The sequence below is a fragment of the Carettochelys insculpta genome, chromosome 4, assembly GCF_033958435.1.
Source record: "Carettochelys insculpta isolate YL-2023 chromosome 4, ASM3395843v1, whole genome shotgun sequence".
Classification (NCBI taxonomy): Eukaryota; Metazoa; Chordata; order Testudines; family Carettochelyidae; genus Carettochelys; species Carettochelys insculpta.
The window spans coordinates 72,622,678-72,837,996 of record NC_134140.1 but is presented as its reverse complement, the minus strand read 5'-3'; the positions used below and the strand labels follow the sequence as shown (position 1 = coordinate 72,837,996).

At 42.9% G+C, this 215,319-nt stretch overlaps 1 protein-coding gene across 1 annotated transcript; it reads left to right on the top strand.

The window, feature by feature from the left end:
* Window positions 1–408: 408 nt before the first annotated feature.
* CPE (carboxypeptidase E) lies at window positions 409–106,655 on the top strand. The gene is made up of 9 exons (XM_074993066.1): window positions 409–917; window positions 77,246–77,442; window positions 81,395–81,562; window positions 83,172–83,289; window positions 85,626–85,808; window positions 96,304–96,443; window positions 97,962–98,061; window positions 100,169–100,287; window positions 103,070–106,655. Exons 1-9 carry the CDS (start codon window positions 623–625, stop codon window positions 103,166–103,168), a joined length of 1,419 nt encoding a protein of 472 aa, XP_074849167.1. The 5' UTR covers window positions 409–622; the 3' UTR covers window positions 103,169–106,655.
* Window positions 106,656–215,319: the final 108,664 nt, after the last annotated feature.

The window sequence follows — 215,319 nt, the reverse complement described above, 5'->3', positions numbered from 1 at the left end:
AAAATAATTAATTAGGTGATGAGCTTTTGTGGGAGTGACCCACTTCTTCAGATCCGTCCCACAAAAGCTCATCACCTAAGAAATTGTTTTGTTAGTCTTAAAAGTGCTCCTGGACCGCTTTTCCCCGCCTTTTGTTAGTTTTAAACCTGCTGCCCTTCATTTCATTTGGTGACCTCTAGTTCTTACATTAGGGGAACAAGAAATAACTTCTCCTTACGCACTTTCTCCCCACCAGTCACGATTTCCAAGCCCTTGAACGTGTCATAACAACCAAACAGCGCCGCCTCTGGCCGCCGGGGGTAGCCTGCCCCCTGGTGACGAGGCAGCAGCCTTCGCAGAGCAATCCTGGCCTCGAGGTGACCTCCTCCCACCTGCCTGCTTAGCTGTACCATTCCGCTCTGGGCCAGACGCAAACGCAGCGCCAGGGGGCTCGGCTGCACCAAGGCACTCCCAGCCCGTCTCTGCTGCAGGCGTGCGGCCACCCCCGCAGGCTCTGCGGCTGCTCCTTCCCGGCTTGCAGTGCATCTCCGCCGCGCAGCGCCCGGCTTCGCCCGCTTCCTGCTTGACCCGGGGCTGGCCGGGACAGAGGCGCAGCGCGGAGGGAGTGAGCCGGAGGCCCGGGATGGCCGCGGGACGAGGGCTGCTGGCGCTGTGCGGGGCGCTCGCCGCCTGCTGCCTCCTGCGCGCCGGGGCGGAGGAGCAGGAGGCTGCAGCCGGGGCGGGCCGGCGGCGGCGGCTGAACCAGGAGGACGGCATCTCCTTTGAGTACCACCGCTACCCGGAGCTGCGCGAGGCGCTGGTGGCCGTGTGGCTGCAGTGCCCCTCCATCAGCAGGATCTACACGGCGGGGCGCAGCTTCGAGGGCCGGGAGCTGCTGGTCATCGAGATCTCGGATAACCCCGGCCGCCACGAGCCTGGTAACTGCCCCCCACCCACCCGCTAGGCTAGGCGCTAGGCTAGCAGGGACCGGCTGGGCAGGACTGCGCTAGTAGTGATACAAGAGCAACTGTATCCCAGGGCTATGGAAGTACCAGTCTGCCGAGACTCCAGCAGCCATTGAGCAATTATTTCTTACAGCAGTTAGGCGTCCCAGAGTCGTGCACTCGAGCAGCGTGGACTGACAGTCACAGGGCTTTGGGTTTTCAAAGCCCTCTGCCAGCATGATTGTCAACATCTTCCCTTGGCCGGCAGGGCTAGATAGATAGATATGGGGAAGCTTTTACCTGCAGTTTAGTTGATCGCATTTTTGAATGTTCTCACTGAAATTAATACTGAATGATTCACCTCCACTAAGAGGAATAGCCTGGAAAACAATGACCGTGCTAGGAGCTTACAGATGTCCCTTCAATGCGGTTGTGCGAAGGAATAACATGCACAGGCATGATGGAAGGAAATTAGCCTGGTTATTTCCTGACATAAAATCACCATTTAAAATCCAACATGTCTGTGTAGAAATCTGGGTCACCTTTTAGTGTGTAAAAAGGCTGCACTGTCTGTAGGAATGGTAGAAGCACTTATTGTTACAGCTAATGATGAGCAGTTGCACCGATTCCATTTTGGGGAGACAAATTAAAACGTTATAATTATTTATAGCTATCTTTCCAGATACAGAAAGCAGGTGTTCATGACTGATGTTTATAGAGTATTGGTTTATACATATACACAGTGCATTTCTGATCTGTGTAAATTTACTTATTTCCATAAACATTTATTTCCATACATTGTGTTTTTTGATGGCTCAACTCTGAAAGGTGCTAAGCAGCTGACCTCTGACCTATAGTCTTTACATTAGCACTGATCTGAATGGAAGATGTGAGTGCTGAGCACTTGTCAGGTTCAGGCCCCACATGCTCCCAGTTTTAACTTTAATTGTCTTTTTAACTTCAGGTTTATACCCCATCTGGCATTCTTTGGGAGGTATATTGTTTTTGATAGCATTATAGTTATGATAACCATGTTAACAATGTGAGGTAGTATGATATGATAGACAAAATAAGGGGAAAATACCCGCTAACACTAGCATAGTTTTGAAATTAAATGTAAGTACCAAAATTACAAGCAAGTGAAAAGTATTTTATCATTATGGTTGTGGCCATCATGATGGGAAGCCATATCTCTGATTATTATTTAATGCACACATTTGAATGATATATTGCTATTAGTATGGCTTGCTGACTTTTTTCTTTCAGTCTATTTAAAGTAGCAAGCCTCCTAGTTTTACAAAGTGTGGAGATGGAGAATATTTCAGTGGGAGCTCTGATGCTGCCCCCTTTGAACTCACTGCAAGCTTTGCTACTGACATCACTGGAAGCAAGATCAGGCGCTATGTCAGTTTCTTATTTCGTTCTCTACCAGAAATATTGTGATGGACCATGATAAGGAGTTTTCTTTGGGACTGATCCTGTAAATGACAGCAGTGAACATGGAGGATGTTTACCACCTCACAGGAGGATCTCTCTTTTGTAATTAAAATGTATACACTGAATATATTGTTTCAGAACCTTTGATTCAAATCAGACCTTGTGTAATACGATGCATCCAAGCAATTTTTAGCAGCCAAGGCTGAAAATTTGTATCTCTTCCCATAGATCGACCATGTAAGTTTATTATTGGATTAAAAACCTGAAGGTTTGATCCTCCAAGGCACTGAGCAGAATTTTCTTAGGATGTCTAGAGAGTAATTTCTTGTGCCTCAATATGTACACTAACTGAGGGTTGGAGCCAAAGTCCATTGACATAATTGGATAAAATACTAATGACTTCAATAGGGTTTAGATCAGACCCTGCCTGCCTAAATACTATTTATAGGCATTTCAGAAATGTCTTCAGTAGTAATTAAAATGCAAGAAACTTTCTTCAGATTAGTAAACAATGTCACTTTTCAGTTCCCTGTATATGCTTTTAGGGCACTAAAGAAATAGAACTTAATGTCAACGTTACCAGAAAATGTGAGTGTGGTTGTGCAATGCTTAGCTACACAAATAATCCTTGCTTACATCAGGAACCCCACTGAACTCTTTGGAGTGTGAAGACTGCCCACCCGAGTAAAGATTATTCATGTAATTAGGGTTTACAGGACCATGTCCTATATCACCATTTCCCAAAGTGTGGTCCGCGGCCCAGTACTGGTCCTTTGAAAAAAAAATACTGGTCTTTAGAAAATATACACATTATCACTAGGTACTATCATTATTGTGCATAAATAATAAACAGTGAAAATGTATTCATTTTTTATTTTTTTTAAATATGTGTTTATACTTTTGGGCCACAAAAAAAGGTACTGAAAAAAACCAGGTCCCAACTATATGAAGTTTGGGAAACCCTGCCCTATTTGATTTATCTATTATTAAATTATGATTTATGGAATTTTGTGTCTGGCTAAGGAATTATGATCCAGCCTGTTCGTACAATAAAAATACCAAGTCACTTTTTTTTTTTTTAAAACACAGTGGCTAGTAGGGCAGTGATCAGCACAGAGCTGATAACTGTAGAGCCCTGATAAGAACGCTCGGCTGTGTTCTGCATTATCCACTCAGCTCGTGCAGGAATGCAAACATTTTTTGTCTGAGTGTATACTTCAAAAAGTTCATATTTCTTACTTCAGGATTACACCCTTGAGTTCCAAAAGGAACATCTTTTTATAAGTAAAATCTGTACAGAATATATTTCTGTTAGTGTTAGTGATCGTAAAGGGAGAAAGAAGCACAAATCAGGACATCCTTTTATTATTGTACGAAGCTGAACCGATATTAGTTGTGATCAAGAGTGTTCTTTGCTTTATTTGTCACTTTTTAATACATGTAAACACCTGTATCAATATATGCACGCAGGCACAACATACATAAACATATGCCTCAACCTGTAGTTTTAAGAAATTATTAATGAAGTGAAACATCTTACTTTAGGTGCAACATAAGAAAATGTGAAAAATGGAAAGGATATTTACATATGCATGTACTAAATTACCCAAGCAACTGGAACGATTCTTTAAGGTCTCATATTTGCTGAGATAAATATGTTAAGATTTTTTTTAAAAAACCAAAACATAATATGCACATTAGAAACAAGACTGCCTCTTTACGAACAAGTCTGGTTTCTTGCATAGATGTATGAAATATCTTGGCAATCCTTTAAAGGATAGATTATGCACTCAGAAAACAAGAACTTTTTTGAGCTGTTCCCAATCTGCTAAATGTTAAAGGTAGGAGAGTGCCAGTGTTTACTTTGCCTTAAGTTTTACGAATTAAACACTCAGAGTGTATAGCATTTTGTCCATTCCTAGATACTATGCAATTTAAGTGATTTAGCGTAACATTTTTTTCTATGACTTTCTTGTAGTCCGTAACTATGAGATTGCATTCTGACTAAAAAGGAATAAATGTACTTTTGTTGGTGGCATTTCCTTTTTGAATACTACAGAATTCGAACAAGAGAACAGAGCCCATTGCCACTGACAGAAAAGGCATGGTTGGATATGTAGAAGTAAAAGTGGAAATGAAAATTCCTGTGAAGTTGGTTAGAGAGGGATAACAATATTGGTGGCATCAAATCCACAGTACGGTTAAGGAGATGGAGAAGAAACCAGAGTCAGCTGAAAACAAACAATTCATCAAGAAGGGCAGTTTTGTTGTTGTTAAGGTGGTGGAAGCTGGAAATGATCAAGGATGCTGTCTGGGGAGAGTTGTCTTTTTCAGCTAACCAATGTTCTCTTAGCTCTTGCTAAGAAAAGTAAAAGTGATGGAACAAGTAGATAGTGAGGTGTGGGAAATTCTGAGGTGATGATTGGGGATTCAGTATGTCTGAGAGTACCAGGGAAGATAGATACTGTCAATAAGGAACTCCTTTTTTCTGTGATGGGGATAATACATACAAATCTGGTCCTGTTTGAAGTCTGTGGCAAAACTCTGACTACAACAGAGCTAAGCTTTCATCCAGTGTTGTCTCTTTTGTAAAATGCTTGGAGCTTCTCATATGCGAGGCACTATAGATGCGTGGAGGGTACCTATTTGTTATTTTATGATACCGTATAAAAAGCCTTAGTTGAGAGGTTAAAGGGGACAAGATGAAAGGAAAAAAATATGGCATTGTTATTTCTTTAATGACTATATTTGTTGTCTTCGTCCTGTGTATGAAAAAAGCATTCTGTTTATTAAAAGCTACAGTATTTTGCTGTAATTCAGTTGCAGGAGAAATTGCCTGGTGTTTTAATGATTTCATGGAGTTTAAAGAGAAAACTATATGGGCTTAACCTCTGGAAATATTATTTCCTTAAGAACAAAGACATAGTAGATGCATAGGGAATCTTTGTGACTGGGGATAGCCAAATTCAGTGCAGAAGGTTTTATCTAGTGACAGCAGTGATACAGGGGCTGATTATCCACCATTTAAGTCAATGGGAATTTTGCCGTTGATTTAACTGAGAGCAGGATCTGGTCCATATCATCCAAAAGAATAGGTTTCTGGGCCCTGGAACCATAACTGCTAGAGTTAACTAATACTATATTACTACAGCATTTTGTGACTAAAACTTAATGTTAAAGAAGTAATCAAAATCTATTTGCATTGTTTTTTCACCCGTTAATCTCCTGATCCTTGTCCTCACTGAGGTAATTCTGCTCGTGATTTCACCATGAATTTTGCCTGAGGAAGGAACAAGCAAGTGCAGGAGCTTGCTGCGTGTCTTATTGCTCAACTCAGTGCACCTGAGGAAATGGTCAGATGTGGTAAAGGTCTCTTTGTGTCTAAATAAGTGGGCTGATTTTTCAGAAGTGCTTACGAGCCAGAAGATCCCTTAGAGCTGCACAAATGTGGAGTAGGAGTTGAACTTTTGATACCCATTTTTGATAGGTTTTGTTATTAGTTTTAAGACTATGTGTAGGCACAATGGTATTTGTACCTGTAAAATTTTAGGCATGTACACACTCTCTCCACCTCCACCTCTTTAAAGTTGAACTTTCTCCCCACCTCTTTAAAGTTGAACTAAAAATCAGGCCTACCATATATTTTAACAGTTAGTAAAGCTATTACCACCCAGCCAGAAAGCTCATAGTTGATGCTTACAGTGTCGGAGAGAGTCCATTTCACAACTCTGATATCCACAGAAAATATAACGTTTTTGTCCATAAGATAGTAAAAGTGATAGTAAGCAGTAGATTACTTGGCAAAATTGCCTGTGACAGAATTTTACTGCACCATCATGACCCATTTCATAATATTTTTAAATCCAGTTCTACGTATGAGACACTACACACATTTTAGAAGATGGGGATAAGTTCTCTCGCACACGCATACAGAGAAAATATGGGGGAGGACAGAGTCACTTTAGCACATGGTGAGAAGGATTCTGTGCTGTAACTCCTAAGCGATGATGCTCAGGAGGTACGGGGGAAAAGATGGGTTTTTGCCACTTTTGTGCCATATGTGCTGCTCTGGGAATGAAAATGCACTGGCGTAAATTAAAGTAGCCTGCTCCAGTTTATGGGAGCCTTTCCACAGGCTGCCTATGGGCTGTGTTACAGCCAGGGACCCCTATAGCATTGAATGCTACAAAGTGCACACACATTTGTCCCTGATCCAACATCTACTTCTAGGCCTACTCTTAACTTGGGGCTTTGGCGAGGTGGGTACTTAATTGGCTTTATGCTGCTCCTGTACAGAAGAAATTTTCCCTTGGCCCCTTATAACCTCTTTAAAGCTGTTATCTGCTGCTGCATTGGTGGGTAGGGGGCAGGAGAGCAGCTAGAGCTGGGCAAATATGTATGACCAGTTCAGCAACAGCAAAAAAGCTTTTTGCAAATTCATACAGATTCCACCAAATTGTTCTTTTAAAGGTCCCAGCTTCCCCCATTTTCAAACAAAATCAAAATGTCTCAATTTAACATTTTCAGAATGAAACATTTCAATTTTTTGGTTTGAAGACACATTTTATGTCAAAATCTCACTTAACATTTTTTAATTGAAAAATATTTAAACATGATACAAATTCAACAAAGAAATTCATATAACTGAACTCTAAGATTTTAAATGTTTTGGATACACTAAAAATGTCAACAATTCTTTGTTTTCAGTCCAACATGTAAATTTTTTTTTCTGACTTTTGATATTGCCATGATTCATTCAGCTCTGGCAGGGGCCAGAATCCAACCTGTGAGTTTAATCAAAATACTTATAACCTTGACTGAATTGATCAGAAAAACTTTGAATTAGGCAAAAATTCATCGTAGGCTAATGTTGACAGTAGAAACCACTTAAGCTTGTTGGTTGCTATGAAGTCATTAGAACATCAGCTCATTATTTATAGCTTTCTTGTTTACAGTTAATGGGACTTACTCATGTAGTGTTTTTATTCTTTGCTGTTTCTATCTCTCCCTCTCTCTCTCTCTCAATACAGTACTATGTGTTATTTGATTAGATCCATTGTCCCATGTTTTGGTGAGACATTTGTGCAAATTGAATATGGGAGGTGATTTGTTTTTAACACTGGACATTAAAGAGAGGCTCATTTTTATCGTATCTTTAATGTTTAAGTGGACAACTCTTTTATTAAGTGATATTGTTTAGCATTATCTTGCAGAAAGGTAATGGAGAGCATCGGGCCAGTCTCCTATAAAAAAGAGCACTGATGGTGGAAACTGAGGTTATATATTGCCAGGTGCACTGAACAAAGCTGGGAAGATTATAAATACAATAAAGACAGGAACACAAGGAAAACTCTTGGCTGTAACTGCAACATGAGATGCTGCAGAGTTACCAAATAACTTCATATTTTCTTTCTAATTTGTTGTTCAGTTTGTCTTTCTACAGCAACTTGTCCTCTTTAAACATGTGACAGCCTTGATCTAACATCTCTCACAATGACTCTTTTCATCTTCCGATTGCTTAGTGCTTAGTTCTTAGTCTTTTTAACTGGGACTCTATTTTTTCCCCTGCTTCCACTGAAAATAATGCCAAAGCAAACATTTTTGTTGTCATGCAAATTCACACATGCTCTGAAAATGGTATCGCTGCCAAAAATATCCCCTCATTCTCACTTTTTTTTTTTTATAAAAACCATCAGAATCATCTTGGGAGTATGGAGGAAATGAACCAAATGTGGGGAGCCACTGAAGACCTGTAGCTCCCAGTTTTACTGGATATTTGTCTTTATGAAAATAAAACCCCACAATAATACAGGTCCAGCTCATACCCAAGGGCCCTTATAAAGAAGTGACTCTCTGCACTTGGATCTCCTCTGTGTATATGAAAAGAGATGGTTACAATCTCTGTGGAAACCCTCTCCTCTTTCCCACCCACTCCTGCAGAGCGCTCCACACGTCCAGGGAATTTGCTCATTGTGAGGGAGCTGAAAGAGAGGAGGATGAGGCCAAGCCACCCAGCACTCAGGGAAACAGCCAGCACCTGTATTCATTTTCCTGTGAAACCCACTCTGTGTTGTATCTAGGTGGATTGGGGAGCTCTGGTGTAAGTATTGGCTTGCAGTATTCCCAGCAGCACAGTGGTGAGGGAGCCCAGAACCTATGTGGGATATCAGATTTCACAGTGCACAAACATGGATTGGAGGGGGTTATAAGGCAGACTCATGGTTGTTCTTTCATAGAAAAAAATCTCCCTACAACAGAAGAGTGTGGAAAAGGGCAATGTGGCCAAAATGGGAAACGTGGCATTTCCCAGCTCATATGTGGATATTTCCACACAGTTACAAACAATAATGTTTGAGAACCACCTGTTGAGGTTTAGTAATTGTGTGTGTTGCCATCTCTTGGGATTTTTTAAATCACAAGTCTCATCATATTTGGTGTTTCTCTTCAAGCCCCACCTCTGGGAAACAAGTGACTCTGAAAATCTCTGTGCATTTAAAAGAGAATAGTTCCAGCCTTATGGAAAAACTGAAAATGTCATCTGAATGTCCCCAAAACACAAACTCAAAGACAAGGTATCCGTCTTTTAAAAAAAGTCTCCTGGTTTTTAATACAATCACATGATTTTGGGGGGCCTAATTCATGGTGTAAGAATGTTTTAGGGCTGGCAACACTATTAATTCCTGCTCTTTTGGAGCCAAATTTTGAGCAGCTTTATGTGAAGCATTCAGGACAAATTATTTAAGGAGCTATTTTGCATATTTCTACTAATTTCCATATAGCAATAAACTTCAGTTTATGCTTTGTACTCCCTGCCCTAAGCTCATAGTGAGAGTCAGTTATGAAGTAGCACAGAACGTGGCAGCTGTAGCCATTGCTGGAGCAGGTGGGTGGATAATGGATGGGGTCAAAAGTGAGCCTCTACCTTATTCCAACTCTTCAGTTTGCTCCTGCTGCCTGCTTCTCTTCCTGGGGCTGCTGCTTTTCTGATGACCAGATCCAGCAGGAGTGGTGGTGAGATGACAGAAATATAGCTGCTGTGTTGCTGCTTAGTAGGCATCACCCCAGTTGCTCACAATAATTCTTGGTCATTCTGCTCTCAACTGGATGCATAGGCTATCAGCTGGGCTACAGGAATGGGTGACGGGACCACCAAATGTATGTGTGACATGGAGCAACAGCCCTGCTATTCCATGGTGGGCCCAGTTTTTCTCCCTGATGACAAATTAGGACAGGAAAAAAAAAAGTCAGTTCCATTAGAAGGAAACGGGGCATTCTGAATGCTCCCTTAGGTAAGCTGGACTCTGCGCTGTTTATTATTTTTTCCGTATATATGTTTTCTCCATTGGCAGATAACAATATTCCCCTCTTACCCAAAATTTGTGCTTCCAGCCTCATTTCCCTTTTCCAGTGTAGCTCAGCCCCCCTATCCAAGTTTCCTTCCTGACATCTCTAAATCAGGGGTTTTCAACATTGTTGTCTTTGTGGACGCCTTAACATTTTTGAGCAAAGGCAAGGATCCCTTTGGAAAGCTTAGGCGTAGTCTGCAAACTCCCAGGGGTCCATGAACAACAGGTTCACAACCACTGTTCTAGATGATTAGTTGGTTAAAAGAAGTATGTAACTAAGGAAGGCTCTAGGTTTATGATAGCCGGAGGCGGATTTGAAAGAACACTAGATATATGGGGGCATATTATTTGACTTCTTTTAAAATTCCCAAACACTGTCTGCCTTTGAAGAAAACTAGACCCCGTATATGGCACTGGGAAGGATTGTCCTCTCAATCAGGGAGAAGTCTGGGAATTTTTCATCTTCCTCTGCAGCTTGTGGGTGAGGGTCACTTGGTAGGAGCAGCTGGGCATGTCTCATTTAATCAATTCCCTGCCATTGCAGGGTTTCAGGCATTGGTGTGCCTCACCACCTCTCTGTTAATAGTTTGGCTGCTGAGGGCTTTCATCTAATTCTGCTGACTGGCTAGGAGTGGGACTGGCTGAGTGATGTTGGTGGCCTGTGGTATAGAATGGGTCATACTAGACCAGTGGTTCCCAAACTTTTCAGCATCACACCCCCTTTTTGTTTTTTGAGAAACTCTCATGCCTCCCTATGTCTTCTTTACCATCATCCAACCCCCCTTTTAACAAAAATTCATTTAATAATTTAAAATAAACACAAAATCTGGGTATAAACACTTTATTTAAAATTAAAAATAAGCACAAATAGTTTTTCTTGGCCCAAAAATTTAATACGGCCGAGGACTGCAATCTTTTTACGTTCAAGATCACTTTTTAAATGTCAGGGCAAGCCCCAAGACTCCATCCCTTTCTTGAGGCCCTGCCCTCTCCATTCCCTCCTTTCTGTCGTTTGCCATCCCCAGCCCTCATTCACTCTCACGGGTTGAGACAGGCAGTACAGATTCTGGGGTGGGAATGAGGGATTTGGGTGTGGGAAGGGGTGAAAGGTACAAGCTCTGGGAGGGAATGTGGGTGCAGGAAGAGATGGAGAAGGGGCTGCTGGCTCAGGGAGGGGGCTCCAGGCTGTACAGTGTTGGGGTGAGGTAGAATGTTGGGGTGCTGAGTGGATCCACAGACTTGTGGATGTGAGGGAGCAGAAGTTCAGACTGGGGCGTATGAGGGGCAGAGGGCGGGTGGGAAGGGCATATGATGGGCTCAGTATACAGATTTGCAGTGTGTGGATTGTGCAGTAGTGTTGTGGGAGAAGACTGGGGATGTGAGAGACTCAGGATGGGAGATTCCAGTATATGATAGGCTCAGGACTGAGGTGTGTGGGGGAATGCAGGGGTGTTATGAGGCTGTGGCCAGATGGGGGCATGTTCGCCAGGCTTCATTTTTAAATGAAATATGCCCAACAAATGTTTCAGTGTTACCTTTATTTATGGGAGGGGCAGAGAACCTGAACTCCTGGGGGTCTGGGTGAGGGGACAGGACAGGTCAGCTGGTGTCTGGGGTCTCAGGAAGCATGTGCACTGCTTCCCGTGCTCACACAGCTGCCATGTTTCCTGAAAAGCCAGGTCTGTTGCCTGCCGGCAGCTTCCTTCTGCTTGCTGCCTTCCTCTGGTGGTGGGGAGTGGGAGTCCCAGGTCCGCGCCTGCTCCAACTGTTCAGGCAGCACACCCTGGTCCTCACTCCGCACAGCCGCCGTGCACTGCCTGAGCAGTTGGAGCTGGTGCGGATCTGGGAATCCCACTCCCCCCCGCCTGCCTCCTGTGCAGGAAGGCAGCAGACGGAAGGAAGTTGCCGGCGGGCAGCAGACCCGGCTTTTCAGGAAACTCGCTGGCTATTAGGGGGCAGGGGAAGCAGCGCACACACTTCCTGTGATACTGGTTCTGGCATGCAGCTGTGAGACTTCCCCCAGCCCCTCGCTGCAGGAAGCCAATGCTACCTCCATTTTTGCAGGAGGTAATGCCAGCGTGGGCTCTTTCTTGGGGTAGGGCAAATTGATGAGGGGGAGGGGTGGCTGGCTCTCCTCACACCCTCCCAGGAATTTCTTCATGCCCCCCAGTTTGGGAACCTATGTATTAGATGATTTGATGGTCCCTAAGTCAGATATGCTTAAATGTAAGATTATTCTACCATTAGAGGAAATAAACAGGAAAGATGCTAACTTGCTTAAAACCAAAATATCCAGAGTGCTCAGTTTCTCTGCTCTAACCTAATGGGGAGGGAATTTATTGTTGTTCATGTAGTAGAAAGACAGATGCCGTGTGCTGAATAGGCATAGTTGCTGGAACTAGGGGTGCAGGAGGTGCTGCTGCTCGAAGTCACTCCCACCATATGCAGGTTTTACAGCTTGGCTCAAGCACTGAGCACTTCCACTAAACAATATTACTCCAGCACCTTGTGAGTGAGATGGTTATTTTTGTGACTTTTCTCCTATTATAACCCGTCTGTTAATGGCAGGTAACTGTCAGAAGGGCCAGGTTCATTTCCTAGGGGATTCCGTCCATAATGCAACCAAACCGGCTTGAGCCCCCAGCCAGTAACCTGTGGCAATCTCACCCTACCTGCTGGGTGCCTGTAAAGGCAGTACTTACCCTCCCACAAGCACGCAGTCTGAGGTGGAAACGGTTTGTTTAACAACAGTAGCCTAACATAAATTTACAGTGACGTGCAGTATTCCTAAACAAAGGAAAGAAAACTCCATTAAGCAAGGCATTGTCCCGTGAGTCTGCTGAATCAAGTCCCTTGCTTAGAGCTCTCTATCTGCACACCCCCGCTTACAAAGTGTACTTCCACCTCAACTCTCCACTCACAGTTCTGTCCGGTCCATACCAACCCAGAGTTCACGGATACATCAGCTTGGTGACTCTTGCAATACTGTGGCAAGATCCAACCCAGAGTTCACAGGTACATCAGCATGGCGATCCTTGCGACACTGGGGCAGGATAACCTGCTGGCCACTTGTCCAGTGCTCTCCACTGGCCGCCCCTTGCCAGTTGCTTACCCGCTGCTCTGTGGGTTTGGCTCTAGGCAAAACCCTGTGATTTCGGCTCTCCATGGCTTGAGCTCAGGGCCTAAGCACAGGAATTGCAATATCCACCAGAGTGGATTCTCACAAAATAACTATAGACCCCAACATTGGTCTGGGCTTTAGTTCTCTCTTTGAAGAGGACTAGTCAAACCAGATTTGTGGCTGTAGGACCAGAAAGCTCCCAGCTGTTTCAACCAGTACATCCTCCTCACTTCTGATCCACAGTGCTCTGCTGAGGGGAGCCATATGTGATTGACATCTTACACAACGATGGTGACTGTCCTGTATCTGCATAATAATTTCAAGCATTGGTGATATTCCACAATTCTTACACTGGGTGGTAACAGAAATTATGACTTTACAACAAGTTGTCTGTAATAGGAGAAACACCACTGCTTCATCTGCTACCCAGCAGGTCTTGCAAACAAAACAACTATTTATTTACACCCTGAAACTCTTCCCCTTCCACGTACACGATCTGTAAGGAACACATTTGTCAGATTCCTCCTTCTACATTCCTTGAACTACTTTTGTGCTGAATATGCTTTATTTTTGGAAGGAATGCCAACTTAATTACTCTTGGGGATAACAAAAAAAACTACTTCTTTATAAAGTTTTTTAGATTTAAAGGCATTTTCCTTCAAACAAAAAGGAAATACAGCTTTATCAAAACAAAAAGTGTATGTGCTGGGGTGGTTTCAGTAGTGTTTTCCTCACAACAACCAATCAAACGAATGTTACTAAGCACTATTTTACTTTATTTTTAAACACTTCAACTAAAAAAAAGTTTGGATGAATTTTTAAGGGCACATTTAAAATCTTTTAAAGTTCGGTTAAAAACAGAAGTATGTTGTGTGTGATAACTTCAAGAGTCAAATTGTGTGCTTGGATGGACATGCAGAACTCTTACTAAAATCCAGGGATCAGAACAGTCCTATTCACTTACAGAGTTTCAACCAAAGTGATCAATTTAGGTATCTGATCCTGCACAGACTTACACATGGTTAAATGTATGTGCTAGGAGTAGTTCTATTGGAATCAGTGGGTCGACTCACTGTGGCTGAATCTGCACTGGCCCCTGCTTCCAGAAGGGACATCATAATAAGCGCAGTGGAAGATGCAAATGAAGTGCAGATTAAAATGCCTCCCACCTAATTTTCATATTTCTGCAAGATCTCACTTCTGGAAGATCATCTTCTGGAAGCAAAAGCTGCCATGTAGATAGTGTTCATTCAAAAGGAAATGGGAGTCTGTGTGTAAGGTTAGGCATGCACATAGTTTTTTTTTGCAGGATTGGAGCCTAGTATTTTCACTCCAAATTGTACTCTAGTCAAGGTATTTAACTACCTCAATTTTTGTTAACAAAAAGGGATCATAGAGTCATATGAGTAGCTCTGTATGGTACATGGGAACCTCCTAGGCTGACATATTTCTCAGGGCTGAATCCAGCCATTTACTCTGCTAGAGTAGATGAGACTCTGGGCCAAGATCTCCCAAAAAGGCATTATTTTGCACCACTGACTCTGGTGTGGATTTTGTGAGAGAGTTCATAAAAATCAGGTTCTGGGCCTAGCTTTCTTTGGAGAACTGTGAGTTTTCTGTTCAGAGTTTGCTATTTACAGATGTATTTTAGACAGAATTGATTATACTGACTTTTTAATGGGAGATGCAGTCATTGTGATCTCTCCATAGCTGCAGAACTGATAAGGAATTTCTTAAAAACAAACAAACAAACAAAAAAGGCAAGCCTGTTGTGTCACTGACTTGGAGAGTCAGAACAAACCTGATGTTGTATGATGGAGACACTAATGCAGGGATTCCCACCTATGGGTCAGAACCCAAACATGGGTCATGATTAGATTTGTTAAGGGTCACCAGCAGCTTGGAGCTCCATGTGGCTCTTAAAGAAGCCATTTGCAGCTCCTCAACATTGCCACATCCAGCAGCCATCTCTATCAATAGAGAATCAATTACATATTACAAAGTCAGCTTCTCCACCTTTGATATTCGTAGTCATCCCAGGCAAGCCACTTAATAGACTCTTGCATGAAGTAATTTTCACCTCTCCACCCTTCCCCCTTTTGCCCCCCCTTCTGTTCTGTGTAGCTGATTTGTCAGTTTTTATTTTTTGTTTGTATTCTCCAAACCCCCAGCCCTCTCAGTCTCTGAGTGTGACTCTTCCAGCCCTCCAGCCTGAGTGTGAGTTCCCTGCAGCCCGAGTGTGACTCTCACCAGCCCGACCAGCCTCTGAGTGTGGGGTTTGAGTTGGGGGGAGCAGTTTGAGGATGAGGATCTTTCCCCCACCACAACTCAGATGAACTACAATAATAAAATTAACTATAATAAATGTAGTGTTATTTTATTTTATTATTATTAATGTATTTTTCCTTTTTCTATGAACTCTCTACTATGAATATATCAACATGTGGGGTGCAATTTTATAGTCTTGCCTCAGGCACAAATTTAGCTAGTTATGGCACAGCTTCCACCCCCTTCTTGTTTTGAGTTGTGTTGGGTCACCAAATCTTCCTGAATTGTCAGAATGGGTCCCTGTCTGGAAAAGGTTGGGAACCAGGTCATTGTAGCATGAATTTTGTAACGTGTCATGATTTTCTAAGACAAGAATACTGGATGAAAAGCAGCGGAATACTACTATGTGGTTCACAGACTATGAGCTTGATATTGTGCTAATTCCCCTTATTTGAGAAATTAACTCTTAAAAATTAATTACTTTTTTCCAGAAGCAGTTCTATGTTCTGTAATTTCTTGATCAGTTTCCTGACTCCTTAAGTAAGGCATGCGATAAAAGAATGCCCAAAATTCTGGTCTTTGGGTTTTTTTTTTTTAACATGAAAAAGTGCACGTGGGGGAGGGAGGACGAGGATACAAGTTTGTGTCTGTAAAAAATGGAGCCCAAGTTAAACAAGCAACCAAGTCTGGAAATTTGGCACTACACATAGACAACATATTTCTCATGAAGTAAAGAAACAAATAATATTGCTTTGGGCTGCATACTACGAATAAACCAGGTACAGTGCTTTCTCTCACAGGGTTTTCTGTATATTAAATTCTTAATTTTTGCTATAATATGTCTGATGTCCTTTTTCTCAGCAGGATCACTTGAAATGAAATTCTGACATGCAAGGTACCATAGAGCTCTAACAAAGATGTTCTGGAAGATAAAGGGTCGGGGTGGTAGAGTATACTAGGAAAGGGGATTGTAGCTGCCAGCTGTATTTGGAATCAAGAAATAAAGAAGTGAAAAGTGTGTCATTTGAGGCTGCCAATTTAGTTGATCAATATGGTGATTGTAAGCATGGGCATTGCTGAAGAGGCTGTTTTAATTTTGAAACAAGTTCCTGCGATGAAATCATTCTTGCCCCATTGAAGTTGATAGCAAAATTCCCTCTGTGAAAAGGCATGAGGCTAATGGCTGAAATTCAGCAGCAGAAGGATTTCATTCACAGTCTCAGAACCTACTTCAGGGTACTGTGGATTAAGTGAGACAATGGGAACCTGAAGGGATTGAGACCTGTGCGGTACTCAGCCCAGAAAACAGAATGGTGGCAGGCCTTGTGGGTTTTTTGGAATGAAAACAAAATAAATCATGTAACTGCTCTTATAACAAACCTATATGTTGAGTAAATACTGATGTACTGAAGGTGTGTGGATGGGAGTTCAGAGTCTTTGCGGGAGCAATAATCATAAACATATGAGCTGATTTACCCCGAATACCTCTAAAGGGTTACTGGAGGAATGCAGTGTGGAGTGGGAGCTTTGCCAGCCTATGTCTGGTGTAGGGGATTGAGGTCAGGGTCTTGGCTAATACGGGGAGGGGCGCTAGACAGAATCAGTTCCCCATGGCTGCTGCTACTGTGTCTAGTCCCTGCCCACTGAAAGAAATTTTTCTATGTTTTCCCTTTCCTTCCGGCCACCTGTTCAGGGCCAACCAGGTCTGGTCATTGCTATGGCAAAGGAGAGATGTTTGTGTGAGGAAACACTGCAGTATTTTGATCCAGCGTATGGTCATATATTAGGTAATACTAAATGGTCAGGATAAGTCTGTAAATTGTAAACCCTTTGACTGCTATTCTAGGACAGTAAACTTAGTTTTAAAGATAATTCCACAATGCTGCTGTTGGACCATTTCTCAAAGCCAGGCGGATTTTATAACTGTATAACCATATAAACCATAGTCCCTTTTCAGCAATTTTATTTCGTCTGTTCTCTTTGTCTACTGCTAAACTAAATCCTAAAATATAAGCTGAGATAAACCAAGATGCAGCTTTTATGTGGAAGCAGACATTGTCGGGAAACACAAGCTACCTAATTTGCAACAGTATAATGAAGACCTTGCTCTTACTGTAGAATGTGCATAAGGTCTACGTACTCCTCCTACAGTATAGATGCTATGTGTTAAAACCAGATAGTAAGAAGTTGTTTGATCTGGTGAGTTGTTGGCATCTTTGGCCAATCAGTGAGGTCACAGTTTAATATCCAATATGTTTCCTTTGTCAGATATGCCTTTGCTGGAGAATGAATATTTATGTCCTTAGAGTATCAGAGGGGTAGCTGCATTGGTCTGTATCTTCAAAATCAACCAGAAGTCCTGTGGCACCTTAGAGACTAACAGATATTTTGGAGCATAAGCTTTTGTGGGCAAAGACCTGCTTCATCAGATGTATGAGTGGGGGGGTCCAGAGGAGGGTCCACATTTTTACACACATGAAAAGGAGGGAGGCCCAGTCAAGGGGAGGGCCAGAGTTGAAAAGGTTAGTTCAGTCACAGAGAATGTGGCCCATTATCAGGAGCTAATGTGAAGGTGTGAACATGAAGGCCATTTCTACATAGGCCACTTCCTTCAGAAGTGGCATGCTAATAAGACATGGATGCAAATTCCCTGTGCCTCATTAGCATAACATCACGTAATTTGGAGTCCGGAAGACCGTTCTTCCGGACTCCAAAACACCGTGTAGAAACGTGGGCCCATGTAGAAACGTGGAGACTCCTTCTTCCCACAAATTTTCAGGAAGAAGGGGCCTCCAGAAGAAGGTAGAAATGGCTGAAGAGAGGAGAAACCAGGTCAGTTCATTCAGGCAGGATGTAGCCCATTATCAGCAGCTAAGGTAGGGGTATGAACATCAAGAGAGGAGAAACTGCTTTTGTAAGTGGTCAGCCATTCCCAGTCCTTGTCAATCCTTGGTTGAGAGGGTCAAATTTGTATATGAACTACAGCTCTGCAGTTTCTCTTTGGAATTTGTTTTTGAAATTTTTTTGTTGCAGGATGGCTACTCTTAAATCTGTTACTGAGTGTTCAGGGAGATTGAAGTGTTCTCCTACAGGCTTTTGTACGTTACCATTCTTGATATCTGATTTGTGTCCATGTAGTCTTTTACATAGAGACTGTCCAGGCTGGCCAATGTATACTGCAGAGGAGCACTGCTGGCGTATGACGGTATATATTATATTAGTAGATGTGCAGGTAAATGAGCCCCAATGGTGTGGTTTTTCTATATTTACATATGATCCTGTTACACTAATTTGTAACTGTTACCGATCCTTCAGTTCCCTCTTCATCCTACCCCTACAAAAAGATTTAAAACAAAAATGTATTACTCTAAAATAATGTTGAAAAGTCCAAAAAAGGCTAAAAGACTTTCAGTGTTAATAACTTTCATCTCATGCTAATGACTGAGTAACAAGTGTGAACTGTGGAATGTGTCTTTTTGGGAAATGTTTAGATGTAAATCATGGCACCTTCAGAAAGGAACAGAAGCCCATACCTTTCACAAGTGGAAACTACATCTTCTTAGCACATTTATCTTGTAATAAAGAATTTTAAATTTTTTCCAGTGAGAAAAGCTGAAAGCACTTACTGGTTTTGGCCAATTCTATTTTTTGGTCCTAATGCTAGTATTAGAAAAACAGCTCTAGGAATATAAGCAAAATCCAGGTGAGCCAAGGATCCAAATAGGTACTCCTTCCAGAGGCAAAGTTTTTTTACTTTAATGGGATATCTACCTCTGTAAAAAATACAGGATTAGACCTTTAGATGCAGATGTAAAAATGGTCCATGCTAGCTAGGGCCTGATTTTCAGATAAGTTGAGCACTCACAACCCATTTAATATCACTGGGGGCTGCAGATAATCAGCACTTTTGAAAAATCTGTCCAGAGGCACACAAATCGAAAAGACAAATGTGCCTGACTCTTGAGTATCCTTTTGAGAACATGCCTCTTTGTATAACACTGATAATAGGAGGTTTGACGTGACGTAGGTGACTTATTCAGTTCTTTCAACTTATACAAGTTGAACCTCTCTCGTCCAGCTCCCTCGGGACCTGACTGGTGCCAGATGAGAGAATTTGCTGCATGACGGGAGGTCAATATTTTCTAGCACATTACCAAACACTTCCACTGCTTATGGGGCTCTGTGAAGGCATTTAGGGGTAAATAACAGATAAATAACAGCACAGAATACTGAGAGCCAGGACTGGTGGCTGTAAAGAAACTTTATAGGCCCATGGGAAACTTGGCCCACACCCATGGTAAATGGTTGTCTGGCTAACTGAAATCATGGAGTTTGCCAGAGGAGAGAGTTCTGAATTAGAGAGATTCAATCTGTATTAGTTTTTTTTCCTAGATAAAGAATGAAAATGTCACACCTTCTATGGTACCACTCTTGTTTCTCCTTAGAAGATACGTGACCTATTTTAGCAAATGTGTTAGGTGAGAAAATAGGTTGTTGGGCTGCTTTGTATTGTATCCTGTCATTATAGCACATGGTTCTACAGAGGGGAAAGGTGCCCTCATGGGAAAGCAATGGATCTGCAGATCTCCATTTTGTTTTCTTGGCTCTGCTGCGTATTTCCTGCTTATGGGGCTCTGAGGAAGAACATGATCTCGGTGCCTGAGTTCCCTCTCTGTACAGCAAGGAAGTTAATGTTTCCCTAACTGACAGGGCTGGTTTGTGGCTTGGGTAGGGAATACTGTGGAGAGCACAGTTCCCTATTCATTTGCTATAGTGGGATAGGAGTAGTACTTTATTCCTGGCCTATACTAGCAGCAATGAATGACAACTCTTGTGCTGGGTCAGGTACATTGGTTCACACATGATGGAGGCCCTGCTCTGTCCTGCCCACTGCTCTTTGAGGGGGTTTAACACGTGCCCAGCATCCTCTTGAACACTTTGCTTACATTCCTGTCCAGGCTGTGGAGAGAAGTTCTCCCTCAAGCCCCAGTACTTGCAGTAGGTGCAAGTCACAATCTAGCCCTGTAAGTTTGTGAAGCACTCATCTCATCCAGCAGCCCTCGGGATCTGACTGGTGCCAGAGGAGACAAGTTGCCAGATGACAGGAGGTCAATATTTTTTAGGACATTACCAATAGTCTTACTGCATACTGGCTCTTAGAAGACATTTATGGGTAAAATAGAGCTAAGTAACAGCACAGAACACCGAGAGTCTGAACTGGTGGCCATAAACAAACTTTGTGGGACCACGGGAAACTTGGTCACGCCCATGGTAAATGGTCGTCAAGCTAACTAAAATCATACTGGATTACAGATGTTACCGGATGGGAGAATTAGAGAAGTTCAGCCTGTACCTTGATGAGGTACTATACAAATGCCTGTAATTAAACAAACCACTGGAGGAAAAGACCAAAACTTCACCTGATGCTGCATGTTATGAGCGAAGTAAATGAAATTCTGTAGCAGTTAAACAATGCAAAATGCAAAACCCTGATTGCAGGGTTAGAGAAATGTTAGAACAGGCAGGCTCATTTGACTTGAAAATTTGAAGAACTGTCTGAAATAGATGTTGCCATGGGGACAGAGAGGATTAGCAGTCTGCGACTGACTTCATTGGTCTGCTACTAGTACAAGTTGCTTGTTTGACTAGCATTAATATGTTGTCTCCAGCTGCTTTATATGCCAAGGCCATCTGGTGTTGGTTGTATTTAAAGGTGCAGTTCTGTTGCAAAAAGAATTGGCCAATGTGATTTCATTTGTGTTTAAAATGCAGCTTATAAGAAAAAGGAAATGTTTTAAAAAGAGCATATTGTGACTTAAGCATATTCTAAAAAGTCATGGCACATACAGTGATAGAGACTGAGGTGCCAGTTGTAGGCAGCAGTACAGGGAATTCGTAAGATATGTTTAATATTCAGTCAATGCGAATATTCTCTGCAAACATGTACTTCTGCATGTTTCTTTAAGGCCTGTGCATTTACAACCACATTTTCCTTTTCAGAAGGAATTCTTGTCAATGTATACTGCAATATACGTTCTAGCTAGAGAACTAAAAATGAAAAATCCTCAGCAAGTGCTATTACTATTCTGTGTTAAAATACATAAATAACTTATTGTTGAGGTCAATTTTCAAGAAAGAAAGCATACCCATTTTATTTTAGAATGAACCTACAGAATTCAAAAACATTTTAAAATTCTTTTTAAAAGAAAAATAAGATAAAATCCATTGATCTGTTAAGAAGAATTAAACTTCTTCTGCCTTTACCGTTGTCTGCAAGCTCTAGCATGGGAATTGCTATCCTCTGAAGAGTTGATTTACCCAAAGCATATTTATAGTGCAGTTCTGATTTACATAGGATGCTTTTAAATTTCCATTGACTTTCCTGGTGATTTATGTTTATACTATTTAATTGTTCCCAAGACTGTACGACTAGATGAATGAATCAAATGGTATTAAATTCAGAATAGACGCCACTCACATCAGAAAGCTTTAGCATTACAGTTTTGAAATGTACTCTTTGGACAAATATGTGGATTTATGCTCTTAATGGCAAAGTAGGATTGCAGGGGAGTAAATCAGCACAGAATTTCATCTTCTGTAATACATTGAAACCAATTTCAGTCTTGATTATCAACATGTGAGAGGCATTATGTTGCATGATAGAAACACTTTCATATTCTAGACTTGTTAACAGTGGTGCTTCTCAATGCCTTTTACAGGGGTAATCACTTTGGCTTAGCGTGCAACAGTGCAGTTACATACTAAAAATGGCCTCAGAGCTACTTCACAAATCCTCACTGTTAAGCCTTCTTGCTGAAATTTTGGCATTAATGCCAAAATAATTTTTGATTATGAATTACACTTGAAATACCAGGCCTTATACCATTAAGCTTATTGATGCTTTACATAATAACAGGTGTTCTGTTTTGCTTCAGAAGGCTTTAAAGAGGATCATCTTTGATCCCTATTTGTAGTCACAGCTTACCCTAGCGTTATTCCTACTGTACTAATTATAAATGTTGACTTCCAGCGTATAACAGCAGAAGCTTATAGTTTGTTATTTGATCTTAAGTTCTACTTAGTTGCTAGATCACAAGGTCATGACTGAAATATTGTGCAGATTTTTGGCCAAATGCTACAGTATTCCTTGTAAATAGATGTGCAGTGCTATCTGTGGGTACTAAATCAATTTTTATCGTGGGGGTCTGGGGAGCCATTGAACCAAACTGTCTACTTCAAGTGAGAAGGTGCAAAAGTCTCTCCACAGCCCCTGTAGCTCCAGCACGTACAAGTGCTTGTTTCTGATCACAAGAATACGAACTCATATATACCTGCACTTTTTTTGTTTTTTAACCAGTGGCTCAGTTCTGCCACCTTTTCTCTCATTGAGTTGTCTCTTTTTCCTCAAGTTGTGCCACTGAAGTTGATGGTTCTGCTTACAGGTTAAAGAAAAATAGGCAGCAAATTGTGATGTGTCAAGAAAGAAATTGGGCTAAATGAAAAAGAGCAGGGCAATCAGGCTATCTCCCTTGAGCTCCAAGCAAACTCTTTAAATTCATTTTCAACATGAGCTGAAGTAAAACAGTAAAATATCAGATATATGTGCCTTAATTTCTAATCTTTTTGAATAATGATGCAGAAGATTGGATAGGTAAGGTAGGTAAAATGTTTTATTTTTGTAAATCTACTGAATTACTCTATTGTTTGGTGCTTGTCCATTTGGGAGTTCTTATGGGCTTATCCACAAATCTTGTTCATGGGATCCCATGGGTAGTAGCCTTAGAAATCAGAATAATCCAGCAGTTAGGTTGTTTTATCTGGTATTTGAGAGAGGCAGGTTCAGTTCCCAGCCCTGCTACAAACTTCTTTTATGACATTTTGGCAAGGTACTTATAATCTCCCTGCTTTCCCAGTTCCCCATGTGTAAAACAGATAATAGCACTTCCCTGTCTCACAGGAGCATTTTCAGGATGAATGTATTAAAGTTTTTTGAATACTAAGGCAATTGGGGTGGAGAAAGTGCAGGTCCATTGGCTACATTTACACTAAAGTGCTTTGTCGACAAAACTCATGGAGTGTCCACACTACAAATGCGTTCTGTTGACATACTATTGACAGAACTCGGCACTTTTGTCAACAGCCTTCTGCCTGTCCTCCATGGCACAGAAAACCTTTTGTGACAGAATCTGTCAATAAAAAAGCTGTGTGGATGCTCCAGGGAGCTCTCTGCCTGCTGTGGCTGTTCTGTCGATAGGACAGCTGGGTGATCTGGCTGCTCTCTGTCGACAGAGCAGATTGACAGAGAAATCTGCTTTGTGGTCTGGCCACGATCTGTTGAGAGAAGTTTTGTTGGGAGATCTCTCTTCCATCGCTCAAGTGTAGACATAACCATTGTATATTTTCCCCTCTTTTTTATATTGGGTAGTAGAAATTAGACCCTTAAAGATTTTTCATAGGCTAGAATTACTATAAAGGATCATGTTCGGTCCCATTTGAAGCCCCTTCTGTGGTTTTAGAACAGTGTAATGGAGTCTGACTGTAATTGAAAATCAGGCTCTTTGCATGTAAAGAGAGCTTCTTGAAGCTGTTGTTACCTTCTTCTGAATTTTGTGGCTTTTATCACTTTCATGTCGTACGGTGCACAGTACCTCTCAAAACTCCTCAGTCATTTTAGACCATAAGGTACTTCAAATTGACGTAGAGATATTTCACGGATTCCGGGGCTTGCAGAATAAATTCATGTTTTAGTACTGCATATTAGAAAAGGCCTTGAATATTACACTTCTAGTCAAGCAGCATATTAGCAAAAATTGTAGTTTCCCAACTGTAAAACAAGCAGGAGGTGAAAATTTAGGAATAAATTACAGGGGAGAATAGAAGAAATTCATCATAGTTCATTTATAGATGCAGATCCCAAATGGTTAGATAAGGAACTCCCCATTTTCACTTGAAGAAGAAGAAGAAAGGTGAAAGTGTGTGTGTGAATAAATATGTTACTGTGAACAGCAAGAAGTCCTGTGGCACCTTATCGACTAACAGATACTTTGGAGCATAAGCTTTTGTGGGCAAAGACCCACTTATGCTCCAAAATATCTGTTAGTCGATAAGGTGCCACAGGACTTCTTGTTATTCTCAAAGATACAGACTAACACGGCTGCCTCTCTGATATATGTTACTGTGCTCTCCCTCAGCAGGAAAGCCTGCAGGGGACTTGGGGTCAGGGGCTGTGGAAGGATTCTGGAGTGGACCTTGTGTGTTAGGAGGAGGCAAGCCTGCAAAAAGATGGATGAGTGTCCAGATCTGGGGTTTGCCTATACTTAGCTGAACTATCACTTGAGAGCACTCTCCATAACGTACATACTATCAGTGGGTCTCCAATACCAATGAGCAAATGGCCTCTCAGTTCAAGGGGCAAACTGGAAAAAGGTTTCACGTTAGACCTCCTTGGTCTGGCACCCTTAGGACCTGACCAGTTCTGAATGAGGGTATTTGCTAGACCAGGGGAGGTCCCTGTCTGCCATCAGGAGCGGGCCCACCCATCCTGCCAGACCTACCTGCCACCAGCTCCATTTCCACCCAGCTGGCCCCTCTATCTCCAGGCCTGGCTGGCCCTATGCCATCCTGACTGTGCTGCCAGCCCTGGCCTTAGCTAGGCTGGTGCTGGTCCCAGTCCCGTGGATGCCAGCTTTGACTGGCTTGGCTGGGCTGCCTGGTGCTGGCCTCAGCCCCACAGACACTGGCTTCCAGTCTAGCAAGCCTTCCAGCCACCAACCCACCTGACACAAGTCTCCTGGCCCTGTGACTCTCTGGTTTAGGGACATTCATGGTCCTGCTGTTGCCAGACAAGATGCAACAATTTTGGGAGGTGCAACCTGTAGTCAGAGTTCTGCTCCCAGGACCCAGTGCCCCATATCTGCAGCTGTACCACCCCTAGCCCTATGTGATTACCCCACCCAGCAAGCATCAAGTTCACTGGCAGCTGTCCCTGATCACACTTCTGTGTTCAAATGGCTCTCATGCTCCCAAGCTTTGGTCTCCTTTGGTTTTCAAATGAGTTTTACAAAATAACTGATTATCTTATTGCTCAGTATAGCCTTACTTCCCAAGATGGCTAGCAGTTTGCTACCGATTACAGAGGGGAATCAGCAGCTCCTTGTCTCAATGAGCAGAATAACTTGATTTCTGCTGCCATGCTTTATTTGAAAAACAAAGTCTAAAATATTTGGGACTGATCCTGCAATTCTTTATTCCCTGAATCTTCACTTCTCTCAGGCAATAAACACTATGCCTATGTGGGTTTGCAGCGTAGGTCCCTTTAAATGTCACAGATTATCATACAGTATAGGGAGTACCTGCTTCTTTATGTCACATTTTCCACATCAGATTGAGAGGAAGATGATAGCAAGGCTTTTTAGTACATAATTAATTAAAAAGTCCTACTGAATATTTGATTTTTTTCCTTCTGATAAATATATAAAATAATTTAGGGAACCTGAGTGATTATCTTCTAGAATCCAAAGAGAATGGATGAGGTCCCAGAGGATTTGAGAAAGACAAACATACTACCTATCACAAAAGTGAGAATAAAGAGGACCTGGGGAGCTATAGAGTATGCAGAGAATGACAGAGCAGCATGGCTTTGTCAAGAAAAAGTCATGCCAAACCAATTAATGTCCATGTTTGAACTGCCATGGCAGTGTTGCTCTGCCAGTCCCATGTTGCTTTGGGGTTGGGGCCCAGCACCTTGATCCGAGCAGAGCTAAGGTCTGACTGCCCTAGGCCCCACTCCTGCTGCCTTGTTTCCGCCCCTTCCGTGGGCATGGAGCTGGGCTCCTTTCCCACCTTGCCCCAGGGCTTTTGGTGGCTGTTAGTCCCACTGGTTACTGGCATAGTAGATGCAGGGTAGTGGGAAAGCTATGGGTGGGTTTTCTCTTGATTTTTGGTAAGCCTTTTGACACTGTCTCACGTGATATTTTCATAAGCAAACTAGGGAAGGGCGGTCCAGATGAAATTACTATGAAGTGGGGCATCCCTGGTGGAAAAACCATACTTAAAGAATATTTATTCTCATTGTCAAACTGGGAGGATACTTAGATTTATAGAATCCTAGAGCTGGAAGGGACCTTAGGCGGTCCTCTTGTCCAGCCTTCTGCCTGAACCAGGATGAGTCCTAATTAAATGATCCAAGCTAGGACTATGTCAAGCTGGGATTTACAAACCTCTAGGGATGGAGAATCCACTACCTCTCTCAGTAATGCATTCCAGTGCTTCACCACCCTCCTGGTGAAGTAGATTATCAGGGTCTCGTAGGGGTCTGTTCTGGGTCTGGTACTGCTAACCATTTTCTTTAATTACAGGGATGAATGAGTGGGAAAATATGCATAGAGAATTTGTGGATGACACCAAAGTGGGAGGTTTGCAAGCACTCTGGAGCAGTGTTTCCCAATTTTATTTGGCCACAGAACCCTTTTAAATGCAAAAGAATTTTGTGGAACCCCTAATAACAGCCTTATATATGGAGCTGAAAAAGCAGACCACAAATAAGTAAGGATAATAAACAAATGCTAAATAAGGTCATGAGATCAACATTGGTTTAATTACACATATTTAAAAAAAAATCACATTTAATGTGTACAAAAATAAAGCTCTAAAACGAATATGCATTATATTGGCAGTTTTCAATGCAAAGAGTGGTTTTTTTTCTCCTTTTCTTGGCAATTTTTTATATGTGATTTAGTACAGGAACACTGGAATCTCATATCTGGTGTGGCATTCAGTCAATTTCTGTATTTTGTTTTTGTTGCTGTGTAATTTGAGAACCCAGTTTCGCAAAGCATGTGCTGGCAAAGGCTAACAACTGACGAATTGTACTTCTTGTTAAAGCTGAGTATGCTTGATATGAGCTGCCCCAAAATGATCCATGCTCTGTGACAGTGAGTACAGGGATTTACGGTGGTATATAACAGGTGATCGCACCGAGGGACTGCATGCACAGTGCTGAGTAGTGACGTTATTGTCCCCACTCTCTGGCTAAGCTGGCGTGACACAGGGACACTTATTGTGGCAAACACAAATGAAAATTGTTTTTAATAAAATTCATAAATGCTTAAATATTAAGTATTATTTTTTAAAATCATAAAATGTTATTGTAATAAAATTTTCTCACAGAACCCCTATTTTCACTATGCAGAACCAGGGGTACCATGGAACATCAGTTGGGAAACACTGCTCTGAAGGATAGGAACAGAACTGGTAAATCAGATAATTGTTCTGAAATCAACAAGATGAAATCCAGTAAAGAGAAGTGGAAAGAATTACGATTAAAAAGGGGGAAAAAAATCCAGTGCCGGACAAAATGGAGATTAACTGCCTAGGCACACTGAGAACAATCTGGAATTATAACAGATTACAGCCAGTTTGGATATGATTCAGCAATGTGACACAGTTTCAAAAAAAGCTAATATCCTTCTGGGGTGTAGTCAGGGCTGGATTACATTTCCTATGGGCCCCAAGCTATTAGATTTCATGGGGCTTCTGTATACAAGTCTTTCCCCTAATTTAAAATGAAATTATTGCTATTATGGCGTCGGAGCTATTAATGCTATACTAAACGTGCCGTTTAATTAAATTAACATAAAGCTTTTCGATGGTGTAAAGAGTCCTGAGACACCCAGCCCTTGGCCTAGGGCGGGCGGCAACCAAAGGGGGTTAGAACACCAGCCCCGCACTCAGTTCGGGGCGGTCAGCAGTTCACTGCCACAATACAATACAGGCCCCAGCCCCTCAGTCCAGGGCGGGGCAGCAGTTCACAATAGTGGTGCAATCCCAGCCCAGCCCTCAGTCCAGGGCGGGGCAGGAGTTCACAATGGCAGTACAAGCCTGGCCCAGCCCTCAGTCCAGGGCAGGGCAGGAGTTCACAATAGCAGTACAATTCCAGCCCAGCCCTCAGTCTGGGGCAGGGCAGCAACACAAGGGGTCTGAGCCCAGGCCCAGCCCTCAGTTTGGGGCGGGGCACCAGCACAAGGGTTTAAGCACAGGCCCAGCCCTCAGTTTGGGGCGGGGCAGCAGTACAAGGAGGTTTAAGCACAGGCCAAGCGCGGCTGGCCCTGTCAAGGAGGGGGTGGGGGGTCGCAGGCCCTCCCACTCCACTGCAACCCGGCCCGGGGCCCTGGGGGTCGCTCACACACGACCACGGCAGTGGGGATCCAGGCCAGAACACACTGCCATGGGTTCGGGAGCATCATTCCCCGGGCCACTTCCTACCTCCACCTCCGCTGGCGGAAGGTCCCAGTCCATCTGGTCAGGGGGTCCCTCTAGGTCGGTTTCCTCCAGTCATCCACCTTCGGGGGCTCCAGCCAGTCGCCCATCTCAATGTCATTGGGATAGTCGGGCGGCGGTAGCACAGGGGACCCGAGGCGATCCTGGGCCTGAGGGCTGTAGGGGTCCGCCGGGACTCTGGGGCAGACCGCTCCTGGGGCTTCTTCCAAGGCAGGGCGTCTCCGCCGGCGTGAAGGTCCTGGCAGGTCTGGGAAGTCCGGGTAGTCCCCCTGGGGCATCTGGATCCGGGGTTGTTTGGAGCCGCTGGGGGCTTGCTCCTCTGGCCTGGCCAGGCGGCGACAGGCCCTCTGCCCTTGGCGCTGGGGAGCTTGGGCAGGTGCGTCCTCCCTGCCCGGAGGCCCAGCCTTTAATGAGCCCTGCGTCCCGCCCTGGGCTCTTCTAGCCCTGGGCTCCGCCCTCTGAGGGGCGGGCCTCTGGTATCCTAGCTCCGGGACCCCCCACCAGGGCCTCTGCGCAGGCTCGTCTGCCTCTGAGTCTGCGGGAGGCCATACTGACTCACTACAGGTGGTTACAGTTCAGTCTTAAAATATGTAGAATGCAGTTAACTCAAAATAGTCCACTTCGTACCTTAAAACAGCTGTTGTATTTGTTTGCGGAACTTGGATGCGGGAGGGGGCTCCAGGCTGGGGCAAAGTGTTGGGCATGGTACAGAGTGAAGGGTGTGGGCTCTGGCAAGGAGTTTGGTTGCAGGAGGGGAGTCCAGGCAGAGTGCTGGGATGCAGGACAGGGTGAAGGTTTTGAGCTCCAGGAGGGGATTCTTACCTGGGCAAGACACTTGGGTTGCAGGAAGAGGTGTGAGTTGGAAGCTCCACTTGGGAGGCATTTACCACATGCCTGCATGCTGTGGCCCATACCTCTCCTAGAAGTGGCCAGTGGCTAGCATGTCCCAGTGGGACGGGGACGGTGTGTCTGTGTGCTGCCTGAACCCATAAGCACCACCCCAACAGCCCCCATTGGCTGTATACAGAGCCATTTGCCCCACTCCTGACCAGGGACAGCAGAGACATGGCAGCAGCTGGCCAATTCCATGAGAAAAGATTGTTACAAAAAGCATAGCGATCAGTTACTCTCTGTGTCCGCTGAAGGTAGGACAAGACGTAATAGGCTTAATCTATAGTGAGGGAGATCTAGGTTACATATTAGGAAAATCTTTCCTACTGTAAGACTAGAGAAGAGCTGTAATGGGCTCCCAAGGGAGGCTGTAGATTCCTCAACACTGCAGGTTTTTATGAATAGATGAGACAAACATCTATCAAAAATGATAACAGAGGGGTAGCCGTGTTCGTCTCTATCCTAACCAAACAGACAAGCAGTCATGTAGCATTTAAAGACTAACAAAATAATATAATTATAAATTATTTTGTTAGTCTTTAAAGAGCTATATGACTGCTTTTTTGTTTTGTTAAGAATGATTTAGGTTTACTTGGGCTTGCTTCATTGATGGGAAATGGGCTTCATGGCCCTTCCGGTGCTATATTTTTGTGTTTCTGTAATTTAAAAATGTGTTGATATGTGGGACACATGGAGCCTGATCTAAAATCTCCTAAGTATTTCCATTATTTTCAGTGGGCATTGGATAACATCCATAAATAGTAAAAATATAATGTAGTAGCTGTGGTTAAGCAGTGGATGTAGGTACATGTAACCCAAACTCCTTTCTCACCACTATATTGTTTTATAATATGCCTCCTGGGTAAAACCACGACCCACTTAAGTTGATGGAAAAACACCCGTTGAATTCAGCAGAACTATAATTCAACCCCTGTGTGTTTTGATGCTGTTTGTTGGCACAGTGAAAGCTCTGTTACCCAGCAAGTTGGAGGAATGTGGAGTGCCGGTCTATTGAATGTTCTGGGTAATTGAGGCTTACACTTACCAATGGAATACCACGTTTCAAAGAATGGGAGTACAGGGTAATGCACTGCAGGGTGGTTGCTTTCTTGAAGCACTTAACATATATTCAGGTGATGTTTTCCATACATAAGGTTATTTTGCAAGAGTACATACTATGGGTAGCACATGGCATGCACCCAGATCACTAAAATTACACTTAACCCTAAAAGCATACTGAACATAATTTAATCTTTCTTGGAGTCAGAAGGCATTTCAGGATCTTGCAGTGCCTAGGGATCATCACTATCCACATCAAATGTCACTGTAGATCTAGAAAGCGTCAGAGATTGAGCTGAATCTTTAATGACTCTTTGATACAGGGGTGATGTGGAGGGGGACTTGAGGGGTCACATGACTCAAATGCCTGGAGAGGGAGGGGCAAGGGGCCAGCTGGCAGCTGTTGAAAGACTAGCTGGGGAAGGGGGAAGGGTTGGTGCCCACAGCAGGAGTCTGGTCCTTCCCTGCACTCACCAGCAGTGGCAGGGGAAGCAGATCAAGGTGACCCTAGTTTGCTTTGCTCTCCTAGCGCTGCTCTGAGGAAGGGAGCAAGACCATTCCTGTACTCACCAGCAGGAAGTGAAGCAAGGTGGCTGACAGAGCAAAGTGCGCTTGGGTGGCATTGTTTCGCTTCCACAGCTGGTGCATGTTGGTGGCAGCGGGGGCCTGCTAGTCCTCTGGGATGCCTCAGTTGAGGGATGTGGGTGGGGAAGGCACAGGTGTAGACTGCTGGCTTCAGAGGGTTCCTTTCTTAAGTGCCTGACTCTTTCCATACATTGTATGGGTACTTTGGCTACTTAAATCAGGGTTGAGGATTTCGCTGGGAGGCAGCGAACCATAGATGTTGCATTGCTGAGCAGAACAATGCATGAGTACCTTCTGAAGATCAGGAAGTCCTGCCCATATACTGCTCAGGAGGAAGAAGAGTGTTGTCAGTGGACAGATGGTGATATACTGGTTTCACTGTGGACTGGAGGTGATAGACCTAATCTAAGGTGGCCATATCTGCAAAAATGACAGCAGGTACATGTTTGCCAACAAATTTAAGCCTGTGGTGTACTTAATCCTTTTTTGATTTGCCCCATCCAGTTTTGAAAAGCTCCATCAGGCGAAATAGATCAGACCAGAGGGAGGTTCCATGGGGGGTGGAATCACTGGTTGTTCACCTCCAACTCTACATCCTCCCATCCCCATGAGAAGGTTCATCATTCATTAAACTCATATTAAAGTGATGTCACCTGCCGGGTTATCACACAATTGGATTTTGAGCAACACATTGCAGAAAACACATCCTTGCTCTATAATGAGGGCGAAACAGGGGTGTTGACAATATTCTATCAGGGTGGTAGTATGTCTTGAACAAACATTAGGAAATTAGAAAGGAAACAGAACATTTTGATAGACAAAATGAAGAATCAAGGATCTCTGGGATACTGGGAAATGACATAAAAGCCAAAATTGTTGTGATAAAACCATGAGGTTTGCTTAGCTTACTGCAGTGCCACATTGGAATCCAGCAGCATTGAAGTCAGTGGGGTGCTGAATACGCTCAGGGGTCAGCTCATAAGAATAGCTTGCGGGATCAGGGTTACTGTATGCAGCATGGTGGAGAGAGCTAGATGAAGTCAGTGATCACTAAAGGAACTGCCTGTTTCTTTCTAAAATAAAAAATTACAGGTTTTGAGCACCAATCAGCTAATTAAACCTAGAATTCTTTGAGTGAAGCTAGAGGTTTCCAAATGCTAAATAAAGTAGTTCCTTTTCCTTTGATTGTGATCATGGCTCTTTTTCTCATATTATTGCAATGTTGTAATTGTGGATTTTTTAATCCATGATATCCACACTCTCAGAAGACCGGTCTGCCTTTCCATGGCAACAGCCACATTGTTCTTAGAATGTTTCTTGGCAGGGTATATCTTCATGTGAGTGAGAAGCTCTCTAATTAATGTTACTATTTCTATTTAACTAAAAGCTTTAATTAAGCTTTGAAACTTGGGGCTAGGCTTGATCTCTCTCTCTCTCTCTCCCTCTCTCGAATTTTTCCACATACTCTGTCCCACAGTGAGCTAGTCTGGCATAGTGTATAATTCCTATAATTTATTTATTTATTTATTTTTGTGAAAGGCATCTTGTAAGTAATTTAATTCCTTTATGATCATTGTTGAATCTCAGGCAGTTCTCTATTGTCCTCTCATGAAGGCTACACATATTTACAAGCTATTACATTAAACATTCCATTTCATGCTTTGTATTCTAAGGTTCATATTAATTTTGTAGATGAGATCAACTGAGACACAGTTAACACTCAGCTCTTTATTTATAGGGAGACATTTGACGCTTAGGTGGGCATGGGTTAGTAATCTAAAAATGTGTAAACAGAACATAAGAACAGCCATGCGGGGTCAAACCAATGATCCATCTACCCCAGTATCCTGTCTTGCAGCAGAGGCCAATGCCAGGAGCTTCAAAGGGAATGACCAGAATAGGTAATCATTCCCAACTTCTGGCAAACAGAGCCTAGAGACACTTCAAAGCCTGGTTTTGCATCCCTGCTCATCCTGGCTAATAGCCATTGGTGGACCTATCTTCTGTAAACTTATCTGGGTCTTTTTTGAACCCTGTTACAGTTTTGGACTTCACAACATCCTCTGGCAAAAAGTTCCACAGGTTTACTCTGTGTTGTATGAAGAAAAACTCCCTGTCAGAACAGTCGGACAACAGAACAGATCTCCTAGGGCAGTTGTGGAAGCTCCTTCCCTTGAGACTTTCAGAAGAAGACTGGATAGCTCCTTCTGTCTGGTTTAGACACAGCTAAATCCTGCATCTTGGCAAGAGGTTAGACTAGATGACCCTTGCAATCCTTCCTGCTCCTGTGATTCTCTAATGTCATGAGTTAGTGAAAAACAGTGATGAGCACAGAACACTTTGATATGAATAAGAGGCAGGGGCCTGATCCAAGACCTTTTGCAGTTAAAGAGTATAAAGAGTATTCTTTTCTTTTAGTGAATTCTGGATCAATTCCTTGACGAGCTACCAGGGAAGCAGGAAGTCATAAAAGGCTTTTAGGGACATAAACAAAAAAGTTACCAGGTGGCAGAGAGAGAAACTATTTGGAATTGGATCTAAATGCACAGGATGTGCCTAAAAGGCCTAAATGAAAGACAAACCATGTTAAAGTCAATATAATTTGGGGATTTCAAAGGGGAAAAGTATGACTAATTGCCACAAAATAATAGGATCTCAAGGAATGGGAGCAGACTATGAAATAACAACTTCCTAAAGTTTTCTCATATGTAAAAGGAATAAATGCAAATAATTACAGATAAAAGATACACCTTATCCCAAATAAGCATTTTGTTTGTTCCTCCATAATCATTAGTGAAAAGAAATAAAATAATCTGCATATTTTAAGGTTTGAAAGCTGTTTAGATTAAAAAGAAACAAGAATTCTGCTTTGTTAGTGTATCACTATGTGAACAACTGTAATTAGTAACAGAGAGGTAGGCGTGTTAATCTGTGTCTTAACAAAACAAAAAAGCAGTCCTGTAGCAGTTTCAAGACTAACTAACAAAATAATTTATTAGACGATGAGCTTTCATGGGCCAGAGTCACTTCTTTAGCTCTTTTAGATGGTGCTGTACTTTCTCCAGATCTGAAGAGGTGGGTCTGCCCCATGAAAACCCATCACCTAATAAATTATTTTGTTAGTCTTTAAACTGCTACAGAACTGCTTTTTTGAACTGTAATTTAGTCATGGAAAAAGTTTACTATGTACTGCCTATTTTAAGGGGGATTTCTGTAAAACACATTGAAGAATAAGGAATAGTCTTTCTCATGCCTATCGAGGATGCGAGTGACGTATGAATAAATTTGAATATTGATTAGGTCAAGTCAATCACACCAGAGCAATGGACTGGACTAAAACTGAGTCCTTACCAATGCTCCCAGGATTTTACCCCGCGACCCTGCTCGCCGTCTACGGTGGGTCTAATCACAACGGGGTTTCAGGGTGTGTGAACTGCGCTGCTGCGGTGTGTTTACCCAAGGAAGAAAATACTAACAAGATGTCAGGTTCAAACAGGGAGATAGGGTTTATTTTATAACTCAAAAGTATGAATTTTGGTAAGCTAAGTTGCACAAAATGTGTAAGCCCTTGTTTTTGTGGAATAGACACAGGACTTGAATACTATGGGTTATAGCCTTAAACAATAGGTAACTGCTGTAACAGCACTGCTATCTAATCCCTCAGCTACTTACTGTGCTTCTGGGACGGACCGTGCAACCTTCGATGCGTGCTGTAAAATGGAAAGGTTAACTTCAGAGCTGAGTTGTATTTATATATTTATTCCTGGATCTTCCTGAGGTTCACCAGGTCGCTCAACCCTTGGCCGACTACCGCGGGGAGCAGATCTTACTTAGAAAAAGAATTTGCCTGCGCTAAGCTAGGTCAATTCTCTAGTTAAATGGGTTGCCCTGCTGGCCAAGCAGGGGAGAGCCCAGTATATGCGGGGTTTCCTTCTGAGAGGTTTTCCCCTTAGTTAAGTGGAGGGGTTTTCCTAGTTAAAGGTTATCCCCCCAAAAAATGGTACTGCCTATTTCGACCACCTTGTTATGGTGGCCCTTTATTGCAGAACCTTGATTACCCTTAAAGGGTTACTAAGGACACCAGGGTTTTCCCTTTATAGGGTTATCCCTGACCGCTGTACCCTCCTAAATAGGGGGGAGCTTATAGCTCTGAATTATAATAACAAAGCAGTTTACCTAACTACCCTCCTGTGTGCATGCAATAGTTTTAGGCTAGACCAATAGCATTGGCCCCCTGTGCCTTTACAGAAAGACAAGGAATACAAAATATAAGGCGCTGATCATGGACTTGGGGAAGTCCCAATCCACCCTCTATTACAAAACTGTATAAAAACATTAACTGCTCACCTAATTATTTAACCCTAAACCCAGACCATAAATACCTCCTTGTTCCTGCTCTGTGATCCAGGTGCTGGACCTGTAGTTCTCTTCGAGCTAGGAAGTTATGACCCTCACGGCGCGCTTGTACGGCAGCCGCGTCAGGTCAGATAGTAAAGGAGGAAGAAAAAGAGAGCCAGGAGGAAAAACCGGCTTGGTTAACAAAAACCTCCTGTGTTTTTAGGAACGACCGTGATATTTCAGACACCGGCCTGAGCTAGGGTCGGTGACTGGAAGGGCAGGGTCGCTGCTGCGGTTTCCCCGTGCAGGGCACTGTTGTTTGGGCGGTGCGGTCTGCCAGGCAAACCCTCCGGATAAAAGAACCGGAGCCTTACTAGTGATTTAGCTCTATAGAGACTGGAGCTCTTCTGTTCTTCGACGGCCCACGGCGGCTAGAGAGCGATGACTGACACGCAGGTCAGCTTCGGCTCTTCTGCCAGCGATGTTCAGCTACAGGCTCAGTCCAGCTCTTAGCTCAGTCCTTTTCCGTAGTCTTCCTTCTTCTTCTTTGTCAGCTCTCCTCCAAGGTCTGGTCCGGAATGCCCCAAGCAGCGCTGCTCTCCTGAATATATGCAGCCTGGGTGGACCTGTTTGACAACCTCTGCCTGCTAGGTCCTCCTCAGTGCCACAATGTATCAAAGGGGCATTTGACTATTACATATGTATGAGGATTCTAAAGTAACCAATCAGTTTGAAACCTTTCAAACCATAACTTCATACATATTCATAGCCCGCCGAATATTAATTGCAACTGTCATTTTTTAACTGTCATTTTCCGGCGGCCATTTTGTGTTTCTAAAACTCCATTTTAACAGTGAATATGGTTTTTAATTTATCTAATTTTGATGTGGTTTGTGAGGGAAATATGTCACCACTGCTGGTAAAGCAGATTATAAGTTTAAAATGCTTAGCTTAAGAGCTATTTGGTCAGGATGCAGGGCAACCATACAGACACCACAGCTCATGGACAGGGACATATAAATCACCTCAGAAAAGGATATTTCTACAATGCCCTCTAAAAGAAGATCTGAAATTCGTTGGGGAACTTTTGCATTGAATAAGTCCAGACAAGCATACTTAGAGCAGACAAGACCCTTCAAAGCTGTGGAAGAAATGCTGACAGTTCCATTGTATAATTGAAGGTACTCCGATTTTAATATCGAATCTCACTAAAAATATGTAACTACCTGATATCAGTTTCTAGTATGATTTGTTTTCTTGAGAATACACAGGCACAAATTTATTCAGAAAAAAAGGTTTGAGAGGAAAAGTCAACCCTGTAGCATTAAATCTTTATAAATGTATAAAGAAAGAAGTTACTAGTTTTTAGTGTGTGTGGGGATGTGTCTATGCTATGTTCCCCTTTTGGAGAAGGAATGCAAATGAGGGAGATAAAATGCAAATTAAGTGCTGATTTACAAGTCTCATGCCTTATTTGCATAATCATGCGTGATCACGTTTCTGGAAGTGACTTTTCTGAAAGCAAAAACAGCCATGTAGACAGGGTTCCTTCACAGAAAAACCTGTTTTTGAAAGAACCCTTCTTCCTGAAATGGGAATGTGGTATAGACCAGCCTGTCTGTTTCTACGCGTGCCACTTGTTTCGAAAGCATGCTAATGAATGGCCTGGAAAATGCTAATGAGGCACAGATGTAAATTTCCAGTGCCTCACTTGCATATGGTCACATGATTCAGAGTCCAGAATAAGCTCTTCTGGACTCCAAAGTAGCATGTAGAAGCAAGGCCCCTGGGGGATCTCCCAGAAGATAATCCTCCATCTGGAAGTCCCATCTTCCTGAAAATCTGAATTATGTGACTAAGCTAATGAGGCACAGGAAATTTACATTTGTGCCTCATTAGCATTTTCTGGGCCAGTCATTAGCATGCCACTTTCAGAACAAGTGGCATGTGTAGAAAGGGCCCGTGTGTATATACTTCAACATTAGTAGTAGTGGAGAAGTTATATTAGGTCACTAATCTTCTTTGTAGGTTCATTTCCTACAGTTTATAGTGTTCTTCAGCACTCATAGAATCATAGAATTCTAGGGCTGGTAGGCACTTGAAACTGACTGCCAGCCAGACACTGAGCCATTGACCACTACCCATCCATCAAGCCAGTTTTCTATCCATCTTACAGTCCATGTATCCATCCATACTACTTTACCTTACGGGCAAGAATGTTGTGGGAGTCTGTATCAAAAAGCTTTGCTAAAGTATAGGGATATCACATCCGTTAACTTCCCCGTATCCACAGAGCCATTTACCTCATCACAGAAGCTAACCAGATTGGTCAGGCATGACTTGCCCTTGGTGAATCCATGTTGACTATTCTTGATCACTTTCCCCTCTTCCAAAACAAAAAATCAGTCCATTAGCACTTTAAAGACTAACCAAATAAGCGCTACTAGTCTTTAAAGTCCTACTGGACTGCTTTTTTGTTTTGATAGTATATAGAGGAGCACGGCTATATCTCTGTTACTATCCCTTCTTCCAAGTGCTCCAAAATGGATTTGATCCCCTCCATGATTTTTTCTGGGGACTGAGGTAAGGCTGCTGGGTGCATAGTTCCCTGCGTTGTCCTTCTTTCCTTTTTTAAAGATGGGCACTACATTTGCCTTTTTCCAATCATCTGGGACCAATTGGCTTATCTTGGCTTGTTTTAAACGACTCACATGCAGGAGCTTCCATTTTTTCTTTAGGAGGCTCTTCCATAGCTGAATGGGAAATAGATTGTCAGACAATTTTTCCTTCATCTTTAATGTCTATCCTTATTCTGGTTTAAATAATTTTGAATAAGGCCTTGCTATATCTGAGCACCATAGGTAAAAACAAGGTAAAACTTTTTCTAAAACACCTAAATATCATTTCCAAAAGCGACATTAGGCACTTGGAAGCCTAAATGTAAGTTTGTAATTAAAATGTACTCCTAATGCTTTCTGTCTCTGAAAAATGGGATACACTTATTAAAGCTTGTAAATCACCTTGAGATCCTTGGAAAGTGACAGATATGTGGAGTATTATATATGTATATATAGGAGGAATAATTTCATTCATCACAAGGATGCACAGGGTGCTACAAAGCAGGAAGTTTTCATGCAGTGTGATCCTTGGGTCCACAGCTCAGCTTCAAGGTGTTGATTCACTTATGCAGAATGCAACATGATGGGTTTAAAATTTATTCAAAGAAAACTGTGATCTCCTGAATTATTGATACTTCCTATTGCAACACCCAGATATTCTTTGGAAGCATGCCAGTACAAACAAGTTAAACTCTGCCTATCTTGTGAGGTTGATGAACACATTGCTTGAGATGGAATTGACTTTAAGTCTTCTTTGATTTTGTGATATTAATCATGGATAGCACAGCATAGATACTATGGGAGAGCCTAGATAACTTGTCGGTACTACACTATTTCTGTATTTTGTACAATGGACTAGTCAAAATAAATTCTAAAATAAATTTTATTTTTCTGAACTCATGATTTATTTTTAATATGTCATTACTCTAAAGAAAATCTCAATTTTGGAAATTAGTACAAAGACCTTACTCTCATTAGTTCAGGGTTTCCTTCTCCCATTTTTAAAAAAAAATTGTCTTTGCAGTGATAGGAAGGTCCTGTCCTTTTGATTTTATATTTAGCAACTCAACAGTCACATTTTCAGATCCAAATATTTGTCTATATGAGATTTCCTGAGGAACCAGGAATCCTGAATGGCTGTTGCAGATATACTCTTGAGTTTTATTATACTGACATGTTGACTATGAATAATGAATGATTAAGTGTTTAATGTAAATTGTTAAGCACTATCTTTTCTGGCACAAACTAGAAGAGGAAGACCTGTAAAAACCTTTCTGTAAATTTCATGAGGATGAAATTACAGTATATCCAATGCATTGAATAATTTGACATTTGAAAGTACCCCCTTAAGTGAAATTTGGCACCAGTTAAAAAGATTATTTGACCTAGTTGTGAGATGAGTTAGACAAGTTGTCCCGTAAATAATTTTTACCATGTAAAAGAAGTTAAGCACCAAAATGTGAATACAAAAATGTATCTTTATAAGAGTGGCCATACTAGATCAAGCCAAAGTCCATTTACCTCAGCATCCTGTGTTCTGACAGGGGCCATTGCCAGGTGTCCCAAAGGGAATAAATACAACCACTAAACCCTAAGTGACCCATCCTGTTACTCATTCCTAGCTTCTGCCAAACAGAGGGGAAGGACATTGCCTCTGCCAATCCTGGCTAGTGGCTACATATAGACCTATCCTCCATGAACTTATCTAGGTTTTTTAACCCTTTTATAGTCTTGACCTTTACAACATCTTCTGGCAAAGAGTTCTATGGGTAGACTGAATTGTATGAAAAAAATACTTCCTTTGATTTATTTTAGACCTGGTTCCTAGTAATTTCATTTGGTGATCCTGAGGTCTTGTTTATAAGCAGGAAAGTTTCCTCATTTACTCTCTTGACACCAGTCATAATTTTATAGTTCTCTATCATATACCACCTTGGCTGAAAAGTCCAAGATTTATTAATCTTGTTTCATATGGAATATGATGTATTAATTTTGTTTCATTCACTGAATCATTTTGTTGGCCTTTTCTGAACCTTTTCCAATATATTTTTGAGGTTGGTTCCCCATATCTTTATGTAGTAACCAAGATATGGGCATATCATGGATTTGTATAGAGGCAATATAACTGGCAGTCTATCATGCAAATAACTGGCTTTTTAACCGTAAGTAAATTTTAGTTATGTTTTCCATGAATACAGTGCAGTGAAAGTAAATACAAATAAATACAGCAAATACATTATGGCTGGGTCTACGCTTGCCCCCAACTTTGAAGGGGGCATGTTAATCAGGGCGACGGGAGATTACTAATGAAGTGCTGCAGTGAATAAGCAGCACATCATTAGGCCAATTCTCCCCCACAGCAACTTCAAAGTGTCAAACTTCGAAATGCTGGCATGCATGAAGTGCCTTTTCTCCTCAAAGTTTGAAGCTTTGAAGTTGCCACAGGTGAAAATCAGCCTAATGAAGTGCTGCTTATTCACCGCAGAACTTCATTAGTAGTCTCCTGTCGCCCTGATTAACATGCCCCCTTCAAAGCTGGGGCAAGTGTAGACAAGCCCTATAAGTTTACTGTGTACAATAATGCTGGTGTTGGTAAATAAAGTACTCTGTATATGGTTTTGTTTATTTGTTAATATCTAATCTTTTTTTTTCCTTTAGTGTTGTACCCTGCTAGGTGTACCTGTCCATTATCCAGAATATTTGACTATCTGGCAACCTCCTGGTACCTGGGCTGCCGGATATGAAAGAGTTTACTGTAAACATGTTATAGCTGCGCACTTATGCCAAAGAAATTTTTGCTCATTAGAAAACCCAGCTACAGAACAGTGAGCTGGGATCGATTCTAGCTTGTGAATCATCTACCAAATAAAGTGCTAAACTTTGCTTGCAAAATTGTTATTCCTGGTAATGATACTCTAGTGATGAGTGTGATAAGAAAACAGAGACAGATTAGATGGGGTGGAGAGCATGGTTTAATATTTAGATTCCAGTTTAAATCAGGAGGGCTGGTAGTTAGGAAAATTTCATCTTTTGGTATATAATCTAAGCAACTCTTTTACGACTGCCAACCAATGTGTAAATAATGCCTCAGAAATCTGCACTGTATTTAGATTACCAGGACTGCATCAGGGCCCAATGCTAGTGATTTTCAGTGCTTCCGTTAATTTTGAAATGCCCTGGCAGCACTGTGCCCCCACTCCACATGCTGCCTTAAGCCCTGCCCTTTCCACTCCTGGGCCCAACTCTTCCCAACTTCTCCCCTGGGAGTGCAGTGCTAGTTGGTCCTGCTGCATGTAACTGAGGGTAGAATAGGACCCACATTTCGTTTACAACCTCTACCACATATATATATGGGGGCAAAGCCACAGAATAATTAGAAAAAAATAGAACACATTCTGCACGGAATGAGCTTGGTGTTCTATCTCTGTCTTGGTCCATCACACTGTACCTGTATGGCTCAATGGGCTTCACTCTGTCTCCTTATAGATCTCCTCAGGTAATAGTTTCTGTGGTAAAAAGACAATTAATTATGGGACCAAGACCACAAAAGATAGTGAGCACAGTGCTTACTCCCAGGCTCAGTAACTCTTCCTATAGTTGCAAAAGTGTATTGATGCAAATGCAGAATCTGAATGCTTTAAATATGACAGAAGGAAAATATATTTTATGTTTAGAACATGTCCTCAGGAGGTTCTGTCTGTCTTCCTCGTTATCTGAAATGGAAAAGTCCTTGAGAGTAAATTATTTATCAGAGAAACATCTGTGATTATCTCACTAGTACAGTTTGGTTCTACATTCTGAATGTGCTACCATTTGAAAACAGATGAGCTACTTCTTTATGCCTAGTTTCTGTTTAGATTTTATGTACAATTACAATGCTATCTGACAGTAACAAAAACAGATACATCCCTCAAAAATAAAACAGCATAGAAACAAACCCAACAGAACACAAACGGGATCAACCAAATAAACTAACCAAACAAATCCTTTCTGTAGGTAAACTAAAGGGGTTGTTGTTTTGTTGTTGCGGCAGGGTAGTACGAAAATTGGTAAAGGCATGAGATACTTTAAATTATGCCTGATTCAGCACAGGGCAATGTGGAAGGTGTCTTCTGATGGACTCTCTCAGGAAGCAGGTGGTAGAGCTACAGGATGACATAGCTAGGCTTAGGAGTATTCAGATCCATGAGCAATTCCTGGACAGTATTCATGTGGAGACAGCTGAGGTTAAGATAACTGTCTCACTAGGGAAGACTGACACGCCCTCAGTGGAGGGGGAGGTGGCTTGGGGGGGACACAGCCAGCTGGTCACTTCTGGAAGCTGGCAGTGCTCCACTCCTGCTCCCAGTACAGGAGATAAGGAATCACCCCTTACAGAAGAAGCAGATAAGCCTTCTACCCCCAACGGCTGGGAGGTCGGCTGCCACCACTATGAGAAAGAAACATAGGGTAGTGGTGATCAGAGACTCTCCTCTGAGGGGGGCGGAGGCACTCATCTGTCACCTGGCATGTCATCCCAGGAGGGATGCTGCCCGCCCATTGCCTGTATCCAAGATGTTATGGAGGTGTTGTCAAGGATTATCCGGCCTCCTGACTACTACCCTTTGCATCCCCATGACATCCATGTTGCCATGAATGATATTGCAAGGTGTAACCTTGCACAGATCAAGCATGACTACAGGGCTCTGGGAGTATGGGTGAAGGAGTTGTGAGCACAGATGGTGTTCTCCCCAGTCCTCCCTGTCAAAGGTAGGGTCCCAAGCAGAGAGAGGTGCATGCTGGAGGTGAATGTCTGGCTGCAAGGATGGTGTTGCCAGGAGTGCTTAAGCTTCCCTGATCATGGGATGCTATTCCATGAAGTGCTGCTAAGCAGAGATGGAAATCACCTTTTGAGGAATGGGAAGAATGTATTTGGATTGAGACTGGCTAACCTAGTGAAGAGGGCTTTAAACTAGGTTTGGTGGGGACAGGTGATCCAAAGTCTACAGGTAAGTAAAAAACCTGGAGACCTGGGAGATGGGGTGGAAATGAGAGAGATCATGGGTTATAATAGCAGAGCAAAAAGAGGGACTAGACAGAACTGGGAGGCAAAAGCAAATGAGTATATTAGGTGCCTATACGTGAATACAAAAAGTATCAGTAATAAGCAGGAAGAACTTGAAATCCTAATAAATAAACACAACTAGGACATAATTGGTATCACAGAAACTTGGTGGGATAATACACCGTTGGAATATTGGTATAGAAGGGTACAAATTACTCGGGAAAGACAGTCATGGTAAACAGGGAGGAGGTGTTGCCTTATATATTAAACAAGTGCCTACCTGGACTGAGGTGGCGATGGATGCAGACAACAGACATGTTTAGAGTCTCTAGGTTCGGTTAAAAAGGGGTAAAAATTAGGGTGATGTTGTGATAGGGGTTTACTACAGACTAGCTAGCCAGGTAGAAGAGGTGGAAAAGGCTTTTTCTAAACAACTAACAAAATCATCTAAAACACAGCATTTGGTGGTGATGGGGGACTTCAGCTATCCCAACATATGTTGGGAAGCTAACACAGAGAGGTAGAGACTATCCAGAAAGTTCTTGGACTGCAGGGATGACAATTTTTTATTTCAAAAGGTAGAAAAAGCTACTGGGGGGGAAGCAGTTCTTGATTTGATTTTAACAAATAGGGAGGAACTTACTGAGAATTTGAAAGTGGAAGGCAGATTGGGAGAAAGTGACCATGAAATGATAGAAAACAAAGCCCCAGAAATGTAGCACTTTAAAGACTAACAAAATGATTTATTTGCTGATGAGATTTCGTGGGACAGACCCACTTCTTCAGATCAATTTCCTGTCCCACGAAAGCTCATCATCAAATAAATCATTTTTAGTCTTTAAAGTGTACATTTCTGCTGTTTTGTTTTGTTGGAGTACAGACTAACATGGCTACCTCTGCTATTATGAAATCATAGAGTTGATGATTCTAACAAATCATGAAAGGGAAAACAGGAAAATCAGGACAGTGGATTTCAGAAAAGTAAATTTTGGTAAATTCAGAGAGCTGGTAGGTAAGGTTCCCTGGGAAGTAAGACTAAGAGAAAAAAACAATTGAAGAAAGTTGCCAGTTTTTCAAAGGGATATTATTAAGGGCCCAAAAGCAAGCTCTAGTGCTGCACAGGGAAGATGCAAAGTATGGTAAAAGACCACTTTGGCTTAGCCAGGAGAACTCGCAGGATCTCAAAATCAAAAAGGAGTCATATGAAAAGTGGAAATTAGGAGATATTACAAAAGGTGAGTATAGATAGTACGCTTATGGAGTCTGCAGATGATACTAAGCTGGGAGGAGTTGCAACTCCTTTGAAGGTTAGGGTCATAATTCAAAATGACCTGGACAAACTGGAGAAATGATCTGAGGTAAACAGGATGAAGTTTAATCAGGACAAATGCAAAGTATTCTACTTAGGAAGGAACAATCAGCTTCACATATATAGAATGGGAAGCAACTGTCTAGAAAGGACTACCGTGGAAAGGGATGTAGGGGTCATAGTGGACCACAAGCTAAATATGAGTCAGCAGTGTGATGCTGTTGCAAGAAAAGCAAAAATGATTCTGGGATGCATTAACAGGAGTGCTGTGAACAAGACATGAGAGGTCATTCTTTCACTCTACTCAGTGCTGATTAGACCTTAGTTGGAGTATTGTGTCCAGTTCTGAGCACCACATTTTAAGAAATGTGGAGAAATTGGAGAAGGTCCAGAGAAGAACAACAAGAATGATTAAAGGTCTAGAGAACGTGAGCTTTGAGGGAAGACTGAAGGAACTGGGCTTGTTTTGTTTAGAACAGAGAATACTTAGGGGGGCACATGATCATGGTTTTCAAGTACCTCAAAGAGGGTTTTGAGGAGGAGGGAGAAAAAATGTGTTCCCCTTGGCCTCTGAAGATAGGACAAGGAGCAATGAGCTTAAACTGCAGCAAGGCAGGTTTAGATTAGACACTAGGAAAAACTTCCTTACTATCAGGGTGGTTAAACATTGGAATCAATTATCTAGGGAGGTTGTGGAATCTCCATCGCTGGAGATTTTTAAGAGCAGCTTAGATAGACACCTATCTGGGATTGTCTAAATGGTGCTTGGTCCTGCTGAGAGGGCAGTGAACTGGACTGGACTTCTCAAGGTCCCTTCCAGTTCTAGTGCTCTGATTCTAGGATTTAAACATACATTTATCACTATGCATGTGAATGGAGGGGGTTTTGCACTTTTATCTAAGGCATCTTCTATTTGGTACTGTTGAAAACAAGATCCTGGAGTAGGGTGGACCACTGCTCTGAAGTTGGTAGTTCCTATCTGGTGTTGCAGTGGTTTCACTGGGACAACTGTCAGTCTGAAAGTTGGGCTCAGAGTTAAGTATCATGCTAAATCACAGCTTTAAGATTTCTATGGGGAGGACAATCTTCTCCTTGTTTACTCACAAAGGGTGAGGAGTAGAGGTAGAAAGGTCAAGGAGGAGCTTGGCTTAGCGGGAACTCTAGCTTGTCAGCTCTCTGGTGTGCAGTGTTACCAATTCACAGAATTTTAAGATTTTACTGAAATTTAAGATGATGGCCCTTCTTGTGCTAACAGCTTTCCAAGTAAGAACCAAAAGCAGTACTGACTTTAAGTCTACAAACGTGAGCAATAGCTCTAATAGGTATTAACTTTTATCTCAACACCAAGTTGACTTTGAATCCTTGAGATGATAGTTTTAAATGTTAACACTGGCCCTGCTGGTCCCAGGATGTTAAAGATACAAGGGAGGTGAGGTAATATATTTTAGTGGATTCACTTTTGTTGATGAGACAGAGGAGCTTTTGAACTTACACAGAGCTCTTCTGCAGATCTGGGAAGGGTACTCAGAATGTCACAACTAAATCTACATTGTTAACTATTTAATGGATGATGATTTGAGCACAGAGATGCAGCTAAAATTTGTAGGAAATGGGAAGTATAATGACAAAATCTAATGTACTACTACTCCTTGATACCTGTTAGTTTGGATACTGAAAGTCCAGGCCAAACACAATCTCATGTGGAAAAAAACCAACCCCCTTGGATGAGCTCCTCAGCCCAGCTATGACCCCTTACACTATGTAAAGTAACCAGAGGAAATGAATCCTAAAAGCCCTGTGTACAGAGGAAAGCAGTACAGGCATTGTGGAAGATGGTTAAACGGTTGCCTCCAAGGACACCATTGCAAACCATGGCCTGGTAGGCATGCTGGTTCTCAGGTTGGGAGGGATCTGGGCAGTGCTGTGGTTTACAGCTCAGCCTAGATTGTGCCAAGTGGCCTTTACAGTAACTAGAATAGCCAGGATTGGGAAGGCACATTGATGAATTAAAGTCATCTTGCACTACCCTGCCATTGGGCTGTGAGTTCTGTTCAGTGCCTCGTGCAAGTTCAGTGCAGAATATCGCTCCCTGGGTACTTCCAAACTTAGGGTAAGATCGGTACGCTGGCAGTCAATCTTCCAGAGTCGGATTTAGCATGCCCAGTGAGGACATGCTGACTTGAACTGCCATAGCACTACCCTCGATCCCAGTCCTCCAGGCAGCCATGAGGAGTAAGGGAGGTTGATGGGGGAGTTTTTCCCATCGACCTCCCATTGTGTGGGCAGTGGCACAAATCAATTTTAGATGAGTCAACTCCAGCTGTGCAATTCTTGTATCTGGATTTGTATATCTAAAGTCGATTTTTTTTTCTTCCGAGTGTCAGCCTGGCCTTTAACTGTCCATTTTAGACTGTAAAAGCAACAGAGCAATCCATAATCTCATGTTTAGCCCTTTGGGCTAATAATCACTTACTCTGTTTACACGGACAGGCACATAGACCCATGTGGAGTAATAACTCCATCAGGGCAGTATTTTTTGTAACATTGTTTATGCCCCTTTTCTTTTGTTTTATATATGTATAAAATGGTTTAGCTGCAGTTAGCAGCTGTTTGTTTTGAAAAGGGAAGGTCCCTGCCCAGCACTGCTTTGAAAGGAGCTTGATGATATAAGTGTAATTAAATTGATTAGGTAGGGTGCTGGGTTAGATAAGGAAGAGGGTGCACACAGATGTGGAGATAAAACAGACTGTTCCTCAGAGACAGTTAGGGTGGAGATTAGGTTCACAATGGAACAGACTTGTAAAACATCACAGAGCTGTATCACAATCAACAGGATGCGCCTCACCCTGTGACTTACAAATGTAGGGCCAGATTCTGATATACTACTTTATGCTGGTTGGCCCCTTACTCTCAAGCAGCCTCGCTGAAAGCAGTGTGGCTGTTTGTGAAGTTATTATCCTTATTATTTATATGCTCATTGAGTCTTGCAATCCCAGTTCTGCTAGGCATTCAAGAAACACCAGTCAACATTTACTACTCAATGGCTATGTCTACACTTGCCCTCTTCTTCGAAGTGGGCATGGTAATCAGGCTGATGGGAGATTACTGATGGAGTGGTGCGATGAATATGCAGCACTTCATTAGGATAATTTTCCCCTGCAGCAACTTCGAAGTGTCAAGCTTCGAAGTGCCGGCATGACGTACATCTGCGGGCACTTCAAAGTGCCGCACAACTTCGAAGTACCTTAGAGCAGGCACTTTGAAGTGCTCGCGGCTACACGGCATGCTGGCACTTCGAAGTTTGAAGCTTCAAAGTTGTCACGGGAAAAAATTGGCCTAATGAAGTGCTGCATATGCATCGCACCACTTCATTAGTAATCTCCCATCAGCCTGATTATCATGCTCCCTTTGAAGAAGGAGACAAGCATAGATGTAGCCACAGTGTTCTAGTCACGTTGTGGGTTATAGAGGGCTCCGTTACTGTTGCATGACCACTGATTTCCTAAACAATGCTCTATCTCCAAGAAGGGTGAGATTTCTTCCCTCTATAGCACTGATGGGAATGCATCAAATACTGTTTTCAGTTCTGGTCACCTCCGTATGAGAAAGATGACAATAGATTGGAGGGAAATCAGAGGAGAGCAAGAAATATGATTAAAGGGCTTGTGTTTGCTTTGACTAAATGACAGCTAAGGGAGAATATGAGAACTATGTTAAATTATGCAGATGCCAAAAGTATAGTCAGAGGAATTGTTTAGGGAGGTCAAAGGAATAAAGGAAAATATCCTGCCAGGTCTTTGACTGTTTAATAGTCTCACAGGGAAATTATGAGAGCTCCATAGCTGGTCTTTTAAAAACAGACTGGAGAAAAAAAACTCTTGAGAATACAGTACTGTCAGAAAGAATCCTGAACTAGCAGGGAGATAGACTTCTTTTGTTTTTTAATCTCTAGTTTCTGAATTCCTGTCTTTTTATTTTTCATTCATCGAGTGTCTGGAAAGAACTTGGCTTGTTCTCATTCTCCCTTCAGCTGGGAAGGGGATGTGTGCTGGATTTAGATAATTCAAAGGGATCACACAAAGCCGAGCAGAAAGGGCTCAGTGAACGCAACAGGAGAATTTCCAGGTTTTAGTTTGATTTAACTGGACAAGCGTCACTGTTCAATGACTCACTTTTGTGTGTTCTGTTAAGCAAATGACATGGATTCTCACATCATCTGCCTTGTAGGATGTAGGTGGGTTTGTGTGGGTGTGATCACAGCTCAGAAATCCTAAAATAAACATACTCTTGGTAACACATTTTCCTTGCTTCCCATAAAGCAATTATGTTCTAGGCTGCATCTATCTGGATCTGAATTTATTACAGTAATAAATACCTATATTTTTTGCTGTAAAGACCAATGGGAAGAAAAAAAAACCCAGCAACTGCACCATCATAACTAATGATATTTTCACCAGTACATATGAACATGCTTTCAAAATTTCAGCTCTTAGCGTATTTGGTTCGGTGAAAATACCTGAAAGTCAACAAAAGCAGTAGGAAATGTCTTAACAGTACAGTACTGCCTCGATTTACCTGAGGGTTGCATTCCCATGCACCCACACATAACTAGAATTTTGCATAAAGTTGTGGTGGGGGGGGGGGGGGGGATGGCGGGGTGGCTTTTTTCCCTGGGAGAACACATGTTCTGCAGCCGGGGAAGCAACAGGAGCACCTGGAGCTCCTTTTCACATTTAAGTTCTGGGGCTGGGGGTGGAGTTGGAGAGAGTCAAGCCTGGCGGTGGGCTGGGGCCATGGGATGGGAGCGGGTTAAGCCTGGGCTGGGTTAGGGCTGCAGCAGGGCAGGGGGTGGAGTTGAGCCAGAGCCACAAGTGGCAGGGCTGTGACTGAACTGTGGCAGGGGGGGGTTGAGTTAGAGCCACATGTGGCAGTGGTGAGCTGGGCTGCAGGAAGGTTGAACTGGGGCTGCCTGCAGGGGGTTTGAACCAGGGCCATGGGCAGGAGGTTTGAACTGGGGTGGTGGGGGTTGAGCCGGAGCTGCACGTGGCGTTGGTGAGCTGGAGCCATGTGCGGAGGGTGGGGGTTGAGCCGGAGCTGTGCTTGGGTGGTGAGCTGGGGTGGGGGTGGAGGGGGTTAGCTTGAGCTGCACATGGGGGTGGTGACCCAGGGGTGGGGGTGGGTGGTGCGTGGAGGTGGGGGATTGAGCCAGGGCCAGGGGGAGTGAGATTTTGAGATGCACTTAACTCACGTTAATGTGAGTTAAGCGCGAGTCTAACTTGCACATTTCGGGGGTTTACTGTACAATTGTTGTTCTGCAATAGGCAGAATAATACCTTGAAACTTGTTTATAGAAACAAATGTTAATTTTCTTTTAAGAAACTGCTTTGATCCCCAGAGTACTGTGCAGTAATTTAAAGCAAGTTCTGTTACAGAAAGCAACTCTGTCTGTCTGTCTACTTACAGTCTTGCGTAAATAAGAGTTCTGCTTGGGTCTCACACTCTGCTTCCTTAAGCAAAACTTGCAGTGACTTTAGTGAATATTGTGAGAGTTTTGCAGCACAACCTTACCAGTCACAGGCCAGCCCTTAGGAACCATTTGGCCATTCAGTTAATTTTGTCTGTGGTTACACTGGTTTCCTTTGCTATGTTGTTTCACCCTTCCTTTCATTTTTGTGTTTTTCTTTGCATCTCCATGTAAAAATTTATACTATCACTTGGGTGTGGTGTGGGAGCTGGTTGCTGGTGAAAAATGAATGGCCATTTTGCCTGTGGGGAAATATTCCAAATCGTGTGAAAAGCATATGCAACTCTCCATTTTTGTAGACAAGAATTTACAAAATAAATGAGAAGGAACTTGAATCACAGTGGACCAATTCATCATTCATATAACTCCTTCAATTCAGTGGAATTGTATTTTGTATGAATTTGGCCCACGATAGCAATATATCCTCTGAAAAGACATAAATGCAGTAAGATCATTTCAGACTTGGGAAATGTGCATCGTAGGAATCCCTTACATTTAGTTGCATTTTTGGTCTGATATCAAGTATCTGGTTTGATATCAGTCTTCAGTGAAACATTGTTATTTCTTTTGGTGAATGCAAACATTGGCTGCTCCTCATAAAGTGCAGTTGTATCTTTTTTCTGATTATGTTTTCAATTAAAATAATCCTATGATTGCCCCTTTTCAAAGTTAAATCAGATGTTCCTATCCCAAAGATTAGAGTAGTACAATAGGCTCAGAAACAGGTAAAGCCAAACCAAACATACTCCATTTCTCTTTCTCATTTGTTTCCATTAGAAACTTTTCAGGAACTGTTTCTTACTACGTGTTTGTTCAGTCTAACACGAATATGGCTTGGGGCCCTTCAAATGACACCTTCTGGAGCACTTCTGAAGTTCAAATAATTTATACGAAGAATAATCATAAACTCATAGAACAGGAGGGGACCATGAAAGGTCTTATAGTCCAGTCCTCTGCACTCATGGTAGGTCTTAGTGTTATCTAGACTATCTAGACCATCCACAACAGGTGTTTATCTAACTTAATCTTAACAATTTCCAATGATGGAGATTCCACAACATCCCTTGGCAATTAATTTCAGTGCTTAACTACCCTAACAGAATTTTTTTCCCTATGTTCAACCTAATCTGCCCTTCCTGCAATTTAAACCCGTTGCTTCTTGTTCTCTCCTTAGAAGTTCAGGATAACGTTTTTTCTCCTTCCTCTATGTATCATCCTTCCATGTACCTGAAACCGGTTGTCATGCCTCCTTTCTTCTCCAGGGCAAAGCAAAACAGTTTTCTAAATCTTCCCTCATAGGTATACAGTGGCATACAAGAAGTCAGTGAGCTAATATTGGTCAGCATGGTAGACAATGTTCTCAATGCAACAGCTGGCTCACTCTGGTCCTGTTTTTATAGGCATTGTGGTTTCAAAATGTTTGGTACAACCCATAAAAACAGGGTGTTTAAGAGGGTATGTATTGGCAGTCCTCCTCCCTTGACTTTTCAGCACCTGCAACACAGTCCCAGACTTTTGCTTTTCATGACTCTGTCCTCTCCTGGTTCTCCTCCTGCCTCTCAGACTGCTCCTTCAGTGTCCTCTGGAGGTTATACTCTTGATCCTTTCTCCAACTTTCTGTGAGGATTCTATGGGCTTTGTCCTTGGTCCCTAGGTCTTCTCTTACACTTTATCTCCAGGTAATCCCAAACCAGCCCCTTTATTGCCTTCTCTCATGCATGGAAGGAACTCCCTATAGACATCCACAAAGCTGCCTTATCTTCCTTCACATCCTCCCCCCAGACTCCCCTTTTCCTCAATGCCTGAAAAACAGAACAACAGCAAGATGTCTGTAGTGTTGAGAACACTGCCTGTCACACGTACCAGTATTAGCTCATTGATTCTTTGTAGTCTCTCTTACGCCAGTTATACGCATCTGATATTTTTTGTCTGATACTTAAATTATAAGTTCTTTGAGAAAGACACCATCTTTTTGTTCTGTGTTTATATAGTGCCTAGCACAATGGGGTCCAGGTGTGGGACTGAGGCTCCAGGTGCTACAGTAATACAAAAAATAATTAATAATAACAAAGACATTGTAACACTTAGTGTATCAGTCTTGGAAGACCATAACCTATTGCAGACAGAGCTATGAACAGTGGTTTTCAACCAGTGCGCAATGGCATACTGGTGTGCCAGGAGAACTGTTCAAGTGTGCCATGAAATTTTGTCATTTTTCCCTCACCACAACTCTTTGCAGAGCCATCGCAGGGGGAAACTGATGGCTCCATGCCAGCTGGGGCTCAAACAGCAAGGTTGCTTTCTCTCTGCTGTGGCAAGGGGAGCAGGTGGGAGGGCAGGGGCCTGTTGGAGCTGGGACGTGGTTCAAATGCCACACCCTGGCTCCAATGGGTTGTCAGAGTGGGGGGCAGTGTTTATGAGCAATTGATTCAGCTGAAAGAATGGGTGTGCCATGGAATTCTTTGTCTCCTTGAAGTGTGCTGTGTTACTGAAATGGTTAGCGACTACTGCTCTACACAGTTAACCCCCGCTTTATGGGATATCAACACACACGTTAAGTGTATTAATGCAACCATCGAAATCCCGGGCTCCAGCCACCCACTTCCTCCCACTTCAGGAAGCGGTTGGCTGGAGCCTGGGGGTGGGCATGCCTTCTCCTGGCTTCCCCCAGCCAGGGGGACACCACTGCTGGGAGGAGGGAGAAAGGAAGGGCTCCCCGACACCTCCTCCTTTGAGCTTCTGTGGAGCAGGGAGCCAGGCCAGTGTAGAAGTGTCATGTCTTAAAATTGAATTTATTAGCCTCCAGAATTGTCCCATATGTAACCCACAATGTCCCTCAGTGCTCTGCTCTGGCCACTGCTCTCCAGTTAATTAGGTAACAGGAAGACTGTGAATTTCAAAGCAGGAGCAGGAAGCCTGTGGCTGTGAGCTCATGTTTGTATGAGAGCCTAGGAAATATCTTTCTTTGGTATTAGCGCTGTGAGCGCATCTACCCATTACAAATACCCCCTGCAGGGAGTTCCTGGTTCTGTCTCTACACTTCTTTTGCACTTCCTGGCAACATGTGTGTGGTGGGGGTCGTGCTTGCATAAGATGCCAAAAGACTTCTTCTCAGTGGTTTACATTTGTGCTTAAACTCCCTTCCCTCCCCCACAGGCACCATGCATTCTGGGTCTTTCTCATGCTCTGCCATACCACGTGGCGAGCCCCTGACCCAATAAAAGGATATACCTGCCATTCGGTGCTGACCATGCTGCCAGGCAGCACCATGTTGTAGATTGCATGCATTTAGGGCTGTAACATATTTGATGGCTTGCAGCCTCTGGGGAGGCGGGGGTTCCCCCAGTGGCTAAGATGTTCAGGAGTTGCTGCTGCTGAGGAAGTCTCCCACGGTGACTAAGATATGCGGGGAGGACTACCTCAACTGGCCCCCACACTGAACACCCCCACACCCATGGCATGGGACCACTGGGGCTTGCTGCCTCCAGGGGGAAGTCTCTCCCAGCAGCTGAGACAGTCAGGGGGACTACTTCAGCTACTTCAACATTCCAAGTGGCTTTACAGCTGCAGACCCCACAGCACCCCCATCGCCAAAAATATTTTCAGGAGCTTATTGTCCCTTGCAGACACTTGCTGGTTTTATATTTCAGTTATAAGATCTTTTTGCTAGTATCTGCGATGTGTCTTCATGCTTTTGCCACCTCAGAAACATGGGGGGGAAGAGGGCTAGTTGAGATTCCTGTTTGTGTTATAAGGTCAGTGTGTGGTGTTTCACTGCCATCACCCATCTTTGGCAATGTCTGTGCAGTGAAGGGGAAAGTCCAAAATCCTTTTTTCTTTGACTTTTCTATTCTCTTTCTTCTAACTTTAGAATACAGTCAGGGTCCCTGTATTATTTTCAGGGATCGGGTGCAATCAGGGAAGGAGGGACACTGAGTGGATGGCCAGTTGAGAATTCAGCTACAGAAGAAAGACATTACTGTAAACTTTTGCTGTTTGTGTGGATGCCCTGCTGTTGAAAGTTTGCTTAGCATGTGAGGGGAATGAGCAAAATGCAATGTGGGAAGATGATGTCAAAGACCAGTGAGCATACCCAGAATGCTACAGGGATGAGGGAACTGTGGGATAGGTTCCCACAATGCACTACTGCAACAGTCGATATTTGCCAGTTTGAGGCTATGTCTACACGTGAAGCCAACATCGAAATAGGCTATTTCAATGAATAACGTCTACACGTCCTCCAGGGCTGGCAACGTTGATGTTCAACTTCGACGTTGCGCGGCACCACATCGAAATAGGCGCTGCGAGGGTACGTCTACACGCCAAAGTAGCACACATCGAAATAAGGGTGCCAGGCACAGCTGCAGACAGGGTCACAGGGCGGACTCAACAGCAAGCCGCTCCCTTAAAGGGCCCCTCCCAGACACAGTTGCACTAAACAACACAAGATCCACAGAGCCGACAACTGGTTGCAGACCCTGTGCCTGCAGCATGGATCCCCAGCTGCCGCAGCAGCAGCCAGAAGCCCTGGGCTAAGGGCTGCTGCCCACGGTGACCATAGAGCCCCGCAGGGGCTGGAGAGAGAGCATCTCTCAACCCCCCAGCTGATGGCCGCCATGGAGGACCCGGCAATTTCGACGTTGCGGGACGCGGATCGTCTACACGGTCCCTACTTCGACGTTCAACGTCGAAGTAGGGCGCTATTCCTATCCCCTCATGGGGTTAGCGACTTCGACGTCTCGCCGCCTAACGTCGAAGTTAACTTCGAAATAGCGCCCGACGCGTGTAGCCGCGACAGGCGCTATTTCGAAGTTAGTGCCCCTACTTCGAAGTAGCGTGCACGTGTAGACACAGCTTGAGTGTGGCAGAAATGAGTCAGCTTTTTGACGAGTACATGGGAGGTGGGAATGGTGAAATTTAAACCTATTAATTCCAGAATTACAAAATCATTATTAGTAAAGTTGAATTTATCTCATAGTATAGATGCAGCCTAAGATTTAGACTCCTAAATCAGTTAATTTTCACAACCACTGAGTGATACAACATGTAAGCTGTGGCTACGCTGCATTCCGCTTTCAGAAGTGGAATGCAAATGAGTGAGATTGAAAATGCAAACGAAGCACAGATTGACATATCACATGCCTCATTTGCATATTCCTGCACAAGCATTCTTCTGGAAGCAAAAACATGTAGACGGGTTCCTTCAAAAACAAACCCCGTTTTCAAAAGAACCATTTTTCCTGAAACAAAATAGGAAGAAGTGTTCTTTGAAAAACGGAGTTTGATTGTGAAGGAGCCTGGTCTACACGGCTGTTTTTGCTTCTGGAAAAGCCTCTTTTGGAAGTGTGATCACAACAAGAATATGCAAATAAGGCATGAGATATGTAACCGCACTTCATTTGCATTTTCAATCTCCCTCATTTGCATTCCGCTTCTGAAAGCAGAATGCAGTGTAGACATAGCCATGAAGACTTTTAATAAACTGGGGCCAAGTGCTTTGCTGGATCCAGGTGTAAATGAACACTTGAAAATGTAGTTATAATGGAAATCATGATATAATTTTAAAGAGCGCCTTTGCGTCTAGTAAAGCTATAATAAAACGAGTGACTGTTTTATAAACATGCAGAGCTTTGCAGTTACAAAAGGAGTCAAATCAGTTTAAGGAGAGTTGATACATTTCTGGAAAAGGAGAAAGCTGAAAGGTATTATCATTGCTCATTGAGCTAACAGAGTGTTTAAATAAGACCTATGTTGATTTCTCCTTCATAATTTTGCGATACGCCATTCAGTATTGTATAATGAACAACGTGGTAGTCTCATGCCCCTTAGCTGTCTTGCTCTTGTGTTCCTATAATCTGAATACTTTTTGTTTTATTTTTAATTTTGAGCCCAAGTTCTCTTTTCCTTTTGTGGCTTGGCAGACATCTGGAAAAAACATACTGAACCATGCTTTTGGCAGTCATGGTTGATTCGGTCATAAAAGTTAGGTTCAAGATGAGAGAAATGTGAGTAAAGTGCATTTTTAAGAAGGGAAGAGAAATACAAATATGTCAAGAAACAGATTTATAGCATTTTATAAAATGATCCCAGCAGTTTTATATAAATCATGTAGTGAAACAATAGCTTGATTTGGCACATAGGACTTTTCTTTCACATTGACATAAAATAAAAATGAACCCGTGGATTGTTGGGCATAGGGGGTTAATTAAACCAGTGGTTACTGGTTTGCTTCCTCAAAGAGTTCTAGTTCTCCATTGGAATCATGTGGTTTGCATTTAGTTTTCAAATTGTGCCAACTTTTTCCCTTTTCTTGCAATTTTAAATATCTGTAAATGCTATTTCTTTTGTATAAAAATAGGTGATTGTTTTATATATAAAGAATACTTCATGAACAGCAGTGTATGAAAAAAATATTTACATGAACTCAGAATGACCTTCCTAATGCCTGAGTAGAAAAGTGAAGGACATCAGATATTCGCATGGGTGTATATAATACATAAATCCTATAGATATCCTATGTATATATAATCCTGTGTGTGTGTGCGTGTGTACATATATATATATATATATATATGTACACACACACACACAAAAACATAGGCTGTGTCTACACTTGCCCCCAGCTTGGAGGGGGCATGATAGTCAGGGCCACAGGAGATTACTAATGAAGTGCTGCAGTGAATACACAGCACTTCATTAGACTAATTTTACCCCATGGCAGCTTCAAAGCTTCAAACTTCAAAGTGTCGGCATGCGTGTAGCCATGGGCACTTCGAAGTGTCTGCACTACTTCAAAGTTCCTTTACTCCTCAAAACTTTGAGTAAAGGGACTTTGAAGTAGCGTGGGCACTTCAAAGTGCCCACGGCTACATCCATGCCAGCACTTAGAAGTTTGACACTTCAAAGTTGCTGCATGGGAAAATTAGCCTAATAAAGTGCTGCATATTCACTCCCACAGCCCGGATTACCATACCCCCTTCAAAGATGGGGGCAAGTATAGACACAGCCATATCTAAGGAAAAAGATGGATGTCAGTTTTCACACAAAATTTTTCTTTTTTCTATAAATTATTGGCTTTGGCAGAACAGTTAGCCAAATGTGTATGTAGCCATGCACCATGCCTTTCCTCTCACTGATGTAAGCAATTATTTCTGTAAACTCTTTGAGTCACATTAGGAAGGGAGTGCTTCTCCCATAGCCATGTCATTCTCTGCCCTAATAGTCTGAGAGAAGCAAAATATGGGAAGAAAATCACTTGGCTGTGGTAGTGCAAGCAATGAAATCAGTGTCAAAACTCTCATTGGCTTCAGTGCGTGCAAGATTTCACTGACTATGGCTATGTCTACATTAGCCGAAATCTTTGAAATGGCCATGCAAATGGCTGTTTTGAATATTATTAATGAGGCACTGAAATGCACATTCAGCACCTCATTTGGATGCTGCTGGCCGCGGCTCTTCAAAATTGCTGCTTTTCACTGCTGTGTGGCTCGTCCCGACAGGGGGTCCTTTTCAAAAAGACCACGCCAACTTCAAAATCCCCTTATTCCTATCATAATCATAGGAATAAGGGGATTTCAAAGTTGACAGGGTCCTTTCAGAAAGGACGCCCGTTTGGACAAGTGGCGCGGCAGCGAAAAGCAGCAATTTTGAAGAGCCGCGGCCGGCAGCATGCTAATGAGGTGCTGAATTTGCATTTCAGCACCTCATTAGTAATCTTTGAAACAGCCATTTGCATGGCCATTTTGAATATTTGGGCTAGTGTAGACACGGCCTATATTTGCTTGTGCTTTGTCCAGGCTCAAGGCTGGGATGAGATAAAATGAGAAGTGAGAGTTAAAAAAGGATTAAGACAGCCAACTAGGTGAAAAAGGCCTACTTTTATTTCACTTGACAGTCCATCATGAGAAGTACCAGGGTTTGTTCTAGTACTTAAGATGAGTCTCAGGTTAAGTTCAATGATTCTTGATGGACATCATCTCCACAGAGCTAATTTTGTAGGTTTTGTATTAACTTCCTTTCCCTCAAAAGATAGTGTGTTGCTTGGGTGAGGGGGGTGGGGGGAAGGGGGCAGAGCTTAATATGCACACACATGTGGGGTTTGTTTTAAGCTTAAGTATTTTGCTAAATCTGCTTGGCCTTTAAGCTGCCAGACTGGATTCCCTTGGCTTTCTGAGGGTTAGGTTCTTTTGTGAGGAAATTGTTTATGAAGCTTTGATTAATTTACACTTTTGCTTACAGAGATTATTTGGCCATCTGCATGCTGTATCTCCTTATCTCCACATTGAAGTTTTAGCCACAGTTTACACTTTTCTTTGTCTCCTGGTGCTGTTTGACATTTTCCACCCACACAGGGTCCAGGGATGCGTCATATCTATTAATTCTGTTCTGCTGTTGTGTGCAAAAGGTGCGACTGGAAAAGTTGTTCAGAAGTAAGGTGATTAATGAAGTTGGGTGAAGAATTAGGGCTTTTATTACTTCTCCTATTCCTACACTAAGTATCTTAACAGTCTTTCCCATTTTTCATTTGCTTCTCAGAGCTACTAATCTTTTTTTTTAAAGACAAAATAGCAAAACTTTCAAAAGCCAATCATAAAATATTAAAATAAAAATCCACTCCTATTTTTGATTCCTGTACAGGTTTTTCATGAATCACACTGGTAAGTGGTTTGCCCTTTATCCAGTCACGGTTTTAATTATAAAAAAATGAATTATATTGTAATCTACTTGACACTCAGGTAAAATTGGGTAGTCTGTGCATCTTGAGAAAGCAGAAAATACTGCTCACAGGGAACAACAATTTCTGATTTTCTGTTCAGTAAGCAGGCGGATAATAAATACCATTATTCTGTTGAACAGAGCTGGTCAAATATTCTATCAAAACTCTTTTTCAGTGGAAAACTTAGGTAATTAAATCAAATTTTTCAGGAAAATTATCTGCTTTCTCTGGAAATTTTTGACTTTTTGTCAAAAATCCCAAACTGTGGACTTGAAATGCTAATCTGGTACTTCATGGGAGGAGTTATAGTTCAGCTTTCTGGCCAGATAACTCTGGTTTACAGATGGAAAAGCTTGTGTTTTGATTTGTTACAAGTTAATCAAAGTTCTCTGTGGGAAATATCCCAGCCTTATTTTCCAACCAGCTCTATTATTGAGTATTTATTAAAGCATGCAGGCATACGATATACACCACAGGTCCATTAAAATCACTGCAGCCCTGATTTTTCACTGCCTTGCGTCTTGTGTAGTCATTTATACCCATGTACATAAGTGTAAGATAAGAATAGTTGTCTCGCTTTCAGTGATTTTATTCTGGCTCAGCTCCATTAACTTCAGAACTTGCAACTAATACTACTGTGACCAGAGAATCGGGTTTAATAATGTTTTGCAGCTCTTTTGACAGATGTCAAAGACTGCACAAGACGCAAGGTGGATGTGCAGTCAAGCTCAAAGTACCTGATCCTGCTGCCTTTGAAGTTGAGTGGCAAAGCTCTCCTTGGCTACGGTTACACTTTAGAGTTTTGCTGACAAAACCCCAGTTTTATCGTCCACACACACAGTGTGGTTTGTCAACAGTTTATCAACAAAACTCATCACTTTCACTGGCAGCGTTCTGTCTCTCAGCCATGAGGCATAATGCTACTGTCGACAGATTCTGTCAACAAAAAAGCCATGTGGCTGCTCTTGGGGCCTTCGCTCAACAGACGAGGCATTCACAACAATGGGCAGCCCTGGCTGATATACTTCCTGGTGCCTGTTTCGATTGGCTTTCGTGTGTGGCTGCACTCTGTCCAAAGAAGTTCTGTTGGGAAATCTCTTCTGACAGTGACTTCTGTTGACAGAGTGTTGTAGTGTAAGCTTAGCCCTTGATTTTACTGGTGCAGGACTGTGGCCTTATATAATGGGAAAAATGTTCATTCTTATCAGCTTTGCTTGTTTTTCGATGCATTGGCAAGAAAGAGCCTTTGTGATATGTTGCTAATACCATAAAAAGGATAGAAAACTTTGAAAGAAATGAAGAAGACCACAAAATAGATGGATTTGCTGTAGCTTTTAATGTTTCTCAGAGGAATTGAAAAAATCTGGTGGTGTTAGGAAGAATTATTCAATTCCTGATTCCTGCTGTTGCCTGCTTTGATGAGTGTAGTTTAATGGAGGCAGACTGGCTATAATTGTAGGAAATGGTTATTAGTCATCCTTTTGTAAAAAAGAATATGCTTTGTTGTTTTTAAGCTAGTCCTTCTGTCTGTCTGCAGCAGAGGAAGCATAAATCATATAGATGTATATTGTGTTCAGTTGCATGAAACAGGAGAGTCACAGGCCGAGATCATCATGCAGTTGCCTAGTTATAAATTTCATGATGCTCATCCTGGCATTCATTTGCTGCCTTCTTAGGGTATGTGTACCCTAAGTGTAAGCCTCAGGATAGTGATACTTGAGTCATCTGACCCATATTAGGGAACCCTTGATGATCTACATTGTATTTTAACACCTCATTAAGAGTGTTCTAACCTATGCTTGGACCTAGGGTTCTGGCATCCACAGTGCAGTGCACAGACCCAACTCAAAGTAACTACATCCAGTGCTTACTCTGTGCTGGTTCTGAGTACCAGCTCCTCTTTTACCCCCACAAAAAGCACTGACTATAGCCCAGAGACACCAACACTGCAAACCAGTATGGCTGGGCTGCTGGCTCCTAGCTTAACTTGAGCTCACACTTTTCAACCCTTTAGGGATCCTGAGACCCTGGGTCTGAGCCTACCTTAGTGCAATTGCTGGAAGGAGGTACAGGCCTGAGCTGGGCCAAGCACAGGTTTACACTGCTGTGTATCCATATCCTTAGATGTGACTGTTATGGCAACTTCTGCTGTCCTTGGAATATACTTGGAGTATACTCAGTGTTCTCTGAATTTAGATCTTGCTGATTGCGTCTCTGAAGGAAAACTCCGGTGGAAATTCTGTGAGGGAAACCTGAGGGAGTTTAGCGCTCCCTTATATTTTTTCCCATATAGAGAATAATCTGGCTGTTAGAATGTCACTGTGAGGTGCGTCCCTGAGCGGACGCTAAAGCTGTTAGAGACTGTTTATTAGGCAAGATGAAAGCCATATATATTAATGGCCTTTAATGATTCACAATTGCAATGCTCTGTCCCAGCTTCCAGTTCCAAGGTCGCTGTCCATCTGGCACTCTGTTTGGCAGCTCCTCGTGTGAGGAGGAAAAACAAACAACTCTCTAGAAATGGTCCTTTTCTCCATTTGCTTTTGAAACAAAGGTTTTACCAAGCTCAGTGGGCTGATTATTTTTGATTCAATAGACTGCAATACGATTCACTTCTTCCTCTTGCACACCAAGCTTTATTAGGTTAGCTTTTACATCAAATGGGCTTCCTCTCCTTCTACTTGGTTGACATTAAGTTAAAATTTCTCTTCCTGTTTTATTGTTTGCAGGGACATGGGAGGGCATTTAATAAAGGATGTCCATGTTTCTCACAAGTATCCGTCCAGGGACATATTGGCCCAGGGACTTCTGCATTCTGGTCTGGCCATCCTGATCAGTGTTTTTGCCTGCTGTTAGGGATCCTGCAAGGAAGGGTATAAATTTAACTAAGAGGTTAAAACAGGTGCTCCGTACTGTACAGAGGCTAGGGATCCCAATGTTGCAATGATTTACCACACTGGATATTGGGAAATAAAATATTTGACCTTAAAATCAAATCATTCTGGTTGCAATTTTGCCTCTTTTTTTTCCTCGCTTCCACTTCAGTTCTGGAGGGCTGTAATGTTTGCTGACCCAAAAGCAATGAAAGCTGTTGTCGCAGTTGCACATCATGTAAAAGTTTTCAGAGCACATAAAACATTCATTTGTAACTTCAGAAGCTGGTGAGACCATTCGCTACTAAAACATGCTAGAGTTGATCACAAACAACCTGATGTAAGAAGCAAGGGTTTCACCTAATACTTTACTGGTGATAACTGCACTGTAGCTAAGGTTTTGTCTTGTGAATCAGGAGCAGACAACTTGCAGAAGCATAGGGTAAAAGATGCTTCACTTTTTAATCAGAAAGAGCCTGGAGATGTAATTTATAGAAATTTTTAATAAAATGATATATTCTGGCATTCAAATGTGGCAATAACCACTGACAGTGAAGACAGGAAGAAAGAACCCTCTGAAGTGGTTGCATGCTGCTGCTTGGCGCTATGAAAAGTGTGCAGCAGATCAATATTATTAGGTAACCTCCTCTTTTAAGAGACCATCACAAAGTGGCCTAAAATATATTGGATGTTACAAGAAGATGACAAAGTACCTCTCAGTCTTCCTTGGTCACTGTGTGTACTGAAGCACATCAAATCATAAAACAATAATCTGATGTAATTTCTGTCCTTTGTTGGTCCTCATAGGTTTGTGGGTCATAAAGGCAGGATTTTTCACCTGGTCAGCATTTGCTCTGTATCAGCTTGCTTTCCTATAATTGATCAAATGAAGCTTGCTTTTCACTTTAACACCCCCTCCAACCACCTTCCTTGCTAATAACAGGTAATTTAATCAAAATTTTATGTGGGGAATGTGGAGTAGTTACCCTGGAATAAAGTCACTTTTCTTCCAGAACAGTGTCTGCTAGGAGAGCTATATACACTCATCCCTCGCTACATGAGTCTCCAATTCATTCCAAGGGCTTGGAACTTGACATAAACCAATTGAGTTTAGGTACTTTTCTGATGTATTTGAATAGTTTGGCACCAGAAATAGAATGTAGTTTATGTATGTAGAGCAGGGATTTCCAGCCTATGGGTCGGGATCCAAACATGGGTCCCATTAGATATGTTAAAGGTCGCCAGCTGGGCCGTTCCCAGCTGCATGTGGTTGTTAGATGCCATTTGCAGTTTCTTAATACTGCTACCTCAGGCTGATATCTATCAGTAGCTGCCATCTCCAGCAATTATTGCTATCTCTATCACTAGGGATAGAAATTACCTTATGCCTAGGTGCTGAAACCTTAACACTGGAGTTAATTGCTGGGTGCAGGAGGGCTGGGGAGGCCACCCAGCCTAGCAGCCCCAGTGAAGAGGCTGTGGGAGGAGGAGGAGTGTCTAAGGCTGGGGCTGTTGAGGGATGCAGCGGGGGTCTAAGACTGGGGGAAGTTTGGGACTGCAGGGAGAATAATGCCGGGGGTGGTTTGGGGCTGCTGGGACAGTGTAAAGCTGGGGGCAGTTTGTGGCTGCTGGGGGGAGGTGTCTAAGGCTGGAGGAGGTTTGGGACCATGGGGGGGCAGTTAAATCCTGGCCGAGGGTAAGGTCTGCAGGGCGGGCGGGGGTCTAGTACAGTAAACCCTGTTCCTGCAACCCCTGCATAACTCAAATTTTCCTGCGAGGGGAGTGGAGCCAGGAACCACCAGGGCTGGTCAGTTTCCTGGCTCCCAGAGTAGCAGGAGCTGGGAACCAGGGTCAGGCTGGTTCCAGTCTCCCCATGGCTTGCGGGCCGGGAAACCGATCGGCTCATGGCTGGTCAGTTTCATGTTCCTGCCATTGCAACGGAGGGAACCAGGCTAAGAGCCTTCTCCCTCTTTCCCCCAGCCGAAGGGCTGTCAGACAGCTGCATGTCTGAGGGATGGGAGGGAGAAGGCTCCAGCTGCGGGTCTCCCTGCCTCCATCCAGGGACCCTATGGCTGGAGATGGGCCAGCCACAGAGCTGTGGTTCTCCCTGCCCCGCAGCCAGGGACACTGCTTATATAAGCAGGGGAAGTTCACTCATATAGTGAGTAAAGGTAGGTATATATGTTCCTCGTGTTAGCGAGTACTCATAAGTAAAGTACTCATTGAACAGGCGATGAGTGTAGTCCATTTCCCTGGGTAAACAAGTCCTTAGTCATTGGCAATTTCCAGGAACCTTTACTGGTTTACAATGCATCATGTGTTCTGATAGGGAGGCAGAGAGGAAGATAGTGATTATTTTCAATAAAACACACAATTACCATGGAGACAAATTGTCATCACTGCTAGTGAGCGTCCAGCCATGATCAGTCTGGTATATTGTTGGGGCAGTGTCAGGAAGCCTCCCTTGCTGCCTCCTGTTCTGTGGGCTTCTGTTTGAGTGCAGCCCCTTCTCATTAGTTGCAGTTCACTTACAAAGGTTGTTTACTTGTCCTGCTTTGGTTTTTATCTCCTAGGAACAGATTCCTCACACTGCTTATGCCGAGATTAGCCAAGTAAGGGAGTAAGAAAAGTCCTGAAACTGGCAAATAAATTGCTGTCAAAGCCAACAGAAACCCCCGTGCACTAGCGTTTGAAGGCTGAAACTTTGGATGTTATTGGGATGTGAGAGTGTCCTGGAGGATTCAGGGATAAAGCTTAGGAGCAGCTTTTCTACTCAACATGCACCCCTGGAAATGGGATGTACATTTCACAGCAAGCAGCTCCTGGGTCCAATGAGCCATCAGCTCTGAAAGGCCAAGGACAATCAGGAATGTCCTGCTGCAGTGGGATGCACAAATGCCATTGTGGTTCCTGAGGGAGCCACCGAGGAAATGAGGGGGGAAAAGCCTGGAGGAAGGGAATGGAGGATTTGCAAAGATGCTCCTGGGTCCTCAGGCTCGGGGTCCATTTTCACTCAGGACTCTCAGGCTGTTCAGAATTTGAAGACTGCTCCACTTCCCTGAGGACACAAATCTGTATCCTCTTGTGTCTGCACTGTGCACTCGTCCCCTGTGGGTGGACACGTACTCGTGGTAGCTGTCATCAAGGCAGTGCAAGTATAAATAAAAGAGTAGCTACTCTACTCTAGAACAGGTAAAAGCAGTGGATGGCTCAGGCTAACGCAGTCCTGAAGGCTGCCCTAATTTGCATCTCTGTTGCAGTGGTGCCCCTGGGCATGTCCAGGGACACAGAATTGCTGAGGCATGAGAACCCCACCTTTCACATTGTTGGTAAGTGGACCCTTGAGGCCCTGCTCCACCTCTTCCACCAAGGCCTGGCCCCTGCCACTTGCTCTTGTGCCTCCCTGTCCTCCCATCGCTCATTAGGTTGCCTCAGGAAGCACACCTGCTGTTAGGAGGAAGCCCTGGCTGAGCAGGGCTGGCAGGGTTAACAATATGTTGCCTTCCCGTGCCTTGTCTGTAACCAGACTTTTGGTTTGGTTGCTATAATTTAGGGTTTCCAGGTCTCCCAAAACTAGGCATGTTGCAACCCTCAGTGGCACTGGGACACAGAAGCCAAAACAGCCTGTCTGGAAAAACGAGATGGGTGGCGATCCTAGAATGCCTGGAATTTGTCCCTCCTCCCTCACTGTGTTTCTGCGCTTCTCTGGAGGTGAAGCAGAAGTTCCATGAGTTGGCTTTGTCCCTGCCCTTTTTACCAGCCTGTCTGGTACAGTGAGACTGCAGGACAGTGTTAAATTGGGCCTGTACCACTTTCTACAATTTCCCCCTTTGTACAGCAAAACCCTGAATTACACTGGGGTTGTGTTCTTTGCAACCCCTGTGTAACTAAAGTTTCACCTAAGTCAGGGGAGGGGGGACGCCCTCCTTTTCCTCCAAGCCCCGGGGAGCCTGGAGCCAGGCGCAGGAGTGCTTGTCACTTTCCAGGCTCTCGCTCAGCCAGGGGGAGCTAGGAAACTGACCAGGTGCTGCTGCATCTGGCTCCTGGATCCCAGGGGCTGAGGGGCTTCCCCCCATCATCCTGCCTCCCTCCTCCCTTGTCTTCCAAGCCCCTGGGGATCCAGGACCCAGGCGCTACTGTGCCTGGCTTCTGGCTCCCCAGGGGCTCAGAGGAGGAGGGAGAGAAGAGGAGGGAGGTGGGTGGGGAAACCCCTCAGCCCTAGGGATCCAGGAGCCAGGTGCAGCAGCACCTGGTCAATTTCCCAGCTCCCCACTCTTCTCCCTTCCTCCCAGCAGCAGCGTCCTGCTGGCTTCCCCCAGCTAGGGGAAGCCAGAGGAAAGCCACTTGCCTGCTCCTTTCAGTGCTCCACTGCTAGCTGTAAGCACTGGAGCTCATGGCGGAGTGCTGAAAGGAGCAGCCCCATAGCTATTCCCTGGCTTCCCCCAGCTGGGGAAAGCGGGCCGCTGGAGCCTGGGATTTTGACATTTGCGTTAATACAATTAACATGTGTGTTGAAATCATGAGAAGTAGGGGTTACCGCATAGGTCTCTCAAGGAAAGGAGGCGTTTTGTAGCAATTATTCTTTGTTTTCAGTGAATTACTTACAAAAAGGTTAGAGACGGTTTGTTTAATTTCTTGCTGTTTTTCTTTGTCCATTGTCTTATACTGTCTCTCAGACAAGACAGTGTCTTGCCAAAATAGACTATTTCATCTTAGTGTTTGCCTCATGAACTCAGTGAGGGCAATTTTTTTCCTCATCAGTCAAAAAATAGGAGAATAGACCCCAAAGTTCTGAATGTTTCCCACTGCTAACAGCTGTAGTGCATTATAAAGAGGATTTAAGCTTCAGTTTAATTTTAAATTTCTTACATGTCTACCCCAAGAATAAGGAATGAAATTTTTACTCTAGTTCTTTTGAACCACTGTCATAGCGTCAGACATTTCTATAGCTGAAATAAAATCATTGATACTTTAAAAGTCTACTGAAGAGATAAAAGCTTGTCAGATGAACTTGGTAATGAACCATCTTTCATACTCCACCTAAATCTGTCATGTATAAACTTCCTGATAATAAAAAGATACATTCCAGTGATGAATTGACTCATTAAAGACATACCTTTGCTTTGTGTGGCCTGCCAATTATAGGGATGCAGCCAATTTCTTTGACATGACACATAATCACTGTGCAGACGCTGTGATTATTTTAAAAGTTTGCTGGTATTAATAAACAGAGGGGACAAGTGGATCAGTTAATGTTCCACAGCTCATGTTCATGACGGTATGCGAACACTTGCTCACACAGTCATTGCACTGCCAGCATCTACCTCCAAAGAAAGCAATTTTATGTAGCAGTTAGAACATGGAGCGAGAGTTAGGAAAGCTTGGTGCTCTTCCCAGTTCTGCCACTGATGTGCGTGTGGACCACAGCAAGTCACTTAACTTCTCTTTTCCTTACTATCGTTATTTTTAATGTGGTGTCATCATAAGGAGAGAATGGATAAAAGACATAACATGAGTGCAAAATAGTGTTATAAATTGTCTTCTAAAGCACTTGCAAAAATTTGAATATGCTAAATTCAAAATAAAAGCCAAATATTAATTAATATAATATGTTGGCCAAATCCATCGGAGTGACTTATTGCTTTTAAATTTTTAATTTAATTTTTACTCTGTTATTTATTTGCTTTGAATTCAGATGAACAGTTCCAACCACCTAGTTATTACAGTTCTTCAGGTGAAGTTTTTCAGTAACTGAATACAGCTAAAAATTATTTTAAATTATTTGGTATAATGTGAAAGCAGGATATTTATGTATTCATTTACATAGCAACCATAAGTCTTCACAAGGCAATAAGGTCTTGTCTTCACTGCTTTGGGGAAAAAAAAAAAGCACATCTACCAGGTAAAAACACAGTGAAGACCAGGTACCTCAATTTTAATATAAGGTAAACTGCAAAGTAAATAGCTCTTTCCCCTTTTCAACGGTTGACCTCATTGAGCCAGCCTCATGGTAAAACTGAAGTGCCTGGTCTGCATTGCTTGTTTACTTCAAGATAAATCAAGCATGCTAATTAGCTGGAAGTGAAAAGTACACTTTTTTAGCAGTGAAAACAAGGTGTATGTGGACACACAACAGGCATGTAACTTAATTTTTTTGTCCATTAAAGTAAGTGGGCCCTGTCCACAATATCTGACAGTCTAATTCACATTCAGTCTAAATCAGATAACACTTGAAGTATAAGTTTCAAAGGACACATCCTCAGTGAGAGATCAGCACTGGCATGTTCACGAAGAATAGGTCTTGAGGGATTCTAGAAACAGAGTGATGATTCTTGGCCCACATCCTGTGAGCGACTGTTCCTAGAATAGTAAGGGCTTGTCTGCATAAGGACTTGACTTAAACCCTAGTACTCTGAGTGGAGCATAGGTCATAGAATCATAGGGCTGGAAGGGATCTCAGGAGGTCATTCAGTTTAGCCCACTGCTTCCAGCAGGATCAAGCCCCACTAAGTCATCCCAGCCAGGACCGTGTCAAGCTGGGACTTAAAAACCTCTAGGGATGGAGATTCCACCACCTCTCTCGGCAATGCATTCCAGTGCTTCACCACCCTCCTGGTGAAGTAGTTTTTCCTAATATCTAACCTACATCTCTCCCGCTTCAACTTCAGACCATAAAGGTCATCTACAAGTCTCCTCCATTTCACTCTGTCTCGAGACAAAACTTCTAGCGGACTCCAGGAGTACCCCAGTTGTCATCCTTCAGTCTCAGTAGATCTTCTCCACTTTGTCCAAGGTCATCGTATTATGCATTTTCCTTGTGGGTTCCATTTGAGAGCTTGACGGACTATGCTGGATGATGGTTTTCTGAGAGTGTGGGCTAGCCATCCCCATTTTATTTTCCTGATTTGAACATTAAGTTGTTCTTGTCACACTCTGTTCCAAAGCTCCTCATTTGTGACAAAGTCTTGCCACTTGATGTGAAGGATGTACCTCAGGCATCTGTTTATGAATGTCTGTAGCTTGTGATTTGAAGACTTTAGTATGCCAGGTCTCGCATCCATACAAGAGCACACTCTTCACATTTGTGGTGAAGATCCACAGTTGCATCTTCTCAGATAAGTTTTGTGAATGCCATATGCGTTGAAGAGCCTTGAATGCAGCTGTTGGTTTTCTTATCCTGGCACTGAGATCCATGTCTGTTCTACCGTGTATGCTTATAAAACTCCCCAAGTAGGTGAACTGCTCTACATCTTCCAGGTCATCCCCGCCTAGTGTGATGGTGGTGGTGTTGGACTGAGTGATCCTCATTGCTTTGGTCTTTCCCTTGCTAATGCTCAGTCCAGTCTTGAGGCAGTTTTGTCTACTGTTGCAACCTTTTCTTTCATGCTTCCATGTTGGTGTGAAAGGAGGGGACATCGTCAGCAAAATCAACATCCTCTAGCTGTTAGAAAAGTGTCTACTGAATACCTTGTAGATCGCCATCTGTTGTCTTACTCATAAGCCAAGCCATTGTGATCAAGAACAGGAAAGGTGACAGTAGGCACCCTTGTCACACTCCAGACAGTATGATGAAGCATTCTGTTAAGATTCATTTGTGAGCAACTTGGCATGTTGAGGGTTCATAAGTTGAACAAGGTTTCTTTGTAGATGTCTCTGTAACTTTATTTTTACGGATAGAATTGTTAACCCTAAAACAACCCCTATTACCTTGGAGAGAGGTGATCCGAATTTGTATGGTCTCCACCCTTTGACCCATCCAATTTGGGAGACTCTTCCAGGAGGTGTAGTTCCTGCCGGCATAGCTCTCTCAGTCATTATGGCTACGTCTACACGTGAAGCCTACATCAAAATAGCTTATTTCGATGTAGCAACATCGAAATAGGCTATTTCGATGAATAACGTCTACACGTCCTCCAGGGCTGGCAATGTCGATGTTCAACTTCGACGTTGTGCGGCACCACATCGAAATAGGCGCTGCGAGGGAACGTCTACATGCCAAAGTAGCACACATCGAAATAAGGGTGGCAGGCACAGCTGCAGACAGGGTCACAGGGCAGACTCAACAGCAAGCCGCTCCCTTAAAGGGCCCCTCCCAGACACAGTTGCACTAAACAACACAAAATACACAGAGCTGACAACTGGTTGCAGACCCTGTGCCTGCAGCATGGATCCCCAGCTGCCGCAGCAGCAGCCAGAAGCCCTGGGCTAAGGGCTGCTGCCCACGGTGACCATAGAGCCCCGCAGGGGCTCGAGAGAGAGCGTCTCTCAACCCCTCAGCTGATGGTCGCCATGGCGGACCCCGCTATTTCGAAGTAGCGGGATGCGCAACGACTACACGGTCCCTACTTCGACGTTGAACGTCGAAGTAGGGCGCTATTCCTATCCCCTCATGGGGTTAGCGACTTCGACGTCTCGCCGCCTAACGTCGAAGTTAACTTCGAAATAGCGCCCGGCGCGTGTAGCCGTGACGGGCGCTATTTCAAAGTTAGTGCCGCTACTTCGAAGTAGCGTGCACGTGTAGACACGGCTTATGACACATAAGCCACCTCACCACAAAAGAAATGGACCATGGGGTAGATAAGGAGCTGTCTTCATAAGGAGCTATTCCGGAATCTGCTTGAATGTGGATTAAACTAAACGGGAATGAGGCACTGTTTGTAAATCATTTTTCTAGTAAGTGTATTAGGATTTACCACAACTCATCTTTCACACAAGCATTCTTTTAGTAATTCCAGTGCCACTTCCTGTTGGTTATATTCTGTATACAAATATAAGTGTATACACCTCTATATCCTGTACCCTATCAGCAATACAATTATAAGCATTGCCTATATTCAAAACCAGCTCAGGCCTGGGGTGCTTGCCCATCATGGTGGGATGCCAGAGGGGTAAGGAAAAGCTCTGACAAACCCTTAGAAAAATGTGCTTGTTATACATTGTAACAAATGATGTCATTACTGATAACAGGACTTTGACAGCAGCTGAAGCAGTTTAGGGCTATACTCTACTTTCTTCAACATTGTCTTCTCATCTTATTTGGCAGTATTTTTCCCTAGCTGGTGGACTAATATTTCTAACTGATTGTCTGCAGCTGGTGACCCATTCACCATGTTTTCTTTATTTCTATAAAAACAAGTGATCATAAACTTCAAAAGAAGATAACCTGGACATTTTGAGCATCACTACAAGTCTGACACAAACAATTCTTTTTTCTCATCATTCTTTTTTTTGGTCACGTGCTTTTGGTCTATCACTTTTGTCAAAATCCAAACTCAATTTAAGTGGGTCTAATGTGGTACTATATTCCAATAGATACACTTATTCTGGAAAAAGACTGCCCACAAAGTTATTCAGGAATAGCTACTGTACTTTAAAATTTACACTCTATCTTAAATAACATTTAAGTGTAAACACTCTTTAGCAATGGGTGACCAGCAGGTTATTAGATAAGATCTGTAAGGAGAAAAGCACAGCTTCATGAAGACTATTTTTGGTGGAGATGAGTAGTTTGAAGCACAGCACACCTGTGCATTTCCTGGTGGTGTTCAGTGGTGAAAGAGGTGGAAATATAATAAGAAAAGTAATTTTGTGAGCTTCATTTCCAAACCAAAGACATTTGACCTAAAGTCTTAGACACCATTGGCAGACATAAAGATTCCAGTAGCTTGGAATGCCAAGGTGAGCTGTAGAAGTTCGAGTGTTCCTTAGGTTTATCTCATAGGTTAAAATATTTCACAAAGTTCTAGGTTTTCTTTTAATTTAATTTAGGCTTATTTTAATCTTTACTTTTTAAATTCAGAGAAACTTGTTTGGGACCTGTCTTGAGTTCAATGAGATAAAAAGAATTAATCTCTTAGTTTGCTTCAAAGCAGCCAGCTACCAAAGACTTCATGAATTTTTCTTTCGGTTGTCTTCTGCTATGGGTATTCGCTGGTAGTAATTAGAAGGGTTTGAAGGATGGGAATTTTTCAGACATGTCATGTTGACCTGACTTGGCTCTCACTTAAGTAAATGGTAACACTCCTGTTAATTTCAGTAGAAGCAATGATAAGCTAGCATTGCTTTTTTGAAAATTAGCTTTAACTTCACACAGCTCACAGAGAGAGAAAGAGAAATTTTCATTGCTCTTAAGTCAGATTCAGTAATTTAGCTGCCATGGTAACAGAAAGTTATATTTCTTCTCTGTCTAAACCGATCTCATTTTTGATCTCTCTTTTTTTTTTTACAGACCAAAGAAATCCATTACACAGCCCCTGGTCTTTCGTTTAATTGGTCACTAGAGAATTTCTGTCTCTCTGAACTACATATAAAATCACAGAGTATGAGAAGGTCCTGATATAGTCAGATAAATGAATTTCCTCTTGGCAGAGCTCTGAGATTTGCAACACAGTGGAGCTTCAGGAATAGTTTGCAGGTTGTGATATTTAACAATGATGGGCAAAAGGAAGTAATCAGAAATGCTAACCCTATTACCTCAGGAATAGTACAAGCTTTTCCACGGGGAATATGAGGCCACGTTTACATGGCCCCGGAACATATAGCTGCTGCTGGCAGCGCTATGCTAATGAGGTTTCTAGAAATTGCAGATGGTTTGTCATTTTCATACTTGCATGGCTGATTAGCATAGATGTGTGAAATTTCACTTTCAGGTTGGGGAAGTGCTGCCTGCAGTAAAACGGCCATGTGGACATGCCTCTGCCGGCTAAACCCATCTGTCACCAGTCTCCTCTTCTTCAGGGGGGTTTAGCCAGCAAAGGCACATCCACACAGCTTCTTTACTGCTGGCAGCCCCATCTGCAGAGAGCAGAATTTCACGCGGCTATGCTAATTAGCTGTGCAAGTATGCAAATAGGAAACCATTTGCAATTCGTAGAAACTTCATTAGCATAGAGCTGCTGGCAGCAGCACTTTGCCCTGAGAGAGTAGAATAAAGAATCTGTTCTTTCTCAGGCTATTTCCAACTCATTTTCAATGCCATTTATAAATTGCTTTAACCTTTCAGCAGTTACTCTTTCTTCATATGATTCTGCCCCCATTCCATATCACGAGTTATGATACATTTCATCCAGGTTAATTCTTAACATTACAACACGTAACTGAATTAAATCCTCTTGAATCGTAATTGGCATCTATTAATCAAATGTGTCTGTCCAAATATGAGTTCACTTTAAAGCTCCAGGAATTCCCCAAGCCAATATTTTAAAAGTACTATTGCCTTTAAGCATACTTTCAAAGAATTATCTGATGTGTTGTTTTATTTTTTAAAAAATCTTGCATTAGAGATATATAGACTTATTTGAAAAAGTAACTGGCTATTCTACAAGTTCTCCTTAGTTGGACATCATATAACTATAGAATCCTAGGGCTGGAAGGGATTTTAGGAGGTCATCTAGTCCAGCACCCTGCCTAAAGCAGGATCAACCCTAACTAAACCATCCCAGCAAGGACTTTGTCAAGCCAGGACATAAAAACCTCTAGGGATGGTGATTCTACCACCTCTCTCGATAGTGCATTCCAATGCTTCACCACCCTTCTGGTGAAATAGATTTTCCTAATATCCAGCCTACACCTCTCCCTCTGTAACTTCAGAGCATTAATTCTTATTTTGCCATGTGTCACGACTAAGAACAGTCTGTCTCCTTCTTCTTTTGAGTCCCCCTTTCAGGAAGTTGAAGGCTGCTATCAAATCGCCCCTCACTCTTCTCTTTTGCAAACTACATAATCCCAGATCCCTCAGCTGCTTCTCATAGGTCATGTGCTCCACCCCTCTAATCATTTTCATTGCCCTCCACTGAACCTACTTCAATGCATTCACATATTTTCTATCGTCGGGGGACTCAGAACTGGATGCAATACTCCAGATGTGGCCTGACCAGTGCCAAATAGGTGGAAAAAATAACTTATCTAAATCTGCTGGAAATGCTTCTCCTCACGCACACCACTATGCCGTTAGTCTTTTTGGCTACAAGGGCACACTGTTGACTCATATCCAGACTCTCATCCACTGTAAAACCTGGGGCCTTTTCTGCTGCACTGCTACTTAGGCAGTCAGTCCTCAGCCTGTAACGGTGCTTGTGATTCTTCTATCCCAAGTGCAGGACTCTGCACTTGTCCTTGTTGAACCTCATGAGGTTGCTTTTGGCTCAAGCCTCCATTTTATCTAGCTCACTCTGGACCCTATCCCTACCCTCCAAATTATCTACCTCTTCCCCTAGCTTAGTGTAATCTGCAAATTTGCTGAGGGTGCAATCCATCCCCTCATCCAGGTCATTAATAAAGATGTTGAACAATACCAGCCCTAGAACTGATCCTGGGGTCCCTCCACTTGAAACCGAACGCCAACGAGACATAAAGCCATTGATCACTACCCATTGGGCCTGACCGTCATCCAGTTTTCTATCCATTTTACAGTCCATGTATCCAGTCCGTACTTCCTTAACTTATGGGCAAGAATGTTGTGGGAGGCAGTATCAAACGCTTTGCTAAAGTCAAGGTATATCACATCCATTGACTTCCCCATGTCCACAAAGCCAGTCATCATAGAAGCTCATGAGATTGGTCAGCCATGACTTGCCCTTGGTGGATCCATGTTGACTACTCTTGATCTCTTTCCCCTCTTCCAAGTGCTCCAAAATGGATTCCTTCAGGATTCCATGATTTTGCAGGGACTGAGGTAAGGCTGACCAGTCAATAGTTCCCTTGATTGTCCTCCTTTCCAAGATGAGCACTACATTTGCCTTTTTCCAGTCTCATTCTAATCCCTGCTTCATAGAGTTTGGCTTAAAGCCTGAAATATGGAGTTTTATCTACCTTCCAACATTGCTTTTTAACTAATAATTTTGGATATTCTTGTTGTTCATGTAAACATCTTTAATTTTTAATCTCCATGACGCTCTTTGACAATATTTAATTACATTTAATTCTTTTCACAGTTCGGACTGAGACACTTTTCATTTTCATTGAATGTCTCCCTGTTATGGTACTGGGAGAAGTGAAGTTCCACTAGCTCCTCTAATTGAGTCATCATTTTTCATCCTGTTATCGTGTTTCCTGTCTTTCATCCCCTTTGTAAACAATCCTGCTGTTTCCCAGCTCTCTTCATATGAGTGTTTCCATCTTTCTCCTTGACATCTCCTCTAATTGCATAATATCCTTCTGATATGGCATTACCTCAACTGCACAGAATACTCCTGCTGAGGCCATAGGAATGATTAACTAAAAATGCCACACGTTTACTTTTATTGTCCATGCATGGCCATTGCCGTCCCTTCCAAGAGCCTAGGTGGCTCACCACTTCTAATAACAATTATGCTTTCCTGTGTGTCCGCTAAATTGAAGAAGGATGGTCTGGAAATAGGGTCAAAAGGACAACAGCAAACTAACCCCTCCATCCAGCCTCCCCTGCATCTTCTCTACCTCTCCAAACTTAAAAACAAAAACGAAAACAAAACACGAACAACACTCACCTTTGGATATGACAGGTAAAAAGATGCAGTCCCATTTGAAAACAACCCTTAGACCTGTCTTGAGGTTTCTCTCTATCTGATAAGAAATTTCTGGGAGTAATTTAAGCATAACAAAACATCCTTGGGAGTGTGGACCTGGTATAACTAACACTTGCCAGCTACAGGTTGTCACTGGCTCATGATTAATGAGCACAGACCAAAGAGTTATGAAAGGCCAAAGAGTTATGTCCTCCTCTAGTAATTATTTAGGCCTTACCTGTGCAACCACTCACAAGCCTCCTGAGTAGCACTTACTCTTGGGAGTAATTCCTTACATAGGGACCTCAGAGGTCATTTAGTCCATTCCCCTCACAGTAAGGTGGGACCAAATATATTTAGATCATCGCTGGCAACTATTTTTGTAGCCAGTTCTTAAAAGCATTCAGTGACAGGAATTCCACCACCTTCTTTGGTAAACAATTTCTGTATTTAACTTTCTGATTATAAGAATAGGTTTCATAATATCTACCCTAAATCTTTTGTGTACATTAAGCTGATTACTTCTTGCCCTGCTTTCAGGGGAGTACAATGGGTCTCAATCCTCTTTATAACAGCCCTTAATACATTTGAAGACTGTTATTAGGTCCAGTCAGTCTTCTCTCTGCACACCTTACATGCACAGTTTTTTAACCCTTTCCACATAGGTGAGTTTTTCTAATCTTCAGTCATTTTTGTGCTCCAGTTTTAGCCCATCTTTCCTAAAGTGTGATCTCTAACACTGGCCACAGTACTACAGCTGGGTCCTCACCAGGGCCAAATAGAGTAGGACAGTTATTACCAGTGTCTTGTATATGACACAATCATTAATACATTTCAGATATTCAGTATTAGATATTCAAAGTGTCTCATTGAAAGACTCCTTGATCATACAAGAGCAGTTATAATGGAATAAAAAAATTAAATAATCATATCTAGAGATGAACATGCATAAATAGAAAATTAAGCCACTAATCCTGCAAATATTTAGGAATATGCTTACCTTTAACCTGGAGAGTCCCCTTGATTTCAGTTAGAATAGCCATGTGCTTAAAGTTAAACACATGCCTTTATGTTTACAAGCTCAGGGCTCTTAAATAATAAATATATATCAATTCTTCATGCTTCTCGGGACTTCAGACCCTCTCTTGTAATTCCTCTTCATCTATAGCTGCAGTGATAATGGATCAATAAGCATAATTTGTGAAGACAGGAGTTTGTATTTAATTAAGGAAAAGTCACACATTCTGTCCATCAAGATGCTGCTCTAAATCTATAAAATCTAAAATGAATGTCTCATGCAGTTAAGACTTTCAAATCACCAGGAACAGTAGTTATTGGGAATATTGTTTAAAAATATTTCCAGTTTAAAATATTTAAAACTAGGGAGTGGTTTAACCTCACCCTCCTAAAGTATATTCAGCTAAGAAGATTTATCTGAAGCTTGGGAGAAGGGTTATTTTAATTCGCCAGTATCCGTTGTATTCAGTAGTGGTGTTTGTGACATGGAATCTGTGGTAGAGGCCTTACAGAGTGGTCCATATGGAAGATGCATTTATGAAATTAACGATTAAATGGTTAATTTAGCCAGACTTTTCCTCTCTTTAAACAATTAGTGTATGGGCTGCATTTGGATAATATAAGTTACATGGTGTATATGTAGAGAAAGGTGTATATGTAGAGTCACATCATTAATACTAATGATGCATGGCATAGTTTGTCAGCATTTGATGTATTTTGTCTTAGGCTATATCTAGATTAAAGCAATTTGTCAGCAGAAGTTTTTGTTGGCAGATATTTGTGACAAAATGTCTGTCGACAGATTGTGTCCAGACTTCCAGAGCGGATCAAAAGAGCAATCCGCTATGTTGACAGAGAGCATCCGGACTGCCCAGCTGCTGTGTTGGCAAAACAGCCAGCTGGAAACACAGCAGAGAGGGTTGCCCAGTGTCCCAGAAGCCTTTTCTGTCTACATAAGGCCCTCAAAATGTCCAGACCGGCTTTTTGTCGGCAGATCTCTGTCAACAGAGGCATTCTTCCTCGAGGTGAGCTGGATAGAGCTGTTGACAAAAGTGCCATGTTCTGTCAATTTACAGCCATTTTGTCGACAAAGCCCTATAGTCTAGACATAGCCTTAGATTTTTCTTTGGTCATTTTTGTTTTAGCCAAAGTCCTGAATAAGGATTCCTGTTTGTTTACGTAGCCGTATTGGTTTGAAAATCTGAATTCGCTACCCCGAAGGAAGTCTTTGAATTCCCTTCTTTAGACATTCAGGGACTGATGGTGGGGACATAGAAAGAGCTATAATAATAATAATAATAATAATAATGTTAGAAGCAGCTGTAATATGCTATGTGACCTGATCCACACTTATCCATGCATGGGTGAATATACTCTTCATGTGTCTAAGGGATATTTCTTCTATGTGTTGCAGGGGAGCCTGAATTTAAATATGTTGGGAATATGCACGGGAATGAAGCAGTTGGAAGGGAGCTGCTCATTTTCTTAGCTCAATACCTGTGTAACGAATACCAGAAGGGAAATGAAACAATTATCAACTTGATCCACAGCACACGCATTCACATCATGCCATCCTTAAATCCAGACGGGTTTGAGAAGGCAGCCTCTCAGGTTTGTAAGCCAGTGTTTGTAAGTACCTTCACTATCTGTATCTACCTTAGACCCATTGAAAAACATCACTAACATAATAAGTTCAGAAATACCTGAATTTTCACTGCAATGACTTTTGTTTATTCAGCTTAATAATATTGTTTAAGATTGCAATACATTGTAGGTGTTCTTTATAATAAGAATACTAGGCAAATACTGCAAAAATTGTCTCCAAATGTTCATTTTAGTTTTTAAACTAATTCTCTGCGTTCATGATCTTTCTGTTGCCACACTTCATAAATATTCTGTCAAATAAGTTTACTGACAAGAATGTTTTCCACCCCCCAAAATAGCAAGTTTTAATGGAATATTGCAACATATTGGTGGAAGAGTAAGTCTAATTCATAATTAAGGTTATTCCAACTGGAAGCCTGATTCTGAAAATTATATTCAGGGAAAACAAAACACATCATGTGATCTTTATGCAGTGCTTTTTTTTTTTTTTTGTGGTGGTACGGAGTACCAGTACGAGCAGCCACAGCTGTGGGATTGGCTTGCTGGAGCAGCAGGGAGCCAACTGAGTACCGGCTCCTCTCTTTTATTTTTATTTTTTCACAAAAAAAGCACTGTGTGTATATCTCCATAAAACTGCTTTAATTTCAAATATCAGAGGCTCTAAACAAGTGTTTTCTTAACCACCTACTGACCAAGTATGATTCCGCAAATAATTTAGGATAATGAAAACAATGAAGAAAATTATCTGTTCACACAGATTTAAATTTGTATTAATGGATTGCTTGCTCATGGATGTTTGGTCCACCAGCCCTGTACTTACATGTGCTTGTTATTTCAGTTTGATATGAATATATCCAGTGAAATGAATAGGACTACTGACCTCTTTAAAGTTAAATATCTGCAGAAGGGCCTTTAGGATGGGAGTTTTAGCACATGGGCACTACTGAAAACTGTAACTGTACCTTTAATAAAGATGTGAGCGTTACTATGATGTATAGTATAAAATATCAAATAGCTATCGTTTACATTCCTAACAAAATGTATTTTCATTAGGCTTTGAGTATAATAATTTTGAAAGATTACTTCTATAGTAATTTTGAAATTTACTGTGCAAGCTGTATATATTACTAAATGAGCAAGAGCCTGCTTCTGAAAATGTTGTTAAACTAAGAGAAATGTTTGAATCGATTACCATCCTTGTTTCCCCAAAATGTTCAGTATTAACTCTCCCTCTAGTGGCAGTAAAGTAGAAACTATATTGCCCATAAAAATATGACATACTCATGTAAAATGTTTTTTGTTTGTTTGTTAAGACTACTATTATTACTACTTAACCTTGTACTCTGCATTGAAGCACAGGTCATCTACAAGTCTCCTCCACTTCATTCTATCTTGGTACAGAACTTCTATCTGGCTCCAGCTGTACCCCATTTGCTGTCTTTCAAGAAGACCTTCACGTTGTCCCTGGTCTTCATCTTTTGTGTTTTCTTTGCAGGTTTCATATGAGAGCTTGATGGACTTGATGGATGATGTTTTTTGAGAGCGTGGCCTCGTCATCCCCACTTTCTTCTCATGATCTCAATGTCAGTTGGTTTTTGTCCTGTTCTATTCCAAAGCTCCTCATTTCTGACAGAGTCTTGCCATTTGATGTGAAGGATATACCTCAGGCATCTGTTTATGAATTTCTGTGGCTTGTGATTTGAAAACTTTTTAGTACACCAGGTCTAACATCCACACAAGAGCACTCTCTTCACATTTGTGTTGAAGATCTGCTGTTTCATCTTTGCAAATATTATTTGTGAACTCCATATGGGATGGAGAGTCCTGAATACAGCTATTGCTTTCCCTATCCTGGCACTGATATTCTTATCTGTTCCTCCACCTATCCCCAGAGCACTCCTCAAGTAGGTAAACTGCTCCACATCTTCCGGGTCATCCCTGCCCAGTGTTATGGTGGTGTTGGACCAGTTGATCCTCATTGCTTTGATCTTCCCCTTGTTAATGCTCAGTGCACTCCCTGAGGAAGTTTTATGTGGTGTTGTGACCTTCTCTTTTATGCTTTCATGTTGGTGTGAAAGGAGGGCAACGTTATCAGCAAAATCAATGTCCTCTAGCTGTTTGAAAAGTGTCCACCAAATGCTTCATTGATAGCCATCTGTTGTCCTGTTCATCATCCAGTCCATTGTGACCAAGAACAGGAAAGGTAACAATAGGCACACTTGTCACACTCCCAACAGTATGCTGAAGTATTCTGTCAAGACACCATTGTGAAGAACTTGGCATGTTGAAGGTTCATACATTGACTTAATCAAGTTAATAATTTTGTATGGGATTCCATGGTGTTGCAGTGGTTTCCACAAAGTGTCTCTACCAGTGCTGTCAAAGGCTTTTTCAAAGTTTATGAAGGTTATGCACAAGGGGTGTTCCACTTGAGTGACCATTCTATGATCACTTTGGGAGTTGTCACAGGATCTCTCACTTCAGAAACTGGCCTGTTGTTTCTTGAGCGGTCTATTGATTTCTGTCTTCCTTCTCACCAGCGGAATCCTCTTGAACACTTCTGCTGGAATAAACAATAAAATGAAGCCTCCCCCCACTTCTTGTGTTCCTTCAGGTTGCCTTTCTTTGGAAGCTTGATAAGGCAGCCATGTTTCCGGTCTTGTGGGATCTCTCTCTCTCGCTCTCTCTTTTTTTTTTAAGAGCTCTGATTTAAAATGGGAAAGAACCTCTTTCCTACTTTCAGAAATGAAAACATCATAGCCAAATCTGGAATTTTTTGCTAATGCAAAACTCATATTGTTCCTGGTCCTTGTGAGATGCTGAACAGCTGCAGCTCTTCGCTGGATGAGGACAATTGACTTTGATAGGAGTTGGTCTGCTTATGAATTCCACTATTTGATCTTTTGGAAATAATGTGATTTGAATCAGGATAATAGAAATTCAAACTCTCTGTCATGCTAGGCTGAACCTTCCTAAGAGAATTTGCCTTTAACCTCATCGTTTAAGCTTGCTGATGTGCAATCATCTGACTCTAGGACTTAACCTTGAAGTCCACTCACAGTGCAAACTCACATAAAATACCATTGGCTTCAGTAGTAGTTTTGCCTTCGTAAGTGACCACTGCAGCCTGCTCCAGGGTGCAAATTTATTTTAGGCTAGTATTGATTCTTTCTGCGTACCATCTCGAAGACATAGCCTTCCCTGTCCATCATATAACTAAAACGCTCATGCAGGTTATCCTCATCTTGTGTCTCAGTTACTGCAACATCTTGCTCTCTGTCCTTAGTAAATGCAACCTTGCCTCACTCATGTACATTCAGAGTGCTGCTCTTTAGATAATTTTTCTAGCCCATGCCACCCCTCTTATGAATGTCTCCTCTCTTCTCCATTCACAGTCCTATCAAATATAAGTTGCTGGTATTCACTTTCAAGGCATTTCATAATCAATCCCACCCTGCCTGTCATCTCTCTTTCTTGTAGACCTGTTGCTTTTTATCTGTGACTAGCCAATATTGCTGGCCTTCACCATCACAAAGCACCATTGTGCTTTTGTTTGTGCTGCCCCTCACATCTAGGAAGCGGTTCCCTTCAACATCTGCAAAACTACCTTGTCTTCCACCTTCCAGTTCCTTCAGCAAAACTATCCTTTGCTCTGATGTCTACAAAACCATGACAGGGGCTAGGTTGCCAGTGTGCAACTGTCACCTATATTGTTTCGTTGTTTACTGTTACTCCCCTTTCTATATCCATCTATTATCTTTCTTATAATTAGATTGTAAGCTCTTTGGGGCAGGATCTTTTTGCCCCATGTTTGTACAGTGCCTAGCACAGTGGGTTCCTGGTTTTGGACTAGGGCCTTCATGTACTACAGTAGTACAAGTTATTTTAACAATATTAATACACATGTGCTGGTCTGAATTACTTTTGTTTTCTCTCTCCACTCCCTATCCCCTTTCAGCCTGGTGAACTCAAAGACTGGTTTGTTGGTCGAAGTAATGCTCAAGGAATAGACCTGAACCGTAATTTCCCTGACCTGGATAGAATAGTCTACGTTAATGAGAGAGAAGGTGGCCCCAACAATCACCTACTGAAAAACATGAGGAAAGCTGTGGACCAGAATCCTAAGGTAAATAATGTCCTGTTCTTTCCACAAAACTACTGGAGTGTGTTCTGATCTTGCATTTCTGCAACACTGTCTGAATTCACTTATACATTGATCCAGGGCTGGGCAAAACACAGATCCAACCTGTGGAGACAGTGGGCAGCCTCAGACAGGCTCCTCACTCTACTGCTGGCCTCCCACTCAGAAAAGTGGCTTCAGGGCCTTGTTTGTCTTCCAGCAGTTCTAAGCCTGGGGAGACAGGGAAGAGGCTTCATGTACTGCCCCTGTCACTAGCATAATCCCATTGGCTGGTTTCTGGCCAATGGGAGCTGCCTGTCTGAAGCACAGACAGTGCACAAACCATCCCTCTCCTGAGGCTCCAGCTATTCATAGATGCACCTCGCCCTGGCCATGGCTGGACAGGCAGGGAACCTGTCTAAGAAACCTGCTGGAATGCTGGCTGGGAGTCCCCCAGGTAAGCCTCCCATCCAGAACCTGCCTCTGCCCCCTGTCCTGCCTCCCTATGCCATATAATCCAAACCCCTCTTCCTGCTCCCATGCCCCCTTCCAGCCCCTAGATCCCTGCTCCAGGTCACAACCCAAACCTCTGAAACGCCTCCTGCATCCCAATCCCATGTCCCATGTCACACCCCCTAGGTCACAACCCAGACCCTTGCACCCCAGTCCCCCACCCTGGATCACAACCCCCTTCTGCCCTAGGTCACATCCCAAACACCTGAACCCCAATCCACTGCCTCAGGTCACTATCCCCTCCTTCCCTAGGTTACAGCCCAAACCCCTGCACCCCAGTTTCCTGCCCTAGGTCACAAGCCAAATCCTGCACCCACTTTCCGTCACAGACCCCACACACCCTTCTTCACCCCAAGCCCTTATCCCAAGCTGCTTTCTGCACCCAACCTTCATCCCAGACCCTATATCTCCACCATTAGTATCGTGGAAGACTGCAGCCCTTGACCACTTTCCAAAGCCTTAGGGTGGCCTCCACATCAAAAATTATTGCTCACCCCTGAGCTGATCTTAACTCAGTTATTATTTAGGTACCCATATCTGTGTGTGGGTTTGTCTGGAGGGATTCTGCCTACCTCTGATCTTCACATGCAGAATGCTTCACGAAGTACTGGTGCATTGACATACACATTTAAGTGGCCATGGCTCTAAAAGACAGCTTTTCATTACAGATGTTGATAATCTGTTGATGGAAAGTGACTACCAGCTCAGCACAGGGTTAATTTTACTGTCTATCCGTTGTAGTTATCACACAGTGAAATCAATGTTTATTTTTTCATGGTTTTCAAAATTACCACAGTATTTGCTGCACTGCTTATGCTACGTATAGCAGTCAATAAATAAATGTCAGGTCTGATTCTGATCTAATTTACACCAGTTTTATTTTGATGTGAATCCACTGAAGTCAATGGGGCTTTTCCAGATTGACATTAGGATCTGGAAAGATATCAGTTTGCTTACTTGAATCCAGTGGAAAGATTTCCATTCAATTAAATGGTGGGCCATAAGTATGATCAGAGCCTGTATTTAAAAGGCATTAAACTGCTGAATATTTTTCTACATGGACTATTAAGGAAAATTGTTATAAACATCTCTTTCGTTGTAGCTCGCTCCTGAAACTAAAAGCATCATTCACTGGATTATGGATATTCCCTTTGTCCTCTCAGCCAACCTTCATGGAGGAGACCTTGTTGCAAACTATCCATATGATGAAACTCGCAGTGGTGTGTATCATTAGCCTCAGATGTCCAAAGACACAAATAGGACATAGACGAGCTATCCTTCCATGGCTGCTAAGATTCACTTTCTCACAAATAGAAGTGTAGGACTGGAAGGGACACCAGTAGGTTATCTGCACTCATGGCACAACTAAGCATTATCTTGACCATTCCTGACAGGTGTTTGTCTAACCTGTTTTCAATGACAGAGATTCTACAGCCTCCATGGGCAATTTGTTCCAGTGTTTAATTGTAAGTTTTCCCTAAAGTCAAACTTACACATCCCTTGCTGCAAATTAAGCCCACTGCTTCTTGTTCTATCATCAGAGGATAACAAGAACAATTTTTTCACCCTTCTCCTTGTAACAACCCTTTATATATTTGAAAAATTGATCATTTCCCCACTGTTGTCTCTTCTCCAAACTAAGCAAATTCATTTTTTTGATCTTTCTTCATAGGTAATGTTTTCTAGACCCTTAATCATTTTGGTTGCTCTCCCCTGGACTTTCTCCAGTTTGCCCACATTGCCCCACCTGAGGTCTAATTAGCTAGACATTGAGTGGAGATGCAATGCAACTATCTAATAATGAGCCACTTCTATAGCTTATTCATTTATTAGTTACATTTATTGGTTAAAAGGTAGTTAACATGTAATCTTTCAATCTCTAGTTCTAAAAAGCATTTTCTATGGTTAGAGGGCCCAGTTTCAGTAGAGTACCTTGGCATACAGCTGGTCTAACATAGCAGAGAATCAGGATAAAAAGATTTTATCAATTTGCACTGTAATTTTAGTGCAAACTTTTAATGAAGAATTTATTGGGTTAGGGTTACCCCCCATCTGTGATACTCAAACTTATCCAGTTATGCCCCACATTTATCCTTAATGGATCTGTCTCTGCTCCCTCCCATGACTACACAGCCAAGATACCCACAGCAGTAGAGCATAGGATGAAAGTGGAGCTGGGGATGGAACAGGAGCTGGGGAGCTGGTCTGGGGGTGGAGAGATGTTGAGGGTAGAGCTGGACTCAGGAATGGGGGACGGGGGAATGGGGATGGGGTTGGAGCTGGCCTGGGAACAGCGAGAGAACAAGGGTGGAGCTGGGCCTCGATGTGGACTGGGACTGGAGGATGAAAGGGCTTAATAGTGGAGTGAGGGTTGGGTAACAGGTTGTTTGGGAAAGGAGTGAGGCTGGAAATGTGGCACTTCTGCCCTGCCATGCAGTGTGCCTCCTCAAGTGTTCCTGGAGTGTATGTCCCACGGTTTGGGGACCAGCACCCTACTTGTATCAATTTTAGTTATACCAGATTTTCCTCATCAGGGAGAAGGGAATAGGGTAAGTGACTTTGGGTACCTGTCAATGAAGAAATGGTAGTCTTGAATCTAGGAACTTGCCAAGCATACTGACTTTCCAGATGGTAAAATAGCAAAAGCTGCTTGGGTGATTTCCTGACTCTGCTGAAGTCAGTGGGACTTTTATTATTGTGGAGTTAGGATTTTACCCCTTCTGCCATTGATGTTTAACTCTCCGTATCAGACTCCTCATCTCTCTGTAGTTCACTTCTCTAGTAATTACCAAAGACAGCTAACCAGTAACTGCACGTACAATAAATGACATGTAGGCAAAGACTATTTGTGACTTGCAGAGTAAAACATTAGTGATGTACCCAGTTGAAAGAGTTCTTTATGATGTCAAGATTTAACTATTGGTACTATAATAAATGCAGTCATGGAAGTGATATGTGTATATTAGTGAAAATAACTGTGTCAGTTTCTCCTTCACTAGCGTTGTTTGAATGTGCGTAGTCTTTTATAAAACGGTTTACTTTGCAGCACAATCATTTTGTCAGTTTGCATTTAGCATTGTTATTGTTTAATTACTTTAATCACCTATATGCAGACGTTTAAAATGAATAACCATTTAATCTTCTTTGTAACTCTTGTCCTCCTTTAATCCATTTTCTCCTTACTGTTTTTCACTTACAATTATCATATTATTCAATACTAGATTGCAAACACTTGGCTTTTTTTGTGTTGGGTGTAAAATATGTGCCTGACAGACACTGAGGTATTTGGTACTGTACAATTCATAACAGTTATATTAATACTGGTACATAATGATGAATAATATTAACATTTGCATTAATATCTCTAATAATAGCAATACAGATAAGATTGACATATTCAAGTAATAGAATTATTATTAAATATTAATTCTGCTGTTCCACATGTGCACTTGGTATTTTACATAAAAGTGTAAGACACAGTCTCTGCCCTACTGAGTTCATGAGTGCAAAGCGTGTGACTAACCTGCTAATCCATGCATCTGACATTCTGTTCCAGGCAGCACTCATGAATACAGCTCCTGTCCTGATGATGCGATTTTTCAAAGCTTAGCTCGAGGCTATTCTTCTTTGAACCCTGCCATGTCTGATCCGGACAGGCCACCATGTCGTAAGAATGACGACGACAGCAGTTTTGTAGATGGAACAACCAATGGCGGTGCTTGGTACAGTGTTCCTGGAGGTCAGTGCCATTTGCTGGTACAGTAAACTGTATTTTAACTGGCAGCCAATCCAGTCTCAAATAACTGGCATTAACAATAGTGTAACTGCCACCAGGCGCTATCCTGGGGCTGTGCTGCTCGCAGGCAGCGAAGGAATCCCATCCTGCCCCAAGCCATTGATGTCACTTCCCTTTCTTCAGAAGGGACTGGTGCTGGGATGTGGGTGAGGAGCCGAGATGAAGCTGCTGCATCTGTTGCTCTCCGTGTCTCCCTGGGCCTGGGCTGTGGAGGCTCCTCAGCAGCTGTTGCCAGCGGTGTGTGTGTGTGTGTGTGTGTAAGACAGAGAGAGAGAGAGAGAGAGAGTGTCCCTCTGCCATGTGCTAGCCTCCACACGCAGCAGCACAAGCTGGGACCTGAGATGTTGGGGGCTGCTGAACCTCTGAGAGAGGGCAGTGAATTGGTGACTGGAGAACAGGGGACTAGCTCCCTCCATGTGGCAGCACAGACTGGGGTGTGAGCAGCTGGGAGTGCAGGGTAAGCTGCGTGGGCAGAGGCCACACTCCAGAGGCTGGGCTGCTGAGGGCTTCAGGTAGGGGAGAGCTGCTGTACTGCAGCTTCACTGTCGGAGAACTGACGGCAAAGGGATCCCTCTCTATTATATGTAATATAGTAGCCCCAGTCCCGGGGCTGCCAGATATGAAAGAGTTTATTGCACAATGTTGGTTCACTTGCTTTTGAGGATGGTCAGTAATTGTGGTTACTTTAAAATGAGATATTTTATGACATATTAATAGAACAAAATGTCAAAGCTCTTCAGTGTTTGCTGGTGTAACCCAAGCTGAATCTCAGATGCATCCCTATGGGAATATTTCCATAGCTATTGTAGCTGCAACACCTCCATAACACCTTCATAAAGCAAATGGCAGGTAAGCATGGAACTCTTTGGCCGTGTCTACACGTACACGCTACTTCGAAGTAGCGGCGCCAACTTCGAAATAGCACCCGTCACGGCTACACGTGTTGGGCGCTATTTCGAAGTTGAAATCGACGTTAGGTGGCGAGACGTCGAAGTCACTAACCCCATGAGGGGATGGGAATAGCGCCCTACTTCGAAGTTGAACGTCGAAGTAGGGCACGTGTAGACGATCTGCGTCCCGCACCATCGAAATAGCGGGGTCCGCCATGGCGGCCATCAGCTGAGGGGTTGAGAGACGCTCTCTCTCCAGCCCCTGTGGGGCTCTGTGGTCATCGTGTGCAGCAGCCCTTAGCCCAGGGCTTCTGGCTGCTGCTGCGGCAGCTGGGGATCCACGCTGCATGCACAGGGTCTGCCACCACTTGTCGGCTCTGTGTATCTTGTGTTGTTTAGTGCAAGTGTGTCTGGGAGGGGCCCTTTAAGGGAGCGGCTTGCTGTTGAGTCTGCCCTGTGACCCTGTCTGCAGCTGTTCCTGGCACCCTTATTTCGATGTGTGCTACTTTGGCGTGTAGACGTTCCCTCACAGCGCCTATTTCGATGTGGTGCTGCCCAACGTCGAAGTTGAACGTCGACGTTGCCAGCCCTGGAGGATGTGTAGACGTTATTCATCGAAATAGACTATTTCGATGTCGCGTGCACGTGTAGACGTAGCCTTTATGTGCTAAACTCAGAACATGCCCCCAATGAACAGGGGAGCTGACCATGACACCCATTAAAATATTTGTTCTTTTTCACCCTCCAGACCCAGCACTCAGAACGTTTAAACAATTCAGTTCTCAGACAACTGTGGTGAAGCCATTTTCTACAGTTAGGGGGCAATTCAAATTATTTGCGTTTTCCACAAAAAGGCATAAAAACTGTTTTATCTCCAGCATAACACATCAAATAGATTTGTTACAGATAATTCAGAGAATAAGGCTATGTCTACACTAGCCAAAAACTTCGAAATGACCATGCAAAGGGACATTTCGAAGTTTATTAATGAAGCGCTGAAATACATATTCAGTGCCTCATTAACATGCGGGTGGCCGCGACACTTTGAAATTGACACAGCTCGCCTATTTGCTCATAGGAATAAGGGGACTTCGAAGTAGCCGGGGTCCTTTCAAAAAGGAGCCCCGTCTGGACGAGCTGCGTCAATTTCAAAGTGCTGCGGCCGCCTGCATGCTAATGAGGCACTGAATATGTATTTCAGCGCTTCATTAGTCAACTTCAAAATGGCCATTTGCATGGCCATTTCGAAGTTTTTGGCTAGTGTAGACACGGCCTATATGTTATAAAATAACCATTGTATAAAAAATTGAAATATCGGGGTTTTACACATACGCAGTGAAAACATGCCCACGAAACACAGTCACACCATGACAAAATCTGGTGTAATTTATCTTTACTGAGGACCTCAGAGAGAAAAGAAAGATACCTGCTAGGGGATGGCAGTCTGCTGATTGCTATTCACTGGGGGCCCAATCTTGTAAGGTGCACAGAGCCTCCCAGGAGGTGTTTAGGGCCTGATTCTTATCTCTGTAGACAATGGAAGTTTTGCCATTAGTTTCTGGGAGCTCAGTCAGGGCTTTAGATTCCTGTACCTCTCTCACTTCTTGCCTCTTCCATATCTCCAGACTATGCAGAGCTCTCTGCAGGGTCTAGGAGAAGACATGGGACATTGTGTCATTGAACTGGGTAGGGAAAGGAAATACTTCCTCTTGTAGCTCTCACGGCACGAAGTAGACTTCAGTTTTTAATCTCAGTTCTTTGCTTAGACAATGCTCCCATCTGTCAGGGATTTTTCATCCCTTGGGCATAATCGTCCCCGTGGGCCAGGGGATACAAGCCTTCGGCCATTAATATCATCACAGGGGCAGGCAGACTCTAAAAGGTACATAGGCTGCCAGTTAGCAGCCCAGTAACGGTCACTCTGTGTCGGTTGGTTTTACCGGTAACCTGAACTCACCAGCGTTTCAAATCATGAATTTCAAAATCCAGGGCCCTCATTGTTTAGAGGTAAGGCAGCTCCTGGAGAGGGACCTGATTGAAAACAGGCCCCTCAGAACTTTCGTATGCTAATGTAATAATAAATATTCATGAGTGCAGGAAATATAAGGCGGCGCCCCGCAGCGCTCGGGGGTCAGTCCATTCCCATTCGTCCAGCCTGCCAGCTGCTTCAGAAGACTTTGTAAAGAGCTCCTGATTTGCGAAGAGCTCCTGTCTCCAGAGCCTGCAGTTCTGCAGCCGCCCAGCAGAGTCCGCTCTGCTGAGGCATTTTGCTTGAAATCACTCTTGAAATAACCCTCTCTAAAAGAGCTTAGGCAGATAACCCTGAGGTAAATTTAGGTGAGGGTCGAACTGGTCCCACCTTTAGGGTGGGATACTGCGCCCCCACCCCTTAGCACCCAGGGTCTGCCACATAAATCACTGCGGCACCTTCGATCTCGCCGCCAACAACAGGCTGAGAGCGGACGTGGAGTGGGACAAACTGGCCCCATCAATAGGGTGGGGTACTGCGCCCATTCCAACTGAGGCTCAAGGTCTGCGACTCACACAGCACCACCGCCCTCGCTGTCACCGCCTCAGCCTTCCACCACCGGACGTGACTACTGGACTCGACCAACGGACCACACGGACACGTAAAACCCCACATCCCGGAATACTAACTTTCTGACTTTTAAACCGGGCTTCGTGAGCTTAAATCTAACAAAAAACCATTATCTGGACCGCACATTTGTTTAACAAAGCCCATGGTTAAACTTGTTAAGTTAAATCCCCATAGTTATATTCCCTTTTACCTCTTTTTTCCTACTTCTCTCCTTTTCCCCTTTTTCTCCAAGCCCCACTGAATAAGCCAGTGGGAAAGGAGCCTTGTTCGGCTGGACCGCGAGGTATCCAATAGGGTAACCTACCCAGTTACCCAGGGTAATTGAGGGGGGCAAATTAAAAACCCCCCTTGTTGCTCGGAGAAGGCAAAAGGGCTCATTAAACTTTTTGTCCTTGTATTTAGCAAGGGAAGTCTCAAAGTGGCTTCATCAATGGGACCCTTAACTATACTCATTGTAAGTTAAAACGTAGGTAAATAAGATAGCATATAGAGTGGTAGTTATAAAGTAGTAGTTTAATTATTATATTGTTGACCTGTTAATTATCGTTAGCGTTAATAAATATAATTGTCGTTTATCATAACCGTCCTCTTCGTGCTTTACCCTCGTCACAAGCAATCCCTTGCCAGTTCCTACCCTGCCAGTGGTCAGCTTCTTCCCCGGTCTCTGGCGTTACGTCTTAAGCCCCCTGCCGGAGGTGGGTGGGGTTGGTCTGCGGAGGAGCGGAGCGGCCCTTGGGTGGGCTTTCTGCCGGCTCCTCTGTGCCCTCGTCTGAGGCCCTGTGAGGATCCGAACGGATTGCTCGTGCGGGGTCAGCGGGGGGTTTCATCACCCGCGATTCTGCCCGCACTGTCACCATCTAACTCAGTGGAAGCTTGAGCTGCTTGGAAAAATTCTAGTGAAAACCTTTGGTCAGGATTTGTCAATTCATTGAAATGTTTGGTGGAGATGGTTCACGTTTGGTGAAGTCCCTCTGGAACCAGGCAGCTTTCTAATGGAAACCTGACTATTTTTGCAGCTGCTTGCCCACCCAGCTCCTTGGCCATTCCAGGGTCTGCAGTGCCAAGGCAGCCCACCTGCAGCTTTCAAAGGATTCCATCTATATTGGACATGCTGGATCCTGGGATTGAGCAGCACTTTCTTTGCAATTGCGGCTATGTGCTACTGTGATCCTGGCTGGGTGCAGGTACCTGCACTCAGAGTAGGTAACACGTCCCCACAACTGGGTTCAGGGAGGATAGGAGAGGAAGCTGCCTGATTTGAATGTGGAAGGAGCAACAGCTACATTTTACGAGGTTGCAAAGCAGGTTGGAGGAAGGAGCTGGGGGTGAGAAGACTGGAACTGGAATCTGGTGGGGTGTGCCGGGTGAGAGGGAGCAGGAAATGTGAATGGAGTTGAGGTAGGGGAAGACTGTCTGACTTGCTGGTCAAGAATATTAGAACTAGGAACCAGAAGCAAGAGAGAGAGAGGGGACTGCCTGGGCAAGGAAACTAGAACTGGAAGGAAATGGGGGATGCCGACTAGAAGCCAGTAGATGGAGGGAGACTGAGATTTGATGGTGAACAGGGGGATCATATTTCCCTATGCCAAGTACAGGACACTCTGGGGAGGACAGCTCCCTGGCTGTGGCTGCCAAGCAAGTGGAGCTCCCTGGCTGCCCCATGCCACAGAGTGCCGAAAGGGTTGGTGCCCCACAGGAGAGCTCCCCAGTTGCAGGGGGCATTGCCCTGCAGAAGCTGGGGGTTTCAGCAGCTGCCCCACACTGTTGGGCCCTGGGAATGCTGCAGGAATGCTCCCTGGCTCCAGCGGTGGCTGCCCTGTGTAGGCTGCCACCCTGCGGGGGTAGGGGAGTGCTGGTGATCCCTGGCTGCAGAGAACAACTGCGGATTCCAGCTGCCCCACCCCTCAGGTGCCAGGAATGGGGCTGCTGCCCTGCAGGGGAGCTCCTGGGCTGCCCCATCCCTCGGGGCGATGCCCCATGGGGAAACCTCCTCCGCTGCCCTCCACTTCAGGGCATCAGCTATGGGGCTGCTGTCCTGCTGGGGATGGGGGCCTCCTGGCTGCAGAGGGTGGCTGCTGTGTGCCTTGGGGCACTGTCCATGGTGCTGCCCCCCAGTGGGAGAGCTCCCTGGCTGCAGGGGCGGCTGCCCTGCGTGTGTGGGGGGAAGTGTTACGTGGGAGGCTGTCTTGCAGTGGGGATTGGGCTACACCCCTGCAGGGATCTCCCTGGCTGCAGGGGAAGCTGCCCCACAGAGGGGCTCCCCAGCACTGCTGGGGCACCAGGTCCTGCTTAAAATCAGTCGGGTACAAAACGCATTACCCTACTTCCTTACATGCCCTGCCTTACCCCAATGTCAGGGCCTCTGGCACCCTCTCCTGCTGCTGCCTATACTGTCTGGTCAGTAATTGCTGCACATGCTGTCCGCCCAGCTCCTGGTTGATTTTATCTGCAGCTGCTCTAATTGGGGAAAGGGCAGCTCAGCAGTGGGGTGAATATATGGGACAATTAGATTTTTGTTAAACAAAAGGTGGAATAACTGCTTAAAATACGAGACAGTCCCAGTGAAAACGGGATGGATGGTCACCTTTATGAACAATGAAAATAGTGGGCGAGTTAGGAAGAGTCTGGGTTCCCTCACAGAAATGTCCTTCACCACATAATCTTGGTTCATTTCTGGGGTACTGAATGAAGGAAAGATTCGGAGGAAAAAATGTGACTGTATCATAAGGGGCCTGAATTAAGGTTATAGAGGGGACCTTAGTTCTGGAATTTCTTGAATTTTTGTGCTTGACTTTCCATGTTAGTAATGTTCTCTTAAAGTAGATTTTATGCATGTAATATCTACACATAACATGGACAAGACCAAAAGATCAAATCAGTCACAAGCGTAAGCCTGTAATGGTAGTTATTCAGTCATTACAGTTTAGCTCTGTAATATGTTCAACACAGTATTCCAAGTAGCTCTGTGGGCTAATTAGATTCTTGCATCAGCATGAAAATAGCATCTTAAAGCAGCTTAACTTGCTCTGTAATCAGCCTATTGTATAAGTATCTCTTTATTTTATTCTGAGGTATGCTGTAAGTTGTGCCTGGAACTTTACCAGATCATTGCCGACGTAAATCACATTTCTCATTGCCTATTGCTGAATCAATGCTGAGGACACTTTCTTTTAGGTTTAGACTCAGCATATGACCCCCAAAGCTTAGTTTGTACCATCCAAAGAATGAATGATATGACGTACTTCATTTTCATATGCTATTACCATGTACTAATAGAGTATTATACTAACTAGTAACACAGAGGTACGTAGGAGCTGCAGATACTCATCAGCTCTGAGGATTTGGCCCCTGACATAATATTTATATTGCAAAACGGAAGACAGTTTGCTTTGTCCGGATTCTAAACTCATTTATTTTAATATAAACCCTGTGTAACTCTATTAACTACAAGAACAAAGGAATGTTCAACTTCCTGGATTCCCTAGAAAATCCCCACTCTATACCAGCAATGAGGGATGTGAATCAAAGCTTTAGGTGATGATCTAACATTTGCAAAACATCAGAATGCCATTCCCAGTGATTAACGCCTGCCATTAATGTACAATGTGACTACTGCATCAGAGTAAAAGGTAAATTCTGAACCCAGTGTAAAGAGTCTCCTAAAATCTCCTCTCTTCAGGGGGTGACAGGTAGTGCCCAGAGGCTGGAGTGGTCCAGAACAGTTGGCATAGAAGAGGTAATTTCCTTTCCGAGTTTCAGTTACATAAACAGAATCTCAAGAATTTTTATTTTTAATTTTTTTAGGTGTCTCTCTGTGAGATGGGGAGGGTGGAAGGGGGTTAGAGTGATCAGTCAGCTACAGTGAAAGACAATGGGATGGAATGATAGAGGCAGTTTGTTGAAAAAGAAGTAATTAAAAAGATGTGTACCTGAGTAAGATACTTGGCTGGAACTGCAGAGAACTTGGTTCAGTTCCTGGTTGTGCCAGTTATTGTGTGTGAAGTTGGCAAGTCATTTGGTATCTCTCTGGATCAATTCCCCATCTATAAAATAGGCATGATCAAGGGGGCTGACATCTTCTGTGGACCCCCAGACAAAGTGTGTGTTGACCGGGGGAGGGGTGGCTCTGTGTCCCTGGAAGGGGAGGGACCTCAGGCAAAGGGCAGCCAACCCTCAGCACTGCGTGGACCTTCTTCCCTTCCCCAACTTCAGACCATTGCTCCTTGTTCTGTCATCTGTCACCACTGAGAACAGCCTCTTTCCATCTGCTTTGGAACCGCCCCCACTTTCAGATTGTTGAAGGCTGCTTTCAGATCCCCCTCACTTTCCTCTTCTGTAGACTAAATTCATCCACATCCTTCAGCCACTCCTTTTAAGACACACGCTCCAGCCCTTTAATCATTTTTATTACCCTCCAATGGATTCTGTCCATTGCATCCACATCCTTTCTGCAATAGTGCAGGGGGGCCCAGAAATGGACTAAATACTCCAGATATGGACTCATCAGTGCTGAATAGAGGGGACTAATCACTTCCCTAGATCTGCTGGCAATGCTTCTACTAATGCATCCCAGTATGCTGTTAGCCTTCTTGGCCACAAGGGCACAAGCTTCTCATCCATTGTAATCTCTAGTCAGGGGTGTCCAACATGTGGCCCGCAGGCCAGAATCTGGCCCTTGGAGCCTTTTCATCTGTCCCACTGTGCCAGCAGTGGTGCCATTTCTAAATGGCAGCTGGGCAGCTCCGAGCCACATGGCCACCAATTCACCTCCAGCTTGCAAACAGCATGGCAGGGGCAGTTCCCACTGCCCTGCTGCACAGAACGGATTATGCTCTGGTGGTAGCCCTGGCATGCAGGGCTCTGATATTGGCCCTGGCATTCATGGCACTAGCAGCAGCTCTGGACTCTGTCAGAGTACAGGGCTGTGGTGGCGATGCCGGGGTTCTGTTGGGACATTGAGCAATGCTGGTGGCCCTGGGGCACAGGGAACTCCTCTGGGGAGCAGAGCTCTGCTGGCCACCCCAGGCCCAGGAAGCAGAGCTCTGCAGGGGCCAGAAGACTTCTGGCAGTCCTGGGACCCAGTCGGTTAACCCCAGCAGCCCCAAGGCAGAAGAAGCCTGGGAGCTGGCAGGGGATGGCAGCATGCCTAGCTCCTGGGCAAGTTAATCTTTGGGCTTCGGGGCGGGGGGGTTTGGTTTGGTGTTGTGTGTGTGGGGGGCAGGGTTTAAACCTGGGATGGGTGAGGGGCAGTTTGGAGCTGTGAGGGGTTTAAGGTTGTGGGTGGTTTGAGGCTGCTGGGGGAGGAGATTTTGGGCTATTTTGTGTTCGGCCCTTGGAACATGTAAAACATTGTCATCTGGTCCCCAATTAAGAACAGGTTGGACACCCCTGCTCTAGGTTCTTTTCTGCAGAAGTGCTGCTAAGCCAGTCAGTTCCCAGCCTGTTGCCATGCTTGGGATTCCTCTGTCCTAAATGCAGGACTCTGCACTTCACTGGATTCCTTTTGGCCCAATCCTCCAATTTATCTAGGTCTCCCTGGACGCTATCCCTACCCTCCAACGTACCTTTCTTCCTAGTTTAATGTCATCCACACATTTGCTGAGGGTACAATCCATCCCCTCACCCAGGTCATTAATAAAGACCTTGAACATAAGTGGCCCCAAAACCGACCCTTGGGGTAGTCCACTTGATACCAGCCAACAACCAGACATAGAGCTGTTGATCACTACCCATTGGGTAACATGGCTGTTTTTCATTCCCCTTTGTGCTGCCTGAGTGGTGCAGAGGAATGATAATGGGTATTACAGAAACTAATCCAGTAGACTCATTGAGGCCAGGCAGATGAACATTTAAAGGAATAGCTAACCAAAAATACTGTTGTGTATCTTTAAGTTCTCCCAGTTAAAGTTGCATTAGCAATGTTTTTCATTTACTTCATTCATGTCTAGTTCCCATGTCTTTTACTGTGCTGCTGAGTGGGAAGAAGAGAAATAAAAAAAATGCTATATCTGATTGGAAATTGCAGGACTCCTGTTCTCCTACTCCAGATGACCATTGCATTAGGGGTGTGTGTGAATGATTTTTTTGCAGAAAATCATTGCAAATATTTTCCATGGAAAGAAGACCTTAAAAATTTTGTGCTGAAAAACAATTCTGTGCTGAAAAACAAAAGTTTGAGCAGCCCTAATGACTACCTCTTTCAGAGTATTTATGTGATTTATTTGCTTTGTCATTAGCTGTCATTCACAGGTTTGCAGTGCACATAGCCATCCGTTTCTTTTTTTCATCTGGAAGTAATTGAACTACACCTGGATATTGTTTTTAGTTCCTACAAATGAAAAAAAAAACAGTCTTTCCATGCCAAATGTCCCATAGGAGTATGCAGGCCAGATGCTCTGTCAGATTTGGTACAATCATTACGTGCATTCAAGACTGCCAAGAAGTCAGTGTTTTCTGTGAAATGAGCATTTGCAGTGAACTCCCTTTTTTCTTCTCTAAGAAACAGTATATTGGGCCTGATTCACCTCTCTCTTATTCTGGTTTAACATCAATGGAATTATTCTAGATCAGTTCTTCTCAATCTGTTTTTCATTGTGAGCCATGCGTGCAGCTCCCTGTAATGTAGGCCACATCCACACGAGAGAGAGAGAGAGAGAGAGAGATGTGTACATACATCACCTGTATGGCCCAGAGGCTGTCACATAGCTTTGTAGCTCTTTGCTAGTTGAGCTGCAAACAGCCCACGGGCTTCAGGTTGAGAACCAGTGCTCTAGATTTATACCAATGTGAGAAAAGAATCTGGTACATTCTGTGTAATGCAGTTTTCTCCTAATTCCTCACAACACTGTATAAGTCCTTCCTTGCTGAGCACTCCACTTCCTACACTGGACGCTATGTCAGTTCACACAGCAATGCAAAGTGTCCATGTTTCTCTCTGCTGGTATTGCAGGTATGCAGGACTTCAATTACCTTAGCAGCAACTGCTTTGAAATCACAGTGGAGCTCAGCTGTGAAAAATTCCCACCAGAGGAAACTCTGAAGAGCTACTGGGAGGACAACAAGAACTCACTTATCAATTATCTTGAGCAGGTAAATGGTCAAAGTAGTTTTCTGTATAGTAATATAACTAAATAGAAACTGCCATCTGTGTTATTCTGATTATATACCATAGCTATGCTTACTTGGCACACATCTCTGGGGTAAATCCAGAACTAACAGGTTGTTAAAAATTAAAATCCATGTGGATCTAGATCTGATATTTGGTAGATGTGCTGCAGTTAACAAGTATATGCTTGTGATTCTGACATGAGAAAAATAACCCGTTAGTACAGCTGTTGAAGAATGGCACACATTTATTCTTGAATAATTTATTTGAGAAAATATGTCAAAGTTTGCCAGATCAAATATTTGCAATGAATAAATCACTGAGTTTGGCCTGTTAGTTTTATGTGGGATGAAGAGGCAGTATAGTCCAATGTAGAATTTCACCTTTTTGCTATAAAACTCTCTGTTAACTGTCTTTAAAACAAGGTTCACATTCTTTGCACACTGGTTAATTTCCAAAAAAAAAATCATTGAAAATAAGGTTGGACAAGGAATACCACAACACTTTAAATTGCCTGCTTCTGTAACATTGCTGGCTAGATCACTGAAGTTCATTTGCCATCAGCTGGTAAAGGGTTTTACCCATCTTCTGGACTTTCCTACATGATACTTACTGGCTAGATTGTCAGCTGTGCCTGAGGATTGTGGATTGTTACCCAGTAGAAGGTACACATCCGGCCTTTCTTCTCTCCTCTGCTATGAGCTAATCCCTTGACCTCAATTAGAGAAGTCTAAAGTATGCTCTTGTCTAAATTATATCAGCTAGTGATGCCTAAATGACAGCTGAAGATCAGCAGACAGTAGAAAAGCCTCAGCTGCACACCCTATTCCTTCTTGTACCTACTGCACCTAGTAGCAGCTATGCCAGCTAAATGCCCGATACTGGCTGGTGATGCTGGTTTTAGAGCCACAGTCCAATTGGTATTGCAGAACAAAATGGCCACAAATGGACATGGGGTGAAGTCTTCAAATGAGGGTTTATACTCCACTGACATTAATGAGAACTGTACAAGTAACTATAATAGACGCAGGATTAGATCCCGTTGGCTCAGTGCTCCCAGGGGCTGAGTGCCTCATGTAAAGGAGCTGATTCTATGGGGAATTGAATCTGCTCACTTCTTACATTGAGTTCTTAATGCTTTGGGGGATCACATCCTGAATTCTTATATTTGAGCAAACAACTTAATAGCCTATGTGAAAGATGTGCCTCAGGCTGCCTCCCAACACCTTTTATGGAGCCTGTGAATACCCAGTAACAAAAGGATTCAAGGACGTACATATTTCCCCTCATGGTATGCTGCATGTTTGTAGCAAAAACAAAGTAGTCATATCAACAGCTGTCGAGCTGTTGGCTTAGTCACTGTGTAATATTCTATCGTGAGGTTTAGAAATTATCCTTTTTTATTTTCAGCATGTAGCAAAGGCGTCTCAGCTATTTTACTGATGAAAATAGCTGCCTTTTGAGAACACGTGAAATTTCCCATGTATCTCTGGCTTTTTCAGATACATCGGGGAGTGAAGGGGTTTGTTAGAGACCTTCAGGGAAATCCGATTGCAAATGCTACCATTTCTGTGGAGGGAATAAACCATGATGTTACATCAGGTGGGTGTCACATCGGTGATTATGTAATGAGGAGTGCAAGCATGTACTACTGTGCCTCTGTAGCATGCAATATCGAGTCCTATCATCTCAGATCTAATCAAATATTATTAGCTAAGTGTGTTCAGGCTGCATCAGTATTTAGAGGAGAGATATGTTGGGGTTAGAAAGCAGTTTTCCAAGTGGGCAGGTTGGATGTTCCATATCTGCCATCTGCAGAATTTCTAGCACCTTTCTTTGAAGGAGGTGATTGTGGCTGCTATTGGAGACTGGTCTGGACCAAATAAGTCACTGCTCTGATCCAGTGAGCCAGTATTTTAAGTCCTAGTCACACATGCTATATGTAGTTTTATTGGTGGCTCAGTAGGTGACACTTTTCTCTCAGAGAATATGTCAAGACTGTAATCGGGGAGGTGACTGCAGCTCAGGCTGACATCCCCAAGCTAGCTGCTGTGGCTTCACGGCTCTGGCACCTGAGCCACAAAGATTAAAACTAGTTTGGATTTGTTGGATGGAGCTGCAAACATTTCAGTGATACCAGTCTGGACAAACCCCAAGTCACTTTGGAACTATGTTCTTGAGGAGAAGTACCATGTCTAGGATAAAAGCTAAAACTTGGGCCCAAATTCCTTGTGATTATTAAAGAGCCTGGTTTTTTTTTCAGGATTAGGAGCATTCACTCCTAATCTCCTTGCCATATTCCCATTTGGATAACTGCTTTCTGCCCAGATAAGATCACAGTTGATGGCGCACACTCTCATCTCCTGATGGGTAGTAGCGTTGCACTTTGTTTTTGTTGCTGAATCTTACCACAGAAATAGATTCAGAAGTAATTTTGTGTTGACAGTTTGTGGCATGTTACCTTTTCATCCATAGTTCGTCATTTTTGTTTGTGAAAGGTGCTAGTTAAATAAATGTGTTTCCCATATTTTGTGGACTATTGTGTGCTATTGTAATTTGCCTGGCAATGAATTCTACTACTCTAGTGCAGAGTAGGGCATGCGGTTGCCACACACTGTGGCAATTCTCTTTGTGATGTGTCCACATGTTACAGACGAAGAGGGCAGCAGTGCCACCAACTAGAAGAGTCAGGGCCCTTTCAGTGTACATAAAACAGGGGAGGAGAAATGAAAGGCAAAGACCAGTAAGTGAGCTGCATAGGTATTGAAAGGTGGAAAGAAAGGGCAAGGGGAGAGGATTTGTCCTCCATTTGAAAGGTCAGTATCCCATCTGTGTTCTCTTGTGTGGCGTTGGGAGACTGAGATGTATGATTCTGCACCTCACACTTCCACGGCGGCTGACTGCTTACAGCCATCATCCCATAGCAGCAATGCAATATCCCAAGGTTACAAAATAAGTGGTCAAAAGTCAGGAATTCTCAAAGGTGAAAGGTGGATGGTCAACCTTAATTCTGCTCTTTTGTGTATGTCTTTAAATACAGCCTGGCTAAAATGCCAGATAATATAATAGATCATAATTTTATATGGAATCTCTTTTTTTAAAAATATTGGGGCACTTCAGTTGATACATCCTGAAGCTAATAGTCTTTAAATTGAGGCTTTCTTATTTGGACTTCCTCCAGCTGTGATTGTGCTGACATGGTCAGTGGTACTTGGAACAATTAAACAACACTGCTGTCTATACACAGAAGTTTTTGATTTTTTTAAAAACACTGGGGTAGTCACAGAATTACTCAGCATTTAGGAAAGGAGTGAAACAAGTAATGACAGTGACTTAAAGTGGCATTTCTGAGTGGTGTTCCAAAAGTGTGAAGGTATATTCTGCGCAGTATGCAGGGATAGCAAATTCTCTGCAAAGTGACTTGTAAATGCTGATGAAATATTACACTAAAGACAATGCACAGCGGGCTTCATTGTCCACCCATTGGTATAAAACTGGTGTAATGGAACAGAAGGTCAGTCCCTATGTGCACCGTTGCGATTATGTTTTTATTTTGTTTTTCCTTCATTTTAAAGAAATATTGCATATGTAACCTGGTCTCTCCTTTCATTTATTATTAACTGCAATGGTAACTGCATTTACAGCCCATCTTTTTTGGCCAGAAGTAATTTGTTTCTTTTCTTCAAATTTAATCTTTCTTTATTTTCAGCCAAGGATGGTGATTACTGGAGATTGCTTGCTCCTGGAAACTACAAACTCACAGCCTCAGCACCAGGCTATCTAGCAATAACTAAAAAAGTGGCTGTTCCCTTTAGCCCTGCCATTGGGGTAAGTATTCCTTCATTGGTAGGTTTGGGTTTCCTTATGAAAAAAGAATAATGGAATATGGTCCTTTATATAATATGTGTGTTTATAAAAAAAAAAAAAATCTGAAGTCGAAAGAAAACTAATTGCTTTTCATCCCGAACTAACTATACCTAAACCTTAGAAAATGGGCTAGCAATCCAGCCAGACTGCTTGGCTTCCACCAAACAACCATGGTGTTATTTGGAAGGGTCTTGTTTCTTTTGCTAGTGGTGTTATCAGTAATCAGGAGACACATAAATGGGTAAAAATTACACACAGCGATAGACAGGTAGGCCTTAGCATTTTTATTTAGATTTGATTTTCTGTTGTCCAAACTGGCACTCAATCACTCAAATGGCACTCAAATCACTCAAGATGAAAATCTTCTTCACCTCTCTGCAGAGGGCCTGCACAGGAATACTCACACCATGTAAGTGCCAAATACATAGGGCCCTACCAAATTCATGGCCATGAGAAATGTGTCACAGACCATGAAATCTGATCTTTTGTGTGCTTTTACCCAGTTGTATGGGGAAGATGACAGTTTCTCAAATTGGCAGCACTGACCCAAAAGGAAGTTTCAGGTAGGTCACAGAAATTATTTTAGGAGGCATTGTGGCATTGCCACCCTAACTTCTGTGCTGCCTTCAGAGTTGGCCGACCGCAGAGCCAGGTGCCCAGCTGTGAAGGCAGTGCCCCACTGATAGTAGCGCAGAAGTTGCACTTCTGCCTTCAGAGCTGTGCCTCCAAAGCATGGCAGCTGCTGACTGAAGGCTCATATCTGCAGGCAACCTCACAGAGGAAAGGGTGGCGATATCATACCATCCTTATTTCTGTGCTGCTGCTGGTAGCAGCTCTGCCTTTAGAGCCATCCAGCAGCCACAACTCTCTGGCCACCTACCTCTGAAGGCAGTGCCACTGCCTGCAGCAGCACAGAAGTAAAGATAGCCAGAGCCATCCTATCCATAGGACAGTCGGGGGCAGGCCCACAGGGCCCAGGGCAGCCTGGGAGATTGCTGGCAACAGGGGTCAGAGAAGCAGTGCGCGCGCCCCAGCCTGCTCTGCTGCACCGTCTCACAGCGAGGTTACTTCTCATCAGTGCAGTGGCCACAGGAAGTAGTGACCTGGCTGCTGCCGACTCCACTCCTGCAGGGGGACAGAGTGGTCTAGGGCCAGGTCACTCTACGTCCTCCTGCCACAGTGAGTGCCTGGCGATGGGGGCAACTCTAGTTGCTGGAGCTAGGACCCTGGCAGAGGCATCTGGTCCTTAGGATGAAGTAGGGCAGCTGCCCCAGTCTCTGCACTTTTGGGGGCCATGTGACAGTTGTCCAACCGTCCTATTGGTGGAAAGGACCCAAAGGATTATAGGGGCTGGTGCAGCAGCAGCAGGAGTCCTCCCCCAGCACTCACCAGATGGCTGGTGGGGGCTGGAGCTGCATGACAAGCTGTTCTGCACTGCCCTCCTGGTCCCCTGCCCATGCCTTCTCAGTGGCATCAGGAAGCAGAGAGCCTCAAGCCCAGGGTGCTCCACTTCCCACAGCTGCAGAGAAGCAGGGTGCAGCAGGCAGGGAGAGGACAGTGGGGCAGGTTGGAGCAGGCTGTTGGGCCACGCTGGCGCCTACTGCCCACTTAGGGAATGTGGGAGTGGGGAGGGGGACACCTGCTCCTGCCTCACCAGGCCCCCATAATCCCCCAGGCCACATTGTTCAGGGGAGTGGGAAAGGGGGCAGAGCAGGGGCAGGGCTTGGGGAAGGGGCAGGTGGGGGCAGGCCCTGCCACTGAGGTGGTTGCCCCAGGCCTTGTACCTCAGGAACTGGGAGGGGGTTGCCCCAGGCTCCATGCCCCCTTTGGGACAGCCTGTCCTCCCAGTAAACCACTGGGTTGCATCATTCCTGGGAGGGGTTGGGAAGGTAGCGCGTGGTGTGGAAATAAACAGGTTGGAGGTAGAGCCTGGGGCAGATTGGGCTGTGTCCTGGGCCTGACACAACCCAAGGAATGGCCTTGAGGATAGCAGTATCACCCCCACCCATAGCAACCTTGTGACCACCCCAGCTCCTTTCTAGCTTAGTACCCCTGCAATTAAAACACCATAAAGTTCAGATTTAAATAGCTAAAACCATGAAATTTACTATTTTCAAACTCCTATGATCATGAAATTGAACAAATGCACCATGAATTTTGACCAAAATGCACCGTGGTAGGGTTCTATAAAGTAGGACGTCAGTGGGACATAAATAGAGCATGGGTTTTGTTTGATCCTTTGCACAGACATAAATTTCCTCCTTAAAAAGTGAAGTGGGACAAAGCTGTCCTGGATGTCACTCCATAGAAGATGAACCAGCAAAGATTTTAAACCAGTGCCTCTCTTTAAAATTATTACTGGTAGACAATCAGTAGAGAGTCAGCGAGGTAGTATTTGTGTTGTTTTTATGCAGTGGACAACTGCTTGAATTCTGACCTGGGATGTTTTTCTCCCTGCATTCATAGGTGGTGGACAAAGCCACAGTGGAAATTCGGATCATGGTGGGTTAAAGGAGATAGGTACCCAACTGTCATTGGATTTCAGTGGACGTTGGGCACCTAACTCCTCTAGAGTCTTTTGAAAAACTCAGCCAAAAATGAGGGAACATCCCTTCCAATCCCAATAAATATTTGTTCTCCTAAAATTCCTTTCATTTAATTAATCCAAACTTCCCTTCTCAGCCCTACATTCTCTGCAGCAGATGTTTAAAAAATCACCTTTTTGGATTGTTTCCTGACCTAGGTTGATTTTGAGCTGGAGTCATTGTCCGAAAGAAAAGAGGAGGAAAAAGAAGAGCTGATGGAGTGGTGGAAGATGATGTCAGAAACTTTGAATTTTTAAGTGGAATCTTTGCATTTACAGCTTTTTAATCTATTGTGTGTTGACTTCGTATAATGTGCTGTGGACAGATCCTATTTTTTAGATCTTGTGCAGTTCACAATATTTAACATTGATTTTTTTCAGTAATCTTTTGATTAGTACCAGCACTACTTAAAAAAATACTGGTAGGCTATTAGCTAGCCATATAAAAATGATTCATTTTTATTTCATACTGTTATAGCAAATTCCCTCTCCTACCTAGACAATAACAAAAAATGAGTAAATGTCTCAGCAGCCTAAGTGGAAATACAATCTTATATGTGTAATTTGTGAGTCCAGAATGTGTAGCTTATCTTTAGATTTAAAAACACCCATAATTCTTGATCCATTTCAGCTACTGCCAGAAGTGTCTGGCAATATATATGAGCAGAAAATGTTCTGTGTCGAGTTATAATGAATGTTGTTGCAAAGGTATATAAAAACAGTTTGATGTTGTAAGAAATGTTTTTACAGAAATTAAAATCCAGTATAAAATTCTCTTTGTTGTTGTTCGTGGAAGCTATATAAACAAATTAGAAACATATACTTATAACTTCGTTTTCATGACATGGAAGGAACATGTATAAGCATTTTTACTGAAGAAGGCCCAATAGTATTAAGCAGGGATAATCAAACTATCGCTTAGGCTGTCTAAACTTCAGGCTTCTGTTGGGAGCCCAGAGGTCTCGTGCTACAAGTCTGCTGCTTCTGGAGCATTCTCCCTATATCCCTTCTCCCTTGTGGAACGAGGAAGATAAGGATGTCTCGGCACAGGGGTTTTACCGACATTTGGCCCCGTGTGGCTGAGCCAAATGTTGGGAAAGCCTCTCCCAAGAGAACTGTCAGCAGGAGATACCCAACTGCGTTGCTCAATGTACGTATCTTTTGCCAACAATTCTCGGCAATCTAGACATAGCCTTAATCTGTTACTGATACTCCATGTTTGATTTTGGGGTTTTGGTCAATCACTAAAATTCTGAATGGCAAAAGAAGTAATGCTGCCACATGTGCATTTTGTTAATATGCTTCTTGTGCTTGTGAAGTGTTCCTGTGAGGAAAATGTTGAGTTTTTCAGCTGGTAAATACTAGATAAATACTAGTTATGAAAGAACTGCAAAAGGTTTTAGTGTGGTTTGGATGATTGGCCAAAAGTTCTGGGGTTCACCCAAAGCTACCTGAACCACTTCAATTTACGAAATGGGTTGGAAATCTACTAATGACAGGCATTCTTAATAGTGATTAATGTTCTGAGTGTTGTTTGAAACTCTGGTGTGTTCTGTTGCTGATCTGATCCAAATCTAGGAGAAACATCACTGGTAAAAGTGAAATATATATGCTAAAATTTTACCAAATATTTTTTTTAAAAAATATACATTTCAAGTTCCAGAACTTTTTGGACCTCCAATTTATTTTTAATTGTCTGAACCAGTTTTTTGCATTATTAAGTCCATGAACAACGAATGTTTAAAAAATCATAATATAGAACTAGATTACCAGATGCTTAGTTGTTGAAATTTGACATGGCTACATTGCAATCAGCTGAGCTATGCCACTTTATGCGAGCTAGTATGTGATTGAAAGTTTAGAGTTTAGTGCTGTGTGCCATTTAATCTAGGATCAATTGTCTGGCTATTTTTGAAACAAGCAGTGGAACAGAAGAAATAGAATATTGTATCATCCTCCATCAAATAAATCTGTAGTTTTTTTGGCTTGTATTTTCAGTCAGTGGGGGTTGCAGGGCTCAAAGTTAGATCACTGGTCTCGCTCCCATTGAAGTCGAAGTGAAAAGTACCAGTTACTTCATGTGTTTAGGCGGGAGACCTCATTGGATCTGCTTTAGATTCTAACTTGACATTCACAGCAAATTGGGTCCTTGAATTCTTGCATTCCTTAAACAAACATAGCTCTAATTGTTAAAACAGTAAGCCCAGGATACTACCTATTTTCCTTCAATGAAGCGTATTAAAATGAATAACCTGATTCCTATTGAATCATAATTGACTGTGTCAGATGTAGAGCAGTGCTACAGTAAAACATTAGACTCTGAACTACAAATCGCAAAGGAATTCTTCAAGTAAGTCTTGTAACGATGGATAAAGCTGTAATTCAGTGAGGCTAAGTCTACACTGCATTCCCCTTTTGGGAGAGGAAAGCAAATGGGGGAGATCAAAAATGCAAATGAAGCACTGATTTACAAATCTTGTGATTCATTTGCATAACCTCACATGATCATGTTTCTGGATGAGAATTTTCCAAAAACGAAAATAGCTATGTAGACTGGGCTCTCTGAGGGAAAAAAATTTTTTTCGAAAGAATCCTTCTTTCTCTTTTGTTTCAAGAAGAAAGTTTCTTTTGAAAACGGGTTTTTTCTGAAGGAACCTTGTGTACATGGCTGTTTTTGTTTGCAGAAAAGCCTGTTCGAGAAATGCAATCACATGAGATTATGCAAATGAAGCATGAAATTTGTAAATTAGCACTTCATTTGCATTTTATCTCCCTTATTTGCATTCCTCCTCCGGAAGGGAAATGCAATGTAGATGTAGCCTGAATGTTGTAACTGTATCTCAGTCATGCTAAAGAACCTTTGTCACACACACAAAAAGACATGATGGTTTGATTTTAAAAAAATGTAGCCTCTATTTCTGACCCCAATGCGTATAAAAAGGACAGGATACAGACACCAGTTACATAATAGATTAAATGTCGAGATATTAAATACTGTCCTACTAGTCTTTATGATTTATATGTATGGAATTATTGATGTAGTTTTCAGATGTGCTGGGCAAGATAAAAAAAAAAGCGTGAATTAAAACAAAGAAGGGCTGGGATTTGGCAAACACCTACAGAGTTGTTTTCAGCCTGTAAATTAATGTAATAAGGCAAGTGTACAGTTGTACAAAATACAAAATAGAACAGCATAATGTTAAGCCACAAGGTGCTGTTTTATGGTGCGACTCCTACCATGTAGCCAATTTTTCTGCATAGGAAATTCTGTGTTGTAGTGCAGACATTATATCAAACTGAACCTCATCATGTATTTCTAAGCCTTGCTTGTACTCAATGCATGCCATTATTGAGTCTATTGTTTTATGCATTTGTAAATGAAATGTAATGTCCCCTAAACTATCACTGTTTTACTTCAGATGTCTGCTTGTCATTGGTTGTACTGAACCAGGCTAAAGTAATTAAACACTACAGCACCAGAACCACTGCCATTGTTTTTATTGTAAGCAAAAATGCTTAAGGACAGCATAACGAGGGCTGTCAATAAATAGTTTATGTAGCTTCTCTAAGTGAACAGATCTGTGCTGTAGGATTGTGTATATTGCAGTGGAAAATTAAAAGTGTGTTATGTAATGCAGCGTTCTTTGGTTGAAAAAGGCACATGCTGTACTACTGTACAATAAATACACAGTAAAATGCAAAATGTATGAGTACATCCTATGGCCAATTTCCACCCCGTTTACATTTCTTGAACACTGAAAGGAACCAGAATGTGTGCCATTTTTCAGATGTTTACCCTACTGCAGTATTTCTGGGAATCCCTATGTTTAGAATGGCAGATACTATGGTTAACAACACTGCAACTGATAAATGTCCAGCCATCAACACGCTCACTATTTCAGTATTGCCAAACCCATTAATCAAAAATCATGAATTTAAAGTCAGGAGATTAAAAAACATTTTGGTTTGTTTTTCTTTACCTCTTGATTTCTAAGCCTCTGTGGTGTAGTTGGTTCATGTTTTCAAGCTATTTCTACATGACAATGAAGCCCAGAAATTTTAATAAAAAATGAAAATGGAGGCTCTCACATAATCCTAAACCTTCAGGACCAAAGGCTTTAAGAAAGACGCCACAAAATTGCAGGAGTATCAGCATTGCTGTTTCTCTTTGCTACCAGTGATTCAGAGAGTTGTAGTAACTGCACTGGGTGTCCTTCAGATACTGATTTCTGCTCAGCTTGTCTCCATATTGCTCTTACCAGACCTAGGTATTATATTTCAACATTCTTTTTTATACCCAACACATAAACACTTTTCATTACAGCCCTAGAGCTATACTGAAGTAAATGCAAGACTGAACTCTATTTTTAACTTATGGCCTTTACATTACATTTTTTACTAACTCAGTCTCAGAGGTGGTTGTGCTGAAGACAGATTTGCATGGAAGAAGTCATCTAGGAGAAAAAGTGGTAGCTTTAGGAGCTGGACAAGGGACAGTTGAGGTGGTCATCACCTGGGAAGGTCTTTGGAAGCAGTTCAACATTGTAATGTTAGCTAGATCGTCCTCCTAAATATTCTGGAACAAAATGCTTAACCTTGATTGGAGCCCTAGAATCAATGGAGATCAACATCCAATCTGTATATTTAGGGCTTGCATTAAAACTGAGAGAAATAATTAGAAACCCCTTTTACTGAACTTTTTATTTCAGGCTCCTTGTCAAAGATCTCTGTGATTGTCCCAGACATATGGAAAGAAAGACAAAATGCAATGCTTGTGTGGTTTAATTAGATTGTAATTTATTAATATAAGAATTGCTTAACAGTAACTCATAGTGCTGGTTAAGAGTTGTCCTTTAACCCTTTCCAGCTGGTGGAGTCTGTCATTAGTCCCCAACCCAATGCAACTGATCTCAGCCCGTTGCTAGAATTCTATACTGTGCTTGCTAATAAGATGGCTGAGGGATTAGGGCAGGAAGGATTATTTCCTTGCTATACTAAATATTTGGACCCCCCACAAAAAACCTGTTCCCAAGGTTGTTTAGGAGACACAGTCACCAAAGCCATCTTTCAAATCTGGTTCATTAGGGAACTGGATACCTGCTATCTCAGGGGTGAGCAAAAAGCAGCCCAGGGGCCAGACACAGTTCACCAGGCAGGTTGCTGAATGCTTTATTTCCTGCATGCCTGCAGGTACAGCTGCTTGCAGTTCCCATTGGCTGTGATTTGCCATCATGGCCAATGGCAGCTACAGGCTGCAATAGGCCAGCCTGCGCTGCTTCCTGCATCTCCCAATGGCTGGGAACAGTGACCTGCAGCCAACAGGAGCTGCAGACATCTGCATTTGCAAACATGCAGGTAAATAAAGCATCTGGTGCCACTTATTACCCACCACTGTGCTATCTACAGGCCTTTTATAAGGTAAGCAAAATAAATGTCTGCATCCTCCTCCTCCTCTGCCTCCTCTGCAACAATTTAACTGTCAAATTTAATAACAAAGGGAGCAGTGTCATTGCATTGACATCTCTCTCTTCCATTGTATTGGCAGTGGTCTCCCATTTATTCCTATTAATAATTAGTCCTTTACAAACATTATCTCATTAACCATTAAGACATCTCTTTTAGGCATTTTATACATGGGGAAGCCAAGTCAGAAGAAGTAAGGGCTTTATGGTGCTCCTAAGCTCTGGCCCATTGGGGTCATAGAGGTAGTATGCTGCTTCAGGAGAAGCTCACAAAGGCAATAGGTGAAATATTGATAATAGTGGAGTCACTGGAAAAATGACCATGATTTTAAGGGGTCAGAATTTCACCTATGTATCTGAAATAGTCAGATTGCCTTCTAGAGCTTGGGGTGGGAGACAGAGTCACAGGAAAGAGAATGGGACTCTGGCCCTAGCATCTTTCATTCACTTTGGGTTGTATCTTTTGCATAGTATTTGGACTCAGAGACCGCACTTCTCAGATAGAAACTCTGTTGCTGTGGATCCACAGGGTCAGCGTACGCCCCAACTTTTCTGCCATCTTTGGTGGAACCTTTCTGTCAAAGAGACTCAAGAGTCTCACTTGTCCTTCAGGATAGGCTATGCAGCTCAGGGACATAACCAGGGTGAGGTGAAGAGGGCAGCCCCCTAGGATACAAAACAAAGGAAGTGGGCATGGAAAAATGGAGTGGACAGAAAGAAAACGATAGGGGGTAGAGTCCTGCAGACCCCACTGCCATAATAGCAGGAGTGGGATGAAAGTTCCTCAGACAATGTAGGAGGGAACAGGAGGGGGGGATTGCAGGCCAGGACTCAAGCAGGGTGGGAGGGGGAATGAATGCTGGGATCTAGGAGGGAACAGGAATACACTTTTCTGCCTTGGGTACTGAAATGTCTAGTGCTTAAGTACTCCTGTTTCACACTGTGAGCACTTTGCAGTGAGGCCAATGGAGACAGATTCTGAGTTAAAGGCTTGTGTGTCACAGTCTAATGCACCTCTGCAATTATGCAGTGCCACTGAGACAGTGTTTGCAAAACAGTAGGCTTTATGTTTAACTGGAAGTGCATAGGTTAGACCAAAGGAATAAAGGTTAACCTCCATCTGGCCAAGCCAAAGCAATTCACCAGGCAAGCAGTAATTGACTCCAATTTGGGCTTATGTGACTGCCAGAGTGAGAGTCACCATTGGTCCCAATCCAGCCAAGTGCGTTGACTTTAGTGGGACTACCCCTGTGTTTCAAGTTAACGATGTGCACAAATGCTTTGTTGGATTGATACCATGGTATTTCAAGAAAGAAAACTGCAGGATGAAGGTGTGGCTTCCAGCTTGGCCTGCCAATGCAAGAAAGTTGTGTCTCTCTGCATCTCGTGCACATGAGCCAATCGATGTGCAAAAAATAAGGCACCAGTTTTGAATTATCAGAAGGGAATAATTGTCTTGAGTCTTCAGCAGCAAATTGCAAAACAGAATGAAAAGGGAAATTATTGCTGAACCATATCACGATAGGTCATGATGCATTCATGTCCCAGTAAGGACAGAAAACCTCTCTTGAGCTGTCCCATTCAACCTAGACCCAGATATACACAGCAATCCCTGCATCAAATAACCTTTTGCATGTATGGTTATATGCCATTTCAGTTTAAAGACATGAAACAGTTACACAATTCTGTGATCTTTTTTGTAGAATCTTAAAGTTAGGCACAGCTTGGAAGGGTTTGTTTGGGTTATTTCGTAGTTGGAAAATGTGTGGAAGACATACATTAAATCAGTGGATATTTGTTTGCTTGTATCACAAGATGCCAGGATAAGCTCAAATTAACAAGGCAAGCATTCATTACTTTTCGGCATAGCTTTACATACATTTCTGGCATGCGACCTTACATAGGTACCAGTCCCTTGGAAAACTAAACCCAAACAAAGAAAACTATGTATGAGCACACTTAAATGTGAACAGTCCCTGAAATACAGAAATTGATCTAATGGGAGTGTTCTTCTGAAAAGCAGCTCAACTGGAAAGCTTTTTCACATAGACTTTTTGAATTTAATTTTTCTCATTTTAAAGCTGAGACCTTTCTATTTTCACGTCCGCTATAAAACATTGTGGCATCTAAACTACAAATATTCCTAGGACAGATATACACAGATTAAAGCAGGAAAAAAGATATGGGGTAAGTATTTCCAAAGCACCTAAGCGATTCAGGCGCCTAAGTCCCATTGAAAGTCCAGTGCATGGGCAAACACATATTTACTAAAGAGTATATTAAAAGGGTACGCTTCAAAAAATTATAGGAGAACAACGTAGTTCTCAATGGTCTTTGCTTTCTAACATCACCATCAGTCTTTTTTTGGAACTATTTCCCTACATCTATCTATCTTAGATTAGACAGACAGGTTGTTAAAAAATTTAGTGAACAGTGGTGGAAAAAATAAAAATACCCAATTCCAAGAAGGAAGGGTGTGTGTGTGTGTGTGTGAGAGAGAGAGAGAGAGAGAGAGTGGGGGCAGGGTGGGGGGGCGGGGTGTGTGAAAGCACAGCAACAAGAGTGTGGCTGGTGGCTGAACACCCAGCTCCAGCAGCAGTCCAAGAGTGAGCCTGGGCATCACGTAGAGGTGTCTGAGAAGAGTCCCTGACCCACGTCCTCGCCCACTGGAGAATGCTGCCTAGGGCAAGTAGAGAATTCAGGGCTCCTCATAGTGGCTGTTCTGGCCTGGACTGACCCATTCCTGGGCTCTCTCAGCCTTCCTCCCCCCATGGTGACTGCTCCCTTAGCACCACAAAGGCTTTGTCAGCCCTGGAGCCAGGTGCCCCTAACTGCCTGGTTCTAGCTGGCCTCTGACTTGGCCAGGGGGCAGGTTTACCAGGAGAGAAGTGTAGAAGGATTAGTGGGAGAGAGGTCTAGAGGGAGAGAGGTGCAGGGATTAGGTCTCATTATGATGGTGTAGTAAGGCTCACCTCACTTCCATCCTTCACCCGCCAGTAAGGGGGTAATCAACTTGATTACTCATTTATTTTAAAAAAGGATCTGCATTTTTCAAAGGAGCAAACTGTTATTAAATTTTCTCATTAGTTCCAGCAGGGTTTCCCATATGGGAATGGGAAATCTCTCAAACTATCAACACCTTCAAAGCACAAAACAGGGCTGTACAGCTAACAAACAAAGGCACAAAAAGATCCAATGGCTGGAAACTGAAGCTAGCCAAATTCAGACAGCAACAAAGCACAATTTCTTTACACTGAGAGTAATTATCTGTTACCTTGGAGTGTAGTGGATTGGCCGTTACATGAAGTCTTTTAGAAAGACATACAATGTTGCTTTAAAGATATGCTGTAGCTCTAGTTACAGAGTTGATGCAGAAACTTCTTGATGAAATTGAATGGCCTGCCTTATGCCAAAACTACATTCTCATAATGGATTCTTCAGTCTCTAAAAAGCTATGGCTACATCTACACTAGCGGGTTTTGTTGACAAAACCCGTGGTGCATCCACACTACAAATTCATTCTGTTGACCTACTGTCATCAGAACCCAGCAGCCTTCTCCCTCTGTCAAAAACTGTCGACATAAAAGCTGTGTGGATGATCTGGGGGGCCCTCTGTTGACAGACAGGGCTTCTGGTCACCAGTCAACCCTGTCTGCTGTGCTTCTGGTTGGACATTCTGTTGAGAGAGGGCTGGGCAATCTGGTCACTTTCTGAGCAGGTCCCTTTTTTGATATGCTATTGCATGTGACCATAATCTGTCAAAAGAAGTTTTGTCAAAAGATATCTTCTAGTAGTAACTTCTGTTGACAGATCACGCTAGTGTAGACATAACCTACAAGATTGGGCGGGAAGCATCTCTAGCTCTGGACTCCAGGTGCTCAGGTAGGCAGATGATATATATGGCTTGTTGGTGACCCATTTAACATATGAAAGGCAGGGATATGCTAGCAGGCTTAGGCAGACCAGACACAGAACCTCCACTGCTCAGCATTTATAAGAAGCAGCCCGTTATTATCATTACAGGAATTATTAAAGAGATTATTCCTTGTTTCTAATGAAAATGAGATGTGGTTAAAACAATACTGATTTAATAAATTGTTTTTTATTTTCCTGGGGAATGGGGCAGCTTCTTTAGGAAGAGTGGGAGCAGATGGGCAATATATAGGAGCAATTACGTGCTCCTTCATGTGATTACATTGTGGAGCTGCATCCTACTGCCTTGTCTCCATTTACATACCATTCCTACGCCACCAAGACGTCAACATCCTGACAAACTATAGTAAGAGATTGTGTATAAGACTTGGGATAGATAAATAGGAACACCATCACACAAGGACAACAAAGGTAAGGTTATGCATATATTTTTAATTTTACCTTTCTGTTGACAGAGCAGGTCCCTTTCCAGAACGGTGCGATAATTCTTCTTATTATTTTTATATAATTCTTATAATATAATTCATATTTATATAATTCTTATGTGTGTTACTGAAGAAGAATTATCGTACCGCTCTGGAAAGAGAAGCAGCCGAGCTGGCTTTTATATTCCAATTCGGCACATTAACACATGGTTTAAATCGTGATGGGAACTTTCTGAGTCACTACAGGGGCTCGTCTGCATTCTTGGCTCAATCTAATTCTTGACCTTCTCCCCCACCCCTCCACTCTCTGATTTGCTCACCTTGATTATCTTTTTCTGATTTGTCCTCCTTGCTTACTGTTTTTGGTTCTCTGTGCCTTAAATATTGAGTCTGTTCTGGTCTGGCTATGGTCTGAAGAAGTGGGTCTGTCCCACGAAAGCTCACCTAATCAACTATTTTGCTAGTCTTTAAAGTGCTACTTGACTGCTTTTTGTTTTAATGTATAAAGGTACAGTTGGGATCAATTTTCATATTATGTTACCTCTCTTAAAATAGAGTAAGCTTTTACTGTCTTGCTAATACTGAGAAGCTTTTTGCCCTAATTCTTGCTCCTGAGAGTCACACAGCCTTCCATTCCTGTACATCACAGTAACGCTTGCCTACAAGTAGTAAGATTGGTTGCCAGTTTGAGTGCAAAATAGTATTATATTGTAATAACTTACAGATGGTAATGAAAAGCTAGTTATCTGCATGTTAGTGACATCCCAAGATCATTAGCAACCTGACCGGGGATGCAAAACGTCCTTCAGCTTTTATTCTGTGCTTCATGTTAACCTCTTCTGTGATTTAAAAATACCCAATGGCACAATGTTGCTGCCATTCCAATTGATTATCCAAGAAACATTTTTTTTTCTTTTATCAAAAATATGGAGGTTAAAATTTCTTGTTACTGGTGTTTTCTTTCTTAACAGTGTTTCTGAATTCATTAAATATATGCACATAGCAATAAGCTAATCATTTACATGTGGGTTTATTTAATTAAAACTGGGCAAAGTATCTTTTTAGCATTTTCATAAGATTCTGATTAAGTAAGGTACTTAAGCAAAAGCTTCACTTTATGCACATGAGGAGGCTTCTTGAAATAAATGGGACTATTTATCAAATTAGAGGTAAGAATGTGCTTGTGTGTCTTGCTGAATCAGAGCCAGACGCATTTGGTGCACAAGAATTAACTTCTATCCATTCTGAAACTTAATTTACAACCAGGACATTTTCCTCCTGTCATAGTTCAATATCATGCTATCATGACTAATGCAGGACTCTATCTTGATTTGATTTGCCACCTCTTAAATGAGTGCCCTGATTTTTTCAGTGCTTACGTAGTTACAGTCCTAAGTGAAGGGCACCATGTCAAAAAGCATCGGCTGAAGTGAGTGCCCAACATCAGGCAGCTTCTGGCAAAACCATGGAGTATGAGTATCCGAATTCCCACTCCCATGTCTTAAGCACAAGTTCATCCTCCTTACAGAGAAGACATAAGGCAAATGTCTCCTGTAGTCCAGTAAATTGGTACTAAAACAACAGCATAAATTGTGTTGTGTAATTTTATGAAGTATAATTTGTGATGTATGCAGTTGACTAGTAAAATGAAATTGAATTTAGGTAAAAGCAAATATTTTGAATATTATCTGCAATACTAGCAAATACAAATTCAAAATGAGATGACAGAGTAACAGAGAACAGGCTAAGAAATTTCTTGATTTGCAAACTATAGACCAGCATATAGAATTAAAATGGAAAAAAAAAGTGTGCTATTAAGGCAAACTCTTAGCACATGCCATAAGGGCTAAAGATGAGAGGCTTCTTAAGATGACGAGTCCATATAAAACCATTTGGACACCATGCTTATCTAGCTGACAGTAGATGTTAAGTGATGGAAGCTTAATAAGTACTTCCGCACCACAGCCAGAAAAATCAGACTTCATTTCTTGATTTTAAACAATTCTGTCATGGAGGAAATAAAGCACTGTTTCCCATTTTCCATCTCCAGTGCTATATATGTTTCTCCTTTAGGCCAGGAAGATTGGGCAGTGATCACTGACTTTGGTATCTCAGGGAATATTGGTGTGCAGGGGAGGTCCGAATATGAGGATTGAATTTCTCAACCTAAAGAATCACCACGGGCAATGGATTGCATGTAGACTTGGAAAGTAGGAATTTCTTAGTTCTAATCTAGCTCCTCCATTCATTCACTGCATTGCTTTGGATAAAGCACAGGATTATCTTCTGAGTCTTGGGTTTAGTTAATTTTTCATTTGATGCAAAAAAAGTCCACCCACCCTCATCAGTGAAACAGTTTTCTCCTGTCTTACAGGGCCTATTGTGAAGATTAATTTAAGCTTAGTATAGGTCTTTCAACATGTAGAGATCTATATGGCTGTGTCTACACTTGCACTCCTCTTTTGAAAGAGGTATGCCAATGAGGGGGATTGGAAATGCAAATGAGGTGCAGACTTGCATGTATGGCACCTCGTTTGCATATTTTGAAATAGCTTCTTTCGAAAGAAGAAAACCAGTATAGACACTGCTCTTTCAAAAGTGAACCCCATCTTTTTTATGGGAAGAAGGATTCTTTCGAAGATGGGGGTTACTTTTGAAAGAGCAGTGTCTACACTGGGTTTCTTCTTTGGAAAAGCTATTTTGAAATAAGAATAGGCAAAAGAGGTGCCAGATATGCCAATCTGCACCTCATTTGCATTTTCAATTCCCCTAATTTGCATATCTATTTCGAAAGAGGAATGCAAGTGTAGACACAAGCATGTGTGTATTCAGTTCAAATATTTCGAGGTATTTGCAGGGGTTGCTCCACTCAGTTTTGCAAGGCTTGAGTGATTTAGATGCTCAGTTACGTTAGTGAGGCGGGGGTAAGAGAGAATTTTTCCCTCGGTAGGATACTGGCCTGGGTGGATTTGGGGTTTTTTTGCCTTCCACACCACATGTTTAGCTGGGCTCTGTTCATGCATGCCATGAAGGGCACAACGTATTTAAATGCAGGATGGATGTCCAGTGTAGGTACTTCACAGTACATACACAGTGTGATCAAATATATGGCTTGGAAAAGGAACTATAGCCTACTTTAACCCCCTGTGGATGGTAACATCCTAGCAATGGATGGGCAAGGATCTTGATGGAAAAAAAAAGGGCTTGGTAACAGCCTCCGGGTAATTCTGGAATAAACATTGAGTGTCTGCACTGCACGTTTTTACGTGTCTGGTAGACCCAGACAGCTGATAATGATGCTGCAGAATGACTAAATCCATCTCTTGTCCTTTTGGTATATCCAGGCAATATACATAGTAATCACTAGATGGCAATAGAACATCTATTCAAAGAAATTACTACTGGCTAACAGCACACCAGGAATTCTTCTTCATGCAATCTACCTGAAGTTCTTTTGAAGATGTAATTTTGCCCTTATTGTATTTTATTATAATATGCCTCAAATTCACATCTGGTTAAGAGGGTGCAACTCTTTAATTTTTGAGGTACTTGTGTCTGCTAGTGGCTTGGTTAATATGGTTCTATTTTTCTAGCTCTTTTCAGAACTATCTATGCTACTCATGTCTATTGGCTCTACGTAGTTTGTTTCACATTACAGGTAACCAGTGTGCAAATATCTAGTCTAAAATCCCTTATTTTGGCTTGTATCCTCTACTCCTCTTTGACACTAACTCATAGCTTTGTAACATCTTTCCTGTGTATTCCTTTAGCATCTATAATACTTCACAAATGTTCTCTTTTAATTTCCTCTGTTCTAATTAATATATGCCCATTTCATAACATAATAGTATTTTGGGGTACATAAGGAGACTATTTGGCTGGTCTACGGTCTACCTACTCTTCCCCTCCACCATCTCTCCAGGTTTTGCTGTAGTTTTCTGGATTTGACCTGGGGCTCAATAAAACTGGTAATAATTAGCTTAACACTTACTGTATGCTACTTATTGTTGCTCAGATAGCTCTCTCACTCATTTGACTGAACACTTTTACTAGGTTTGGTAGGCAGTCTTATGTATGTAACTGTTCAGTGGTGCTCTCAATATATTTAGAAGTTTCGTTTGCCTATTACTGGTATGAAAGGCTCTCATTTATTTAGGTGATATAGTGAAATTATTGATTATAGTTCAGATTGTTTTTGATATTATAAATCATTCTTCAGAAAAATTAGGCAGGGAAAACCTTTTTATTGCAGCTCTTGTGTTTATAAACTCAAAGTAATCTCTGAATCATAAAAATTAGTGTGACATTTCCTCATTTGCTCTGTTTCAATACATACTTTTTGCATGTGCAGCATTGCATGACCTGTGTAAAACATCTTTATTTAGAGAGGTTGCTTCGAATTTTCATATTCAGTTAATTAAAAAAACACATAATGTTCTAGAGACCATTTACGAGTAGCAGTTTACGCATTTGGCTGCAAGTGTGAAGACATACCGCACAGTGAAGTAAGCAGTAATCACCGCACACTTCTCAAACGCATCTTGCTGAATGCCCTTCTGAATTCTGTGCGTTGCTTAATTTATCTTAAATGTCCAAATGTTCTTTTATTCTGTCCCCAGTTAGTTCTTCCAGTATCTTCACCAGCAGAGAAGTCCCTTTCACTGTTTATTATTTACACCCTGTCCAACCATCTGCTTATTTTAGCTACTTCTTCCTTCCTTCCTGCTGGCTTCTGTATGGAACTTACTGATTGGGACCAGGGTCTCGCACAGCTGCTTGATTTGAGGCAATTCAGACAAGATTTTACTTATTTTCTTCCTTGGTATTTAGTGTGGCTTCTGAAGGAAGTGGGGTAACTGCCTCTGATGTGGGATGCAGAGCACATTTATCAGAGAGGCAGCCGTGTTAGGCTGTATCTTCGAGAACAAGAAGTCCTGTGTCACCTTATAGACTAACAGATATTTTGAAGCATAAGCTTTTATGGGCAAATATGTTTCCTCAAATATTAATCCAGAGTTCTGTGTAGAAATTATTGTAAGGCCTTACTTAGCACTGAATCTCAATAACAGAGCATGTTCCATGGGTGAGAAATGAAAGCAGAAAGCAGCAGAACACACTTGTTGTTTGTGTCTGACTGCTGGGCAATATATTAGGGACAAGGTGAGTAAGCAGGAGGATTGACAGCTGCTGTGGGCCCTGGGGCGGGGCCGAGGGTGGAAGGGGCAGGACCAATGGTAATCAGTTGGTAGTGCTGCTCAGGCTGAACTGCTGAGTCTGCCCTCTCTCAGAGCCAGCTGGAGCAGTGCAGGACCACTGCTGCTGTTTCAAAGGGGCCCAGAGCTCCAGCCACTGATAGAATAACAGCAATGGCACCTGGAGCACCAGTCCCCAGGGCAATTGCCCCCTTCCTACCCACCCCCACCAGTGGGCCTATGAGAAAGGCATCAGAAGAGTAGCTCTGTCTAACCTAGAACCTTCTTTCTTTCAGTAGCATAAGCTAACAGATATCACATCACCCACCTTGTGTCTCTCGTATCCTGAAACCATCAGGGCTGCAACAAGGCAGAAACTATGAAGGTATCACACAAACTGTGAAGCTTGTGCTTTCAACTTACACCATAGTACCACTGCTTCATTGAAAATAGGAACTAATCTATAGTTTATTTTCTTTTTATAAACGAAAAGGTAGGTTAGATAAAGGAGTCAGAAGTGTTTGGTTTAGCTTCATAGTGGCTGAAATACTGTCAAATTATACAAAACAATATATAAATTTTTTCAGAGTGGCTTTCAGAAACAACTCCGAAGGAAAGGGGGAAAAAAATCACTGTTGAAAACCTGTTCTTGTGATGCATTGATTTCGCTCCAAGAAGGCTGAATTTTGGGGCAGAACCAAAACACATATATGTAATTGTTTCTCTACGTGCACAATTCCTTCAATACGCAAGTGTTAGAAGATCTATTTAGTTCTGGATGGGTGACGTGCTAAAATATCTAACTATTTTGCAATGGAATTCAGGCCAGCTTTGGATACTGCTAGAGTTACAAGCGTCTACAGAAAAACTGAGCCCATTTCTCCCCTGGGATTTCCTGCTGAAAATTTGTTCTCATTGCTCCGTTGTTTTTAAAACATTTATGTTAGGAGGAGTAACATTTTGCAATTTCTCTTGTGGGCTTTATTTTCCTGTATTTTTTTTCAAGTCAGTTACACAGTCTAATTCTGATCTCAAGCACAAACTGGTGTGTTGTTTAAGTAATTCATTTGAAGCCAAAGGAGGTATGCTGAATTTACAGGGGCCTATGTTGTGCTGAAGTAAGCAGTGTTTTTCTTACTTAGAAGGATGGGTCAAAGTTCTAAAAGTTTGTTTTTTAACTTAAAGAATGGATCTATAGTTAAAAAGTTGGAATTTTGAAAAGCTTCTAAAAATTCTGCATGGTTAAAATCCTTTTCTATTCAGCCGCAGGATTTCTACATTCTCCTCTCAAGCACTTAATATTTCCAGGTAAGACTCCTTGTCCCCTATGTATTTCGGTGCCCAGGAAAAACCTGCATCCATTCTGAAACTAGTGTAAATCTGAATGAATCTAGTTAAAAATGCATTGGTTATAAAGGTGAAACACAAAGTTCTCACCAAATATATTTTTTTAAAAAGTAGCTTTTTTGAAACATCTAACCTGGCTGTATAGAGAACTCAGAAGTAACGTACTGTAATTTCATCCACCCTGTAGCCTGTCAGTTGGAAGTGAAGGAAGGAGGCAGTACAAAGGAGCAGTTGGAGCCCATTTCCTTATGCATCCCACTTAGGCTGTGTCTACACTATGAGATAAAATCAAAATTATATTGATTTTGACCATCCTCACGTCCACTCTGCTCCCCACAAAGTTGAGTCATTGCTGCCACACACAAATTGGCTAACATGGACTGTTGCAGTAGTGGATGTGGGAAGCTATCCCACAGGTTGTTCATCCCTGTAGCATTCTGGGTATGCTCGCTGGTCTTGACTTCATCTTCCTGCATTGCATTTTCATCATTCCCCTCTCGATCCCTGAAAATGTCAATCCCTGAAAATAATGCAGAGGCCCTCAAAGTTAGAATTTTTGGTTTCCACACACATTACCTTGCCAACACAGGTGTAGCAACTGTATTCTCAACTTACCTGTGCACATTTTAGTCTTTGTGGAAAGGTTAAATGGTTAACGTAATATATCCTCCCTAGACTGTGAGGATTTTTGTCCGGTATGCAATATATCAATTCATGTCAGTGTGCAAAGTGGGGATTTCTACTGGTATGGTTTAGACGAGAATAAACAGCATTGGTGTAAGTCTTGCTTCGATTTAATTGAGTGCATATGTATTGAGAATTTGGGCCAGTCTAACACACTGATACCCCAGTTTGAATCCCAGTAATTTCAATCCCAGTAATTTCAATTTAAATTCAAAAACAACTCAAGGACCTTCCCCCCACTTTGATGTTAAATTTTTGGACACCCCCCCTGCCCTTACTTGCTCCAGCTTCCCTCTTCCCACTCTCTGCCATCCTCCCTTTCACCAGGTTGTAGGGTTGGGTTTTTTGGGGGTTGTGTAGGTTCTGGAATGGGGTTTGGGTGCAGACGGGGTTTGGGGTATAAAGTCCTGGTGATACTTACCATGGCTTCCAGATCGCTGTGGTCCAAAATACAAGGAGACTCTGCACGCTGCCCTTGTGCCCATCACAGATCCTTGGCAATGGTAGCTGCAGAGCTGGCACTCTGGCAGGGGCAATGAGCAGAAGCCTCCTTGTGCTGAGGGGCAACAGAGACCCGGGAGCCACTTCCAGGAGCTCTCTAGAACCAAGGCAGGTAGGGATCATGTGTTAGCCCTGGGAAGGAGGAAGTGGGAGGAGCTAAGCATCAGGGCCTGTGGACCTCCTAGAATTCCCTCGAGGGTCCCTCAAGATGCCCATGGACCCCAGTTTAACAAATGCTGATGTGGACAATAATTTTTAGAGGAAATATTCAAGAAGAATTTAGTTATATTACAGAGAAATTGATACATAGATTAAAAAAGATCTGATGTCCAAGAATCATCCAAAATTGAGTGTACAGGTCATAACAAAAATAGCATAAAATAAATAGATTAATTACTATATAACACAGGGAATAAATTATGTTCAAAATAGTGTAGTCAAAATATCTCCTGAATATTAATATTTTAAGGTTCCCATTCAGCAAAGCACTTATGCATGTGATTAAAGGTAAGCATATGAGTATACCTAATTATATCAAAGGGAGTTAGGTACCTAAAATTCTGCTGCAGGTTCAGCATCTCTTGTCCGGCACCCTTACGACCTGACCAGTGGTGGATGAGCGAATTTGCTGGACGACAGGAAATCAGTATTTTCTAGTACATTATCAACACTTCCACTGCTCCCTGGGCTCTTAGAAGATATTTAAGAGTAAATTAGAGCTAAACAACAGCGCAAAACACTGAGATCCAGGACGGGTGGCTAGAAACAAACTTTATGGGACCATGGGAAACTTGGCCACACCCAAGATAAGTGGTTGTCTGTCTACAATTGTGCCAGATTATGGTGTTTGCTGGATAAGAGTGTTTCAGATTAGAGAGGTTCAACCTGTAGATGCTTATATGCATCTTTAGGTGTCTAAATATTTTTGAAAATAGGGCCCTAAAGAATGTTAGATTGCAGCTTATATGCACCTTAGCCAGTCTAGTATCTGGTTCACAAAGCTTTGTAACTACTACCAGCCAGCAGAAATATGACTTTGCACAGAAGCTGCCCCAAAGTCTCATTCCCTGGACTTTCACATTTTCTTCTCCTTTAGGCCACCATTTTGACTTGAGATCAGCCTGGTATCATCCTGTCTGGAAACCTTGGGAGACATGGGCCTCTTTATCCCCCCTTCCCTTCCCAGAAATACTCACTTTCATTTGCAGAGGTTCACATGAGATGGTAGCCATCCTGCTGGGGGAAGTCAGTAGGTTCAGTCCTATGGGAGATGGTGGAAATTTCAGTTAAGGGCAAAACTCTGGAAGACTGAAGGTGGAAATTAATAAAGACCCTTAAAATGTCTGAAATATTGGAAACGATTAAATCATGAAAATTTACAAAATTGTATAGACCGCTCCAGTTGAATAACTAAAAGAAATCAATGGACTGACGTTACTTTAAGTACTGTACTGTATGACGAATCTGGTTAGGGGGATGAGTACTTTATATAAATTGCCTTATATTGTAAGTTCATAAACCTTTAAGCATTCGTAAATGATAGTTAATTTTTATGACAGAAGAAGGTGGCATTTTTATGTTTTGGACCACAGAATAGACCAAAAGAGGATGAGGAGTAATTGTATCCTATGCTGATGTGACTAAAAAGTGTCCTTTTTAAAAATCCTTGTCTATAGCCAGATAGCTCTATTCAGGTTAACTGCCTGAGTACAGCCCTGACATAAGTGCTGAGATGTATTAATGAAATATTCTCTTTTGTACTATCTTCTGCAGAACCATTCACCTTTCAGAACAGTCAGTAGAATGATCTAGAACTGACATTTGTGCATAATGTTTTTCAAAGGGAGATACAATGTTCTTGTATTTGGTAGTACTGTAGCTGCTCATATTCTTCTTGCCTAAGAGATGTTAGGAGAACAAAGAGCCACTCTTACCTCTTAAAGCTACGAGGCATAGAAAAACTAGAAGCTACAGAACCAATGTAGTAGGGAAGGGATTAAATTTTCTGATAATAAGTTTACTTCATTTCTGTATGCAGGAAAATCAGAGTACTTGATAACAAAATCAAACCATATCGCAAAGCTGTTAGGGTAGCTATTAATTTGAACACTGTCTGGTATAGTGCTGTCAATAAAGTCAAGGTCATTGTAAACCAAATAAAGATTCCCCTGTCACTTGCTATTTGGGAAGTAGTGCATTTTGGAAATAGAGTACCTTCACACAACTATTGCAAGATTTTAACAAATGGCAGAGACACAGAGAACAGCAGGTCTTGATCCAATAACCAGCTAACAGTTGTCTAGGGGTTCTGATGATTAATCAATATTGCCAACAAAACCTTTTTAAAGCACTGCTTTTCACATTGCCTCTGAATAGTAACTATTTAATCTACAACTGGAGCTGTCTGTTTTTTTTTCAAAAATAGCTTCATTATTTTTCCTGCCTTAATAGGCATATTCAGTAGAGACAGCTTTAATTAAACTTGTGAAGACTGAAAGAAGAAATGCAAGGGAGGTTTTGGCATGAGGAATGAAGAATTGCTAATGTTTGCACATAGAAACATTTTGGCAGAAATAAAGTATGATTGTTAAATTTGGGAAGGCCATGGTTCAAGAAATTTAACAATGACAAAGATTTAACATTCAAGTTTTAAGAACAGTTAGAAAAATATGTATATATTCATGTTAGTCATTTTTCAAATGAGACTTAGAAGTAAAGTTGGAATCAGATCCAGATTCACGAGGAGAAAGAGTATGCCATTTTGGGCTCCCGTTGTGCGATGCAGTGACATACGCCTGGCAGTATGAAAAGTAACACTTTATAGAATTGAGTTCACACTCTCCTACTAATTCCAGTCAAGAACTGGGACAACGTAACTGGCAAAGAAAGATGGTTATAATGGACAGTATAAAGAGAGTGCAGAGACTAACAGCTGTCAGGGGAGAAAGAATAAGTGACGAAGAAAACTGGGGAGAAGGGAAAAGGGGTAGGACTTTGAAATTTGGCACAGGGCTTACTCTGACATTTATTGCAGTCAGTGGCAAAGTTCCATTTGTTTTTCATGTGTAGGATCAGAATCATAATTTTGCAGGGTTCTGGGAGAGGAGGAGGAAAGTACCAAGAAATAATATTCAGTCAGAGGAAAGAAATCAGGAAATCAGTAATGCCGAAAAAGACTTGGGCTCACTTGTACAAGTGAATATGATGATTTATAAACAATGCCTCAAACTAGTTTTATTTTTGTGATTGAAGTTTGCACCCAGATCTGAGTTAAATTATTCTTTCATTTTCCCATCTTGCTACCTGCACTTCTCTAAATAGAAGGCCAAATCCTGAATAGGTGTAAATCAGTGTAGTTCTTGGTCTGGCATGTATGTTTATGGTTTTGGATTTTGTTGTATTGACTCTCCTCACAGTTTGAGAGATCTTGTGAAAGTAGCACTTTCAGGAGCAAGATTTTTAGTATTATGACACCACTCACTGTTTGAAGCCAGAGAAGCAAGCACTGTGCCAATCAGCCTTTGAACATTATTTGGCAATCCCTGCTCTCAAGTGAATATATGTAACCTATTTTTTTAACCCCAGTCAATTCTTCTTTTACTAAAATACTCTTTTAGAAATGTCTTCAGGGTATTGTGCAGTGAAACAACAGGTTTTCCTATACTAAACATATTTAGGCTGCATCTACACTATGAGATAAATTCAAATTTAAGACAGTTTGCTCAATATTACCACATGACTGTCTTCACGGTAAATACCATTAGCTCAATTTAGGGAGCGCTAATATTGAGATTACAATATTGTCAGCACCTGAGGGGTATAGTGTCAAACTCAAATTCAAAAGTTTGATTAAAGGCCAGGGTGGAAGTGCCATGGTTTGCAATCAAATTTATTAGCCTCCAGAGGTGCCCCAGCACCTAAGATGTTTGGGGACTTGCTGCTGCCAGGGATAAGTTTCCCCTGGAAGCTAAGAAGATCTGAGGCTTGCACTGTGATAGGCACAGGAAGTGCCATTGAAAGTTGAGAGGACAGACATTCAGGCTATGTATATACTACAAGATAAATTCAATTTTTAACCTAGTAGTTATGAATTCAAATTAAGTGTTGACAAAGCTTCTTGAAATTTGACCCAACTTTTTTCCACATCAAGTTTCCATGTCTCCATTACCCTGTGCAAGTTCAACAGCATGAACAGTGAATTGTGGGTACCTATCCCACAGTGCCTTAACCCAGGTTGCTTGTGAGCATTTCATGTTTGAATCCCAGAATGTACAAGCTCTGTCCCAGAATTCAGAGCACCAGTAACCCCACAAAAATGAACCGGAGCCATTTCCTGCTGTAGCATTCCAGTGCAAACATTGATCCACAAATGCTTCAACTTGTAGCATGCATCGTTTCAACAACCACACTGGCTGTCATGGAATTTTGCCTTCAATTACAAAGCTAAGTGATGGTTTAATATCGTAAGGATGATAACTATAATGGTTTGGAAGAGTAAATCTCCCATCTTTGGTCCAAGAAGTCAGACCTGCTGGCTGCTCTGGATGCATTGGTGACAGCAGGCTGGCATTTTTGGACTCGAGACCAGCACGAACTGGTGGGACCACATCATTTTGGAGTCCTGGGACAACTGGCAGCGGGAGCACAATTTTCACATGTGCAAGTCCACTTTTAGGGAACTTTGGCATGTGCTGGTGTCTTCCCTGAAGTGCAGCAGCACAAGGATGAGGCAGGCTTTAACAGTTCAGAAACAAGTGGCAATTGCACTGTGGAAATTTGCAACACCTGACAGTTGCTGGTCAGTAGCAAATCATTTTGGGGTGAGCAGATCTACAATGGGGTCCATGGTAATGCAGGTGACCCATGCAATCTGTCTGCATCTCCTCAGGAAGACTATGACTCTGGGAAATATACAGGACATAGTGGATGGCTTCGCTGCCCAGGGGTTTCCTAACTGCAGTGGTGCAATAGATGTTACTCCCATCCCCATCATGGCCCTGGCCCACCTGGCCTCTGAGCCTATAAACTGAAAGGGGTACTTGGTGTTGCAGGGGTTGGGAGATGACAAAGGTGGTTTCACCAACATCGACGTTGGCTGGTCAGGGAAGGTTCACAACGCATGCATCTTGCAAAATTTTGGCCTGTACAGAAGCTCCTGGATAAGGCTCTTTTTCTCAATCAGAAAATCATGATTGGGAATGTGGAGATGCCAATTGTTATGTCGGGTGATCCTGCTTACCCTTTGCTTCCTTGCCTTAGGAAGCCCTACACAGGAGCCCTGGACCCCAGCAAGGAAAACTTCAATCGCAGACTCAGCAGGTGCTGAATGGTGGCTGAATGCACCTTTGGCCGTTTAAGAGAGATGTTCAGATGCTTATCGGATGCTTTTTGGACCTTTCTGAAACTAATGTCCCCACTGTGATAAGAGTGCACAATTTTGCAAAACATGTGACTCCAGGCAGAAGACCTTCCCATCAATGTGGAATTCTGAAGCATAGGCAATAGGCAGGACAATTCACGTAATGGGCTTTCAAATAGAATGAATGGGTCTCTGTATCTACTATCAGGGAAAGTTTCTTTCCGAAGGCTGCTAAAAGCTTATTAAGGATGGGATAGTAAACGTACATTTTGCAATACATCATTTGTCATCACTTATCCTACACATTTCTTTGTGGGCATGATAAGCTATAAGCAATTGTCCATTTTGAGGGGGAAGGGAACACCTGCAAAGTGGGGGCAGCCGCCAGGTGTCCTGGGGCAGGGAGAAAATTTTTCAGCTGTTCCTGGAGCAATCCTCCTCAGTGAGCAAGCTGTGTAGAGGGCATGGTGGGGAAGGGTTCGATTACAGCCACATGGATGACTACGTGGGGAGGTTCCATGTGAAATAAAAAATTAAAATACAATAAAAGCAAAAGAAATGCTGGAAAGGGTGGAAAGGGACATGGGAGGGGAGAAGTCCTGTAGATCCTGCAAACCGCATTGCGGGGGTGGGGAACGACTGCTGCAGGCAAATGTAAGGGGGCAGGAAGCATGTTTTTTTTTTTTTTTTTTAAAAATCCAATGCAAATTCCCATGCTTCTGTAAGTTGCCAAAGAAGACATCATCCTCCTAAAACTAACAGATATGGGGAAAGAACAGATACACATGCTGTGTGACCAAAAGCCTAGAAAATGTGCTAAAATGTGGTGTGGTGCCATGATACCAGATTGCTATCTGGTTGCCTGGAGTGGCAAGGTGTGCTACTGTGGAAGCTGCAAAAAGTCAGGACTGCCCAAGAACTTCCTGGAAAAAAAAATACAAGAGTGCCAGGATGAGGCTTTTGAGATCTCCAAAAAGGAGAAGAGCTCCATCTCAAGAAACATCAACAGCCTGTTCTGAGGTGCACAGAACCATAGCAAACCTGTACCCATCAACAACCTGTTTCTCGCATACAAAATACTCACCCAAATAGCTTGGTCCAGGGGTCTCTGGGACTGGCGTGGAGGGGCCTGGTTTCAGGTCTAGAACAGCTCCATTCTGTCAGGAAGAACTTCCTTGATCCCCTGCTCATTTTCCCCCTTTCTCCTCTCAGTAGCCGCCTTCCTCCAGGGCACCCAGCTTCCTTGGTCTTACCCCCAAACTGCTTATCAGGGCCTCCACATGTTTCCTAGTTAAGACTGGGCTTCATGGTGGGGTTGCTCCCATAAGCATGTGCAGCTGTTTGACAATAGTGGCAGGTCTGTGGGGCTGCCCCTGACCGCTGGTTGGCTTTCTGAACTTTTCGATAGGCCTGCTGGTGTTCTTTCATCTTCACTCAGCATTGCGTTGAGTGCCAGGAGTAACCTCGGGTGATCATCTTGTGCAACATCTGATCATACATTGCTGCATTTCTCTTGGCCACCCAAAGTCTCTTTGCCACTGATTGGTCTCCCCAGATTGTAAGAAGACCCAGAATCTCCCGGTGGGTCCACACTGGGGCTCGCTTGCAAGTCTGAGAAGTAATAGGAAGATTGCTAGCTGAAGTGCTTATGACTGCAGTAGCTAGCTAAAGATGCAATTGCTACCAATGCAGTGTGATATGATGGGCAAAGGAATTTTTTCATAATGAGTGCCCGTAATATTTGCAGAGCTGGACACTTCTGAATTTCAATTCAAATTCATATTCAGTCAAAAATTCATGGGCTTCCTGTGGCCTTCTTCCTGCACACCTGGATGGTGAACGGTGTACAACAAAGCAGACATACGTGGACAATCACTGTGTAGTTTTGTGGACTACATATGGGACACTTTTGGAGGCTAATACATTCAAACTAAGGACATGGTGCTTCCACACTACCCTTTATTTGATATTTTAAATGCTAAATTGACCTGTCCCGTAATATTGACATTTTGTTATTGGTGTTACAGCTCAATATTAAAACACTCTTTTCACTGTCAATACTATTAGCTTGATATATTGAGCTAACTCCTTTAAATTTGATTTTATCGCATAGTGTAGACACAGCCTCAGTGTAATAGATTTCTAGATTATGGAGCACTAAGAAATAAATGTGAGAGAGCAATAGCTCTCTCTGGGCTTGATGCAAAGGCCATTGCAGTCTATGTATTAACAATTAGCACAGTTAGCCAAGTAAGGCTTGGCTCAATGATTTAGGTATTGGCATAGAGGTTACGCTTATTAAGTCTGCAGATGATACCAAGCGGGGAGGGGCTGCAATTGCTTTGAAGGATGGGGTTATAATTCAAAATGGTCTGGGCAAACTGGAGAAACGGTCTGAGGTAAACAAGATGAAGTTTAATAAAGACAAATGCAAAGTATTCTACTTAGGAAGAAACAGTCAGCATCATACATATAGAAAAGGAAGCAACTTTCTAGGAAAGAGTACTGTGGAAAGGGATTCGGGGGTCATAGTGGACCACAAGCTAAATAAGAGGCAACAGTGTGTTACTGTTACAAAAAAAAGCAAACTTGATTCTGGGATGTATTAACAGGGGTGTTGACAGTAAGACTCAAGAAGTCATTCTTCTGCTCTACTCAGCACTCATTAGGCCTCAATTAGAGTATTGTGTCCAGTTCTGGGCAGCACATTTCAAGAAAGAGGTGGAGAAATTGGAGAAGGTCCAGAGAAGAGCAACAAGAATGATTCAAGGTCTAGCTAACATGAGCTATGAGGGAACACTGAAAGAACTGAGCTTGTTTAGTTTAGAAAAGAGAAGAGGAGGGAGAAAAATTGTTCTCCTTGGCCTCTGAGGGTAGGACAAGGAGCAATGGGTTTAAACTGCAGCAAGGGAGGTTTAGATTAGACAGTAGGAAAAACTTCCTAACTGCCAGGATGGTTAAACACTGGAATAAGTTACCTAGAGAGGTTGTGGAATCTCTATCACTGGAGATATTTAAGAGCAGATTAGACAGACACCTACTAGGGAAGGTTTAGATGGTGTATGGTCCTGCCAAGAGGCCAGGGAACTGATGACCTCTTGAGGTCCCTTCCAGTTCTAGGATTCTATGAACCATAACTGTCTTAATGAGCCTTTTGCAGTGTATTGCCCATGTGTACTTAGACATACGTTTCTAGATTATGGAGCATCAAGAAATTAACGTGACAAAGCAATACCTCGGTATGGGCTTGATCCAAAGGTCATTGAAGTCAATGCATTAGCTCTAGAATTACCTCTGTATGGCTTGATCCAAATGCCATTGATGTTGATGAAAAGAATCCCCTTGATTTCAATGGGCTTTGGCTCAGGCCTTAAGTGACACAGAATTTTTCAGATTTACAGGTTAATCCATTCCAGATCACTGATGTGGACTGGGAAGACCTTATGGAAAACATTGAGCCCTGAGTTCAGCAGGGGACTGCTCTAACTGCTTTGTTACCCATCCCCTCCCCTCACTTTTAAAAAGCAAATCACTTACAAGTAAGATTCTGCCTCTTAAAAGGGATGTTTGCATAACACGGCAGGGGAATGAGGGAAATGAAATGTAGGAAATGAAATCCGGGAACATGTCGTCAGATACCCACAGCCACTTGTGGGTCATTTTTTTTTCCCCATGCTAAACCAGTGAAAATAGTCAGAATGATATGGGGCTCAGGGAACTGTGATAGGCTCCCACAATACACTGCTGCAACAGTCGATGTTTGGCGACTTGTGCATGGCAGCAATAAGTCAAATTTGTGGGGAGCATGTGGGAAGGTGAGGATGCTCATTCGAATTTATAAAACCCAGCATTAAAAAATTGATTTCAATAAAGTTTGATTATCTTGTAGTGTAGACATAGCTTTACTTACATTGTAGTGTTTCAACAGCTGTGGCAGTGTGAATAGGCTTTAGGAAGTCTGGGAAATCAACAGTAGGGTTGTATTAAAAGTTCACAGGTTTAATGACTTGGCCTATTTGTATGTTGAACGTGTCTAAACTCCTTCACCTTATAAGTAATGTCTTAGAGAATACAAAGTTGCACACAATTGTTTATACATATTCTGCAGCAGTAGTAAATTTGGAAACTTGGTGCTAATGCTTGATTTATACATTGACTAGTATTTTACTTCTTTCTACGTAATAGTTTTGCTCACAGTACAGTGTGAAAATAAAAATTTGGTCAGTAAAGTTTGGAGCTAAATAGCTGATGTATTCCAGAGGTGAAACCACTCAAAGGATGTTTTAAGTAGATAATAACAGTATTTTTTGTCTTCTCGTAATTTCGGTGGCTTAGTCACAAATGTAGTGACTTTTTTTTTTTAAATTAAGATGCTAAAGACACAAGTCTGGAAACAAGGACCGTGTGATCTACCAACCGAATTAACAGTGTTTTGGATTATATTCAAAGCTTCAAATAGACCACTCATGACTCCTCTTCAACAAAAACAAGTGACCACTTAGTGTTTCAGACTTTCCATCTCATCTTCATTGGCTGAAGCTCAAAGTCTGAAACATCTTTTAGTTAGAATGTACCATTAATTTATATCAAAATTGAATGGTCTGTCAGCTAGAAGCATGGGGTACTGCACAAATACCAAACCAAAGCTAGGTATCTTATTTACAATTTCCCAAATGCGGGTTACATAAATTTCACTGGTTAGCATGACTGTATAGTTATTCTCGCAAAAGACATAATATGTGAATACTTATACTCGGGGGGGGGGTGTTATTAGCATTCTAGTTAATAACACCCCCCCCAGAGTATAAGTATTCACATATTATGTCTTTTGCTAGAATAACTATACAGTCATGCTAACCAGTCAAATTTATGTAACCTGCATTTGGGAAATTGTAAATAAGATACCTAGTTTTGGTTTGGTATTTGTGCAGCACCCCATGCTTCTAGCTGACAGACCATTCAATTTTGATATAAATTAATGGTACATTCTAAGACTAACTAAAAGATGTTTCAGACTTTGAGCTTCAACCAATTTATTTATCTATTTATTAACTAGAATGCAGCAGTTTGTCTAATTAAGGTATTAACTAATAGTAGCCGAGATTATTTGTATATTTGCAATCTACTCTTGCACTGCAGTTGACTTTTTTACCTTCAGAATCACATATCCACAACATAGCTGACCTCCTTGATTCCTGTCCCTGTCTTACACCTGACCTAAATCTATATGCTGAAAGTGGATACTCTTAGTGGAAGATGACAGTCTGAGCCTTGCTCAAGGAGGAAGAAAAGGCAGAGAAGAATGGCAATAAAAATCTTGATCAGAATGTGATGGATATTGGACGCTGAGGTAGTTATGCTTGATGGAGCATTCTGAGTGTGGGGAGAATTTTCTGGTAGCCAAGCACAGTGTGGGTTGGAAAGGAAAGAAAACAGTTAGAGGAAGTAATAACTTGCAAATGATCGGTTTGGACACAAGTAACTCTAGTGTGGGTTAATGGACATCTTAGCTTTTGGCCTTGGGGTTTGTTTAATCCACAATACTGTTCTCTCATGTATTCAGGGCTACCAACAGCATTGGTGAGCTCCTGGGCAAGGGGTGGTGGGACATGGCTCAGAAAGGAAGGGGTCTTGGGCAGAAGGGACAGTGCTGGGTGCTAGTGTTCCCCAGCCAGCTCTTTAGAACTACCTGACCCACCCTGCCTAGGCTCTGGTGGTGATATCAAGGGCTGGGACCTCCTGGCCTCTATCGGTGCTGCAGTAGCAGTGGCTGCAGCTGGAAGGCTCAGGGTCTTTTAAATCACCAGCCCCCGGGGCAGCTGACTCAGTCACTCCCCATCAGCAGCTCTACATATATCAGGAATGTTCTCATCCTTACCACAAAACCCTGTAAAGAACATGAGAGATATCTGTTTAATTAATTATTGTGCGTGAAAGGCAGGTAGATCTGGTGCCAGCTCTTGTCAAGGCTGTAGGAATCAGCTGAGTACTGACAAATTCATGGTTGGAAACCAGATTATCGCACCTCTAGTATTTACCTGTAGTTAGTGTTGTTAAAGATTGGTATAAGACTTAAGGCAAAATTTGTCTAAATAGATTTCTTTAACTGAAAATGATTGCTCTGAATCTGTGAACCCAGTCAGGAGGAATGGTCAACCATGTGGCGAGGATCCACATTAAATGGGCCATTGTGGAACATCACAGTACAAAGACTTAGTGGCCCTTTCACACCCTTAAAGGGGCTACGTGTGCAGCCCATTCCATCCCATCAGCTGGAATGATGGAAGAAGGGGATAAAACTGGGAACATGTTCTCTCTCCCAGGGCTGATTGCACAGGGTTGTGTTCAATCAGCGTGCACCTCACTTCATATGCTCTTGCTTCAAGTGTCACTTCTGTAATATCAGTAGGAAAAAATCTATGAAGATGACACCCAACAGAATCTGGCAAGCCTGTGCCTGGGCAATAGTGAACAAAAGGTCTCATTGGCCACTCATAGAACCCCAGTGGGCCTCATGCGGCCCTCAGGCCACAGGTTGCCCACCACTGCTGTAAAACATTTGTGTCTGTGTATGTTGCCTGGTTTAACCTTGTAATAAGTCTCATTTTTTCCTAGTTAATACATACATAGTTCACCTACTGTGGGATTATCTACAAGCATTGTATAAGATTGCAAGTACAAACTGACCTGGGAAAAGTGACTGGCCACTTGGGCCTGGAAACAACCTAAATCTCTTGTAATATTTGGTGTATGACAACCAACTATTACTAAGTCCAGCTTGCCTGGGTGGCAGGGTCGTCCCCTGGGGCACTCTAAACTGCCTGTGATTGCTAGGTAAGGCCATTATAGCGATCCAGAAATTCACACTTGTTACTGGGTTAGGGAAATAGAATTATAGAACCTATCACCAGTTTGGGAGTGTCTGCCCATCTTTTTGACAGTCACTCCTGAGGCTGGAAGTCATGGTCATGAATTGCTCCAGCCAGAATGACAATGTGTACTTATGTAGGTTTCTTGGCAATTCATGCTGGTAGCTAAAGAGTTGATCTCCATGAAGCTTCTCTCACACGTGCTCAGGAGAGGACGATGATAATTTCAGATAATCTGTTGCCTGCCAGCATGTACAAGACAGTGATAGGACAGTTCCCTCCAGTGGTCTGTCTCCACATACTGGCATGCTCAGCAGGTGGGTTTGGCAAAGATCTTCACATGTGGACGAAGAGCAAAGGGGCCTGCCTGGTTTTAAAAACACACACTTCCTAAAGCTCAGAGGAAAGACAGTGTCTGAAGAGAAGTAGCTTGTTCTCAGATGTTCAGGTGTCTGAATAAACTAAGTCTACTGAAGCTGTTAGGTAATAAACTATGAGAAGCCCTTTGATTATTCTATTCTCATGAATGAATATTTTGTTTTTTTGAAAATTTAATAAATGGAGGAGGTGTTATAAGCTGCAGACCAGTCTAAAAAAAGATGAGGTCTCAGAGAAGTGCACATATTCAGTCTGCAAATTGAAAAGGGTTCCCTGAAGGCAAAATTGAGACACATCTGTGACAGACACCTTTAATATCACAGGAACATCAGATAGAAAAATTTTGGGGCACAATGGGATGACAATATGGAAAACTGGAGGAAAAAAAAGTAGAGCCTATCTATTGTTGTTATCTCACTGGAGTCAACTCCTATTGACTTCATTGGGCTTTGAATGAGGCATTAAAGTTTATATCCACAAAGGTATTTAAATACTGCAATGCCTAACCCTAAGGCACCATATCACTTAATGGAATCCTTAGCCCTTAGCTGGCCAGGCTCTTCATATGGAAGAGTCAGAATCCTCAGCCTTTAATCCTTTCCTAGACTGAGTACATAGACCAGATCAGCTTGTGTGCTCTAGCAGATGAAACAGGTATGAGAGACAAGGGAATGTTTGAGAATCCTGCTGGGAGGGGCACACAAGGGCTCTGGCTTCCGCAAGGGCTACAAGCAGCTTATTAGCTCTTAAACAGCATCAGAGCTTAGGCAGCTTAACACATGCCCACTGGCAGAAATGTAGGTGTTTGTGTGGTGAGGTGTCAGCTAAATGAGAGTATTTGATGTTGTTAGCACCTTAATGTTGTATTTATGTACCAGAAGGGGCAATTAGATACTCTCATGCTTTTGTGGATCTATCTCTAAATGCTTAGATGTTTGAAGACAATTCAAATTGCCTCTATTGCTCTGGATAAAACAGTTTCAATAAACTCTCAATAATCAAACGTGGATTATGGGGCTGACTGCTTCCAATCAAAATGCTGATGGGATTAAATTGGCACATCCTGAAAATTCTAAGTATGCGGGATTAGCTAAATTACCCTGTTCCAGGAGATTGTCATGAGCAAGACCATCTTGTGGCCCACTGAGCTGAAGGCAGGCCACTCATGCATCCCACTCACTAGCCTATGTTGTTCATTGCTGACCCAGTGCTCCTTGAATTATGGTCCTATGCTGAAATTGATATGAGAAAAAATCTGTTGGTTGCAATGGAGAGAGCAGTGAACCACCCACATCTGCAGCCATTACTATAATTTTGAGCTGCTATTTGTAGAACTTTTCCTGAATAATTTCTAGATAGAAATGACAAGACAGCTACAGAAGTCTTTTGTCTCGTTTTAATAAAGGGACTAGTACAGTAATTAAAGCTCTTAATTCACAGCATCCTGTTTCTAAGGCTCTTAGAGATAGATGTCTCCGTGAAACTTACTGTTTCCTCCTCTATCTGAAGCAAAGAAAGAGAAGAGGTTGCTTTAAAAGAAAGTCATTCCAGTGTTTACTCGATATAGGTACTTTTGACGCATCCTGTGTAGATAACTTGTGACAGTGTAATATCGTCCACTGTTGAAGAATAAATCTGGAAATGTGCTGATGGCAGTGGTAACATACCACAACTTAAAAAGTGCTTGCTAGCACTCTTTGTACTGACCCTACTTCTGTTTCTAAGTAAACACTCCAGTTCTGTTTTGCCTGCCTCAGACCTTATTTCGCTGATCAGAGTTTAATAGAGTACAATAACATAAAATGACATCAAAGGGCAACAGCTCTCATGCTAAAGGAGCTGCAATTGTACCTTATTAAACCACAGTATTCATGATTTATGGCCAGGCAAACTTGCTCATCTTTGATTCCTGGAGAGCTTTTCAGGGGTGTGATGTCTCAATATAACTTTCACCAGCCAGGACCACTTTTACCTTATTCTAGTTGCAGTGCCCTGCTCAAAACAAATAGTTTCCACATCCTAAGGTCAAAATATGTGGAATCAGAATTACAATCACCATTTAAAGATGTCCTAGTAAAAGTAATAAACAATAGTTTTCTCTTCAGTGTGTGACAGTTCTAGGAGTCCTAACAGTTCATTACTTTTGCCATCTTAATTGCCTTCTCCATCACCCACATAGGCTACGTCTACACGTGAAGCCAACATCGAAATAGGCTATTTCGATGAATAACGTCTACACGTCCTCCAGGGCTGGCAACGTCGATGTTCAACTTCGACGTTGCGCGGCACCACATCGAAATAGGCGCTGCAAGGGAACGTCTACATGCCAAAGTAGCACACATCGAAATAAGGGTGCCAGGCACAGCTGCAGACAGGGTCACAGGGCGGACTCAACAGCAAGCCGCTCCCTTAAAGGGCCCCTCCCAGACACAGTTGCACTAAACAACACAAGATCCACAGAGCCGACAACTGGTTGCAGACCCTGTGCCTGCAGCATGGATCCCCAGCTGCCGCAGCAGCAGCCAGAAGCCCTGGGCTAAGGGCTGCTGCCCACGGTGACCATAGAGCCCCGCAGGGGCTAGAGAGAGAGCGTCTCTCAACCCCCCAGCTGATGGCCGCCATGGAGGACCCGGCAATTTCGACGTTGCGGGACGCGGATCGTCTACACGGTCCCTACTTCGACGTTGAACGTCGAAGTAGGGCGCTATTCTGATCCCCTCATGAGGTTAGCGACTTCGACGTCTCGCCGCCTAACATCGAAGTTAACTTCGAAATAGCGCCCGACGCGTGTAGCCGCGACGGGCACTATTTCAAAGTTAGTGCCGCTACTTCGAAGTAGCGTGCACGTGTAGACACAGCTATAAAGTGTCAAAAATAACCATCTTATTGTTTTGTATTGTGTCATCTGAAAGCCCCAGGTGAGTTGGTGTCTCATTGTGGTAGGTGCTATTCTGACACACAGTGCCTGATAATTCCTGCCCTAAAAAGGAAAAATACACAAGACAAAGGGCAGGAGAAAGGAAAGATTATTAGTATCTATATCTCAGAGGGAAAATTGAAGCACAGAGACTAAAAAACTTGCCCAACATCACACAAATTGTTTGTAGCATAACTGGAAAGAGAATCCAGATCATCGCAGTTTAGCCAAGTCCATTCTTTGCAAAGCCCTCTTTCTGGTTGGAACATTTGGGCAGCATCCACACTACATTCCACTTTCAAAAGGGGAATGCAAATGAGCGAGATCAGAAATACAAATGAGGCACAGATTTACAGCTTGCCTCATTTGCATATTTTTGTGTGATCTCGCTTCCAGAAAAGACTGCTTTCAAAACAAAAACAGCTGTGTAGACAGGGTTCCTTCGAAAACAAACCCCATTTTCAAAAGAGCCCTTCTTCCTATTTGGTTTCAGGAAGACATGTTCTTTCTAAAATGGGGTTTCTTTCTGGAGGAACCCTGTCTACACAGCTGTTTTTGTTTCAAAAGGGAGATTGTGTGAGAATATGGAAATGAAGTGCAAGATATGTAAATAAGACCTCATTTGCATTTCCAATCTCATTTGCATTCCCCTTTCGAAAAGGGAATTTATTGTAGATGTAGCCTTGGTGATTTCCTCTTCAGATCAGGTGAGAGCGACAATTGTTTCCTATCTTGAGTTTGGCCATTTAGATCTAATGTAATCCAATAGTATCAAATGTATTTCTTTCCTTGTCCTTTTTTATTTCTTGGTTATGAAAATCTTTAGATCTGGAAACTTTGTTTTAACTTCATTGAGATTGAACACTGATACAAAGTTTCTATTCTGCTTGCTCATTAGTGGCAAGAGAAATCAATTTTGAGTCCTCTCTTGGCACATCTCCATTCCAGATTGCTGTGCATAGTCTTTTTCTTGTCCTTTTTCTCCCAAGTAGGCACAATTGCTTTTTGTCCTTTACAGGGCAGATCAGCATATGGAAACCTTACTGCAACCCAAGTAGTGACTTGAGTTGCATGATGTGTAGCACCAGAATTATGGCCATCTGCGTTTTTTGTTATCAAATATTTCTTTCATGAATTCCTGCACTGTGCTTTATACTTGGCAATGGGCAATGTTGTATTAACTTTATTTCTAGTGTTTCTTCCGGATTATTTGTTATTGGAAGAGCATATATTCCTTAAATTCATTGTCATGAATTAATTCATTGCTGCTTGATGCCTTACTTACATTGTGGTGTGACATGTTTCCATCCCATTAGTAATATGTTTAGAGATCTCCTTTGGGAGCCCCAGTCTAGTGGACCTGTGGCAGTCAAAGCTGGAGTGTGGCAATCCCTCTGTGTGTTGTGTGCGCTGAATGGCTAACACAAAGATGGTCCTTGCCACAAAGTACATAATGAAAGACAGATGGATAGGACAGAATCAAGAGCACAAAGTAACTATGCAAATAGCATTTTTCATGTAAATTATCATTTGAATTATTTAAATTTCATGAAAATTATCATTTGTATGTGCAAGAAACAGTACACAGATTTTGCATTTACACAAATATGGCCGTGTTGAAGGAAAGTATGTGAGAGATTAGTTTGGAGTGGAGGTTAAGCTGTTGTCAGCTTAACTCACACTGGCTTTTTAAGGCAGAAGCAGCCCCTGTTCCACATAAAGCTGCTGTTTCATAGGCCTAATGGCATTCCCTCTCCAGATCTTGGGGGCCTGGAATGTTCCATGTGTGCAGCAAGGTCCTTCACAGGTTTTCAGTAATCTCTACTCCCCCACTTCTCAATATTCTAGGTTATTTCTTTTTTGTTGAACCTGTCTGTTGCACTCCCCAGCCGCGTCTACACGAGCCGGCTACTTCGAAGTAGCCGTGCCAACTTTGAAATAGCACCTGCCACGTCTAAACATGGCGAGCACTATTTTGAAGTTGAAATCGACGTAAGGCGGCGAGATGTCAAAGTTGCTATCCCCAACAGGAGATGGGAATAGCGCCCTACTTCGACGTTGAACGTTGAAGTAGGGCTCGTGTAGACGATCCGCGTCCCGCAACATCGAAATAGCGGGGTCTGCCATGGCGGCCATCAGCTGAGGGGTTGAGAGGCTGAGGGGTTGAGAGCTGAGGGCTCTCTCCAGCCCCTGCGGGGCTCTATGGTCACCTTGTGCAGCAGCCCTTAGCCCAGGGCTTCTGGCTGCTGCTGCTGCAGCTGGGGATCCATGCTGCATGCACAGGGTCTGCAACCAGTTGTCGGCTCTGTGGCTCTTGTGTTGTTTAGTGCAAGTGTGTCTGGGAGGGGCCCTTTAAGGGAGCGGCTTGCTGTTGCCCGGGAAGTGCTAGTCCGCCCTGTGACCCTGTCTGCAGCTGTTCCTGGCACCCTTATTTCGATGTGGGCCGCTTTGGCATGTAGACGCTCCACTGCAGTGCTTACTTTGATGTAGTGCAGCCCATCGTCGACGTTCAACGTCGACGGCACCAGCCCTGGAGGACGTGTAGACGCTTTCATCGAAATAGCTTATTTCGATGTCGCTACATCGAAATAAGCTACTTCGATGTAGCATACACGTGTAGACGTAGCTCCTGTGTCAAATAGCAGTAAAGCATAGGGACTTCTGCCCCAAACCATAAATGTAGGTATAATTAAGTTTGCAAAGTATGGTTCAAACAAAGATGTACCGCCCAACTTGTGTGTACCTTTTTGAAAAAGTCTGTTACCCCAAGGGCACTCTGTTGTTCAAAATGGACTGTCAGGCACAGAAAATATTGTGTGGCTGATAAACTAGGGTGGTTAATGACAGCAAGTGCAGTTGGAGTCTTGCTTGGTGACCACACAGAGGATTCTTTTCAAACAACTTCTCCCCATCACTTTGACAGTTAGCTCAATTGACAGAATTTAATATCTGTTTAATATCGGTACTTAGTGATAAAGGTTTTTGAGACTATCGTTATGACATTTCCTTTGTTCACCTCATTCCTCAATTCTGTGACACGCAGTTTATTGTAAAATTGTTGCTTTGATTTTTTTTTATCCATTTGTTGAAGTGAGCAGTTCAGTCAGAAGAAACTTTCATCAGAATTGCTTGATCGTGAAACCTCAGCACTGCTGGATATTTTATCTTGCCACTTTCTAATCATGAGATGAAGGAATCAATTTTGAAACTGATCTAGCTTGTTTGCATTGCATTAATAGTTAAATTCATGCCCCTGCACCATTGGATCATAGGAGTGGGACCTCAAGAGGTCATCTGTTGGACCCCTGTGCACTCATGCCAGGACTAAATATTATCAAGGCCATCCCTAACGGTGTGTCTAACCTGCTCTTGAAAATCTCCAACAGTGGAGATTTTACAAACTCCTTAGGCTAGGAGCGTTCAACATTTCTTTCACTGGGGGACACATGGCAATTTTTTGTGTGTTCTAGGGAAGAATGCCAAATATCCCCAAAACACCCTCTCTGCCGCCCAAGCTTAAACCCCTTGCAGCTCCAAACCACACCCCCATCTGCCCCCAGGTTTAACTCCCCCTGCAGCCCCAAACTGCCCCTCCCCAAACCCAGGATCAATTTATCTAGGAGCTCCACATGCTGCCACCCCCACTACTCCTTTACTGGGCTGTCTCCTCTTTGCCACAGCTGTGTGGCTCCCCCAGCCCTCCCACTTCCCCCACGAACATTGCAGCAGAGGCAGGTGCCAGTGCCCTGCCACACTGAAAGAACAGGACTCAATTTAACTGGCTTAATGGCGGGATTCATCCTGTTGGCCATTAAACAGATTAAATTGAGTTCTACTCCAGTGTTTCTCAACCTTTTTAAAATAAAGTACCCCCCCTTTTTTTTTTAAAAAAAAAGTACCCAGAATTTTCAGACATGCAAAATCCCCAATCCCCCTTCCCCTCCTCCAGAGCCAGGCAGCCGCAGCCCTCCTCCGGCCCCCACTTTAATCCAATCCACCTTCCCTCCCCTGGAACCAAGCACCCCCAGCTCCCCTACTTTAACTCAATCTTCCTCCTCCAGAGCCAGGCACCCTCAGGTCCCCTACTTTAATCCAATCCCTCTCTACACCTCCAGAGCCAGCCCCCGGCCCCTGTAATCTAATGCTGGTGACTCACCGGGAGCCGCTACGCACTTCTCCCTCTAATTTCAAGCGATCCACCCAATATCATCCAGTCTTAACTTCTGGCAGTTGGAGGTTTAGGGATGTGGAGACCATAAGATTGCTTCTCCCCTTGAGCGAGCAACCAACCAAAGACACCGTGAGCTTTCCACAAATGTGATTCAACAAGACTTTTAGGTAAGACCTGCTCCAAAGCCATATGAAGTCAATTGAACAGTTTTTGGGTAAGAGCTTCCACCATTATAATTGTTGCTCCATGTATGGAAGACTAGAAATGAATATTCATTTCCACTTCTAATTTCATGTCATACAAATGTATGCATTTTTTTTCCTCTGCATATGGACATATGTTTCAGAGAAGATCAAAAACTGCTAGAACTGATGCTCAAAGTAGCTGAAAGCTTTTGGGCGAGAAACTCATGTGGTTGGCTCATGCTATGGTGTTGTAAGCCAAGCTTCCCGAAAACCTGTATGTTGAAAAATACTTGTCAAAACTGCAAACCTGAAAATCTGCAAATAAATTAAAAATGTTTAATATTTAAAAAGGAGACTAAAGGTCTTCAGTCTGTAATAAACTTATGTTCTCTATTATACTTCAGGAATATCTGTGTAGTGAGATTTTTGTCCACAAGCATTATAAATTACCTGTACTTAATTCACTCTGAGAATATCTACAGTTGTATTGCATTCAAATTGCTTTAACCAGTTAGATCAAAGGGATACCATATAATTATTGACTCTTCGATGCAATTATTTCTGTTATGCAATTTCCTGTGCTGGCTGAATAGATTTGACTTGCAGATTTAACAGAATTGCAAGGGGGCTGCAATTAGCTAATTATACTGTAACCATGCAAATTCTCTGGCATGATTGGCTACTGCCCACAGATGTCCCCATGCAGATTCCCAAAACAAATATGGTAGCTTCAAATGTTGACTCCTTTGAACTCTAAGCAGTAAACATTTTTTAAAAAAATGCTGTAATGGATATGACACTAAGCTTTACGTAAGGGCCAAGGTAGAAGAGTAGGCCGACAGAGGTCCCTGTAAGCTGTGCATTGTACAGCCACTCAGGAGAAATGCTAAAGCCATCCAACCGAGTAGCAGAGTGCCCACAGCTGGGTTTTGTGTTTCTATTGAGGGTGCACATACACATGTGCCTCAGTGCACATAAAAATTTATTCCACACATCGATGAAAAAAGTCTGCATGTAGATGGCAGGTTAGAAGGGGAACATTGGTTGACAGCAAAAACCCTGGAACTAGCTGTTGAAATGCTGGAGGAAGAAGCAGCTATGACCATTTTGTGGTAAAATGATGAAGCCAATGAATGTGGAAGCCTGACAGGCCAGAGAGCATGTTCCAACATAATTCAAGCATATGCCCTGTGATGTCAGTATTGGTTCATAACCTGGTACTGATACTCCTTTACTCTCAGCCTCTATGTAGCCAAAGATACTGTAGTTATCTTATGGAAATAAAGTTCAGAACTTTTTGTGGCTTTTAAAACTAACCTCCAAGTGCAGTTTGCAGCAGTGTCAACTAACCGCATCTTGAAGTGCATGTTAAGTGACAGTATATTAGTAACTGGGCCACACGAAGACACAGCAGTTTAAAGCCATTGATTGACCTGTCAACGTAATGCAAACTTTAAATGACAGTCGAAAACGATAATACTGAGTAGGGAAACAATGGCCTGAAGAGTATGTGTTCCTGGCACCTCAGGAGTATTGGCTGTCCCAGACATTCTGACATCTCAAGAGTCAGTGAGGACACACAGATGCAGCCAGTCAGAATTGGCTCCCCTGGACTCACTTCTCTCAAACAACAGGAAAATTCATGTACGGTGCCAAAGTCTGAAATGAGTCACTTAAGAGGGAAAATTATGGAATAGCAAAGAGCACCTTAGATGTGCAGTGCAAAGAAAATGTGTATACATGTCTTCTGTTTGCCATCAACACTCTTATAAACCCTTCTTTGAAATTATTGGTGAAGATTTTTTCCTGGAAATGATGTGATGAAGAAACAACAAAAAGACACCCCTTGATTTATATTCTAGACTGAAATGTTAACAGCAAAGGCTGAAAAATAATCAGGGCTATATTTTTAAAAAAATATTGAGATGTGGTTACATTTCAGAAAATTGACTTGCAGCCTCATCCATCTCCCACTGAAGTGGATGACTATACTCCAAATAACTTCAGTGGGAAAAGAGTTCAGCACAAAGAAATTGAAGCCTGAACTTGAAAATTACTTTGAAATAAAACTATGAAATACATCTAATGCAGCTAAAACTTACAGGTGAGGCGACTAGCCAAACTGGAAATCAAGTTACTGATATTACTGTGCAACCCACTTATGGAGGGCATTCAGAACCAAAAGAAGTTTAACCTTTTCAAGGGCTCTTTTTCTGGAAAACATTTTTCACAAACTATAGTTCATGAAGTAACATCGCAAATACCAAGTTTCATGATCTCATCTTGTATTGCAGAATCTGTGCAGTCCTCTGGAAGTAAGCCTTTTCAGAGAAGAACAAAAAGAATTATGAAGTACTAAACATAATGTATTTTTGCTCTGATAGCCATTCTCAGTTTAGTGACTGGGGCTATTCAGCATAAAAATATAGCATAAAAATATAGCTCTATATTAGGTTATTTGTGCTGTGCCTCGAACATTTGAAAAGGATTAGTTTGTGCAGAACTTCGTTATATGATAAATGTATTTCACTCTTCATTTTTATTCCACCATGCAAGCAGTAGCCTAAGAAAACAGTTGCTTTAGAGCAAATACAAAAACTGGGATACTCCTGGAGCCAGCTAGAAGTTTTGTCCCAAGACATAGTGAAGTGGAGGAGACTTGTAGATGACCTATGCTCCACATGGAGTACCAGGGTTAAGTAGTAGTAGTTACGCTATATTGCCAGAAGTTTATATCCATTGTATCTTGCAACCATATGTCCACTCTGTCAAGGTTCTGGGTTCATGTTCAGAGTTATGCCAGGTTCTGAGGAAATCCTCAATACCCTGGAGCATATGCTTCCTCTACAGTCCTCTTTTTAAGGAGAAAAACTGTTCTGTCAGTTAACAAACTCCTTTGTGATTCAGGGAATGAAGAGCCAGTGTAATCTCAGACATTTTGTTCTTGCTATCAACCTTGATGCAGCATCCTCAGTTAGGACTTCCTTAAGTGGTATGGTCGTCTCTTTCCAATATTCATTGGCATTTGCTATGTCTATGATATCCTTGGGTGAGATGGGTTTATTTTTTACAACTCTGATCTATTGCCTATGACAGTAGTTTTCATTGATTCCATGGAAAGTACGTTGAGGGTCATATTTTTCTACTTGAATTTCTGGGCAGTTTGCCTTTTTGCCAGTTGAATTATTTTTTCCCAACAGTTTTATTTGTATGTGTGTTTAAGCAAAAAGGCCTTTTAACAAATAATCTCTTAATCCCTGGAAAGCTAATATAAAACAGCCTATTTTCAATGAACAGTTAGTTGTTTGTGCCTAGGAAAAGAAATCCCCAAGAATGAAAGAAGAAAAGTAAAATCTTTCACTTAAGGGTGTGGTGTTTTTTTGAGACTGATGGAACATGATCTTAGGCTTCACTAGCTGAAGTACTGGTTGTTTCTTCTGAGAATTTCATCCCTATCAGTTCTCCACATTGGAGACAGCTGTATGTTTTGCAACTCCTTCACAGTAGGAGACATGTACTGTAACAGATTTCCTTCGGTTTCTTTTTTTTTTATCCCCAGCATAATCCTTAGATCCTGCAGTGCAGGCCCAATACTTCAAAGCAGTCTGCATTGTACTTCTACTACTTGCTGCTGCGAAGCAAGTCAAATTGAAGTTTTGGATGTCTTGCAAGTTTGATCTCTCACCTAGACAACAGTGTTGCTTGAACTTCAATTTTTCATATTATTCTGATTATGAAAGATACTACAATCTCAGACATTCTATTCAATGATTTGTAGAACTAGAATCTTGTACACTTACAGCCTGATTGTCACTTGTACTTTTCTCTTACAAAATAGCAGAATTGGAGACTTGAGTAATTATTTTTATTGTTGACCTTTTGTTGCTCTTGTAAAGGGTGATTCTATGGTAGCTGATATACATAACCATATACGTTGTGCTGATTATGTGCTGAAAATTCAGATTTTTGAATTGTGACACCCTGACTTGGACACTATTGTGATGCATGTGCACGAGTCAAAATACTGATTCATTTACTGTATGTGTGCATGTGTTGTAGTTGTGCCGGTCCCACTTCACCTTAGATGGTTCCTTAGAATACGTGCTAATTTAGCATAAATTATGCTTGATCTTGTATTTAGCTACAAGATCCTGAGAGCCTTTGCCAGACTTGGAGATCAGCTTTGTGTTGCTGAAAAGCCTGTGTATTCTTCTTTGGCCCAATGAAAGAGTACCTCAGGCATGTGCACATGTGAATCAAAATTTGGTCACTGTTATCACATGATACATGTTGAGCCTTTCTAGTCTGGGATGAGACTTTCTGAAGAATTGAGAGAATTTGCAGGACGTTGGGAGGTCAATATTGTCTAGCACGTCATCAACACTTCAGATGCTTACTGGGCTCTTAAAAGACATTTAGGGGTAAATTAGAGCTAAATAACAGCACAAAACACTGACAGCCAGGACTGGTGGCTGTAAACAAACTTTGTGGGACCACAGGAAATTTGTTGACACTCATGATAAGTAGTCATCCAGCTAACTAAAATCATGCTGGATTATGGATGTTGCCAGATAAGCAATCGCTATCAGAGAGGTAGCCATGTTAGTCTGTAGCTACAAAAACAACAGTAAATCCTGTGGCACCTTATAGACTGACAGATATTTTGGCGCATAACCTGTTGTGGGCAAAGACCCGCTTCGTCAGATGCATGAGTGGAGACTCCACTCCACTCATGCATCCGATGAAGCAGGTCTTTGCCCACAAAAGCTTCTGCTCCAAAATATCTTAGTCTATAAGGTGCCACAGGACTTCCAGAGAAAAGAGTTCTGAATTAGAGCGGTTCAGTCTGAATTACTACCACACTTTCAAAATACATGCCTAGGACTGCAAAGATAAGCTGCGTCTACACGTGCACGCTACTTCGAAGTAGTGGCAGTAACTTCGAAATAGCGCCCGTCACGTCTACACGTGTTGGGCGCTATTTCGAAGTTGAAATCGACGTTAGGCGGCGAGACGTCGAAGTCGCTAAGCCCATGAGGGGATGGGAATAGCGCCCTACTTCGACGTTCAACATCGAAGTAGGGACGTGTAGACGATCCGCGTCCCGCAACATCGAAATAGCGGGGTCCTCCATGGCGGCCATCAGCTGGGGGGTTGAGAGATACTCTCTCTCCAGCCCTTGCGGGGCTCTGTGGTCACCGTGGGCAGCAGCCCTTAGCCCAGGGCTTCTGGCTGCTGCTGCGGCAGCTGGGGGTCCGTGCTGCATATACAGGGTCTGCAACTAGTTGTTGGCTCTGTGTATCTTGCACTGTTTAATGAAAGCGTGTCTGGGAGGGGCCCTTTAAGGGAGCGACTTGCTGTTGAGTCCGCCCCGTGACCCTGTCTGCAGCTGTGCCTGGCTCCCTTATTTCGATGTGTGCTACTTTGGCGTGTAGACGTTCCCTCGCTGTGCCTATTTCGATGTTGGGCTGAGCAACGTCGAAGTTGAACATCGACGTTGCCAGCCCTGGAGGACGTGTAGACGTTATTCATCGAAATAGTCTATTTCGATGTCGCAACATCGAAATAAGCTATTTCGAAGTTGGGTGCACGTGTAGACGTAGCCATAGAGATGTTTCTTCACTGGGGTGCCTATCCAGGCAGGGTCTATTAGCTGAATTAAGGCCTATTACCTCAAACTGTTTATAAATTGCTTCAGCAGTGACTAGCTGGTGAGTGATGTGATCTTTGCATCCTAATCAGAAGGCCCAAGCCATTCAGAGGTGTGTACATTTTCTGTATTTAAAGATTTCTGGTCCTAATCTCTTCCCCACCCCTCACCTCCTTCATTATGACTTTTTGAATAATTTGATATCTGCACCTGGAAAAATTTCATCCTGAAGTTGATATGCCAATATTTTAAGGTACTTAATATTTCAAAATCAAGTATTTTGCCTTCAGGACACACACAATTCTAAATTCGAAAGCAATGCTATATTGTATTTACTGAGATACAATAAATAGTATATCTGTAGGGGAAATTAATTTTTTTTCGTGGCCCAAATAACTTAAATGGCCAAGTGGTTGTTATAAAACTTGTTTTCTTCCTGTGGCAGATTGTCCATATTGGTGCTGAGACCACATGTAAGAAATATCAATCCTGAAGGCAATTCTCTGGCAAAGTTATTTAAGGAACTACAAATAGTGCTTTTGGGCCCCACCACGTGAGATGGTGAGCATCTCCTTGTAATGCCTTTGTGTGCGTGAATGGCAAAGTCCACTCGTAGCAGGTCCATGGATTTTAACAAGTCTGTTGCATCTGGATAATGAAGTTTTCTATGGCTCAGATGATAGTCTTGTGTTACACACAGACTGACCAGTATTCTAATTCCAGCTTCTTAGATGTATGTACTTAGCGAATTTCCTCAACTCCCAATGAGATTAGTGGGAGCTGATGAGACACAGCTTCTTGCAGGAGTGGATCCTTAGAATGGAATTACCCATGTCAACATTAAATGTGTGGCTGGCAGGATGCCATGATATAGTACCATTACTATTCACTTACCACTTTATCTTCTGAACCTGCATGTATTTAGAAAATCAGTGGCATATGAAAAGGGAATCTCATCAACTAAACCAAACATGTGTTATGAATAATCACATGTGTTCAGTAGCTGTTTCTGCTCCTAAAAGGTGAAGAAGCAGTGTGCCTGCCTGCACAGAATTAAACAGGAGACATGACTATTTTCTGCCAGCTCTGTTTGTTTGTTTGTAGGGAGGAGGAGAGGGAGAGGGGTGCTGGTGGGCATGATGCATATTTCACTCTTTTAAAAAAATTCTAACAATTGTTCATCTGGATGGCAAATTCCTAGAATGATGTTCTGAGCGGGATAGAATAGCATTTGGATTATTTTCTGTCAGACTCTGAAAAGCGAAATGTCTGGTAGTGATCCTAGCTGTTCCATTATTTTTAGAAAACTGCCTGCTAATGAGCTGTGTAAGAACGACCTTTGAAGGAATCAGGATGACATTACCCCCTCAGATAACGGTTTTTAAAGATTCTTCTTTTCCTAAAACCAGATGCTGCTTCTTGTTTGATGATAATAAAGGGTGATGCTTTTCAAAGAACAGTTATCTCAATGGCATTGTCACACCTACTTTGTTTCCTGGTATTTATTGAAAACATTACACATTTCTGTGCATTATACTTTTTCCATGCAATTTGAGTTATCACATTGCTATGGGGCCTGGTCTAACAGTGATTTCAATACCTGCTGTAGTGACGCATGGAGTAACCAAACTGAATTTAGAGTATCAGAGAGGTAGCCATGTTAGTCTGTATCTTTGAGAACAACAAGAAGTCCCGTGGCACCTTATAGACTAACAGATATTTTGGAGCATAAGCTTTCGAAGACAAAGACCTGCTTCGTCAGATGCATGGTGGGGAGGGAGGGGGTTCAGAGGAGTATTTAAAGAGGGGGGGTCCCGGTAAAAGGAAGGGCCCGAGCTAACAAGTTCTATTCAGTCAGGGTGGAAATGGCCCATTATCAGTAGTATACATCAAGAGAGGAGAAAAAACAAGTCAGATCATTTGGGAGGGGTGTGGCCCATTGCCAGATTCTAATGTGGAGGTGTGAACTTCCAGAGCAGAGAAACTGCTTTTGTAAGGGGCTAACCACTCCCAGTCTCTCTTTGATCCTTGGTTGATGGAGTCAAATTTTCACGTTAATTGCAGCTCAGATTTCTCTCTCCATTTTATTTTAGATTTTTTTTGTTGTAGGACTGTTACTTTTAAATCTGTTACTGAGTGTCCAGGGAGATTAAAGTGTTCTCTTACAGGTTTATGTATGTTACTGTTCCTGATGTCTGATTTATGTCCATATATTCCTTTACGCAGAGACTGTTCTGTTTGGCCAATGTAACTTGCAGTGGGGCATTGCTGGCATGTGATGGCATATAACTTATTAGTAGATGTTAGGTCTTGTGATATTGCTGGTGTAGGTATGTGAGCAGAGTTGGCAGCAAGGTTTGTTGCAGGGATTGGTTCCAGGTTTAGAGTTACTCTGTTGGGGTCTATTCTTGCTGGTGAGAATTTAAGGTTGGCAGGCTGTCTGTAGGCACAGGCCTGCCTCCCAAGGTCTGTGAGAGTGAAGGAGAGTGATGCATTGGAGAGGCATTAGCTGGGGGCTGTATGTGATGGTCAGTGGTGTTCTCGTTTTCCTTGTGAGGCCTGTCTTGTAGCACGTGGCTTCTGGGTCTCCATCTGGCTCTGTCAATCTGTATCTTCGCTTCCTTAGGTGGATATTGTGGTTTGAGGAAAGCTTGGTAAAGGTCTTGTAGATGTTTGTCTGATGGATCAGAGCAAATACGGTTGTACCTTAGTGCCTGGCTGCATACAATGGATCATGTAGTGTGCTCTGGTTCGAAGCTGGAGGTGTGTAGATAAGCATAGTAGTCTGTGGGTTTTGGGTATAGGGTGGTATTTAGGTGACCATTGCTTATCTGCACAGTAGTGTCCAGGAAGTGGATTTCTTGTGTGGACTGGTCCAGGCTAAGGTTGATGGTGGGGTGGAAACTGTTGAAATCACGGTAGAACTCTTCAAGAGCTTCCTTCTTATGGGTCCAGTTGCTGAGGTCATCAATGTAGCACAGACAGAGGAGGGGCACTAGGGGACAAGAACTGAGGCAGTGTTGTTCCAGGTCAGCCATAAAAATGCTGGCATACTGTGGGGCCATGTGGGTGCCCATGGCAGTGCCACTGATTTAAAGGTATAAATTGTCCTCAAATCTGAAATAGTTGTGGGTGAGGACAAAGTCACAAAGCTCCGCCACCATTTGTGCTTCAGTCTCATTGGGGATAATTTTCCTAAGAGCTTGGAGTCCATCTACATGTGGGATATTGGTGTAAAGGGCCTTGACATCTATGGTAGCCAGGATGGTGTTTTCGGGAAGGTCACCAATGAATTGCAGTTTCCTGAGGAAGTTGGTGGTATTTCAGAGAAAGCTAGGAGTGCTGGTAGCATAGGGTTTAAGCAGAGAGTCCACATAGCCAGACAATCCTGTAGTGAGAGTGCCAATGCCTGAGATGAGGTGTCTGGGATTTCCAGGTTTATGGATCTTGGGTAGAATGAACCTGGTCTGGGTTCAAGGGGTGTGTCTGTGTAGATTTGTTCCTGTGTTTTTATAGGGAGTGTCTTGAGCAGATGCTGTAGTTTTTTTTTGCATGTTGAATAGTAACAGAGAGGAAGCCTTGCTAATCTATACACTATCAGAACAAAAAGCAGTCAAGTAGCGCTTTAAAGATTAGCAAAATATTTTATTAGGTGAGCTTTCGTGGGACAGACCCACTTCTTCAGACCATAGCCAGACCAGAACAGACTCAATATTTATATTATATATAAATATATAATAGTTAATTTAATATTAATAATAATATGAGTCTGTTCTGGTCTGGCTATGGTCTGAAGAAGTGGGTCTGTCCCACGAAAGCTCACCTAATCAACTATTTTGCTAGTCTTTAAAGCGCTACTTGACTGCTTTTTGTTTTGTTAGGTTTTTTTTTTGTATTTCTCAGTGGGATCCTGGGATAGTGGCTTGTAGAATATGGTATTGCAGAGTTGCCTGGCAGCCTCCATTCAGTAGCCTGTTCTATTCATGGTGATGACAGCACCTCCTTTGTTGGCCTCTTGGATGACAATGTTAGTTGTTTCTGAGGCTGTTGATGGCATTGCATTCTGCATGGCTGAGAAGTGTGTGAGAGAGAGAGAAACAGGTTTTAAAGACTCTTATTTCTCTTTCTCTAGGAAAGATTCTGTAGGGGGCAGGAGGTAAAATGGAGACAAGCACAGGGACCAGGTTAGGCATCTGTGGAAGGCTGTGAGAGGGAGGTCCCTAGCAGAAGCTGCCAGAGTCCTGGGGAGGGGGGGCAGTAAGACCTACAGAGGAAAGACCCAAGGAGGAAAGATGAAATTCTGAACTGCTCATGAGTAAAGGTGTAGAGCAGGGAATGTCATACCCTGAAAGGAGTGGTAGATGGTTCAATTATTTGCCTTTATTTAGACTTCTGTTACCTCAGAAAGACATGTAACTTAAACACGATCTAGCTGGCAGGTTGAGCCATAGTAGAAATAAACAGACAGGCCATCTGCAAACTACAGAAGTTGTCATGGGGTTACTAGAAATGACTGATAGCAGAGGGTACTATGGACTGTAGCTGATTGCAGCTAAATCCAATCAAGCTCTCAACTTGTTTTTTTTTTTTTTTAAACACAGGACTGTCTAGAAAAGGGACATGGATATTGGATTTTTAAAGTTGTTGTCGATATCCTCCTACTAAATGCTGTTCGGGTGTAACTAGGTAGTTTTAACATTCAGCAAGCCCTGCTATAATGTTGCTACAGTGAATAATGGGAGGGACACATGACACAAATATGTAAAGTGTGTCGATTCCTTGTTCAGAATACATACATGCAAAAACACACACACAATGCTAGCATGTGTGTACGTGTATTCATAGTTATGCAATGATTTGTTAGTAGATAGGCAAACATATTAAAAGTGGATTTTTGTTTTCATCCACATTTAGTAACAAGACTGTGAAGAATTAGGACATGAATAATTCCCCTTAGGTGAGTTTTAAGTGCAGATAGCACATTTAGTTAATTCTGTGAGTACAGGGACAACTTTCAGCAAAGGTTTGTGCAGCAAAATGAATCTGCCTCCAGGCACCTAAATGAATGTGCAACAAAATCTAAACTTAGAGAGGTGCAGCAGGTGCTGCGTCTAGCAGCCCTTCAGCAAATATTAGCATTAGTGCTCTGAGAGATACGTTCACAATAGTTATTATTTTCGAAACCAATTCCTAATTATCACGATTGTCCAGAGTTCTGGATTTCCCTGCAATGTTTAAAAAAATCCTCCTAAATACTATTTGTCCTTTACTTCAGCAGATATCAGTATTTAACTCAAACACTTACCCAGGCATGAGAAATGTGTGTATGCTAAATTGATAACTTCGCATTCCCTTGAGATGATTTTTACCTGAGGTCAATGTACACCTGCATACTCCCTAATGGATTCCACAGTTTCCAGACAGGTTTCCTTTCTATGTGCTAACTTTGGTAATACAGCATTGGATATAACTTGGTGGGTTTTGAGAGTACTTCTTGTACTTTGTTATGCGAGTAGCATAGTTACTGTTACTAGGGAAACTGCTTCCATAATGTCACCTTAACCAGCAGCCTCATTGTCCTATTTCATCAAGCAAGCAACATGAGTGTATGATGGTAGAACCTTTACAGAACAAGACATAATTACTATATTCATTCCTTGTTTAAACATAATTTTATTTTGAATGGAACAACTAAGGTGATTCTGCTGTTAGTTGCCCCACTGCTCTGACTACAGTGAATGCAATTCTTGTTAGTAATTTTTCCAGTTATTTTGCTGGACTAATGGTCACCTGAGAATAGAGTTGCTATAAACACCATTGGAAATCTTTTTTTCCTGAGTGATGAGTACCAAATCCAAATAGGGCAGACTGGAGGCTTGAAAGTGGCTCAGATGGGAACATGAAAAAATGCAAGATAATGAATAGACTAGGCTTAACTAGTCTATTTTTAGGTGCGTGGTCACTGGAAAAGCTCAGATATGCCTGTAAATAGAGACCATCTTACCTCTTGAAGCATGAGGCGTGAGTCATAATTTCTATTGCTTCTATAAATGCTGCTGTTCATATAAACAATGCACTTGTTGTCTGAAATGGCCAAATTAAAAACAGCAGAATTTAAGAGAATGGAGTGGTAGCTCTGGGAGGAAGAGGAAATGGGTTCTGATCCTAATTCATTCCAGTGACTCGCTGGGTTACTCTAAGAAACTCACTTGACTCTGCTGACTTTGGCACAGTTTTACAGATGGGGAAGTTTGAGACCTTCCTCACAAGGAACATGTGCAACTTTGTTAATGTCCGTAAAGGGCTTTGAATATTCCAGAAAATCTGCTAACGAATATAATTTTATGATATTTGCTTTAATAATGTTCACATGGACTGAATTATGTGCAGGGCTGGATGTAGAGGAACTCAGCTTTGGTCTCCATCTCTGTTCCCATGTTAACTCCTTTCCTTCAGATATGGGCTTTGGTCTGAATCAAGTTTGCTGGGTTCTTGCTGATCAGTTGGCCCACGGTAGTTGAGGAAGTAGTAATCTGCAAAGGGCCATTTTAGACCTTTGGGGAGCCACACAGTGTAATCTAGATGGCCGACAAGAGCTAAAGAATTAGTGTACTTTGCTTGTTTGTATTGTCTGAACCCTTAACTCTCTACCTGTTTTCCCATGGCTTTCTCTCCCCCACCCCCTGCTTTTCTTTTTAGCTTCCATTAAACAAAAGGAATCTTGCAGAGCACTTTGCCCAATCTGGTGCTGTGTCAGAGGGTAGCCGTGGAACGGTGCCATTGGTACAGCATATTCTGCCTTTCCTGTCCTGAAGTTAAAAGCATCATGACACCTCAGTGACTGGGTGACTTGATTAGCTAAGGACTGCTAGAAGTTTCCATAGGTTGTGCAAGATGGGCAGTGAATAAATTGGGAAGATCTTCAAGGTCGTAAGCCATATGGTAAAGCAATGGAGAATGACTGGAAGAGCCATGTGATTCAGTAAGTATAAATCAATTTAAGGAAGAGCCCCTGGATGAAGAGTTGGAGACTGTACCGCATGCCAGATCTGTGCTGTTCCTCTCATGCTCTTTAAATCGGTTTTGTATGTTGCTTGGGCACAGAATTCTAAAGCCACTTTACACCCCTTGGTGTTGTGCTCTGCTCCCCTTCCCTTAATTTCTTTGGAACACGGAGGTATATGCATCACATAGGTCCTGCTGGGAGGACAGGGAACTGGACTCAATGACCTCTCAAGGTCCTTTCTGGCCCTATCATTACCATCCCTGACTTTTTCTTTTAACCCTAACCTGCCCAAGGCCCTTGGAAGGCACCCTCAAGGGCTGAGCTCACAACCCTAGGTTCACAAGGCTAGTGAGCTAACCACATAGCTATACCACCTTTTCCTTGTGATACTGTCCTGCTCCTCATCCCCCTCATATCAGGTGATTCATGCTTGCTTCAGCTTGAATCAGCTTTCCAGAGCTGCTGTTCTATTTTTTGTCTGACTCTTCTCTGATTTTTCTTTTTCTCTTCATTCCTCTCATTTTAGTTGTACCCATTTATCTTGATTTTCCTCTTTCTTGTCTTTTTGCATTTTTCTCCAGTGTCCCATTTTGTCTCCACCTGAAAACTTCTTTTAAGGGCAGTCCCAATATGTAATTGGCACTGGTCACCTTCTTTGACCTGTATCAGAGAGGTAGCCATGTTAGTCTATATCTTTGAGAACAACAAGAAGCCCTGTGGCACCTTATCGACTAACAGATATTTTGGAGCATAAGCTTTCATGGGCAAAGACTCGCTTTGTCAGATGGATGAGTGGGGTGGTGGTGGGTTCAGAGGGGTATATAAAGCTGGGGGGTTCCATTAAAAGGGAGGGCCAGAGCTGACAAGGTCTATTCAGTCAGGGTGGAAATGGCCCATTATCAGTAGTATGTATCAAAAGAGGCAAAACCAAGAAATCTGAGTTGCGATTTATTTGCAAATCATACTCAGTCAACCAAGGATTAAACGGACTGGGAGTGGCTGGCCCCTTACAAAAGCAGCTTCTCTGCTCTGGGTTTTAACACCTCCACATTATATACTGACAATGGGCCACATCCCCCTGATTTATCTGACTTTGTTTTTTAACTCCTCTCTTGATATATACTACTGATAATGGGCCATTTCCACCCTGACTGAATAGCCCTGGTCAGCTCTGGCCCTCTTTTTACTGGGACCCCGTCCTTTAAATACCCCTTTGAACACCCCCCCCCACTCTGATGCAGCGGGTCTTTGCCCACGAAAGCTTATGCTCCAAAATATCTGTTAGTCTATAAGGTGTCACAGGACTTCTTGTTTTCTTCTTTGACCTGTAAATGTACACTCCTGTGAGATCCTGGCTCCCGCTTTTAAACGAGTTGCTAAACAAATGGATTATCTGATCACCATAGAAACTCAAACATGTCAGGTGAGTAAGTCAGAATGATTCCATATACTTGACGTGACCGAATATACCCATGATAAGACTTACTTTGTACAGCAGATTACATTTGTTAGTGATTACAGCCCAGTTAGCTATTGAAGCAAAGAGTTCTTCATGACATCAATTTGTCATAGGGACCTGGATACTGTACGGGTAGAATGAAGATAGAAGAGAATAGCTCTATATTTCAGGCTTGGTACTGACTCAGATTTAAGGCGACATGGAGAGATCACTGAAGGGTTGTACAGCGTACTTTGAAAATAAGAGCTTATGAAAACCTAAGCACCAGAGAATTGTCTATCAACCTTCAAAGGATGTTTTTCTCCTTCTCTGAAGTATGCTAGTAATTAAATTGATCTGCCCAATCTATAGACCATTAAGTCGCTCCCTTTAAGGTCTGCCAGCATTTTATCATGTTATTTTCAAGATGTTCATGACTAGAATGGGTATGAAGAAAAGTTTTGATTTAGCTTGTGATGGTACTAGAAATATTTTCAACAGTGTCAATAGTATGCAGAATTTGTAGCAGTGCAGATTCTTCCTAGTTTCCTAGATATTTTAATATTAAATTCCGTATGTTTAATTTTGTTTGGATTTTCAAAACACTACCTTCCTGTAATAAAACCTTATTAAAACCATGTTGCCAAAAAAAATGGCACCAGGGACTAAACAACTGCATTGTTTTCACTACAGTGTAAATGAAAAACTTAAGTGGCTATGGGCATATTAGATTTACAAAGGGCCGGCTGTGAGACTTTCTCAGAACAGCTCTGTTTCTTTATTATTAATTATAAGCAGAAGGGTGCAGTAGAAAAGAAGTTGCACAATGAGAACAGAGCATTCAATCTATCGATGGCGTATATGACCTAACACAAGACAATGCACATGTAGAACAACAACTTGACTTGTTCACAAAAAGACACACAGAGCTAAAAAAACCCACAAGTGTGCTAAAAATGAGTAAAGTTACAGTATCATAAATATAACAATCTTGATTGTGAGTCTGCTACGTTTCAAACATATTGGGCTTTAAAGCTGTCAGGCATGGGGCCATCAATCATTCATCTTGTTCTTAATCCTTAGTAGTTCCCTGAAGCCACTGAAGTGTTCACTTGTTCAGAACAGTATGACAGTATATCTAAGAACCAATAGTCACACTCATTTTTTTAATTGATTGCTGTTCTTGTCCATTCTTGCCTTGGATGGTTGTAGAATCTCCATTATTGGAGATATTTAAGAACAGGTTAGATAAATATCTAACAGGGATGTCATAGATGGTACTTGTTCCTGCTGTTAGGGCGGGGGACTGGACTTGAGGACCTCTTCAAAGTCCCTTCCAGTTCTAGTATTCTATAATGCCCCTGGCTGCTTCTCAAGTTATTTTCTTTCCATACATTTGGTACTTCTCTCTAAGTAATGCATACCTGCATTATATTTATCCTAAGTTTTAGGATAAATATGATATGTTATGAAGAATCAGTTTCCATTTATCTTTTAAATACTTCTGATAAAATCACTTGGACAGCAAGAAAAAAAGGTATATTGTAATGTTCTACAACAAATATGTTGTCAATTTATGTATGTAGCCTGGAAAGCAATATTCTACATAATGAAGCAAATGGTTTTACTAGCTACACAACTGTTCACTTGCTTCAGGGAACAACTGTTTGAAAGACGGGAGTTCTCATGTGTTTTCAGTTTCTACTGCACTAGTAGCCGCATTTGACCCAGTTTCCGTAATCAAGCTTATCATCCGTTCTTGTTCTTGGATAAGAGAGATACTTTTAAAGATAGTGTGTCAGAAGGATCAAGGGAGTCTTTAATTAACTTCAGTGAGCTTTGGAACTGAGAGGCCCTTTATGTATTACATGAATAATTTAATTTGTTTAAAAAATATTTTGCTTATTAAGAGCATATTGTTCAAAACTATACTCCCAACATGTAAAACTATATATACTGTACTATAGAGATGTAAAACCTCAATATAATTTTGATAGCAAAATATTTAAAATACAACTTAATTAAATGTAAAGATAATGCTTTCAGGAATAGTGATTAGATTTTTAAATGTTGTGATTTGAACCAGTACTATTTTAGACTCCCACACTGGCTTTCAAATCTCCCTCCTTCACCTTGTGGGCTGGTCAGTTTCCTGGCTCCTGCAAGCCCAGGGGAGATGGGAACCAGGCTTGGTCTTCCCTGGACTTGCGTGGAAATTTTGAGTTACGCAGGGGTTGCAGGAATGCAACCCGCACATACCTTGAGGGTTTACTGTAATAGTAAATTATTATTAATATTGAGATTTAACCACCATACATGGCTCTGCACTGTTATTAAACCACATGAGCACAAGTGCAGTGCATGCAGTAGGTATCACTAAATATATGAGAAACTTGAAGAGTGACTCCTGAGTACCAACTTTCAATATGGCAACTTCATTTAATTTTGCTATGCTTAAAAGTAAAAACATGGGGACTAAGTGCTCATTCTGGGCCTGATTCAAGCCTAGAGAAGTAAGTGGAAAGACACCTATTGGCTTTGGTGGGTTTTGGCTCACCTGCTTTCTGCATGCCTGAGCAAGTTTTATGCATGCAAAATAGTGAAGTGTAGACAGGCAATTCTGGAAAAATTTGGCCCTTAATGGTTGTTAATTTGTCACTTAGCCACAGATTCCAGGGTCTAATATTCTCCATGTACCTCTTTCCAAATACCTTATTGAAATAGGATGAAAGATTCAGAATTTCAGGGTGGTGTTTTTATGGAAAGGTTCAACAGAATCCTTAAATTGCTTAAAGCTGCAGCAAGTTGTTTGCCAGATCCGAAACCCTTCCAGAATCCTACGTGTGAGTTTTTACTAGTCATGAACCTCATCACACCCTTTTAATTTCAGATGGAAAGCAGTTTAAAGCATACAGAAGCCTATGGAAAACCTCACCAGTTGTACAGGTGAAGAAACAAGGCTGCTCTACACTCGCTACTCAACAGCACTGCTGAAAGGTAAAGGTAAACATTATGGACAGTCATGAGCCTCATTCTGGCTGGATGATGGATTGGCTGGCATTCAGAAAGTTGAACTGTACCCTAACTATACATTAGAGGCTAAATTCTCCACATCTGCAAAATGGGCTTGCTCTTGCGTGGTGTTGGGGACCTTGATCTAGCAAAATGCTGAAGTTCATGATTAGCTTTACACATGTGCATCCTTTGAGATTATGGAACTATGGATGTGTCAAAATTAGGAATTGCTCAAGTGCTTTGCTTAACTAGGCCAAGAATATTCAGCACCTTGCAGGATCAAGGATGATCTGTGACCATATCTGCTTTCATGTATTACAATTGGTATGTGTATCTGGTCCTGATTCGGCACAGATCAACTCACGTTGGTAACTGAATTAACCAGGCACTGATGTATCTTTCTGTTTCCTCCTTTACAAAAGGGAGACAGTATTCACTTTTATAAAGAGCTTTGAGATCTTTAGATGAAATTAGCAATATAAATATTGATGGTAATTATTATTTTTTCACATATGGCTACTTGGAACTGCTAATTTGGATAAGGATTATGTCTGTAAATGAAGGTTTGTATGAATGGACCCAATGTAGGCTGGACAGTAAGCAAGTCATTTTCATCTGGAAATGGAGGCATCTCTAATTATGCCCAGTAATTAAGGAATCCCATTAATATTGTACCTATGAATATTCATGAGACTGCTTCACATGAAATAAACGTATAGAGAATGCTGTTAACACCATGTTCCCACTCTATATTTTTCTCTTGCACTGTTTGAATCTTCATCCGCATACCAGTATGTCAAGAAAAGTGAAATTTTGTGGATAAGTAATCCCAAATCAAATTAGCATAAAAATTTAGATAACATTGTTGTGAATTATTTCTTCAGGTGCACAAAAAATTCTCTCCCCCTCATTTTAAAAATCTTGTTCAAGTCTCTAAATAGCAACAGATCAATAGGTAACCAAAGCCGTTGTTTTTTGCCTCAGAACAAAAGAGCTAATGATACCAACAAGCTTGATAAAGACTTCCCATTGGCCAGATATAAAATAAATTACCTTTGAAGAAAAAGCAAAACTTCTTTTTTCCCCAGTAATGCTATTAGTACAATACATTCCATCAGCCACATCTTTAAGTGTTTAATAATGCAGTATAGCATAGGAAGGGGATAATGGAGGAATCTACCTTTTATTCATGAAAAACCTCTGATGTATGTTTTCACATCTCCTGCATTTCTTCAAAAAGCACTCTTCAAAGCAAGATATTGATTGAGGAAAAGTGAAAGGTTTAAGGAAAAATGCTTATGTAAGTTTTGTTTTGTTAGGAAAATGTTATAAGGAAATACAGGATTGAAACATGGTCATCTTTCTGAACTGTGCCCCTGTTTCAACTTAAGCAGGTTTCTCATTAGATAGTCCTAATGAAGTCATAATTAGAATTAGTGCTGTCATCCTAAATGTTCAAAAATCACGAGGGAGATCCCATAAAACCGTAAGAGAGACTTGCAATATGAGATTTTTTGACTTGTTGCTCACTGCAAAATTCCATATTGTGTGTCCAAGGGGAATGAAAAATCGACACCACTGAGGCTACGTCTACACGTGCATGCTACATCGAAATAGCTTATTTCGATGTAGCGACATCGAAATAAGCTATTTCGATGAATAACGTCTACACGTCCTCCAGGGCTGGCAACGTCGACGTTCAACTTCGACGTTGGGCAGCACCACATCGAAATAGGAGCTGCGAGGGAATATCTACACACCAAAGTAGCACACATCGAAATAAGGGTGCCAGGAACAGCTGCAGACAGGGTCACAGGGCGGACTCAACAGCAAGCTGCTCCCTTAAAGGGCCCCTCCCAGACACAGTTGCACTAAACAACACAAGATCCACAGAGCCGACAACTGGTTGCAGACCCTGTGCATGCAGCATGGATCCCCAGCTGTGGCAGCAGCAGCCAGAAGCCCTGGGCTAAGGGCTGCTGCCCACGGTGACCATAGAGCCCCACAGGGGCTGGAGAGAGAGCGTCTCTCAACCCGTCAGCTGATGGCCGCCATGGCGGACCCCGCTATTTCGATGTTGCGGGACGCGGATCGGCTACATGTGCCCTATTTCAACGTTCAACTTCGAAGTAGGGCGCTATTCCCATCCCCTCATGGGGTTAGCGGCTTTGACGTCTCGCCGCCTAACGTCGATTTCAACTTCGAAATAGCGCCCAACACGTGTAGCCGTGACGGGCGCTATTTCGAAGTTGGCACCACTACTTCGAAGTAGCGTGCACGTGTAGACGCGGCCTGGGAGATGTAGCTGTGACAGCCTTACCCTGTAGACAGCACTACATCCATGGAAAAATATCCTTTTGTTGAGCTAGATGTTGGCTCTTGGGAAAGTGGTTTAAGTACAGTGATGGGAGAATGTCTGCACTGCAGCAGTACAGTTGTAGAGCTGCAGCTGTGCAACTGTTGCATTTTAAGTGCAGATGTCGCTCAAGTCAGATTCTTATAGGACAAAAGACTTTGAGGGGGCAAAGAGAGTCAGTAGAAGGAAAAAGTGAGGCAACAGATTGTATCTCTATCCTGGTATAATGATCTAAGGTTCATGCAGTTCCCCACCTCCTTGGTAGCAAAGAAGGGGTATGTTTCCCTTTCCTTGTCTGATATATTTTTCAGGGTCAGAAAAATGAAAGCCTAGCTGCTTTCTCTGCTAAACCCTGGGATCCCAGCACATGAGTGTGATCAGCATTGTCATCATAATAGTTGAGGAGGTGCTGGTAAAGTTCTGCTTTTCTCCAAGTTTGCTGCCATACTGAACAAATTTGCCACACACAATATTTCAGATGGGGTGCTAGCCATTTCCTGTCCAAATTGCTCAATCAGTGAGCTCCTGGCTTGTGTGTTCATTTTTAAGAATATTCCAGTTTTTTGCTAAAACAGTTGTGTAACCACCAAGAAATCTTTAAAAAGTGCTTACATGACTGTTTTTAGTTGAAACAAACAATTTACATAATTTACGAATTACATTTTGCCTCTTTTCACCCACTTTGGATCATTTAAAACTTGAGTCCAGGGTAGGGCTGAACTCCCCTCTGACCCTGAACTATAAAGAAGAAAGTACAACTCAGTCATATTTTAACAATAAGGATACAGTATGTTCAGAGAGGTTCAAATTTTCTTGGCATATATTTTGCTGAAGACAGCTTTCTACTTAAAATCCAGACTTTAGAAGTAATTAGTACTGAGGAAGAACCAACTGCTTGGACTTTGGAGTAGATGCGTAAGGAGGAAACTCTAAGTTACTGATATTTTAACACATATCTTGGCTAGTACAGTGGTGAGCCTATTTCCTTATTTCATAATGGTGTGAGCTGAGTCAAACCTTATTTATGGATTGAGTTGGAACCTTGTTCAACCAGAGGTGTAACTACACATTTTACTAAAGATAACTGTAAGAAGCACTAGTAAGGCTACACTACAAGGTCCAATAGTCTGCTTGTAAACTAGCACTGAAGGTAGGGAGGTGCACTGGGTATTGCGACCAGGTGTGTGTGAGACAAGGCAAAACTCACACAAATTGGGTGGGAGAGGGCCAGATGCAAGAAGCAGGAAAGCCAGGAAGAAGCCAGTGAGCACCGTGTGACCCTGGAAAAAACTAGAGAAACAGTGTTTGGATTTGTTGGCTGAAGAGGCTCAGGGCAGTAAGCCAAGAACTGGCTCCATTCCCCACTTGGCTTCTCCTGCATTTGGAGAAGCAGGAATTCATCGTTTTTTAAAGCAGACTTCATCAATTTTTAGTTCCAGCTGAAATGTCCCCAATGCCCTGAACTTTGGACTACCCACTCAGGTCAAAATGGAGCAGCAATATCTTATGGATAGAACCAAAACCTTGGTTCTGAACCCTGAATCTATATCTGAGTTTCAATCAAATTTTATTATTCATTTATACTATGGTAGCTCCTAGCAACCCCAGTCACAGGCAAGGATTTCACTATTCTAAGTACCATGCAAACAATTTAAAAAACTGTCTTCTCTTTCAAATCATCTGCAGAATCTAAGGCAAGAAGCTAATAAAAATAGACAGGGAACACAGGGAAAACGAATTTATTTTATGATGTCAGATGTGAAAATGTAAACATCTTGGAATTCCAGATCTAGATCTGGACTTTATGCACAACTCTAAACTCGGACAGAGTTTGGGTCTAAGGTTATTGTTTCAAGTGATTAGAGATATATTTTGACTCTGGTATTATAGGCATTATATCCAGAAAGATCACAATTCATTTCTTAGGCCACAATCTGATCAGATAGGCCACAACACACTTTGAGTGAAATGCAACTAACAAAAAAAAAACTATATGCCTTCCTCTTTGTCATGATAGTATCTACTTTTTACATCTTGTTGTTGTGATCGGTATTTTTCATATGGTAAGCTTTTTTTGGTGAAAAACATGAGTTTGTCTAAATTTTTTGGTAGAAAAAAATCTCAAAATGAAAAGTTTCATTTCTATTTAAAATATTGTTTTGTATGAGTACATTTAAAAAAAACCAAAATGACATTTCAAATGGAATCTTCCTATAGAAAATGAACCCTTCTCAACTACAAAAATTTCACTCAGTTTTCTCATAGGAGAACTTATTTGGTTCAACCAGCTCTACATCTCGTCTCATACATAATTGAAAACTCATAGGCTACATCTACGCTGGAGAGTTTGACAAAAATGGGATTTTGTGCGTAGGGTGTGTCTACGCACAAAGGGCATTTTGTCGACAGTCTGGTGACAAAACTTGTCACTTCTGCCGACAACGTTCTGCCTCTGCGTGATGAGGAATAATGCCTTTGCAGACAGTTTTGTCAACAAAAAAGTCATGTGGATGCTCTGGGGGCCCTATGATGGACAGGGCTTCCAGTTTACCAGGCAACCCTGTTTGCTGAGTGTCCAGTTGACCATTCTGTTGAGAGAGAGAGAGGTGGACAGGCAGTCTGGCTGCTCTCTGTCAACAGAGCAAATTGCTCTTTATCCGCTTTTGTGTATGGACGTGATCTGCTGACAGAAGTTTTGCCAGGAGATCTTTTCTGACTGTAACTTCTGTTTACAGATCACTGTAGTGTAGATGTAGCCATAGGGTGGGGAGTTTCTTATATTACGTGTCTGTACTGTAGATCAAGTAGCACTAAGGAGTCTGGATCCTCTGGGCCATTACTGTGATACAAATATTATTCCAAATTTACGGAGTTGAATGTCGCTGTGCTGAACAGAATTTGACCACGACACTACCCTATCAATAGCAAGTGAAGAGTCTAATTACGTTTAACAGGAAAAGTTCCTGATTTGGGAAGATGCAAGGCCAGAAAGCTGCTGGGACTGGTTTAACCCAAAGAAAGCAAATCTAAACACATCAGATGAGGAAACTTGTTTAGGAGAACTTCATTAGAAATGCTTATAGAGCTGAAATACTGCCCCCCAGTCTTACCCCTTGGTTTCACTGAACTTACAGATTTAACTGAGTGCACAAGTTAGCCCAGGAGTATGATGAAAGGCCGAGTATTTGTACAGCATGCCCTCAATATAAAGGATTAAAAGGTCGGGGCGGGAGGTTGTTCGCTATTACCAGAAGTCCGTTATATGCAAGGGTTTACCTGCCCACCCACTCCTGCCAGGCTCCCCAAACCCCTGCCACTCACCAGGGGAGCTGCTGAACCCTGTCGTATTGCTGGAGGTGTCCAGCACTGCAGCTGGAGGCATTCCATCATGTGACCGGAGGCACCCCACCTCACACGACTGCTAGTGCCCTGCCACGTGGCTGGAGCCGCTTTGCTGCATATGGCTGGAGGTGCCTGGCCGCACAGATGCAGCTGTCTTGTGACTGGAGGTGCCCTGCTGTGCAGCCGGAGCTGCCTCACCACGTGCAGCTTGAGTGGCCACTGCTCGGCCTGGAGAAGCCACCACCGGACCCTCCCACATATGTGTGGTGGCTGCAGTGGAGGAGATGGCAGCTCCTCCGGGCTGTACCAGCGGTAAGTCCTTTAACTTTTTTGGGGGGAGAGGGATGATTTTATGGACCCCAGCAGACTTTGGGAATAACAACTGTTTTCCCCAAAGTCCGCAAAATTGGGGTCTGTAAACGTGATGGTTTACTGAAGATAATTCACTTGGTATGTTTGGCTATTTTCCTTCAGTTCTGAGTGACAACAACTTAAGCTATTTATGACCATTTAATTTACTTTGCTTGCCATAGACATATTTGTTTACTGTTCCTGTTGGTTTATACTTTGTAGCAAAGACAAATTGAAGTGAGAAGATGGAGTTTGAGAAGGAAGATTGCGTTTACTGCATGGAGAATAAATAAACATTTAGAGCTCTCCATGGTTTTGTAGAATACATGGAAAAATTTCTGCCCTACCTTTTCTTTTCTCTTGTTCCTTTATTGAAAGCAAACCAAACTAAGAGAAAATGGAGAACAATGACAGCAGAGAGAAATATAAGAGGGTTTCAAATTTAAGCAACCTTTATCTCTGAATTTCCTGACTAGTGAGATCTCACTGTTTAACATTCCGCCAACGTACTGCTTAGCTCTGTTATGTCTTTGCTAATGGATATGCGTGCCCTTCTCTCGGTGGCTCCCTTCTTTGTCCCAGTCATGCTGCTAGAGATAAGGGGTACTACAGTCAGCAGATATCCTCTGCATTTCATCCTGTGGTGAAGCTGACAATCTAGTTGATGTTGAGTTTTTAGTTTGGCTTTGGCTAAGTTCACGTTGCTTCAGACATAATAAAGTGTGCCTTTACTATTTTACTCCAAACAGCAGACTCTGAAACCCTTTCCTACCATTTTTCACCATTGCAGTTTGGTAGTCTGATGTATACAAAGGAACTCGTTGCAGGTCCCAGGTTAAATAAAAAATTGCATCTTGCTTTGTTTACCCTTTGAATTTCCAGTTTCCTAAATAATCATTTAATGTGAAGAAACTGACTTTTTATTTAAAACATACATCACCCCTTTTCATTTTAATTGTCATTTGAGAGTCCACTAGCAGTGACTAATTTATATATTATGAACATTTTTTTCTCTGGCAGCATAGGTCTGGGAACATAATATAAGCACGACAGTAATTTTATTTTAGCAACTGAAGAATTCTAGAGTGAATTCAACAGCCTTTCCTAGAACTGATGCTGTTCCTTCTAGGACTGTACTTGTCTAGCAAATTTGTCAGACAGATCTGCTACAGAATGTCTCTTTACTTCAGAGAGGAATGGTTTTTGCCTTAAAATAAGATGTGGGCAAATGGATATTCTTTTCATTGCAACAAACTGGTGTCATCATGAGGAAAAACAAATCCTAGGATCACTGTACAGAATCTCATTTGGTGATTGATAGTGATCAGCTAGTTTGGGATCTTATTTAGGCTACTTATTTTCTTGGCTCCATATTGTATGTGCCACAACTTCAAAATAAGCACAGCTTAGGACATTCTCCATTCCTATTATGTGCTACCCTTTAGCTCAGGGCACACACTCTTCCATGTGGGAAGATGTCTCTGCTTAATGATCAGATTTTTTTTTCAGAAACAGTAACTTCAAATTCCATATGTATGAGATGCTACCATGTTCTTGCATGTTAGTATTTCATCTGGCTAACATCTGAATGCTCAGCAGTTGGTAAAGGTTTGTTGTTGGTCCTCAAGTGTTTACTAATAAAATGCTAAATAGCCCTTAGCTACCATTCTTTTTTCCTATGGCTTAAAAAAAGTGAGCAAATATGAAAACAATTAAATCTGATTATGGACAAACATCTGTTATCTTGATCTGGTTTGAGATCACCCTGTTACCCTGAAATAACAGGAAGGATAAAATATGATTGATTTAAGTTTTAATATTGCTGCCTATTGTTCTCTCTCACACACATCTCTTTGAGGGGTAGCTGTGTTAGTCCGTAGCTTCCCAAAAGACCTAGAAGTTCTGTAGCACCATAAAGACTAACAAAGGCATTTATTTAGGTAAAGAGCTTTGTGGTTAAGACCCACTTTTGAAGTTCAAAGCTAAGTGGGTCTTACCTGTGAAAGCTCGTTGCCCAATAAATAAATTTCTTAATCTTTAAGGTGCTATGGAACTGCTTGGTTTTTGTGACTCATGTCTTTGTTTTTTTGTGCTGTTCTTCCCACCCTCTTGGTAGGGAGACTAATTGTAGTTACTCTGGTAATCAACCTTTTAGTGTCCAATCATCACTACTGACCAGCTGCTGCCAGGTTCCTTTTGCCACTGGACTTTGTTTTTTTCTGTTTTTTGTTTTTTAAATGGAGAGTGGGGGAGGGGGGCAGATACCTGGGTATGGAATGTATAAGTTTCCAAGAATCCATCTGCTGTGGAGGGAACTTCCACTACGTAATTTGTAAAGAATGTTATGCATAGAAATTAAGGTACAATGGCAAACAGAGTAGCACGTGGGGAAACTCGTATAACACCTGGTCTTAGTCAGCACTATTAATCCCTCACTTTTGAGGGTACTAAATTGATTTGCATTTGAGAATTAAACACGTATCTTTTAATGACTTCCATTGGACTTTGCAAATACTGTAAATTATTTAGCAAGAGAATTGTGAAAGACATTAGTAGGCTGGTCTTTGGTACAATTTTATGACCCCGTGGAAGGATTAAAATACTTCATACTACCTCTGTATTTAAGGTTTCGGTGAAATACAGATTCTGTTTAACTATGGGATGCTAGCATATTTGAAAGACTAGGACAGGGCAAACAGGATTTCTCTTTAAGCTGTAAATGGGAGTTACTGCTGTAAATGGCAAACCTTACCTCATTATTGGTTACTCTAGAATAAGCTTGGTCTTCAACTTGTAACCGGTCCTACTCCATGGATCTGAATGGCCAAGAAAGATTAGCTTTCTTGTACAAGTCCTAATTTTCTGTTAATCAAACCTGAAGAAGTGAGTTGCATTGAAGTTATTGGTTCCTTTTACAACCTCAGTGTGAACTTTTTGGTCTAAAATAATAAAACCTCTGCCAATGTCTAACCACAAGCGTGAGAAGACTTCTATATGGAACTTTCTTTCCTTCAATGAAAATAGTGAAATGAAAAACAGTTTTCCTCTCACAAAGGAAACAGAGCAGGTGAAAAGTTAATGGAAGAAGAAAGGAAAGGATCAAATGCAGAGAGGATTTTTAGCATGGGATTACAAATGTTACCAGCTGGTGAAGACATTTTTAATGTCTTACAAATGAAGAAATGAACTGGTCTCAGTTCTGCTCAGACTTGTTTTACACTGGGATGATTTTAATGATTCATACCAGTCTGATAAGAGAATTCCTAATCTAAAGGCATATTAGTGTATGGCTGTCATGTGTGTTTTAGTACCAGTGAAACAAACTCATGTGTCCAGCTCTGAAGCTGTTGCTCAGAAAATGCTTTCTGGGTGGCACTAGCCAATACTGAGAAGCATATCACAACACCAGCAAACTACTGTTTTCATCACAGCAGTAGTCTTCTCTGAAATGCAGCCTTACAATTATGAAAGGACCAGGACAGATGCTGAAGGACCTGGTGTTGCCATCCCAGGCAAGGAGAACTGTCACATTTGGACAGTACCACTTTTCCTTCAAGTCTCAAATACTACTTCTTGGTTTCCTGTGGTGTGTATTATTAACCCTCTAATATAGTGATGTACATTTAAAACAAGATGATTATTTAAATATCCTGGAAATAAGATATCTGTCATCAGGGATTCAAATTTTTTTTATCACAAACAGACTTACCATCAGTATAGTGTTCTATTTTCTAGGGCATTTTTGTAGCCAAGAGGGATGAGGCATCGTTTTCATGGCATTGAAGTTAACGAGAGTCTTTCAGGTCTTAGTGAAGGACGAGGTGGTTACTTTTTTCCTTCTGGATAACTTACTTTTCTGTTTGCTGTGTTGAGTGGTGAATGTGGTAACTGTAGAAAGTTGACTGTTGTAAGAATCTAACAATAATGAAGGGGCTTTATTTTTCATCTTCATGCTGCTTGATTGCATATGCAATTGGTGCCTCTGGGGTGGGAGTTCAGGAAAGGCCCCCAGAGGAGCAGGAAAGAGCTGTTTTGGGGTACCCTATTTAGCAATTAAAGTGTTGATCAGGGGCCTGAGTCAGGACTTGAGTGATGGGAATAAATAAGCTCCCCTTTGGTCTCCTCCCCAACCTTCAGAAAAACAGTTTTATCAGGGCATGGCTAAAGACCAAGCTCTTGTTCATCAGCAGCCGAGCTTGGCCTTTTGGAGCTGGTTGTTCAATTTTGTCCCATTGCTGTCTTTCCCCACATAAACTACCTGCCCACAAACACATGCTTACTACTTAGTTCTAATTATTATCATGAAAATGTGACCAAATCTTGGGTTGTGACTTGCCCAAGGCTGAGCATCAGTACTCAGGCTATCAGATTGACGCACACCCATTTTCCTGGTGATACTTACCAAACTTGCCAGGGTATAAGGTGATTAAATGTGAACATTACACAGTCAGCACAAGTGGTTAATCAAAAGAATCAGCTATTCCTGGGAATAAAATGATTGTGGACAGTGAGTCAGTTTACTATACTAGCATAGGAACCTAATATTGTCAGTCTTACACCAACTTAGATTTCTGAGCAATTAATACTCATGTGGTTAGAGTTAGTAAAGTATTTAGAAACAGTGCAGCCTGGAAATGGAATAATTTACATTGTTCTATTGTTTCTTTAGATCATAAAATAACTTTGACATGTTAATGTTTGGCTCTCATCAAGGTTCTGCTCACTTCAAGAGAGGAGTAGGTGGACAGCTCATATCAGACAGACCCTCAGATCTCTAGATAAATATGTTGCAAAGCAGGCATTTCATTTGTACAATAAATCAATAACTGCAGACAATATAAGATAATTAAGATGAGCCATTTGCTGCCTCCTTATTTTTAGATAGGAGTTGCATTTCATCCAACAGGAGTTGGTGGTGGGTATGGCTGGTGGAGGGGCGGGGACCCCTGTCCCCCTGACTCCCCACCCAGCCTAGGACAGATGGAGCTGGAGGGTCTGCTTTCTCAGCTCTCCCAGACCTGGCTCTGGCTGGGGTTGAGGGGTGGCACTCAGAGCTACTGCCTGGCTATGGTGAGAGCTGTGTGGGCAGCTGTGGGAGGCTGCAGCAAGCCCTTCATCTGCCCATGTTCAGGCAGGCTGAGGAGAACAGTCTGTGGCCTGAGTCCTTGCTCCTGGGGCCCCCAGCCAAGGCAACTGGAGAGTCTGCTGTGCTTCTCCACACCTGCGTATGTGGCTTTTATCATGGCTGGAGCTGGGTCAGGGAAGGACCTGTGCGGGCAATTGTGCTGATCTGGTGTGAAGTCACACACCTTTGTTCTCCACCTGCCCCACGCCAGATGGCACATGGGCCGGGAGCTGCTTTCAGCCTCCCACATGGTGGGCAGGTGGAAGGCCTGCATGTGTGTGTCCCACTGCTGCCTAGGCTCCCGTCCTGGGCTCCAGGCTGGCTTGCTTGGGGAGTGTGGCCTAAAGGGGCAGGGGGAAGGAGACCCCTGACATTTCCTCCCCACACCCCATTCCAGCACCCTTGCTACCTGGCGTTCCTTCTCTAGATCTGTACGGACACTGAACCCTCACATTTTCCTGCCCCAAGTTTGGCAATTCTTACCAACGCTCACTGACAATTAGAGGAAGGTCCAAATGGTTAGAGCACTAGCCCAGGACAGGAGACTTGGGTTTAACACCCTGCTCTGCTTCCGACTACTTGTGCGATTTTAAATAAATCTCTGAGGCTGCCTTCAAATTTAAGGCAGTAAGTTTGATATTACCATGTGACTGTCTTCACTGTAACTACCATTAGCTTGATTTAGGGAGTACTGACATTGAGATTACAATATCACCGTTACCAGATGGGTGTAGTGTCAAGCTCGAATTCAAAAGGTCGATTACAGGCCAGAGTGGAAGTGCCATGTCTTAAAATTGAATTTACTAGCCTCCAGAGGTGTCCCACATGTACCCACAATGCCCCTCAGTGCTCTGGTCTGGTCGCTGCTCTCCAGGTGCACTGGATATAGGTAATGGGAACACCATGAATTTCAAATCCGGACCAGGAAGCCTGCGGCTCTGGGCTCATGTTTGTGTGAGAGACTGAGAAATATCTTTCTTTGCTATTAGCGCTGTGAGCGCATCTACCCGTTACAAATAACCCCTGCAGGGAGTTCCTGGTTCTATTTCTACACTTGCTGTTTTTTCCTGTGCTGCCTGGTGCCAGCTGCTGTCCTGCTGCACCACATGGCAACAAGACTGTTGTGGGGGTCGTGCTTACATAAGAGGCCAAGAAACTCCTTCTCAGTGATTTCTATTTATGCATGAACCCCTCTCTTTCCCCAACAAGTGCCACACAGTCAGGGTCTTTCCCATGCTCAGCCATATCATGCGGGTAGCCCCGACCCAATAAAAGGACGTGCCTGCCATTGGGTGCTGATCACGCTGCCAGGCAGCTCCATGTCCTAGCTTGTACGCGGTTAGGGCTCCAAGGGTAGGAAAGAATTTTGGGGGTTTGCAGCTGCCGGGGTGAAGTCTCCCCCAATGACTAAGATATTCAGGGGGACTAATTCAACTGGCTCCCCCAATGAAACCACCCCACACTCCTAGCAAGGGATCAGTGGGGCTTGCTGCTGCTGGGGGGGAGTCTCCCTTAGTGGCTAAGATATTCAGGAGGACTAATTCAATTGGCCCCCCACTGAACCCACGCCCCTAGTAAGGGACCAGTGGGGCTTGCAGCCGCTGGCGGGGGAAGTGTTCCCTGCCAGCTAAGGTAGTCAGGGGAACTACTTCAACTGGCTCTGCAGCTGCAGACCACAGCACTGCCTCTCCCCCACTCTTCCAAAAATATATCGAGCGGCTTGCTGTCCATTGCAGACACCTGCCGGTGTGAGATTTCTGTTGTAAAAAATCTTTTTCTAACATTTCCTATCTGTCTTCAAGCTTTGACCCCCAAAAACACAGGGGGGAGGGCAAGTTGAGATTCCTGTTTCTGTTCTGTGTGTGGTGTTTCACTGCCATCCTCTGCATTGGCAATTCACTGTGTAGTGAAGAGGGAAGACAAAAATATTTTTTCCTAGACTTTTCCATCCTCTCTCTTCTAACTTTGAGAATGCAGTCAAGGTCTGTGGCTTATTTTCAGGGATCAGATGCAATCATGGGGAAGGGGGACACTCAATGAATGGCCAGTTGAGAACACAGCCTGTGCACAGAAGCCTTACAGTGCGTGGGAAAACTGAAGACCCTGCCCTCAGCAACTCTCTTTCTCATATCTTTCCTATCTTCGTTCTTCAAGCTTTTTAGAGTCCCTGTTATTTTCAGGGATTGGATGAAATCATTAGATGGGGGACACTCAGTGGATGGCCAGTTGAGAATTCAGCTGCAGATAAGAGAAATTTCTATGAACATTTTTGCCTTCTCTTGCCCTACTTTCCTTTCTTCCAATGGGAAAAATGGACATTTGTTTTCCACAAGAGGGGAATGAGGAAAATGCAATGTGGGAAGATGATGTAGGTTCCCACAATGCACTACTGCAACAGGTGATGTTTTCTAATTGAGTATGGCAGCAATGTCGACTTTGTAACGAGCATGTGGGAAGGTGACAATAGTCGAAATTTGAATTTATAAATTCCAAAACTGATATTTAATAAATTCAAATTTATCTCAAAGTATAGACACAGCCTGAATCTCCCTTTGAGGGCTCCTATTAAGAGCTAGAAAAAGATATAGCATATCTCTAGGGGTGCTATGTTTGGAAGAACACATCAAAGGATGGGAGAGCTGTGCAAGCTTGTCACTAACTTAGATGTCGTGAATATACTCATCTTTGTAAGGAGTGTCGGGGTGCCCTTTTGGGAGGGCAATGGATGGCAGCAATCCCATGAATTGGGCCACGGCTTGCCCTTCTTCCTGATCCTCTGACTATCCGGGAGTAAGGGGAAAGGACACAGCCTGTGCGCATGCCTCTCATCCCCGGCTTGTGCAGGGAGAGGGCAAAGGAGTAATTCGCCCAAGCTCTGTACTTTCCCTTCACACCTGACAGAAGAGCAAACAGCATCCTGGTGTGAACAGCTGCTGCCCCACCTCCTGTCCTGAGATGGTGCCCTCCAGGAGAACACTGAATGAGCCATGGCTTCTCATTCCTTTAATTTATTATTCTGTTGCCTTGCTTATCTGACTCAGATAAATTTTAATAAACTATATAAAAAAAGTAGTTAGTGGGTGGGTGGGGGGAATCTCACCATGCTGGAGAATTTCAAAACAAAAACAAAGTTAAACAATTAAGTTAAGCTCTCAAAGGGCTATACTTACTGATTGTTGTCTCATAAAACCCACACACCAAAAATCCAGGCCACGAATAGCTAAGTACATGAAAAAAATTCAAACATCTCTCACATAGCAAGTATTTGTTAATAGGTGCACCCTGAAATACTCAGTATTCCTCTTGTTTCACAATATTTCATTCCTATAATACAGGAAGCAAAATAATTGGAAGTGACATAGGTGGCAAATTACAAATTAATAATCCTTTACGCACCATAAAGTTTAAAAAATCAATTATGTAACAATGTGCAAACATGAACAAAACTTCTGCTTTCTTTGAACATTATTGTAAACAAGGTCACTGCATTCATGGGAAACACAATGAGAAGATTTATATGTGTTGAGTGAATTCATGTTTTTATTCAAATAAATGTTTTCATGTACTTTTTGTAGTGTTGACCTGGCTCTAGTATTAGGACATTAAAAATATCAAATGCATGAACAACAATCAATTGCAGATAAATATTTAGAGTCTGTGAGGGTGGAATCAGACCAAAAAGAGTGGCCCTATCACTTTTCAGCTTAGTAATTTTGGCAAAAATGTGTTTGAATGAGGAAAGTATAGGTCTCAATAATCATGTTTAACTCACTGCAGTTTGTCCCAGGATTCTGTCTGCTCATAGAAAAATTTCTTTCAAAATACAAACTTTATCATATTAAATAATCTTTGAGTTTCAATATCTTATCCTTTAAGTGTCCAGTCACCCCATGATGTTAATATACTGAACTCTTAGTTTTCATTCAATGATCTCTGACACTTTTTGAAGATAAGTACCGTTGTTTCCATAACTGATTTGTCACAGTTGAAGCAACTTCTCCATAGACTTGCAGTAATTTCAGCTTCCCAGATATCTGCATGGGAGTACTTTTATTAGGGACATGGGGAGAAGTGAGTTGAAATTAAGTTATTGTTGCTTTCTAGGCTCGTAACAGTAGTTAACTCTTGATTTTTCAGAGTACGTGAAAGAGGACCCTACTTTTTCTCAATCAATTGAACAATCCAAAATTCAAGGCTGTGAAAATTACTCTGAAGCCATTTTACCCACTTAGACCTGGAACCAAATAATGAACCAGCATGACACTGAGAATGTAATAAGAGATCAGAAAATAGATTTTAAGGCAAGACGAATTTGCTAGTATTATCTAGTCTGAACACTTGCATAGCACAGGCTATACAATGTAATTCAGTGATTCTTTCGCTAGAGGGAATTATTCTTTCCTACTGTATACAATATTGACTGCTGCAAGCCAAATAACGAAATACAGCTTCAAAGAGGATGAAACAGAAATAAAAAAGGGAAAGTGTGGACTGAAGGACAAAGAAGAATAAGTGTATTTAAAATGTGGGTGTAGAGTTTAAAATGTTAGATCCCACTGGAACTGAAAAAAATTTGTTGGAACTTTAACAGTATAACTCCTACATAAAGCAAAAACCTTCATCATTAGAACAAGCCTTTGTCCAGACTAAACAAAATCTCTTCAGCCTTGTGTAGGCTTCTGCTAAACTAAACTGACTTTCAGTCAGCTGGAGAGTCTGGGATATGTAGAAACCTGTCACAACTTGAAACCGTTCAAGACTGCAATATACAGATTTTACATAAACTCCCCCCGGTAGGCTCTGAGAAGCAGCTTTCTTCATTTGTTTCAATACGGAGCCTCCCAGGCAGTAGCTAACACAGCAGTTACCCGCAACTTGAAGAGAATACTATCACCTGTAGTGCTTCCTCCAGGTAAGCCTACTAACTCAGAGCTGGTTTGCTTCTTCCCTCCCCAGAATGCACCCTGCAGCTGGTGTCTACCATTTCTCTTGGAACTCACTTGAAACCAATCCCATTTATTGTTGCAGGAAGCAAGCCCTGTTGGCTCTCTCGCACCCACTGACTGTTTCGTCATACTCACTGACTCACTGTACCCACCTGTGAAACCGTACACTCTGAAAGTTCCATTATTATCTTAACACTTAATTGTACACTCTAGATCATCAATACACTATTCCAGAGAGTTCAAAAAAATCATAATTTGAGTAATCGGAATATTGTACGAGTTAGAAATGGAACAGCCTCATTAAGTAGAAGGCTCAAATAGCTCATGCATTGGTACTGCCTAAAAGTCCATTCATAATTACACTGATCAAGCTTTATGGTCTCCAGTTTCCAAGGGTTGCATGTCAGAGAAGCTAAAGGGTATTTGATCTTATCAAGGCAATAAAAAAATCTTGTGCTTTTATTGGCAACGCCAATGGAGTGCAGAGGAGTAATACAATGGGACTTGGAATTGTATATATAAAAGTGCAGTGGCATTCAACCTGGGATAATGCAAACTAGGTCAGTAAAAATGAGAAATTGTAAAGTGGTAAAGTTACCTTCCCTTGTGACCCCAGCCTCGTCTTAGACTGCATATGCTGTTAGTGCCATGGAGCATCCCTTTCTATGTGATTGAACCTAGAATATTGTTTTCAGTTCTGAGCTCCATAATGGCAAACAGATGTCAACAAATCTGAGGAAATTTTAGAGGTGTGTAACAAAAAAAAAAAAAAAGAAGGGCTGGTTTGTCAGACTGGAGGGTGAAGATTCAAAGAACTTGGCTAAATGACAGATAAAGCAGAATATGGTACTTCTACAAGTGTACCACAGCATAGGCACTAATACTGTCTTTAACACTTCCACAGAGCTTTTAATCTTTAAAGTTGCATTGCAAATACCAATCCTCTGAACTCAGTCATGGCATTCCTTGGCGAGCACAAGCCAGTGTAATTAGAAATAATGGAATGAAATGGACACATCTCAGAGTGTCACCACTTTGATGTTTTGTACAATGCACACCTTGTGAGGTCCTCGATCTTTGGAACATGAATATCCTGCTCAATTGTGTGTACTGTCATTGTACTGGCAGTTTGGATGTGTGTTACTGAATTATAGTTTGAGTTTGGGAAATGGCTGCAGCAAGCTTTTTACAGGCAACAAATCCTTTATTGATGGTAGGGGAGGTGTTGATGGTCCATCAAGAAGAATCTAATCCATCAGAGAACTTCTCAGCAAGGGCACAGCTGCAATGGAGGCTGCCTAATCCCCATGTCACAGGAAAGATTTTTCTATCTGCTCGAAGAAAATATACAAAAAAAAAAAGACATTGTTTAGCCTGTCCCTTCTTGACAGCTGGAAGACAAATTCTTTGAAGCTGGGAAATTGCTTTCCCAATCTGAGACTCATCCAGCCTGTACAGTGTGCTGAGAACAGTGTGCTGCCTCTAACATCTGTTAGCATGAGAGACTGTTCAGTTGTGTTCTTTCGTAGTCTGTAGAACTTAGACTGTAAATCTATTTTTCTTACATACAGCCATCTCTTGTCTCCATGCCTGTCACTTACTTAATCAACTTAAAATCTATCTTTCGGCCGTTAATAAATTTGTTTTATACTTTATCTTAAACAGTCTGGTTTTGCTTGATGTGCTTGGGAAGTCTCAGCTCAGGTTAACAAGGGCTGTTGCATGTCTACTCCCCTTTGTAGGAATGGGGAAGTAATTAATGAACTTATACAAGGGCCTCTTGAGCAATGTAAGATGGTATATTATCAGGGTGCCAGGCAGGGAGTGGAGTGCTTGTCTGGTGCCTCTCTGTGAAAGGCTTAGGGAACTTTCCAGCAATTTCGCTGGATATGGAGTTCCACTTGTTAATGGCTGAATGATCACCGTGCCTGGAGGAGTTGTTTGCCAGGCATGGGAATAGAACTGTGTGGAACAGCCCAGACTGAAGAGTTAAGGGGTCACAGTGGTCCCATGGTTGCAGATTTTGTCACCGAAATTGAGAGAAAAAATGTAATGCATTACAGGTTGAACCTCTAGTCCAGCACCCTGGGGACTGAACCAGACCTGTGTCAACCAGAGAATTTGCCAAACCATGGGAGGTCTAGCAGCTTTGCCAACAGGTCTATGGCTTACTGGGCTCTGAGAAGACATTTAGGGGTAAACTACAGCTAAATAATAGCACAGAGCACTGAGAACCAGGACTGGTGGCTGTAAACAAACTATGTGGGACCACAGGAAACTTGGACACATCCATGATAAGTGAACATCTGGCTGACTAAAATCATAGCAAATTACGGATGTTGCTGGACTGGAGAGGTTCAGCCTGTATTAAAAACGTGTCTTAATAGTGGTATATTACTCAGCAATCTCCAGAATGAAAAGACAGAAATAGTACTGCATGGAGAATGTGTCTCTGGCATGGGATGGATAAAATGACCAAACCAGGTCTCTTTTGGCTCCAGTTTGAGTTTTTTTTTGTAGTGATGTGAGTTCCTCATTGGTCAATTTTGTCCACAAATTCTTGCTGAAATGTTGCTAATTTCTGGCTTTACATAGTAATAAAACCTCTAAGCCTAGCCTTGGGCAGCATCACCATATGTAGACACTGGCGTACACCTGTGATAGCTGATTTTACCAATTATATGAACATATCAAACAGCCCATGCATTGTATCCAAGATCAGAATTGGAACTTTAGGTCACTCTTTCTTTACCCATATTTAATGACTGGAAAAGCAGTTTCCTGGCATTTGAGTTCGCTCATAAGTAACTGAGTGCTCCCAAATCTAAAGAGAAAAAGCCTGGTTTAAATACAATATTACCTATTTTGTTTGCCATAAATGGGGTAAGTTGCATGTTGTGTGCACCTCCACATGTGTTGAAAACTAGTCTAATTAACCCCACTCCCCATAAAATAGCTACACATGGGCTACGTCTACACGTGCACCCAACTTCGAAATAGCTTATTTCGATGTTGCGACATCGAAATAGGCTATTTCGATGAATAACGTCTACACGTCCTCCAGGGCTGGCAACGTCGATGTTCAACTTCGACGTTGCTCAGCCCAACATCGAAATAGGCACAGTGAGGGAACGTCTACACGCCAAAGTAGCACACATCGAAATAAGGGAGCCAGGCACAGCTGCAGACAGGGTCACGGGGCGGACTCAACAGCAAGTCGCTCCCTTAAAGGGCCCCTCCCAGACACACTTTCATTAAACAGTGCAAGATACACAGAGCCAACAACTAGTTGCAGACCCTGTATATGCAGCACGGACCCCCAGCTGCAGCAGCAGCAGCCAGAAGCCCTGGGCTAAGGGCTGCTGCCCACAGTGACCACAGAGCCCCGCAAGGGCTGGAGAGAGAGTATCTCTCAATCCCCCAGCTGATGGCCGCCATGGAGGACCCCGCTATTTCGATGTTGCGGGACGCGGATCGTCTACACGTCCCTACTTCGATGTTGAACGTCGAAGTAGGGCGCTATTCCCATCCGCTCATGGGGTTAGTGACTTCGACGTCTCGCCGCCTAACGTCGATTTCAACTTCGAAATAGCGCCCAACACGTGTAGACGTGACGGGCGCTATTTCGAAGTTACTGCCGCTACTTCGAAGTAGCGTGCACGTGTAGACGCAGCCATGGAAATTCTGTCCTCTACCTGAAAAACAGTCTTGAAATAAACTATTATTGCTACTGACATGGCATCTCATTTTTTTTTCTCCTTTGCAGGCTTTCCAATAATACCTATTGTAGTATATACTCATGTAGTAGCTTTTCTCTGAAGGTCTCAGTGTTTGACTTTATACACAAGTCTCACAATAGTCACATGGTTAGCAGGCAACCATTATGTCTAGGAGATAGATGAGTCATGTCCATATAGACAATGTGGTGTTTTCTCAAGCTTACAAAGAGTCAATGGCAGAAATGGGAATGAAATTACAAAATTTGCGTTATATGGTGCCGTGCTTTACCCACTAGAATTGGTTAAGCACTGTAGTGCAAATAAAATAGATATCTGATGTTAGAAAAAAGTACTGCCAGCATGAAATGTTCTGATATCATGAGTCGGGTTCCAAAAATCATCAGATGGAGTTAAAATTACATTTTTAAAACTGTGAAATATTGGCTAATCCAGTGGCGATCTTTCCAAAAACACCCTACTACACCAACATTCCACACAAGGATGGCCTACAAGCCATCAGGACCTGTATCCCTGATGATGTCATGGCCCAGCTGGTTGCTGAATTTTATGCCTTTGTTCTTATCCTCAACCATTTCAGATATGGGGATGATTTACATCTTCATCTTAGTGGTTCTGCTGTTGGTCATGTCCCCACAGGACGCCAACTCTTGTCTCCAAGAGCTCCTACCCTGCTTACACTGATGGCATCTCTATCATCTGGACCCATGGGAAGGAGGCTGTTGAAGAGTTCCACTGGGATTTTAACAATTTCCACCCCACCATCATTCTGAGCCTGGACCAATCCTTACAAGAGTTCCTGGACACTACTTTGCAAGTAAGTGATGGTCACAAAAATACCACTCTATACAGGAAAGCTGCTGACTGCTGTACTTACCTGCACAGCTCCATCTTTCATTCAGAACACATCAAAGGATCCATTGTCTACACCCAACTCCTAAACTGCAATTGCATTTGCGCCAATCCCTTAGACAAACATCTACATGATCTCTGTTAAGCACACTTAAAACTACAGTGCCCACCTGAGGAAGTGAAGAAACAGATTGACAGTCAACCAGGTATCCAAAAGTCACGTATTACAGGACAGACACAATAAAGAAAGCAACAGAATACCTACAGCCCCTAACTAAAATCTCTCCAACACAATATCAAGGATCTTCAACCTATACTAGATGATGATCCTTCACTCTCACAGGTCAGCCTTCTAATCTGAGACAAATACCACTAACTTCACACCTCACTGCAGAAATATTAATACAGAAAGCAATTCCTGCAACAAATCTCATTGGCAACTCTGTCTACATCTGTATCCTAGGGACACCATCGCAGGACCTCACCGCATAATTATAAGACAAAGGCTTGTGCAGATGCACATCTACTGTTGTGATATATGCCATCATGAGATGCAATGCCCCTATGCCAAGTACATTGGAGAAACGGACCATCTCTTTGTAAAAGAATAAATTAACAGAAAGCAGACATCAAGAATGATGATATATATATATATATATATATATATATATATAAATAAAACAGTGATGGAGCACTCTAACCTCCCTTGAACCGCACTTACTGACATGCCTTTCTTAGGCAAATCAACATTTCAAAAACAGACTGCAGTGCAAAACATCTGAGCTGGAATTCATATGCAAATTTGACATTGTCGAAAGAGGTTTAAATAGAGACATGGAATGGCGCTTTCATTACAATAAGTAGTTTCTCCTTCAGGTACTCTCCTCTTTTAATTATCATTGGAGATAAGCCATATCCACTCTGATTTAATTAGCGTTGATGTTACACTCCTATCTCTGTATCCATTCCTTTTTTCCCTTTTCACTTCAAGCATCAGACGTGAGCTGTATCTCACCAAAGCTTATGTCCTAATAAATTTATTAGTCTTTAAAGTGCTACTGGACTCCTTGTTGTTTTTGCTGAAACAAATTAACAAGACTACCACTCTAAAACTGGGCCTTCTTTGTGTTTTGCTGTTTGAGCTGTCAGGGTTCATGCTGTCCAGCATTTATCTTCAACTATAAAGGTTGAATCTTTTTTTAACTGAAAACTAAGAGTATTTCAAATTTATAGTAAATCCTTGAGATACGCACGACTGAGTTGTGTGTCTCAGGTTAATGTGACTGCTGCCCTCAGGTTAATGTGACTGCGGGAGACCACTCCTGTCAGGGCCGGCAGCCAAGTGTCAGGTTTCCTGCTCCTGTCAGGGGCAGCAGCCGAGAGTCAGGCTTCCCTCCCGGACACACATGGTTTCCTGGGAGTGGCAGAGAGCTGGGAACCAGGCAGCAGCCTGGCTTCCAGCTCCCCACTGCTTGCAGAGATGGGGAAGTGACCAGTTCCCTGGCTCCAAGGAATGGAGGAGAGCCAGGCTGCCCTGGGTTTCTGGCTCCCCTCCACTGCTGGAACCAGGAAACTGGTCACTTCCCCATCTCTGCAAGCAGTGGGGAGCTGGAAGCCAGGCTGCTGCCTGCCCTGCACTGGCAGGAACTAAGAAACTGGTCAGCCATGAGCTGGTCAGTTTCCCCAAGTCCCACAAGCAGCTGGGAGATGAGAACCAGTCTGTCTCCTTGTTCCCAGCTCCCTGCCACTCTGGGGGCCAGGAAACTGACCAGCCCTGGGTGGGCTGGTGAGTTTCCGAGCTCCTGCAAGCTCAGGGGAGCCGGGAAACAGACAACGGCCTGGTTGCTGTTTCTCCTCAACTTGCATGAAAATTTGAGTTATGCGGTAGTTTACTGTACAGAGACTGTGGCTATCCAAATCAACAAATATTATAGGAGATTTAAACTCTGAAAGAATGACAAAGAACTAAGGTAAAGTTTGCAGAAAAGCAGAAGTAAAGCAGTGACATAACATTCTGTGTATGGGTTGAAACAAAAATGGCAATTGTCTCTGCAGCAAAGTGGTGGTATAGCAAAAGGGGTAGAGTACAGAAAACAAAATGTCATCTGAGTCTTTTCAGTTATATAGCTACATACAGCACACTTCTGTTAATAATTGATTGGCTCTGGTGTATTTAAATCTTGTTGTGAATTTTATCTAGCTGCATATGGAGAAAAGCTGTTCATAGCTGCAGTGTTACTCCACTTATATCAACCAAGTGCCTTGATAGCTAATCCAGTAAAACTACCAGTCCTGAAGAGTGTGTGTTTTTTACTGTGTCAGCAAGGATGTAGATTTGTAAATATCCATGCTAGCTGAAAGGGCAATAAGTTATTATTCATCTTTTGTTTTGTTACGTAATGCACTTCCTTATTTTCAGTGGAGAAGGAAATATAATGCTGAGAATCAGGGTTAGAAGTTGTCTACTCAGTCTTTCTCATAAATATAAGAGTGAGTCAGAGACTGCCAGCTTTGCAGGAAAAGCTACGTAACGCAATCCCACAGAGATGAAAGACGTATATTTATTTAAGCTTGCCTTCTGCTGCCAGAGTTTTAAAGAGCGATTAATTATAAAAGCCACAAGTCAGATTGTTTTCAGGGTAAAATTTGGGTTTGGGAACCACTCTAACAATTCACTGCAGATAATGGAATTTTTGAAAACATCAACATTGTAGTTTTAGAACTGATGTACCATAAATCATTACAGAAATGTTTCCAAAATGCATAAATAGAAATGATAGTGGCATGTGTGTGTGTGTAAGTAAGTAAGTAACTGAAGTGTGCTGCACTAAAGATTTTGAATGAAGTTCTGACCTCAAGTTGTAGTATAGTTGAGGGTGAATGTAGGTAAATGGAGCTTACCCACTTGTATGGGAAATAGTCTACAACCTTAGAGTATGTCTACGCTTGGGAATAAAGCTGAATTTATTAAAGCCTACTTTTTAACATTAGATTTTATAAAGTCAAAGCTGAGAGTCTGAAACTGCTCAGAAATTGCCAAAGTTTGACTGTGGCAGCAATGCTTTGTGGGCAGCTATCCCACTGTTCCTGCAGACCCCTTGCATATTAGGATTCTGTGCCAGTGTAGTGTGTGGGGGGAAAAAGTCGCCACAAATAGTTCCAGCTTTCTGATGTCATCATTCCAGACCCTCATTTCCCTCTTCCCACTGCAATGAAGTGGGCAAGGGCATTTTCACACCCCGATTTACTTTGTCTGCCACTTGTCATTACAAAGAATAACACAGATTCTGAGATGCATCAAAGTTTGGTGCAGTGTTTAGTGATGCCTTCCCACACTGCAGTGCAGTATATTCTGAATGTAATGCCCATGGAGAATGAGTCAATTGATGTGGGGTGCACTGGTGGATGTTAAAATCTGAGAGTAGGAAGGCGGAATTGTTCGTAGCCCTGGAGTTACTACACTGTGGAGCACAGGTTTTGGACCTACAAAACCAGCTCTGACTGGTGGGATCCTGTTGTTTTGCAGTCCTGGGATAATAGCAATGGATGTGAAACTTTCTCATGTGTAAGACCAGTTTCATGGAATTTTCAGAAGTTCTGTCTCATGCCCTGAAGCACAGCAATACCAGAATGAGATCTGCTTTGACAGTTGAGAAGCATGTGGCAATTGCTCTGTGGAAGTTTGCCGTGCCAGACAGCTAGCGGTCAGTGGGAAATCAATTTGGAGTGGGCAAATTTTACACGGGAGGCTGTCATCACACACATAGCCAAGGCTTCTCTCGTGAAAGAGAGTGACTCTGGGAATGTGCAGGACATAGTGGATGGATTTGCTGCCATGGGGTTCCCTAACTGCAGTGGGGCCATGGATGGAATGCACATCCCTCTCCTGGCAGAGGACCACCAGGCCTCAAAGCACGCTAACCACAAAGGGTACTTCTTTATTGTGTTGCAGGCATTGGGGAAATCACAAAGATCATTTCACTGACATCAGAATGGGATGGCTGGCAAGGGTGCATGACACACAAATCTTTAGGAGGCTCCACAGTGCTATTTTGTTCCCAGACCAGAAAATCAGCATTGTGGATGTGGAAAGGACCATGGTGATTCTTGTTGACCATGCTTACTCCTTGTTTCCTGGACCCCAGTAAGGAGCTCTTCAATGACAGGCTGCACAGGTGCAGAATGGTAGTAGAATGTGCCTTTGGTCATTTAAAAGCCAGTTTCAGGTGACTTCTGACCTTCTTAGAAGTCAGTGAGGAAACCATTACCCTTGTCGTTGGGGACTGTTGTATTCTTCATAACATTTGTGGTGATGAGCTTTTGTGGGACAGACCCACTTCAGATCTGAAGAAGTGGGTCTGTCCCATGAAAGCTCATCACCACATAAATAGTTTTGTTAGTCTTTAAAGTGCTACACTTCTGCTGCTTTGTTTTGTTGGTGTACAGACCAACACGGCTACCTCTCTGTTACTATTCCTAACATTTGTGAGGGAAGGTGGAGGATTTCATGCCAGGGTCCTGAACCTTCTGCCATGAACTAGCTTCCCCCTTCTTCACCCATGATGTTTCCTTGCCCTTCAAAGTGCATGACAACTCTCACCACCACACCTAGCCCCAAAGCTTGGACCCCAAAACTTGTTAAGTAATAAATGAAACTTTCTTTCTCCAACCTACAATATTTTTATTTAGGGGGCCCTGATGGCAGAGTGGTGTGTATGTATAGGGAAAACAAAAAGTAATGACATTATGGCTGCTGGAATGTTAGCCTTCTGCTGGTGGTTGTTTGCCTGGGGGTAGAGTGTAAGGATCTCTGTGACCTTCCCCCCCGCCCCTCATCTGGGGCCTTGATGAAAGGAGGGGACAAAATATACAGAGGGAGAAGGTATGAAAGTGGGGGCATAGATTGGATGGGGGATGCAGAGCCCCAAGCACGGGAGAGGACTGATTGTGTGAAGGGAGGGCTTGAATGAGGTTCCTGGAGTGACGGGGGGATACACAGCCCCAATCAGGGGAGGAGAATGAATGCGGAAAGGGTGGAATGTAATGAGGCATGTATGTAGAGTTTGATTTTTGAAGCTTTGCTTCCCTGAGGTCTGTCTGACTGTTCGTTATTGACAGAATGGAAGCATGCATTTTAGTCTGAATATCCACTATGGTTTTCCTCCACTCTCCCAGCTCCTTTTTCTTTTCCTGCCACTTCAAAATAATCTGCCATCATTTTCTGATGTTGTCTTTCTCCTTCTCCACATTTGGGGCAACCTCAATTCAGAGGGGCTGGGGCCTTTACTCCTCTGACTGTTTCCAAGGTCTTTTCCTGCACTAAAAATATTGAAATATTAAGATAATTGTCAATAGCACAAAACTTACCATGTGTTCAAGGTTGCCAAAGGAGACATCAGCCTTCTCAGAATTAAAAAAAAGAAGTTAGTAAAGATTGCTTGTTCTGTTTGGTTAAATCGCTTCTTTTTTTACTACAAGATCACTTCACTGAAGTCAGTGAGAACTTTGCTATTGATTTCAGTGGTGCCAGAATTTAGTTTCACACTCTCCTTCAAGTCTGCAATAGATAACTCTGGCTGCATCTACACTGCCACATAATTTCGAAATAAAGGACTTCAAAATTGCATGCCCACGCATACAAAGGAGATCAAATTCACCATCTGCTCTTTTGAAATAGTGGCCCGGCACTTCAAAAGGAAGTGTGTGTACACACCCATGGCCCCTATTTCAAAATAACAGGCCAGGAAACACGGTGGAAGGAGGTTACATGGCTGACAAGCCATTCCAGGGCCTGCAGCCAGTCACTCCTTTAAAGGGCCCCTCCCAACACACACACACACACACACACACACACACCCTGCACGTACTCAGGGCCGCCAGGCTGTACACAGCACAGGACACCCTATGCACAGAGCTGAGCCACTGCAGATATCCTGATGGATCCTCAGCAGCTCCCCGGGTGAGGGGGGTGGGATTTTCTCTAGGCTGTGGCCAGCCTGTGGCAGTGCTGATGGTGGCTCTCCTCCAGCAGCCCCACAGGGCCAGCTGCCTAGGCCCCCTCCTGCTGGCCCTCTGCAGGGGCAATGGCTGTGCCTCATCCCAGTGATCTGGTGATGCTGGGGCTTTCCCACCAGCACCAGCTGATGGGACCACCTTGTGTTGGGGAACTGGGATGATGACCAGTGGCTGCGCAACTTCTGAAGACCTTCAAGGAGCTCTGCCACTGGCTCGCTCCAGCCTTCCAGCACTGGGATGCCAAGATGTGGCCTGCATGCCCCTGCCCAAGAGTGTAGCCATTGCCCTCTGGAAACTTGTCACCCTGGACAGCCACCACTCTGGACTTCAGTTTGGGGTGGGCAAGGCCACTCTTGGCTTTCCTCTTGGCTTCCCAGCCTGTTGGCAACCCGCGTAGGACATGGGCTCAGGTGGGGTTGCAAACTCCTGGCTTTCCATGGCTGCAGGCTGATCCTGGACAGGGCTGAGGTGGCTCCTGGGTGGTGGACCTGTGGAGACAGAAGGGCATAGGGGGATGGCCCCCGAGTCCTGTGTCCTGACCTCAGAGGCCAGGACCCCCCCGCTCCACTGGCCACATCCCATCCCCCTGCTGTTGGATGTCCTGGGAGGCCTCCTGGGATCCTGGGTGCAGAGGGGTTCTCTCATGGTGTGGGTTGGGTTTGGCATCCCCCCACCTTCCCCAGCCATGTGGACTGTGGTGCTGTGCAGGGACAGGTGGCAATTGTTACTCTAGAGTATGTGGTCCCCTGCTGCCTGTGGCAGGGGGTGGGGTCTCCCTCCCCAGGCCCCAACACAACCCGAATGCCCTGTACCTACTGGCTCATACCTACATGAACTTGGGTGACGCCTGGCTGGAGGTGTCTGGGCTTGAGGTCCCAGAGCTGATGGCGATGATGAGTGTCCCATTGCTGGAACCCTCATCCTCACTCGCAGCCTCAGTTCCCTGGTCCCCCAGGTGGGAGCTGGTGGTGCCTGTGGGTCCCGGCTCCTCCTCTGTGCCTGTCTCTGGTGGGGGGGAGGGGTGTGGCAGTATCCAGGAGGTGCTCTGGGGGTTGTACCTCCTTCAACCCCAGGAGGCAGTGGAGCTCTTCATAATGGGGGCACCAGGTGGGCCATGCCCCCAGCTGGCTGGCAGCATCCTGGGTTTGGTAGTAGGCCTGCTGGAGTGCCTTAATTTTTTGTGTGCATGTTCTCACTGCTCCTGCTGGGGTCCCCTTGGCTGGTGAGGCCCCTGGCCAGCCAGTTGAACACATCCACATTGCAACACACCATTCTGTAGCAGGACCTTCTCCTCCACAGTGTGAGGAGGTCCTTGACTTCCTCCTCTGGTCAGGAAGGGCCTTTCTTGTGTTGGCTCTGGCTGGGCTCACCAGTGGGCAATGGTGTGTGTGTGTGGGGGGGGGGCGCGGGTGGCACGGGGCTCCTGGCTGGCTGGCAAGGCTAGCTGGAGGTGGCTGTGGTCACGGTGTTGTTGGGGAGTGGGCATGCTGCAGGGATCTTGTGTTCCCCCTGCTTGTAGAATGCTTTCGGCTTCCTGCCTGGGGTTGCCAGGTAGTTACGTCTTTACACATGGCTGGCAGTGACCATATAGCCCCGTCTAGTGTGGCCGGAGTGTTTTCAGGCTCCTGTGGGCCGCTGCCATGCTGGACCTGCCGCTTTGAAATAATGGGATGCAGAACATCTACATTCATCTGATTTCAAAGTTACCCTTTGAAATAGGGTGCTATTCACATCCTGGGGATGGAATAAGGACTTTGAAGTTGAGCTTCCTTACTTGGACTGATATTTCAAAGTAATGCATAACGTGTGTAGATGCTCTATGCTTAATTTCAAAGTAAGCCCTAACTTCAAAATTAATTTTAAAATTCATTGCTAGTGTAGACACAGCCTCTGTCTTAAGCAGTCAAGTACCCAAGGTTTTTGGTTTCTACTAACCATTAATTAAACGTCCTCTGTAGATCATATTTTTAATAATTTCATTAGTTGCATTACCTAGGATGCTCTCTGACTAGTTGTTTGCTGAAATCTTTGGTTTTATTTGAGTTAAATTACCTGAGTGCTTAAAATCAAGCTCTTTGGGGGCTGAAACTATATTCTCAAACCCTAGCACAATGGGGTTCCAATGTTGTGGTGGTTGTGGTTTTAGTACAAAAATGCTGTTTCATAAACAGCTTGTTAAAAACTGACTTTCGCCATTATTTGAAGTGAGATTGTAAATTTTAGTGGGGAAATTTTGTTGACAAATACACATTAGACTTCTAATTCAGTGAGTACCACCTTACTCTAAAAGTGGCTTACCTGAACCCAGTGAGACAATTTGTGCAGCAAGATGGTAAGGAAAGTAACAGCATCTATCCATTAATATATTTTGAGTAGAGCAAATCTTGAAAAAAATGTTGTAATTAAGTGGTAATTCACCAAAACAAAACAAACTCTCAGAAGTGTTGGGTATTTTTGACAAATTTCTCATTTTGAATTTGTAATAGTTCAGTTTTGATATTTTTCAATTTAGATTTTCTTTTTGTTTGAAACAATTTCTCATTTTTAAACTTAAACTTCATTAAAAAGGTTGAAATTTGATATAAAATGGTTCAGTTGACCTTAATTAGTTGTTGATTGGCTTATATATAACAATTTTGACTTTGTCCTGATTAGGGATGCAAAACTTTTAAACACTTCAACAATTTGTGAGGGATGGGAAATTATGTCCCATACGCCTCTAGTTTTAGTTATGTTAATTACATATTAAACTCATTTTTCTCTTAGTGTGGTGTATGGGAGGGAGGCGACACTAAAGAGAATTGCTGTGGATCAGAAGTAATCAGACAAAACCATGTTATCCAACACAACAGTGATTGGCTGTACATGAACTTTGCGTGGATCCTGCAAACTGCTGCACAGAAATCACTGTGTCTGTGCTTTGACTTGAAAGGCTGAGATGGGGACAGGACAGGGGAAGGGTCCAGGCATCTTTATGTGGATCTAGTGCCCTCCAAAATTCTTTGTAACTAGTGTGGAGTGGTGGTAGAGATAGTAGACTGGAATTAGACAAAGATGGGTTGTGTATCAGCCCTATGTCCTGGCCCCAGGTGAGAGAGAAGTTTTCACCTCTCCCAACCCTTCCTCATTCACCTGCAGATAGCACAGCCATTCCAGCTGCATGTGGACTGACGAGTGCATGGCAAGTCAGCAACAGAACCTAGGGTAGCGAGCATCATACTGTGACAGCTAGTCATTGCTTCCTAACTTTTGTCCTTAGGGTGAAATCTTGACCCTGCTGAAGCTGGTGGAGTTTTGCCATTGATTTCAAGGGGCCAGGATTTCAACCTTATTCTTTCTTTGGAACACTGAAATATGCTGTTATACCTAATGGACACGCTATTTGTGTCGGCTATATGGCAAAATAAAACATTCCAGTTTTTAAATATAGTGCTGAACCATTTTAACCACACATGGTACAAAATAGTGTATCCATTTACTTATCTCATTGACTCACTTTCTTCCTAATCTGCTACATTCATCTCTGGATGATTAGTCTTATCAGGCTATAAAATAAACTTGAGGGGAGGAAAATCTAATATTGTATTACTCTTCAGAAATTTTTTTCCCAACCATGTTTCAGCAGTGGAATCTTACATATTCCCTGGAGAGCTCATACTACTAAGTTTTCGAATTCAAGCCAATTTGGAGCAATATAGTTCTTTAAATCAAGACTCTCAAGAAATAAAGTTAGATGTTGATTAGTGGTCTCAACTAATTGTGATTGTGGGGAAATGAAAACTTTATAAACTATACTGGATGGTTCTATTTTTGAACACTTTTCCCATAAGGATTCCATTTTTTGCAAAAAACTTCAAAATACAGTACTTATTTCAATCTTCTGGTGAGAAAAAGGTAAAGAAAGCAATATGTAACATGGAAAAAATTAGCTACCAATGAAAACGTAGGTTCAGCCAAACACAGCGCCACAGATTTCATCAGACGTCTTTTTTTAATCTAATTCCAAACACCCCACCCTACCTCATTTTAGAATAGATGTATTCATTCTTTGTTCTTTTTCTCTTTCCTGTGGTATTTTTATTTGAACCTGTCAAGTTCTCTCTGTTCTGCCTCACCTGCTCACTGTACCAGTTGAACCTCTCTAATCTGGAACACTCTCGTCCAGTAACATCCATAATCCATCATGATTTTAGGTAGGTGGGTAACCACTTATCATGGGTATTGCTATGATCCCATAAAGTTTGGCTCCAGCCCCCAGTCCTGGCTCTCTGGTCTGTGCTGTTATTTTGTTGTAATTTACAGGTGAACGCCTTCTAAGAACTCCAGAAGCAGCGGACATGTTGATAATACTGCTCGACAATACTGACCTCCTGTGGTCTAGCAAATTCTCTTGTACAGCACCAGTCAGGTCCCAAGGGTACCAGATTAGATAGGTTCAACCTGTATTGGAAAAGGATATGAAGAACGGGCTAAGACGTTAATATTCAAACTTCTTCTGTTGTTTAACCCTTCTTGTAACAAACATTAAGGAACTTTTGAATCTCTTCAATAGCATATACAGAATTATTCTGTGGGGTCATGGGCTTTCCTTTTCCTTTTTGAAGTATGAGGCGATTGTGTGGCTAATTACAAGTATGGCAGTCCAGAAATGTGAGTACTATTTTTTCCTTTGCTCATGCATTCCTTTGCAACCATGGGCAAATTGCTCAGGCTAAATCCTGTTTCCTTCCCTGTTGCAATGGCATGCCTTGATCCTTCAAAAACTGTGCGCCTTATCTTTTCTTTCTGAAGTCAACACTTAAGAAACAGTTGTCTTTGTCTCCAGTGTACTGGCTTATCTTTGGTTTATTGGGTGAGTCTCAAAAACAGTTTCCATTTTCTATTTCGTATATTGTCATTTGAGCTGGGAAAATTTTCTGCTGAAATTTTTCATCAAAATGATGATTCAGCTGAATGATATTTGAGACTGTGTGTATTTTGGCAAATTGTTACTGGGGCAGGGAATGAGGGGAAGAAAGAAAAACAGGTTATAACAAAACTGTTTTGAAACTTTCAAAATGCAACATGTCAGTTCTTCAAGCTAGATTCAGAAGGAAATTTTGCCACTGATCTCCATCATTTATACACCATTCAGAAAATGGAGAATGAGGTGCTGTTGCTGGTAGACCCTATATGCCCAATATGTCAGTAGTTAGGACGCTCAGTGGGGATGCAGAAGAGAAGGTCTCTGTTGGAATTCACTGCTCTTTCAACTTTTGCTGTTAAAGTTGTATAAATAATTATGGTTGTTGGCTCAGAGTACAAATGACTCAATAGCCTGATAGTTAAGGTAGTTGCCTGGGCAGGAACATACCCAGCTTCTGGTCCTTGCTCCAACTGATTGATAGTCATCTATGTTCAAATGGAACAGCTGTGGAGCTTAGGAGGCCTGTAGCCTAGAGCCCTAAGCTCAGAAAGGGTGTGAGTTCAAGTGCCTGCTTCAGAATGGGAATTTAAACCTTGGTCTTGTGCCTCAGGTGAGTGTCAGAACATATTAGTTATATGTAGGGTACCTCTCCTCCCTTCTCACTTTTGTGAGTGGTGTCTAAATATTGTAGTTCCAAACACAAGTTCCCTTGTGAATTTAGGTCTCTGTTTCCAAATTTCCATTGCTTTTTTTTTTTACAAAAAAAAGTTAAAATGTTTAAAATTGAAATTAAATATTTAGTTTCAGGCCAAATATAACATTTATTTCAATTTGAAACAAATCTTTTTCTGACTTGAGTCATTAAAAATGGTTTAAGGTGACCTGACTTCTTTAAAAGTTTTTGGTACAGCTGATAAAATTTCAGAAAACATTTTTGCACACCTCCAGTTATTAATTAGGTACGGGGAGAGAAAACAGATCTTGCCAAGTGTATTCTGCAAAGCATGGAGTGCTGTAAGTTTCCTTGCAATCAATGAATGTTGTGTTCTTTTGTTGCCTACCAGAATTAAGAGGGGGAAATATTTTATTACATTTTTATATTTTGTAATTCTTCCTTTCATCATCTTGGCTTCCAAACCACATTATAAACTGAAATGCAAACTATATACAAGCTATTGTTTCCAAGAGTTTAATTTTCACGTTGGGTGGATCAAAACATTCATCCTTAGGGAGAGGGTTATGTGGAATGATTAATTTCTTAGCTGCAGAAAAGGGATGGATATAGTCTTCAGAATACAAAGTGACCCTTATACATGCATAGCCCAAGGAATTTGTATTGGTTGGAGGCCACTGAACCTAGATTTTCCTGGATCAGAACCCATTTGCTTCTGGATATTTTATTTCTAGATATTATCTTGCTGTTCATGGAAGTACATATATTTACAATATATACTTATAGGCCTGTGTTTACATTAACATCCTATGAAATAATATACAAATTAAATTAGTGTTGATTGGATGTCAGCAACTAAAAAAGAGTGTTTTAAATTTCATGTTAATAGCTCTCCCATGAAACTGAGCAAGAGTGCCTTAAAGATAAATGCAGGTAAATTATTAACTCCTGGTTCTTCCAGACAGTTCCAATGTTTAACTCTTGCAATAAATCTGATGCCAGTTCAGCTCTCTGTTTAAAAAATATTTGCTTTATTACAAACAGATACCTGCAGCTCTTTAGAGACTAGCTAGTCCTTCCTCTGAGAGGGGAGAGACCCTGTAATTACATGCAGAATTCAGCTGATATTGAGGTGTCTACCTTGAGAACCAGCCCCTACCTACAAACTTGCGCCTGCCTCTATCCTAAGGTTATACAGTTGAGTCAAACTGAATTTATTACAGGATATGTGTCTGTCTGCATCATATCCTTCACCCAGCTTTCTTCGGGATGGAAATAGAGGGCTCAGAGCACGAGTTACTGCTTCAACATGTAGTTTTAACTCTATCTGGACTTTCAGCCCTTTCTTCAGGAGATGATGATGATTACAAAAGTCGACTTCTGGCTTTGGCCCTTTTCAAGAAAACTTCTTGAGAGAGTGTCACATGAATGTGTTTCCCTGGGTGGGTATTTTTGTTTTGTGTTGTGTTTTATTTTTATTCTTATTTTGACACTGGCTCATGCTAGAGGCAATGCTCAAGGACAGAAATAGTAGACTGCTTACAAGAAAGTTTATTTAAATTCTAATGTTAACAGCTTAAATAGAAACATCAGAACATCACATTGCACACCAATGGAGCCAAGGAAGGAGACAAATTGCCACGAGGACCTACATGTGCAAGGAAAGACTAGCCACTGTTTTTTCAGGAATATATCTCACTTGAATTTGTACACGCTCAGTTGGGATGGGAAAAAAATTACATCCTTCCTTGGCGTTAGACATAAAAGAGGTTTTTTTCAAGGATGTCATTACAAAAGCAAATGTGATGTAGAGAGCCAACTTCCTGAGCTCTACAGCAAAATGTTAGTGTCCGCTAAGCTATACGGGATATTTTATTCATCTCTATTTTATGAGGGAAAGAAGTGGGATAAAGAATGAGGTTTAGTGACTTAAGCAAAGTCACACGCAGTCTATGGCAAAGCTGGGAAAAGAACGTTGGTTGCCTTCTACCCATATACTTAAACAAAACTTTCATATTATCCATACATTCCCCTCCTTCAGAACAAATAACGCACACAAAATAAAAAGGTAAAATGGATTGTCCACGGCCATGACTCTCCAGCAAACAGAGTAAATGTTCTCCTTTAAAGTTTAATCAGAGGGTAACTATAAAGAAGGAAAAATAAGCAGAGGACCTATTTATAATGTTCAACTTGCACACACAATTTCCTTTGGCACACACAATGCTGTTCATGAATTTATTTTTGAGGCAAGAATTGGCTCTGCTGTGTTTAAAAACAAAAGCCATGCAAAGTAATATATACCACAAGGTCTCCTACTTTGCCCATTTATGTATGATAAATTTGTTTGTAAAGCTGTTTTTTAAAAAGCAGCAGCCTTTTTGACATCTCATTGAATTGAATAATATGTACTTAATTGAAGAAAGTCACATTACTAGCAGATTTCCTGCATTATGTAAACCAGATCATTTTAATTTGCAGAATAATTTATTATAACTGTGGCTTCGTGAAGTTTAAAAGGGTCTTTTGTTCTTATTTGAACTTGACATAAATATCAGCATTCAGAAAAACTCTTGTAGTGGCCCAGAAGTCCCCTGGCAATCAGACTTTACACAGTTGTGAGTTTGGATATGGTCCATTTGGCTCCTTTGTTTTATTAAATTCTTGGACCCCTGAAATATCCTCCTAAATGGTCTATTCTATTAAATCAGAATACAACTTTGGGCTCTTAGTGTGCTTCAAGAGTATTAACTGATTGAGTTTAATGCTCCTGTGAGGTAGGCGGGTATTTTTATTCTATTTTAAAGGGGAATAACCTGAGTCTCAAAGACATTAAGGCTGTTTACACAGGCATAAAAAAAACAAAATAAGAAAATCTTGTAGTTAAGGTAGAAGTGTGGACTGCCACAGACTCTGTCAGTAGCTTTGGGCATGTTGCTTACAGGGTACATCTATACTTACCAGAAGATCAACCTGGTCAGAGTTGATCTTCCAGGGCTCAATTTAGCACACCTAGGCTACGTCTACACATGCAGCCAACATCAAAATAGCTTATTTCGATGTTGCGACATCGAAATAGTCTATTTCGATGAATAACGTCTACACGTCCTCCAGGGCCGGCAACGTCGATGTTCAACTTCGACGTTGCTCAGGCCAACATCGAAATAGGCGCAGCGAGGGAACGTCTACACGTCAAAGTAGCACACATCGAAATAGGGATGCCAGGCACAGCTGCAGACAGGGTCACAGGGCGGACTCAACAGCCAGCCGCTCCCTTAAAGGGCCCCTCCCAGACACAGTTGCACTAAACAACACAAGATACACAGAGCTGACAACTGGTTGCAGACCCTGTGCCTGCAGCATAGATCCCCAGCTGCCGCAGAAGCAGCCAGAAGCCCTGGGCTAAGGGCTGCTGCCCATGGTGACCATAGAGCCCCGCAGGGGCTGGAGAGAGAGCATCTCTCAACCCCCAGCTGATGGACGCCATGGAGGACCCGGCAATTTCGACGTTGCGGGATGCGGATCGTCTACACGGTCCCTACTTCGACGTTGAACGTCGAAGTAGGGTGCTATTCCTATCTCCTCATGAGGTTAGCGACTTCGACGTCTCGCCGCCTAACGTCGAAGTTGGTGCCGCTACTTCGAAGTAGCGTGCACGTGTAGACGCAGCTCTAGTGGGATGTGCTAAATAGAACCATTAGGGCTTGACAGTTGACCCTGGTGTTCCCCACTCTTGCAAGAAGTAATGGAGCTCAGTAGGAGACTTTCTTCTGTCGACCTCCCTCTGCACAGATGGCCTGATAAATTGATCTTAGTTTCCAGCTATGCAATTGTTGTGGCTGGAAATGCGTATCTGAAATTGACTTTCAGATCTAGTGTAGTAGGCATCCTTCAGTCTGCATAGACTATGGATTGCACCCTCTATGGTTTCAATTGACCGGCCCTTATCTAGGTAAGGATAAAAGACCCTGGATAGAGTCATTGTTTGCCTGGGTCATCTGACTCAGGCTGCATCTACACTATGAGCTAAAACTGATTTTATTAACGTCAATTTCTTAACACTGGATTTTAGCCATTTGATTTTGAGAACCTTCACCTTACCACATGCTCCCCACAAAATCGACTTACCACTGCTGCACACAAGTAGCTGAAATTGAGTGCTGCAGCAGTGTATTGTGGGGAACCTATCCCAGAGTTCCCTGAGCCCTGTGGCATTCTGGCTCCACAAGTAGATGTGGGTGTCTGACAACATCTTCCCACATTTCATTCTCTGCTTTCCCCTGCCATGTTAAACATCCCTTTTTTAGACAGGGGTTTGGCTTGCTTTTTAAGACCCTTCAAAGAAGAATGTGTTTAAGTAGACGTGGTTGCTACACTGAAACTCAAATGAATCATCCGTAATGGCTCAGGGCAGCTAAAAGACGGGACGTTTGACAGCCCTGAAAATTGTGACCAGCCAGGGAGACCCACCATTTGCCCCGGTGAGCAGCATGCCTAGCCTTTTGATTAATTTGGGCTTGGATATGGATTTAAGCCTCCTGGAAAAGAGGACCCTAAGTGGACATGGGCGCTACACTAAAACTGCAATGAGTCCTCAGTAGCGGCTCAGAATGGATAAAAGACAGAGGATGTTTGACAGCCCCGAAAATCACGACCAGCCAGGGAGACCCTTTGATTATGTTTGGACCTGAATCTGGCTTTAGGCCTTCTGGCAAAGAAGACCCTGAGCAACTGTGTCTCCTTAAACATATTCTTCTTCTATTTGAAACTTGACTGAATCTTGGAAACAGTTATGGCTTGGGGCGGCTAAAAGACTGCTGAGTAAAGCCCGCCCCTTTGGCCTCTGGATAAAGCCCATACAAAATAGTTGGTCTGAGAGGATAGCCACTCTCATGACAGTGTTTTCTTCTATTGACCAAAAATCGTGTTTGCCGAGGGAGTCTTCCCCAGGTGGACAAAAGATCCCTGACAACAGCCAGCCCCTGAAAATCATGACCGCTGAGGGAGACATCCCCTGGGTGGCTAAAAGAACTCTGGTTACAGCCAGGCCCCGAAAATTTTGACCCTCACCACGCACCAGCTGCCTGGCACCTTGCGCAGCATGTCCTTTTATTGATTCGAGGTCTAGCCATGTGATGCATCTGGGCACAAGAAAGTTCCAGACTGTGTGGCACCTCTGGGAAAGGAGGGGATGTGGGGGTCAGGGCAAAATGTAAGTGGCTGACAAGAAGTTTCTCATCCAAGCATAACAGCCCACGGACTAGCTGCCATGTGATGTGGGCAACGGAAAGTTCCAGAATGCATTGCTCCTCTTGGGGAGGGATGGGATGGGTTGTGGGGAGCAGGCTGAATGTAACTTAAGGGCTGAAAAGTTTCTTGTCCTACAAGATAAGCACAACCCCCAACCACAGCCTAGTTCACACATGGTACTGTGGGGGTGGGAGGAGGGAGAGGGATTGGAGGGGGCGGCACAGCGGCTGGTGCCAGGCAGGGCAGAAGAAAAAGGCAGCTAGCAGAGGTATACACAGGACCACAGACCCCACAGCCATGCTACTAGTAAAGAAAAAAACAATTTCAGCCTCTCATGACCCTACATCCTTAGGCTTCCAGGTGCCAAACTGAAATGGTCTTCTGGTTGCCTAACTCCTCTGCACCTGAGAGCAGTGGAGAACTGTGGGGTATCCTGGGGCACATACGGGACACCTCTGGAGGCTAATGAATTTGAGTTAAAAACATGGCACATCCTCACTACCCTTCATGTGGAATTTTAAATCTGAACTGAACGCTACATCCGTCAGGTTGCTACGGAATTAAGATTTCGCTATTATGTTGATTTTTAGTGCTCCATAAATTGAGCTAATGGAATTTACAGTGAGGACAGATGCTTGGAAAAATCGGGTTAACTCAATTAACAGCAACATTATCTTGTAGCGTAGACATAGCCTCAGGCTCAGAGCTGAAAAATTACTAGGTGTTCAGGCCTTTTTTCCCATCCTGAGCCCCATTACCCTGTAAGGGTGGAAGATGCCAGGGTTTAAACTCCAGCCCAAAGCTGAATATCTAGGCTATGATTTTTAGCCACACAGTACAAGCTCTATCAAAACAAAAAGCAGTCAAGTAGCACTTTAAAGACTAGCAAAATAGTTTATTAGGTGAGCTTTCGTGGGACAGACCCACTTCTTCAGACCATAGCCAGACCAGAACAGACTCAATATTTAAGACACAGAGAACCAAAAACAGTAAGCAAGGAGGACAAATCAGAAAAAGATAATCAAGGTGAGCAAATCAGAGGGTGCAGGGGTGGGGGGGAAGATCAAGAATTAGATTGAGTCAAGTATGCAGACGAGCCCCTATAGTGACTCAGAAAGTTCCCATCACGATTTAAACCATGTGTTAATGTTCCGAATTTGAATATAAATGTCAGTTCATCCACTTCTCTTTCTAAAACGGAGCGATAATGTCTCTTCAGTAACACACATACCTTGAGGTCATTGACAGAATGCCCCATTCCATTAAAATGTTGACCGACCGGTTTGTGGATCTGGAGTGTTTTGATGTCTGTTTTGTGCCCGTTGACCCTTTGTCTAAGGGAGTTAGAAGTCTGTCCAACATACAAAGCATCTGGGCATTGTTGGCACATGATGGCATCTATGATGTTAGTAGAGGAGCATGAGAAAGTGCCTGTGATTCTGTGAGTAACCTGGTTAGGTCCAGTGATGGTATTTCCAGAGAAGATATGTGGACAAAGCTGGCAGTGGGCTTTGTTTCAGGGAAAGCTTCCAGGACTGGTGTTCCTGGGGTATAGACTGTGGCTGTTAGTAAGGATCCTCATGAGGTTGGGAGGTTGTCTGTAGGAGAGAACAGGCATGTCACCCAGGGCCTTCTGGAGTGTAGCATCCTGATTAAGAATAGGTTGTAGGTCTTTAATAATTCGTTGCAGTGGTCTGAGTTGGGGGCTGTAGGTGATGACCAGTGGTGTTCTGTTCTTGGCTTTTTTGGGCCAATCTTGGAGTAGCTGGTTTCTGGGTATGCGTCTGGCCCTGTCGATTTGTTTTTATATTTATGGGTCAGCCATAAATATATTAGCATATTGTGGGGCTGTACACTAATATTCCACATAAAGACGGATTACAAGCAACAGGAACACCATCCCTGATGCCACCACAGCCAATCTGGTGTCTGACCTCTGTAACTTTGTTCTCACACACAATCATTTCCGTTTTGGGGCCAATTTATACCTCCAGATTAGTGGAACTGCTATGGGCACCCTCATGGCCCCACAATATGCTAATATATTTATGGCTGACCTGGAACAATGATTCCTCAGCTCTCGTCCCCTATTACCACTCCTCTATTTAAGATACATTGATGACATCTTTATGATTTGGACCCATGGTACAGAGGCTCTAGAGGAATTCCACAGAGACTTTAACAAGCTACACCCCACCATCAACTTATGCCTCGATTACAACATGCAAGAGATACATTTCCTGGACACTACAGTACTAATCAAGGATGGCCTGATCAGTACCACACTGTACCGAAAACCTACTGATCACTATACTTATCTACACCTTTCGAGTTTCCATCCTGCACACGTGACTAGATCCATTGTTTACAGTCAAGCTCTTAGGTACAATCGCATTTGCTCTGATCCAACTGACAGAGACCAAAAACTACAAGAACTTTACCAAATATTCATAAACCTGAATTACCCACCAGGAGAGGTAAAAAAACAAATCGACAGGGCCAGACACATACCCAGAAACCAGCTACTCCAAGATTGGCCCAAAAAAGCCAAGAACAGAACACCACTGGTCATCACCTACAGCCCCCAACTCAGACCACTGCAACGAATTATTAAAGACCTACAACCTATTCTTAATCAGGATGCTACACTCCAGAAGGCCCTGGGTGACATGCCTGTTCTCTCCTACAGACAACCTCCCAACCTCATGAGGATCCTTACTAACAGCCACAGTCTATACCCCAGGAACACCAGTCCTGGAAGCTTTCCCTGAAACAAAGCCCACTGCCAGCTTTGTCCACATATCTTCTCTGGAAATACCATCACTGGACCTAACCAGGTTACTCACAGAATCACAGGCACTTTCTCATGCTCCTCTACTAACATCATAGATGCCATCATGTGCCAACAATGCCCAGATGCTTTGTATGTTGGACAGACTTCTAACTCCCTTAGACAAAGGGTCAACGGGCACAAAACAGACATCAAAACACTCCAGATCCACAAACCGGTCGGTCAACATTTTAATGGAATGGGGCATTCTGTCAATGACCTCAAGGTATGTGTGTTACTGAAGAGACATTATCGCTCCGTTTTAGAAAGAGAAGTGGATGAACTGACATTTATATTCAAATTCGGATCATTAACATATGGTTTAAATCGTGATGGGAACTTTCTGAGTCACTATAGGGGCTCGTCTGCATACTTGACTCAATCTAATTCTTGATCTTCCCCCCCACCCCTGCACCCTCTGATTTGCTCACCTTGATTATCTTTTTCTGATTTGTCCTCCTTGCTTACTGTTTTTGGTTCTCTGTGTCTTAAATATTGAGTCTGTTCTGGTCTGGCTATGGTCTGAAGAAGTGGGTCTGTCCCACGAAAGCTCACCTAATAAACTATTTTGCTAGTCTTTAAAGTGCTACTTGACTGCTTTTTGTTTTGATAGTGTATAGACTAGCACGGCTTACTCTCTGTTACTATAGTACAAACTCTAGTCAGTGGACCTGGGGCAGCTACTGCTCTGCCTTGTGTCTTTTGTCCCTGAGTAGCTGTACACTAAGTGACTTCCTCAAAGCCACTGAAGATATCTCTGGCAATCCCAACCTGTTCCTTAACAAGATTTTTGAGATGGTGGTCAGCGCTCTGCTGAACCCCCACAGTACTGCTGGGGTGCTTTCTATGCCTAAGTAATATTTATGAAGTATTTCAATGATGGAAAAACATTGCCACATGCAGGGGCTGTGTACCACTCTGTCTATAACTGGTTTGTTTTAAGGAAGATCCTGCAAAGACTAATAAGCTATTTTTTCTACAGTTTTCTTCCAAGGCAGATTTTTGGTGATTTAAAAGAATACCACCCCTGCCCAAAGTGTTACACTCCAGAACAAACTGACGAAAATTAATTTGTCATGGATACGCCATTGTTACCCAGGCTAAGCTCTGTTATGTGTACAAATTTTAGTGTTGCCAAGCGGAGAGCTAAACTTGTCTCTGTTAAACATCTGTGCTTTCAGAATTACCAGCAATGTGTCCCCTTGACCTGTTTCATTTGAACTATGCTGGAAGTAAATTTTTAAATTACTAAATGTAACTTCAGGGTGTGAATCACTGAAGGGTGTTGATAGGTAATTGGATAGCGATTTCAAAAAAGTTCATGAGAGCACTGCTACTCCCATATTCTCAAAGGAAAGAAACCAAAAAAATAAGTGAAATTAAGGAGGAACAAGAGTCTTCTCTTTATAAAGAAAGCAGACTTTATAGAGCATTTATTTCCCCCTGCCCCCGACCAATGGTTTTATATCTTTGTCAAGCATTTTTCACAAAACTCTTCTTCACATAAAGTAAAGTGGAATTTCTTATAGTCAATGGACATATTTGTGTGAAGCCATTTTATTTGTACTATACAAATATAAGCACTGGACCAGGTATTCTGAGCTTCTTCATAATTCGCTATTCTAGGAACTGTGACATCAGTGGACAAGTCCTCTGGTCAGCACCTGTTAGCTGTGTCTACACATGCACGCTACTTCGAAGTAGCGGCACTAACTTCGAAATAGCGCCCGTCGCGGCTGCACGCGTCGGGCGCTATTTCGAAGTTAACTTCGACGTTAGGCGGCGAGACGTCGAAGTCGCTAACCTCATGAGGGGATCGGCATAGCGCCCTACTTTGACGTTCAACGTCGAAGTAGGGACCGTGTAGACGATCCGCGTCCCGCAACGTCGAAATTGCCGGGTCCTCCATGGCGGCCATCAGCTTGGGGGTTGAGAGATGCTCTCTCTCCAGCCCCTGCGGGGCTCTATGGTCACCATGGGCAGCAGCCCTTAGCCCAGGGCTTCTGGCTGCTGCTGCGGCAGCTTGGGATCCATGCTGCATGCACAGGGTCTGCAACCAGTTGTTGGCTCTGTGTATCTTGTGTTGTTTAGTGCAACTGTGTCTGGGAGGGGCCCTTTAAGGGATCGGCTTGCTGTTGAGTCCGCCCTGTGACCCTGTCTGCAGCTGTGCCTGGCACCCTTATTTCGAAGTGTGCTACTTTGGCGTGTAGACGTACCCTCGCAGCGCCTATTTCGATGTGGTGCCGCGCAACGTCGAAGTTGAACATCGACGTTGCCAGCCCTGGAGGACGTGTAGACGTTATTCATCGAAATAGCCTATTTCGATGTTGCTATATCGAAATAAGCTATTTCGATGTTGGCTTCACGTGTAGACGTAGCCGTTATGAGTATCCCCATGGGAGGAGGGAGGAATCCTGTCCTACTGTCTAGTCAGCAGCTCCACAACTCTCCTGAAGAGCATTCTCTGGCCTAATTTGTACTTGATGACTAGAGTAGCCCCTATATTGCTCTTCACAGAAGATGATGAAAGTACCTGTGAGGTGCCAGATCCCCTACCCACCTTCAGCTTCTTGTGAGTAGTCATGAGAGGAGCTTGTGATGAGAGGGCTCATAGGTTGTCCAGTGAGTGTAGTAGGATGATATCCAGATGCAACCTTGCATAGCAGAACAGCACCAGCTCCTTTGCCATGGGAGACACTATACCTGGGGCTGTATTTGGTCCTAAGCACTTACTAGACCTGCTTCTAAAATGGGGTTGAGGGAATTGACCTTTTCTGTCCAGCTCTAGTAATGGCATTCCTTTCATGAATGTCTAACACCTGGAGAAAACCAGTAAGCCAGCACCTTGTGTTTCCTAGTACCTGTATTATTATCACTAGTTTTTCTCTCAGTGGGAGCCATGCAACTTCACTGATGTGATGGGCTTACACAGGTGTAAATGAGAGCTGAACTTGGCTAAGTATGTTTTCAAACATATGCACTGTCTTCATTATGAATATTTGCAGTATGTCACTGTCTCAGAAGGCCATATAAGGCTTGTTATTTTGGCCCTAATATGGCTTAGTAGCTTTCTGCTGTGAATTTATTATCAACATGCTTCTTTTCAGATGACAGCTCTGGATTAAAATGTGTATTGCTCCAAAGAAAGAAGGATGGGGGAAGAGGGTGAGGTTTACTGTTGCAGTGAACACCCAACTAATGGGGATTAAAACTGTAGTGGAAAAGGCCACTCTGGGACTCATTCAACAACATTCATAACCTTGGCACTGATCCCAGTGTCTCAGTGTTGAGCTGAATAACATAAATATTGGACTGCTGGATGGAGTTTTCTGAAGTATCTTGCATGTGCTTCTGCTTTGCATGGTATAAATATTTGTGGCTCATTTTAGTTAACATTAATGCCATAGATTAGGTAGGGCACCCAAACAACAACAAAAATCAGAAGCTTACCTAAACTATTATGTTATTCCATCTAAGATCCTATGGTACTACTTCAATATGTATTTATTTCTGAAATACCAGTATTTGGAATACGGGTGTGGTTTTCTAAAATCTTTGAATGTACTAGGATTATCTAAATGAAAACTTTATTACGTGATGGGTGCCATTTTATTGAAGCCAGAGCAGACAGAAAAAAAAAGAAAAGAAAAATCCATAATGCATTGTCTGATCACATTTCTATAATGATGCCTCATACACTCTCCAGGGGAAAAACTGTGGACTCTCTATTTTTAATGCTTTCAAAGTACGTTAGTATTTAAAAGCTCCACCCTTTTAGAAAGTTTTCTCTTTTTATACAGCAAATCCATTTGACCATGGAGTCTAAATACTGTCAAACCAGGTTTTCCTATTATGGAATCCCATCTGTACTGATTTTCAGCCAGTAACTAAGTGTTCTGCCTAAATGAGACAAAACTGCTACAATGGCACCTCTCTGTTACTTCACCCACACACAGACATACTGGGCTATGATAACTGTTGGCAGTTCTTTTTCAGATGTTTGTTCATAATGTCCTGTGCCTGTTTTTCTTTTCTGTATCTGCTCTGGTGTGAGGAGCTTAAAACAAGGGTTGGATCTCTAAATACATTCTGGGCATCACAAAAACATTTTTTGTGTTACTACTTTACTGGATGCTGTGGTGAATTTGGTGTCAGTTTAGAACTTCTGTGGGAGCAGTCAGGCAAAAAGATGTGGGCCAAATGCCATAGTTCTTATAAGCAAAAAGGTATTAGAAATCAGTGGTGCCGTCAGTCCACGGGACTGGCTATCCTTGTTAAGATCAACACAGAATTTGTTTCAATTTTTTCCTCTTTCTAAATGGCTTTCCAATCTTTCTTGATGTATGAGCAAGGAAATAAGTCTAAGCCAAAGTTGAGACTGTCAAGATGGAAAGGCCAAAAGTGAATTCACAAATTTAGAACCCAAGACCAAACTCAAGTAGAATAATGCCTACTTCAGCAACTTATTTTTCCTGCTCATTCTTGTTTAGCCCTTGACATCTGTGCAGTGGGATGGCTATATAATCTAAATGTGCATAAATGAATTCCATTCTTTGAGATTTTCATAGACTGTGGATTGAGGCGAATCTGAATTCCTGCTATCAATGGATAGAAGACAGACCTGCATTTGCATCCTCCTGGACTGCTCTTCAGAATCTGATACTGCTGTCTCACCCGGGAAAGGCAGCAGGGCTTCCACAGAATATATTAGAATGTTTTAAATCTTTTCTAGCAGGATGCCAGTGAGCTGTTCTTCCACCTTTTAAGCCTTGTTTATATTTTGAAGTCCTTCAGGGATTTGTTCTCTCTCTTGTACTATTCAAAATCTGAGTCCAACCAGTAGGTAAACTGCTGTGGCAATATGGACTATAGGCAGACAATATACAACTTTACTGACCTGGCATCTCGTATGACAACAGCACTACCTTCAAGATAGCTTCGTGCTTAGGCAAGGTCAGTTTATGGACAACAATGCCTGAAAGCTAAATCTGAGTGAGACAAAGATTGTTTGTAGATGGAGGAAAGCATTTTGAACATCTCGGAACCACATTATGGCCTTCTTCAATCGAACTTGCAGACACACAATTGCTCAGTTCAGGCTAAAGGTTAAGAATACTCCTAAACTACGCCTATACTCAGGGTTGATCTTCCAGGATCTAGCATGGATGCACGAAATTGACCTCTTGGGAGTCGCAGTTGACACCTGAACTGCTCATGAGACACAAGAAGTAATGGAGGTTGATGAGAGAAACTTTCCTGTTGACCTTCCCCAGTATGGACAACCAAGTTAAGCAGAATGCAGATAAGTCGATTTTAGCTACACGACTGCAATAGCTAGAAATGTGTGTCTGTGGTTGACTTACTTTGCCTAATATAGACCTAGCCATAGAGTCCTCCGTAATAAGCTTATGCATAGCAACATCCATGAATAAAGCTGAGCAACAATTTGTGGCTGAAACTTTTTTTGTCAAGAAACATATGTTTGGGTGGATGAAAACATTCTGTAAATTTGTGTTGATTTCAGTGAAACTTTTCAGTGGAATAATTTTTGGAGTGTTGAAATGGTTTTTTTGACACTTTTTCAAGAAGTGAATTTCATTTTTTCAGGCAATATTCACAAGGGGATTTAGGTGTCACTGTATTTGGTACCTCCATTATTAGTGCCCTCACCTGGGTTGTGGCAGATTCAGATTCGAGTCCATCCTTTGCTTGATGTTCAGCAGGGACTTGAATCCAGGTGTTTTCCCATTGTCAGCTAAATGCTTTAACTCAGAGGTGGGAAATACTGGCCCACAGGCTAGATCTGTTCTGCCAGGGTAAGTTCCTGTTGTGTTGTTACTGCTATATTTACCTGCAACTGGAGATAGCTGTTCAAGGTCAGTGGGAGCAGAGGGAAGCTGTGTCCCAGCATGCACCATTTCCTGATTCTCCCATTGGCTGTGAACAGTGGCCTGTGGCAAACGAGAGTTGCAATTGCCCAATATGTGCAAAGGTGCAGGTAAATATAGCAGGGACAGCTCACCAGGAACTAACCCTGGTGGTAGAGATGACTGGTTTGGGAATTCCAGGGTAGGCATTTAGCCACATACTCCTGCTCTGCCCTTTCACCACCAGTGTTTTGCCCCCTCTTTCTGCAGAAGTGCCATACCATTTCTGTTGTATGCAGTGGCAATCCTCTCCCCCCACTCACCATGAGTGTCTCAGCCCAGAGAATTGTGAGCTGGGAAGCTTATACTGCTTTTGGGCTGCATCTCTCTGAGGGAGAGACCCTCACATTCACTGGAAGTAGCATGGCACTGATAGTGAGGGAGGGGAAGGGCTGATGCTGCAAAGGGGTGGGTGTGGCCCCCCGTGCACCCTGCACACATTGCCTCTGCCTTGCGGACTGACTCTTTTTATTGCCTACCCCACCTTAGTTACTGGGCTGAATTTAGACAGCCTTCTTGCTTCTTATGTAATAAACCAAATACATTTCTATTAGTGATTGTAGTTTTGCTAGTTGATCTACAAATTACACTTGGACTTGACAGGGTTTACTCTCCTTCCCCCCCCTCCCCGTGGTAGGATTTGACTTTCAATTTTTAAAAGATGTCTGTCTGTCTCTAATTTCTACTCTATTGTCCAGCTATGGTGGCATTTTTGGTCCTCATACTGTTTTTTTTAAATTACCTGGGGTGTATATACATAAATTGAACCTCTATCATTGTGTTTTTAAAAAGCTACCATGAAGTTTGCCAGCATTTCACTCTTGTAACTGTTTTTAAATTTCCAGTTAACTAGCCAACTAATTTTTGCATAGTTCTCATTTTTGAAGCCAATCCACAATGGCAGCATTGGATAGTCCAGCCCCTGCAAAGATGTTAAAGGGAAGCTTCAATGGCATCCATAAACCCCATACTGAAAATGCATGGAAAGTAGAAGAGCATCTTTCCTGTTTACAAGCAAGCAGCTTGTTTATACTCCAAAGGAGCTGCCAGTTCTGAATCACGGAGGCAGGCACCAATATGGAAACCAAGGCCTACCATACAGGGGAGAGCACAATCAAGGAAGGGAGGCAGAAAGGGGCAACAGACTTGTTTATAAGTTTCCTCTAACAAAACAGCTATGAGGCTGCTAGGTCTAACACTCAAGTATGATGAACTTAATTGAAGGTGAGGGTCCAAGAACTGACATGACTAAGAACAGACTAAGGAGGATCAGTCAGGTAAAGCTGTTGTCTTTTGAGGAGGTGTCAGCAACAAATGGGTTCAGTGTGGCCCCAGAAAATGGATGCCATAAAACAAAAACTCTCCTGCTTATTATCTGTATAAACAAGAGAGCTATGGAGGTGAATCATCTCCTGTAGTGGCTGGCTGACTTCCAAGCACAACAACAGAGAAAACAGCTTTTCAAATAGATGGAGGCTCATCAACAACAGTTGTTGCAACGGGTGACCGAACCAGTACCAGCTTCTCCTCCTCAGGCAATGCATCTCCTTCTGAATTCAGGGAACCACTGTAGCCATATTGCTCCCCAAGATAATGACAGACCATGACCTGGAATCTTTCCCAGCAACATTTGCATGTGGAGCCACTGCTTCCCCATGGGTAATACTGCTTGCCCTCCTTACCGGGAGTCTCTACCACTGAGGCCCACAGGAGTCTCTTAGGAGCTGTTAATTGGCACTCGGGACATGATGCACAGAAATTCTCAACTTCTTTAAAAGCTCCTGGACAAAATTGTCAGACTAGGATTCTAGATTGCATCATATCCTTCCCAAGATGTCCTGCACATGAGCTTATGTGCACCAGGTGCAGTAATTCACAATAATATGTCCAAGGCACTAGCAGCTGTGTCTGTATCTCACATCTTTTAGTTTTGAGTTACATATGGTGACCACATTTTCAAAATGCAAAACTTGGATTTATGCAGAAGTCTTGCCACCTCCATGGACTCACATCATTCTCCACCCTGAGCCAGGCTGAAAGATTCTACTGTCTAGCTTTAAGAGAATAGGTATTAATCTTATGGGCTCCCCTCAAAATCACCACCACTGGACATCAGCTTATTGTTGTCATTGTGGGCTTTGCCGCCAGATACCCAGAAGCCAAGCTGGTCCAGTCTATGAATACCAAGACTGCTGCTCAAGATTTTTTCATGGGCAGGATTTCCCAAAGAGGTCCTGACAGGGTAGAAGACAATTCCACATCCTGGTTGACAAAACTAGTATGGGAACAATACCAAATCAAAGCATTGCACACATCTGTGCACCATGCACAGATGAGTGGCCTAGTAGAACAATTCAGACACCCAAGAGGATGCTCAAAACATTTCATTGCCCAGGATCCTGGACGCTGAGATGAATTTCTCCTAGTCTTACTCTCTGCCACCAGGAAAGTTTGTCCCAAGCCTCAACATAATTTTGGCCTTCAGAATGCGACATGAGCTTACAAGCAAGGTATATACTCTGTTTAGTACTGGAAAGCCAAGCACCAAGAACTGAAAACCTAGTGCAATATGAGCTAAAATTACAAGAGATACTAGAGAATAAGGGGTCATCCACTACAGAAAATCCCAAGGAAGAACAGGGAAAAAGAAGAGTATAGTAAAACTGTGAAGGTGCACATCTTCTAGATAGTGACAGAAACTTGTGGGTTTTTCCAAGCTCAGAATCTAAATTAATGGTCAAGTGGCAAAGCCCTTTTCAGATAATAAAGTGAGGACTGTGGGCTTCTTAATCAAACAACCAGGGAAGGAGAGAGAATACATTTAACTGGTAACTTTACTGCAGCCTTGAAAAGCCAGAGAAAAACTTTTCATTGCACCATATCCTCGGAAACCAGTACTAGGATCCCAAATTAATGACTACCTAAAAGAAACTCAGTACTCCTTGGGGAAAAAAAATCTGTACCATAAGTGAAAGGAACGGGTGCTCCAAATAGTGGCCACTTCCCCCAGGTATTCTCAGCTCCCTCAGGATGATGTTGCTGGTTTAACATAAAATTAATAAGGAAGTGATTCAAGCAGCTCCTAACAAGCTGAGGCTGGGGCCACAGAGCTAGAAAGAGAGATCAGGGCTATGTTATAACCTGGGGTGGCGGGATGCCTTCAGTAGTTCTGGGATTTTGTAATGCTGATCACAAAACCAGCTGGCTCACTACATTTTTTTGCATAGATTTCAGAAAACTGAATATAATTTCTAAATTTGGTGCTTCCTACATGACATGAGTGGATGAACTCAGACTGACTTGGAGAAGTCCAATACGTCACCACTTGTAGAGTTGACAAAAGGGTTTAGTAGGTCCTCTTAGTGCTGGACTCTCAGGAAACAGCAGCTTTTTCTGTGTCATTTGGCCTATTTAATTAAAACCAGGCCTTTTGGGTGGCCCAGGACAATGTACTTTTCAATTTTTAATGGACTGACTACTCCAGTAGTACAGGCAATATGCAGTGGCATGCTTGGAGGGCGTAGTTATCATTAGCAAGAATTGGAAGGCCCATTTGGATAAGGTAGCTGCTGTTCTCTGATCATTGTGTAAAGCTGTGTTAACAGCAAACCCCGCTGAATGTATGAAAAGGAGTCTAGGGGTCACCAGGCCCTGCACGGCATCTGCAGTCAGACATGACTCTCATTCAGCAGGTAGAACAGAAGGTTTATAAGGCAACTGGGACACAGAATAGAACAGACTTGTTAGCAAAAACCCCCAGAAGCAGTCAGTACAATCCATCTTGGGCAGAGGAGTCCCCTGAGGTGGGCCCCTGGCCCTACTTTTCCCCTGTCAAGTCAGCTCAACTCAACTGCCAAGTTCAAATTCAAACCAGCCAGGCCCCTCCTACCTCCTTTGTCCTTTTTCCCCAGGGAAGAAAGGTGTCACCTTTTTTCCAAGGTTACAAAGGGCATGGAGGCCCATTTGTGTACATGTGAGAAGTCATAACATCAAAACTCCCATAGCCAGCTATGTATTGATGCCACATCTAAGGAGACTAAAGTGTGCCCCTGTACAAATGTGAAAAGAAGTTTCTTGGCTTCTCATACAAGCGTGACCCCCCGCAGCTAGATGCTAAATGGTTTGGTGGGGCAGGGACTGGCACCAACACAGAAAAAAAAAGCCAGGGTTTCTTGGTGCCAAATTCAAATTGATTGGCTTCTTGTTACCTACTTCCTGTGCACCTGGAGAGCAGTGGAGATGGAAGCAGCCAGAATGGAGAACCGTGGGGCATTGTGGGGTACATATGGGACACCTCTGGAGGCCAATAAAGTTGACTTAAAGAAAAGGAGTTTCCACAGTAGCATTAATTTGATCTTTTAAATTTGAACTTGATGCTATGTTGACTCACTTTGTAGGTGTAATAATATCAACTTTAGCATTCCCTAAAATTGACCTAATGGCATTTACGGTGAACATGGTGACATTGTAAAATCAAGCTAACTGCCTTAAAATCGACTTTATGATGTAGTTGAGACATAGCCAAAGAGTTTTCACAAGCCTACTCCAGCAGAATTTGTGTCTATACAGGTTTACCAATGCATCATGAGCTTCCTGAACTTTGCAATCAGAGGTTTCCAAAACTTTCCAAGAAAAAAAGTCTATTTTTTCACTCCTGAACAATATCCTGAGCTTAGGCAACTCATTTTTTGCCTGTCTAATGGCCCTTTATAAGAGGTCCCTTATCCCAGTGACATCCCTCCATTACAGGAGGGCTAGACATGACTTCTGGAGTTTACTGTTTCCTATATTCTGGCAGGATATCACTATGATGCTAATGAAGTTTATTATCAAGCTGAAGCAATCCTCATCTCCTTGCAGAAGTCAAAGTGTTACCTGCACATGCTCTGAGCCACCAGCTGTCCTGAGAGCAAATTATTTAATTCACAGCCAAAGGGCTGCTTCTTGCTTCTTCCTTTGACCACTGAATAGCTCTTACCATTATTCACCCAGTTCCTTACAACAGTATTCCTGAGTCCATTGAGCTGCTAATAGGAAAGCTCTTATGAATGTAGGAGTGGCTTTTTCTCATCTGATTTGAGTGTCAGTCTGCTGGCAGAGTTGATTTTGAAAGACTGCATGCAAAAGTCATTTCACTGTTACCTGGTTTGCGACTCCATGCTGGAGGTTGTTTGTGGCAATGAGAAAATGCACATGGCCTGAAAACTAACCCATTCCCTAGGGTGATGGAATGATTAGGAGACTGCCCTCACAAGAGTTCTTGAAGTGATAACAAGGACAGGAAATACTATACTTTGCACCTAGATGGAGAGTTCCTTCCCCATCCAGAGATATTGTTTATAAAACCCAGTGACAGGACGTGTGGTCAAGCCTGAAGTTTTCATTGTGTAATAGTTACTTCAGCATGGCCATGTCTACACTAGCCCCAAACTTCGAAATGGCCATGTAAATGTCCATTTCGAAGTTTACTAATGAAGCGCTGAAATACATATTCAGCGCTTCATTAGCATGCGGGTGGCCACAGCACTTCGAAATTGACGTGGCTTGCCGCCGCGTGGCTCATCCAGACGGGGCTCCTTTTCGAAAGGATCCCACCTACTTTGAAGTCCCCTTATTCCTGTGAGCAGACGGGAATAATGGGACTTCGAAGTAGGTGGGGTCCTTTCGAAAAGGAGCCCCGTAGGGATGAGCCTGCGCGGCGGCAAGCCGCATCAATTTCGAAGTGCTGTGGCCGCCCGCATGCTAATGAAGCGCTGAATATGTATTTCAGCACTTCGTTAGTAAACTTTGAAATGGCCATTTACATGGCCATTTCGAAGTTTGGGGCTAGTGTAGACACGGCCCATATGGGTCAGCCTGCTACAGAGCTGATATCTGTAGTCTAACAGGGTTACCATGTTTCACAAACTGGGAGTTATGAAGTAGTGGGATCCTTAACCACATCCTCCACACCCCACTGCCTTGTGGCTTATCCTGGGAAGGAAAAAGGCTAAGGGAGTGAACCCTGACAGAAAATCTGGAGTGGAGTCTGAAGGCGGTTCGGTGTCAACTTCTGGCACTGTCCCGGCAACTCCTGCAGCTGAGCTGGTACCAGACGTGGAGGTTATCCTCTCCTTTGGACTATATCAGTAAAGCCGAGAGGGGGACACTGGTGTCTGGGCAGCCCAGAGTCTCCATAATAAACGCCCAGGCTCGCGCCCGGAGAGGTACTCTGGCATCGCTGAACAGCGTTGCGTCAACACGGGAGGCAACAGATACTGGTTATAAGCTCTTGCTCGACTGGCGCAGAGAATGAGCGCCAGGGGTTGCCTGCGACAGTGGGAGAGATGCTCGCATCTCACTGGACAGTCACCGCCCGCCTCAAGCTGGGCAGCCCCCAGCCAATAGGGTACTGTCCCGCCACAGTTCACCTGCCTCGCTGGGTGCGTGGGGCTTAAGGTTCCTGAACCTGACAAGTGACTGAAATTTGGGCACCAGGCAAACCAATAAGAAAATCAACAAGAAATGAGAAACATCAACAATTCAAGCTTGCTTGCTGGAATGTGTGGACCATGCTGACTGGCTTGACTGATGATCTTCAGGCCATCAGTGACACCCGCAAGACCGCTGTCATCAACGAGGAACTGAAGAGGCTCAGAGTTGATATCGCTGCACTGCAAGAGATGCGACTCGCCAATTCGGGATCTCTAAAGGAAAAGGATTACACCTTTTTCTGGCAGGGTAAAGCCCAAGAAGAACCCAGAGAGCATGGTGTTGGCTTTGCTGTCAGAAACACCCTTCTACAAATGGTGGATTTAGTCATGGGTGGATCAGAAAGACTTCTTCGGATCACACTTCAAACTTGCGCCGGTCCTGTCCACCTGATCAGCGCTTATGCTCCAACCCTGTACGCCACACCAGAAGTAAAAGACAAGTTCTACGACGTGCTTAGTGCTGCTGTAGCGCAAATACCTGCTCGTGAACAACTGTACATCTTGGGTGACTTCAGTGCAAGAGTTGGAGCTGATTGGGCCTCATGGCCTTCCTGCTTAGGACACTTCGGTGTGGGAAAAATGAATGACAATGGACAGCGTCTCCTTGAACTGTGCACGTACCACAATCTGTGCATCACAAACACATTCTTCCAAACGAAGCCACAGCACGGAGTGTCGTGGAGACACCCACGCTCGAAGCACTGGCATCAACTAGATGTGGTCATCACTAGGCGTAATAACCTCAAAAACGTCCTTCTGACACACAGCTATCATAGTGCTGACTGTGATACAGATCACTTGCTAGTTTGTTCCAAGCTCAAGCTGAGACCCAAGAAGCTGTACCGCTCTAAACCTGCTGGAAGGCCCCGCATTGACGCCAGAAGGACGGCAAACTCGGAGAAAGCTGAAAAGTTCAGAGACACCCTCCAGGAAAATCTGCGCAGTGGCCCTGGGGGCGCCGATGCAACATCCAAATGGCAACATCTGAGGGATACAGTTTACAACACGGCCTTGTCGGTGTTTGGAAGAAGAGCTAGAAACACGAACGACTGATTCGAAACTAATTCTGATGAGATGATTCCAGTCATTGAAAAGAAGCGCGCTGCACTCCTGGAGTACAAACGTTCACCGAGCCAGACTACCCAGCAAGCACTTAGAGAGGCCAGAAGAACAGTACAGCAGACAGCCAGGTGCTGTGCCAACAACCACTGGCTCCAGCTATGCAGCAGCATCCAGACCTGTGCCGACTTTGGTAATCTCAGAGGAATGTACGAGGGTATGAGGAAGGCATTAGGACCTACCCAGAACAAGATGACACCTCTGAAATCCAAATCTGGTGAAGTCATTGCTGACAAAGCCAAACAGATGGAGCGCTGGGTTGAGCACTACTCAGAGCTGTACTCAAGTGAGAACGTTGTGGTTGACGCAGCCCTCGATGCCGTCGAGCTCCTACCAGTAATGGACGAACTGGATCAAGAACCGACTGTGGATGAACTGAAGAGAGCCATCGACAGCATTGCAGCAGGAAAGGCCCCTGGTCAGGATGGTATACCACCAGAGGTAATCAAATGTGCTGCGGACACACTCCTGGAACCCCTACATGAGCTACTGTGCCTGTGCTGGAAAGAGGGTGAGGTTCCACAGGATATGCGCGACACTAACATTGTAACATTGTATAAGAACAAAGGAGACAGAAGCAACTGCAACAACTACCGTGGAATCTCCCTCCTAAGCTTCACTGGTAAACTGTTTGCTCGTGTCATCCTTGGCAGACTCCAGAAGATTGCTGAGAGGGTGTACCCTGAATCGCAGTGCGGATTCTGCGCAGACAGGTCTACCATTGACATGGTCTTCTCTCTAAGGCAGCTGCAGGAGAAGTGCAGGGAGCAGAGAAAGCCACTCTACATAGCCTTCATCGACTTGACCAAGGCTTTTGACTTGGTCAGCTGGGATGGTCTGTTCAAACTGCTCCACAAGATAGGCTGTCCTCCACGGTTACTCAAGATGATCCAGTCGTTCCACAAAGACATGAGAGGAACCATCCAATATGACGGTGCATTATCGGATGCTTTCAGAATCAGGAGTGGCGTCAAACAAGGATGCGTGCTTGCTCCGACATTGTCTGGGATCTTCTTCGCACTCCTCCTGAAGCATGCCTTTGGATCTTCAACAGAGGGCATCTTGCTGCACACAAGATCTGATGGGAAACTGTTTAGCCTTGCAAGGCTGAAAGCTAAGTCTAAGGTGCGAGAAGTCCTCATCAGAGACATGCTGTTTGCAGACGATGCTGCTGTAGTGTCTCACACAGAAGACCAGCTTCAAAAACTGCTGGATCAGTTCTCCAAAGCGTGCAAGGACTTTGGGCTTACCATCAGCCTCAAGAAGACAAACATACTCGGTCAGGATGTTGCTGAATCCCCATCAATCAGCATTGACAACTATACGTTAGAGGTCATCCACGAGTTCGTTTACCTCGGGTCCACCATCACTGACACCCTGTCGTTGGACACTGAGCTAAATAGGAGGATCGGAAAAGTGGCCACAACTCTGTCCAGACTCAGCAAGAGAGTGTGGAATAACAACAAGCTGTACACACACCAAAATGCAAGTCTACAGAGCCTGCATCCTCAGCACCCTCCTTTATGGCAGTGAGACTTGGACCCTGTATGTCCGCCAGGAAAAGAGGCTGAACCTCTTCCACTTGCGCTGCCTTAAGCGCATCCTTGGAATATTATGGAAGGACAAAGTGACCAACATCGCCGTCCTCGAGCAAGCTGGAATCCCAACCATGCACACCCTCCTCAGGCAGCGTCGACTCCGCTGGCTTGGCCATGTCCACAGGATGAATGATGGAAGGATTCCAAAAGACATCCTGTATGGTGAGCTAGCCTCTGGCAAAAGACCTCCCGGACGCCCCCAGCTGCGTTACAAAAATGTCTGCAAGAGAGACCTCAGAGAGGTAGACATCGAGCTGGACGGTTGGGAAGAACTAGCAGACAACCGCAGCAGATGGAGGCAGGGGTTACACAAGGGCCTTTAGAAGGGCGAGTTGAAGATCAGACAGCTAGCAGAGGAGAAGTGAGCGCACAGAAAGCACAATAAGGACTTGCCAGACACCCACTACATCTGCAAGAGATGCAGCAAGGACTGTCACTCTCGTGTGGGTCTTTATAGTCACAATAGACGCTGTAAATGAAGTCCTCAATTGAAACTTTAAAGGGTGCGATCCATAGTCGATGCAGACTGAAGGATGCCTACTCTGATGTATATTCAGCTGGACCTGATTTTTATGGGGGATGAATCTAATTAGGTGAGAAAAATCTGGCCTTTTTAACTGTCTTTAAATAAAAGCATAATGTGCATGGTCTACTGTGGAAAAAGGTGCAAAATCATCTCAAAGTTCAGACCCATGGAAAGACACTAACCATACTTCCATGATGTGTCATGCTGGTGGGCCTTTTAGATTGGAATCAGCAGAATTTTCCTTTGTAAGACACGACTGGTGAACCCAAATGCAGACTAGATCAAAGCGTCCTGGCTTTGTAAATGGTGGTTGTTCTGTATCCCTATCGCAGCATTTTCTGTCAAAGTTTTCCTCTGACTGCTGCATGAATGGGTCTAGAGGTGCCCTGCATGTAGTCAGGTCTTAGATTTAACTGAATTCTGAATGGCAAAGTATCCTGGGCTTGTAAATGCTTTGTCTTTTTGCCTGGATTGAAGGACCAGGGCTTTTGAAGGTAAAGCATGAATTAGTACTGGAAACTGCTCAATCTGCCATTGTAAAATCCCATGCATTTATTTCTAATACCACAGATTAGACTTTCAAATCAGATTAAGAGACCCAGAGGGCCAGTTCCCATTATTTTTTTATAAAAATTGGTATCCGTATCCCATAGGCTGCTTTGAAAATCTGAGCCTTGATGTTGGTAAAAATTAGGTTGCTTATATCATGATGAAATTCAAGTTCATGGATAAAAATGAAAAAGAGTAGGTAAAGACTGTGTTGTACAATGTGAATGATGTCACCAGTGCTGTGTGTGACTGGATCTACAATTTTGCAGTTGGGAAAATAGAGTTTGCATCTGCAGGGGAGCCTATGATAATGAAGGCAGCTGCAGAATGAACTAAGATTGGCCTTCACAGCTCTAATGGTTAGCAAATTAATCAAGAGGCAGATGAGTTGGAAAACAGGGGACAGCATTTTTTAATTAACTGTGTGAGGACTCAAAACAGTTGGAGTCAGTCCATGCTCCTTGAAATCAAAATTATATTGTCATTACCATTGTGGTCTTAGTGACTGCAGGAGGGACGCACAAAGGTACTTAGGTGCCTAAATCCTATATTTTAGGAATCACAATGGTCCATAAAACTCCAACTCAACTACCCCCATTTGCAGAGACACCTAAGCTGTCTTGGCACATTCATTTTTGACTCTGGCAAATGCACTGTGATGTGTCTCTAGATGCCTGAGTGCTTATTCCCTGCCTGATCACGCACACTACTGGGTCATGACAGGCAACTGGGCATCTATCTCCTGCCTAAGCTCTGAGGCATTTCGAAACTGGGAAAGACAGGTGTTCAGCTTCTGAAATACAGGATGGGGACCTCATCTGGTGGAGCAGGGGAGGAGGGTCTTCTTTATAGCCTTTAGCCTCAGTAGAATAGGAAACTCACCCAGGAAGTGGGAGACCTCTTGGTTCAACTTCCTCTTTTCCTCCTCTTGAAGGACAAAAGAGATTGGAACTGGAATCTGCCCCTTCCTTAGCCAGCGAGCCAACAGTTCTCAGACTTCATTGCACTATAATCCCATTCTGGCAAGAAAAATTACATCATCATCCCGGTGGGGGGGGTGGGGGCGAAGACCAGCCTCACCATTGTGGTAGGGGTGGGGCAAAGCCGGAACCCAAGGAATTCTGCACTTGGCAGAAGCTTGTAACTTTACCCCTAGACAGCACGGCCAGGGCGTGGGCTTCACACCTGGGTGGCAGGGCTGTCATTAGGGCAAAGTGAGCAAGGTGGTTGCCTAAGGCCCCATGCTCCAATTAGGTATAGCATCCACTGCCTACCAGCCAGGGTCCACTGTCAGCGTGCTGC

Coding starts and splice junctions, on each gene's coding strand:
- CPE (XM_074993066.1), top strand. CDS start 623: ATGGCCGCGGGACGAGGGCTGCTGGCGCTGTGCGGGGCGCTCGCCGCC. Junction 918..77,245: donor CCCCGGCCGCCACGAGCCTG/GTAACTGCCCCC, acceptor TATGTGTTGCAG/GGGAGCCTGAATTTAAATAT. Junction 98,062..100,168: donor AAACCATGATGTTACATCAG/GTGGGTGTCACA, acceptor CTTTATTTTCAG/CCAAGGATGGTGATTACTGG.